The following is a 288,358-nucleotide window of genomic DNA, read 5'->3' as shown; positions in this document are numbered from 1 at the left end:
CGGTTAGTGATGTCGCCTTGTGGTGCAGTACACCTCGTATTGAATCCCGCACCGGGCAAGAACATAACCGGTTACACTGTGAAGGAGATGGAATTGAAAAAAAGCGCGGGAGAAGAAAACAGTTACACTCGGTGGAAATAGGATTTACTTCGACCATGATTACTCTGCAAGGACGCTGCGACCACGTAAAGCGTACACAAATATCAAGATGCGGTAACACTTTGGTATGGGGAACGTAGTCACCATTAATTAGGTGCTTATTAGCACGCAAATTAGCAACATATTGGCTCTTAATTGGTCATTATTACGTACTCATTAATGCCGTATTCTGCATGGCCTTATTATACAACCAGTAAGCCATTAACTATGAGTTTTCCCTCTATAACCTCAGGAGTATTGCTTATTAGTAGTACCATCTCAATATGCTTTGCTTAGTATGGCCTTTATAAGGTGGTAGTACCACAAGAAGAGTTATTCTCCCTTGCTGACACTTAATGAATATGGTCTGTTCTTACATAACAACACACAAAACTACACGTGTTCATAGTGTTAAATTACTGTAAATTAAGTTTTGTTACCTAGAATATGTTCCCCATACTAAAGGGACATCTTGATCATTACTAATTCACTAGTAATTAAGTTTTTTATGTTCCCCATACTAAAGTGTTACCCAAGAACCTTAAGGGGGGAGGCATGCGCTTCCAGGCGTCCCTCAGTAAGATGCGCGTACACTGGGACAACGGAGTGAAAACCTGTGGCAGCGCATATGTAGCACACTTGATAAGAATGACACTTACAAGGGCTGGTGTTTTTGTTGTTTTACTCCATCTGTCAAATAGACATTACAGAGGACACGTTTTCAGAGCATGGCTAACTATACGAACGGCAACACTCATCTGACGACTCTACCCGAATGCCCCAGAGTGCACCGCGGGAGCCAGCACTACGTCACACAGGCTAGAAGCAATTAACCTGCAGTGCCCTCCTGTGGCGAGAACCGGCTATCACAACAACACAGCAGACAATTCTCCTCTTTACTAGTAGTGAGTGGTCAATGAAGGTAAGTATATAAAATAAAAAATAGATGGGGGGCTACTAAATCCCAAGTACCCCACACTCTCCCCTCAAAAAGATAATGGCGTCCCGACATAACAAATCTACCAGTCCACATTGCATAACTTTTCATTGAAAAGATAGGTTATTACTAAGCAGGAGTCAATCTGGATACTGTACTGTAATCAGTCATAACATATAACACACATCTCCTATTAATGGTATATGTTTGCAGTAAATAATGTGCACTTGAATCCACTGCTTCGTCCGTCTTGAGGCCGGGGAGCTATAGTATCTGACTAAAAGCAAATAACTTTGTAATAGTAATATCCCTGGTGGTAACAGGTGTGTTCTAAAACACCAATGCTACAGTAACTCTATGTCTGGTGATCACAGGACAACTAAAATCACATAGCTATAACAATTGTAACATGTCAAAAGTTTTTTTTTGGTTTTTTAAAAAAAAAAAAAATTTTTTTTCATTTATTTATTTATACTGACTTGTCTGATTTGCTTATCTACCAGACACACTAGGCTGCCCTAGTCTGTGATAAGTAAACACTGGTGTAGGTTTTCTATTTCTCAAAGGATATGCTTTTTCTCTGGCAGGCTGCACAGCTTCCCCTGGAGGAGGCTGCAAGGCATCTTCTGGTGGAGGCTGCAAGGCATCTTCCGGGCTCTTGTCGTCATCGGGCTCATCCTCTTCTTCAGCTCCAGATGTCTCGCCATTCTCTGACACTGTCCCATTGTCCTCTATTGTTGCAGGCTGCTCCGCAAAATCCTCTTCATCTTGACCGTCTCTTTCCTCCGGATAGAACTCCAAGGCGTCTGGGCTCAGCTGACTCTGGATCCGCTCACTGGCTCTGACTGTTGGTCGTCCCACGATGCATCTCCAGTTATCCTCATCATCTGAGTCACTGTCCTGTTCCTGGTTCCACTGCATTTGTCTGTCTGTCTTCTTTCTCTCCCGTCTAGGTTTCACAGGTAAGTCCTCTTCTCTTGGTTCCACCGGCAGGAAGTCGCATGGCAGAAGAAGGTTCCTATGCATGATTCTGGTTCGTCCTTTTCCATTCTCCGGCTTCAGCTCATACACAGGGCTGTCGGCGTGCTTCCTCTGTGTTACTACATGCACCTGGTCCTCCCAGAATGGTCTTAATTTCCCCGGTCCTCCTTTCTCGTTCAGGTTGCGGATGAGAACCCTGCATCCGGGATACAGCTCTGTCCCGTGGGCCTTTTTGTCGTATAGTGTTTTGTTTCTGGCCCCCTCCTTCCGTGCTGTCTCTGATGCTAGGCGATAGGCGTCATTCATGCGGGCCTTCCACTTCTCTGCATATTCTTGATGGGATAGTGCCTGGTCCTTTGCTCTAAGGCCAAACATCAGGTCAATGGGAAGTCTTGGATTTCTGCCGAACAACAGATAGTAAGGTGCAAATCCGGTCGCTTCATTTCGGGTGCAGTTGTATGCATGTATCACCTTTGGGAGTGACGCTTTCCAATCCGTTTTCGCAACCGCTGGCAGGTTTCTCAGCATCGCCAGAACCGTTCTGTTGAAACGCTCGACCTGACCATTTCCTTGCGGGTGATACGGTGTTGTGTGAGAACCCCTGACTCCACTGTACTCCTGCAGCTTGGCGAAGAGCTTATTGTCAAACTCCTTCCCTTGGTCATGGTGCAGCGTCGCCGGGAAACCAAATCTCAGCACAAAGTCCCCGAATACCTTCTCTGCGGCGGTCTTGGCAGCTTTGTTTCTGCATGCATAGGCTTGAACAAAACGGGTAAAGTGGTCCATAACCACCAGTATATACTCGTACCCTCCCTTACACTTCTCTAAGTGTAAGAAGTCAATGGAGACCATCTCAAATGGGTGTGTGGTCACGATGTTGGTGAGAGGGGCTCTGGTTGGTTTGTTGGGGCGCTTGGTCTTCAGGCAGCTACACACCTGTGTGATGTAATGTTCCACATCTTTCTGCATGTGAGGCCAATAGAAACGGTCCCTCAACAGGTGCAACACCCTCTCCACGCCTAGATGGCCCAGGTCTCTGTGCAGTTCTTTATACACCAGCTCATGGAACTTTTTCGGCAGGACTAGCTGAGTTCGGGTAGCTGTTTTCCGGCGCAGGATGCCATCATCATCAAGGCACAGCCGATGCTTCTCTCTCATGAGTGTCGCAACACCCCTGCTCGCACACTGTGTTTTTCCCCGAGGCCACTGATTGGAGGTTATGTACTTCAGCACCTCACCAATGACAGGATCCTCCCTCTGGGCGTCTCTCACCGTCTGACTGGGTATCTCTGCCACAGGTGATGTATGTTCCTTCTCAAACTCGGCTAGTGCTGTGGCTATGGTTACCGGACACATCCAAGGCTCAGCTCTCTCCAGCTGTACTGACAGCGCCTGGGTCACACTGTTCATGACCTCGGGGTGTACTTCTTGTGAACAGGTCTGCATGTACTGCTCCATCGGCATGCGTGAGAGGCCATCTGAGTCCCCATTGGCTCGTCCAGGCCGGTACTTGATAGAGAACTGGAAATCGGCTAACTCTGCTACCCACCTGTGGGTGGTCGCATTCAGTTTGGCTGTCGTGAGCACATAGGTGAGGGGATTATTGTCTGTGTAGACAGTGAATGATGGAGCGTGGTAGAGGTAATCTCTAAATCTCTCACATATGGCCCATTTCATCGCGAGGAACTCCAACTTCCCTGAGTGGAGATGGTAGTTCTTCTCAGGAGTTGTCAGTGTCCTAGACCCGTACGCGATGACTGCCAGCCCACCCTGTGACTGTCTTTGATACAATACTGCCCCGAGGCCCTCTCGTGACGCATCGCAGTGAAGGATAAAGGGCTGTTCAAAGTCTGGGTAGCCCAACACTGGTGGCTGGATGAGGAATTCAATCAACTGACAGAGGACCTGTTGGTGTTCAGCTGTCCACTTAACTGGGTGGGAGGAGGGCAGATGGTCTCGGGAGCCCTTCCTCCCCTTGTCCTTTCTCTTTTGTTTGAGCTTCCCCGCTGCTGTCTTCTCTGGGGTGAGGAGGTCATAGAGAGGCCTTGCGATTCGGGAGAAGTTAGGTATGTAGGGCCGGTAATACGAGATGAATCCCAGCATCTTCCTGAGCTCTCCGATGGTCGTAGGTTCTCTCTCCTTCAGTGCCTGGACCGGGGCCACATCAGCGGGGTCCATTGTGTATCCATCCTTGGTCACAAGCCTTCCCAGGAACCTTACTTGGTTTTTGAAGAGTTCACATTTTCTTGCCGTCAGCTTGATTCCATGGCTTCTGTAGCGGTGCAGTACTCTTCTCAGGTGCTGGAGGTGTTCGTCGAATGTGGTTGAGTGGACCAGGTTGTCATCTAAATACGGCTGACAAATGTCGTCCCTCAGCCCAATCAAACATTCCTCCATGGACCTCTGGAACTCTGCTGGTGCTGAGGACAGTCTGAAGGGAATTCTCACCCATTCATATAATCCCCACGGGGTGATGAATGCAGTCAGTGGGCGGCTGGACTCCTCAAGAAACCCCTGGTGATATGCCTTCCCCTGATCCAAGACAGAAAACCAGGCACTCCCCTTCAGGCTGTCGAGCATATCCTGGATGCGTGGTATTGGATGGCGGTCTGGGATGGACCTCTTGTTCAACTCACGGTAGTCACAGCAGAGGCGGAGGCTCCCATCCTTTTTCCGCACACACACGATTGGGCTTGAGTAGGGTGATTTTGACTTAGTTATCCAGCCTCTGTTCAGTAAATCCTCGAGGTATTCCTTCACTTCTTTATGAAGAGGCTTTGGGACTGATGTGTATGTCCGCTTCACCGGTGTGGTGTCACTCAGGCGGATCTTGAGCTGGAGTGATGGAATAGTCCCCACATCATGGTCATCGCGTGCGAACACACTACTCTCCTCCCGCAGTAGCTCTCTCACCTGCAGTTGTTGTTCAGGTGTCAGGTGGTTCAGAGGGACAGGCGGGTCCCATAGATCTTCCTCCTGGTGTTCCGTCTTGACATCACCTGGCCCTTTCAGCTTTGTTGTGTCTCTAATCACAGGTCTTCGTTATGTACCTGTTGTGGAGGTCCCTGGGATGACTGGGTTCACTGTACTAGTCCCATCCACATCCAACGGCTTCACGGCGGCAGGGTAGATGGCTCTAGTTCTTTGGGTCTGCCCCAGGGGAGTCCGTGGCGGCAGTGTGATGTCATGAGCTGTGACGTTAGTCACTGGGACAGCGATGCGTGACCAGGTTCCCTTCTGTAAACATACAATGTTTTCATCCACCTTCAGGCCCTCTGGCCACTTTGGGTTCACATTAGGCTCAAAGAGGACGTTCTGGTCTGCTTGGAGGGGCCCTGCTCTAACACCACACTTAACAGTCTTTGTCTGGCCCGCCGGAATAGTCATGCTTTCTCGGCCCACTTTAACCATCCCCTCACCTTCCATATCATCTCGGCTCTTTATCAGCTTCACGAGGACTTCAGCCTTCTTGTAGTCAACCGCGAACGCAATGCTTAGTGCCTTTGTGATTACACTTGATGGCTGTCCAGCTCCAGACTCTAACAGGTGTTCAATTACATTGTAACCGATGATCGGTTCTTCTGCGGTGCCCTGGTGTGTGGTTACTAGTATTGGCACAGTGAGTTCCATTGGTGGGGTCTGAGTGGTGCTATTTGGTGCTAACTGGACAGTCACTTCCACCCATCCAGAGAAAGGAATGGTTGTCTGGTTTGCTGCTTTACCAGTAAGGGTGCCAGGGCCAAGGATCTCTTCTGTGCTTCTCACCTTGGTGTGTGGGAGATGTTTTCTCCTCCATTCTTCACTGATTAGGCAGACCTGCGACCCGGTATCCCACAATGCCTGTGTGGCTACACCATCAATGTAACAGTTTATCATGTATTTCTTTCCAATTAGGTTCAGCAGCTGTGACTGGCGTTTTGAGGAGATATGACTCACTGTGGGTGCTTGCTGTTCCCGCCCTGCCTCGTCTCGCTGTCGGGCAGACACTCTGGCTTCTAGTAGCTGAATACTGTCGTCGATGAGCTTGCTGGTGACAGTACAGCTAGATGTGTCTACCTGCTCCGATTTTTCAGGCCTCTGAGCTCTACACCCTCTTGAAAGATGGCCACGCTGTCCGCATTTGAAACAGTGGTTGCACTGGTCGCCCCTTTCACTGTCTTGACAGGCTTTGCGTCCGCGCTTCCTCACAGGCTGCTGCTGACGAGAAGGTCTTTGGCCAGAGGAGTGGTTCATGGCTTTTCTCATCTGTTCCATTTCTCCTTTCAGCTGTTGGATTATCTCGTAGAACGCAGACTCCTTTTGGTTCCCTGCCTGTGTCTTAAGGGCTTTCACACTCGCGGATGTTGATGGCGACGACTCCTGACCCCCGACCACTGCAGCTTCCGCTCCTAGATACTGATGTGCCTCAGCTCGCACTTCCCGCACTCTGGTTTCCTTACTGTGGGAGCTCTTCTTGAATTTCCGCTGTCTCTCTGACTCGAAACTTGCGGCCTCTATCATCTTAACAATGAGAACATCATCAGTAGTTGCTTGATCATCGAGATAGCTCTTGAGCTGATATTTTACCTGGTCATTCACTAGCCCAGTTCCCACAGCTCTTAGGAACTTCTTCTGTATCAGTTCAGGGCTGTATTGTTCATCAGAGCCAGGCTCTCTCGCTGCTGCTAAGAGTCTCTCTTTACATGCTATGGCTCGGAACAGGAAGTTCTGTGGTGACTCCTGACTGTCCTGTGTGATGTTGATTAGTCGGTGATATAGGTCCACAGAGCTATCCTCTTTGAAATGGCCTTTCAGAATGGTCCTCAGCTGAGGGAGTGTGAGTTCAGTTTTGATCTCTAACAAGTCACGGAGAGTCAGCCCAGGGCTGATGGCTCGGATTACAGCCTCTATTATCTCCAACTCGCTGTGGCCTTTTCTCACCCCCATATCAATCTGATGCGTAAGATTTATATAAGACAACTTGTCTATCTGCCCCCGTTCTCCTATTTGGCCATTTATCTTAAAGTCTCTGCGTATGGTCACTTCAGGGGGTTGGATTACTGACGGGATTGGGTTTGAAGGTTGACTAGGTCTACTGGGTTCTTTAAGACTTAGTTTTTCACTGAGGCGTGATATCTCTTCCTCAAGCGCTTTTGTGGATGCAGTAAAGCTGGACTGTAAGGCCTGATATTGTTCATGTAAGCTTGCCAATTCAGCAGCATCCTTGTTAGTACTGTCTGCACCTGCACCAGTATGTGACTCCGCCCCTCTCTGCTTCATTTCACTAGAGAGGTCCACTAGTCTGGACAGAAACTGACGTGCTACCTCTTCATCCTCCTTCTCAATTGCTTCATCCACAGTTTCACTAATAAGTCTGATCAGCGCATGCCTCTTTGTCTGGTTTTCAGTGGGGACTTTAGCAATAACACACACCTCTTTTAACTGGTCCAGCCCTAACTGCAGGAGGGTCTCACTCAGCCTGTCTTGAAGTTGCTCAAGCTCCAGTTCCATTGTTGGTCACGTGTTCTCACTCCGCTCCCCACTTCTTCTCCTGACAATGGTGGCAATGGCGCTGATCCCGGGTCTCGGCACCAATATTTGTAGCACACTTGATAAGAATGACACTTACAAGGGCTGGTGTTTTTGTTGTTTTACTCCATCTGTCAAATAGACATTACAGAGGACACGTTTTCAGAGCATGGCTAACTATACGAACGGCAACACTCATCTGACGACTCTACCCGAATGCCCCAGAGTGCACCGCGGGAGCCAGCACTACGTCACACAGGCTAGAAGCAATTAACCTGCAGTGCCCTCCTGTGGCGAGAACCGGCTATCACAACAACACAGCAGACAATTCTCCTCTTTACTAGTAGTGAGTGGTCAATGAAGGTAAGTATATAAAATAAAAAATAGATGGGGGGCTACTAAATCCCAAGTACCCCACACATAGGAGGCAGCCAGCGACGAGCGGAAAATAGGATATGAAGTGCGGGGCGCAGGGGGAGACCGTGGTATGGAAACACGTCAGAAGCGACCGATCTCTGGAGATAGGGAGGAGTGCGAGAGGAAGGCTGTAAGAATTCCAGCGCAAGGATAAGAACGCGAGATGAAAGACTGAGTCGACCTGAACTTGAGTGAGAAGATGAATAACAGACTCAAAACCTAACTCAGGTGAAGGCAAATTTTCAATTTTGAATGTGTTTGGCTTTGGCGTGTTAATGATAATTGGCATATTGGCTTCAGAGGGATCAAAACACAGCTGCCTATGATACAGCTCTAGTGTGGGTAACTTCTTTTGGGTTGAATCAAAGAGAGAAAGAGAGTCAACATGTAATGAGGGTTATTGACAACTCTTTTTGGAGGTCCCTTTTTGTGTACATAGTTAAGCTTAGATTTTCTTGTTGTTTATAACGCTGTTAATCGCTCATAAATATGCTTCTGTTAGCTTGTGAGGGGATTAATACAAACTTAATAGACCCAAAAACGACCTATGGATACTAAACAAGAACAGATAAAGTTCACAACTTTGAATGTCAATGGATTAGAAAACCCAGTCAAAAGAGCAAAAATTATGCAGGATTCCCACGGGGTCTTAAAAAGACTTGAAAAGTCTTAAATTTGATAATCAGAATTTTAGGCCTTAAAAAGTCTTTAATTTGATCTAAAATGTGTCTTTTGGTCTTAAACATGATTTTGATAGGTCTTCCCCGACAGGTTAATTGTTTGAGGGAAATGTCCGGGCCAGGGGCGTGGCCAGGGGGACACGCCCCCCCGATGACCCCCCCCTGCCCCCCTGCACAGAAACAGTCAAATGGAAGCTGAAATACATGCATTATTATCATTAGCCTATTATTATTAAGTCTTATCCTTTGCCACTAAAGTTATGAGCTCAATGGGCTGATATTTGTGTAAATCCAAGTATAAAAGCAAGAGTGTGTAAGTGCAGCATGGCAAGTCCAAGTGATGTAGTTTATTTAGTTGTGTATGTTCAGGATATAGAAATGTTGGCTTCATTGTGTACATTTTCCTTTCATGCAATTGAAATTGCAATTGAAATTCTAAATGACATTTCTGTCTTCAGTCTTTACACTTTACAACACTTAAACCATACCCCTTGCATTAACACCCGTGCATGGGACATGTAGATTAGATGAATGATACCATTCCATACCCTTTGGCTATATACAATCCATGGCATTGTTAAAAGGGCTATCATGATCTTCGAAAGTAGTTTTAAAATAGTAGTTTTGACAAGTGCCACCCTAATTAAATGGCTGGCCCCAGCTAGCCCCCCAGTAAAAAAGTCCTGGCTACGCCCCTGGTCCGGGCTGCAACGTAAGCACACAGTAATAGTTCCGCTCCAATAATCCTTATTGAAAGAAAATAACATGGAACCAATAGTCATTACTTTGCAGCTCCCCGGTCAACTAGTGTTTTGTGTTTGCATCCTGTAGCGTGTGTGCCCCGTAAGTTGGGTGTGAGATGGACGAGAAAGAAGAATTCTGGAGTGAGTTGGACAACGTGGTGGAGAGGGTACTCAAGGAGGAGAGAGTGGTGATTGGAGTGGACTTCAATGGACATGTTGATGAAGGGAACAGAGGTGATGAGGAAGTGATGGGAAGGTATGGAGTCAAGGAGAGAAATGTGGAAGGACAGATGGTGGTCGATTTTGCGAAAAGGATGGAAATGGCTGTGGTGAATACATATTTCAAGAAGAGGGAGGAACACAGGGTGACGTTAAGGAGTGGAGGAAAGTGCACACAGGTGGACTATGTCTTATGTAGAAGGCGCAATCTAAAAGGGATTGGAGACTGCAAGGTGGTGACAGGGCAGAATGTAGCTAGGCAGCATCGGATGGTGGTCTGTAGAATGACTTTGGAGACCAAGAAGAGGAAGCGAGTGAAGACACAGCTGAAGATCAAATGGTGGAAGTTGAAGAAGGAAGGCTGTTGTGTGGAGTTCAGGCAGGAGGTAAGACAGGCACTGGGTGGTAGTGAAGAGTTGCCAGATGGCTGGACAACCACTGCAGAAATAGTGAGGGAGACAGCTAGGAAGGTACTTGGTGTGTCATCAGGACAGAGGAAGGAAGACAAGGAGACTTGGTGGTGGAATGAGGAAGTACAGCAAAGTATACAGAGGAAGAGGTTGGCAAAGAAGAAGTGGGATAGGCAGAGAGATGAAGAAAGTAGACAGGAGTACAAGGAGATGCAGAGAGGTGGCAAAGGAAAAGGCGTATGGTGAGTTGTATGAGAGGTTAGACACTAAGGAAGGAGAAAAGGACTTGTACCGATTGGCTAGACAGAGGGACCGAGCTGCAAAAGAAGGATGTGCAGCAAGTTAGGGTGATCAAGGATAGAGATGGAAATGTGCTGACTAGTGAGGAGAGTGTGCTGAGAAGGTGGAAGGAGTACTTTGAGGAGCTGATGAATGAAGAAAATGAGAGAGAGAGAAGGTTGGATGATGTAGGGATAGTGAATCAGGAAGTGCGGTGGATTAGCAAGGAGGAAGTGAGGGCAGCTATAAAGAGGATGAAGAGTGGAAAGGCAGTTGGTCCTGATGATATACCTGTGGAGGCATGGAGATGTTTAGGAGAGATGGCAGTGGGGTTTTTAACTAGATTGTTTAACACAATCTTGGAAAGTGAGAAGATGCCTGAGGAGTGGAGAAGAAGCATACTGGTACCGATTTTCAAGAACAAGGGCGATGTGCAGAACTGTAGCAACTACAGATGTATAAAGTTGATCAGCCACAGCATGAAGTAATAGAAGCTAGGTTAATAGAAGCTAGGTTAAGAGGAGAGATGACGATAAGCAAGCAGCAGTATGGTTTCATGCCACGAAAGAGCACCACAGATGTGATGTTTACTTTGAGAATGTTGATTGAGAAGTATAGAGAAGGCCAGAAAGAGTTGCATTGTGTGTCTTTGTAGATTTAGAGAAAGCATATGAAAGGGTGCCGAGAGAGGAGGTGTGGTATTGTATGAGGAAGTCGGGAGTTGCAGAGAAGTATGTAGGAGTGGTGCAGGATATGTATGAGGGAAGTGTGACAGTGGTGAGGTGTGCGGTTGGAATAACAGATGGGTTCAAGGTGGAGGTGGGATTACATCAAGGATCGGCTCTGAGCCCTTCCTTGTTTGCAATGGTGATGGACAGGTTGATGGACAAGATCAGGCAGGAGTCTCCCATGGACAATGATGTTTGCGGATGACATTGTGATCTGTAGCGAGAGTAGGGTGCAGGTTGAGGAGAGCCTGGAGAGGTGGAGGTATGCACTGGAGAGAAGAGGAATGAAAGTCAGAAGGAGCAAGACAGAATACCTATGTGTGAATGAGAGGGAGGACAGTGGAATGGTCAGGATGCAAGGAGTGGAGGTGACGAAGGCATATGAGTTTAAATACATTGGGTCAACTGTCCAAAGTAATGGGGAGTGCAGTAGAGAGGTGAAGAAGAGAGTGCAGGCAGGGTGGAGTGGGTGGAGAAGGGTGTCAGGAGTGATTTGTGACAGAAGGGTACCAGCAAGAGTTAAAGGGAAGGTTTACAAGATGGTTGTGAGACCAGCCATGTTATATGGTTTGGAGACAGTGGCACTGATGAAAAGACAGGAGGAGGAGCTGGAGGTGGCAGAGTTGAAGATGATAAGATTTTCACTGGGAGTAACAAAGAAGGACAGGATTAGGAACGATTATATTAGAGGGACCGCTCAGGTTGGACAGTTTGGAGACAAAGCAAGAGAGGCAAGATTGAGATGACTTGGACATGTGTGGAGGCGAGATGCTGGGTATATTGGGAGAAGGATACTGAATATGGAGCTGCCAGGGAAGAGGAGAAGAGGAAGGCCAAAGAGGAGGTTTATGGATGTGGTGAGGGAGGACATGCAGGTGGCTGGTGTGACAGAGGAAGATGCAGAGGGCAGGAAGAGATGGAAACGGATGATCCGCTGTGGCGCCCCCTAACGAGAGCAGCCGAAAGTAGTAGTAGTATCCTGTAGCGTGTGTTATGCTGTCAGTTTGAGCCAAGAGATAAATGAATGCTGAAGTCTTTAACTTCTGTCTGTTACTTTTCTAACTTCATGGGGAAGTGCAAATTCAACTACCAGTGGTTGGAGAAAAGCACGTACATCACGAAATGTGGTGTAGCGGAATACATCAAGAGAGACCTGGTCTCTAAAGTAAACAATGGTGCGTTCGTTCTCATGTTTGATGAAAGTTTGAACCAGACGACCAAAACCAAGCAGCTGGATCTACATGTACGTTTCTGGGAGGAGGGGCAAGTTCAGTCGAGGTACCTGGGGTCGCAGTTTATGGGACATGCAAAAGCACTGGATTTGCTGGAACATCTCAGAGTAAGTAATCAATTATTGACCGTTACATTTTTATATGTATTTCACATATTTAATTATTGGTATTTAGACATACATTCGACTTCCACAATACTATTGTAACGTGCACGGATAAATAGACTTGCTAGCCCTTGGCTAACTGGTCGGACCCTTTAGTCGACTGGTTAACGTAGTCACCCGTGGTGCGGGAGATCCAGGTTCGCGTCCCGGCTGCTCCCCGAATTTGCTGCACTATGAATAATACACATACACACACACTCAGTATTCTCTAAAATATGCATCTGTGTATAGACCAGTGTGTGACTGGCAGATGTAAATGCACAAACTCCATTCATACCCCCACACATAGTCTGTGATGTATAGGAGGTGTCTGTACTGTAGTTGTTGTTTTTTTTGTTTACTGCATGTTCATTGAAAGAATTGTTCTGATGGAACGTGAAGTTATTCTTATTGAACGTTAATAAATTTACTTTGTAAGTAATTCCAGGACTTTTTTATTCTTTCATAGTAATTTTCCTTCATTCTTTTTTGCCGTAAAATAGGTCTTAATTTTTATTCAAAGTAGTCTTAAAGGGGTCTTAAAAAGTCTTAAATTTAATCTGTTGAAACCTGCCGGAACCCTGATTATGGCTAAAATTCAAAAGGAAAAAATACAGATCAGCTTCCTGCAAAAAACACACCTACAGTGCTGCTTGAAAGTTTGTGAACCCTCCAGACATGGTCACTTGTTTTTGTAAAAAACATTAAAATCCGCTTATTACACATACATCCAAATCCCAATTTGTAAAGCACACCTTCCAAATAATGGACACACACACAAAAAGAGATATATTTTCATTATTTAATTCAACAAAGGTGGTTTATTTCACAAAAACTGAAAATTTAACATGTGCAAAAGTATGTGAACCCTTGTATTAGTAGCTTGTGGCTCCTCCTTTTGCAGCCATTACTTCAACCAAACGTCTTCTGTAACCACTAACCAGTCTCTCGCATCTGCTTATGGGGCTTTTTGCCCACTCCTCCTTGCAGAACTCAGCCAGTTGAGAGAGGTTGGAGGGACATCTGGTATGTACCAACTTCTTCAGGTCTCGCCACAACATTTCAATTGGATTAAGATCCGGACTTTGACTGGGCCAATCCAGAGTACAAATCCTCTTTCTCTGAAGCCATTCCTTTGTAGTTTTGCTGGAATGCTTTGGGTAATTGTCTTGTTGCATAATCCATTTTCGTCCCAGCTTCAACTCCCTGACTGATGGCAGGAGATTCTGGTCAAGAATTTGTTGATATGCCGGAGAATTCATGGTTCCTTGGATAATATGGAGTCGTCCAGGTCCAGAAGCAGAAAAGCAGCCCCAGACCTTCACATTTCCACCACCATGCTTCACTGTTGGGAGGAGGTTCTTTTCTTCATATGCAGTGTTGGCTTTTCTCCAAACATGTTGGTTTTGATTGTGACCAAATAATTCTATTTTGGACTCGTCTGTTCAGAGAATGGACTTCCAGAAGGCCTCTGGTTTGTCCAAGTGCTCTCTGGCAAAGTTGAAACGGGCAGCTTTGTTCTTTTTTGAGAGCAGAGGCTTCCTTCTAGCAACCCTCCCATGAATGTCATGGCTATTCAATTTTCGTCTGATTGTAGACGCATGCACATTTGTCCCAGATGCTACCAGAGAGGTCTGCAACTCTCTAGAGGTGATGTGTGGGTTGGCCTTTACCTTATGTATTATTTTTCTGGTGCTTCTGGGTGATAGTTTTGATGGGCGTCCACTTCTAGGCAGAGTTGCTGTCATGTTGAAGGCCCTCCATTTGTAAATTATATGTCTTACAGTGGATGGATGGAGCTGGAATCTTTTGGAGATGGTCTTATATCCCTCCCCAGACTGATGGGCTGTCACTACCCTCTTCTTCATGTCCTCAGATATCACCTTTGCTCTTGGCATTGTTGATTTGTATGGGACCACAGTGGTTTGGTTGGTTTCCTCTGTCTTTTAATTAGTGCAGGCCAAACCCTTTCCCAAGGATGTCTCATTTCATTGGTCTGCTTAAATGATTAATTAAGCACCCAAATGTGTTTCACCCAAGTCTGTTACCTGCTTGACTTAACCAACGCAGCTGGGGGTTCACTTACTTTTGCACATACACTAATTCCATGTTTCATGTAGTTTTTGGGCTACTTAAACAAGTCCCACTAAACAAGTACATGCAACTGATAAACATATATCTGACATTTCATACATAAAAACTGGTGATGATAGAATAAGAAAATCATGGTAAAACAACAGAAAAATCTAAACTGCTCAAGGGGTTCACATACTTTCAAGCAGCACTGTATCACAGAGCATGAGAAATCAAAAACGCCTTTTATAGCTCCCATTCTAATGCCCGCAAAAGAGGAGTAGCAATTCTAATATCTAATGCGATTAAATTCAAATGCCAAAAAGAAATAAAAGATAAAGAGGGATGATATATTATTGTGAAAGGGACAACTGACCAATCAGTAATTACTTTGGTGAACGTATATGCACCACCTGAAAGTGATAAACAATTCTTTAAATCCCTGTTGGATGCTATCGCTGTAGAAACTGAGGGCATGTCTATATGTGGAGGAGCTCTCGATGTGATAATGGACTATGATCTGGACATAACTAGCTTAAAGAGAAATAAAAAAATCTATCAACACAACAATCTAGTGACAACTGCCACAGCTTATATGACGAAGGCAATGGAATGGCCTCAGATAAAGCAAGAAAGGGATTGATTACCTTTGCATTGTTCTTGATTGGATGTTGTAACACAGTGAGTGATGTGGATTACATGGATGAGATGAACAACCCCACCATCATGAAGTGCATCTTACCTAAACTTCCGTTCAAACTGAAAGAAATACGGTGAAGCCATGCTTATGACATTCAAGAAAGAACTAGAAAAAGAGCCAGGTTTCCTGATTTGGTAGAATTTGTTTACCATCAAGCTAAAGTCGTCAATGACCCACTGTTTGGAGATATCTTGGGTGTCGCCTCAGGTAGTCAGGGAAGTGCAAAGAAGAAACCCAGTGCTGGAAAAAGTGAGTCCAAAAGGAGCAGCTTTGCTGTAAATGTGTCTTCTACTGAAAAGGATGCCAGTAAAGGTCAACCTGAGAAGAAATCTACTCCAGCTAAGTCAGCTAGTGTTTTCCAAAGTCCCTGTCTTTACTGTAAAAAGAATCACTCACTGAACGTTTGCAACAAGATTAGAGATCAGCATTTGAAAGAGAATTCAGTTCTTGAAGTCAAGTCAAGTCAATTTTATTTACAGCTCAATATCACAAATTACAAATTTGCCTCAAGGGGCTTAACGGCAACACAACATCCTGTCCTTAGACCCTCGCATCGGATTAGGAACAATTCCTTAAAAAACCCTTTAACAGGGAGAAACATCAGGGAGAGCAACAGAGGAGGGATCTCTTTCCCAAGACGAACATGCAATGGATGTTGTGTTTACACAATTTACACAATACAACATTGAAAGAGGATTAACAGAATTATAATGGAATTATAAAATTTATGAAGAATATGATGAGAAGGATGCCAAGCAGTGTCCAGACACCACCGGAACAGCCCAGAACTCAAGCCACGTGACCAGCATCACCATTTAAAAAAAAAGAAGAAGAAAGTCCAGTGGACTTTGTTTTGGGTGTCTTACAGCAGGTCTTCAGTACAAAGACTGCAAGAAAAAGGCGTCATGCCCAGATTGTTCCCTTAAACACCCTGCTATCCTGCATGTGGTAAAGGAAGATATGGCTTCAGAAAAGAGCAGCATGGATGACAGCTCACAAGGCACAGGTGAAGTTACAAGTGCTCTCATTTCTGTGGGGTGCAGAAGCGGTGAACACACCATGGCTGGGAAGAGCGAGTATATACTCCCCATAGTGCCTGTGCAGAAAAAACACAAGAAAGGCATAAAGACCTACGCATTCCTGGATCAAGGAAGCACAGCGACGTTCTACACTGAAGATTAAGCAAAGTTGAACATCCGAGGCAGAAAGACAGAGTTCCTTCTTCGCACTATGGCACAAGAACAGCAAGTGTAGAGTTATGTTTTTACAGACTTGGATGTTTGCGGCCTTGACAAACAGAACTACATTAAGCTGCCAAATGTGTATATTCAAACTGACATAGTACCTACAAAGAAAGTCAGTATACAGTAAAGTCAGGTTTTACAAGATGGTTGTGAGACCAGCTATGTTATATGGTTTGGAGACAATGACACTGATGAAAAGACAGGAAGTGGCGCTGGAGGTGGCAGAGTTGAAGATGCTAACATTTTCATTGGGAGTGATGAAGAAGGACAGGATTAGGAACGATTATATTAGAGGGACCGCTCAAGTTGGATGGTTTGGAGACAAAGCAAGAGAGGCAAGATTGAGGTGGCTTGGACATGTGTGGAGGAGAGATGCTGGATATATTGGGAGAAGGATCCTGAATATGGAGCTGCCAGGGAAGAGGAGAAGAGGAAGGCCAAAGAGGAGGTTTGGATGTGGTGAGAGAGGACATGCAGATGGCTGGTGTGACAGACTGTCACACCAGCCTGTCGGTGGATCTGTGCTGGGAAAGCGCAAGGTATTTTTACGGGTTCAGTGTTCTTTTCATGCTGGGCCGTGTTGTTTGTTTGGGGTTCGACTTGGACAAAGTAGAAGACCATTTACTGACTGACTGACTGTAGGACCGTGACTCAGACTAACGTCACCATTGAGACCTTGGGGGGGGGGGGGATTCTTGTTAAAAGTAGTTCTGGTGTATGGGACACGGGAGCTGCCATTAAAAAGAGATCTCTGCCTCTCGACTCATTCTTCCACGCCGGCTCACCACAATATAGATACACAAGTAACATACAAAGTTAACTCAGCAGCTGACTTGTACTTCATAACCCTTTTCTGAGTCAAAAACTCAGAAACCCAGGCTGTGGGCCCAGGGACCGCGGCCTTGCCCGGAGCTGCACCCGAGGAGGTAATACCAAGGGTGGTCTGACAGGACGTGGAAGCGGGGCAGGCTAAGCTTACTGCTAGCCCAGCAGACCGGCAGTTCCAATAACACCGAGGGCGGTCTGGCAGCGGCCTCACCTGGTGTTGACTGGTGTTTTTGATGTCGTCGTGTGGAGTGCGGGGAGGTGTGTCAGGTGTGCAAGGGTGTCTGGATGGGAGGGCTTGGTCTGCTTCGTCTGGTTGCCACAGGGACCACGGCCCCTGCCTGGAGCTGCACCCGAGGAGGTAATACCGAGGGCAGTCTGACAGGATGCGTAATCGCGGCAGACTAGGCTAACTGCTAGCCCATGCAGTCTGGCGGTTCCGACATTCATCCTATTCTGGCTGGCGTTTGTTCCCTTGGACAGTGATTTATTCATTATTTTTATTTTTTATATTTTTGGATGTGTGTTAGTTTGGATATTACATTACATTACAGTCATTTAGCCGACGCTTTTATCCAAAGCGACTTACAATAAGTGCATCATTTAACGTAGGAAATCAGGAGAACTACTAGTCATCAGAGGTCATAAGTGCATCTAAACAAGCATCTAAGAGCAAAACCAGTGCTAAAGTAAAAGCGCAAGAAAGAGTTTTTTTTGATGAGTGAATACAATAAGTGCTAAGAGCAAGTAACAGGGTAGTAGTTCTTAAAGAGGTGAGTTTTCAACCTGCGCTGAAAGATGGGCAGCGACTCCGCTGTGCTGACATCAGTGGGGAGTTCATTCCACCACTGTGGGGCCAGGACAGAACAGAGCCGGGACCGGATTGATCGGCAGCAGGGGCCTTTGAGCGATGGGGCAACCAGGCGTCCCGAGGCAGCAGAGCGAAGTGGTCGGGCGGGGGTGTAGGGCTTGACCATGGCCTGGAGATAGGAAGGAGCTGTTCCTTTCACTGCCCTGTAGGCTAGCACCAGAGTCTTAAACTGGATGCTAGCAGCTACTGGGAGCCAGTGTAGGGAGATGTGTGGGAGAACTTAGGGCGGTTGAACACCAGACGAGCTGCAGCTTTCTGAACAAGCTCCAGAGGTCTGATGGCTGATGCCGGGGCGCCAGCAAGGAGGGAGTTGCCGTAGTCCAGCCGGGAGATGACCAGAGCCTGGATGAGCACCTGTGCCATCTCGTCGGTGAGGAATGGGCAAGTCCTCCTGATGTTATAGAGGAGAAACCTGCAGGAGCGAGCAACCGATGCAACGTTTTCAGCAAACGACAGTTGGTCGTCCAGGATCACACCCAGATTCCTCACAGTCCGAGTTGGCATCACCACGGTGTTGTCATGGTGATGGTTAGGTCTCGGTGTGGGCAACCTTTCCCCGGGAGGAACATTAGCTCAGCAATGCGTATCTCTACTTTAGGTTTAACGGCAGTTGATAAACAGCAATTTGGTGCAATACTGCCACCACCTGGACTGGAGGGTCAGTGTCTATTTACTAGATAAAAAGTAAAAAAAAAACATATTTTCTCAATCAAACAAGTTATTCTAAGATACTGAAATAAAATTCACAGCTTTTTGTCTCCGTCCTCTCCTTGTCCCAACAAGATGATAAAGCAGCTTGTGTCGGGTGGTCTTGACTATGGCCCTGTAAATGAACCAGTAGTTCAGTGACAGCTGTGTCCTTCTCACGTCTAGTGGCACGTCTAGTGTCATATCTACTGTCATGTCTAGTGTCATGTCTAGTGTCATGTGTAGTGTCACATCTAGTATCATGTCTAGTGTCATGTCTAGTGTCACGTCTAGTGTCACATCTAGTATCATGTCTAGTGTCATGTCTAGTATCATGTCTAGTCTCAAGTCTAGTGTCATGTCTAGTGCCACGTCTAGGGGCACGTCTAGTGTCACGTCTAGTGTCATGTCTTGTGTCATGTCTAGTGTCACGTCTAGTGTCATGTCCACGTCTAGTGTCTTGTGTCACATCTAGTGTCACGTCTAGTGTCATGTCTATGTCTAGTAGTGTCTTGGCTAGTGTCATGTCTAGTGGCACGTCTAGTGTCACGTCTAGTGTCATGTCTAGTGTCATGTCTTGTGTCATGTCTAGTGTCACGTCTAGTGTCATGTCTACGTCTAGTGTCACGTCTACTGTCATGTCTAGCAGCACGTCTACTGTCATGTCTAGTGTCACGTCTAGTGTCATGACTTGTGTCACGTCTAGTGTCACGTCTCTTTGCACGTCTAGTGTCACATCTAGTGGCACGTCTAGTGACACGTCTAGTGGCATGTCTAGTGGCATGTCTATTGTCACGTCTATTGACACATCTAGTGGCACGTCTATTGGCATGTTTTGTGTCATGTCTAGTGGCATGTCTAGTGGCACGTCTAGTGTCACGTCTAGTACCATGTCTTGTGTCATGTCTACTGTCACATCTAGTGGCATGTCTAGTGTCATGTCTAGAGTGCACGTCTAGTGTCATGTCTACGTCTAGTGTCACGTCTAGTGTCATGTCTAGTGTCATGTCTACGTCTAGTGTCTTGTCTAGTGTCATGTCTAGTGGCACATCTAGTGTCACGTCTAGTGTCATGTCTAGTATCATGTCTAGCGTCATGTCTAGTGTCATGTCTAGTGCCACGTCTAGTGTCATGTCTAGTGTCATGTCTAGTGGCACGTCTAGTGGCACATCTAGTGTCATGTCTAGTGTCATGTCTAGTGGCACGTCTAGTGGCATGTCTACTGTCATGTCTAGTGTCATGTCTAGTGTCATGACTAGTGTCACGTCTAGTGTCACGTCTAGTGTCATGTCTAGTGTCACGTCTATTGGCACGTCTACTGTCATGTCTAATGTCACGTCTAGTGTCACGTCTAGTGGCACATCTAGTGACACGTCTACTGTCATGTCTAGTGGCATGTCTAGTGGCATGTCTATTGTCACGTCTAGTGGCACGTCTAGGGCCATGTCTTGTGTCATGTCTGCTGTCATGTCTAGTGTCACGTCTAGTGTCATGTCTAGTGTCATGTCTAGTGTCATGTCTAGTGTCATGTCTAGTGGCACGTCTAGTGTCATGTCTTGTGTCATGTCTAGTGTCACGTCTAGTGTCATATCTACGTCTAGTGTCACGTCTAGTGTCATGTCTAGTGTCATGTCTAGTGTCATGTCTACTGTCACCTCTAGTGTCATGTCTACGTCTAGTGTCTTGTCTAGTGTCATGTCTAGTGGCACGTCTAGTGTCACATCTAGTGTTATGTCTAGTGTCATGTCTTGTGTCATGTCTAGTGTCACGTCTAGTGTCATGTCTACGTCTAGTGTCTTGTCTAGTGTCATGTCTAGTGTCACGTCTATTGTCATGTCTACGTCTAGTGTCTTGTCTAGTGTCATGTCTAGTGGCACGTCTAGTGTCACATCTAGTGTCATGTCTAGTGTCATGTCTTGTGTCATGTCTAGTGTCTTGTCTTGTGTCATGTCTAGTGGCACGTCTAGTTTCATGTCTAGTGTCATGTCTTGTGTCATGTCTAGTGTCATGTTTACGTCTAGTGGCACGTCTAGTGGCACATCAAGTGTCAGATCTAGTGGCATGTCTAGTGTCACGTCTAGTGGCATGTCTAGTGTCACATCTAGTGTCACGTCTTGTGTCATGTCTACGTCTAGTGTCTTGTCTAGTGTTACACTACCGTTCAAAAGTTTGGGATCACCCAAACAATTTTGTGTTTTCCATGAAAAGTCACACTTATTCACCACCATATGTTGTGAAATGAATAGAAAATAGAGTCAAGACATTGACAAGGTTAGAAATAATGATTTGTATTTGAAATAAGATTTTTTTTACATCAAACTTTGCTTTCGTCAAAGAATCCTCCATTTGCAGCAATTACAGCATTGCAGACCTTTGGCATTCTAGCTGTTAATTTGTTGAGGTAATCTGGAGAAATTGCACCCCACGCTTCCAGAAGCAGCTCCCACAAGTTGGATTGGTTGGATGGGCACTTCTTTGAGCAGATTGAGTTTCTGGAGCATCACATTTGTGGGGTCAATTAAACGCTCAAAATGGCCAGAAAAAGAGAACTTTCATCTGAAACTCGACAGTCTATTCTTGTTCTTAGAAATGAAGGCTATTCCATGCGAGAAATTGCTAAGAAATTGAAGATTTCCTACACCGGTGTGTACTACTCCCTTCAGAGGACAGCACAAACAGGCTCTAACCAGAGTAGAAAAAGAAGTGGGAGGCCGCGTTGCACAACTGAGCAAGAAGATAAGTACATTAGAGTCTCTAGTTTGAGAAACAGACGCCTCACAGGTCCCCAACTGGCATCTTCATTAAATAGTACCTGTTAGAGCCTGTTTGTGCTGTCCTCTGAAGGGAGTAGTACACACCGGTGTAGGAAATCTTCAATTTCGTAGCAATTTCTCGCATGGAATAGCCTTCATTTCTAAGAACAAGAATAGACTGTCGAGTTTCAGATGAAAGTTCTCTTTTTCTGGCCATTTTGAGCGTTTAATTGACCCCACAAATGTGATGCTCCAGAAACTCAATCTGCTCAAAGAAGTGCCCATCCAACCAATCCAACTTGTGGGAGCTGCTTCTGGAAGTGTGGGGTGCAATTTCTCCAGATTACCTCAACAAATTAACAGCTAGAATGCCAAAGGTCTGCAATGCTGTAATTGCTGCAAATGGAGGATTCTTTGACGAAAGCAAAGTTTGATGTAAAAAAAATCTTATTTCAAATACAAATCATTATTTCTAACCTTGTCAATGTCTTGACTCTTTTCTATTCATTTCACAACATATGGTGGTGAATAAGTGTGACTTTTCATGGAAAACACGAAATTGTTTGGGTGATCCCAAACTTTTGAACGGTAGTGTATGTCTAGTGGCACGTCTAGTTTCACGTGTAGTGTCATGTCTTGTGTCATGTCTAGTGTCAAGTCTAGTGTCACGTCTAGTGTCATGTCTATGTCTAGTGTCTTGTCTCGTGTCTTGTCTAGTGTCAATTACTAGTGGCATGTCTAGTGTCATGTCTTGTGTCATGTCTAGTGTCACGTCTCATGGCACATGTAGTGGCACGTCTAGTGGCACGTCTAGTGTCATGTCTTGTGTCATGTCTAGTGTCACGTCTAGTGTCATATCTACGTCTAGTGTCACGTCTAGTGTCATGTCTAGTGTCATGTCTAGTGTCATGTCTACTGTCACCTCTAGTGTCATGTCTACGTCTAGTGTCTTGTCTAGTGTCATGTCTAGTGGCACGTCTAGTGTCACATCTAGTGTTATGTCTAGTGTCATGTCTTGTGTCATGTCTAGTGTCACGTCTAGTGTCATGTCTACGTCTAGTGTCTTGTCTAGTGTCATGTCTAGTGTCACGTCTAGTGTCATGCCTAGTGTCATGTCTAGTGGCATGTCTACTGTCACGTCTAGTGTCATGCCTAGTGTCATGTCTAGTGTCATGTCTAGTGTCATGTCTAGTGTCATGTCTTGTGTCATGTCTAGTGTCACGTCTAATGTCATGTCTAGTGTCATGTCAAGTGTCATATCTAGGTCTAGTGGCATGTCTAGTTTCATGTCTAGTGTTACGTCTAGTGGCATGTCTAATGTCACGTCTAGTGGCATGTCTTGTGTCATCTCTAATGTCGTGTCTTGTGTCATGTTTTTTGTCAGGTCTAGTGCCATGTCTAGTGGCATGTCGAGTGGCATGTCTTGTGTCACATCTAGTGTCATGTCTAGTGTCATGTCTAGTTTCAGGTCTAGTGTCATGTCTAGTGTCACGTCTAGTGGCATGTCTAGTGGCATGTCTCCCATGTAGGGTTGTCAACTGTTCGTTAAACTAAGGAATCGTTCTTTATTATATATATATACCAGAGGTGTGGACTCGAGTCACATGACTTGGACTCGAGTCAGACTCGAGTCATGAAGTTGATGACTTTAGACTCGACTTGACAAAATGTAAAGAGACTTGCAACTCGACTTGGACTTTAACATCAGTAACTCGTGACTTCACTTGGACTTGACCCTTTTGACTTGAAAAGACTTGCTACTTCCCCCAAACCCAAAGATTAAAAAGTATGTTGACATGGACCGCTCTATCTCTCTTTGTACATACACGTGTGCATCTGTGTGTGTGTGTGTGTGTGTGTGTGTGTGTGTGTGTGTGTGTGTGTGTGTGTGTGTGTGTGTGTGTGTGTGTGTGTGTTAGAGAGATGGCGCGCTGTCGGCACGACATCCAATCAAATTAGATCCACGTTGTTTTGAGCCGACAGCCTCCAACCAATCAAATTACAGGACAACCAATGACGATTAACAGATAACAACGCGCCAGTTGGCAAAATGATACCAAAGATCGTTTCGTTTGGGTATAAAAATTACGAGGTGGTCAACAAAAAACGAATTGCAGTATGTAAAACATGCGGGTCAAAGATTACGGACGGAGGCGCAACAACTTCGAACTTCGTTCGACATTTGAAGTTGCACAAAGAACGGTAAGTTTTGAATGAAAGCTAACACTAGCTTATCGGCTAAGTAACGTCATTGCTAGCTGCACAGTTAAATCAATGAGAGTGTCCACTCACTGTTAACGTCACCTTGCCAACACGGTAATCTGCACCCACTGCGGGTTCATCCCCTTACTCCTACTCATCATATTGTAACAGGACAGTTTGGGATGTTTGAAGCGGGATTGTTATAAGGTGCTTAGTTAAGGTGCTTAGTCAGTGTATCACACACAGTAGACTGCTGTCAGCAGTAAAACATAAGCAAACCTAATCAAGTCAAGGTCAGTTTAAATGTACTCTATGTTAAGAATATGTGTACGTTACCATGTTAGCTTGCTGCCAGACGAGTTTTTCCCACAGGAAAGCGAAGTATATCTTACTCTCTCCAGCACACCAGATTCCACTGACAAAAACAGCCATTTTACTTTGCAACACACGGGAGTTGCTTGTTTACTGCTGCCTCATTGAGGTCGTTTATGTCATTTCGGTAAATCACAACTAAGCTGAACTATCACCGAAGACATAAAATAGCACAAATAAACTTAATGATTGAGGTAGCAGTAGACCAGCAATTTCTGTGTGACGCGAGGTAAAATTGCTGTTTTTGTCAATGGAATCTGGTGTGCTGGAGAGAGTGAATTAACAAGCGTAAAACTTCAGTTTCCTGACGGAAAGGGCTGTTTGATGGCAAGGTAAAGCAGTGAAAATATTATTAATATAGCGTACAATGACAATGAAATTGATTTTATTAATGTAATGTTACAACACACACACTAATACAGTATACAATTAATATTAACACAAAATGAATATTAACACAATGTTACGATTGATATGTGAGTAAAGAGTAGTTTCAAATACAATTCATGTGTGGCTATAAGGGATTTTCTGACATCTGTTTCATATGCTTACCTGTTACAGATTTGAAGAATACAAGATGAACAAAAGCATAATAAATGAACCACAACAGCCTTCAATCTCAAAATTCCTGGACCGTCGTGTAGGGCATTACAGCATGAGTCATCCACAGCATAGAGCTATCACCAATGCAATACTGTCTGACTTGATTATTGATTGCAACTTCCCCCTGTCTATTATGGAAAACAAGAGTTTTCGGCACTTTCTGACAGTACTTGACAGTAAGTACAGCCCAGTGTGTCGCAGAACGTTGACATCAAAAACAGAGAGCCTCGCTGAGGAGAGACATTCAAAATTAAAAACTCAATTGAGCAACACTGACCATGTTTCAGTCACTGTGGACATTTGGTCTGACCGAAAGATGAGGGGATTCCTTGGTGTCACTGTCCACTGGATAGAGAAAGAGGCAGAGAGGATACAGCTAAAGACTAATCTCTTGGCCTGCAACCGCTTCAAAGGCTCACACACAGCTGAACGAATCTGTGACCAATTTGAGTCAATATGTGATGAATACAACATCAAAGATAAATTGTACTACATTATTAGTAACAATTCTGCTAACATGCGAAAGGCATTCACTGTGTGCTTCCCCAGTGAACAAGAGGATGATGATGACGGAGACCATCTTGATGACCCTGAGCTCTGGTGTAACTTAACCCTGGAAGATCAGCAAATGGTAGATGCTGCTATTGCAAAGAAACAGCGCCTGCAGTGTTTTGCGCACACTCTTCAGCTGGTGGTGGGAGACGGTTTGAAAGAAACAAAAGTGGTATGTCCTCTTTCCAAGTTATCTAAACTTAGCTCGCTGCTGCACACAAGCACAACATTCAAAGATGTGTTTGACAGTGAATTTGGGGAACAGAAAGGCATCCCTGCTGCAGTCAACACAAGATGGAACTCAACACTGAGGCAAGTGAAGGCAGTTCTCCAGTGTGATCATCTAAAGCATCTAAAGGAGTTGTCATTCACACCACGAGAGTGGAATCTGTTGAAGGAGTTGGTGGACATCTTGAAGCCATTTGGAGAAGCAACTGATTTGACACAGGGGGTGAAAGTCGTCACAATCAGTGCAGCTGTTCCATCCGTCTTGTCCCTCAATCACTACCTTGAGAAGCTGAAGTCTCAAGTTCGGTTCCTGAGCGGCCTGGTCAGAAGTCTCCAGGTATCCCTGAAAAAAATATTTCTTGGGATCTTCATTAACGTGAAAATGGCCAGGACTCAAGATGGGATCACTGTCCCCTTTTCAGACCCAGTCTACCTCAAAGCAGCCGCCTTGGATCCAGCCTTTTCTCTGCTGTGGGTGGAGCCCCATGTGCTGGTCAATCGTGACATCAAGGCAGAGGTGGCACAACAAGTTAAAGGTAAATATTATTGACTTTAATGCAAAATTTTCCCCCATAATCTGATCTAATTGACTGCAACAATAATTACATTTTTCAGTCTAACACTATCACCAACATCAATGGTAATAAGGGCTCTTTTGTTTCTGCTGTTGCTGTTACATGTTTTGCCAGAATTGATCCTGCAAGATGCTGCAGAGACTGAGCAACCTGTGCCTCTGGTTGATGAAGAAGAGCAAGAAGATCTTGGAGAAGGAGAAGGGCTGTTTGCTGCATACCATAAGAGGCAGAAGAAGGATGTTGGGACCACTCCAGCGCTACAGCTAAGTCACTACATTGACATAGCCCAAGGACAGGCTGCCCTTTTGTTCTGGGCACTGAACATGAAGACTCTTCCTTCACTCTTCCCGAGTGGCCATCAGAGTCTTGGCGGTGCCTGCCTCTAGTGCTCCAGTGGAGCGAGTTTTCAGCCATGGTGGCATCATACTACGTACATCCCCATCGTGCACAAATGACTGACAGACTTTTGGCCAATTTGATCTTTTGCAAATGCAATGCAGCATAGGGCCCTGACATAGAAAAGCACAACCCTGCTCATTGTTATGTTCATGTATTTGCCCTCTCGCCCCCCTCTTCCAATCTCTCTCTCTCTCTCTCTCTCTCTCTCTCTCTCTCTCTCTCTCTCTCTCTCTCTCTCTCTCTCTCTCTCTCTCTCTCTCTCTCTCTCTCTCTCTCTCTCTCTCTCTCTCTCTCTCACACACACACTCACATTCCCACACACAAACACCAGTCTCAGTCTCTCTATGGATGCATACCAATTATTTTAGCGGTTTAGCCTCCATGTGTGTGTGTGTGTGTGTATATATATATATACACACAAAGATGTTTTTATCAAGGGAGCAACAGGAACTGATAGAGGCGTGAATATATTACATGTAGATTTATGTTTGTGCGTGTTTCTATATCTGTGAGGACCGTAACGGAGGATGTGAACATGCTGGAGTGGAAGGAGAGTTTTTGGAAAGCGTGGATATGTTGAAGATGTGAAGACATTTTTAGAGAAAATGTTTGAAAACTAAAAAAATTAGGACTGTTTTGCAAAACTGAGGATATTTTGTGATGAAGACGAACACTTTTGAAGAGTTAGGAAACTTTAATAGAATGCAGATCATTTTTTTGGGAGTGAGGATATCTTTTATAAAGTGGTGACATGTTTGAAAAGGTTACGGTTACACTTAGGTTTTGAAAGGAGTTAAAAAGACTGAAAAATATTTTTTAGAAAGTGGTGACACATTTGGAAAAGTAACATTTTTTGGAGGACGGTTTTTGTGATCCTCACTTCATCCAAATACCTGTTTGAGGGTGAAGACATGGTTTTTAGTTTAAGGCTAGATTTAAGTTTTAAGGTGAAGACTGTTTTAAAAAAATGAGGATATTTTGAGACAGAAACAAACACTTTTGGAAAGTCAGGACACTTGAATCTTAAAGAAATTTTTCAAAAATGAAGACACTTCCAGAAAGTCTGTGCAGTTTTTCAGAAGTGATAATTCAGATAATTTTTTGGGGAGTGAGGATTTTTTTTTTTAAAGTGATGACCTGTTTGGAAAAGGTTAAGGCTAGATTTAAGTTTTGAAAGGAGTGACTCGGGACTTGACTCGGGACTTGAGGGCAAAGACTTGAGACTTACTTGTGACTTGCAAAACAATGACTTGGTCCCACCTCTGATATATACTAGAAGAACCCGCTACAATGTAGCGGTTTGGTTATCCACCCGTCTAAATCTCCCTCCTCTTCATCCTGCCAGCTAACCGCCTTCCCCCTGCCCCTAACCCCCCCCTACTCCAACTCCCTCCCCCAAATGCTCAGAATCATCTGAAATGCCGAGAAAAGTGGTTTTTAGCCATTTTTAGAAAATGCATATTTTGCATAATTATGCATAATTATTATAATTATATTTTAATTTTCTGCTATTTTTCTTGTCCTCTCTGGAACAATACCTACCACCTCCAAAAAAAATTAGGATCATAAGTGCATTTTTGCAAAAATGCATATATTTTGCATAATGCCAAAACATTTCTAAGTCCCAGAAATTTTTTTTTATATAGGTGAAAAAAATCAAAGATGCTCAGAATCATCTGAAAGGCCGAGAAAAGTGGTTTTTAGCCATTTTTAGAAAAATGCATATTTTGCATATTTATGCATAATTATGCATAATTTTAATTTTCTCTGATTTTTCCCTTACTCTCTGAGACAATACCTACCACCTCCAAAAAGAATTAGGATCATAAGTGCTTTAGTTTTCGGTCCCGCTATCTACACTAACGCCACACACACACACATTCATTCCGAAAATATATGAGTAGATATATATATATATATATTTACACACACACACACGTGTGTGTATGGTGTAAGGCACATTATATTTGTTATGCCCGTGCTGCCCCGTCCATCCAACCCCCATCCCTGTCCCCTATTTTCATTTCAAGTAGTTGGCAACCCTACTCCCATGTCACCTGTACTGCTGCTGTTGGGGTTGTTTTAGATGCACCTGTGCATGATCTCCAGGCCTGGTGCTGAATGTTATCTGACCTTTGGAGAGTGTGCTGGCTGCTGATCCATGATCCATGATCCATGATCTAACACTGACCTCATGAATCCTCTGCATATGGCCTGAAAGCAGTTCTGTCTAACCCCCATTTGCTTCCAGCTAAACACCTCATTACATTTAGTACCTTCTTACATTTGTCCACTACTTTCTGAATATGTACAGCCCGTGTAAGTCTTTCATCAAACTACAACCCTAAAAACGTAAAATGTTTCACTCTATTTAGTTCTTTATACAGCTTTTGTTTTGTTCAGTTATTTGTTCATTTAAAGCTCAATTGTTATGAGTTTTGTTTTATTATGCGTGAATGAGAGGGAGGATGGTGGAATGAGGAGGATGCAAGGAGTAGAGGTGACGATGGTGTATGAGTTTAAATACATTGGGTCAACTGTCCAAAGTAACGGGGAGTGCAGGAGAGAGATGAAGAAGAGAGTGCAGGCAGGGTGGAGTGGGTGGAGAAGAGTGTCAGGAGTGATTTGTGACAGAAGGGTACCAGCAAGAGTTAAAGGGAAGGTTTACAAGATGGTAGTGAGACCAGCTATGTTGTATGGTTTGGAGACAGTGGCACTGATAAAAAGACAGGAGGTGGAGCTGGAGGTGGCAGAGATGAAGATAAGATTTTCATTGGGAGTGATGAAGAAGGACAGGATTAGGAACGGGTATATTAGAGGGACACCTCAGGTTGGACGGTTTGGAGACAAAGCAAGAGAGACAAGATTGAGATGGTGTGGACATGTGTGGAGGAGAGATGCTGGGTATACTGGGAGAAGGATGCTGAATATGGAGCTGCCAGGGAAGAGGAGAAGAGGAAGGCCAAAGAGGAGGTTTATGGATGTGGAGAGGGAGGACATGCAGGTGGCTGGTGTGACAGAGGAAGATGCAGAGCACAGGAAGCGATAGAAACGGATGATCCGCTGTGGCGCCCCCTAACGGGAACAGACGAAAGTACTACTAGTAGTAGTAGTAGTAGTTGTTGTAGTTATTGGGAGTGGAGTTTTGTTCAGTTAACTGTTAATTTGTTTGCTTTGTTCATTCTTTTGTTTTATGTGTAGCTACACCCTGTAAGTAAATCATATTTTACAGAAACAGTGTTGAGTCTGCCTCCTACAGTTCAGCCACTCAGGTTTCCCCAAACAGCTGTTGTCCTTCTCCTCTCTTCGATCAGCTGGTGCACTGTTTGGGCGTCTTCCTGGCTTTGACAAACACCCGGTTAGGATAACCACACTTAACCAGGGCCTGTTTAATGTGGGATTTTTCCTCTTCCCCAGCTGCTGTGATGGTGGGGACGTTGTCAGCTCAGTGGTCCAGCGTCCTGATGACTCCTAGTTTGTGCTCCAGTGGATGATGAGAGTCAAACCTTAAGTACTGATCAGTATCTGTTGGTTTACGCTAAACATCAACAATCACGTCCCCATCACCAACTGCAATCGACTCTGTGCATAACTGCAGTCCACTGACTTCCGGTTTCTACTGGACGAGTATCCTCATCCTCATAATTGTGGACGTAACTTTATGTACAACTTGAAACTTTTCACCTGTTTGCTGGGAGGTGCAGGTGAAAATGTGTGGACAGTTGTGTGCATGTGGTGGACATTTATCCATGGTAAATCTTGCAGGCATCGCGAAAAATATGCCACTGTCAATAGCATGCGCCAACAAACAGGAAACTGGTATGACCTATGCAGTAGAAACCGGAAGTCAGTGGACTACAATTATGCACAGAGACGATTCCACGGTCTAAGAAGGGTAACCTGTCAGTACAACTAGCAGTACATCTGTCCCATCTTACAATGCTGTGATTGCAACTATTCCCCAACCCTCTGTGAATACATGGCCATTTTAACTCTAGTTAACGGTTACGGTAATTAGCGTATGACTCTGATCGTTGGTTTGGGTCATTATGCCACTGTATTGTTTATAAGGGTGGGGCACCTGCAGTTAGTTGAGACTGAAGAGGTCACTTAGATGATGATGAAACCTATCTGCCAATAAACGTTGTGTCCAGATGACCTGATTCACCTTCCTGTGACTTCCCCATCAGGACATGTATAATATGTATGGATTATGTAGGCAGGTTTTATCATCCCAGCACTACTCAGGATATAGGTCCCTGAAGCAGCACTGGTAACAGCAGTGGAGGCTGAACCTGTGAATAAAGCCATGTTTCCACCCAAAGTAACTGAACTGTTAGTCCCAGTAACTACTTTTCAAGGAACTAAAGGTTCCTTCGGTCCCTTGTTGTTTGTGTCTCAACTGCAGTCTGAAGGATCGGGTCCCCGGGCACAAACAGAGCAATATAGTGTACCCTGTTAAGTGCCAGGAGGATTGCCATGACTTGTACACTGGGGAAACTAAACAGATGCTGGCCAAGAGGATGGCACAACACAGGAGAGCTAACACGTCAGACCAGGACTCCACAGTCTACACCATCTACAGGCCACTGGCCACGCTTTCTTTATAATTATTTATTTTGGAAAAGCATTAATTTCACATCAGCATCACTGCAGGACATAGTATCCTGTACATGCAAAACAACAAGTTTTGCAGTATGTTTGATAATCACCTGGCTCTTCCCCAGGTTTTCTTTTACAACACTAAGTTTAATTATTTACATGTGAACATGGAAAGCCTTCACCCTAGATATTACAAGGGGCTGAAGGGGGAAAAGATAGAATAAAAAGCAAAATATTAGATGTAATAATACAAGTTACATTCTCACTCACTTATTCTGGCCAATCAGCTAAAATCTGACCTTATAGGTTTAATGTACTCAGTCCACCTGGTCCAGACCCAAGAAAATGTTCTTTTAGGACTTTGAGGGAAAATGGCAACCTTTCCATAATGTATATTTCACACATTATTTCTACCCATTCGTCAATGGAGGGTGGCTCTGGTTTTAGCCACTCCCTGGTATGGGAGGTGGGATAGGACAGGGAGGGATGCTGGTTTGAACGGGGGGGTCAGAGGTCATCTGTGGAGGGAGGCTGAGAGTATATGTCACCATCTTACAACGCAATGATTGCAGCTATTCCCCAAACCCTGTGAATAGTATATGTTACCGGCATAGGGCTAATTAATGGTCAGGGCTATTTGCATATGAAACCTGTGTTGGATCGCCTGTTCTGGTCGTTATGCAGCTGTACTGTACGGCTGCACCTGCAGCCAGCTGACAACTGAAAAAGTCACTTATGCCCCTTTTCCACAACATGGTACCGGCTCAACTCGACTCGCCCTTTTTTCGTTTTCCATTACTGGAAAGTACCGGCATTTTGGTAACTGTTACCACTTCTCTGGTACCACCTTTGTCGAGGTTGCAGAAAAACTGGAGCGGTTACACTGAGGGGGGTACTGTTCTGGTAATGGAATCCGACACAGAAGTGAGTCGAGTCGAGTTGAGCCGGTACCATGTAGTAGAAAAGGAGCAATAGATGAGTGATGAAACATTTTCCCACTAAATTCAGTGTGCAGATGAACCGACTCAGTTTTTCTGGGAAGAAAACACTTCACCTAGGCTATAAGCGGCATCACTTTCTCTGGAATGTGATATAACCTCATCAAAAGACTCTCTTAATGAACATTTGCACGTAATTTTAATGTACTACTTTATTTTATTTTTTGAAAATCACAGTATGAGGGGGAAAACAACCAGAGGACCTGACATCGGGGTCGGGTTCAGTTGAATCTACGGGACAAAACATGAAGACAGCTTGGCAAGAGAGGGTCATTATAATGCGTTAAATAAGTGAGAACCCTTCAGCAGAGGCAAACAGTTTCTATTTACATGTTAAACTGACAGCTGACTCACATGTGACCTGAAACTCCATCCTTTCCTGGAAAAGAGTGTGTTTGGGATGTCAGCCCCATTTTTACGCTGCCCTGTCATGCATGTTGTGCATTTGTGAAGAAACAGTATTTCCTAATGAATTTAATTGATAGTGAATTGAAACCCAAGTGTATCTTGGCACAAATGCTGGTTGTGATTGTTGGCCGTACTGGTTCAGCCCATGTTCTTGCGGTTCCCGTAGCCTCTGCGGTGAGTATCTTTCCAGTCATCCCAATCTCTGGCTTTCTGCAGCGCCTCCTCATCATCCATTTCCACCCGTTTCTCCTTCTCTTCTTCTGCCAGCTCTTCTGTATCATAGTCCTGTATAACAGCAGCTGTCCTGGGCACTCCCTGGTCAGGCAGAAACCCACATTTCTGACGCTGCTCATACCAGTCATCTACGGTCATGGTTGCAAGACTGGGGTAACCAGCCCCGAACACCTTTGCCTGTGGAATGGGGAAAAAAAAGAAGTTATTTCCTGCAAAGACTGTTCGTCTGTAATTGTAGTAGCTGAATTAACGTCGTAGTTTCCACTGAAACCATTTCTGTGTCACAGGAAAAACTCCTTCCTTCATGGACTGGCCCCTTCCTACACACACCTATGGTGCTTCCACCCCATTTCTAGGCCACTTCCATCATCCCACCAGTTTTTGCTCTCTAATTCCACGCTCTCAGCTAAAACAGGAAATAGGGATATTCTTTTTTTTTGGGTGGGGGGGCGGGGATTTCCCCCCTGCTACTCTTCCGAGCCGTCCCGGTCGCTGCTCCACCCCCTTTGCTGATCCGGGGAGGGCTGCAGACTACCACACGCCTCCTCCCATACATGTGGAGTCACCAGCCGCTTCTTTTCACCTGACAGTGAGGCATTTCACCAGGGGGACGTAGCACGTGGGAGGACCATGCTTTCCCCCCCAGTTCCCCCTCCCCCCCGTGGTCGTTTTAGGTAGATCTTATAACTTTTTTTGTGCAATTGAGCTAAAACTCATTTCAATACAATTATATGCAGGTTTAGGAGCATTCAGGGAACGGCAGGTCTGTATCTTTTCTTTCCCCCCACAAAGTTGTTAAACTTAGAAAAACCAAAATGGTCAAAATGACTGTCTTGGTTGTTCTGGTGTTAAAAGCCAGCGTATGGAAGCATTTTGGCTTCTATGAAGTTGCAGGGAAAAGGGACCTGGACAAGAGCCAAACTGTATGCAAGTTGTGTCGAACTAAAACAAAATATTTTGGGAACACAACAAACATGAGAAACCGTATTTCACGTTTCCACCCACAGTTGGAGGAAAAACAGCCGGTTGTAGTTGCTGCCAACCAGACAACAAGAGAACAAGTGATGTCAAAGCTTCCACCGAACTCAGAAAGGGTGAAGTGAATCACAAAGTCGATCCTAACTTTTATTGCCAACAATTTGCACCCCTACTCAGTCATTGAGAACCAGGGCTTTCGCGCTACGCTGCACACTTTGGAGCCGAGATAAAACATCCCATCTCGACGTTTTTTCACCGACACAGCGACACTCACACTCTACAACCAAACCACCACCAAAGTCATGGAACCACTGAGGAAAGCAGGTAGGATAGCAGTAACACATGATGCGTGGACATCCATTGCTACGAAATCTTGTGTTACTGTAACCGCACACTTTATTACCAATGACTGGCAGCTCCTGTCTCACGTGCCCCAAACAAGGGCAATGTGCGAGAGCCACACGGCTGCAAATGTGGCTGAGCTGTTACAGAAAGTAGCAGAAGAATGGCAGCTCACTACCAAAGATGTCGTTCTAGTGAGTGATAACACCCCCAACATGACCGCTACTGTTCTACTGGGTAAATTCCTACATGTGACATGTTATGCCCACACACTAAATCTGGCACCTCAGCAAGCGCTCCAGCTGCCCACTGTATCAAGTATACTGGGGAGGGTCAGATGTATTACCACGTTTTTCCACTGCAGCACCACTGCAAAACACCAGCTTGAGGAGAAGCAGAAGCTACTTGGTCGGTTGTGTGTCACAAGCTGAAAACAGACGTCAGCCGCAGGTGGAACAGTGCTTATGAGATGGTTGCCAGGTTTCTGGAGCAACAACCTGTGATCTGCACCACCTTAAGGCCCAAACATACTCGGGCGGAATGTACGCGGAGCGGACTCCACGAGGAATGTCCACAGTCATTTGGGCTTCCATAGTCGAGCACACTTCCGCGTTGTAGTTTCCTGTAAAACTGTCCGTGAAACACTACATTACCCACAATTCTCACGCGCTGTTTACCCTCTTCTGTCATGGCGTCCAACACTGACGACGAGGAAGAGATGCTCTGCCCGCTGGCTCTACAAGAAAATAAACTGAAGAGTCGGTGGTGTGGGTACTTTCGCACCTCATCTGCCAGTCTCTCCTCAAAGCTCGCCTCCATCATCAGACGCTCCGGCTTTCTTTGTTCCACCATGCGATGGCTGCAAATCCAAAATGCAGATCGGTGTCACATTTATTTGAGGTCGATGTGAAAAATACATGCCGAGCTGTCTTTTGTGCGACACTGGTGTGCGGCGCGGACTCATCACGGTCGTAAAATCTGAGCTTTGCGCGCACAGGGCTTGCGGACGTCCGCTTTTAGTCCGGCGGAGTCCGCTCTGCGGACGTTCCGCCCAAGTATGTTTGGGCCTAGACTCGCTCCTCAAGTGAGGAGAGGAGAGGCTGACCTCTGCACTCTCAGTGAAGCAGATGTCTCAAATGTACAGGGTGTTATTAAGGCCCTAAAGCCAATGAAATATGTGACTACTCTCATATCAGAGGAGAGCACCCGCACAGTGTGTTTGATTGGCCCATTGCATGCTCAACTCATCCAGGACACAAAGGACAGTATTGGAGAGTCATCAATGGTCCGGGAGATAAAGCAGGCCATCAGCCAGGGCCTCAGCAGGAGGTCCTGCAGGAGCAGGAGAGAAACACTCTTCACACAGCCTCTGCTCTTGACCCGTGTTTTAAGGGACTGCCTTTCCTTTCTGAGGAGGAGAGTGGAGACGTATGGAAGTGATCGCTGAGCCTCCTCACTAGAGGTAATTCTGCCTTTTTATTTTCTGTAAAAATCAATGTAAAACATTTAAAATGTCACGTTGGGCTTAAGACAGTTAATTAACTTATCCAACTGCCAAAATAACAAATATTCGATAAACAATAAAAGAAGTTTGACACGGAATAAAAAAAGTAAATATGTGTTTGGTTAGTGAGCTTGTTCAAATGTGGTTTGGGTTGAAGATGACATTGTGATTTAAAAATGTAAGGTTGTTGTGTTTGTTCTTATTGTGTTTATATAAGTACAGCAAGAGGTGAGAGCAGAAGAAGAGGAAAACCCAAAGCACAACACAGTGAGTGAGGAGGACACCCCTCATCCCAAGACCACTTAGGAGCAACACCAAAGCCTGTCTGCTCCCAAAAAGAAAGGCTTCATCCTCTCTGCTAGAGGATCTGCTGGGGCAGACCTTCACTGATGCTCGAGTTCAGCAGCCCACATCAGCCTCTGCCAGAGCTGAAGAGGAAGTGACCAAGTGTCATAGTGCTGCACCCCTCTCTCTCTCTGAGGACCCTGTCTCTCTCTGAGGATCCTCTCAGTTGGTGGAGGAAGAATGAGGCGATGTCTCCTCTGATTTCCACGTTGGCCAAGACATACTTGTGTATTCCAGGCACCAGCGTCTCTGCACAGTCTCCCCTACAGCAGGAGACGTAGTTACTGCACAGCGGAGCATGTAGACCAGCTCCGGTTCTTACACAGCGGAGCATGTAGACCAGCTCCGGTTCTTACACGTCCCAACATCACCAGCTAAGCACATCTGCTATGTTGCACTTCCATGATTTCATAGTGGCCTTGTATTTTCTCCATTATGTATTGTGTTACCACATATTCCACACAAAGCGTTAGTTTTGTATGAGCGCTGGTACACAGTTCTATGTTGTTTTCGATTTTAATATACAGCAAAATGTTTTGGGTTTTTTTTTTTTGTCTGAGGGACTGTGTGCTCATTGCCCATAACAGGAGGGTGTGGGTTGAAGTCTTTATTATTTGTGAATGAAGGCAGCTTTTATGTTATCAAGTGATGCTGAAGTCTTGCTGAAGCCGGTGTTAATTTACAACAAGGATGCTGCTACAGGCACATTTCTGTTTCTTTTCTTGCTGCTTCTTTGCTTGCTGGGAAACGTGACCTTTCAGTTGACAAGTCTCTTCTATTAGTTACTGTATTAATAAAAGATAATAGAAGTAAATTCATCAGTTCATTTTAATTATGGATCATTACAAATATGATGTGTTTTAAAAGTAGCAAGTAGTTACACTGAGAAAAATAAATCATGTATAGAAATCAAAAATGTTGATGCATCAATAATTGTTTTATAATGGCACTGTAGCCCTCTGAATCAGAATCGAATCGAATCGCGAGGTGCCTAGAGATCCCCACCCCTAGAAATTACCCTAGTCAGTGATTCCTACGTTCAGAGAGCTGGCTGCTACTTCCAGCAAGCAAGCAAACAAAAAAATGAAATAAAAAATAAATAGAATAAAAGAATGGTGGCAAGTGGGGTCAGCTAAGAAAAAAATTTTAGCCATAAAAAATAAAAACACAAAGAAAATGGAAATCATTACAACATTCTTTCACATATTTCCGGTGCTCAAGTCTCCTCTCTGTACTTGTTCCGTCTTTCTCTGGGGTCGCCATAGCGGATTTTATAGCTTCCATCGGTATCCTGTGAGGGCACAGCACCAATGGCAGTCGTTGTTGACCCGGGCCTCGACTGATCCGGTATGGGCTTGTCAATCCGCATACTAATTTGGCAAAATTTTACGGCGGATGCCCTTCCTAACACAACCACTAACCCTACGGATGGGGGCACAGGTAAAGCACCGGATGCCATCCCAGCATTCACTCAATTCTCCTCATACACTGCTGTTTATCTTGGAACTACATTTTGTTGTTGAGGAATTCCTGTGTATTACTACACACTGGACCCTGTTCACATATCATATTTGTTCCTGTATCAGCTGTTTTTTAAGAGAACAGGCTGGGGGAAAAAGATACCTTTAGTTGTTTTTACAGGGGGGGAAAGTATTTTAAGAGGAAAGTATCACACCACTTATTAGCTAATGTACTCTGATTCAAACTGACTTTTTACTGTGAGTATATGTCTGATGATGACAGTAATGAATATATACAATACCTTTTACAACCGACCCCAACAGGAATATTTCTGTGCCTGACTAGATTTAGAAGTTTTTAAGATCGAATGGAATGGAAAGAAAAAGAGAGAACCCGAGAGAGACGGAAGCACATGTGCCTGCAGCTGCAGTGGGAAGAGAGTCCAAGGTAGATAAAAAAAGACTGGGGTGGTAGAACCAGCTGTCATGATGGACACTGCTACTACTATGGCTTTAAGCTAATACCACCTACTGGCCAACTTCTAATATAGTGTATCTTCAGTTTGGCTTAGTAGTTCAACACGCTTGCACAGGTCACAGTCCCAGCAGCAAGTAGCACACTTTTCTAGAACCACTCCTTTTCAATCTAAGACCTACACAAATGAAGTTCTCAGGGAAGAGTCTATAATCATTCATTCTAGGGCCATGGAAGGTTTACGCTTATCTTCCCACACAAAGCGGGCTGCAGAGTTCTCACCTGTACAGCATCTTTGGTGAGGATGAACGGTTTGACCGGGGGCCTGGATGGGTGCTTGTGCTCTGACGATGACTCCGTGGAATTCGGAACGGTCGTTCTCTTCAGAATCGCCACTTCCTGGTCGATGCTTTCTATTTCTTCCAGAGATGTCATGACCCACTTTTTCAAGTTGAGAAGGTAGAAGCCACGGACGGCTTCATCATCCGCTTGACCGCTTTCCACAACTCGTCTGATCTCCGATAACTTGGCTTCCGTCTCCTTTCTCTGTCTGTAGCGCTCTATTTTGGCTTGTCTCTGCGTCGCCATGGCAACCAGGTTTGGCTGTGTGGCGGAAGCGGTGGGCTGCCAGGAAAAGGAGGAGGGGGGGTTATATAGTCATTACTTAATCAATTTCGCCCTAAAAAAATGTATATTCGTGGCAATCAGTAATTACCTTGTTTTTGTCAGCTCCGTTTTCCAATTCTTCCCCACACGTCGAATTTTCCGTTGCGGAAAATGGCAGCTCAAAATTCGAGACGTTGTAGTCCTTACACCTCCGCAGAAAATCGTAGAAGTAGACTCTCGCCATTTGCACGGACTGCAGGCGTGTGGCGCGGTTGGTCTGCTTCATGGTCAGCGCGCCCAGCAGCACAGGCAGCAGGAGGTATTTCAGATCCGTGGTCGCGATCTCCTCCAGCAGCTCGTTGCGACTAAACAAGTCGAGCTGCGCCGCCATTCTGGACGCCTCTTCCAGCGCCGTTATTCCACGTTTAACTTTAACCTGGATGTGGTTTGATCCCGTAGACTCGTTCGTCGTATCCACCTCTTCAAACAGCTTCCAGCCGCAGTCTAATAAATCACACAATCTACGCGGTTCAGCGTGGACACCAGCGAGCTGCTGGGCGTTTTCTCTGCGCTCCGATGCGGCCATTTTGTCAGCCTTACTGGCTTCCGTGGTCGTCTTCTTCGCTGTTTCGCGGCGTATTGCAAGCGAGAGAGTAAGGTGCACATCGCCACCTACTGTACCGGATGTGTAGAAACGATTTTTTTTTTAAGTCTTCAACTATACAAACGCATCAGCTAAGCCCGTATACTCTATACCAGTGTTTCTCAACCGGGGGTCCGCGGACCCCTAGTGGTCCGTGGTGTAATTGCAAGGGGTCCGTGAAAATAAAATATCTTTAAAAAAAAGATCCTATGACATTTATAGAAATAGGATTATTTTACTCAAATGTGACTGAGACCTTTATCTACCTAAACTATAAAGGGTAACAGGACTTTTTCCTCTAATTACATCTGTTTCACAAGTGTAATTTATTGTATTTTAATAAGAGATCTCGCTCCCGTTTGCATTGTTAAAAGTTACTGAATACATATTCTGTTTTGTTACATATATCTGAAAGTTACTGCATAAGAATTCTGTTTTGTTAACTATATCTAAGTTACAACTGAAAGCTCTTATTTTTGCCCCAAAGAGTGAATAAATGCTATAATGCAATTTAAAATGCAGTTTCTACTGTTTCTATCAAATTGCAACCCCCCTCCCCCAAGATCAGGTGGAGGGGTCCTCAGGGTAGATCAAAAATACGCAGGGGGTCCAGGACCCCAAAAAGGTTGAGAACCACTGCTCTATACAACAGAGTAGGCTAAGAACAGTACATACAAACGTGTCAAAGACAATGAGAACAAAACAAGGTCTTCTGTCCTTCATCCCGGGTCGTCCTCTGTGTGGAGTTTGCATGTTCTCCCCGTGTCTGTGGTGGGTTTCCCCCACCATCCTAAAGACATGCATGTTAGAGTTAATACCCCTGCCTGTGCCTCTGAGCAAGGCATGGCGAGACCAGCTGGGGTCGGGCGCTGCACGGCACCTGCCCACTGCTGCTAGCTACACAGCTAGCATGGCTTAAATGCAGTTAGTAAAAAAGTTTAAAAAAACAACAACAAGGAGATAAATACTAAATTAAAAAGAGATAAAACAAATGGAAAAATAAAACAAAATAGGACAATACAATATTCCAGGGGTTCAATTATTTTAAATTGTTCAAATGCAAGGAATAATTTTTGGACATTTCTGTTTTTCGTGCTGCTAAACAGAGTTGCGTTTTGTAATATCTACATTTGTTTATAGAATAGTTTGCCAGAATAATCACATTATTCAACAAGAATTCTCTATTTCTATCTTCTATAAACATTCCAAATTTGACACTTTCTGGTAGAAATGGAAGTAATGCTAGATTTCATCCATACATTCAAATTATACCAAACATTATAAGTAACATTACAGTGGAAAAATAAATGATCTGATGTTTCTGTGTCTGTCTTGCAAAATTGACGAGTTTCATTCATTCATTCATTTATTCATCATCAGCCGCTTCTCCGGGGTGGGGGCAGCAAGCTAAGTAGGGCCCTCCAGACGTGCCTCTCCCCAGCAACGCCCTCCAGCTCCTCCTGGGGGACCCCAAGACGTTCTCAGGCCAGACTGGACATGTAGTCCCTCCAGCGAGTTCTGGGTCTACCCCGCGGTCTCCTCCCAGTTGGACGTGCTCGGAAAACCTCCAAAGGAAGGTGCCCAGGAGGCATCCTGATCAGATGCCCGAACCACCTCAACTGGCTCCTTTCGACGCGAAGGAGCAGCGGCTCTACTCTGAGCTCCTCACCCTATCTCTAAGGCTGAGCCCAGACACCCTACGGAGGACAAGAGTTACAGGCTACATTAAAAGTTAATCTTCTAAATTCACTGGAGGGGTAAATATGGTTCATTATATTGAAGTGGACCTCTTTGGCTTTGGGGGGGATAGGGAATGAAATGTATCTTTTTCTAAATTTAAGGGCTTTCAAATCTACTAAATACATGTCTAAAATATAATTCCTTCTTAAGGGGTCAGGATAACACATCTTCACCAGCGATTTTCTTACAAAGAGATTATTGCAGGTTCTATCGCCACATTTTAAGTTGTCAGCGATGAAGGGGCGATGTGTGGGGCTGACAGAGGAGTAAATAAGACGTTTCAAAAACATGACTTGCATGCTGACACTGTTCTGTCTGGTGTAAAGCCCACGTAACTATGCAGTGGACTGGAGCAGAATGGGGGAAAATGATGGATAAAAAAAGAAAATCAGTAGTGCCCCGTCACACCTTACATTATTAGTAAAGTGCACTCAATAACAAATAAATTCATGTGTTTTTAATCTATCTTTTATCATTTTTTAAACCTCAATGTTTAAGAATAAACATTTTAATTTTTTAAAATATATTTAATATTACATTTAAACTTTTTAGAAGAAGAAAGCCACTTTATTTGTGTCATTGTACAGGTGAAAACGAAATGTGTCCTACCATGTAGCCGTCCTGTTGTATAGCAGCGGTGGGCAGCTGCAGCGCCCGGCGATCAACTCCAGGTCTTCTTTCAACTGCCTTGCTCAGGGGCACAGACAGGAGTATTAACTCTAACATGCATGTCTTTTTGATGGTGAGCGGAAACCCACACTGACATGGAGACAACATGCAACCTCCACACAGAAAGGACCTGGGACGGCCTGGGGTTCGAACCCGGGACCTTCTTGCAGTAAGGCAACAATGCTAACCACTGGGCCACCGTGCCGAACACAAATATATAGACGGATAGCATGGGGCTACGCTCATAAAGTATGCATCCCTAGTAGTATAATAATTTATGAAATGAGGTCCATTTAAACGTTCAGCATTGGACTGTTTAATCAGGATTAGGCTGCTGCAGCATTTATCATCAACCCAAAACAGGATAGTACGCGGCTCCTCCCTGTGTGTGATTCTGTGGATGGCACTATTTCACTAGAGGTTCAAGGTTTTATTGTCATGAGCACAAAAACACAGCATGCAAACAAGTGGTGCAGGCTGTGAAATTCTTTGGCCCAGGGCTCCACAGACAATATAATGAAATAAAATACACAATTACCAATCATCTTCAAAACTGTAGAAACCCCTTGAGATGTACAATTTCGTTTTGAGGTTATATATATATATATATATATATATATACATATATATATATATATATATATATAGAGAGAGAGAGAGAGAGAGAGAGAGAGAGACAGAGCGAGAGCGAGAGCGAGATAAGATACAGATATAAATATATTTAAACCTATTTGAATATAAATCATAGCCACTGAGGATGCACAAACCAGTGCATGCTTAGTGCTGGTTCCAAGCTCGGATACATGGGGAGGGGTGCGTCAGGAAGGGCATCCGGTGTTAAATCTTTGCCAAATCTAATATGCAGATCAAAAATCAGATTTCCATACCGGATCGGTCGAGGCACGGGTTACCAACGACTGTCACCAGTGCTGTTGGCCAGCAGGGTGCCGGTGGAAACTATGCTACTGTTGGGCAAAGGAGAAGGAGAGGGGGAGGCATGTCTAGAGGCAGCGGGAGAGGAGCAAGGGTAGGAGGGTGGAGGTGAGAGTCGGAACTTTGAATGTTGGCACTATGACTGGTAAAGGGAGAGAGCTAGGCGTACTGTGTGTGCAAGAGACCAGGTGGAAGGGGAGCAAGACCAGGAGCATGGGTGGTGGGTTCAAACTCTTCTACCACGGTGTGAATGGGAGGAGTAATGGGGTAGGGGTAATTCTGAAGGAAGAGTATGTCAAGAGTGTGTTGAAGGTGAAGAGAGTGTCAGACAGAGCGATGAGTATGAAGCTGGAAATTGAAGGTGTGATGATGAATGTTATCAGCCCATATGCCCCGCAAGTTGGGTGTGAGATGGAAGAGAAAGAAGAATTCTGGAGTGAGTTGGATGAAGTGGTGCAGAGGGTACCCAAGGAGGAGAGAGTGGTGATTGGAGTGGACTTCAGTGGGCATGTTGGTGAAGGGAACAGAGGAGATAAGGAGGTGATGGGTAGGTATGGTGTCAAGGAGAGAAATGTGGAAGGACAGACAATGTTGTGAAAAGGATGGAAATGGCTGTGGTGAATACATATTTCAAGAAGAGGGAGGAACACAGGGTGACGTACAAGAGTGGAGGAAAGTGCACACAGGTGGACTATATCTTATGTAGAAGGCGCCATCTAAAAGGGATTGGAGACTGCAGGGTGGTGACAGGGGAGAACGTAGCTAGACAGCATCGGATGGTGGTCTGTAGGATGACTTTGGAGACCAAGAAGAGGAAGAGAGTGAAGGCAGAGCCAAAGATCAAATGGTGGAAGTTGAAGAAGGAAGGCTGTTGTGTGGAGTTCAGGCAGGAGGTAAGACAGGCACTGGGTGGTAGTGAGGAGTTGCCAGATGGCTGGACAACCACTGCAGAAATAGTGAGGGAGACAGCTAGGAAGGTACTTGGTGTGTCATCAGGACAGCAGAAGGAAGACAAGGAGACTTGGTGGTGGAATGAGGAAGTACAGCAAAGTATACAGAGGAAGAGGTTGGCAAAGAAGAAGTGGGATAGTCAGAGAGATGAAGAAAGTAGACAGGAGTACAAGGAGATGCAGCGTAAAGCAAAGAGAGAGGAGGCAAAGGAAAAGGAAAAGGCGTATGGTGAGTTGTATGACAGATTAGACACTAAGGAAGGAGAAAAGGACTTGTACCGATTGGCTAGACAGAGGGACCGAGCTGCAAAAGAAGGATGTGCAGCAAGTTAGGGTGATCAAGGATAGAGATGGAAATGTGCTGACAAGCGAGGAGAGTGTGCTAAGAAGGTGGAAGGAGTACTTTGAGGGGCTGATGAATGGAGAGAAAGAGATAGAGAGAAGGTTGGACTATGTGGGGATAGTGAATCAGGAAGTGGGGTGGATTAGCAAGGAGGAAGTGAGGGCAGCTATGAAGAGGATGAAGAGTGGAAAGGCCATTGGTCCAGATGACATACGTACCTGTGGAGGCATGGAGATGTTTAGGAGAGATGGCAGTGGGGTTTTTAACTAGATTGTTTAACACAATCTTGGAAAGTGAGAGGATGCCTGAGGAGTGGAGAAGAAGCATACTGGTACCGATTTTCAAGAACAAGGGCGATGTGCAGAACTGTAGCAACTACAGAGGTATAAAGTTGATCAGCCACAGCATGAAGATATGGGAAAGAGTAATAGAAGCTAGGTTAAGAGGAGGAGAGGTGATGATCAGCGAGCAGCAGTATGGGTTCATGCCAGGAAAGAGCACCACAGATGTGATGTTTGCTTTGAGAATGTTGATGGAGAAGTATAGAGAAGGCCAGAAGGAGTTGCATTGTGTCTTTGTAGATTTAGAGAAAGCATATGACGGGGTGCCGAGAGAGGAGGTGTGGTATTGTATGAGGAAGTCAGGAGTTGCAGAGAAGTATGTGGGAGTGGTGCAGGATATGTATGAGGGAAGTGTGACAGTGGTGAGGTGTGTGGTTGGAATGACAGATGGGTTCAAGGTGGAGGTGGGATTACATCAAGGACCGGCTCTGAACCCTTCCTTGTTTGTCAAGTCAAGTTTATTTATATAGCACATTTAAAACAACCACAGTTGAACCAAAGTGCTGCACAAGCCTAAAATACAATATAAAATAAGTAACACATATGAATATAAAAATATATGTAAAACAGACATAGTAAAATAAAGAAATTAAAATGTAAACAATAAAACACAAGAGTAAAAGTATATTTCCCCAATAAAATCTAGCTCAACTTGAATTGAATGCCAGCGAGAAGAGGTAGGTATTTAACCCAGATTTAAAAGTCTCTAGGGTCTGAGCAGATCTGATGTGTACTGGTAAGTTGCTCCAGAGATCAGGGGCAGCCACTGCAAAGGCTCTGTCACCCCTGTTTGCAATGGTGATGGACAGGTTGACGGACGAGACCAGGCAGGAGTCTCCGTGGACGATGATGTTCGTGGATGACATTGTGATCTGTAGCGAGAGTAGGGTGCAGGTGGGCGAGAGCCTGGGGAGGTGGAGGTATGCCCTGGAGAGAAGAAGAATGAAATTCAGTAGGAGCAAGATGGAATACCTATGTGTGAATGAGAGGGAGGACAGTGGAATGGTCAGGATGCAAGGAGTGGAGGTGAAGAAGGCGTATGAGTTTAAATACTTGGGGTCAACTGTCCAAAGTAATGGGGAGTGCAGGAGAGAGGTGAAGAAGAGAGTGCAGGCAGGGTGGAGTGGGTGGAGAAGAGAGTGCAGGCAGGGTGGAGTGGGTGGAGAAGAGAGTGCGGGCAGGGTGGAGTGGGTGGGGAAGAGAGTGCGGGCAGGGTGGAGTGGGTGGAGAAGAGAGTGCGGGCAGGGTGGAGTGGGTGGAGAAGAGAGTGCGGGCAGGGTGGAGTGGGTGAAGAAGAGAGAGCGGGCAGGGTGGAGTGGGTGGAGAAGAGAGTGCAGGCAGGGTGGAGTGGGTGGAGAAGAGAGTCAGGAGTGATGTGTGACAGAAGGGTACCAGCCAGAGTTAAAGGGCAGGTTTACAAGATAAACATGCTGAGCCACTCTCCAGTCCAGTTGGCGGCGGTAATGCACCAAATCGATGTTTGCCAACCGACATAAAAGCGTAGAAAGCAGCAGATGCAGAAGAAGAAGACGAAAAAGACGAAGAAGAAGTAGAAGAAGAAGAAGAAGAAGAAGAAGAAGGAGAAGGAGAAGAAGAAGAGTTGAACGTCAAACTCGGTGTCGCTTTAATGTGAAGAGGCATCTACAGCATCGTTTGTGTTTCTTTGTTTGACGCAGCTTTGCAGCACAACAAACAGGTAGGCCTGGCTGGCTTTTCTTGACATGCAGGGTACTGTAAGCAGCGTCGACATTTTGAAAGGGTTTTATATGTGTCTGCATCGTTTATCTGCCACGGTTCGGGTCGGCGGTAATGCTAACTAACAATACACAACATTATATGTCGGTGTGTGGCGTAGCCAGCTACGTGTAGAGCTGTTCTGGACAAGTGCAATTTATCAGGTTATATATACAGGCTATACATTATATCCGGGTTATATATTATATCCGGGTTATATATCCAGGCTATACATTATATTCAGCTTATACATTGTATCCGGGTTATATATTATATCCGGGTTATATATCCAGGCTATACATTATATTCAGGTTATACATTGTATCCGGGTTATACATTGTATCCGGGTTATACATTGTATCCGGGTTATATATCCAAGTTCAACATTATATTCAGGTTATATATCCAGGTTATACATTATATCTGGGTTATATATCCAAGTTAAACATTATATTCAGGTTATATATGTTATTCAGGTTATATATCCCGGTTATACATTATATTTAGGTTATACATTATATCCGGGTTATATATCCAAGTTATACATTATATTTAGGTTATACATTATATCCGGGTTATATATCCAGGTTATACATTATATCCAGGTTATATATGTTATTCAGGTTATACATTATATCCAGGCTATACATTATATTCAGGTTATACATTATATCCGGGTTATATATCCAGGTTATACATTATATCCAGGTTATATATGTTATTCAGGTTATACATTATATCCAGGTTATATATTATATCCAGGCTATACATTATATTCAATTCATACATTATATCCGGGTTATATATCCAGGTTATACATTATATCCGGGTTATATATTCAGGTTATACATTATATCCAGGTTATATATTCAGGTTATACATGATATCCGGGTTATATATCCAGGTTATACATTATATCCGGGTTATATATGATATTCAGGTTATACATTATATCCAGGTTATATATGATATTCAGGTTATACATTATGTCCAGGTTATATAGGCAACACGTTAGAGCTGAGTCTAGGCTTGCCTCTGAAGCGCTGGTGTGTAGAGAAGGTTCCCTTGCTGTAGCTGGTAGTGTCTACTAACTCGAAAAATACCAGCTAGCTTAGCTTAGCATTAGTTACTCAATGTCTGGGCATCAAACCAACACACTAACTTGTAAAACATGTCGAGTGGCAGCTGGTTAAACTTGTGCGCAGGTTGGTGCCATTTTGGGTCGACGTGGGGCTGTGTGTTTGTGTTGCTGTGCTTTCATAACCAACGCTTCCATCGTTTTCATTTCTTGGGAAATCCATCTAGCTAGCTACCATAACTTGTAAACTTGTGTCTGGAATAGCCTTAAAGTTATTCTGCTATGATATACTGACATATTACTGACTTTCATGATATATTGACATTATTATTGACTTTATTCATGATTATCTATCTGTCTGTCTATAAAACATGATATGTTGACATTATATTATTGACTTTATTCATGATTATCTATCTATCTATCTATCTATCTATCTATCTATCTATCTATCTATCTATCTATCTATCTATCTATCTATAAAACATGATATATTGACATTATATTATTGACTTTATTCATGATATCTATATCTGTCTGTCTATCTATCCATCGATCTATCTATCGATCTATATATATATATCTATATCTATATATATATAGATATATAAAACATGATATATTGACATTATATTATTGACTTTATTCGACAATAACGCAGCGCAGAGATAGACCAACTGCGTATTGTGTTGGGATGAGCACTATTGTTTTTTCTTTAAGCCTTATTTAAATCCTTTTTCTAAACAAATTAGTTGAGAACAATAAACTGGCGAATTAGAATGTTTGGCAAATGAATAACAAGTGGGACAATCTGGATGTACTAAAGAAATTCAACAGCTCGTCAGATTCAGATTAAAGGTGTAATCTGTGACTTTTTTCGCTACTTCATCCTTTAGAGGATGATGACCATGTGGTAATTCTGCTGGACAGACGATCAGTATTACAGCAGAACAACACTCCAGTGTTTATCACTGTACTATGTAGGAGGCAGAGAATAACAGACCTGTTGCATCTGCTCTACAAGGTGTAGCAGCCATTGTCGTCCAAGTGCCATCAACCCTTGTAAAAAAAAAAGGATCCTCGGACCAAAGCTAATGCAGGTAGTCTATCTCCTAACCTCACCAACATAGGTCGTCCGTCAGGACGCCCCCAATAGGGTTTCGGTTGTGCATGTTTGTTTAACGCATGGGGTGCTACTCCACATGCAGTTCTGTGGTTCTCTGCTAAATGGAGCGTTTGTACCTTTCCATTGTCAAGATGCATTGATCATCTGCAAAGCCACAATGTCCCCCAGTCCAGAACATCATGAATGCACCTACTACTGCTACTCATAGGAATAGCAGGATTTATTATCAAGGTTTACTTCTCTAGATCTCCTCTGGACAGCCTGCAGGTAGTCTAATATATTACAAACCTCATCAAAGTAGATCATAGCACTGTTCTACAGCTGCACAGATTGTTTGTCCAACAGAAGCATCGCCACCTTGGCGTAAGGTTTCAGTCTCTTTCCTGCTGCAGTTATTTCTCAACACGTACTTGTTTGCCACTGCACCAGTTGGTGCTACCTGACCAAAACATCTCAACAGCAGTGTACGGAGACTGTTGAGGGTCTCCAAGCATGGTCCAGATAACAGTTAGTCTTACGTAACACGACTTCATGATCCAGATGACTAAAATAACAGTTTTTTAAAGGGGAAAAGTTTTGGATTTCAGTTTTAACTATTTATTGAAGACTCTTTTTGTTTCGAGTGTCTTCTATTGAGGAAAGGATTTTAAGATGCAGTTCATGAAACCAAAACTTCCATTTTATTATGTAAGTAAAGAAAACAAAACAAAGTGAAACACAACCTAAACAGAGCAAGATTCAAACTAACCCTCAAATGCAGTCAGAGTGGACCAAGATCTGGAAATACCTTGTGCAGTTTTGTATTTGTGTCGTAGAGACTGTCGATGACCCTAGTATGAATGAGATAGTCTCTTGTGTTAGTGGAACAAGTGTGAATCTCTTCCAGACTACTCCCGCAGGTCTCTTTAGGTCTGCTCAGACCTGTTTTTGTATCTAGATGTATGCAGATTTTTGGATTAGTGGATTGCTCTTCACACCGGGCATTACAGTATGCCTCAAATGCATCTCAAATGGCCACTTGTGATCAGATCCCGGGTCCCCGCTCTGTATGCAAATAACATACATATAGCTTCCATTTACATAACACTAAACACCAGCAGTAAATACCATCTTCTATTGCCTCTTCAACACACTCAAAATGTTTGGTACACTGCTAATATATGGACTTTCAGAAATGTGCAGATAATGTGGACAATGCCACAACATTACTTGTGTTCTGTCTGTGGCAATGTAAAAAGATTCTCCCCTCTTGTCTTGATGTGTGCTCAATAATCCAGGTAAGAAAATCAAAGACCAGTTCATCTGCGTACAGCGTTTGGTGACAAGATGCGTTTCATCACTCAGCTAATGCCCCTTTCCCACTACATGGTACCGGCTCGACTCAACTCGCAGGGTGTCGTTTTCCATCACCGCAAGAGTATGCCCTCAGTGTAGCTGGTCTGCGTTGAGTTTGGTACCCACTCCAGTTTTTTTTTTTTTTTTGAAACCTCGACAAAGGTGGTACCAGAAAAGTGCTAACAGTTACCAAAATGCCAGTACTTTCTAGTAATGGAAAACGAATAAGTCGAGTTGAGTTGAGCCGGTACCATGTAGTGGAAAAGGGGCATAAGTGACCTCTTTAGTCTCAACTGACTGCAGGTATCCCCACCCTTATAAACAATACAGTGCCGAACGACCCAAACCAACGACCAGTTTCATATGCAATATGGGTGTGACCATTAGCTAGAGTTTCAAAGGTCATGTGAACTATTCAGAGAGGATTGGGGATTGTTGCAATCACAGCATACTGATCAGTACTTAAGGTTTGACTCTCATCATCCACTGGTGCACAAACTAGGAGTCATCAGGACGCTGTATCACCGAGCTGACAACGGCCCCAACGACACAGAGGCCGGGGAAGGGCAGATGTCCCACATTAAACAGGTTCTGGTTAAGTGTGATTATCCTAAGTGGGTGTTTGTAAAGACGCTGAAACAGTGCTCCAGCTGATCGAAGAGAGGAGAAGGACAACAGCTGTCTAAGTGTAAACCAGTGATGATTCCGTATGTAGCGGGAGTGTCGGAACAGTTGAGACGCATGTTTTCAAAACACTGCATCTCAGTTGCTTTCAAACCGCAAAACAGGCTGCACCAGAAGTTGGCCCACCCCAAACAGGCACAAACAGAGCAATATAGTGTGTACGCCGTTAAGTGCCAGGAAGATTGTCATGACTTGTACATTGGGGAAACCAAACAGATGCTGGCCAAGAGGATGACACAACACAGGAGAGCTGACACATCAGACAAGGACTCCACAGTCTACACCATCTTCACAGTCTACACCATCTACACAGTCTACACCATCTACACAGTCTACACCATCTACAGGCCAGTGGCCACTCTTTCAAGGATGAGGATGTGCACATCCTTGATAGGAAGGAACGCTGGTTTGAATAGGGGGGTCAAAGAGGCCATCTATGTGACGAGGGAACGACCATCCCTGAACCGGGGAAGGCGGGGGGTGGCTAAGAGTACATCTGTCACCATCTTACAATGCTGTGATTGGAAACATTCCCCAACCCTCTGTGAATAGTACACATGACCATTGTAACTCTAGTTAATGGTCACGCTCATATGTGCATATGAAACTGGTCGTTGGTTTGGGTCGTTAGGCACTGTATTGTTTATAAGGGTGGGGACACCTGCAGTCACTGTATTGTTTATAAGGGTGGGGGTACCTGCAGTCACTGTATTGTTTATAAGGGTGGGGGTACCTGCAGTCACTATTGTTTATAAGGGTGGGGGTACCTGCAGTCACTGTATTGTTTATAAGGGTGGGGACACCTGCTGTCACTGTATTGCTTATAAGGGTGGGGAGACCTGCCGTCAGGTGAGACTGAAGAGGTCACTTAGATGATGATGAAACATATCTGTCAATAAACGTTGTGTCCAGATGAGCTGATTCAACCTTCTTTGATTGTCCCCTCTTGTCTGGATTCGACATACAGGCTATCCACCCCCTCGTTTGTCCCGCTTAATTTCCATGCAGATTAACCCTCATAAGACACACCCTGTTGGTGGTGGATGAATCCAGAGCAAACAGAAAAGGGAAATGTAAACAAGAGGATGGTCTAAACATTGCTCTTTCAAAGCACAGTATTAATTCGCTTTACTATTTCTCTCTTGCAAACTCCAGTTGTTGTTTTTGTCCTGTCTCTCGCAGAATTGTTGGTGAAATTGATTTCCATGCCTCAGGAATCCTGTGGTCACATGACCAGGTACATACACTTGTGCTGATACGTGGTCCCACAGTGTGAACGGACACATGCATGTTCAGACTACACTACACGTGTGTCCAGACTACTCTACATGTGTGTCCAGACTACACTACATGTGTGTCCACACTACACTGTACTACATCTGTGTTCAGACTACACTACACTACATGTGTGTCCACACTACACTACACTACATGTGTGTTCAGACTAAACTACATGTATGTCTATACTACACTACATGTGTGTCCACACTACACTGGACTACATGTGTGTCCCGCATCACCTCGGAATTTATCCTGAGTGTCGGCTCTCAAGACGTCTTGAGGACACAAAGGCATTCGTTCAGACTAGGCCATCAAAATTGGCTAAGAATAATGTTCCATTATTTCTTCTAAAAAACACAAATGTCGAACCTATTCGAATATATGTTTTTACGCATTATGTCTATAAGAGGGAAAACTCAAATACAATGAGACATAACTACCTGTATAGGTGTATTAATTTCAAACATAACAAACATGTCATTTAAAAGGTGTACATACTTACACATTACAAAATACACTAATGAAATAATGTCCTATGACCGATACCATAAAACTTCATTTAAAGACCATAGATTGCCCCCCCCCCCCCCACTGTGGTTGGTGCTAGAGTGAGAAATGAGAACGTGCTGTCTCTCGGAGCAAGATGAATGATTGGTAATTGATGTGTTATTCGATAGCCTAATTTTTATACAGATTAGGTAATATTCATAATGGTGTCTACCCGCCTGCCGCCCAATGACTGCTGGGACAGGCTCCAGCATCGCCGCGATCCTGAGAGCAGGATAAGTCTTTGTATAATGGATGGATGGATGGATGGGTTTAAATCAGTGGCGGCTGGCCAGTAGAGGGCGCCGCCCCCTTCACATATCAAGAGATGAAAATCAACTTAAACATGTTAAATATAATTTAGTTGTATAATGTTGAAATAAAAGTGTTTTCAGCCTCTGAGCACCTGTTAGCAGCATTAAATGCTGGTTCAAATGGTATTTGCTTGATTTCTGTCATACATATACTTCCGGTCTGAATACATATACTTCCTGGTTGAGGGGCGCTGGCCAAACGATACCTATGTAAGCCCTCAGACTTGTGGCGAGCAGGTGACCTGAGGCTGCTGTCTGATTGGTTTCTTCACATTTTCCAAGGGGTGCAGTTCTGTGCTCCCCCAGACACTCCCACTTTTATTGGCAAAGAATCGGTATTGTTTTAATGTTTTTTGATCTAATGTGATTGGACAGTTCTTGTGGCTGTCAATCATGTTCACACCCACCACGACACTTTGTCTCGACTGTCAATCATCCACCGCCTACGAGCCCTGATAAAATCTATAGGCTACATGGTCCTTCTGAATAGCTCTGGGACTGTGTGGACATTAAAGCAGCTGTCAGGTGTGCTGCGCCAAGGTAAATGGCGTCCCCCCAAAATTTTTTAGCACCAGTCGCCACTGGTTTAAATAAACAATTTGATGGTATTTTTCCATCTTTGCTGAGCAAGAGTGAATGTGACATTGTGTGACTCCTGTCCATGATGCAGTGTATTCAGTGCAGTGGCCAAGGCCCTTGCGAGAATTCGCAAGGTAGACAGCTGCGGTAGTGCTTCCTGTTGCCAGCTAAGCACCTTTCAGTTCTTGCTTTTGGATTCCCCCATTCTCCCTGGCAGAACACCCCTAGCTCACACACATTCTTTGGCCTCCTTGCATGCCCAGCATGTTCCCCATCGATTTTCAAAAATACTCAAGTCTGGGGACTGTGGTGGCCATTCCAAATCTACTACTACTACTAGTACTACCTCTACTACAACAACAAATTATTTAGACAAACAAACAAACAAAGATAAAACAGAAGTAGTTGTCGTTGGAGCCAAGGAAAAATAATTACAACTCAGCTACAGTCGGTAATGTTAAAATCTAGGGCTGTACCCGAATCAGACTTTTTTTAATTCAAATCGTATTTGGCTGTTCAATACCAAGATTTGTCCATTTTTTTTCATATAGACTTTTCTGGCAATCAGAAAATCCATTGGCATGAGTCTCAGTGATGATCGCTACCACGTAAACATAGTCAAACGCAGCAGAGTCATGGGAACCTATTTATGAGCATTTAAAAATCAATAAAAGACGGCTGCATATGATGCATGATTTGAATTGCTGACATAGGATGTCAGGCTGCCATATGGATTTGTCGGAATAATGAGGCGGGCAGCACACGTGTATTTCTGCTTAAATCAAGCTCTTGTAGCCTTATCTTTTACTAGCAGAGGTACCCGGCATTGCCCAGGGAAAATGTCCTCACCAAAACAACCAACACGATCTGATCTTGGTTTTTGAAATATTTTTCGAACTGTGCAATCCTTGGAAAGTGCTCATTCTAAAGATACCTTTCTTTTTGTTCTACAATGAGTATTTCTGGAGTTTTAAGCGAACAAACAAACACACTCCTGGCCACCGCCGCATATCACCACAAAATAAACTCAGTTTCGCAAATAAATCAAAGTTTTTACTTGGTTTGAAATATTTTTTAACTATGCAATCCTTGGAAAGTGCTGACTAAAGATACCTTTCTTTTTGTTCTACAATGAGTATTTGTGGAGTTTTAAGTGAACATACAAACATACAGTCTTGGGCACCGCCACCGCAAATCGCCACAAAATAAACTCAATTTCGCAAATACATCAAATTTTTTACTTGGTTTGAAATATGTTTTCGGACTGTGCAATCCTTGTAAAGTGCTGATTCTAAAGATACCTTTCTTTTTTTTCTACAATGGAGTATTTCTGGAGTTTTAAGCGAACATACAAACGTACACTACCAAAACAACCAAGGCTCTGATCTTTACGATATAATCGATGATGCTGTATTCTTACTCGTGCTCGTTTCGCAGCAGGAGTTTTCTTACTCATAGATGGATTTCTGGTCTTTATTGGCATCTAAAAAAAAAGATTAGTTTTGATCAGAATTTTATTAGCATTTGTTGCATCATGAAGGACCCCACCAGCCTTCCCACATCCACTTCACCCTCCTACCCTCTGGCAGGAGGTACTGGAGCATCTGTGCTGCCTCCACCAGACTATGCAACAGTTGCATTCCTCAGGCTGTGAGGCTCCTCAACAGCCTGAACACTTAGACCTTCCATAAAATGACTTTTTGACTGTTTATTCTCCGCTCAGTCTTTAGTATATTACATTTTTACTGTTTTTAAATTTGACAGTTTTGCCGTTTTTAATTGGCTTTATGTTGTGTTTTGGAAAGTGTTTTAACCTCGTTTAGAAAAGTACGAAATGAAGTTCAATGTTATTGTTTGTTTGAAGTTATCCGCAGTTAGGCATTAACCTGTTTGGTGCTTTTCCTCAGTTTGCTCAATATAATTTTCTTTTTCAACCCCCTCACCCACCTTGTCTAAACAGGTAAACTGGTTTTTTTGTTTTTTTGTTTTTTTTTGCGTCGTTTAAACATTTAACAATTTTATGAGTTTTGCACTTCACTTGTGTGTTGACAAAAAAAAAGGAACCTCTTGAGTTGGACTGCAGGCCCTGTTCAGTGGAGGACCAGTCCATGTAAGGATCAAGCACACAGTTAGTCTCACCCTATAGCAGAGCTTCTCAGCCCTGTGTTGGTGAATGGCCCTCTGCGTGGTCCCCCATGAGGAAACAGTTAAAATCTCCATGTAAGGTTGTTTTACCATCAGTGTGAGTCATACTTGCCAACCTCGAGACTTCAGACACCGGGAGATTTTTTTTCCCAGCAGCGGGGGACGAGGGGTCTTCCCTCATAACAGAAATTGTTTCAGAGACTTTGTTTTGTGCATCATCGAACGTTTTAAGTCTGAAATGACAGTTTGACCAGTGTCAGCACAAAGCAAGGCCGGTGGAGAGTTGTAGTCGACGTGGTGTGACTTGAGGTTTGGGCTTCGTAGGTGTCATTGTAGTGCCATAACCTAACCAGTGTTAGCGCTGCAGCACGGCCATCACGGCTGCTCTGTGGAATGAATTATGTCAACTTACTGAAACAAAATAAATATGACTGCAAAGGGAATTTCAATACATATGAAACTATGGACCGTAAAATCTGAAAAAAATTGAAACTAATATGAACTTAGTAGGTAAACAGAAAGTGATTGTATTCTCTTTCAGCGTCCCAACATTTTTCACATTGTGCGTTGCATCTTAGTTAATTTTGAATCATGTTAAAATGTTGACACAAATATTTGATTACAACAGTAAATGGAATGAATTTAAAGACAAAAGCAGGAATCAGGAACACTTTATTTGTCGTTTCATTTCATGCAGTTGTACATATAAAATGAAATGAAATGCTGTTTCCCCCAGCCCACAGCAGTGCAACACAAAGACAAAAATACATCCAAAAATTACAAGAACACATACACTACCGTTCAAAAGTTTGGGATCACCCAAACAATTTTGTGTTTTCCATGAAAAGTCACACTTATTCACCACCATATGTTGTGAAATGAATAGAAAATAGAGTCAAGACATTGACAAGGTTAGAAATAATGATTTGTATTTGAAATAAGATTTTTTTTACATCAAACTTTGCTTTCGTCAAAGAATCCTCCATTTGCAGCAATTACAGCATTGCAGACCTTTGGCATTCTAGCTGTTAATTTGTTGAGGTAATCTGGAGAAATTGCACCCCACGCTTCCAGAAGCAGCTCCCACAAGTTGGATTGGTTGGATGGGCACTTCTTTGAGCAGATTGAGTTTCTGGAGCATCACATTTGTGGGGTCAATTAAACGCTCAAAATGGCCAGAAAAAGAGAACTTTCATCTGAAACTCGACAGTCTATTCTTGTTCTTAGAAATGAAGGCTATTCCATGCGAGAAATTGCTAAGAAATTGAAGATTTCCTACACCGGTGTGTACTACTCCCTTCAGAGGACAGCACAAACAGGCTCTAACCAGAGTAGAAAAAGAAGTGGGAGGCCACGTTGCACAACTGAGCAAGAAGATAAGTACATTAGAGTCTCTAGTTTGAGAAACAGACGCCTCACAGGTCCCCAACTGGCATCTTCATTAAATAGTACCTGTTAGAGCCTGTTTGTGCTGTCCTCTGAAGGGAGTAGTACACACCGGTGTAGGAAATCGTCAATTTCTTAGCAATTTCTCGCATGGAATAGCCTTCATTTCTAAGAACAAGAATAGACTGTCGAGTTTCAGATGAAAGTTCTCTTTTTCTGGCCATTTTGAGCGTTTAATTGACCCCACAAATGTGATGCTCCAGAAACTCAATCTGCTCAAAGAAGTGCCCATCCAACCAATCCAACTTGTGGGAGCTGCTTCTGGAAGCGTGGGGTGCAATTTCTCCAGATTACCTCAACAAATTAACAGCTAGAATGCCAAAGGTCTGCAATGCTGTAATTGCTGCAAATGGAGGATTCTTTGACGAAAGCAAAGTTTGATGTAAAAAAAATCTTATTTCAAATACAAATCATTATTTCTAACTTTGTCAATGTCTTGACTCTATTTTCTATTCATTTCAGAACATATGGTGGTGAATAAGTGTGACTTTTCATGGAAAACACGAAATTGTTTGGGTGATCCCAAACTTTTGAACGGTAGTGTATATCCAAACTAACACACATATCCAAACTAAACAAAAAAATCACTGTCCAAGGGAACGAACCTCAGCCAGGATGACTGTTGGAACCGCCGGTCTACATGGGTTAGCAGTTAGCTTAGCCCGCCCTGCATCCACATCCTGTCAGACCACCTTCGGTGTTTCCCCCTCAGGCGCAGCTCCAGGCAGGGGCCGTGGTCCCTGGGCCCACCAGACGAAGCAGACCAAGCTCTCCCAGCTGATCCAGTGCCAGCTCCCCCAGCCATCCTTTGACACACCTCCCCACACTCCTCACGACGACACCAAAAACACCACAGTCAATGCCAGATGAGGCTGCTGCCAGACCGCCCTCGGTGTTATCGGAACTGCCGGTCTGCATGGGCTAGCAGTTAGCTTAGCCTGCCCCACTTCCGCCTCCTGTCAGACCGCCCTCGGTGTTACCTCCTCGATCGCAGCTCCAGGCAGGGCAGTGGTCCCCGGGCCAACAAGATGCAGCAGACCAAGCTCTCCAGCTGATCCAGTGCCAGCTCTCCCAGCCATCAAACGAAGACAAAACTTAAATGCAGACGTAGACAAAGACACTGCATGGACGGTACTGGGCAATGCCGCCGCAAACGTGAATTCAAAGACAAAATGTATGCTTTGAAAAAGGCAGTGGCACTGAGCCACACATCAGACCTACATATATATATATATATATATATATATATATATATATATATATATATATATATATAGGCTACCCTACATAAAGTGCTGGTGTTCTTTTGTTTCAGCATGCAAGCGAGCACCTTAGAATATATTGGCAATTGTTGAGCTGATGGTGGCCGGTAGGAAAGTTTTGACATCTTGCCCAACCCTAGCAAGAACCCAGTTTCATTGTAACACCTGTGCGGTGTACTGGCTGTACACGCATCCTTCAACCTGCGATATGAACATTATTTCCAGCAATAGAGCTCCAGTTGCTGAAGTCATGCTGGTCCAGCATTCAGAACTGTTCCATATTGGTAGTGATCAAAACCCTTGGCAGCTGCAGTGTTTTCACCAGATCTTAAAATGGTAACTGTTGTGCTGTGAGATGGGGGCTTGAGGGGGCAATGAAAATGGAGATCTTTTTGCGGCATGCAAAAAAATATTCATGCGATGTAGGACCACCGTTTTGGAACCACGACCCAAGATATTGCCACGTTTAGTCATCTTTCATCTGAGACGGCCCAAATCACAGACTGTACGCGGCTTAATTCATAATCGATTTTATTGATTTTTTTTCCCAGCTGAATTGATTTGATTCAGCTGTGTTTACCCTGCTATGCTCACATCACAGTGTACTAAGACCAGCCAGCCATGTTTTTAACCTGTTTGTGTCAGTAAACTCACTAAGATGGTCAAGGGTTTAGTTACTCTTTAAACTCATGTCTCCCTTATAGGCCATCTTTAAGAAAATATGTGATAGAATTTATCAGTCATGATCAGAATGGTGTTAACACATTATTGCATTACTGTATTAATATCACCTTTTTCTGGTCAACAAGTAGAATAAGGGCCCTGACACACCTGGCCATCGGGCCGTCGGTGAGGGTCTGTGACCCTAGTTTTTGCGGTGTGTCCCACACCGTCGGCACTAGTTGGACACCTGTCAGCAGCTTTTCGGCCAATTCAGCATGTTGAATGGGTGGAGCCTGTCAGTGAGAGAGATCACTCTGATTGGCTTTTCCGCTTAGCCAGTCAATGCAGAACGTACATGCTAGTTGGCCATCGGCTGTAGTCTTTGCGGTATGTTCAAGTGCTCCTCTTTGGCCTAGACGGCAGGCGACGTGAGGTGACGCAACAGTCGGCCTTCGTCGCCGCCAGTCGGTTTGGTGTATCCAGGCCCTAACAGCACTGTCTAATTTGAATAATATTACCGTCACTGATTAGAAACTTGTATTGCATTACCGGTTGTGGGGGAAGGTTAGACTCACCACAGTACCAGTTGTTGGGGAAGGTTAGACTCACCACAGTACCAGTTGTGGGGGAAGGTTAGACTCACCACAGTACTAGTTGTTGGGGAAGGTTAGACTCGCCACAGTACCAGTTGTGGGGGAAGGTTAGACTCGCCACAGTACCAGTTGTGGGGGAAGGTTAGACTCTCCACAGTACCAGTTGTGGGGGAAGGTTAGACTCACCACAGTACTAGTTGTTGGGGAAGGTTAGACTCGCCACAGTACCAGTTGTGGGGGAAGGTTAGACTCGCCACAGTACCAGTTGTGGGGGAAGGTTAGACTCTCCACAGTACCAGTTGTTGGGGAAGGTTAGACTCACCACAGTACAGTACCAGTTGTTGGGGAAGGTTTGACTCACCACAGTACCAGTTGTGGGGGAAGGTTAGACTCACCACAGTACCAGTTGTTGGGGAAGGTTAGACTCGCCACAGTACCAGTTGTTGGGGAAGGTTAGACTCACCACAGTACCAGTTGTGGGGGAAGGTTAGACTCACCACAGTACTAGTTGTTGTGGAAGGTTAGACTCACCACAGTATGCCAGTGCTTTTTAACCGGTGTAAGAAACATGAATGTGGTGCCACAGTTGATACCAAAGTGATGGACTGTTGGAAGTCGTGATGGACGATGGAGAAGCTGAAATGGTTTCCTCGGATAAAGAACTTCTTGCTGAAACAGAAGCAGATTGTCCAACAAGGGATTTTAGAAGCTCCTTCCCATGAAGTATTACCACTGTTTTGAGAAGTATTACCACTGTTTTTAGAAGTATTACCACTGTTTTCAGAAGGCAGATGGCTGAGAAGCTGTATTTCACTTGCATTGTTTCCCAACTGGTTATAAGAACAAAGTTAAACAGATTAACTTACAGAATGTGGCAAAGTGCCTTGACCCCCCCCCCCCCGGTGGAAAAACCTGTAAGGTTTTCCTCGATTAAAGTCTTGTTCGATAAAAATGTTTTGTTTTTCTTCTTGATGTGTGTTTTTTTTATATGCACAGTGATGGTCTGACATGGTATGTTCAGACTCTAGAGAAAATGGCAGCACTTAAATAATTGTTCTATGACACATAAGAGAAAGACAGGTCAATACCCGTAGGAAGACGCCGAGCTGCATCATGCGATCGAAAGAGGGGAAAATTCAAAATGGACACGTAATCTGGGCATCCAGGTAGCATAGTGGTCTATTCCGTTGCCTACCAACACAGGGATTGCTGGTTCGAATCCCCATGTTAACTCCGGCTTGGTCGGGCATCCCTATAGACACAGTTGGCTGTGTCTGCGGGTGGGAAGCCGGGTGTGGGTATGTGTCCTGGTCGCTGCACTAGTGCCTCCTCTGGTCAGTCGGGGCGCCTGTTTGGGGGGGGGGGAACTGGAGGGAATAGTGTGATCCTCCCACGTGCTACGTCCCCCTGGTGAAACTCCTCGCTGTCAGGTGAAAAGCAGCGGCTGGTGACTCCACATGTATGGGAGGAGGCATGCGGTAGTCTGTAGCCCTCCCCGGAGCAGCAGGGGGTGGAGCAGCAACCGGGATGGCTTGGAAGAGTGGGATGATTGGCCAGATACAGTTGGGGAGAAAATGCGGGGGAAAAAATCCAAAAACAAAAAACGGACATGTAATGTAATCGTAACCATGCCAAATTTCACAGTTAAATACCAAGATCCTCAGTACTGACCACTCGAAGTAGCAACTCTTGTTCTTGAGTCCATGCTTAGAAAACCAGTCTTGTACAGTTTGAGATGAGAGACTTGCGGGTGTTGTGCAGAGTGCCTTGAGCTTGTGGTGCAAATTTTCAAATTGGGACGGCGCAAATATTTAAAATGTGCATTGTTGATTTCTTCTGTGCTTCGCCTTCCTGTGCGATTGCTGTTAAGGAACCATACAGATAAAGCACGTTTCAGCCCGTTCACTACAAAATACTTTTACATTACTGCTGAACAGGTCCCAGCGCATGAATGAGCTTGTCCTACCTTCCAGGTGGGCCGTGATTTCCATTCATTTAAGTAAGTTAAAAGCTCCGGAAAACTTGTTCAAATCAGTCCACACTTTCAGCTGCATTTTCCTGCAGCAGTAACACAGAAAATAAAGGTAGTTAAATGTTTGCTGTGATGGATTACCCATCCATCCATCATCCAAACCGTTTATCCCAGTTGGGATCGTGGGGATGCTGGAGCCTATTCCAGCAGTCATTGGGCGGCAGGCGGGGAAACACCCTGGACAGGCTGCCAGGCCATCACAGGGCCTATACATGGTCCTTCCCATGTGCCAGTTCCACATAATAAGGAAACAAACACTTAGGCAGGTAAGGACAGCCGTCCTCAGACTGCCTCACGTTATTTACATATATGTCCAGCCCAGTTTCAAATCTGTGCAAGTTAATTTTCATACCGTACGGTAAACAGTTTTCCATCAGCTTGGAAAATTCAACTTGCCAAGCACAGACTCCTGAATATGGAGAGTTGGTACTTGCAGTACTCGGTACTCGGGGAGAAAGCACTGTCCTCCTTTTCAATTACTTCCACATTCTCACACCCCCTCTGTCTGTTTTCTCTTCCTGTTCCCGTCCCCGTCCCGTTCAACCCCTTCCAGAGAAACGTCTGTGTGTGGCGTTGTGTAGAGAGCAAAGGGTTCATGTCGGAGTAACCGGGCCCTTTGTATCGGTGTTTATGATCCCTGGCCTCTGACCTGAAGGCGATGGGTCCAAGGAGGAAGTCATCGAAGAGCCAGCCTGTAGGTGTGAGCAGCACTGCTGAGCTGGTGATAAGACATGATGACCCAAAAGACTACATCAATGAGCTCTCGCACGAAGTGCTCTGCCATATATTCAGGTAGTGTACTCGCCGCTCTTCCACTCCTTGTTCTGTACACCCAGTCATCCACTATGTGTAGTTCTTCACCGTGAAACTCTTCCACTCCCTGTTCTGCACACCCAGTCATCCACTATGTGTAGGTCTTCACCGTGAAACTCTTCCACTCCTTGTTCTGCACACCCAGTCATCCACTCTGTGTAGGTCTTCACCGTGAAACTCTCCCACTCCCTGTTCTGCACACCCAGTCATCCACTATGTGTAGGTCTTCACCGTGAAACTCTTCCACTCCTTGTTCTGCACACCCGGTCATCCACTATGTGTAGGTCTTCACCGTGAAACTCTTCCACTCCTTGTTCTGCACACCCGGTCATCCACTATGTGTAGGTCTTCACCGTGAAACTCTTCCACTCCTTGTTCTGCACACCCAATCATCCACTATATGTAGGTCTTCACCGTGAAACTCTTCCACTCCCTGTTCTGCACACCCAGTCATCCACTATGTGTAGGTCTTCACCGTGAAACTCTTCCACTCCTTGTTCTGCAAACCCGGTCATCCACTATGTGGAGGTCTTCACTGTGAAACTCTTCCTCTCCTTGTTCTGCACACCCAGTCATCCATTATGTGTAGGTCTTCACCGGGAAACTCTTCCGCTCCTTGTTCTGCACACCCAGTCATCCACTATGTGTAGGTCTTCACTGTGAAACTCTTCCACTCCTTGTTCTGCAAACCCAGTCATCCACTCTGTGTAGGTCTTCACCGTGAAACTCTTCCACTCCTTGTTCTGCACACCCAGTCATCCACTATGTGTAGGTCTTCACCGGGAAACTCTTCCACTCCCTGTTCTGCACACCCAGTCATCCACTATGTGTAGGTCTTCACCGGGAAACTCTTCCACTCCCTGTTCTGCACACCCAGTCATCCATTATGTGTAGGTCTTCACCGGGAAACTCTTCCACTCCTTGTTCTGCACACCCAGTCATCCACTATGTGTAGGTCTTCACTGTTAAACTCTTCCACTCCTTGTTCTGCACACCCAGTCATCCACTATGTGTAGGTCTTCACCGTGAAACTCTTCCACTCCTTGTTCTGCACACCCAATCATCCACTATGTGTAGGTCTTCACCGTGAAACTCTTCCACTCCCTGTTCTGCACATCCAGTCATCCACTATGTGTAGGTCTTACCGTGAAACTCTTCCACTCCTTGTTCTGCAAACCCAGTCATCCACTATGTGTAGGTCTTCACTGTGAAACTCTTCCACTCCTTGTTCTGCACACCCAGTCATCCACTATGTGTAGGTCTTCACCGTGAAACTCTTCCACTCCCTGTTCTGCACACCCAGTCATCCACTATGTGTAGGTCTTCACCGTGAAACTCTTCCACTCCTTGTTCTGCACACCCAGTCATCCACTATGTGTAGGTCTTCACCGTGAAACTCTTCCACTCCTTGTTCTGCACACCCAATCATCCACTATGTGTAGGTCTTCACCGTGAAACTCTTCCACTCCCTGTTCTGCACACCCAGTCATCCACTATGTGTAGGTCTTCACCGTGAAACTCTTCCACTCCTTGTTCTGCAAACCCAGTCATCCACTATGTGTAGGTCTTCACTGTGAAACTCTTCCACTCCTTGTTCTGCACACCCAGTCATCCACTATGTGTAGGTCTTCACCGTGAAACTCTTCCACTCCCTGTTCTGCACACCCAGTCATCCACTATGTGTAGGTCTTCACCGGGAAACTCTTCCACTCCTTGTTCTGCACACCCAGTCATCCACTATGTGTAGGTCTTCACCGTGAAACTCTTCCACTCCTTGTTCTGCACACCCAGTCATCCACTATGTGTAGGTCTTCACCGTGAAACTCTTCCACTCCCTGTTCTGCACATCCAGTCATCCACTATGTGTAGGTCTTACCGTGAAACTCTTCCACTCCTTGTTCTGCAAACCCAGTCATCCACTATGTGTAGGTCTTCACTGTGAAACTCTTCCACTCCTTGTTCTGCACACCCAGTCATCCACTATGTGTAGGTCTTCACCGGGAAACTCTTCCACTCCTTGTTCTGCACACCCAGTCATCCACTATGTGTAGGTCTTCACCGGGAAACTCTTCCACTCCTTGTTCTGCACACCCAGTCATCCATTACGTGTAGGTTTTCACCGGGAAACTCTTCCACTCCCTGTTCTGCACACCCAGTCATCCACTATGTGTAGGTCTTCACCGTGAAATTCTTCCACTCCTTGTTCTGCACACCCAGTCATCCACTATGTGTAGGTCTTCACCGGGAAACTCTTCCACTCCTTGTTCTGCACACCCAGTCATCCATTACGTGTAGGTTTTCACCGGGAAACTCTTCCACTCCCTGTTCTGGACACCCAGTCATCCACTATGTGTAGGTCTTCACCGTGAAACTCTTCCACTCCTTGTTCTGCACACCCAGTCATCCTCTTTGTGTAGATCTTCACCGTGAAACTCTTCCACTCCTTGTTCTGCACACCCAGTCATCCACTATGTGTAGGTCTTCACCGGGAAACTCTTCCACTCCCTGTTCTGCACACCCAGTCATCCACTATGTGTAGGTCTTCACCGGGAAACTCTTCCACTCCTTGTTCTGCACACCCAGTCATCCACTATGTGTAGGTCTTCACCGGGAAACTCTTCCACTCCTTGTTCTGCACACCCAGTCATCCACTATGTGTAGGTCTTCACCGGGAAACTCTTCCACTCCCTGTTCTGCACACCCAGTCATCCACTATGTGTAGGTCTTCACCGGGAAACTCTTCCACTCCTTGTTCTGCACACCCAGTCATCCACTATGTGTAGGTCTTCACTGTGAGACTCTGCTCTGCCTTTCTCCATCCTGTCTGCTGCGTTTTCTGCTCTACTCTCTCCATGAGATCCTCTGTCACCTTCTAAGATACACAGCACCACTGTATTCTCTTATTCTGTTCTGTTCTGATATCGTACGTTCGAGCCTGTCCTCCATAATATAGACTGTTATCCACCACCTCCTTCTTGTTTTCTGTCCTTACACTTTCTCATTCTCATTCTTGCTTTTGCTCTGCTCATGTTACAAGTGTCAAAAGCTGATGTTGTAAAGTGTCAGCTGAAATAATAGTGTGATATTGATTTTGTGTCCTGTGTGTGTGTGTGTGTGTGTGTGTGTGTGTGTGTGTGTGTGTGTGTGTGTGTGTGTGTGTGTGTGTGTGTGTGTGTGTGTGTGTGTGTAGGTATCTGCCCATGAAGGATATCATGTGTATGGAGTGTCTATCCAGAAAGCTGAGGGAGGCAGTCACTCTGTACCTCCGAGTGGTCAAAGTGGTGGACCTTTGTGCAAGCCGCTGGTGGGAGTATATGCCTTCAGGCAAGGGCTGCAACTGTTATAAATAGGACTGTTAGAGCTACACAACTCTTATAGATAGGACTGTTAGAGCTACACAACTATTATAGATAGGACTGTTAGAGCTACACAACTCTTATAGATAGGACTGTTGGAGCTACACAACTGTTATAGATAGGACTGTTAGAGCTACACAACTGTTAGAGCTACACAACTGTTATAGATAGGACTGTTAGAGCTACACAACTGTTAGAGCTACACAACTGTTATAGATAGGACTGTTAGAGCTACACAACTGTTATAGATAGGGCTGTTAGAGCTACACAACTCTTATAGATAGGACTGTTAGAGCTACACAACTGTTATAGCGAGGACTGTTAGAGCTACACAACTGTTATAGATAGGACTGTTAGAGCTACACAACTGTTATAGATAGGGCTGTTAGAGCTACACAACTCTTATAGATAGGACTGTTAGAGCTACACAACTGTTATAGCGAGGCCTGTTAGAGCTACACAACTGTTATAGATAGGACTGTTAGAGCTACACAACTGTTATAGATAGGACTGTTAGAGCTACACAACTGTTATAGATAGGGCTGTTAGAGCTACACAGCTGTTATAGATAGGACTGTTAGAGCTACACAACTGTTATAGATAGGACTGTTAGAGCTACACAACTGTTATAGATAGGACTGTTAGAGCTACACAACTGTTATAGATAGGACTGTTAGAGCTACACGACTGTTAGAGCTACACAACTGTTATAGATAGGACTGTTAGAGCTACACAACTGTTATAGATAGGACTGTTAGAGCTACACGACTGTTAGAGCTACACAACTGTTATAGATAGGACTGTTAGAGCTACACAACTGTTATAGATAGGACTGTTAGAGCTACACAACTGTTATAGATAGGACTGTTAGAGCTACACAACTGTTACAGATAGGGCTGTTAGAGCTACGCAGCTGGTACAGATAGGACTGTTAGAGCTACACAACTGTTACAGATAGGGCTGTTAGAGCTACACAACTGTTACAGATGGGACTGTTAGAGCTACGCAACTGGTACAGATAGGGCTGTTAGAGCTATGCAGCTGGTACAGATAGGACTGTTAGAGCTACACAACTGTTACAGATAGGACTGTTAGAGCTACACAACTAGAGCTGTCACATTTATTACATAATGGCCTGATCGGGATTGTTTGACCTGATGTGATCATTTTGCATAATGGTTAGAATCATTTCCATTCATTTGTATGAGAACAGCTGGAGGAAATAACACAAGTGTCATGTTTCCATCACTATTTCCACATCTTTTTCCACCGTTTATTGTTTGACCTGCGCTCTTTTAATGACGTCATCTTGTTGCGCCCCTTGCACATGAGCGGTGAATGGGGCAGCGTCCATGAGCTATTTTAGCCCTTCCCGAGCGGAAGCAGAAGCTTTGCAGCAAACGGAAGTCAGACATCAGATGCACTAGACTACAATAGAAGTAAGCAGTTCGTTGTAACTTTCTTCGGTTTTTGCGTAATTTTTTGCCGGTTTGACCTATTTTTTCTAGTGCGCCATGGTGTACATAAAACACAGCCATGCTGTACTGTCTAACGTGCTCCGCGTGTCTGACTTCCTGTGACGCGTCCATAGCGACAGCGGTGCTGTGACATCTCTCGGACGCTGCCCCATTAGCGCCAACAAACTGTTTATCGTGAGACACTTATTCTATAATATTCTATAATACTGGACGACTGCATTTGGACGAGCGTGTGTTGACATTAACATCATGGACGTAGTTGCAAAGCCAAACACCACAGCAGTGCTGTGAGCACATGTTGGTTTTAAGCCAGATGAAAAAGGACAGCTCCATAACTTGGAGGACGCCATTTGTCAGATTTGCAGCAAAAAGGTGGAGGTCAAACGCGCTAATACCACAAATTTAAAAAACTATCTACAGATCCACCACCCCACCCAATTCGCCGAACTTGGAAAGACAGCCACCGCCGCAGTTCCATACCAACAATTGGCTGCCCCTGAAGCTTTCGGATGAGTGTCTAAATATAAACGTGGCAGCACCAGATGGTGCACGTTAACAGACAGTGTAACGCGGCGGTATATAGCCAAAGAGATGCAGCCGTTCAAGTTCAGTTGGGGAGAAAAAGGGGGAAAAGCCAAAAAAAAAAAAAGACAATTACGTCTTAATCACAATTATTTGTATGGCAATTAATGGTCAACTAAAATGTCATGGTGGTGACAGCCCCATACACAACACAGTTTCTGCTAATACTTCATGTTAGTTTGATATTTTTACCAGTTAAACTCCTTTGTCGTCTCTAGGTTTTACAGACAGCAGCTTCCTGTTACTCCTGAAGAAGATGCCGGATTTGGAGCAGCTGTATGGGCTCCATCCTCGATACCTGGAGAGAAGGAGAGTGAGAGGCTACGAAGCTTTTAGCATACCTGGAGTACTGGAGGCCCTACAAGCCTGTCCCAATCTTTTGGTACGTTGAACATCTTTGAGTGATTTGAAGATCACATGCTTGATAGGGAAGGCACAAGATCACGATTTCTTTTTGACCATTTTATTGAGGCAAGAACACATCCTTTCATCCAAGACGACATACGTACACAGGAAGAGTTGAGTTTGTTTTGTTTTTTTTTTTGCTTCCCTTATGCTTAATTCTCTTTGGCTAGTTTCTGTTGAGGGGCGACACGGTGGTGCAGTGGTAAGCATGATCACCTCACAGCAAGAAGGTCCTGGGTTTCAAGCCCGGGGTAGTCCAACCTTGGGGGTTGTACCAGGTCGTCCTCTATGTGGAGTTTGTATGAGGTCTTTGTTGGATCGTGCTTCGTCTGGAACCTCCGCCTTGAGTGATCCTGCCAGGAGCCAAGCTCCGGACGGCATAGTTCTTGGGATCATTGGTGCATTCAAGCATCGTGGCAAGGTGGCGGATCCAGGGGACAAATCGGCTTCAACTGTGCAGAAATATCAATGTGCTCACCACTCCCTTATGAACATGTCGTTTGCATATGCCATGCCCCAATTTACTTCCATTTACATGTTGTTTAGGTGAAACACACCTTAATTCACATGGGTGTTGCCATCCTAACCAAATAAGCAGAAAGCATTGACCGGCTTAAGTCACCCAAGAAGGGCAAAAAAGCAGGTAAATTGAGAAGTGAAAAATTGAATTTCACAGAGGCAGAGATAGCGGTTACCAACCCAGCCACTGAGGATGCACAAGCCAGTGCATTCTTAGTGCTGGTCCCAAGCCCGGATAAATGGGGAGGTTGCTTGAGGAAGGGCATCCGGCATAAAACCTATGCCAAATCAAATATGAGGATCGTAAATCTAATTTCCATACTAGATCGGTCAAGGCTGAGGTTACCAACGACTGACTATTGGCCAGCAGGGTGCTGGTAGAAACCGGAGTCGAATTCCATGTTTGTGCAAACCTATATGGCCAATAAACATGATTCTGATTCTGATTCATATGCCCCGCAAGTTGGGTGGGAGATGGAAGAGAAACAAGAATTCTGGAGTGAGTTGGTGGAGAGTGTATCTAAGTAGGAGAGTGGTGATTGGAGTGGACTTCAATGGACATGTTGGTGAAGGGAACGGAGGTTATGAGGAGGTGATGAACAGGTATGCTGTCAAGGAGAGGAATGTGGAAGGACAGATGGTGGTGGATTTTGCGAAAAGGATGGAAATACAGCTGTGGTGAATACATATTTCAAGAAGAGGGAGGAACACAGGGTGATGTGTAAGAGTGGAGGAAATTGCACACAGGCGTATGCTGAAGTTGTATGAGGAGTTAGACACTAAAGAAGGAGAAAAGGACTTGTACTGATTGGCTAGACAGAGGGACCGAGCTGGGAAGGATGTGCAGCAGACTGGGACAATGAAGGATAGAGATGGAAATGTGCTGACAAGTGAGGAGAGTGTGTTGAGGAGGTGAAGGGAGTACTTTGAGGGGCTGATGAATGAAGAAAATTAGAAGGTTGGATGATGTGGGGATAGTGAATCAGGAAGTGTGGTGGATTAGCAAGGAGGAAGTGAGGACAGCCATGAAGAGTAGAAAGGCAGTTTGTCCAGATGACATACCTGTGGAGGCATGGAGGTGTTTAGGAGAGATGGCAGTGGGGTTTTTAAGTAGATTGTTTAACACAACCTTGGAAAGTGAGAGGATGCCTGAGGAGTGGAGAAGAAGCATACTGGTACCGATTTTCAAGAAGAAGGCCAATGTGCAGAACTGTAACAACTACAGAGGTATAAAGTTGATCAGCCACAGCATGAAGATATGGGAAAAAGTAATAGAAGCTTGGTTAAGAGGAGAGGGGATGATTAGCGAGGAGCAGTATGGTTTCATGCCAGGAAGGAGCACCACAGATGTGCTGTTTGCTTTGAGAATGTTGATGGAGAAGTATAGAGAAGGTCAGAAGGAGTTACATTGGGCCTTCATGGATTTTGAGAGAGGAGAGGAGAGGAGGTGTGGTATTGTATGAGGAAGTTGGGAGTTGCAGAGAAGTATGTAGGAGTGGTGCAGGATATGTATGAGGGCAGTGTGACAGTGGTGAGGTGTGCGGTTGGAATGACAGATGGGTTCAAGGTGGAGGTGGGATTACATCAAAGATCAGTTCTGAGCCCTTTCTTGTTTGCAATGGTGATGGACAGGTTGACGGATAAGATCAGGCAGGAGTCTCTGTGGACTATGATGTTCGTGGATGACATCGTGATCTGTAGCGAGAGTAGGGTGCGGGTTGAGGAGAGGTGGAGGTATATACTGGAGAGAAGAGAAATTAAAATCAGTAGGAGCAAGACAGAATAAATATCCGTGAACGAGAGGGAGGACAGCAGAATGGTAATGATGAAAGGAATAATATATTTTATTAATCTGCGTGGGAAAATTCCTCCTCTGCATTTAACCCCACCTAGCTGTGCATCTAAGAGCAGTGGGCAGCCACCATGCATTGCCCAGGGACATACGCCAGTTCTTTTTGCCATGCCTCGGTCAGGGGCACAGAAAAGAGTATTAACCCTAACACACGTGTTTGATGGTGGGAGGAAACCGGAGCTCCTGGCAGAAAACCACGCAGACATGGGAAGAAAATGCAAACTCCACACAGAAAGGACCTGTGACGGCCTGGAGTTCGAACCCAGGACCTTCTCTCTGTGAGGCAACAGTGCTAACCACTGGGCCTCTGTACTGCCCGTAAATTGACAAATACAGATAGATTTTTACTGACTTGAACTGTAGATTTAAAAAAAAAAATTAGTCTTGACCTTAAGCCAAGCACAAAAAGAAGTGTGCTGGCTTAAAAAAGTAGTGTTCAAAAGACCAGAGGTGGTCCCAGAACATCTGACCTGAGTCCACAGAGGACAGGATCACAGCGCTCATTGAGGAAGTGTCTGTGTCCGTCCGTGTTGCCGCTGATGGGGATGACACCAAGGACACTGCCGACCCTGAAAATGTCTCAACTTTCTGGTGGTCATCCACATTTTCATGAATTTTGAATGAAACAGGCTAATTGGATTTTATTATTGATAGTTCTTTATTGTAAGCTCGGGCAGCAAGTTCATAATCTTCAGTTGTAGTGAGCCTGACAAAGGTCCAGCAGAGTTTTGACCATAGAGGTGCTGGAAAAACAAGAGGGGATATGTCAATGCATTATGGCAATACTCAAACTGTGCATGATATGCTCACTAAGCCAGGTTTCAGTGAGGCACAGGGCGGCAGATCTGGAAAAGTCAGGAGTTTTTTCCATTTGGGAGTAGCAGTTCGTCCATCTCATTGGCCAGAGAGTGGACATTTGCCAGGTGGATTTGCCAGGTGGATAACAAACACTCCTGCTCGCTTACCCCTTCAGCATCTTGGTTGTAGTCAGCACAGGGCTGTACCGATCAAGACCTCAGTAAGACTTTCGTTAAAATGTTCATTTAAAGTCGGTAAAAAAGTTTGTCCAGTGGACAGCTGGAGACTTAAAAGTTCCTCTCTGCTGTATGTGATCTGTGAGTGGGCGCTGGAAACTAAACCCACAAAAACAGAAAAAGTACAAGAGAGCACAGAACCGAGGCGGCCATCTGCGGCGCCATTTTGATGGCGGTTAGGCACTGATAACATTCATCCTTATACCTTCGACTTCCAGCTTCATCCTCATCACTCTGTCTGACACTCTCTTCACCTCCAGCACGCGCTTGATATACTGTTCCTTCAGAATTATCTCTACCCCATTTCTCCTCCTGTCCACACCATGGTAGAAGAGTTTGAACCCTCCTCCCATGCTCCTGGCCTTACTCCCCTTCCACCTGGTCTCTTGCACACACAGTATACCTACCTTCCTTCTCTCCTTCATATCAGCCAGCTCTCTCCCTTTACCAGTCATAGTGCCAACATTCAAAGGTCTGACTCTCACCTCCACACTCCTACCCTTCCTCCCCTCCCGCTGCCTCTGGACATGCCTTCCTCCTTTCTTTTGCCCAGCAGTAGCATAGTTTCCCCTGGCACCCTTCTGGCCAACAGTACCGGTGGCAGTCGTTTGGCAGGTAACCCGGGCCTTGACCGGTCCAGTATGGAAGTCTTGATTTATGATCCGCATATTTGATTTGGCAAAAGCTTTACGCCAGATGCCGTTCCTATCGCAACCCTCCCCATTTATTGAGGGTTGAGACCAGCACTAAGAATGCACTGGCTTGGGTGTCCGAGTGGCGTTGGCAGTCTATTCCCTTGCCCTTATAAACAATAGTTGCCTAACGACTTAAACCAATGACCAGTTTCATATGCAAATATGGATGTGACCTTTAACTAGAATTTCAAAGTAAACGGGTGGATGAAAGGATGGATGTTAACTTAAATTACTTCTTCATGTCCACTTTAAATAGAAAACAAATGCAATTAGCACTGTCTTAGTTTGCTAAACTGTTGTCTAGAGAGCAGTGAAGCAGCCATCGGCCTCTTTCAGACTGTTTGGTAATTACAAGCTGGAGTGACCTATGAAATTGATATGGTCGAGGCCACACTTGACTTTCACACCAGGTCACCAAATCTCGCACCAGGTCACCAAGCTGGGAAAGTTGCTTGTGGTGGTGAACTATTATATCACCACCTAAACCTAGCCACTGTAAACTGCTTTGTTATTTTCAGGGTGTAGAGACCTCCCATTTGGAACTTGTAGAGGCTATATGGAACTACATGCCCGAGGTCCACATACTGGGGAAGTTCCGAAACCGAAACGGGGCGTTTCCTATTCCTGCTGAGAACAAACTGACTATTCCCATAACTGCAAGGATCCAGACCTTGCATTTAGTAGGTGAGTAGAAAAATGGTGGAATTTATTAAGGAGGGAAAACGGTCTACATCGTTTGGAGAACTAAAAGTTTTGGAGCAGAGTTGGAATCTTGAAGATTCTGGGTATGTTCTTTTGTGAGATACAGTACCTTGCAAAAGTATTCAGCCCCCTTGACAGTCGTCACTAATTTCTGGATTAGAAAAGATACTCACACATCTGTTCCTGAACAACATTACTGTTGTGAAGCCATAAGCTCTGATAGCATGTTCCCACAGCCAGCATAACTTGTTTCACTGTTCACTGACTTTTTTGTAAATAAATCAAAAACTAATTAAAAACCTGGCAAAATAAAGGATAATGATGGGACCAAAGCCCTTTTTTCTTTCTATTCCTTGCCTTACTACCATAATCGATCACTTGGGAATTTTTTTGTTCATGTATGCAGTGCATCTGTGAGTCCTTAAAATGGTGTCTTAAATTCAGTTTTACAAATATTAGACCTTACGAGTCATTAATTGTCTTAAATTTTAATTTATGAAGTCTTAATTTTTTTATTAACTTTTTACAGCTTTTAGTATCTATTTTCAGTTATTTGAGTTCTGTTGGACTAGAACCAAAATGTGATAGCCTATATAACCCTAAGCCTACCTAATGCTTACCTCAGTGCTAAGCTTTATGTGCTGTAAGACTTACCTGGTTGGGTCATTTGACTCAGAAGAAACTGAATATACAGTACAGCAATCAATAATCTCTTTTGTTGGGAAACCTACTCTAAACTGGGATCTACCTTAAGTGGGCTAGGTATTCTGGTCAAGCTGGTAACAAAGCATTGTGGGGAACCTACTCTAAACTTGGATCTACCTTAAGTGGGTTAGGTATTCTGGTCAAGCTGATAACAAAGCATTATGGGAAACCTACTCTAAACTGGGATCTACCTTAAGTGGGTTAGGTATTCTGGTCATGCTGGTAATAAAGCATTGTGGGGGATCTACCTTAAGTGGGTTAGGTATTCTGGTCAAGCTGATAACAAAGCCTTTTGGGAAACCTACTCTAAACTGGGATCTACCTTAAGTGGGTTAGGTATTCTGGTCAAGCTGGTAACAAAGCATTGTGGGAAACCTACTCTAAACTGGGATCTACCTTAAGTGGGTTAGGTATTCTGGTCAAGCTGATAACAAAGCATTATGGGAAACCTACTCTAAACTGGGATCTACCTTAAGTGGGTTAGGTATTCTGGTCATGCTGGTAATAAAGCATTGTGGGGGATCTACCTTAAGTGGGTTAGGTATTCTGGTCAAGCTGATAACAAAGCCTTTTGGGAAACCTACTCTAAACTGGGATCTACCTTAAGTGGGTTAGGTATTCTGGTCAAGCTGGTAACAAAGCATTGTGGGAAACCTACTCTAAACTGGGATCTACCTTAAGTGGGTTAGGTATTCTGGTCAAGCTGATAACAAAGCCTTTTGGGAAACCTACTCTAAACTGGGATCTACCTTAAGTGGGTTAGGTATTCTGGTCAAGCTGGTAACAAAGCATTGTGGGAAACCTACTCTAAACTGGGATCTACCTTAAGTGGGTTAGGTATTCTGGTCAAGCTGATACTTGTTTTTCACGTTGTCTTTTATGTGAATTAGATTTTCCAGAATTAAAACTCGTAAGATCATACTTTATTGCCTCTCCTCAGCATAGCTGTGTTTTGTGTTCTTTCTTGCTGTCATGTCTTTGTTTCTGTCTCTTAGGAGTTAATGTCCCAGAGATTCCTTGTGTGTCCATGCTGCGCCACCTCTACCTGAAGTGGGTTCGTCTCACCAAGCCCCAACCTTTTAAGGACTTTCTGTGTGTTAGTCTGAGGACATTTGTCATGCGTAATTGTGCTGGACCAACAAACTCTCTCAAATATGTTCCACTCGTAACGGGCTTGGCATCGGCCCGTAATCTGGAGCATCTGGAGCTCGTGAGGGTTCCTTTTCTGGGAGGGCTGATTCAACATATTGTGGAGGACAGCTGGCGATCAGGTTAGACATGTTTGTTTTTCAACTAGACTTTCATTCCTTGGAGGGCTGACAGCTTCTGAGATCAGGATTCTTTCTGCCCCTCCGGGTTTGGGTGCCAGTTGAATAGTTGAGTGAAGTTTTTGGTGTGTGTCAGGGATCGACCGATTATCGGTATGGCCAATTATCGGCTTAGATATTCATCATTTTTCATATTATCGTTATCAGCATATTTTCATTGGCCAGACGATTAAAAAAAAAAAAGTCCACCGCACAACATGCGCGCGTCCAATGCAGCCTTCACTCTCCCGAAGCACAGCACGACACTCACTCCAACAACACAAACACACGAGAAGCATCGAGGAGTCAGGCCACTTTGCTAAGGTAAGAGGAGCATGCCAGATGCCATGAAACCCACTCAGTTGGTAAGAGGAGCATGCCATAACTAGAGTTAAAAACAAACAAACTCCGTAAGGTTAGTTTCTCCATCTCTCTCCCCCTCCCACACACACACCAAAGAGCACAACATCGGTCCAACATGAACTTGACAACAGGTTGTCAATTCAAACAGAGAACACAATTTCCACTGCTGTGCTTCACATTCAAATGTAACTAGGCTAAAAGAAACAAGCTAGTGTGTGATATTTCATGTATTTTCTGTTTTACACAAAATTCAATCAAACATATGTTCATTTAAAGGTGGCCTTGTGTTGGGTTTGTGTCGCTGTAAATTTTGGCGCAGAATTTTTTACATTTACTGCAACTGAATCTACTACTTTCGGCTGCTCCCGTTAGGGGTCGCCACAGCGGATCATCCGTTTCCATTTCTTCCTGTCTTCTGCGTCTTCCTCTGTCACACCAGCCACCTGCATGTCTTCCCTCACCACATCCATAAACCTCCTCTTTGGCCTTCCTCTTCTCCTCTTCCCTGGCAGCTCCATATTCAGCATCCTTCTCCCAATATACTCGGCATCTCTCCTCCACACATGTCCAAGCCATCTCAATCTTGCCTCTCTTGCTTTGTCCCCAAACCGTCCAACCTGAGCGGCCCCTCTAATATAATCGCTCCTAATCCTGTCCTTCTTCGTTACTCCCAGTGAAAATCTTAGCATCTTCAACTCTGCCACCTCCAGCTCCGCCTCCTGTCTTTTCGTCAGTGCCACTGTCTCCAAACCATATAACATAGCTGGTCTCACAACCATCTTGTAAACTTTCCCTTTAACTCTTGCTGATACCCTTCTGTCGCAAATCATTCCTGACACACTTCTCCACCCACTCCAACCTGCCTGCACTCTCTTTTTCACCTCTCTACTGCACTCCCCGTTGCTTTGGACAGTTGACCCCAAGTATTTAAACTCAAATGCCTTTGTCACCTCCACTCCTTGCATCCTGACCATTCCACTGTCCTCTCTCTCATTCACGCATAGGTATTCCGTCTTGCTCCTACTGACTTTCATTCCTCTTCTCTCCAGTGCATACCTCCACCTCTCCAGGCTCTCCTCAACCTGCACCCTACTCTCGCTACAGATCACAATGTCATCCGCGAACATCATCGTCCATGGAGACTCCTGCCTGATCTTGTCCGTGAACCTGTCCATCACCATTGCAAACAAGAAAGGGCTAAGAGCCGATCCTTGATGTAATCCCACCTCCACCTTGAACCCATCTGTCATTCCAACCGCACACCTCACCATTGTCACACTTCCCTCATATGTATCCTGCACCACTCCTACATACTTCTCTGCAACTCCTGACTTCCTCATACAATACCACACCTCCTCTCTCGGCACTCTGTCATAAGCTTTCTCTAAATCTACAAAGACACAATGCAACTCTTTCTGGCCTTCTCTATACTTCTCAATCAACATTCTCAAAGCAAACATCGCATCTGTGGTGCTCTTTCGTGGCATGAAACCATACTGCTGCTCGCTGATCGTCACCTCTCCTCTTAACCTAGCTTCTATTACTCTTTCCCAAATCTTCATGCTGTGGCTGATCAACTTTATACCTCTGTAGTTGTTACAGTTCTGCACATCGCCCTTGTTCTTGAAAATCGGTACCAGTATGCTTCTTCTCCACTCCTCAGGCATCCTCTCACTTTCCAGGATTGTGTTAAACAATCTAGTTAAAAACCCCTCAAAGTATTCCTTCCACCTTCTTAGCACACTCTCCTCACTTGTCAGCACATTTCCATCTCTATCCTTGATCGCCCTAACTTGCTGCACATCCTTTGCAGCTTGGTCCCTCTGTCTAGCCAATCGGTACAAGTCCTTTTCTCCTTCCTTAGTGTCTAATCTGTCATACAACTCACCATATGCCTTTTCCTTTGCCTTTGCCACCTCTCTCTTTGCTTTACGCTGCATCTCCTTGTACTCCTGTCTACTTTCTTCATCTCTCTGACTATCCCACTTCTTCTTTGCCAACCTCTTCCTCTGTATACTTTGCTGTACTTCCTCATTCCACCACCAAGTCTCCTTGTCTTCCTTCCTCTGTCCTGATGACACACCAAGTACCTTCCTAGCTGTCTCCCTCACTATTTCTGCAGTGGTTTTCCAGCCATCTGGCAACTCTTCACTACCACCCAGTGCCTGTCTTAACTCCTGCCTGAACTCCACACAACAGTCTTCCTTCTTCAACTTCCACCATTTGATCTTCGGCTGTGTCTTCACTCGCTTCCTCTTCTTGGTCTCCAAAGTCATCCTACAGACCACCATCCGATGCTGCCTAGCTACGCTCTCCCCTGTCACCACCTTGCAGTCTCCAATCCCTTTTAGATGGCGCCTTCTACATAAGATATAGTCCACCTGTGTGCACTTTCCTCCACTCTTGTACGTCACCCTGTGTTCCTCCCTCTTCTTGAAATATGTATTCACCACAGCCATTTCCATCCTTTTCGCAAAATCGACCACCATCTGTCCTTCCACATTTCTCTTCTTGACTCCATACCTTCCCATCACCTCCTCATCACCTCTGTTCCCTTCACCAACATGTCCATTGAAGTCCGCTCCAATCACCACTCTCTCCTCCTTGGGTACCCTCTCAGCCATGTCGTCCAACTCATTCCAGAATTCTTCTTTTTCATCCATCTCACACCCAACTTGCGGGGCATATGCGCTGATAACATTCAGCAATAAACCTTCAATTTCCAGCTTCATACTTATCACTCTGTCTGACACTCTCTTCACCTCCAGTACGCTCTTGACATACTCTTCCTTCAGAATTACCCCTACCCCATTTCTCCTCCCATTCACACCATGGTAGAAGAGTTTGAACCCACCTCTGATACTCCTGGCCTTACTCCCCTTCCACCTGGTCTCTTGCACACACAGTATGCCTACCTTTCTTCTTTCCATCATGTCAGCCAGCTCTCTCCCTTTACCAGTCATAGTGCCAACATTCAAAGTTCCAACTCTCACCTCCACATGCCTACCCTTCCTCCTCTCTAGCTGCCTCTGGACATGCTTTCCCCCTCTCCTTCTCCTTCGCCCAACAGTAGCATAGTTTCCACCGACACCCTGCTGGTTAACAGTACCGGTGGCGGTCGTTGGTAACCCGGGCCTCGACCGATCCGGTATGTAAGTCTTATTTATGATCCGCATATTTGATTTGGCAAAGATTTTACGCCGGATGCCCTTCCTGACGCAACCCTCCCCATTTGTCCGGGCTTGGGACCGGCACTAAGGATGCACTGGCTTGTGCATCCTCAGTGGCTGGGTTATTTACTGCAACTGAATATCGGCCCTAAATATCGGCTATCGGCCTCCACAACTTACCAATAATCAGTATAATCAGTTTGTGCTATGTTTATCTGTTGTCTTGTTTCACCCTGTTTATTGTAAAGCCACTTTAAGTGTTAGAAAAGTGCTACATAAGATTGATTTTTTATTATTATTATATTATCATTATTATATTATTATCATCATTATCATTATATTATTGTTATTATTATTATTATTGGTATCAGCCCTGAAAACAAAACCCATATCGGTCAACCCCTGGTGTGCGTAGGGCATGTCTTTGTACAGTAGTATCTTTCTGTGTGTTCTGTACGGTTGTGTGTTCCCTCAACACAACATTGTGTGTGCATGTGTTTGTTAACCATTCTGACTTGCTCCTCATTATATCTAGAGTGCACTGTAGTAATAGTAGATATGTAGTAGTGCATATGTGTTATTGTTTTTGTTGTTGTTATTTTCATAGGGGGCTTCCGCAATCTGCACACCATAGTATTTGGCGCATGTAAGAATGCTCTAGAAGTGGACCTAGGCTACCTCATCATCACTGCTGCTCGCAGGTACACATTAAAAGCACGCCCTAAAGCCTTCAGAAGGAAAGAAAAGATACGTCTCGATGTGTTTCTGTTATGCAACATAAAATTAGATGCTTCACGTTGAGATTTAGTAGGTGGGGGATTCAGGTGACTCGCACATGGTTAAACATGTTTTGCAAGCGAGTGCCTATCAAGGTGACTCTTCTGTGCAGTAAATGAGCGGGTCAGACTAGTTTCTATAAGGCGGCAAGGGTTTCATTAGTATTTTGGCGTGATATCTTAGATCTGATCCTTAATATATGACAACCTTGTTTTCAAGGAATTTCCCAAGACACAAGTGACATCGTTAAGTTGTCAATCAACAGGGCGTCCGGGTGGCGTGGCGGTCTCTTCCGTTGCCTGCCAACACGGGGATCCCGGTTCGAATCCCCATGTTACCTCCGGCTTGGTCAGGCATCCCTACAGACACAATTGGCTGTGTCTGCGGGTGGGAAGCCGGATGTGGGTATGTGTCCTGGTTGCTGCACTAGCGCCTCCTCTGGTTGGTCGGGGCACCTGTGGTGGGGGGGGGACTGGGGGGAATAGCGTGATCCTCCCATGCGCTACGTCTCCCTGGTGAAACTCCTCACTGTCAGGTGGAAAGAACTGGCTGGCGACTCCACATGTATGGGAGGAGACGTGGTAGTCTGCAGCCCTCCCTGGATCAGCAGAGGGGGTGGAGCAGAGACCGGGACAGCTGAGAGGAGTGGGGTAATTGGCCAAGTACAATTGAGGAGAAAAGATCAATCGACTTAGGAAATGCTTTACTGTAAAAGTTGTGTAGACTTGTAAATGACTGCATGTTTGTGTAGTTCTTTTCTAGCTTTAACCGCGACTCAAAGCACTTTATAAATAATTAATACCTCATATTCACCCACTCTCATACACAGTCATACACCAGTGACGGTGTCAACCATGCAAGGTAACAAGCAGCTCATTTGGAGCAGTTAGGGGTTAGGTGTCTTGTCAGGGACACCTCACACCTCAACATTTTTGCCAGGAGGTGCTGAGGATTGAACCCGCACCCCACCAGTTACACCGCTGCACTTGATGGACTGAATAAAAAAAAATCTGCTTCTATTCATTCTGCGCACTCAGTGCATTGACTCTGTGCACTGCCTGTTTGCACCTGCGTCCTGTCGGAATTGAACTTATCTTTATGGCACTTGATGGTGTTGGACTATAGATCCTTGCTTGTGTTGTATCAGCTCTCACATGTGTGTCGCTTTGGATAAATGTGGGCCAAACAAAATTGTAACTGAATTTAACATTGGTGTGCAAAATGTTATCTCAGAACGCACCACTTATCGGACTTTGTCTTGAATGGGGAACAACAGCCAAAGACCATGTCAGCCACCGGTACTGTCAGCAAACCACAAGAAAGCACACCTTCAATGGGCACGTGAGCTGTAGCTGGACTGTTCAGGAGTGGGAAACAGTTGCCTGGCTGGTCGACTCCAGTTTCCTTTTGCATCATGCTGACTAAGTTCCTCCCTTCACAGCCGCAGTTTATCCACACTCGGCACAATGACACATCATGTCACAGGGCATGTTATGTCGCAGAGTGGTTCCAGGAATATTATAGCAAGTTTTCTTTGCTTCAGTGGCCTGCACAGTCCCCGGATCTCAACCCAGTTGAGCATCTCTTTGGGACGAGGTGGAAAAGGCTGTGGCAGCAGCAAGACTGTGCAGCCCTCCACTTTGCAGCAACTGCACTGCAGTTTTCATTTTCATTTTTCTTTTTCATTCCATACCTCACAATGGTTGGAGAGGGCAAAACCTGGCCGGGTAATTCACCATATCCAGCAGCCTCTGAACTGCTTTCACATCTGCAGGCTTTCGCATCTGTTTGATTGCACGCACCTTTTCAGGGTGGATTTTCAGTCCATCAGCCGTCAGGAGGTATCCTGTGTACGTAGTGTCCTTTTGTGTCAGTTTGAATTTGCCCTGTGCTGGACTGGCAACCTGTCCAGGGTGTCTCCCCACCTGCTGCCCAATGACTGCTGGGGATAGGCTCCAGCATCCCACGACCCCAGTTGGGATAAGCGGTTTGGATGATGGATGGATGCATGGATTTTCATTCCATTTCAATAATAATTTCCGCATGGTATAATATGGACGGATGGATGAATGGGCAACATTCCTACACAACGCATCCAGCATCAGAAAGAGTTCATGCCCAGATGAATTCCTGCTGTTCTGAAGGCCAGAGGAGGCAGACTACACTACTACATAGGTGTACCTAACGAATGGGCAAATCAATATATAATCAAATAATAGATATTACTTGAAACAAAGATGCCAAAATAGCCTACGCTGCCAGGGCTTTACTAGGGCTGAAGTTAAATATTGACAAAAGATCTTTGTTAGAGCAGCACGTCTTTACTGGCCTGAGAGGAGTTCTCTTGAATAATTAGTTGTTGTTTTTTTGCAGTCTACAGTTTGATAATCACTGCATGATGTTTACGTCTTTATAGGCTTCATGAAGTACGTATCCAGCCTTCACTGACTAAAGATGGCGTCTTCTCAGCTCTCAAGATGGCAGAACTGGAGTTTCCTCAGTTTGAGACGCTTCACCTGGGATATGTGGATGAGTTCCTACTGCAGTGTAAGTTGTTCCCTCACTCTGTGTGCTTGCGTTTTGTACGCTCACTTCATTGCCCCGGGAATCGAGAACCTTGCAAACCACGCAGCAGAAACTCCAGGACATTTTCAGTCGAGGACAAACTGAATCTAGTTTGATCTTTCTGTACAGAGTCCCAAATGAATCCTCAGTACATAGTGAATACTTCAGCTAGAAAGTGTAGCCTTCCTGCCATTGACCGGTGGGCAAACTTAACCCGCCCGCAGAGGGCCTCCGCCGGCCTTCTTTGCTGGTGTTCGGGCGGTTAGTTCCTCCGGTTTGTTGATTAAAGGCTCAACAGTGGTGCTGTTGAAACACACCTGATGCCAGAAGTAATCACACAGTATTTACACACCGAGTTATGTTTTCCTCATCAAGCCTGTTGCTTCTGGAGTCATTTTACCTCAAGAGGTTCTGCAGCCTGATTTTAAAGCACTTGATGTTCAGGTGGAGTAAAACTAACCCAGTCCAAGTAGGGCTTTTGGTGTGTAGCATCCACCCTCCCCAGGAAATAACAGTGTTGTAATGTCTGCCAGTAGAGGGCATATTTGTGTCATATTTAAGCACTTTTTTTAAGTGCAGGGACATTCAATAGACTAAAAGCACTATTTACAGGTTGTACACTAAGGCAGGGAAACAAGTTTTTTTTTCCTCCCCAATTGCACCCGGCCAATTACCCCACTCTTCTGAGCCGTCTGGGTCGTTGCTCCACCCCCTCTGCTGATCCACGGAGGGCTGCAGACTACCACATGCCTCCTCCGATACATGTGGAGTCACCAGCCGCTTCTTTTCACCTGACAGTGAGGACTTTCACCAGGGGGATGTAGCGTGTGGGAGGATCACGCTGGTTCTCCCCCAATCCCCCCCACCCCGAACAGGCTTCCCCAACCAACCAGAGGAAGCGCCAGACAAGGACACATACCCGCATCCGGCTTCCCACATGCAGACACGGCCAATTATGTCTGTAGTGCCCGACCAAGCCAGAGGTAACACGGGGGATTCAAACTGGCGATCCCTGTGTTGGCAGGCAACGGAGTAGATCACTACGCCACCCGGATGCCCAAGAATTTATTTTTAAATGTTCCCCATGAGTTAAATAAAATCTACCACAAATTGGAGGATAAAGGACAATGTGCCATGATCAGTATGCTTCTGTATTGTGTGACATTTTAAAAGCGATGCTGCCATAGTAATGTACCTACCTAGTTCTTGACAGTTGACTTGTGGTTTTGGAAGTTCAGCTTTATTCCATTTGGGTACACAAATGGCTGAAGAAGCTTACCACTGTTGTGTGTCCATGTAGGTAAACTGAGTCATTCAGAGCTGGTGAAGTACGGCCTGGCAGATGTTATTGAGAACCCGGGCATCATCACAGATATTGGCATGAGGGTGGTAAATGAGGTGTTCACCAACATTAAGTACCTCCTGATCTACAACTGTCCTCATCTACACAACCCTCACCACTGGATCACAGGTACCACACCTATCTCACTGGCTCACATCTTCATGGCATTTACATCTACTCAGCAAACCAACTGGAGATCCTAGGGGCTACTGTAGTTCAGTTAGTCTGCAGAGTGCAGGGACAACTGCCCCAGCCCTTCTTGGTCAAGAGTTTTTGACTGGCTGATAGCATAGTTGACCAATGGATGTTGAGTTAGTAATAGGAGATTAGGCTTCTTAAAAAACATGGTCAGTGTTGCATGAAAGATGACCTGAGGCAAATATCTCCATCTCCACATAAGTCTCATTGTTTAAAAGAGTCTTTACCATGGCAGCTGGAGCACAGTTTTACCACCAAATTGTTTTGGAGTCCAGTTGTATCATGGCAATAATCCTTGGCAGCACGGTGGCTCAGTGGTTAGTGCTGTTGCCTCACAGCAAGAAGGTCCTGGGTTCGAACCCCATGGTTGTCCAACCTTGGGGTCATCCCAGGTCGTCCTCTGTGTGGGGTTTGTATGTTCTCCCCGTGTCTGCGGTGGGTTTTCTCCTGGTGCTCCAGTTTCCCCCACCATCTAAAAGACATGCATGTTAGGGTTAATACTCCTGGCTGTGCCCCTGACCGAGGCATGGCAAGACGAACTGGATTTGGTCCCCGGGCGCTGCACGGCAGCTGCCCACTGCTCCTAACTACACAGCTAGGATGGGTTAAATGCAGAGCGTAATTTCCCCACAGGGATCAATAAAGTATCTCAAAACAAAAAATAAATAAATAAAAATTCTTGTGTTGTGGTTATTGTCATGATAAACTCTTATGTTCAACGTATTTTTGTTTGCTCTCAGATCATTCACGCTGGAGCCGTCTCGTTGATCTGACTCTGGTACGGTGCCATGCCATCAAACTGGAGTCCTTCTCCCAGTTTATTGAGTTACTGCCCAGTGTGGAGTTTATCTGCCTGGACCAGATGTTTCGAGAACCACCTAAGGTATACATGACCAGCATGTGTGCATACACACATACAAAGCTTGTATGTAAAGCACTCATCGATACACAACTATTGCTCATGCACGTGAGATATATGTTACACATATGTGACACACATGGCATGTTCCACAGTTTATTTGTCTCCACTGTGTGGCAGGGATGTGCCAGGGTGGGCCTCAGTGCAGGGACGGGGATTGGAGTTTCATCAGCCCTGGTCAGCAATCAGAACTCCAACATCGACAATGACAACAATAACAACAACAACAACCATCATAACAATGATGCCAACCTGCCTCCCCCTCCCCAGCCCGTCAACAATAACATCAATAATCAGAGATGGCAGCAGCAGCACGGTGAGTTCCAAACACTTCTGACTCATCTTCTGTTAATCCACCAGAGATTTACTAGTCCGGAGAATTCCACATTAGAATTTCACACTACTGTCTCTTAGCTTAGCTTGGATGTGAGAGGAGGAAAGGACTGGGTGAGAGAGGGTATGTATCAGTGGGGTATTTGACTGGATACCTCCTATCCCGGATGCCTTTTTGAACCAGTATAGCGTTTCCACAATGCTCTCCAGTGCCTCAAGATAAGACCACCCTCCACACGTACTCATTTTATTTATTTATTTATTTATTTATTTTACCCCCCCCCCTTTTTTTTTCTCCCCAATTGTATCCGGCCAATCACCCCACTCTTCTGAGCCATCCCAGTTGCTGCTCCACCCCCTCTGTTGATCTGGGGAGGGCTGCAGACTACCACATGCCTCCTCCCATACATGTAGAGTCGCCAGCCGCTTCTTTTCACCTGACAGTGAGGAGTTTCACCAGCGGGACGTAGCACATGGGAGGATCACGCTATTCCCCCCATTCCCCGCCCCCCCGCCCCCGAACAGGCGCCCCGACCGACCAGAGGAGGTGCTAGTGCAGCGACCATGACACACACCCACATCTGACTTCCCACCCGCAGACACAACAACACACTTACTCATAACACCGAGTAGAACTACAGTAAATTAAATTAGGGAAGCACCAGTGCAAAAAACAATATTTGTCCCATTAAACAAACTGTGATTTCACTGTAGGAATGTGTCACGGAGGAATGAAAAAACTGATTTCACTGTAGGAATATGTCACGGAGGAATGAAAAAACTGATTTCACTGTATGAATGTGTCACGGAGGAAAGAAAAAACTGGTTTCACTGTAGGAATGTGTCACGGAGGAATGAAAAAACTGATTTCACTGTATGAATGTGTCACGGAGGAAAGAAAAAACTGGTTTCACTGTAGGAATGTGTCACGGAGGAAGGAAAAAATGGATTTCACTGTATGAATGTATCACGGAGGAAAGAAAAATCTGGTTTCACTGTAGGAATGTGTCACGGAGGAAGGAAAAAATTGATTTCACTGTAGGAATGTGTCACGGAGGAATGAAAAAACTGGTTTCACTGTATGAATGTGTCACGGAGGAATGAAAAAACTGGTTTCACTGTAGGAATGTGTCACAGAGGAATGAAAAGTCATCTTTATGTTAAATTACTGATGTTTGTTGAATAAGATTTGAAAAAATTACCGTGTAAATAATCTCAACCTCTTCCCTCTATTTGTGGTTTAAAAAAATATAGCAGGGGCGTTCCGGTGGCGTAGCCAACACGGGGATCGCCTGTTCGAATCCCTGTGTTACCTCCAGCTTGGTCGGGCATCCCTACAGACACAATTGGCCGTGTCTGCAGGTGGGAAGCTGGATGTGGGTATTTGTCCTGGTCACTGCAATAGCGCCTCCTCTGGTCAGTTGGGGCGCCTGTTCGGGGGGGAGGGGGAACTGGGGGGAATAGCATGATCCTCCCATGCGCTACGTCCCCCTGCTGAAACTCCTCACTGTCAGGTGAAAAGAAGCTGCTGGCGACTCCACATGTATCGGAGGAGGCATGTAATAGTCTGCAGCCCTCCCCGTATCAGCAGAGGGGGTGGAGCAGCAACCGGGACGGCTCAGAAGAGCGGGGTAATTGGATGGGTGCAACTGGGAAGACTAAGGCAGGGAAAAAAATACAGCAAAGAGAAATTTTCGCTTTCTGCCCTAACACTGTGCTGGATGAGAAAAAAAGACTGGACAGACTAATTTTTGGCTTCAAAATGCCACAGAGCAGATCCATTTAGAAGGACTGGTGACCATATTGGAGGCTGTCTCTAGTTATATACACTCTTAAAGTGGCTGTAGGCAACCCTTCAACTTTCCCCCCTAGTGTTTCCAAGTGTTTTTATTGTTTGCGCCGCAGTCGCAAAGACATCTGGATTACTTTCTGTTTTAGCAGCCTGAATACTATCCATAGTAAACAACCGTAAGAATCCCAATTTGAACTAGAAACCCTGATCTCAGTGCTATGATAAATACAGAGTAAAACATCCGGTAGTATTAATAAATAGGCAGGATGTGTTACTGACTGATCCAGTAGAAAGAATGCCAACTTAATGTCGGATTTGAACCCTTGCAAGTCCTGGGTGTTGTATCGAACGCTGTTTCCCTGTCGAGACCTGTTTCCCAACAGCCAGAGTTCAATACAACACCGGGACACTTGATTAACCTTAACCTAACTTCAACCCTAACACTTACTTTACCCTAATCGTAGCTGATAGCTAACCTGTTTTCATACGAGCGCTTTTGTCTGGCTAGGGGGAAACAGACCTTGATGGGTAAACAGAGGTCGATACAACACTGGAGCTCGCTCCATTGAATGAATGCCCGTTCGAGGTTCACCCTTCTTTTACCTCTGTTTCTATCACTCTCCCTCTTCACCTTCTTTGCCTTCTCCGTCAAGGGGGTTCTTTTTGTCTTGCCAGGTAGAGTTTCCACTGTCACTTTGGTTGTTCCACCAGTAGCGGACGGCTACCGATAGCTACAGGGGAAAACAAACACACTAGCCTCTCCCTGTTTTGGTTGCTCAGTGGTTGATGCAGTTCCTTTGTGCCGTAAATCGAGCCTTCCATTTTCCTGTGAGATCGAACCCAGCGGCAGACAGAATTTGGTTCCCCATAAGTCTGAAATCGAGGCCTATAGGGAACCAATCTAAACCCTAATGGTGTCATTCTATCGCCATTACACTGTGCAATCAACATTTACTTCATAATGATAAGTTAAAGCAAAAAAGTTGTCTACTGCTGCTTTAAATTCTTGTCTTTAACAAACCTTTTGACTATAGTTGTATACAATTAAGGCTTTTGGAGAAAATTAGCCTACCTCCATATTCAATTCACTCCAACTTTAATGTTGAAAAAAGTGGAAAAACACTTGGTGAGACTAGGAAATTATTAAGCCATAGGTAATTTACCTTCGTAAAACTCAGTTGGGTTATATTATAGTGACCAGAGGAGGTGGTCAATCTGACTGTCGATGGTTCTGCACTGGGGGAACGCAAGGCCTTGTGGGACTGTTAATGTTCGAGCTGGAATTGTTGCGATTTTTGTTGTAATTTTGCATGTTGGGGGTGTTCTGTTCATGTTGGGATGTGTTGATTGTTTGGGGGTTTGACTCAGACTGCTTTTTATATTCAATAACAGGGGTGGGCAATATGATCCAGAAAGGACCGGTGTGGGTGTAGGTCTTTGTTCCAACCAAGCAGTTACACATCTGAATCTACAAATCAAGTTGCTTAGCAAAGACTATTGGTTGACTAATAGAATCATATGTATAACTGCTTGGATGGAACAAGACTACTGGTTGACTAATAGGCGATGACTAAGGTAAAGACGAAGGTGTGTAACTGCTTGGTTGGAAAAAAAAACCCTGCACCATCCCTGCTCTATAGTACATATGTACAGCATTTACATTACTGGGAGCACTATTTAAAAATATGTAGTCTACATCTTTTGCATGGCAGCCCTAAACAACAGCCTGCCATGCATATCTGTATTTTGCCTAGCCACAGGGCTGGCAGAACAGGCTTGGGGTGGGCCTAAATTTTCCTCCTATTGGACGTAATTGCAGTGGCTTCAGAACATATTCAGACCCCTTCAGTTTTTGCACACATTGTTGTGTTGTAGACTTTCCCCAGGGAGGCTGAGCAGTGTGATGCCCCAATAATTGGAGCACACCCTCCAGTCCTTTCCAGTCCTAAAGTCTACCTAGGGTGCTGGAAAGGAGGCTCTGACTGATGGTCGAACCTTGGATCCAGGAGGAACAATGCGGATTCCGTCCTGGCCATGGAACAACGGACCAACTCTTTACTCTTACGGAAGTGCTGAGGGAGGCATGGGTGTTTGACCAGCCAGTCTACATGTGTTTTGTGGACTTGGAGAAGGCTTACGACCGTGTACCCTGGGGCACTCTGTGGGGGGTGCTGCAGGAGTATGGGGTACCGGAGCAGTTGCTACAAGCCATCCGATCCTTATATAACCAAAGTGAGAGCTGTGTCCGTATTCTCAGCACAAGGTCAAACACGTTTTCGGTGGATGTCGGACTCTGCCAAGGTTGTCCCTTGTCTCCAATTCTGTTTGTGATATTCATGGACAAGATCTCAAGGCGCAGCCAAGATGAGGAGTGTGTCCATTTTGGGAACCTCAGAATTGCATCTCTGCTCTTCGCAGATGATATGGTTTTGTTGGCTTCATCACAGCACGACCTCCAGTGTGTACTGGAGCAGTTTGCAGCTGAGTGTGAAATGGCTGGGATAAGAGTCAGCACCTCCAAGTCTGAGGCCATTGTTCTCTACCAGAAAATAGTGGATTGCTCCCTCCGGGTTGGGGATGGGTTGTTGCCTCAAGTGAAGGACTTCAAGTATTTCGGGGTCTTGTTCACAAGTGAGGGTAGGATGGAGCGGGAGATTGACGGGAGGATTGGTGCAGCATCAGCATTAATGTGGAAGTTGTACTGGACTGTTGTGGTGAAGAGGGAGCTGAGCCAGAAGGCAAAGCTCCAGTCAATCTTTGTTCCAACCCTATGGTCATGATCTTTGGGTAGTGACCGAAAGGGTGAGATTGCGGATACAAGTGGCTGAAGTGAGTTTCCTCCGTAGGGTGTCTGGGCTCAGCCTTTGAGATAGGGTGAGGAGCACAGACATCCGAAGGGAGCTTGGAGTAGAGCTGCTGTTCCTTCGCGTCGAAAGGAGCCAGTTGAGGTGGTTCGGGCATCTGATTAAAATGTCTCCTGGGCGCCTTCCTTTGGAAGTTTTCCGGGCACGTCCAACTGGGAGGAGACCCCGGGGTAGACTAAGAACTCACTGGAGGGACTACATGTCCAATCTGGCCTGGGAACGCCTTGGGATCCCCTAGGAGGAGCTGGAGGGCATTGCTGGGGAGAGAGATGTCTGGAGTGCCCTACTTAGCTTGCTGCCACCGCGACCCAACCCCGGAGACGCAGCTGATGATGAGATGAGATATTGTGTTGTAGATTTAATTTTAAATGTATAAAATTTCGATTTTCGCCCATTAATCTACACTCAATAACCCATAATGACAAAGTGAAAACATGCTTGTAGAAATTTTTGCAAATGTATTAAAAACCAAAAACTGAAATTTCTCATTTGGAGTCCAACTGTGTCAAATTTAATTAATTGGAAAGAGTTTAGAAAGGCACACACCCCTATGTAACTGCATTTCAGGCCAGAAACCAATCCATAAAGTCCAAGGAACTCTATAGACCTCCGTGATAAAATTATGGTGAGGCATATGGTAAGGGTTTAAAATCATTTCTAAAACTTTCCCAGTTTACCAGGAGCACACCAGCCTCAATAATTGTGGATTGGAAGAGGTTTGGAACCACAAGGACTCTTCCTAGAGTTGGCCGTCTGGCCAAACTGAGTAACCGGGCAAGAAGAGCCTTGGTAAAGGAGGCGATCAAGAACCCAACAATCACTCTTAACAGAGCTATAGAATCAGTACTTTGTGGTAAGAGTGGCTAGATGGAAGCCACTCTTGATTGAAAGGTATATGACAACCTGCTTGCAGTTTGCCAGATGACATTTAAAGGACTCTGAGAGGATGAGGGAAAAGATTCTCTGGTCTGATGAGACAAAAATTTAACTCTTTGGACAGAACTCCGAGCACTATTTCCGGCAAACACCAGGCACTGCTCATCACTTGGCTAACACCAATCTCTATGGTGAAGCATGGTTACAGCAGCATTATAAAATAGCGGTGCTTCTCAGTAGCAGGGACAGGGAGACTGGTCAGAATTGAGGTAAGGTTGAAAATACAGAGGTTCTTGAAGAAAACCTGCTCCAGAGTGCACACAACCTCAGACTGGGGCTACTGTTCATCTTTCAACATGACACTTACCTGAAGCATACAGCCAAGACAATGCTGAAGTGGCTTCCGGGCAAGTCTCTCTCTACCTGTCTTTGAGTGGCTCAGCCAAAGCCCAGACTTAAACCCCATAGAACATCTGTTGCGAGACCTGAAGATGGCAGTTCATAGATGCTTCTCATCCAATCTGACAGAACTTGAGAGGATCTGCCAGGAAGAATGGCATAAAATGCCCAAATCCAAGTGTACAAATTCTGTGAATGTTCTCATTCATCCAGGTCATGGTTATCCAAAGGAATTGAATCAAGTGCAACTGGACTTGGTTATATATCCGTGAAGATGTTTCGCCTCTCATCCAAGAGGCTTCATCAGTTCGTTCAGTTCAGATATTTAGCCTCTTTGGAGTCGTTATTAATAGCTCTGATAACGACTCCAAAGAGGCTAAATATCAGACTAGCTTGGTCTAGTCAGAAAGGCACGAACTGCCTCTTGGATGAGAGGCAAAACGTCTTCACGGTTATATAACCAAGTCCAGTTGCACTTGATTCAATTCCTTTGGACAGGTGTACAAAGCTTGTAGATACTTACCCAAGAAGACCCAAAGTTGTGATTGCTGCCAAAGGGGCTTCTACAAAGTATTAAGGGTTTAAATGCTTATATAAATGAGATTTCAGTTTTGGAGTTTTAAAAAATTTCTAAAAACATGACAATTTATCTATTAAAAATTAAATCTACAACACAATACAGTGTCCAAACAGTGAAGGGGTCTGAATACTTCCTGAACCTACAGTAAAAGTAATGTCAAAGTGGTAGAAATAATAACATGTTAACATATTTATTTTTCTCAGGGCCTGTGGATGTTAACAGAGTGGAGGATGAAGAAGAACAGGATGAGGTTATATTGGAGGGAGGGAACTTGGAGGCAGATCCCCAATTGAAGTTAGAGGAAGAAGAGGAGGAGGTGAAAATGGAAGAGGTTGACATGGCTCCAGATCAACGTCATCCTACTGAAATACCAGCTTCTCTTGATGAGGAGCAGGCAGGTATGGAGCTGCTCTGTTTTTTTGATTTGGCTGATTTGATATAGAGCGCCTCAGTTATTTTGTGTGTGTGTGTGTGTGTGTGTGTGTGTGTGTGTGTGAGAGAGAGAGAGAGACAAATTAAAGGAAATACATGAATACTTGACCCCTACAGTGAGGGGGTCCAGGGGCTCTGTATTGCTGTGGGGGACGTTTTCCTGGCATGGTTTGGGTCCACTTGTCCCACAGAGGGAAGGGCCACAAAGTTATTCTGCAGTGAAGAAACATTTCTATCCTGGTGGGAGTAGTCTGTTCCAGGATGACAATACCCCACCCACAGGGCATGAGGGGTCACTGAATAGGTTGATGAGTATGAAAATGATGTAAACATATGATATGGCCTTCACAGTCACCTCAACTCCACCCAATTGACCGACTTGGATTTAGGCCCAATTTAGATTTTGGACCAGTGTGTTAGACAGCGCTGTCCACCACCATCATCAGAACACCAAATGAAGGTATATACAGAAATATTAAAGGAAAACCCAACGTAATGTGCCAGAACAGCTTCTATGCACCTTGGCATAGATTCTACAAGTCTCTAGAACTGTGGAAGATATTCTCTCATTTGGATATCTGTCACTAACTGAGGCATATTTAAAGGCAAATAAATGTGAAACCTATGTATAAGTGCCTAATAAATCATTTTAAGTTGATGTGGATCAACTCAGGAACTTAACTTTCATAAAATATTTGATGAGAGTGTTGCATTAAACCTATTGCTTTCTCTTTCTCTGTCTATCTATATGTCTGTGTGTATGTATATATATAGCTTTTTTTCCCCCGAAACCATCAATGGTGTTGATAGAAGTACTCAACTAATGAGGAGCGGAATATCAATACAGATGCAGAAAAAAAAGTTTAATACATAGCAGTACAAGCCTGTTTCGTGCGTCGCGCACTCATCAGCTGCTAATGATAGGCCAAACCATTACCCATTAGTAGCTGATGAGTGCCCGACGCATGAAACAGGCTTGTACTGCTATGTATTAAACTTTTTTTTTCTGCATCTGTATTGCTATATATATATATATATATACACTACCGTTCAAAAGTTTGGGATCACCCAAACAATTTTGTGTTTTCCATGAAAAGTCACACTTATTCACCACCATATGTTGTGAAATGAATAGAAAATAGAGTCAAGACATTGACAAGGTTAGAAATAATGATTTGTATTTGAAATAAGATTTTTTTTACATCAAACTTTGCTTTCGTCAAAGAATCCTCCATTTGCAGCAATTACAGCATTGCAGACCTTTGGCATTCTAGCTGTTAATTTGTTGAGGTAATCTGGAGAAATTGCACCCCACGCTTCCAGAAGCAGCTCCCACAAGTTGGATTGGTTGGATGGGCACTTCTTGCGTACCATACGGTCAAGCTGCTCCCACAACAGCTCAATGGGGTTCAGATCTGGTGACTGCGCTGGCCACTCCATTACCGATAGAATACCAGCTGCCTGCTTCTGCTCTAAATAGTTCTTGCACAATTTGGAGGTGTGTTTAGGGTCATTGTCCTGTTGTAGGATGAAATTGGCTCCAATCAAGCACTGTCCACTGGGTATGGCATGGCGTTGCAAAATGGAGTGATAGCCTTCCTTATTCAGAATCCCTTTTACCCTGTACAAATCTCCCACCTTACCAGCACCAAAGCAACCCCAGACCATCACATTACCTCCACCATGCTTAACAGATGGCGTCAGGCATTCTTCCAGCATCTTTTCATTTGTTCTGCGTCTCACAAACGTTCTTCTTTGTGATCCAAACACCTCAAACTTGGATTCATCCGTCCACAACACTTTTTTCCAGTCTTCCTCTGTCCAATGTCTGTGTTCTTTTGCCCATCTTAATCTTTTTCTTTTATTGGTCAGTCTCAGATATGGCTTTTTCTTTGCCACTCTGCCCTGAAGCCCAGAATCCCGCAGCCGCCTCTTCACTGTAGATGTTGACACTGGTGTTTTGCGGGTACTATTTAATGAAGATGCCAGTTGGGGACTTGTGAGGCGTCTGTTTCTCAAACTAGAGACTCTAATGTACTTATCTTCTTGCTCAGTTGTGCAACGCGGCCTCCCACTTCTTTTTCTACTCTGGTTAGAGCCTGTTTGTGCTGTCCTCTGAAGGGAGTAGTACACACCGGTGTAGGAAATCTTCAATTTCTTAGCAATTTCTCGCATGGAATAGCCTTCATTTCTAAGAACAAGAATAGACTGTCGAGTTTCAGATGAAAGTTCTCTTTTTCTGGCCATTTTGAGCGTTTAATTGACCCCACAAATGTGACGCTCCAGAAACTCAATCTGCTCAAAGGAAGGTCAGTTTTGTAGCTTCTGTAACGAGCTAAACTGTTTTCAGATGTGTGAACATGATTGCACAAGGGTTTTCTAATCATCAATTAGCCTTCTGAGCCAATGAGCAAACACATTGTACCATTAGAACACTGGAGTGATAGTTGCTTGAAATGGGCCTCTATACACCTATGTAGATATTGCACCAAAAACCAGACATTTGCAGCTAGAATAGTCATTTACCACATTAGCAATGTATAGAGTGTATTTCTTTGAAGTTAAGACTAGTTTAAAGTTATCTTCATTGAAAAGTACAGTGCTTTTCCTTCAAAAATATGGACATTTCAATGTGATCCCAAACTTTTGAACGGTAGTGTATATATATATATATATATATATATATATATATATATATATCAACACAGATGCAGGAAAAAAAGTTTTGATGCATTGCAGTTGTTGTTCCTGTATCTGTATATGTTTTTCCTGTATTTGTGTTGATATTCTGCTCCTCATTAGTTGAACACTTATAACACCATTGACCGTTTTGTAAAAAAAACTTTCTCTCTCTGTCTCTCTCTCTCTCTCTCTCTCTCTCTCTCTCTCTCTCTATATATATATATATATATATATATTTATATATATATATATATATATAAAACTTTCTTAAAAGAAACACTCAACGGTAGGGAAAGTGCTCAACAAATAAGGAGCAAAATAATCCAGTTAAGTAAATTCTTTGAGACAGTCTCATCGAGAATTTACTTGACTAACTGAATTTATATATATATATATATATATATACACTTGTTCAAAATACACAGACGCTTTACATATGTAAAAATATAAAAACAAAACAAAATGATGCATTGTGTGTTTGTGAGATATGACTTTAGCCAGGAGGGGCGATATCGGTGATGTTGAGGGAGTATTCAAGGTGAGAGAGAAGAATGGTGTGGTTGATGGGGTCAAAAGTTGCAGTAAGGTCGAGGAAGATGAGAGTCTGCAGAGAGGAGGAGGTCGTTGGTGACTTGAAGGAGGGCTGTTTCTGTGCTGTGTTGTGTGCAGAAAGCAGACTGAAATGGTTCCAACAGGTCGCTGGAAATGGAGAGGAGGTGAGCTTTGAGTTGGGAGTAATTTTGACAGAAAGGGGAGATTAGAGAGCCTGGAAATTGCTCATGATGTTAAGGTTCAGTCCAGGTTTTTTGAGGGTGGGCTGACAGCAGCCAGTTTCAGTGTATGGGGGACTAAACCATAGCTGAAGGAGGAGTTAATGATTTCTGTGTGAGTGAGGAGAAAGCTGGGAGACGGTCCTTAAGAACATTGGATGGGATGGGCTCCAGAACACAAATGGAGCCTCCTACCATAAAGTTTAACAGTTTCGTTGGGGACACAGGGGAGAACTTTGACAGGGACTGAGTGGTAAAAGGGGAGGTGGAGAGGGCAGGGGAGGTGGTGGTCAGGTTAGTGTATATGGTGTCAATTTTAGTTTAGGAAAATGAAAGTTGCACTTGTTAGTTTGCTGTGAAGGAATTGGAGGACTTGTCACTGGGTTTGAGATGTTTGTCAATCAACCCCATGCATAACCGTAGTCCACTGACTTCCGGTTTCTACTGCAGCAGTCATACCAGTTTCCTGTTTGTTGGCGTGTGCACTTGACAATGGCATATTTTTTGCGATGCCTGCAAGAGTTACCATGGATCAATGTCAACCACGTGCACAGAATTGTCGACAGACTTTCATCTGCACCTACCAGCAAACGGGTGAAAAGTTTCAAGTTGTACATATCAAGTTACGTCCACAATTATGAGGATGAGTCTGGACAGACAGACGGACCCTCGTAGACTGGACTGAAGTCCAGCCTTTTCTAGCCACTGGTAGGATTTCTCTATCATTCATGTCTTCTATCTGTCAATGGTCTTCCATGATACCAGCTCTTCTTCTTCCTCCCCACTCTCTGTCTTCTGCTGCCTGAGGTACTCACTCAGCAGTTCATCCTGGGGGGCCATCTTTCTGATGTACTCATGGATGTTCCTTGTTTCATCCTGGATAGCGGCCCTGACACTTAGTAACCCACGGCCCCCATCTTTTCGCTTATCGTACAGTCTCAGACTGCTGGACTTTGGTTGGAACCTTCCGTGCTTTGTGAGGAGTTTCCATGTCCTGATATCTGAGGCCTTTATCTCCTCCTTTGGCCAGCTTATTACTCCAGCTGGGTATCTGATGGCTGGTAGGGCATACGTATGTGTTGATGGTTTGGATCTTACTATTCCCATTGAGCTGGCTCCTCAGCACCTGCCTCACTCTCTGGAGGTATTTGGCTGTAGCTGACCTCCTTGCTGCCTCCTTGTGGTTTCCATTTGCCTGTGGATCAGGCACGGATCTATGGGGTGGCAAGGGGTGGCAGCTGCCACCTTTGGGACACAGTCTTGCCACCCCATTTATAAATCAGATAATATGTTTTTAAAGTATATTTTATGTACATGCATGGTGAAGGTCAATGAGACCCGCACCAAACTCATCTCAAACAGTAGAGAACAAAATACATTCGATGAAATCTGAGTTTTGAATAATAATAAGTTTAGAATAATGTTCATTGCCCCCCTCCTTGAACCTCATGCCACCCCTTTGCCACCCCAGGAAAAAATCTCTAGATCCGCCACTGATACCCAGGGACTTGTAACTGTCCCATATGTCTGTTATGCTGCCATCTGGTCATTCAACCCCTTTAGTGCTCACCACCTTTCCTCTTTTTGCCACCATTCGACCGCACTTGTCCAGTCCGAATGACATCCTGATGTTGTCGCTGTAGATCCTGGTGAGCTGGATCAGTGTGTCAGTGTCTCACTCATTTCTGGCACACAGCTTGATGTCATCCATGTACAGGAGGTGGCTGATGGTAACTTCACTTCGGAACCTGTGTCCATGTCCACTCTTTGTGATGATCTGACTGAGGGGGTTCAGGCCTACGCAGAACAGCAGTGGGGACAGTGCATCCTCTTGGTATGTGCCACATCTGATGGTTACATGTGTGACTCTTTGTGTTGGCCTCTAGTGTTGTCTTCCACTGCCGCATTGAGTTCTTGATGAAGGCTATTAGTGTCTTGTTGGCTTTGTATAGTGTCAAGCACTCCAAGGTGTGGGGCATTGAATCGTAGACTTTCTCGGAGTCAATCCAGGCTGTGCTCAGGTATATAGCTCAGGCTATATATTCATCCATTATCCAAACCGCTTATCCTGCTCTCAGGGTCACAGGGATGCTGGAGCCTATCCCAGTCATTGGGTGGCAGGCAGGGAGACACCCTGGACAGACCGCCAGGCCATCACAGGGCCCACACACACAAACACACACACACACACACACACGGTGGCTACATTGCGTGTGTGTGTGTGTGTGTGCACACGCGCGCGCCCTCATTCATTCGTTTTTCTAGTGGATTGCAACCTCATTGTGGTGGAGAAGCTTGTGTGTACTAATGATCCCAACAACTATGCCGTCCGGAGCTTGGCTCCTGGTAAGGTCACCCAAGGCGGATATGTCAAGGGGGAGGGAGGTTCCAGATGACACGCCACCCAACAAAGACCTCAATGGCAGAACTGGTAGAAGATATCTTCAGGTCACAGTGAAGTGGAGGTTGATGAAGGCTGCAACAGAGGGCGGTCCCCAATTGTCTTGGTTCTCCATGCCATTGGACTCTGGCTGGGACTGTGTGGTGGCTGCAGGCGCATCAGCCACTCCACGTAAAAAGCTGTCATGCACAGGTGTCCTTCCACCTAGGTGGACAGTCGTACTTGACTCCCAAGTGACTGCCGAGGGTGTGTGTATGTGTGTGTGTGTGTGTGTGGATATATACATAAATATAGATACTATATGCACATGTTTGTGTATCTTGGCGATATTCGTCAAGGGCTGATGACCCAACAGTTTATATACTTTACATCAAATTGCGGCCTGTCCAGGGTGTCTCCCCACTTGCAGCCCAATGACTGCTGGGATAGGCTCCAGCATCCCCGCCACCCTGAGAGCAGGATGAGCAGTTTGGATAATGGATGGATGGACATCAAATTATATAGAAAATGTTGCCACTCTATGTTGCACATTCTTTTTGTATTGTTGTATTGTTTGTATTGCTTTGTCCTTGTTACTTTGCCAGGCAAATAGATCAGAGGTCTGTGAAGGCTTGTTTGTTAGCTTCTGGTTCTACACTGTCCCAAGTTTCATGAAGATCAGACGTAGACAATGTGTTCATAAGATATGGCTCATTTTGTCAATATGGGCAGTGCCCCAAAATTCATTGGCCTGTTGCAGGGAAATGGTTTGGCCTATCAACTTTCTTTTGATAACTTCTTTCACGAGCCTCTGAGGATGATGCGTGCCAAATTTCAGGAAGATCAGATCAATGGTCTAGGAGGACTTTGAAAAAATAGGTTTTCCAGAAAATTCCAAATGGCAGGAAATTGAACATCATGGAAATATAATCGGGAATATACTTGCTTGCTTGCTGGTTGTCCATCGTGCCTGATGATGACCATCTTCTTCTATTTGTGGGTCCTTTGAGGACTCAGATAGCAGAAGATACCTGCGCAGAGATGGTTTTTAAAGTGGCATGGGGGGTGCGCTTCTCCCAACGCCACATGACTTGATTGTAGAGGAGATGGTTCCAATGGCAAGGGGGATCCCTAGACGACCGGCACCTCCACACAACTGCAGGGGGCTGCCGGAAATCCAGTTTTTCGGAAACCGCCTCGAAGCGTGCCGCCACAGCTTGCTTTTCTGTTGGGGTAAGCTCCCTTAGCCTTATGTCTTCCAGACTCACCCACAAGGCAGCGGGGCAGTGGTTGATAGGTGCCAGGGCCTGCACACCATATCTCTGGGGCCCGCTACTGCTCCGAGATCCCCTGCCAAGTTAGCCTGGGGCCGCAAGAAGCCAGTTACCATGTGTGGCCACGGGGAGGCCTGGCAGGAGTCTTGGTGAAGGAGAGGCTATGTCCTGGCAAGGGAAGGCTTACACGCTAGGATGCTTCCCTATTCGCCACAAAGGCTAGCCAATGGCGGCAAGCTAAGGGCAGGAAGGACACAAGCGGGTTGGAAGAATACATGCACCTACCCTCCACCTACACAATGCTGCACTAGATGCATCACAACACCCTGTGTGTATGTACACACACACACACTCGGGAATATACATTAGTTCTGGCATAGACTAGGGATTCATTAGAAGCAAGAGATTTTATTGTAGACCAAATATTTATCAAGATAGAGACCAAAATGTGAAGTGCCTTGTAACAGCTTCACCCCCAAGCCGATCAGACTGATTTTTTTTTTTTGTGCACAAGTAGCAGGAAAGTTTGGGACTTACTGACCAAGTTTGGTGTCTCAAGGCCTTATGGTTTCTGAGATCCAGACACATTTTGGGCACAAAAATCTGGAATAATAGTATTGAAGAAGAATTGAAAAAAATACGAGGGTTCCAGTAGCTTTGCTGCTTGAAGCCCTAATAAAGATACTTACTTGTGTTCGACCCCCTTGACAGTCATCAGTAATTTCTGGATTATAGAAGATACTCACACATCTGTTCCTGAACAATATTAATGGTGTGAAGCCATAAGCTCTAACAGCATGTTCCACTGACTTTTTATTAAGAAATTAAAAACTAAAATACAGTGCCTTGCATAAGTACTCACCTCTTTGTGCTCTGAAAGCTCCAGTTTTATACAAATGACAAATTATTGCTAAAACAAACTCAGGTTAACACAACTGGACATAATTAGCGTGCAGCTGTAAGATATTAGAGTAACGGTCTGGTTTATGGGTATAAAAGCACTCTGTGTAAAGGTCATTAGCCGGGTGTGAACTCCATCAGAAAATGAAGACAAAGTAGCAGAATACTGAAGTAAGAGACAAAATGATTAACATGCAGAAGGTGGGAAAGGGGCACAAAACAATATCCAAGTGTATGGATGTCCCACGGAGCATAGTTGGATCCATTGTCAGAAAGTGGAAGCTGTATCACACCACCCAAATGCTTTGTAGGACAGGCCGTCCCTCAAAGCTAAGTGTCCGAGCAAGACGTGGGCTGGTGAGGAAAGCCACACATGATCCTGCAGTCACTCTGAAGGCGCTCCATAGGTCAGTGGCTGAAACTGGAGTAAATGTGCATGAGTCAACCATATCACAGCTCTCCATAAATCTGGCCTGTATGGGAGGGTGGCAAGAAAGAAGCTGTTGCTCAAAACTATGCACATAAAAGCACGCTTGGAGTTCGCTACCAAGCATGAGAGAGACCCAGTTAGGATGTGGGTAAAGGTTTTGTGGTCAGATGAGACAAAAGTTGAGCTTTTTGGCCAAAACTCAAAGCATTATGTGTGGCGCAAACCTAACACTGCTCATGCCCTAAACAACACCCTCCCTACAGTGAAGCGTGGCAGTGGCAGCATAATTTTATGGGGTTGCTTTTCAGCTGCAAGCACTGGGAACCTTATTCACATTGAGGGAAGAATGGATGGAGCTAAATACAGGGAACATTGGAAGAAAACTGAAGCTTGGGAGAATGTTCACCTTCCAGCAGGACAATGATCCTAAGCACAAGGCTAAAGCAACAATAGCATGGCTCAGCAACAAAAAGGTGAAGGTTTTGGAGTGGCGAAGGCAAAGTCCGGATCTCAGCCCCATTGAAAATCTGTGGCACAAACTGAAAATCGCAGTCCAGAGGCGCCATCCAACCAACCTGCAAGACCTGTACAAATTCTGTAAAGAAGAATGGGCAAACAATACTCCAGAAGAATGTGCCAAGCTTGTACATACTTACCCCAAGAGAACCATGGCTGTTACTACAGCAAAAGGGTACTCTACAAAGTATTGATATGTGGGGGTTGAATACTTATGCAAGCACTATATTTTAGTTCATAATTAATTAGCAAAAAGTCAGTGAAACATAGCTTTTGGCTGTGGGAACATGCTGTTAGAGCTTACGGGGTCACAAAAATAATACTGTTCAGGAACAGATGTGTGAGTATCTTCTATAATCCAGAAATTAGTGATGACTGTCAAGGGGGTTGAATACTTTTGCAAGGTACTGTACATTGTCCTTTTCTAAGTACTTTCCATGGCATAACATTTGCGAAAATGGCAAGCACCCTGACTGTCTCTCTACCTATATCTGTCTGTCTGTCTTTTGAGGAAGGGGGAGAGATATAGTTGTATATGATAAATGTTTAAATCATTATCATATTAACTTCCTTGTCCCCAGGCTTCCTTAACTGCATGCACTGAAGATGGTGACCAAAATATCTGCCGCACTGCGCTTTGCACTGTGTAGTAACCTACTATCATTGGCATGAGGAAACTTTACATTTTATTTTTTGAAAGTTTTGGTTTTCTACCACTTAACCACTTCTGTACTCCTGCATGGTAATTTATGGAGCAAGAACTGTCAGCTGTCCTACTTCATAATTCAGAAATCTCTCAAAGAGATGTGATGTTGCACATTGGAAAATTCATGCAATTAAAGCCAGTTAACATCATTGCTATCCATTCACCACCCCCCAGGTCCAAGTGGTTTAGTCCAGCAGTGCAGGCCAGCATGTGCCATGGTAAAGAAGTCCACACTTATCATCTCAGACTCTGACAGTGAGGAAGAAGAAAGCCTAGCTGTGAGAGAAACTTCATCCTGTCTCCAGCAGTCAGCGCCGCGTACATCTGATGCCAGCCACACACAGGAGACAACCAACACCCACAGCAGTGAGTTAACCCTGTGTGCGCACAATGGCAAAGTAATGTAACTTACAATACAAAATTGTAATTTTAAGTATTGTACTGTAATTGGACAAGTACAATTGGAAGAAAAAGGGGGGAAAAATGTCTCCCCAACCCAGAACACCCTTATCCCCCCTGCTTACACCCCATCCCGCAGGCCTATTCCACAAGGAATAAAATTATAGTATAGTAGTATAGATAATAGAGATAGAAGTGAAAGTAAATAAAAACAAATAAATGACTGTTACATTTAGTATAAAAATAGGGATGAAGACAAGAATTGTAATTAATTATAATAATTAGACTTGACAAAATTATTAACAATATGTAAGTATATAAATAATAAATTGCAGAACAAGAAGGAAATCAGTTATTAATAGGACCAGGGCTATTGCAATACTATTGAGAGTCCCAAACTGGCAATATGGGGACAGTAACTAGTGTACATACTCATGGGAGCATGCACATTACACCCATACCTACGCACCCACACCCCCTTAAAGGGGAGCTGGGTAGCAAACAGGCAGCAAGGCATTCACACATGGCAGACGGGCCCAAGGCACACCTCTGTTGTGAAATGTCACTGGCATGCAGCGGATTAAAATAGTTGTTTAATGGTTACCAATGGGAATAGAACCTATCAGAGGAGCTTCTTAAGCAGCGTTCACATGATCGGTGCGAAGCATCAGCGTTAAGGCCATGTTGGGCACGACTCCTTCACACGATCAGCATCAGCGGCAGGAGCGGTGGTGGTCGTCACATTCACACTGGTGAGTTTTTAAAATGACAGCATTCAGGAAAGAATGGAGTTCAGTTTCGGACAGCAACTCCTGCATCAGCCGGTGGCCGTAACTAACCACACTGCCAATTAGCACAGACATAGAAGTGACTGGCTGCATACGAAAATGTAATTATTTAAAACTGTCAGCCAACCGGGTAGTCCTGTCTATAAACCGATGTCATTCCGAGCCATGGGCTTTTTAGTCTGATCATGGTATGATTTATGCGTCATGGTATGTAATTCGGGATACTCTGACACGTAGAGCAGCAAGTTTCTCCTCAATTATTTGTTTATTTATTTTCGCGGCTTTGATATCAAACTGCTGTGATTGGTTGCGCGTCGCACAGGTCAGCGTCACAAAGGTCAAACTTGACCGTAGTTGAACTTGGAGCGCAGCGCCAGGTTGTCTCCCAGCACCTGCGCCCAGGGCCGAGGTGCGGTGGTGACGCAAGTTTCGGCGGTGATGCTTGCCACGTAGGAAATGATTGGCAGCGCCAAGTGTTTTTGTTGCTGATCATGTGAAGGGCCCTTTATGGAGAATTTGATTCCCCCCTAGTTTTAAAAAGGACATGGTATTGTGTATCCATGGTTTGAATGATGGGGGTAGAGAGGATTTCCACCACAGGAGAATTCTTGTGCCTGCAATTAGGGAGGGAATATTTGTTGTGATGTTCTGTTGATCTTCCAAAGATGTGAGGAGAAGGTGAAATTTTAATCTCTATTATTTTAGAGACTACATTGAAGACTCCCACAACCTAAATAATTCTGGGCACGACCAGAACATGTATGTCCATCACGTCATCCAACTCACTCCAGAATTCTTCTCTCTCTTCCATCTCACTCCCAACATGCGGGGCATATACACTGACAGCATTCATCAACACAACTTCGATTTTCACCTTCATACTCATCACTCTGTCTGACATTCTCTTCATCTCCAACATATTCTTGACATACTCTTTCTTCAGAATTACCCCTACCCCATTTCTCCTCCCATCCACACCATGGTAGAAGAGTTTGAACCCACCTCCCATGCTCCTGGCCTTACTCCGCTTCCACCTGTTCTATTGCACACACGGTATACCTACCTTTCTTCTATCCATCATATAAACCAGCTCTCTCCCTTTACCAGTCATAGTGCCAACATTCAAAGTTCTGACTCTCGTCTCCACACTCCTACCCTTCCTCCTCTCTCGCTGCCCTCTGGACATGCCTTCCCCTTCTCCTTCTCCTTTGCCCAACAGTAGCATAGTTTCCACCAGCACCCTGCTGGTTAACAGTACTGGTGGCAGTCATTGATAACTCAGGCCTCGACTGATCCATTATGGAAATCTGATTTATGATCCGCAAATATGATTTCGCAAAGGTTTTACGCCAGATGCCCTTCCTGACACAACCCTCCCCATTTATCCTGCTCGGGACCAGCACTAAGAATGCACTGGCTTGTGCATCCTTAGTGGCTGGGTTAGGAAAGACTTATTTATTGGTCAGCTTTAGCCAACTAATGAATATACATTGCCTTTGCAATATACCATAGTTTGGTTACACATCTGGTCATCTTGAGCCAAAGGGGGACAAATAGAATTACAATGCATTTAAAGACACAGGCTACAAGGAGAGAAAGAGAAAGAGACAGAGAGAGAGAGAGTGCAAGAGACCCTTGAAGGGCACTCATGTCATCTCATCTCATCTCATCTCATCTCATCATCAGCCGCTTCTCCCAGGTCTGGTTGCGGCGGCAGCAAACTAGGTAGGGCACTCCAGACGTCCCTCTCCCCAGCAACGCCCTCCAGCTCCTCCTGGGGGATCCCAAGGTGTTCCCAGGCCAGATTGGACATGTAGTCACTCCAGCGAGTTCTGAGTGTACCTCGGGGTCTCCTCCCAGTTGGACGTGCCCGGAAAACCTCCAAAGGAGGGCGCCCAGGAGGCATCCTAATCAGATGCCTGAACCACCTCAACTTGCTCCTTTCAACACAAAGGAGCAGTGGCTCTACTCCGAGCTCCCTCCGGATGTCCGAGCTCCTCACCCTATCTCTAAGGCTGAGCCCAGACACCCTATGGAGGAAACTCATTTCAGCCGCTTGTATCCGCGATCTCACCCTTTCGCTCACTACCCAAAGCTCATGACCACAGGTGAGGGTTGGAACGAAGATTGACTGGTAAATTGAGAGCTTTGCCTTCCGGCTCAGCTCCCTATTTTAGCTTTTAATTTATTAATAAAGATTCAGTGAAACATAAGGATAACTTATTTTGGCTGTGGGAACATGCTGTTAGAGCTTATGGGTTCACAACAATCATATTGTTCAGGAACAGATGTGTGGGTATCTTTTATAATCCAGAAATTACTAATGACTGTCAAGGGGGTTGAATACTTTTGCAGGACACTGTACATAGTCCTTTTCTAAGTACTTTCCATGGCATAACATTTGTGAAAATGGCAAGCACCCTGATTGTCTATGTACCTATATCTGTCTGTCTGTCTTTTGAGAAAGGGAGTGAGAGATATAATTGTATATGATAGATGTTTAACTTCCTTGTTCCCAGGCTTCCTTAATTGCATGCACTGAAGGTGAAGGTGACCAAAATATCTGCTGCATTGCTTTGTGCTGTGTAGTAATCACACTATCATTGGCATGAGGAAACTTCAAATTTTGTTTTTGGAAAGTTTTGGTTTTCTACCACTTAACCACTTCTGTACTCCTGCATGGTAATTTATGGCGCAAGAACTGTCAGCTGTCCTGCTTCATAATTCAGAAATCTCTCAAAGAGATGTGATGTTGCACATTGGAAAATACATTGAATTAAAGCCAGTTAGACTGTTTGCAGCAGCCTCACTCAATACTGTCAATGCAGTGTCTTTGTCCACATCTGCATCTAAGTTTTGTCTTCGTTTGATGGCTGGGAGAGCTGGCGCTGGATTGGCTGGGAGAGTTTGGTCTGCTAGATCCTGTACAGCCCTGCCCGGCGCTGCATCTGAGGAGGTAACACCGAAGCGGTCTGACAGGATGCAGAAGCGGAGCAGGCTAAGCTAACTGCTAGCCCATGCAGACCAGGAGTTCCGCTAACACCGAAGGTGGTGTGGTGGCGGCCTTGCCTGGCGTTGACTGTGGTGTTTTTGGTGTTGTCGTATGGAGTGCAGGGAGGTGTGTCTAGGGTGTCTGGCTGGGAGAGCTGGTCTCGGATTGGCCGAAGGAGCCTGGTCTGCTGCGTCCTGTGGGCCCAAGGAACATGGCCCCTGCATGGAGCTGCGCCTGAAGAGGAAACACCGAGGGGTCTGACAGGATGTGGGAGCGGGGCAGGCTAAGCTAACTGCAGACCGGCAGTTCCAACAGTCATCCTGGCTGGTGTTTGTTCCCTTGGACAGTGATTTTTTTTTTTTAGCTTGGATATGTGTGTTAGTTTGGATATATGTGTTAGTTTGGATATGTGTGTTTGGATATATGTGTTAGTTTAGATATATGTGTTCCTGTAGTTCTTGTAGTTTTGGGATATGTGTTTTTGTCTTTGTGCTGCACTGCTGTGGGCTGGGGAGACGATATTTCGTTTCATTTTATGTACTTGCGTGTGTTCACGATTCCTGATTAATTACATCATATATCCAGGAGATGCCACCTTTGAGACTAGTATGAAATCCTAAAAGAGCGTCTCAGGGGGTACTTGAAACTGTTTCACAGCGACATGCATTTCGTGTGGCACCGAAACCTTCTTCAGTTTCTTCTTCGTGGCTTTACAACTTTTATACAGTATGGAGACGATGTTTTTCCTCATCCATACTTCTCGTATCCCTCATCAACATGCTGAACTCCCTCTCTGTATCCCTCCGCTCGTTAAGCGGTCGAACATACCACCTCCGCCAGGGTTTTATTTCCAACACAGCCTGGCAACAGAGCAACTCGTCTTCCTCATCCGTGGACAGCGCCATGTTGTTTACAGTCTGTAACTTCCTGCAGAAAAGGAAAATGACACGCAAAGACTGTGGGAATGTAGGCCTTGGGTACGCGTTGGTATGACTGCACTATGACAAGAAAAGGTGTGGTCCGTCCGTACAGTGTCTGCACCCTGTACTTACAGACTATGTAAGCGCCCTAAGAGAGGACTCAGGCATTCAACAGGCAGACTCACACGCTCACAGCAATCATGCAGACAGACAGACAGACAGATGTTTAGAGGGGTTCAGAAGCTTTCAAGAAAGACAGAATTGGGAAGATTCCCATCGGTAGGACCTACAGTGTAGTACTAACTAAAAAGACTATCCTAACCTCACACACTGACACTGGGTCCCCCCCAAAAAAACCAGACTACAGAATCAGCCTGTCTTATATCAGAAAGAGGACTACTCCAAAGAAAATGTTCGCATTGAGAAAGTGTTTTGCAACCTGCTTAGTTCTTCTTGGCTCCGGGAACAGAGAGAAGGCCTGTGCCTTGACATCAGATGGTGCATGGCACTCGATCTGATAGTTAGACCGCGTAAGCCCATGTAGTATTTTATTTCTTAGTATCTCATCAGGTACATTTTGATTCAAATGAGAAACAAAAAGAAACCTGTTCTCTTTGAATATGTTTTTTTGTGATTATATTGAACATGACTGGTTCTTGGTCATGCTTTTTTATGTATGTTTTGTAGGAGACTAAAAGTTCATTACAGTTACAGCCTAAACACTTGGGAGAACGTTTTTGGTGTTTTTGTTTTGTTTTGTTTTTTTTTTGTTTTGTTTTGTTTTTTTGTTTTTTTTTTTTTTGCCTGTCTTCACCTGAGAAAATGCATCAAGGGTTAAAACTAGAGGTAAACTTGTGATTAATAAGGATTATTTATATTCAGGGAACGACTATAAGCCAGTGTTTGTGTTTTCAGGTAAAGGAAAGACACCCCTTCGGCGGCGTGGTACCCCAGCAGTAGGAGTCACAGTGACAGCAGCTCAGGACACAGGAAGCAGCTGTGAGAAGAGCTGTCAGGTGACCAGTGAACAGATCAAGGCTGATATGAAGGCTGCCGCAGAGAACAGCACCAGTGGCGGTGCCACTGGTGGAAGACAAATCATTGGGGTTGGGGATGGGGAATCTGGTATAAGGGAGGGAGCTGAGACTGGGGTAAGGCAAGGAAGTGGGATTGCGGGAGCAGGAGGAAGGACTGAGATGAGACATGGAGTTGTGCCTGCAAGGATAGGGGCTGAGATAGAGCAGGCTGGGGAGACTAGGGCAAGGCCTGAGGCTGGATCTAGGAAGGTTTTGGCTGGGACAACCCAAAGATCTGTGGAACCGCCTAAAACAGGTGCTGGAGCTTGCCAAAACAAAGGAGGAAGAGTAGGCTCGTGTGAAGCAAGGGTCGGAGGAACTTGTACCGGTGAGGTTAGGGAGAGGCCAACTACTGGGGTTGGGAGAGAAACTGGAAATCCAAATTGGGCTAGGACCAGTGGAGTTAAGACTGATATGGAGCCAAGAGGGACCGCTGGAGCCCACGTACAGAAAAGAGGAACAGCTGGGCAGGGAGAGAGACCACTTGACTCTCCTGGATCACACTCTTCCTCAAGTGTACAGCAGGAGAGGAATGGAGGGGAAGAGTTTGTTCCCAGGAGACCTTTGACAAGATCACGCAGCCGAATATCATCCGTACCCCTGGCCAATGAGGCAGGTAAGCTTGAGATTGCGTTAATCAGTATTGTCCAATCACAGTTTCTAGGCAACCTTGATTCCAAGGCTTCACAGCGTAGTCCATTTGATTACTGCTGCCATGTTTAATACTTGCACAGTTGCACAATTGAAGGGAGAAAATGGAGTGTTTCCTCGGGTGTCATGTACAAACGTTATGTGTGCACAAAATGTTTGTGTACGTAATTTCCCGCACCACACGTTTGAGTTATAAAAAGTGAACTTGACGTGAGACTGTGTATACTGCCATGTAAACTTCGACCCATGGGTCATACATATTGGAGACACCAGGAAATCACATCTATCATGGCAAAAGAATGAAGTAAACCATAAATAGCTTTTCATTCAGTACATTTCACTCTTTCAGCATACAGTCGTTTGTAGAGGAGATGAGTATCAGGTGCAGGGCTCCTATGCAGTATGGAAAAGTATGGAAATTGATTTTAGTCATTTCCAGGTCTGGATAAGTATTGAAAAAAAGAAAAGAGGGTATGGATAAATATTTGTTTCCAGACTATTGCCCCTATTCTGTTTTCTAAAATATAAAATTCAGGATTTCTAGAAATAAACTGATGGTACAAGCAGCGTGTTTGCCGTGACGTTTGAAGCAGGCAGCCAGTGCAGCCAACATGTTCACCACCGTATGAGAGAGCGCGGGCTAGAGCCAGCTTGATGTCGTCAGAAACGAGGCAGGAAGTATGGCGTGCGACTGAACGCACACTCCTACGCGGAGCTGCCTCTACGCCCGTACGTCAAACCCTGCAAAACAGCCCCGCCCCAAGTGCCTTATAACTGCACCAACAACGGACACTAGCCACCAAATTAGTTAAAGAAAATTCGGCAGTATCTTCGAATTGCATATACACTCACCGGCCACTTTATTAGGCACACCCGTCCAACTGCTCGTTAACACAAATTTCTAATCAGCCAATCACATGGCAGCAACTCAATGCATTTAGGCATATAGACATGGTCAAGACGATCTGCTGCAGTTCAAACCGAGCATCCGAATGGGGAAGAAAGGTGATTTAAGTGACTTTGAACGTGGCATGGTTGTTGGTGCCAGACAGGCTGGTCTGAGTATTTCAGAAACTGCTGATCTACTGGGATTTTCACACACAACCATCTCTAGGGTTTACAGAGAATGGTCCGAAAAAGAGAAAATATCCAGTGAGCGGCAGTTCTGTGGGCGAAAATGCCTTGTTGATGCCAGAGGTCAGAGGAGAATGGCCAGACTGGTTCGAGCTGATAGAAAGGCAACAGTAACTCAAATAACCACTCATTACAACCGAGGTATGCAGAAGAGCATCTCTGAACGCACAACACGTCGAACCTTGAGGCAGATGGGCTACAGCAGCAGAAGACCACACCGGGTGCCACTCCTGTCAGCTAAGAACAGGAAACTGAGGCTACAATTCGCACAGGCTCACCAAAATTGGACAATAGAAGATTGGAAAAACGTTGCCTGGTCTGATGAGTATCGATTTCTGCTGCGACATTCGGATGGTAGGGTCAGAATTTGGCGTCAACAACATGAAAGCATGGATCCATCCTGCCTTGTATCAATGGTTCAGGCTGGTGGTGGTGGTGTAATGGTGTGGGGGATATTTTCTTGGCACACTTTGGGCCCCTTAGTACCAATTGAGCATCGTGTCAACGCCACAGCCTACCTGAGTATTGTTGCTGACCATGTCCATCCCTTTATGACCACAGTGTTCCCATCTTCTGATGGCTACTTCCAGCAGGTTAACGCGCCATGTCATAAAGCTCGAATCATCTCAGACTGGTTTCTTGAACATGACAATGAGTTCACTGTACTCAAATGGCCTCCACAGTCACCAGATCTCAATCCTATAGAGCACCTTTGGGATGTGGTGGACCGGGAGATTCGCATCATGGATGTGCAGCCGACAAATCTGCAGCAACTGCGTGATGCTATCAAGTCAATATGGACCAAACTCTCTGAGGAATGTTTCCAGTACCTTGTTGAATCTATGCCACGAAGGATTAAGGCAGTTCTGAAGGCAAAAGGGGGTCCAACCCGGTACTAGCAAGGTGTACCTAATAAAGTGGCCAGTGAGTGTATACTGTACATGTATACTGTACATATATACTGTACATATATACTGAACATATGCTGTATATGTATACTGTACATATATATTGTACATATATACTGAACATATACTGTATATATATACTGTGCATATATATTGTACATATATACTGTACATATATGCTGTACATATATACTGTGCATGTATACTGTATATGTATACGTACATATATACTGAACATATACTGCATATGTATACTGTACATGTATACTGTACATATATACTGAACATGTACTGTACATATATATTGTACATACTGTACTTGTATACTACATGTATACTGTACATATATACTGTACATGTATACTGTACGTATATATAGTGTACATAGCATCACACATAACCACATATCCAGCTTGTGTGAACATTTATGAGTTATGCAGCGATGTAGTTATCAGAGCAGTAAACGGACTATCTTTTCTGTGTAAGGATACGGCTGCGTTCATCGTCGTTTCCATGGACACGGTGAATAAAGAAGGCTGCACAGACGCTGTGAAAATTAAATGATTTTCCTTTTTTCAACTCATTTTCTGTTCTTATTTATTAAAGAGACTTAAAAATATGGGGGAACAGTAGTATAACATTATTTATTCAATAAGTTAAGGGGAAGTAGCACGAGTATAGGTAGCAGCGGTTAGTCTACTTCCTCTTTGGGCAGCGATGATTGACAGTGGAACATCATCCAAGTTTCAGTGTAGGAGTGTGGGTTGAACAGCCACAATGGGTAAGTGCAAGTTCTCCGAGGGCTGGCTTGACAATCCCAGATATAAAGCCTGGTTGGCTGAGTCTGGAAAATCTACCAAGAAGTCTGGAAATTTGAGTCTGGAAAAGTATGGAATTCTGAAATAGAAAATGTGTAGGAACCCTGCGGATGAAACCTACATGCGGTCGTTGCCTACAGGCAGTTGATGGTGTTCCTTCTATGAAAAGCTCTGCACCTGCGTTACATTTACTCTAAGCTACAGCTGATATCTGTGAGGGCTCTGCCTGGTTGTCCCTCAGCAGTCTGGTGGTGCACCCTCCCCCTCTACTTGCAGGGGTGGGCAATCTTATCCAGAAAGGACCGGTGTGGGTGCAAGTTTTTGTTCCTACTGAGCAGTCACACACCTGATCCCACTAATTAACCAGTAGAGTCTGTGCTGAGGGATTTTATTAGGAGACACAGGTGTGTAACTGCTTGGTTGGAACAAAGACCTGCACCCACACTGCCCCTTTCTGGATAAGACTGCCCACCCCTGAGTCTTAGAGCCACGTCTGCACCACCGGACACTACTGCTACACTGTCAGTCTCTACAGCGCTCCATCATCTCAGCCTACATGCACCGTCTACTCTTCATACATTCTTTAGAAGCATTTTGAAAATGGAGAGGGTGCTTGTGAACACTAAGTATAAATGAGAAGAACTATCCGTGACCCCCCATCAGCACTGGTTTGTAGTGCTGTTAGTGTGCAGTTGGTTCTGCAATCTGAGTTTCTCCCATAGCGGCAGCAGTTTTGGCATCAGACTACAGTGACCTCTGGTGTCTCCTCTCTCCGCCAGTGGACTTCCACTTTCCTGACTGACCGTTCTCTAACTCTAACAGTGTGGGGCTCAGAGCTGGTTGTGTTACCCATTTTTGTGACATTTGGCCATTCTACACACCCCCTTTTGTTGAATAGTCCACCTGAAAACGCTGGTCTGTACACCTCATCAGCCAGCGTTTCTATCTCACAGTTTGTGAGATTGTGTCTTTTAGGTTTCTCTTCAGAGGTTGCCGTTGAGTTTATTGAGGAACTTGGGTGTTAATGTGTATCTTAATAATACAGTAGAGTGTTTCAATATCCATTTATGTCTTGTGGTAACGAAATGGGATGAGAGGCTCGTACATGTGTGCACAGTTTTGGGTTGGTTGGAGATTTATAAGGGGAAGGTGTTCAGGATTTGCCATATGAAAGGTTTTATAAATGCAATTATTTTTGCCATATGAAAGGTTTTATTTTTATATATATGTTGTATTTTATTTTTGATATTTTATATTTATTTGCATTATTTTATATTTTATTTGAAAAAGAGGTTTGTAATCTCAACGGGGTCCTCCTGGTTAAATAAAGGTTAAATTAATAAATATATACAATTTTTTTTAATTTTCTTTTTAATATTTTTTTAAATATTTATTTTATTTTTATTTTTTATTTTTATTTATTTTATTTTCATTTTTTTTTTAATTTATTTTTTTATAAATCATATTATTTTTGAACATTTCGTTTTCTTGTTTGGAGTGTATGTGATTTTTATATATATATACACTACCGTTCAAAAGTTTGGGATCACATTGAAATGTCCATATTTTTGAAGGAAAAGCACTGTACTTTTCAATGAAGATAACTTTAAACTAGTCTTAACTTTAAAGAAATACACTCTATACATTGCTAATGTGGTAAATGACTATTCTAGCTGCAAATGTCTGGTTTTTGGTGCAGTATCTACATAGGTGTATAGAGGCCCATTTCAAGCAACTATCACTCCAGTGTTCTAATGGTACAATGTGTTTGCTCATTGGCTCAGAAGGCTAATTGATGATTAGAAAACCCTTGTGCAATCATGTTCGCACATCTGAAAACAGTTTAGCTCGTTACAGAAGCTACAAAACTGACCTTCCTTTGAGCAGATTGAGTTTCTGGAGCATCACATTTGTGGGGTCAATTAAACGCTCAAAATGGCCAGAAAAAGAGAACTTTCATCTGAAACTCGACAGTCTATTCTTGTTCTTAGAAATGAAGGCTATTCCATGCGAGAAATTGCTAAGAAATTGAAGATTTCCTACACCGGTGTGTACTACTCCCTTCAGAGGACAGCACAAACAGGCTCTAACCAGAGTAGAAAAAGAAGTGGGAGGCCGCGTTGCACAACTGAGCAAGAAGATAAGTACATTAGAGTCTCTAGTTTGAGAAACAGACGCCTCACAGGTCCCCAACTGGCATCTTCATTAAATAGTACCCGCAAAACACCAGTGTCAACATCTACAGTGAAGAGGCGGCTGCGGGATTCTGGGCTTCAGGGCAGAGTGGCAAAGAAAAAGCCATATCTGAGACTGACCAATAAAAGAAAAAGATTAAGATGGGCAAAAGAACACAGACATTGGACAGAGGAAGACTGGAAAAAAGTGTTGTGGACGGATGAATCCAAGTTTGAGGTGTTTGGATCACAAAGAAGAACGTTTGTGAGACGCAGAACAAATGAAAAGATGCTGGAAGAATGCCTGACGCCATCTGTTAAGCATGGTGGAGGTAATGTGATGGTCTGGGGTTGCTTTGGTGCTGGTAAGGTGGGAGATTTGTACAGGGTAAAAGGGATTCTGAATAAGGAAGGCTATCACTCCATTTTGCAACGCCATGCCATACCCAGTGGACAGCGCTTGATTGGAGCCAATTTCATCCTACAACAGGACAATGACCCTAAACACACCTCCAAATTGTGCAAGAACTATTTAGAGCAGAAGCAGGCAGCTGGTATTCTATCGGTAATGGAGTGGCCAGCGCAGTCACCAGATCTGAACCCCATTGAGCTGTTGTGGGAGCAGCTTGACCGTATGGTACGCAAGAAGTGCCCATCCAACCAATCCAACTTGTGGGAGCTGCTTCTGGAAGCGTGGGGTGCAATTTCTCCAGATTACCTCAACAAATTACCAGCTAGAATGCCAAAGGTCTGCAATGCTGTAATTGCTGCAAATGGAGGATTCTTTGACGAAAGCAAAGTTTGATGTAAAAAAAATCTTATTTCAAATACAAATCATTATTTCTAACCTTGTCAATGTCTTGACTCTATTTTCTATTCATTTCACAACATATGGTGGTGAATAAGTGTGACTTTTCATGGAAAACACAAAATTGTTTGGGTGATCCCAAACTTTTGAACGGTAGTGTATATATAGCGTTTTTTTTCCAAAACTCAACAGTGTTGTGTGTGCTTGACTAATGAGGAGTGGAATATCAACACGGATACAGGGAAAAAGATTTTAATGCATAGCCGTACAGGCCTATTTCGTGCGTCTCGCAGCTGATGAGTGCGAGACGCACGAAACAGGTCTGTACGGCTATGCATTAAAATCTTTCTTCCTGTATCCATGTTGATATATTATATTAAAGAGCCTGTAGAAAATGTTATCCATGACTCCCCTGATGTTCCTGCTGATTTTGATTATCATATATGTGGTTTTTGTACCACGTGATCACAGGTGAGAGCTGAGCAGGTTTCATCGCTGTATGTGCATGACAGAGCCAGCTGAAGTCAACACCCAGAGCACTTGTGTGTCACAGACTTGTGTTGATATGAGTTGTATTGCACCTGCAGCATCGTCTGTTATGTAGTTCAGTGTGACTTCCCTGCAATTTAATGTCTTGTCGTTGTTGTTAATGTTGTGTAGAACTGTCAAGAGCAAGGCCTCGTATAGCCGTTAGAAGGAAACGAACTTTTGACAAATCAACTAGCACCTCCGACCCCGTCACTGAGGATGACCATGTCCAGGTACACACACACACTCATACATTTAACCTGTCATTCTGCTCGTGAGAGGATCACAACACATCCATCTCTCTCACTATATTGTACCCTGCATCTGTGATCTTATGTCCGTGTAATTGAATCTGTTTTTATATTTCAGTTGCCTGTATTTTATAGCTTATGTATGTGTATGTGTGTGTGTGTGTATATATATATATATATATATAATATTATGCAAATTAATGGGGCTATTGAAACGGCTATTAAAATTAAATATGCTGCGTCGGGTAGCGTGGCAGTCTACTCCGTTGCCTACCAACATAGGGATTGCTGGTTCGAATCCTGGTGTTACCTCCAGCTTGGTTGGGTGTCCCTACAGAAACAATTGGCTGTGTCTGCGGGTGGGAAGCCGGATGTGGGTGTGTGTCCTGGTCGCTGCACTAGCGCCTCCTCTGGTCGGTCGAGGCGCCTGTTCGGGGGGAGGGGGAACTGGCAGGAATAGCGTGATCCTCCCACGTGCTACATCCCCCTGGTGAAACTCCTCACTGTCAGACAAAAAGAAGCGGCTGGTGACTCCACATGTACGGGAGGAGGCATGTGGTAGTCTGCAGCCCTCCCTGGATCAGCAGAGGGGGTGGAGCAGAGACCGGGAAGGCTCGGAAGAGTGAGGTAATTGGCCAAGTACAATCGGGGAGAGAAATGGGAAAAAAATGTGAAAGAAATGGGACTATTTTTTATTTTAAAGTGACCTATTGGCCCTAACTGGCATTAGAGGATGTGTTTATCGCAGCACGGTGGCACCATGGTGTCATGAGCTGTGCCAGCAGACAAGCCAAGATAACAATATCGCTTGTGCTTACGTAGCGTAATAGCTGCATCATTTTATGAATAGAATATGTGATGTTGTGGCGGACACTAGGGGGGCTATGCCTCTCACCCAGTAGGGCTGTGGGCTGGGGGCGTGGTTTACGTTCCCGGGCTCTCTGGTGCAAGGTTGTCCCTGTTTCAGTTTGGTTTTGGAGCTGAGGAATAAAGTTCAAACTTGCCTTCGTCTCCTGTGATTTTCCTCATCCTGCCACAATGTCTGGTATTATCATATCTATGCTTATGTGGCCTACTAGTCAAGCCATTACCTTTAGCCTGGGTCATTAGGCTGGCTAATGAAGCAAAATGCCTCCATACACCTTGCCGTCTTCAGCAAGCTGCACAGACTGCTACAGCTACCACAGCTAGCACAGCTAGCACAGCTACCACAGCTACCACAGCTAGCACAGCTAGCACAGGCACTGACCGACCTTCGAGGGAGGATATCTGAGCTTCAAATAGGGATGTCCATACTACATCACATTAAGGAGGATGAATGACTCCTGTCATCGATATCGGCAGCATCCACCCTGAAGTTTCTGAAGAACTGATATGGACCAGCCAGGCTGCTGACAGTACCGGCACACTCCCCTGCAGGTGACCCAGCACAAATGATAAATCGTCACTACCAGTTACTGAAACGCCTCTATCTACTGACCTGGCAGCTACTCAGCAGAATCCCGAGCCCAAGTTTGGCGCTTCGCCCAAATTATGGTTTATTCCAGATGTTGCGCCTCAGACTTGAAACGCTGGACTGTTGCTCAAAGTTCTGGGGGAAAAAAAGAGAACAAGCAACGGAGGTTTTCCCCAATCAGCCTTTTATCACAACCTCTCCAGTTTGGAAACACATAAGAGGAACGTGTAGAACTGGAGAGGCAACAATAGCAGCCTTCTGATAGGCATGTCTGGCCAAGGAAAAACGCCCGACCGGTGGAGCAAAAGCAGCTGTCTGATGTACATGATTTGCCAACAGCTCTGGGGTGACCCTTTTTATTCTGTATGTGGGATAAAGGTTGCAACTTAAGTCACTCGCTTGTTTCCTGATGGACTTGATGACACTGCCACGGCATGAACTGAACATCAGTGATGAGCATCCTGGTCCTCAGCTTGTGGCAGTATGCCTTCTACTTCACTGGACTTGCACCCCAGTGACGTAGCAGCTGTTTTGTCTGTCTGGTTTTCCTCACAACCCGGCATTCTCCTGTGTTTGTTATAAGAACATCCCATTCACTTTGTCAACTGATCTTCTCCATGCAGTTCCTGTTTTTTTTGTGGATCCCCCCCCCCCTTTTCTCCCCAATTGTATCCGGCCAATTGCCCCACTCTTCCGAGCCGCCCCAGTCTCTGCTCCACCCCCTCTGCCGATCCGGGGAGGGCTGCAGACTACCACGTCTCCTCCGATACATGTGGAGTCGCCAGCCGCTTCTTTTCACCTGACAGTGAGGAGTTTCACCAGGGGGGCGTAGCGCGTGGGAGGATCACGCTATCCCCCCCGGACGCCCAGCATGCAGTTTCAAAAACACAAATCAGCAATATAAGTATCGTAAATGTGTTAGATGCTTCATCTGATGTTGGCCTTACCCCAGTAAAGATGATCAGATAAAGGGTTTAGACATGACTGTTTCTAGTTGGAGTAACGCCTTTATCAATATATGAACTGTCAGTGTTCCAGCATGCTCCGCATTATTAATACGGACATTTAATAACGTCAGTTGAGTTCATTACTACTATTACTTCCGGCTACTCCTGTTAGGGGGCGCCACAGCGGATCATCCATTTCCATCTCTTCCTGTACTCTGCATCTTCCTCTGTCACACCAGCCACCTGCATGTCCTTCCTCACCACATCCATAAACCTCCTCTTTTGCCTTCCTCTTCTCCTCTTCCCTGGCAGCTCCATATTCACCATCCTTCTCCCAATGTACCCAGCATCTCTCCTCCACACATGTCCAAACCATCTCAATCTTGCCTCTCTGTCAGTTGACTTCCTTAGTGATCCCAAAAGAACTATGAAAGAATGTTCAACTCATCGCACACTGACACAGATGGGAGATGACAACCACAGAACCTTAAAGAGTTCCACCTCTTTCAGTAAAGGAACAACAAACTGCAGCTGCAGTGGACCAGGGAACCAAATCAATGAACACTGGCAGATTTGTAAAATATTGCCTGGTCTCATTTATCCTGGGTTCTGATGTTTCTGACCGATCAGAATTCTATGGTATGGAGACCGGCACAAGTCTCTGCATACATCATTTTACCTGGTATCATAGCCGGCTGCTGTGGAGGTGTTATGATGTGGTGCCTGTTTTCATCGTGTGCAGAAAGCCCCATGGTAGAAGTGGGGCAACATTTGAATGTCACCAGACATTTCTACATTTTTGCCCCCCATGCCACAAGGTCAGGGGCTTAAGAAGGAGTGCACTGCCATATTGGAAAGGTGCTTCCAAAGTGTTGTACACTGTACTGTACACTATATTGTTATCAATGTATTTCATATTGATTTAGGTCAGATCTTTTGGGGGGCGGCACGGTGGCCCAGTGGTTAGCAATGTTGCCTCACAGCAAGAAGGTCCTGGGTCTGAACCCCAGGTCCTTTCTCTGTGGAGTTTGCATGTTCTCCCCGTGTCTGTGTGGGTTTCCTCTGGGTGCTCCGATTTCCTCCCACCATCAAAAAGACATGCATGTTAGGGTTAACACTCCTGCCTGTGCCCCTGAGCAAGGCAATGGAAAGAAGAACTGGAGTTGGTCCACGGGCGCTGCAGCTGCCCACTGCTGCTATAGGATGGTTACAAGCAGAGACACATTCACTGTAACTACAATGCGTAATAAGGCGCCTTTCTTCATTCTTTTTCTTCTTCTTTTTGTGGGTTGTCTAAACTGGCAGAGGGCGTGTGAAAGAAAAATTTGGATCAATTTTTTTTTTTACAGCTGCATCTGAATTTACATTTTTGCAAATTTGAATGCTAGTTATGGCAATTGATAATAATGCTACAGTGCTGAAAAGTTTAGCATTCACTTCATTCGTGTTTAGTCACCATTCTAATGCACAGCTAAAAGTGATGTGCTTGTGATTTAAGAACACCTTTTATTGGTTTAAAATATTAAATAATTATTTCTGTCCCGTAGGTTTTATCTTTGAAGAGTAAAAACCTAGTGGGCATCACGTTGACCAACTGTGGAATCACAGACCTGGTTCTCAAAGACTGTCCCAAGATGATGTTTGTCCACGGTAGGTGCATGTGTGAGTGTGCAAGAGGAGGCTCAGTGGTTTTCTTTCTGGACTTGTCAGGGCAGCAACTTTTCAGATGGTGAAATTGTGAAATTGATGTCCCACAACACTAGCGCAGAGGATTTTATGGATGGCGATACTTGCATGCAATGCATTCTGGTAGGTGTAGGTGCTATGAGAAATACTCCCTGAGCAGGACAGTACCAATTTCTTCGTCAGTTTAGTACAAATTGAGGATTCTATTGCTGCAATCGACTCATCGCTATTGACTGCACATGCTCAAAACCATCGGTGAAATTTCTCTTTAATGACCAAGACATTTTCTCCTGGTGAACTGCCTTTGCACTTTAGAGTATACAGAGTATACGGCGGCCATCTCTGAAACTAGGTCTTCTTCAATGTACAACTTCTTGACTAAAAAGTAGTTGCTGGTGCTTCATAGTCATTAATTTACTTGTACTCTGACTGTCAGACAAATAATGGCATTTTCTTCTTCGGTACTCTTTCTTCTTTGACTTCTCCTTTGAGCCGTGTTTCCAAGAGATTCTGTGAAATTTGAGACAAAATTTAAAGAATCAGGTTAGTGGGTCTTCAAGTGTGACACCCCCAATCTGTCCCCTGTCACCTAGTACAAATATGATCAAGATGGCAGGAAAGAAATGTTATTAAGACCACTCTTTAGGTTTGATCTGAGTTGGCAAAGACTGGTATAGCCACCGAGTGTGTGGGAGCCTTTAGTTTTATCAAAGACATTTACAGAGACAGCAAGACTCGTGTACAGACATAAGTAGCTACATCAGTTGACTTTACTAGCAGTAGTGACCCTACTAGCAGTAGAGTCACTACCTGCAGTAGAGTCACTACCAGCAGTAGAGTCACTACCAGCAGTAGAGTAACTAGCAGTAGGGTCACTACGAGCAGTAGGGTCACTACTAGCAGTAGAGTCACCACCAGCAGTAGGGTCACTACGAGCAGTAGGTTCACTACTAGCAGTAGAGTCACTACTAGCAGTAGGGTCACTACTAGTGGTATGGTCACTACTAGCTGTAGGGTCACTACTAGCGGTAGGGTCTCTACAAGCAAATAGGGTCACTACTAGCAGTAAAGTCATTACTAGCAGTAGGGTCACTACTAGCGGTATGGTCACTACTAGCTGTAGGGTCACTACTAGTGGTAGGGTCACTACTAGCTGTAGGGTCACTACTAGCGGTAGAGTCACTACTTGCAGTAGTGACCCTACTAGCAGTAGAGTCACTACTAACGGTAGGGTCACTACTAGCAGACCAGCTTGTGTGAAATGTGCCACTCTGGTGACATGACATGGGGTTTGCAGCTCTTAATGATTTAACGGCCAGTCAATCGTCTGCAGTGTATGTTTAGTCTACACCCACTGATGATGCCCCCAACACATACAATTACCTATTGTGCCTTACTAGACCACAGTGTGTGAACTGACTTTGTGGGCTGGCTTTATGTGACTAAGGTAGGACTTTCCTAGTGAAACTGATATGGTGTATAGCACTTTACATCCTCACATAGCAACCGAATGCAGAATAAGATGGGTAGAGGCAAGTTTGAAGGAGAAGCAAAGATTATGTGGATAACAAACAGAAATGGCAGACCAGCCATTACCAACAGATACCACAGCATTAATAGCTTAAACACTGGTTCAGCCATGTTCTTTTTTCCAGGAGTTTGGATGGTGGTTAGACAGCAGCACTGGTGATTCTTGTTTCATTTCAAATGGATCTCTGATTTGGAATCGTGAAACACCAACGCAGTTACCAGTGTCACCATAATATTCAAGATGGTAGCTTTAAAGCACTGTGTGAACGCAGAAATCCAGATAGATTTTGATCTGTCCATATTTAGATATTCTTGCAATCCTTGCTCAGTTCAAGAAACTGTCTTTCTCTTTTCAGCCACTAGGTGTCGTGTCTTGAAACAGCTACGAGTTGAAAGCGCTCCCATAGTGAACAGGTTTGACTATGCGCAGTGCAAAAAGCTGGACATGGAGCAGGTCCTGGATCAGATACTGCGAATGCCCCCTGAAAGGAACCGCATCATCTACATGCGCCCCATGCATCGGGTTAGTATTCACTGATGTAATCTTCATTTGCCTTGTGCTCTCTTTTATGTTCTCCCTGTGGACTCAAAAATTACTCCTCCTTTCTTCAGTCAACTCCTTCCTTCTTCTGTGACTGATAAACTGATAATCATAGTGCCATGTTTGCTGTTTTACCAATAAACGGGGACTAAAGTCCATGTTAAACCAGTCACACGTAAAGCAGAAGGTCAGGCGATACTGCAGTGACTACTGTATTGACCACCTCAGGTTCACACGTCACAGACACACAAACCTGAGATGACGCCCACACACATTTCTCATATGGGTGTCAAAACAACCAACAGTGGGGGTCTTCAGGTGGTCAGGACCAGCCGGGGCGGGGGGCACATAAATAAATGAAAGTAATAATGAATACATAGTGTATTCCAATCACTCCCTAAGAAGAGGCAAAGATTAAAGCCATCTTCCTACAGTAAGTAGGGGACTAGGTGAACATCAGGGCTAGCTTGTACTGTGTATTACTGTATATCGATATGTACTGGATATATACTGTATATGGATGTGTACTGGATATATACTGTATATGGATGTGTACTGGATATATACTGTATATGGATGTGTACTGTATATACACTGTATATGGATATGTACTGTATATATACTGTATATGGATATGTACTGTATAAATACTGTGTATGGATATGTACTGTATAAATACTGTATATGGATATAGATCAAGGTATAGATCTTTATACTTGCATGGATTGAATCCATCTTTACAGATGAGATGAGTGCAGTAGATAAGATGGAGGAAACATTTTGCAGTAGATACTGTCACACTCAGTTGTCAGGTATGCGGGATATATAGTCACTATCTGGATCCACTTTACTGGACTTTTAAAGGTGAGACTATCAGGTCCTGCAGTTCACCTGTTATTTTACCTCCAGAATAGTACTTGATCCTCCATGATGACAAGATGTGCAAAGATGCAGGAGTTTGAATCCAGACCAAAAAGTTGGAAACAGCACTATTTAACAGTGTTTGTGCCTTATCACCTCTGCCAGTCAGTGATGCTCATTGATTTTATTTATTGATCATATTTTATAGATAATCATGGATTTTACGGCAGTATTTTACTATGAATGTAAGTCTTCTGTGCGTGATTGTTGTAGCTAACACACATTTCTGCTTCCCTCTCACTCCTCTTTAATGTTCCACCCGTCTTTTACTCTATTCTCTCTCTTCCTCTGCCCCTCACCCTTTTGCTCTTCTAGGTTAATTCTCTAGCACTGGAGCGTCAGTTGTTCCAGGGGCCGTACCCGTACCACATCGCTATCGTGCACGAGTTCAGCAACCCTCCGAATGTGCGGAACAAGGTCCGCATTCGCAGCTGGATGGACACCATTGCAAACATCAGCCAGTAAGTGTTGTCACACCCACACAGTACCAGACTGGTCCACAGGCCAGTCACTGACAACGTTCAAGTCTGATCCACTGGAACAAGTTTTCACATGGGTTTTTGGTCTAGAAAGTGCTATAATGATGCATGCTCAATAAGAAAATCAAAGATCTGGACACCGTAAACAGCACAGTGGCATAGCGACCGAAACCAACGATCAGTCTCATATGCAAATTACCGTGACCATTAACTAGTCTTACTGTGGCCATGTGTACTAGTCACAGGACTGGGGAATAGTTGCAATCACAGCATTGTAAGATGGTGACAGATGTACTCTTAGCCGGTTCAGGGATGGTCGTTCCCTCCCACTGCATGGTACTGGCTCAACTCAACTCTACTCTATTCGACTCTACCCGCTTTACTTTTTGGGATGTGATTTTCCACTGCAGATAGTACCCCCACATGGCGAAGCCCTGCTGGTTATTTGCGGGCGTGTTGACTAGTTTTGGGTTTTTTTTTTAAAGATTTTATTTATAATTAAATAAATATAAATAAGTATACACATATTTATATTAATTTTTTTTAATTATTTATTTATAGTGGTATTTTCGTGTCACCTTTTTGTATGGGCTCAGCTCACTTGGAACCTTGACGGAGGTGGTACCAAAAAAAGTACCTGGTACTAGGTACTATCCCTAACTATTGCCCAATGGAAAACCAAACAAAAGCGAGATGAGTTGAGTTGAGCCGGTACCATGCAGTGGAAAAGGGACATTATATGGCCTCTGACCCCCCCGTTCAAACCAGTGTTCCTACCTATCAAGGATGTGCTCACCTTCATCACCATCTTACAATGCTGTGATTGCACCTACGTATTCCCCAGTCCTGTGTGAGTAGTACACATGACCATGTAACTCTACTTAATGGTCACGGTAATTTACATATGAAACTGGTTGTTGGTTTGGGTCGTTATGCCACTGTTTTGTTTGTAAGGGTGGGGACACCTGCAGTCACTGTGTTGTTTATAAGGGTGGGGACACCTGCAGTCACTGTGTTGTTTATAAGGGTGGGACACCTGCAACCATTGTATTGTTTATAAGGGTGGGACACCTGCAGCTATTGTATTGTTTATAAGGGTGGGGACACTTGCAGTCACTGTGTTGTTTATAAGGGTGGGACACCTGCAGCCATTGTGTTGTTTATAAGGGTGGGACACCTGCAGCCACTGTAATTTTTATAAGGGTGGGGGCACCTGCAGCCACTGTATTGTTTATAAGGGTGGGGACACCTGCAGCCACTGTATTGTTTGTAAGAGTGGGACACCTGCAGCCACTGTTATTGTTTGTAAGAGTGGGACACCTGCAGCCACTGTATTGTTTATAAGGGTGGGGACACCTGCAGTCACTGTATTGTTTATAAGGGTGGGGACACCTGCAGTCACTGTATTGTTTATAAGGGTGGGGACACCTGCAGCCACTGTAGTGTTTATAAGGGTGGGGACACCTGCAGCCACTGTATTGTTTATAAGGGTGGGGACACCTGCAGTCACTGTATTGTTTATAAGGGTGGGACACCTGCAGTCAGGTGAGACTGAAGAGGTCACTTAGAGGATGATGGAATGTACCTGTCAGTAAACACTGTGTCCAGATGAACTGGTTCAGCCTTCTGGGATTTCCTCATCTGGATCATTGAGCAGCATCAGGACACTATGTGATGCTGTATCCTCTCTTACCTCTCACTTGACTCCTACAAGAACACTCTTTTCTTTCCTTGATAACCACACAACTCTGTAAACACACTACACTTAAAAACTTACTGCAGTACACCAAGCACCTCCCAGATAGTTTTCATGCCAGCCTGTGTTTGTGCTTAAATAACGCCAGTCTAGAATGTACTAGACCGCTATGAACCAGGTGTGACATGTGCTTGGTGTTTACATGTACTTTACCAACTGTCCTTCATGGGTTTTTCTTTTCTTTTTTTGGATTTTTCTCCACCTTTTTCTCCCCAATTGTACTTGACCAATCACCCCACTCTTCTGAGCCGTCCCGGTTGCTGCTCCACCCCCACTGCTGATCTGGGGAGGGCTGCAGGTAGTCTGCACCAGCCGCTTCTCTTCACCTGACAGTGAGGAGTTTCACCAGGGGGCGTAGTGCGTGGGATGATCACGCTACTCCCCCCAGTTCCCCCTCCCCCCTGAACTGGCGCCCTGACCGACCAGAGGAGGCGCTAGTGCAGTGACAAGGACACATACCCACATCCGGCTTCCCACCTGCAGACACGGCCATCTGTGTCTGTAGGGACGCCCGACCAAGCCGGAGGCAACACGGGGATTCGAACCGGCGATCCCCGTGTTGTTAGGCAACGGAATAGACCACTACACTACCCGGACACCCTTGATGGATTTTTTTGGCATTTGTTTCTGTCAGAACCAGAACCAGGAACTCTGGTGTGCCTTTGTTCCTGCACAAGTTAAAATCTACCTTTGTCTGTGTAACTCTGGCCTACTTCTTCAGGGAGCTGATAAAGTATGAGTTTTTCCCCGAAGCCACAAGGACAGAGGAGGACATCAAGAAGTACCCTAACTACCCCTGGGGCCGGGACATCTATACAATAGAAGGTAAAGCACACTAAACAAATACACTCAAACCTTACACATGTCAGACGCTTCAAAATCTTTACCGACTGTCTATGTATATCAGTTGTTTTATTTTAGTATTTTCTGAAGACCCAAAATAGAATTTCAGTTCTGGAAAAACAGGATTTTTTTAAGAGGACCAAGTTCTAATTCTTTTTGCAGGAGTTGTGGATGCTGCCCCCTACTGCATGATAACGGACTTCCCCTGGTTGAGGACTTTGAGGACAGCTGACCCCAACAGTTACGCCCGCTATGACTTTGAGGATGACGAGAGCGGTGAGTGACGTGAACACGGTGTCCCCAGCTGTCATTTCAGCTCACAGTCCCTGGACTGGTTCTGATGTTGTCCAGTCAACATTCAGTAAGAAGTAGAAAAAATTTTCATGCCACTAGGAGGTGTCTTGATACTAGGAGCAGGTTTTCAGTGTTATCACTGTTAAAGGATAAATTTGCTGTTTTACAACTGAAGTGTTAATGTTATTCATGTCCTCGTGTGCAGGCCACTCCGCTTCTGTAGAAATCTGCTGCACTCTCAGTGTGCGTCCATGTTTACAGTGCACCTGTTCAGGCCAGCTTCTAGCAGCAGCCGTGCACACGTCGAGCATGGTGTTATGCTTTAAGCCTGTTTTTCTGCTGGCTGTACGCCGACTGCTGCAGCTTCCAATATAGAAACTGCATAAAACACACTTTTGTACTACGTGCAGTCAAAGCTGCAAACATATTTGGACAAATAACTGTGCAGTTCTCTAACCTTCGTCAAAAACATTGCATTTATAGTCCGAAGGTTTGTTTCATGAGTGTTATTCTGCCTCATTCTTATCCACAGTTATCACAAGTGTAGATGTTACCACTACTATTGTGATTATAGTAAATGTCACTCATACCTAGAAAGGCAGGCTGCAACACCGTCCCTGCCGATGTCGTCTCCACAGTGTGGTCGTGTGTCTGGTCTGAATACAGCAGCTTTGTGAAATCATCCATTCTGAAAATGTGAAATTGTCAGAATTCCAGAAGATATTGAGAATTTCTTCATTTTTCAACTCTTGCCCACCTTCTACTCAACACTGTCCTTCATCTCTATTTTAATGTTCAGTGCTACATGACCTCTTCAGTGGTGAGGTAACTGGTTTCCAAGAACAACCTCATTTCAGTGAATGTAGGTTGCAACAAAAACCTGCACACGCAGCTCTCCATGGTCCATTATTCCAAAGAAGAGTTTGGAGCCACGTCTTAGAAGCAACAAAAAAAAAACTCCACAAAACTTTATAAAGGAACAGTTCACTTTTTTAACCTAGACCTTATTAACACATATAGGATATGATTTAGAATCATACAGGCAGACCTTTGCCAATCACTTCATTATTCACTACTACTACTACTACTTCTTTCGGCCGCTCCCATTAGGGGGCGCCACAGTGGATTGTCTGTTTCCTTCTCTTCCTGTCCTCTGCATCTTCCTCTGTCACACCAGCCACCTGTATGTCCTCCCTCACCACATCCATAAACCTCCTCTTTGGCCTCTTCTCCTCTTCCCTGGCAGCTCCATATTCAGCATCCTTCTCCCAATATACCCAGCATCTCTCCTCCACACATGTCCAAACCAGCTCAATCTTGTCTCTCTTGCTTTGTCTCCAAACCGTCCAACCTGAGCTGTCCCTCTAATATACTCGTTCCTAATCCTGTCCTTCTTCATCACTCCCAATGAAAATCTTAGCATCTTCATCTCTGCCACCTCCAGCTCCACCTGCTGTCTTTTCATCAGCGCGACTGTCTCCAAACCATACAACATAGCTGGTCTCACTACCACCTTGTAAACCTTCCCTTTAACTCTTGCTGGTACCCTTCTGTCACAAATCACTCCTGACACTCTTCTCCACCCACTCCACCCTGCCTGCACTCTCTTCTTCACCTCTCTTCTGCACTCCCCGTTACTTTGACCCCAAGTATTTACACTCATATGCCTTCATCTCCTCTACTCCTTGCATCTTCACCATTCCACTGTCCTTCCTCTCATTCACGCATAGGTATTCCGTCTTGCTCCTACTGACTTTCATTCCTCTTCTCTCCGGTGCATACCTCCACCTCTCCAGGCTCTCCTCCACCTGCACCCTACTCTCACTACAGATCACAATGTCATCCGCAAACATCATAGTCGACGTTCAATCGTAGTTCATGATTCACTACTAAGAGTGGTAAACCTTTGCTGGGCTTCAGTACAGTGGGGAAATGAGGGAATCACTTAAGCCTTCATAATATATCTCCTTTTTGACAATTGGACATTCACAGAAAAAGAGTCACATATGCTTTCTGTGAAATTAAAATCACTTTATTTTGCACTTCCACAAATGTTTGCCTTGCTAAATCTTTGCTCTGGAAAGTGTGGAAGTAGCTAACGCTCTAGAGCCGCCTGCCCTAAACTTCACCCATGGTTGGGATGTACTGTGTCAACTGTAAAACCAAATCAAACTGGATTTTGCTCCTATTCAAAACATATTCTGATCAAACACTGAATAAACTAAGATGCATGTGGTTGTACCGTGAGTTTCCTATGTTCCCTCCCATGTCAAGGCTTACACAAATACACATTTGACTGTGTTGAAACCCAGCGAGAAGATTTACCAAAGTGGCAAGTTTCTCAATGCTGAAGCAGTTGGTGGTGTTTTTGTACAACTCTAATTGATGCATGATTACAACACAGCTGACCAGTAGGGGCTAATGTTAGCCATCAACAGAATTACAAGTGAATGATAAGCTAACAAGAAGAGGGAGGAACACAGGGTGACAAACACAGGGTGACGTGCAAGAGTGGACGAAAATTAACCTGGGCCTTGACCAATCCAGTAGGGTCTTGCCCTTCCTGACACAACCACCAACCCTGTGGACGGGGGCACAGGTAAAGCACTGGATGCCATCCCAGTATTCATGGACTTGCAGCCATGCCTGTCGCCTCCATCAGACTTGTTAAAATGAATACCACCCTGGGCGTAGGCTGATGTGTCCTACATCATACATCATACTCCCTCCCACACACATGGTGCAGATGGACCAGTCAAGATTAAGAAACAGAAAATCTTATGATCAAGTTCCATTCACATTTCCATTTAGGAAATTAGAAAACATATCCTTTAGCATACATCCTTAACCAACCTTCTTTTTCTTTATCATTTTCCTCTCGGCAGCCACCATCTATGCCCCGCGGCGCAAAGGCCAGCTGTCGGCTGATATCTGCATGGAGACTATAGGGGAGGAGATCTCAGAGCGCAGACAGAGCAGAAGAGGGGTCTTTCAGAGATTGGTAGTCCTCTTCATTCATCATTGTGACACACCAGGGGAACCTGTGGATGATGACTACATCTAGGCACAATACCGCGACAAGAGCAAGCGATATCTGAAGTGCAAGATCAAAGCTCGAAGGAATGGATAAAAAAAGAGGCAGTTTTTTTTCTTGCGCCAAATCTAGAAATGATATATGTTGATCTTCATTTTGGAATGTTGTATATAAAACCTGAGAATTCTGTTACCAGACATGAAAGGTGATTGTTATATCTAGAAATGTGTTCTCCTCTCATGGTTACAAGCACTTTCTGTGGACTATGAATAAAAATCTTTTTTGTTGACCCTAGCAACTCTTATATGAGTTCTATCAAACATTATTAGAGCTCGGGCTGTGGTACTTAAGTGTGGTCATAGTTTCAAGTCCAGTGTTAAAGGTAACCAAAGTAGTTTTTGCCACTAGTAGCGCTGTAAAGCAGTGAGCCCCCATATTGTTTGTATCATATATTCTTCCAGCACCCACACGAGGACGCACATGCGCGCCATGACCATGGGTGGTTGTATCATACATATCTGCGAAAATAACACTAAGAAGCACTCCCAAACTGGAAACCAAGCTGCATCAATATACGATCACAAATATTAAGAAATAGAAGAAGAATATGTTGACCACAGAGGGGGGAGCTGCTGCCTCAAAGGCAGAACCATAATGTAGATGAAGAAAGCAGAAGGATAAAGGAGTAGCTAGAGGAAGTTGCTGACATTAAACGGCTTGTAGAATCCGAATGACCATATCCTGGGCAGGAAAATAGGGTATTGTCTTAGAAAAATCTCCCTCACCTTTTTTCAGGTGTTTTGTGTTTTCCTCAAGCTTGGGTCCTCTACTAGTGTCCTGGGACTTTGAGAGTTCTGTGCAGTATCGTAGCTGTTCCTAGGACTGTACTCTTCTGGACAGAGACCTCAAATGTTGTTCATGGAATCTGCTGGAGCTACTCTCCCAGTTTGGGGGTCACAGCCCCTAGTGCTTCTGTTACTACTGGGACTACTGTGGATTTCACAGGGATGCCCCTGACAGCAGGGTGTAAAATGCTAGCTGGGAAAGCATACACTGAAAGGCATAACCAAAGTGGCTGGGATAGTGCACAGGAATACTGTACTGAATACAGACTGGCAGTCCCCAAGTCCAAATTGGAGACACCACCAAAGGTGGTTGAGAACGACACAGCTAAGATCCTGTAGGACTTCAAGTTCCAGACTGACAAGCAGGTGCTTGCTAACCATCCAGAGATTGTGGGGGTCAACAAGGAGAAGAAGACAGCAGTAGTGATCGATGTAGCAATCCCGAGCGACGGCAACATAAGAAAGAGCATGAGAAGCTGAAGAAATACCAAGAGCTGAGGGAAGAACTAGATGGGATGTGGAAGGTGAAATCCACAGTAGTCCCAGTGGTAATAGGAGCACTAGGGGCTGTGACCCCCAGACTGGGAGAGTGGCTCCAGCAGATTCCAGGAACAACATCTGAGGTCTCCTTCCATAAGAGTGTGGTCCTAGGAACAGCTAAGATACTTTGCAGAACCCTCAAACTCCCAGGCCTGTGGTAGAGGACCCGAGCTTGAGGAAGACACGCACCACGCGAAAAAGGGTGAGAGGGAGATTTATATACCAAGTTAATGGCATTTGTCTATTGACAATATTTATAATTACAAAGTAAGTGCTTATATGTATGTCTGCAACTGCTGGCCAGTTCATTCCTGTTATTCAGTGTGGACATTTGTGGTGTGCAGAGGATAAAATATGTGTCAGTTAGACATAGATGCACATGTTACTGCTGGGTGGGTGAATAAGCTTTGTTCTTTGAGAGGATTTTCCAGGTGGCTGAATAATTAATGTGTCTGTTCGCCAATGACCAAATATAAGGGCTTTAAACATGTGACATTCTTTAAACGGTTGTTTCTAAAGCTACACGTGTGTGCATTACACCTCTTTTTGAATGTTCCCTCTATCAGACCCATGTATATCTCTATTTTGTCGTTGTCCTCTCTCGTCACCGTAGCTTGGTAGATAACTCCCTTTGTCTTGGCGTTTCCCCTCGAGGGGGCGTGAGTGGTTCACACGACAATTGCAGTTGGGGGAGTCTGGTTGTGATGAAGGCGTCATTGATTTGTTGATGATTCTTGTGTTGTGGGATGATATGTGTTGGATGTAGGCATGCAGCTGTAACTCATGTTGATGGTGCTCTTGTTGAATATCTTCCTCAGTTGGTGAAGCACTTACCGACAAGTTCAAAAAACTGCTTACCATGTTTGTGGCCATGGTATCACTGTAGAGTGGGTTGTACCACAGTATCACTGTAGGGTGGGTTGTACCACGGTATCACTGTGGAGTGGGTTGTACCACAGTGTCACTGTAGGGTGGGTTGTACCACGGTATCACTGTAGGGTGGGTTGTACCACGGTATCACTGCAGGTTGGGTTGTACCACAGTGTCACCGTAGGGTGGGTTGTACCACGGTATCGCTGTAGGGTGGGTTGTACGACAGTATCACTAGTGTGGGTTGTACCACGGTATCACTGTAGTGTGGGTTGTACCACGGTATCACTGTAGGGTGGGTTGTATCACGGTGTCACTGTAGGGTGGGTTGTACCACGGTATTGCTGTAGGATGGGTTGTACCACACTGTCACTGTAGGGTTGGTTGTACCACGGTATCGCTGTAGGGTGGGTTGTACCACGTTGTCGCTGTAGGGTGGGTTGTACCACGGTATCACTGTAGGGTGGGTTATATCACGGTGTCACTGTAGGGTGGGTTGTACCACGGTATTGCTGTAGGGTGGGTTGTACCACGGTGTCACTGTAGGGTGGGTTGTACCACGTTATCACTGTATGGTGGGTTGTACCACGGTATCACTGTAGCGTGGGTTGTACCACATTATCACTGTAGGGTGGGTTATACCACGGTGTCACTGTAGGGTGGGTTGTACCACGGTATCGCTGTAGGGTGGGTTGTACCACGGTGTCACTGTAGGGTGGGTTGTACCACGGTATCGCTGTAGGGTGGGTTGTACCACGGTGTCACTGTAGGGTGGGTTGTACCAGGTGATATTTCGTTTTCTGCTATGTTTGTTGGTTTGCTGGCAGTCAGTGTGTAATGGTGGGTTGTACTTGTCTCTTTTGCAATGCATCTTGGTATGGGGGTGCAGCTTCATTGAAGATGGACTTATTAGATGATGATTTTGAGTCTTCTATTAATGCTATTAATGCTTCTATTAATAAAGTTATCTACCAAGCTACGGTGATGACAGAGGACAACGACAAAACAGAGACATACGTGGGTCTAACAGAGGGGACATTAAAAAAGACGTTTAATGCACACACATGTAGCTTTAGAAACAACCGTTTAAAGAATGTCACATGTTTAAAGCCCTTATATTTGGTCATTGGCGGACAGAAACATTAATTATTAAACCACCTGGAAAATCCTCTCAAAGAACAAAGCTTATTCATAGGACCCGGGGACTATAGGCACGGCCCCCCCAGCAGTAACATGTGTCACCTGTGTCTCCGCAGACACATGTCTTATCATCTGCAGACCACAAGTGTCCACACTGAATAACAGGATCAACTGGCCTGCACGTGCACACATACATATAAGCTCCTATTTTGTAATTATACATAAATCATGACAACACACAAATACCATTGTGTGTGTGTGTGTGTTTGTTTGTAAATAACTTAGTTAAAAGAAACACTCAACGGTAGGGGAAGTGCTCAACAAATAAGGAGCAAAATCCAGTGAGTCAAGTAAATCCTTCATGTTTATGTATATTGCAGCGAATTGCCGGGGACACTCGGGGAACCGCCACAGCCGGGACGCGAACCCGTATCTCCTGCACCGCGGGCGACAACATTAACCAGTCGACTAAACGGTCCGGTCTGTTAGCCAATGGATAACGTATCTACTTATTCGTGCACGTTACACTCCTCCTCCTCCTCCTCCTCCAAGCGCGTCCCCGCGCTTCAGCGTATCAGCTCCCTCACGCCTCTGGGCGCACGCGCTTCCGATGACCTCACGGTCTCACGATCCCACTTTTTTTTTTTTTTTGTAAATTTTTTTATTGGGTTTTTAAAGACAAAATGTAAAACAAGAACAGAGGGGGCATATAACAGTCCCCCGATCACACCCTACTCCCTCCCTCCCAACAACATAGTCCCCCGGGGGGAAATAAATAAATAATACATAAAAATAAAAAATACGCAGACAACATCAGGAGGAAAAGAGAAAATAAAAAAGGGAAGGTACAAACGAGAAAAATGTAAATGAGGCTTGTGTAGTACACTTGATAAGAATGACACTTACAAGGGCTGGTGTTTTTGTTGTTTTACTCCATCTGTCAAATAGACATTACAGAGGACACGTTTTCAGAGCACGGCTCACTATACGAACGGCAACACTCATCTGACGACTCTACCCGAATGCCCCAGAGTGCACCGCGGGAGCCAGCACTACGTCACACAGGCTAGAAGCAATTAACCTGCAGTGCCCTCCTGTGGCGAGAACCGGCTATCACAACAACACAGCAGACAATTCTCCTCTTTACTAGTAGTGAGTGGTCAATGAAGGTAAGTATATAAAATAAAAAATAGATGGGGGGCTACTAAATCCCAAGTACCCCACACTCTCCCCTCAAAAAGATAATGGCGTCCCGACATAACAAATCTACCAGTCCACATTGCATAACTTTTCATTGAAAAGATAGGTTATTACTAAGCAGGAGTCAATCTGGATACTGTACTGTAATCAGTCATAACATATAACACACATCTCCTATTAATGGTATATGTTTGCAGTAAATAATGTGCACTTGAATCCACTGCTTCGTCCGTCTTGAGGCCGGGGAGCTATAGTATCTGACTAAAAGCAAATAACTTTGTAATAGTAATATCCCTGGTGGTAACAGGTGTGTTCTAAAACACCAATGCTACAGTAACTCTATGTCTGGTGATCACAGGACAACTAAAATCACATAGCTATAACAATTGTAACATGTCAAAAGTTTTTTTTTTGTTTTTTTTTTAAAAAAAAAAATTTTTTTTTCATTTATTTATTTATACTGACTTGTCTGATTTGCTTATCTACCAGACACACTAGGCTGCCCTAGTCTGTGATAAGTAAACACTGGTGTAGGTTTTCTATTTCTCAAAGGATATGCTTTTTCTCTGGCAGGCTGCACAGCTTCCCCTGGAGGAGGCTGCAAGGCATCTTCTGGTGGAGGCTGCAAGGCATCTTCCGGGCTCTTGTCGTCATCGGGCTCATCCTCTTCTTCAGCTCCAGATGTCTCGCCATTCTCTGACACTGTCCCATTGTCCTCTATTGTTGCAGGCTGCTCCGCAAAATCCTCTTCATCTTGACCGTCTCTTTCCTCCGGATAGAACTCCAAGGCGTCTGGGCTCAGCTGACTCTGGATCCGCTCACTGGCTCTGACTGTTGGTCGTCCCACGATGCATCTCCAGTTATCCTCATCATCTGAGTCACTGTCCTGTTCCTGGTTCCACTGCATTTGTCTGTCTGTCTTCTTTCTCTCCCGTCTAGGTTTCACAGGTAAGTCCTCTTCTCTTGGTTCCACCGGCAGGAAGTCGCATGGCAGAAGAAGGTTCCTATGCATGATTCTGGTTCGTCCTTTTCCATTCTCCGGCTTCAGCTCATACACAGGGCTGTCGGCGTGCTTCCTCTGTGTTACTACATGCACCTGGTCCTCCCAGAATGGTCTTAATTTCCCCGGTCCTCCTTTCTCGTTCAGGTTGCGGATGAGAACCCTGCATCCGGGATACAGCTCTGTCCCGTGGGCCTTTTTGTCGTATAGTGTTTTGTTTCTGGCCCCCTCCTTCCGTGCTGTCTCTGATGCTAGGCGATAGGCGTCATTCATGCGGGCCTTCCACTTCTCTGCATATTCTTGATGGGATAGTGCCTGGTCCTTTGCTCTAAGGCCAAACATCAGGTCAATGGGAAGTCTTGGATTTCTGCCGAACAACAGATAGTAAGGTGCAAATCCGGTCGCTTCATTTCGGGTGCAGTTGTATGCATGTATCACCTTTGGGAGTGACGCTTTCCAATCCGTTTTCGCAACCGCTGGCAGGTTTCTCAGCATCGCCAGAACCGTTCTGTTGAAACGCTCGACCTGACCATTTCCTTGCGGGTGATACGGTGTTGTGTGAGAACCCCTGACTCCACTGTACTCCTGCAGCTTGGCGAAGAGCTTATTTTCAAACTCCTTCCCTTGGTCATGGTGCAGCGTCGCCGGGAAACCAAATCTCAGCACAAAGTCCCCGAATACCTTCTCTGCGGCGGTCTTGGCAGCTTTGTTTCTGCATGCATAGGCTTGAACAAAACGGGTAAAGTGGTCCATAACCACCAGTATATACTCGTACCCTCCCTTACACTTCTCTAAGTGTAAGAAGTCAATGGAGACCATCTCAAATGGGTGTGTGGTCACGATGTTGGTGAGAGGGGCTCTGGTTGGTTTGTTGGGGCGCTTGGTCTTCAGGCAGCTACACACCTGTGTGATGTAATGTTCCACATCTTTCTGCATGTGAGGCCAATAGAAACGGTCCCTCAACAGGTGCAACACCCTCTCCACGCCTAGATGGCCCAGGTCTCTGTGCAGTTCTTTATACACCAGCTCATGGAACTTTTTCGGCAGGACTAGCTGAGTTCGGGTAGCTGTTTTCCGGCGCAGGATGCCATCATCATCAAGGCACAGCCGATGCTTCTCTCTCATGAGTGTCGCAACACCCCTGCTCGCACACTGTGTTTTTCCCCGAGGCCACTGATTGGAGGTTATGTACTTCAGCACCTCACCAATGACAGCATCCTCCCTCTGGGCGTCTCTCACCGTCTGACTGGGTATCTCTGCCACAGGTGATGTATGTTCCTTCTCAAACTCGGCTAGTGCTGTGGCTATGGTTACCGGACACATCCAAGAATCAGCTCTCTCCAGCTGTACTGACAGCGCCTGGGTCACACTGTTCATGACCTCGGGGTGTACTTCTTGTGAACAGGTCTGCATGTACTGCTCCATCGGCACGCGTGAGAGGCCATCTGCGTCCCCATTGGCTCGTCCAGGCCGGTACTTGATAGAGAACTGGAAATCGGCTAACTCTGCTACCCACCTGTGGGTGGTCGCATTCAGTTTGGCTGTCGTGAGCACATAGGTGGGGGGATTATTGTCTGTGTAGACAGTGAATGATGGAGCGTGGTAGAGGTAATCTCTAAATCTCTCACATATGGCCCATTTCATCGTGAGGAACTCCAACTTCCCTGAGTGGAGATGGTAGTTCTTCTCAGGAGTTGTCAGTGTCCTAGACCCGTACGCGATGACTGCCAGCCCACCCTGTGACTGTCTTTGATACAATACTGCCCCGAGGCCCTCTCGTGACGCGTCGCAGTGAAGGATAAAGGGCTGTTCAAAGTCTGGGTAGCCCAACACTGGTGGCTGGATGAGGAATTCAATCAACTGACAGAGGACCTGTTGGTGTTCAGCTGTCCACTTAACTGGGTGGGAGGAGGGCAGATGGTCTCGGGAGCCCTTCCTCCCCTTGTCCTTTCTCTTTTGTTTGAGCTTCCCCGCTGCTGTCTTCTCTGGGGTGAGGAGGTCATAGAGAGGCCTTGCGATTCGGGAGAAGTTAGGTATGTAGGGCCGGTAATACGAGATGAATCCCAGCATCTTCCTGAGCTCTCCGATGGTCGTAGGTTCTCTCTCCTTCAGTGCCTGGACCGGGGCCACATCAGCGGGGTCCATTGTGTATCCATCCTTGGTCACAAGCCTTCCCAGGAACCTTACTTGGTTTTTGAAGAGTTCACATTTTCTTGCCGTCAGCTTGATTCCATGGCTTCTGTAGCGGTGCAGTACTCTTCTCAGGTGCTGGAGGTGTTCGTCGAATGTGGTTGAGTGGACCAGGTTGTCATCTAAATACGGCAGACAAATGTCGTCCCTCAGCCCAATCAAACATTCCTCCATGGACCTCTGGAACTCTGCTGGTGCTGAGGACAGTCCGAAGGGAATTCTCACCCATTCATATAATCCCCACGGGGTGATGAATGCAGTCAGTGGGCGGCTGGACTCCTCAAGAAACCCCTGGTGATATGCCTTCCCCTGATCCAAGACAGAAAACCAGGCACTCCCCTTCAGGCTGTCGAGCATATCCTGGATGCGTGGTATTGGATGGCGGTCTGGGATGGACCTCTTGTTCAACTCACGGTAGTCACAGCAGAGGCGGAGGCTCCCATCCTTTTTCCGCACACACACGATTGGGCTTGAGTAGGGTGATTTTGACTTAGTTATCCAGCCTCTGTTCAGTAAATCCTCGAGGTATTCCTTCACTTCTTTATGAAGAGGCTTTGGGACTGATGTGTATGTCTGCTTCACCGGTGTGGTGTCACTCAGGCGGATCTTGAGCTGGAGTGATGGAATAGTCCCCACATCATGGTCATCGCGTGCGAACACACTACTCTCCTCCCGCAGTAGCTCTCTCACCTGCAGTTGTTGTTCAGGTGTCAGGTGGTTCAGAGGGACAGGCGGGTCCCATAGATCTTCCTCCTGGTGTTCCGTCTTGACATCACCTGGCCCTTTCAGCTTTGTTGTGTCTCTAATCACAGGTCTTCGTTCTGTACCTGTTGTGGAGGTCCCTGGGATGACTGGGTTCACTGTACTAGTCCCATCCACATCCAACGGCTTCACGGCGGCAGGGTAGATGGCTTTAGTTCTTTGGGTCTGCCCCAGGGGAGTCCGTGGCGGCAGTGTGATGTCATGAGCTGTGACGTTAGTCACTGGGACAGCGATGCGTGACCAGGTTCCCTTCTGTAAACATACAATGTTTTCATCCACCTTCAGGCCCTCTGGCCACTTTGGGTTCACATTAGGCTCAAAGAGGACGTTCTGGTCTGCTTGGAGGGGCCCTGCTCTAACACCACACTTAACAGTCTTTGTCTGGCCCGCCGGAATAGTCATGCTTTCTCGGCCCACTTTAACCATCCCCTCACCTTCCATATCATCTCGGCTCTTTATCAGCTTCACGAGGACTTCAGCCTTCTTGTAGTCAACCGCGAACGCAATGCTTAGTGCCTTTGTGATTACACTTGATGGCTGTCCAGCTCCAGACTCTAACAGGTGTTCAATTACATTGTAACCGATGATCGGTTCTTCTGCGGTGCCCTGGTGTGTGGTTACTAGTATTGGCACAGTGAGTTCCATTGGTGGGGTCTGAGTGGTGCTATTCGGTGCTAACTGGACAGTCACTTCCACCCATCCAGAGAAAGGAATGGTTGTCTGGTTTGCTGCTTTACCAGTAAGGGTGCCAGGGCCAAGGATCTCTTCTGTGCTTCTCACCTTGGTGTGTGGGAGATGTTTTCTCCTCCATTCTTCACTGATTAGGCAGACCTGCGACCCGGTATCCCACAATGCCTGTGTGGCTACACCATCAATGTAACAGTTTATCATGTATTTCTTTCCAATTAGGTTCAGCAGCTGTGACTGGCGTTTTGAGGAGATATGACTCACTGTGGGTGCTTGCTGTTCCCGCCCTGCCTCGTCTCGCTGTCGGGCAGACACTCTGGCTTCTAGTAGCTGAATACTGTCGTCGATGAGCTTGCTGGTGACAGTACAGCTAGATGTGTCTACCTGCTCCGATTTTTCAGGCCTCTGAGCTCTACACCCTCTTGAAAGATGGCCACTCTGTCCGCATTTGAAACAGTGGTTGCACTGGTCGCCCCTTTCACTGTCTTGACAGGCTTTGCATCCGCGCTTCCTCACAGGCTGCTGCTGACGAGAAGGTCTTTGGCCAGAGGAGTGGTTCATGGCTTTTCTCATCTGTTCCATTTCTCCTTTCAGCTGTTGGATTATCTCGTAGAACGCAGACTCCTTTTGGTTCCCTGCCTGTGTCTTAAGGGCTTTCACACTCGCGGATGTTGATGGCGACGACTCCTGACCCCCGACCACTGCAGCTTCCGCTCCTAGATACTGATGTGCCTCAGCTCGCACTTCCCGCACTCTGGTTTCCTTACTGTGGGAGCTCTTCTTGAATTTCCGCTGTCTCTCTGACTCGAAAATTGCGGCCTCTATCATCTTAACAATGAGAACATCATCAGTAGTTGCTTGATCATCGAGATAGCTCTTGAGCTGATATTTTACCTGGTCATTCACTAGCCCAGTTCCCACAGCTCTTGGGAACTTCTTCTGTATCAGTTCAGGGCTGTATTGTTCATCAGAGCCAGGCTCTCTCGCTGCTGCTAAGAGTCTCTCTTTACATGCTATGGCTCGGAACAGGAAGTTCTGTGGTGACTCCTGACTGTCCTGTGTGATGTTGATTAGTCGGTGATATAGGTCCACAGAGCTATCCTCTTTGAAATGGCCTTTCAGAATGGTCCTCAGCTGAGGGAGGGTGAGTTCGGTTTTGATCTCTAACAAGTCACGGAGAGTCAGCCCAGGGCTGATGGCTCGGATTACAGCCTCTATTATCTCCAACTCGCTGTGGCCTTTTCTCACCCCCATATCAATCTGATGCGTAAGATTTATATAAGACAACTTGTCTATCTGCCCCCGTTCTCCTATTTGGCCATTTATCTTAAAGTCTCTGCGTATGGTCACTTCAGGGGGTTGGATTACTGACGGGATTGGGTTTGAAGGTTGACTAGGTCTACTGGGTTCTTTAAGACTTAGTTTTTCACTGAGGCGTGATATCTCTTCCTCAAGCGCTTTTGTGGATGCAGTAAAGCTGGACTGTAAGGCCTGATATTGTTCATGTAAGCTTGCCAATTCAGCAGCATCCTTGTTAGTACTGTCTGCACCTGCACCAGTATGTGACTCCGCCCCTCTCTGCTTCATTTCACTAGAGAGGTCCACTAGTCTGGACAGAAACTGACGTGCTACCTCTTCATCCTCCTTCTCAATTGCTTCATCCACAGTTTCACTAATAAGTCTGATCAGCGCATGCCTCTTTGTCTGGTTTTCAGTGGGGACTTTAGCAATAACACACACCTCTTTTAACTGGTCCAGCCCTAACCGCAGGAGGGTCTCACTCAGCCTGTCTTGCAGTTGCTCAAGCTCCAGTTCCATTGTTGGTCACGTGTTCTCACTCCGCTCCCCACTTCTTCTCCTGACAATGGTGGCAATGGCGCTGATCCCGGGTTTCGGCACCAATATTTGTAGCACACTTGATAAGAATGACACTTACAAGGGCTGGTGTTTTTGTTGTTTTACTCCATCTGTCAAATAGACATTACAGAGGACACGTTTTCAGAGCACGGCTCACTATACGAACGGCAACACTCATCTCCAATTTATACACAATAAGAGCACCAAATATATTCTTCCATAAATTCACATTAGTCTAGCCTACCGCTAGCAAAGCTAAACAGTATATAACGTTACGGAACATGGGGGGATCAAAATAGCAACACACATAGGCCTACCTTCATATTTACACAGTGTGGAGACACTAAACATAGTAGATGGAGACTAATCACACATACAGACAATGTCAAAGCCAAGCTACAGAACAATGGGTTCAGACCGCGGGAGCTATGGCTATGCTAACGTTAGCAACTCGCTAGCAATCTAGCTAACGTTAGCCAGTGATATGACGTTATCAAAATAAATATGAAAGTCCCTTCGTGGGTATTTCTAATAGGCATCCATATCCCACCTACACATCATATTTAATCACCATCCTAATTCTATATGTCTAACTAGCCTGCTTACCTGTCAAATAGACATTACAGAGGACACGTTTTCAGAGCATGGCTAACTATACGAACGGCAACACTCATCTGACGACTCTACCCGAATGCCCCAGAGTGCACCGCGGGAGCCAGCACTACGTCACACAGGCTAGAAGCAATTAACCTGCAGTGCCCTCCTGTGGCGAGAACCGGCTATCACAACAACACAGCAGACAATTCTCCTCTTTACTAGTAGTGAGTGGTCAATGAAGGTAAGTATATAAAATAAAAAATAGATGGGGGGCTACTAAATCCCAAGTACCCCACAGGTACATCACTTATTGTTAAACTAACAGACCAATCTTCCTGACTGCTCTCTTTGCCAACTTCTCCCAGAAAGTACAGCTGTTTAACCTCTTCAGTGACTTCTCTCACCGCTTTAGAGTGACATACACGCTCCCAATGTCCCTTTTTATGACACTTGTTGCACTTACTGTTCGTTGCAGGACACTTCCGCTCATCGGTGTGCTGCGTCTTGCCGCACCTCCCCCATTCATCTACTTTGTTGGTTGCAGGTCTGCTGCCACCATGACGCTGTCCGCCCTTTTTGTTTTGGCGTCCGTCCCGCCGTCGGACAACATTGACGTTAGCCAGCTGGGCCTCTGGTTGGTTAGCTTGGAGGCTGAGCTGCTTTGTTATTGCCTCCGCCTGGCGCACTTGTTCAATGGCTTTCACCAGAGTAAGGTCCGCTGTGAGCTGGAACTGACGGGAGAGCACCTTGTCTTTTGTGCCCACTACCAGACGATCTCTGATATGTTCATCCCTCTTGTCCCCAAACTCACAGTGTTCAGACAGCTCATACAATGTCCGGATGTACATCTCCGCTGTCTCTCCTGGCTGCTGGCTACGTTGATAGAAGCACGCCCTCTCATGTATGATGTTACGGCGGGGAATAAAGTAGTCGTCGAACTTTTTCAGTACGATATCATAGTCCACTTTATCACCCTCCGCCGCTAAGTCAAACGAGCTGAATATTTTTTCAGCCTCGCTTCCCATTGCATAAATCAGCGAACTCACTTGAATCTCCCCGTCGTCTTTATCCAGCTTTGTCGCGAGCCTGAAGCGCGAAAACCGTTGTTTCCACTCCGGCCATTCAACGGGGCAGTCAAACTTGAATTCACTCGGCGGATTAAACTTCGGCATGACCGCTCGTGTTCCGATACACAGACTATTCTGACACCATGTAATGTCCGTAGACGCCTTGTCTTACTGACATAAGAATAATTCAAGAACGAGCCGACTTCGTAGGTTCTTAACTGTGTAGCTTTTACTAGCGTTCATCCGACATACAACCTTCATAACATGCGCTTCCAACTTCCTGTATACGTCACACGCACTGCACGTACACCCGTGAGTAGGTCAAGTTAAACACGTGACCTTTCATTCATTACAGTCACCGTCCCAGCTGTCCTCTTTTCTGGGGATGGCTGCCTACTATTTCTGTTTCATGCCACGCTACTCCGACTCAGTGGCCCCCTTGCGCCAGCTGCTACGGCGAAAAGTGTCGTGAGTTGATGTTGGTTAAGTAAAAGATATAAACGTGGCTCCCGATGTGGTCACTGACTGCACATAATAACCCCTTCCTTCGGGAAAGGCGTCCCTGGCTGGACCATCACAGCCGGGGCGCGACCTCGTGTGTTCCACACCGCGGGCGACAACGATAACCAGTCGACTAAAGGGTCTGACCTGTTAGCAAAGGGCTACGAGCCTATTCATCCGTGATCGTTACTATATATAGATAGATGGATAGATGGATAGATAGATAGATATATGGATATATACAGCATATACACACACACACATATATATATATATATATGCTGTGTATATGTGTGTATGTATGTATATATATGTTTATATGCTGATGATTGCTTATAGCATGAAACAGGCTTGTACTGTCTCATAAAGAATTTACTTGACTACCTGGATTATTTTGCTCCTTATTTATTGGCACTTTCCTTACCGTTGAGTGCTTCTTTTAACAACGTTTATATATATATTTAAAATCTCATCTTCAGCCGCTTTTCCGGGGTCGGGTCGTGATGGCAGCAAGCTAAGTAGGGCACCCCAGACGTCCCTCTCCCCAGCGATGCCCTCCAGCTCCTCCTGGGGGATCCCAAGGCGTTCCCAGGCCAGATTGGACATGTAGTCCCTCCAGCGAGTTCTGGGTCTACCCCGGGGTCTCCTCCCAGTTGGCCGTGCCCGGTAAACCTCTAAAGGAAGGCGCCCAGGGGGCATCCTGATCAGATGCCCGAACCACCTCAACTGGCTCCTTTCGATGCGACGGAGCAGCGGCTTTACTCCAAGCTCCCTCTGGATGTCTGAGCTCCTCACCCTATCTCTAAGGCTGAGCCCAGACACCCTACGGAGGAAACTCATTTCAGCCGCTTGTATCCGCAATCTCACCCTTTCGGTCACTACCCAAAGCTCATGACCATAAGTGAGGGTTGGAACGAAGACGGACTAGAAAACTGAGAGCTTTGCCTTCCGGCTCAGCTCCCTCTTCACCACAACGGTCCGGTACAATGTCCACATCACTGCTGACAAAACAGACACACTCTACACCTTGGGTGCGCCTTGAGAACCTGTCCATGAATATCACAAACAGAATCGGAGACAAGGGACAACGTTGGCTACCGAAAACGCGTTTGACTTTGTGCCAAGAATGCGGACACAGCTCTCACTTTGGTTATACAAGGACCGGATGGCTTGTAGCAACTGCCCCGGTACCCCATACTCCCGCAGTACCCCACACAGAGTGCCGCAGGGTACACGGTCGTAAACCTTCTCCAAGTCCACAAAACACACATAGTGTCACGTGTCAGGAAAGAACCCAAAAGCAGACGGGACAACCAGGTAAGGGAAGAATCAAGTCTTTATTGAAGTGACCGATCTCGGGGGTAGAGCAGGAGTTGGCTCAGTGGCAGGTAGGCAGGCAGGCAGAAGTCCATTAATGGCGACGTTCCAGCGAAGACTGGTCCATAGTGGAGGCCTTTTAAGGGTGAGGGCGATTGCTTGATGGCAAGCTGGCGTGCCGGGGTGAAGGGGGGGGGCAGCAGGTGTCAGCTGGTGTGGCAGGTGTCAGCTGGTGTAGCAGGTGTCAGCTGGTGTAGCAGGTGTCAAGGGCGATCGCTTTGATGTCAAGGGCGAGAGGCTGTGACAGTACCCCCCCTCTGAGGGGCGCCACTGGGCGACCTACCAGGCCCGTCAGGGTGCGTCCTGTGGAAGTCCGGATGAGGTTCGCGTCCAGGACAAGGCGACGAGGGACCCAACACCTCTCCTCCGGGCCATATCCCTCCCAGTCCACGAGATACTGCAGGCCGCGACCGCGGCGACGAGAGTCCAGGAGACGACGAACGGTGTAAGCCGGATGATCGTTGATCATACGAGGAGGTGGGGGCGAGGGGGCCGGAGGAACTAGAGGGCTGGTAGAGACAGGTTTGAGGCAGGACACATGGAAGGAAGGGTGAACCCGGAGAGTGCAGGGCAGCTTCAGACGGACCACAGAGGGGTTAATGACTTTGACGATGGGAAAGGGACCAATATACCTGGGGGACAGTTTTTTAGCGTCCGATCTCAAGGGTAGATCCTTGGTAGAGAGCCATACCTGGTCACCGGGGGAGTAGTCCGGAGCAGGGGTGCGATGACGATCCGCCAAGCGCTGGTAACGGCCGGAGGCCCTGAGCAGTGCAGCACGGGCTCGCCGCCAGGTCCGACAGCACCGACGGACATGGGACTGGACAGACGGAACCGGAATGTCTACCTCTTGAGAAGGAAAAAGGGGAGGCTGATAGCCGTAAAGGCATTAAAAAGGGGACAACCCAGTAGCAGACGATGGCAAGGTGTTATGGGCATATTCTACCCAGGGAAGTTGTGAGGACCAAGAGGATGGGTTGGCAGACACCAGACAGCGGAGAACAGTCGCCAATGCCTGGTTGGCCCTCTCGGCCTGGCTGTTGGTTTGAGGATGGAACCCCGATGACAGGCTGACGGTGGCACCGATGGCAGAGCAGAAAGCCTTCCAGACAGCAGAAGTGAACTGGGGGCCACGGTCAGACACTATATCACGGGGAAAACCGTGGACCCAGAAAACCTCCCTGACCAGCAGATCCGCAGTCTCTCGAGCTGAAGGCAGTTTAGACAAGGGCAAAAAATGAACAAATTTACTGAAGCAATCAACAACAGTCAGTACAACGGTGTTACCGTCGGAGGCGGGCAGACCAGAGAAGAAATCCAAGGACAGATGCGACCAGGGACGGTGTGGAACAGGCAGGGGGTGCAGCAAACCGGCACTGGCCCGAGTGGAGGGCTTATTCTGGGCACAAACAGGACAGGCAGAAACAAAAGACCCAGTATCCTCCGTCATGGAAGGCCACCAGAACCGCCTACGGAGGAAGGCTAGGGTATGGGTTACTCCAGGATGGCAGGTAAGTTTGGAAGAGTGAGCCCACTGCAACACACTAGATTTAACAGCGTCTGGAACAAACAAGCGCCCAGGGGGAGCGTCAGGCTGAGTCTGTTGTGCTGCCATGACCTCCCTTTCAATGTTCCAGGTGACAGCCGCAGCCGCAACCACACAGGTAGAGGGAACGATGGTGTCAGGTTGGAGCTTGGGCTCAGACTCCTCCCCATGCACACGAGACAGAGCATCGGGCTTGGCATTCCTGGAGCCAGGTCTGTACGTCAAAGAAAAATTAAAACGAACAAAAAAGAGCGCCCACCTTGCTTGGCGCGCGGTGAGCCGCTTTGCTGACTGGATGTATTCCAGGTTCTTATGGTCAGTCCACACTATAAAAGGAAGCTCAGACCCCTCCAGAAAATGTCGCCATTCCTCCAGTGCCAATTTCACCGCCAGGAACTCACGATTCCCCACATCATAGTTCCTTTCAGCTGGGGAGAGACGGCGAGACAGGAAGGCACAGGGGTGTGTCTTGCCATCCTCACTGGAGTGCTGAGAAAGGACCGCCCCCACCCCAATCTCAGAGGCGTCCACTTCTACAACGAACTGTTTGGTTGGGTCTGGCTGGATGAGGATAGGAGCTGTGGTGAAGCGGTGCTTGAGGGCTTGGAAAGCTGCCTCTGCTACAGGGGTCTACAGGAACTGTCTGGAGGTGGAGGTAAGAGCGGTTAGTGGGGCCGCAACGCGGCTGTAATTGCGGATGAACCGTCTGTAGAAGTTGGCAAAACCGAGGAACCTCTGAAGCTGCTTACGGCTGGTCGGGCTTGGCCACTCAAGAACCGCTCTGACCTTGGCGGGGTCCATTCTCACCTGCCCATCGGCCACGATGTAGCCCAGGAAGGTGACTGAAGGGGCATGGAATTCGCACTTCTCTGCTTTTACGAAAAGGCAGTTCTCCAGTAGCCGTTGAAGGACTTGGCGGACGTGCATGACATGCTCTGCCAGGTCTCTGGAAAAAATCAGGATATCATCCAGGTAAACAAAAACGAAACGATCCAACATGTCACGTAGGACGTCATTGACCAGACTCTGGAAGACAGCTGGGGCATTAGTGAGACCAAATGGCATCACCAGATATTCAAAATGCCCCAGGGGGGTGTTGAAGGCAGTCTTCCATTCATCTCCGTCTCGAACCCGGACCAGGTGGTAAGCATTGCGGAGGTCTAGTTTAGTGAACACTGTGGCTCCCTGGAGAGAATCAAAAGCAGAAGTCATGAGAGGCAGAGGGTACTTATTCTTGACCGTGATGTTATTGAGGCCTCTATAGTCAATACACGGCCGGAGGGTTTTGTCCTTCTTGGCCACAAAGAAGAACCCCGCACCAAGGGGTGACGATGACGGGCGAATAAGACCAGCCGCCAAGGAGTCCTTGATGTACCTCTCCATGGACTCCCGCTCAGGCTTGGAGAGGCTATATAGACGACTGCTGGGGAGGGGAGCGCCCGGCAGCAGGTCAATAGCGCAATCATAGGGGCGATGAGGAGGCAGGGAGAGAGCTTGCTGCTTGTTGAACACGGCTTGGAGGTCATGGTACTCTGGAGGCACCAGTGACAGGTCAGAGGTCTCAGAGCTTGACACCTGACTGGGGACAGACTGAGGCAGAGCAGACTGGAGGCATATGGCATGACAGACGGGACTCCAACTTGAAATTCTGGCCGATGACCAATCAATATGGGGACTATGCTTAACCAGCCAGGGATGACCAAGTATAATGGGAACAAATGGAGAATTGATAGCGAAAAAACTTAGCTCCTCTTGATGGTTTCCCGACAACAGGAGGCGCACAGGCTCGGTCTTAGAGGTTATCCGGGCCAGGAGACGTCCATCCAGGGCATTAGCTTCAAGAGGCTGGTCCAGACTCACAGTGGCAAGACCTAGCTGCTTCACAACACTTGCATCCAAAAAGCTTTCATCAGCTCCAGAGTCAATTAAAGCCAAAAGTTTAGTGGACTGACCTTTTAAACTGATGGTAGCTTGCAACTGGGTACGTGGACGAGGAGACAGAGGGCAGACAGTTGGGCTCACGAGGATCCTCCCCCTCCCTCGTGAGCCTGCTAGTTTGACGGACGGTGAGGGCAGGAGGCGAGAAAGTGACCAGGCTGACCACAATACAAGCAGCTGTTCTCGGTGATGCGGCGTTGACGCTCCTCCGGGTTGAGCCGGAAGCGGCCGAGTTGCATCGGCTCCGAAGCTGGGGAGGAGTCACGCCTCGGGCTTTCTCGGAGGACGTCAGCCTCAGTCGAGCGAGCTCGGCCCCCAGCGTTTGGAGGTGTGGCCCGTGGAAAGTTGTTGTGACCAGGAAAGCGGCGCGTCCTCTCTCTCCTCCGCTCCCGGAGACGGTTGTCCACACGAATGGCCAGGGTAACCAATTCCTCCAACCCTCCAGGCTCGGGGTAGGAAACCAATTCGTCCTTTATGGATTCGCTTAGCCCGTTGGAAAAGCCGGCCTGGAGGGACTCGTTGTTCCATCCGCTCTCCACTGATAGCGTACGGAACTCAACTGAGTAGTCAGCGACGCTGCGGGAACCCTGGCGGAGAGAGATCAGTCTTTTTGAAGCGTCCTTTCCCCGCACGGGATGATCAAAAACCTGGCGAAAAGCAGTGGTGAACTCAGCGTAGGATGAGGAAGTGGAGGCCCGCATCTCCCACACCGCTGTAGCCCAATCCAGAGCGCTTCCCCGGAGAAGACCCATGATCGAAGCGACTTTGGCTCCATCCGTGGAATATGACTGGGGCTGCTGGTTAAACACAATCTCACACTGCATCAAAAAAGGGCGACAAAGTCCAAAATCTCCATCATACTTATCGGGCGAGGCAACTCATGGTTCCTTAGCCGAAGTTGATAGTGCTGAGGGTGGCGGAGCTGGAGGGGCGGGTCCCGGGCTAGCGGAGGTTCTAAGTTGGGTCTGGATTCATGAGATCTTTGAGCCGAGCTCACGGAGGGTGTCAGCCATCTCCTGTAGCACCTGGCTGTGCTGGCCGAGGACCGATTCCTGGTTGGCTACAGCCTGGCAGACCGTGGCCAGGTCTGTGATGGAATGGTCTGCTGGGTCCATAGTGGCTGGAACGTACTGTCACGTGTCAGGAAAGAACCCAAAAGCAGACGGGACAACAACGTAGGGGAAGAATCAAGTCTTTATTGAAGTGACCGATCTCGGGGGTTTTAAACACAGTTAAATACTTTTTTGATCATACTGTAGCGAATTCGGGGGCCAGTCCGGGAGACCGTCGCCACAGCCGGGACGCGAACCCGTGTCGCCCGCTCCCCAAGGGACAACGTTAAGCAGTCGACTAAAGGGTCCGACCCGTTAATCAAGGACCAACGTGTCTACTTATCCATGCACGTTACACTACCCCCCCCCCTCCTTCGGGAAGCGAAGCGCGCTTCAGTATATCAGCTCCCTCACGCCTCTGGGCGCACGCGCTTCCGATGACCTCACGGTCTCACCGTCCCCCTTCTGACACCAATGTAGCGAATTCGGGGGGGGGGGTGCAGTCCGGGAGACCGTCGGCACAGCCGGGACGCGAACCCGTGTCTCCCGCTCCCCAAGCGACAACGTTAACCAGTCGACTAAAGGGTCCGACCCGTTAGTCAAGGACCAACGTGTCTACTTATCCGTGCACGTTACAATATCATGTCCACTGCCGGTAAGGCCACGAGACATGCGGCGAGACAGGACCAGGCTAGGAAACACGAGGCGCCTAGGCGATCTCAAGGTCGACCTCAACTCAAAACTCAGAGCTCAGACAGGCCATTGCAAGCCTGGACACCAAGTTGGACAATATCCTGGTCACTGTATCGGACCATGGGCAGAGGCTGCCATCTCTCGAGTCTCATGCCGAGACGACTAGCCAGCGCATTCAAGCTCTCTAGATGTCTTGTGCTACTTTAGCCGAGGACTTCGCTGAGCTAAGGGCTAAGGCTGCGGACCTGGAGGGTCGCAGCCGCAGAAATAACATTAGAATTATGGGCCTACCTGAGTCAATCGAGGGCCCCCGTCCAACGACCTTTTTCTCCGACTGCTGGTTGAAGTGCTGGGCTCAGAGTTGCTGGAGTCTCCACCCGAACTGGATCGCGCTCACCGTTCATTCACTACTAAACCAGCGCCAGATCAAAGGCCAAGGGCGGCCGTGATCCGTTTTCACTGTTTCCAGGTAAAGGAGCTCGTGATCCGCGAGTCTCGTAAGCGCAGGGGGTCGTTGCAAGACCGCGCGCACAAAATCCATCTGTATGAAGACTTTTCTCCCGACGCCCTGGAACACCGGGCCGCTTATAAGGATGTCATGGCTAAGTTGTATAAACTAGGCCTCAGGCCTTCTCTCCTGCTCCCGGCCAGGCTACTAGTCACAGCCCAAGATGGATCCCGCTGGAGGCTCTCCTCTGTTCGAGAAGCTAACGACTTCGCAACATCTCACCAGCTTCGCCGTGTCGGGGTCGGGGAACTGATGTCTGCTCGCCCGCAGCGGGCATGCTGTGTTGGCTAGCTATCGCATTAGTCGGCTAGCTAGCTAATTCGGGACGGGGTGGGAAAACATGCTTTTTTCTCATTAATAGTGGCGTTCTGAGAAATCGTCTTTTCATTTACGGACATATAGCTAGCCCATTCTCCCTAAGCTATACAGCTAGCTGGTACTGGGGTAAGTGGACATGTTTTATGTTTGAACAGTCCACTGCGCCTTAAAGACAGTTTTTGGCCATCCTAACTTGGGGGACTGATGGGGATATTACCTAAATGTACTGTCGTGCTTGTATAAACTCATTGTGCTAGTAAGGCCCCCCTGGCCCCGGTGGGCTAACACGCCACATCGCCTTTGTTGACTGCGTGGTGTGGTGTGCTAGCTAGCAGCATAACACTGTCTATTTGAATTGATGTCTAGGACCTGTTACCAGGGGTGAAACATTATAAATACGGTTGGGGTCCGGACCTGCGATCGCTGGCCTCCGTGTCGGTAAGTTCACCGTTCGGACAATCGGCTAACAGCTTTCGTTAGCTTCGCTAGCTTACCCTAGCTTCGCCACGGAGCTTCTTGAAAGTAAGAGTCTTTAGCTTCTTTGACCCTCGTGTGTAGACTGCGAAGCGTCGTAATACTTCCGGGTCGCCATTACGCACCCGGTGACGTAGCTAGCTTAGCTTTACTGCCCCTTATTGATTTGTGCCGCCTGTTGCGCTAGCTAACTATATTAATGTAACCGGTTATTTTCTTGCCCGGTGCGGGATTCGATACGGGGTGTACTGCACCACAAGGCGACGTCACTAACCGCTCCCCTTACCAAAAAGTATGATACGTATAGTATACTTTTTATAAACTAAGTATACTTTAAGTATACTTTTCATAATCTTATACTTGTATAAGTATACTTTAAATTAACTATTCATGAGTATACTTAAACCAAAGTATACTTGTTATAATCTTATACTTGTGTAAGTATACTTTAAGTTAACTTTGAATTTACTATTCAGGAGTATACTTAAACCAAAGTATACTAAAAGTATAACTAATGTATACTTGGCCTATTATAAACTGACACAGAATAAGTCGAAGTATACTTTAAGTATAGCTATAATTTATAAATAAGTGTATAAGCCTAAGCCAGTACTTTCAGTAAATCAGCCCTCCCTGCTGAAAAAAATCTTACAAACCATTAGCCATTTCCCATAAGGAAATATCTGAGAATCTTAAAGGGGACCAAATATGCCAAAGTAACACACCAAATATGTTGTTCTTGCCTAAAAAATGTGTTATCTTATGTCCTTTCGTCAGAACAGACATTTTTTGGTCCTGTTTCGACCATTTCTTTACCCCATTTTCTGACCTCAAGTTCAACCGTCCTGATTTTATGAGCATTAATAAGGGGAAAGACTTCTGCTGCAGACAGGCCTTAAACATGTGACCCTATGTTTTCAAGTTGGTAGATTTTAAAAAATCAGATTGTTATACCTGTGATTAGCTAGTTTTAAGTTCTGTGGTCCCATGATGACATCACACTGAGACAGAAAATAGAATGGGGCCAAGGAGATGGGGCATTTATCTCAGCCTGGAAATCGTACTGAAGCTGGGATTTTTTAGCTCTGAAAATCTGGTGGCTTAAAATCGACAAAGACAAAAATGAAAAAGACTACTACATTTGTAAGTGAGTTTAGGCATCTGTGGTCATGCAAGATCTGTGCTAAAGTACTTGTATACTATTTACAAACCAAATTTACTACCATCATGGATATTACTTAACTAAAGTATACAATACATAAAAGTACAAGTGTGCTGTATCCTAGTTGCATGCATGCAGGCAAACTATCCAACTATTTCATGCATGTAACATTTTAAAAACAGATACACATGGTTCCTCTTTTTACGTTTTTATTGAGCATTATTGACCATTCAATTCACGTTCAGTTTACATAGTCCTTCGGCAGGAACTTAATCAAAGTGACTTACAAAAATCCATTCAAAGTGGGACAAGATGAGTCACATTTCAAGTGGAGAAAGTCATTACATTTGCAGTGTGCAATTGATCAGATTAAACAAGTACACATATCTGCTGCTTCAATTAGAGCAGTGTTTTCTGCTCTAGCCTAATATGGTCAACTACTCTTTATTCTGTGCATCTTAATTAAAGGGCCCCACACATCCCAAATTAACATACCTCAAATCTGTAGTTTTAGCCTAAAAAATGTGTTATGTAATGTCCTTTGGTCACCATAAGAAGATCTTCATGTAGGTTTCTTGTGTTGCTCGCGACTTAGCAGTTTGGGTTCGGCAGATCTAGCATAGAACCGTTTTCCGAGAGACACCTTCTGTCCCTCGTCTCTCAAATACGAAATATTTACAAATGATGGAAGTGCTGCTTGGGAACCAATTTGACAACTTGAATGCTCTTGCATTTCTTGTTAAGCGACGTGAACGAGTCGCGTGAATGACAAGTAGCCATGTGTTTCTGGCTGTCTCCTTGCCCGCGCGAGTTGTTGCAACCACTTTTGATTGGAGAGCAAGGATTCATACACGTAGCAACGTGATTCTGATTGGTTAGCAAGACTGTCGGTCATAAACGCTGTTCCTGCATTTCATAGTAGTGTGAAATAATCGCAGCTTTTGCTATGTGCAAATGAAGAAGGCTACATGAAAGTGAATTTAGGTTGTGTGGGCCCCTTTAAGATACTATGCATCTCACATACACAAGTTGCTAGTCACGTTCATGCACATTTGGCAATTGCATGATATACAATTGATCAGTTTCAACAAGAACACATTTCTTTTTCACCATATATGGCCAGATTGCACAGACATTGCCAGTCTTCTCAACTACATGGATGAAACGACTCTCTGCCCCAACTTGGGCATCATTACACACTGGTCTCCTGTTTGTTTTGAGCATCTCAACTAATATGCAGCAATGTTTCTCACATTCACAAGTGGCAGGTGGGCTTTGATGTTCACAGTTGATTTTAAAAACCACAAGATCACCAACCAAGCAAAATGTACCATCATTCAAGCATGCACCATTGTTACGTCTTTTTTTAAGCCTGTCATATGTTTCACTATGGTACAGAACCCCATCTATCAAAAAACGTCTATGTGACCAAAAGCAGTCAGCTACAGTGAAGTTACCAATTGATCTACACAAGTTGTCGATGGCATGTCTATTTGGGACATTTGCTCGCACAGGAGGGTGCCCAAATCCTGTGACAGTCTCATTCAGTACCTCACACTTTTTAGTTTGTCGTTCTTTTGAGTAGAGCTTTTCCACAAAGGAGTGCACATTTGGACTTGTAATCTGTTTGATTTTCCGAGGCAACTCTCTCCACAAGATAAACTTTCTGACTATTTGTGAGGGGACATATTGGGTTCCATGAAAGTAACGAAGCAGAGTGCCCATATTTGATTCAAATGGAAACGTTGACGTAGCCCATAATGGACCCCAATGTCTAACACTTTGAGGGACGTGCGTGAGCAAATGTATGTTAAACGTCATGTTTTGTTCTCCATAAAGCCTCTGGAATTCTATGACAAATTTCTTCAGAGACAGTTCAGACACAAATGTACAGCTGGTCTTGACCTGATCCTCTAGTAGCGTATATATGCTAAAAACAAGTAGGAAAAGGTGATTCCAAAATCTAGCAGGGAGTATGCCTTTTAAGGCAGGAAGAGCATAGAAAAGCAGAAACGCTCGCCACTCTGAAGCTTTCCAGAACTTTCTGTCATTAAGAGATCTTGGGGTTCGAGTAATCTCAGCAGGATGTTGGATATTTTCAAGTCGCTTGCTCACCTCTGCTATTTCCCTACCGATATACAATGGGCTCTGATGGTTTTCGGTGTCGAACCACAATCCTGCCATCTGTCGTGTCACTCCTAAGCAAACATTATGTTGGTACTCAGGGACAAACCCATTTACCATCTGAAAGTGTTTTAACTTCATTAACGGAGATGGCCCTTTGACACCAAACACTGGGTTCAACTCTGTAGCAGCCATTGCATGATCAAAATGATCCTTTTCATTTCTAAGGGGAGGTTCAGGTTGTTTGTACGGATATTTTTTATCACCCCCTTCATGGTAACAGAAGTCACAACCATAGTTGCCGTTAAACTGCTTTGTGTTACGTAGCATCGGACGAGCAACCGAGTCACAGCTGGAGATGAGTACAAACACTTTAGAAATGTGAGAGTTTCCCTGAGCATCCTGCCATTCCACTCCTTCTTTCTCCAAGAGTGAGGCCTCTTTGACAAAGGGTTCAAGCAATGTAAAAACAGATGGTTTGCCTGGCCCAAACCATAAAGCTGACATTAGCACATGTTTTTTCCTAAGTTCTGGTTTGAGCTCTATTACCTGACACTGGATAGGCCAAATGCTGCATTTAGAACTTTTAAAAACAGGGGCACCATCGCAATTCCAAATGAGTGACAAATCATCTTTGCCCAACACTCCAGTGTCACACAACTTTTGATATTCTTGACCAGACTGCATGTCAGATAACACCCCAGTGGTACTAGTTTTCTCATTAAGACTGACATCATGTTCTTCTAGAAGTTGCTTAATCTGGTCATGCAAGGGCAAAAAAAGGAAGTAAATACCATTCTTTAGATTTGTTTCAGCTTCAAATACAGTGTTGCATGAATTACAGTGTGAAGGACAGTTGGCTCGAATGCCAAGGTAAGCCGAACATTTTTCACAATAAAAGTGAACCTCACAATCTGACGAACTTCCAAACTCTTTTTTGAAAAGGTAATGTGACGATGGGATGAGACCTGGAAACATAATGTTGAACATTTCTAACAAGTGACTGACTGCTTCGCCTGTTAAATTAAGACGCAATATATAAGACATCAACATCAATACACTTTCATTTCTTGTAAGACTTGCCCCTGGATACAAGAGATCTGCATCATCATCTGCTTGATCTTCTGGAGGCACAGGAATGATGTCAACGTCAGCTTCAGCCTGTATTAAGTCTTCCACATCTCCTTGGTTTCCTGCCATCAAACCCTCATCAGACAGGTTCTCTTCATCAGATACACCCTCGTTCTGCAGGATGACAGGAAAATGCAATTTAGTTTCATTAACCCCAAAACCTGAACATAGTCTAGCTTTGTGCAAGTGTTTCTCGGGGGACGGGGGGGCTGATGCCAGTGGGGATATGTCACCCATGGCTGGCATATCCTGTTGGGCAATTGGGATACACAATGGGGTAAAAGGGTGAGGGAGGGATGTAGTAGTTCCTTTCTTGTCCTGGTGTCTTATCCGGCTTTAGGGACATCCAAATGAACATCTGAGGTGGATTCTACTAATTCTCCGCTTTCCAACATGGTATTGGGGTGACATAAACAAAACGGCCTGGCGAGCGGTGAGACACATTTTGGTCACGACCCACAAGGTTGAAGTACTAGGCTAGGCTCCTCTTGGTTAATGTTAACGTTACTGCTTTACTTAGTAAAGGCACACCCAGGCGAAGACAGAAGCTATTATAATCAGAAATCCCAAATATGCTATAAATCGGTCCAGAGGAATCATAACTATCTGACTGTACAGAAAAAAGAGCCAACAGTGTAGTGGCTGTTGGGCAGGCGATCAATTCCAAATGTAAACAAATGAGGGCCGGCACAGCCCTATCCAATGCATGTTTATGCAGTATGTTGACATCACTTGCAAAATGTGGTAACAGCATTATTATGCCATCTACAAGCGTGTAACTTTAAAGGGCCATTGGTTGGGGGTTTTTTTTCAAACAGGAAGTGGAATTTTTCACATGCGCAATGCTAAAAGAGCATGCAGAATGCTGGTTTCCATTTAAAAACCCTTACAAACAGCAGCACAGACCTGCTTAACCCATTGATGCAGAGGCAGTTTTTTTAGGATTTAAGTCTTGATACAGTTTAGAAATGTATACAGTCCGTTCATTTTAAGACGGCTACTGAAGCAAAAGTTGAGGACGCACCTCTGAAGATCCAGGTAAGCTCTCTTCTTCAGGTTCATCAAACATCGAGTCTCCACTGGCTCCTTCGTTGCTGTCCTCCACACACTCAACAGGCAGATTCTCCTCAACTGGCAAGCTGTCCTCAAAACCAGCTGCATCTTCCTCAATCTTAAGAGTTAACACAGGAAAAAATATGATTGAGTTCATCCATTACATTTCTAACCATTGTTGTTTAATAGGATTTATGCAGAACATGAGTACTTCCTGAAACTAAACCGGCAACTACTACAACAATCCTAGGAAGATTCGACAGGAAGAGTCACAAGGGGCGTGGATTACCTCCATTGGAGAGGGGAGCATGCTGAGTACAAACCTCTACATTGCACTTACTGCTTTCTGCTGGCCCGGTGTGCGAGAGCCATGAGGCGCCCACAGCTCTCACTGTTCTCTGCTGGCCTGGTGTGTAAGTGCAGTGTAGAGGTTTCTACTGAGCATGCTCCCCTTTCCAATGGAGGTGAACCACACCCCCTGTGAAAGAGTCGAATCTTCTTAGCAAAAATTGATGGGACAGGAGGTGGAGCTATCCCCAGAACGCGGTGCTACAGAGAGAATCCAGCTTAGGCCCACATAAAACTCAAGTCCCAGTAGATGGCGTGAGAGTCGCAAGAGCAATTAATGAGGAATGTTTGTTTTACATCACAAAAATGCCCTTTTGCTGAACCTGTCAGTGGTTTTGCACCACCAGCTTTTTATGCACACAAGCCTCGGACAAGGCCGTTCATAGCCTAGTAGGCTATTGTAGCCTCAGGGACAAACATGAAACAAAGGTAAAAGTCACCTGTGTAGGCTGAGTAATGTGACATTCAGTAAGTAACTGGTCAACCCATGCATTGCAAGAGTTTTTATTCAAGCTTGATTGGTTTTGGTGGTGTCTCAATTGTGGCCCTTTGAGGATGTTGACAACCCCCTTTCTCGCCCTAATTTTTTGTCATAGTCTTGCACTATTGGATGAAATGATCAGATGACACACGTTAAGCATGTTATGTTAGCCATTGCATACTCGACACCCTTACAATTTATTGTGTAGATAACACCAGAGACACTTGTGCGAGACAGCTCCCTCTCCTGCCATCTTTGTAATAGCAGGGCACTCCGTCGAGCATGCTCAGAAGACACGTGTCTTCTGGGCATACTCGACATAGTGCCCTCGGGCTATGACCAATCACATTACGAGGGCGTGTCAGGCTTCTGTAATGTGATTGGTCAGAGTGTGAATAGAGTGCCATCTTTGATCTCCACCCCTATTACAGTAAAATCCATTCAAAATTATACGAGCGAGAAATCTTCTAATATAATATCTTTGATAACACTTACAATACTGCTACTAGATCCAGGCAGGCTCTCTTCATCAGATTCACCCAACATCAAGTCTTTACTGGCTCTTTTGTCACCAATGCTCGTGCCCTCAACAGGATCAACTGATTCTTCCTACAGGTCAAAACAGGAAAATGTTTAATTTTGTATTCTTCAATTCCTTGCTATAGCGCAGGGATGCAAACCTAGCACCATTGAAAACTGACATCAATGTCAAAAAGAGGTGACAAATAGGAACAGGAAGACTCAATATTATCAGTCTGTCGATATTGTCGGACGATAATAGCATTAAAATGTAATCAATAACATACAAATAATTACGCATTTTGCATTTAAAAGGCTTGCACCCCTGATAGTGTAGGCTGATAGGCTGTCTCTGTTTTGGAGCCCATTTATACCAGCCGTCCCTGATTGGTACAGTCATGGTAATATCAATCCCCGCTGAGCCAGTCAGGTCTTTTCCACTACCATCCTTTGCTCTGATTCAGTCATAGGTACACAAAGCCACAGACCGAGTACCAAAGATTATCACGCCTATAGTATCCTCAGCTCCCCGCACTGTTGGCACAAAAGCTACTCATACGCTGAGTTGGCGGCACCCGGGATCAAACTCACAACCTTGCGATCCATAGGCGAGAGCTCTACCGACTGAGCTACGCCCGGGTACAATTGCCCAAGGAGCATAGGCTTACTATATTACATTCAGACACAGACGAGCCAGCTCACCTACTCGGCGAGGCGCATTTTCCTCGATAAGTGACACATTTCACGCATAAATATCAGAGAACTACCAGGGTGGGTTATGCGCCCAAATATAGGCTATAGCCTAATAAGTTGAAATTGGTTTAGTGTCGAAAGTTTCCACATACTTTAGCCAACCTGGACTTTGTGAATTCGTTTTTGTGATATAAAAATAGAAATCGTATGATTCATTGTCTTCTTAATAATCTGCCCTAAATAATGCATTATTGAAAATGCACTTTTTGCGCCAAACAGCGTCAAACCTGCTGACCGGGGAACATAGGACCTTTCTTTATAAAAAGGGTCCTATGTTCCCCGGGTGCCCTAGGGGAACATAGGACCCTTTTTATAAAGAAAGGTCCTATGTTCCCCTGGACATACAAAACGGGGAACATGGGACCCTTTTGGTGAAAAGTGGGGAATATAGGGCCCCCTGTTTACAAAAAGGTCCGATATTCCCCGGTCTCATACAAAGCGGGGAACATAGGACCCGGGGACTATAGGACCCGGGGACTATAGGGAGGACCCCGAATCTTTGCTAGTGCTAGCTACCGGTAGCTACCGTTTACCGTTAGCATGCTGAACTGAAGTTCAAACATATATCCCGCCGTAATACCTAGAATTACCTGGAGTCACTTACCCGTTTCGTCCGGCTATGTTGTGTTTGTTTTGGAATGTTCTCTGTTCCATCTTCAAGGTATCCTTTGTAAGATCCCCTTTTTTTCGCCATTGTAGCTGGCTAGCTACGTTAGCTGCGTGCGAGAACCGAAAAGCGATGTTACCTTTATGTTGTGTAGTGTGCGCATGCGTGCCAAAATATCAATCCCAGAATTCCCTTCAAGAGCGGGATTTCGGTCATTTCACGGCGTGGGTGCACGTTAGCAAAAATTACAATCTGAACATGGACTACAAGTACGCTTTGTTTTATTTTAAAAATGACAAAAAAGTTGAAGTGGGCTCGGTAACCCAAATTCAACCCGACGATTTGGAGGGCTTAGACCCAGTGATAGAAGAATGTCCAGACCTTCAAAATGACGATGGATGGATCCAGGTCAGGTGGAAGGTGTTTGAGGGGAAAAAGAAGACAGAAAGTAGCTACGAGGCCAAAGTGTTGCTCTTCGGTAGTAAGTTGAGTTAAAATTACTTCATACTTGTTGAAAATGTTTAACGTTACCCTGACATATCAGAGTAAAAGGCCATTTCCTTCATTATTTAACGTTAGAGATAGAGTGTAATTTATTACACGTGCAATAGGCTATCCGGCTGGCAACCCCAGCCTTTAGCCTAGAAAATGTGACATTATTAGCTAGCTAGCTGGAAAACTGATACTGGGAGCTAACCGGAGCTAACGTTAGCGTATCAAGCTTGCTACCATTTAAAATGCTAACCACCGATAAATTTTAGTTAGTGCCCTCTCCGGTTAGCTCCCAGCATCAGTCTGCCAGCTTGTGCCAGCTAGTTCTAGTGCCATTCATATAGGCTTATGATAGCTACCTTGCTAGCGTCCGCTAGCTAACGTTTTTACCATGTGACCAAAATCTGTAAAGGGACAGTAAGTGATTTTAGCGACCTCTAGTGGTAAAAATGAAATTTACAGATTTGACTCAATTTAGAAAAAAAAGGCATTCCTATGCTAAATTGAGTCATGATGCTGTGCAGCTACTATTTTTGCCATTGTCCTGTGCTCAGAAGCTCTTATTTCCTCCCTAGGATGACAGGCGGGTAGGACGGCAGCCCTTTTGAATTCATAAAAAGACTCATTTTAAAGGGGCAACAGTCAACTCTTTTTCTGTGAGGATCTATGGACATTTAAAGTTTTGGTCACATGGTACAAACGTTAGCTAGCATATAGATGGTGTTACAGTAATCCTTTGGGGTAAGGAATCATTAAAAATTAACTTGTATCAAGGGTGGAGTAGCCCTTTCAATCCATCATGGAATAAGGGTGTACCGTATCAAAATGTGGAAAAAATGAAAGGGTGTGAATACTTTACTAGCTTCCTCTCGAAATAACAATTTTCTCCGTCCAGATGACTACCCTGATTTATGCCAGAAACGAGAGGAGTTTGGCAGAAAGGGCTCCAACATTTGGGACACTTCCCGCAAGCGAATCCCCCCAAAAAATTAACTGAGGAGGAGGAGGAGATTCGGCCCAAAAAACCGAAGGTAACCTTAAAAAAGCACTTTCACCTTTTGCATGTAGACAAAGCATTATACTTCTACTCACTGTTTGTTACTGGTGTATCCACTCATGCTCTTGATTTGCCTACTTGTTACTACCCTCCAAATTAAAAGGCCATACCCTTTTTAATTATGAGTACTGCATGACTAGCGAACCCCTCTGTCATAGGTATTTCATATTATTGCATCGAACATTTGAAAAAAGTCTACATTGAGCGTATCAGGTCAATAGCACAATTGTAAACATTTTTCATTGTCCTCATAAACGCAAATGCACATCTGTCATTGCACTCTCATAATGAAAACAATCTGATTTTCCTTTCCAACAGAAGGTGTCATCGACAGCCCAGAGCCAGAAGGACAAGAAAAAAGCTTCGTCGGACATGGTCGAAAAATTGAAGGAAGAACTAATGGTATTGAATTAGACATAGACTGGAAGTAGAGAGGTTAAAGGGCCACTGCACCCTTTTTACAAGTTAATTTCTAATGAATCCTTACCCCGAAAGGATCACTAACACAAGGTAGCATGAGCTAGCTAACGATTTGGTCATATGACCAAATTCTTTAAACGTCCAAAACCCCTCACAGGAATGCGTTAGAGACTTGCTCCAATTGGATGTTTTGATCAGTATGTAACACAGAACAAATCACTGGCCATTTTCTTTTTCAAAACAGGAAGTAGAATTTTTAAATTCTACTTCTTGGTGCTTTGATGATGCTGCGCTTCACCAAAGTGTAGCCTTTAGAGGGTAAACTCTAACATCTTACATGGAGTTAGTACATTCACTGGGATTATCATCAACTTTGTGATAAAATGAAGCTTTCAGCTCAATGTTGTTCTGGGGGTGTGTTAACCAGGCACTCAAGGTTGGTAATCAAGTAGTGTAGCGCTGTGCTCTTGGATATCCTGGAAAAACGAATCAGATTGAAAAAAGTTTTTCCAGGCACTCGGCAGGAGTTATTTAAATAAAAAAGCCTAGTGGCTAGACATGTCAAACAGCGACATGTTTCGACCATGCAGATATCGACTGTACTGTAATGGAAAATATTGCAGTTCGGTACATACCGCTGGCACTACTCTGACCTAAAGACACCTTCAGTGATTTGGCCAATGAAAAACAAAAAAATTGCCAGACCATTAGGAAACAATTAGAAACCATTAGGAAAACCATTAGGAACCTTTACAGAAACCATTACCCCTAGGGAAACCATTAGGAACCAAAAATGGGTGCCTCCAAGAAGGTTTCAGACACCAAATACAGGAAAGAAGGGGGTCTCAAGATATCCGGCATTTGCCCAGACACCTTAGAGCAACCATTACGGAAACTATTACCACTAGGGAAACCATTAGGAACCAAAAATGGGTGGCTCCAAGAAAGTTTCAGTACCCAAATACAGGAAAGGAGGGGGTCTCAAGATATTGGGCATTTGCCCAGACACCTTAGAATAGTGTGTTCTAAGAGAATGTGGAGCTGTTTTGGTGCTGTATTCACATAAATAAATCACTGAATGTGTCTTTAAAGACTAGAAAAGGAATCAATCTTTTTAACATAATAGAAAAAGGTGGGACTTAGGGCTCATTTATGCTTGTTCTCGAGAACCTGTCGCGAGACATTTGAGCAAGGAAGTTCCAATAGGAAGAGTTACAGTGGGCATGGCTAGCCTCTATTTAGAGTCCCTGCGAGGGGTGCATTCTCAACAGAAGCCTTTACAGAGGTCTGTAGAGGTTTCTACTGAGCACTCACCCCTCGCAAGGACTCTACATAGAGGCTAGCCATGCCCACCGTAACTCTTCCTGTTGGAACTTCCTTGCTCAAATGTCGCGCGACAGGCTCTCGAGAACAAGCATAACGGAGCCCTTAGTGCAACTTGTTACAGTGCATGATAAAGGTAAACATCCAATTTCCAGCCTTGGCCAGTAACCAATTTCTTTGGCGGAGAGGGCAAAACAGTCAAAAGCGCTACTCTATTTCACTGGAGTTGACAGTGTGCTAACATCAATCTGATCGAATGATTTGATTCTGATGTTCGGTATACTTGGTACAGGGCTTTCGGTACAGTACAGACATGTAATTGTTGTTGCTTGTGGCTAGGATCTGACCCCCCCCCCCAGCTCAACTATCTCATTGACTTACAACAAGTGACCAGTAAATCCCATGGCTTTAGAGCTCTTAGCTTTCCTAGTGGTGCATTTTCGGTGTGAGCATACCATAATTTGTTGTGATGTAGTCCACTAGGCAAGAGCCTGAGGAGATGGAGGACGAGGCATTGGATGAACCAGAGGACCTGACCCACCCCCCCCTCCCCCGGACGTGGAGCCAGGCCATCATGGAAAATCGGCGACTTCGAGAGTTAAACGAAGAACTAAAAGAAGAAAACCAGAACCTGAAGGGGGAGCTACTCGATGCAGCCAGAGGTGATAATTTGATCTCAACTTTTTCCAGCTCACAAATCATTTTGATAGCCTGGCTTAGTGTAGTGACAATGAAGCATCCGTCATACATTGAACGCAAGCGTACCCCTGCCCTGGAAGGCTGTCAATTTACATTTCTACTACGGCAAGTAGTGCCTCTTGATTGTGCCTCTTGATTCTGATTGGCTGAAGGGTGTGGTGAAAAGAGGCCAACCCACTCCTTCTCCCTTATGCGTCAATTACTAATGTGTGTTATTTTATAGCAATAGGCAACAACAGTCCCGCCCCTTCCTGTTTACTCCAACGGACTCAAGCTAATTCGGAAGTCATTCATTTTCCCATAGACCTGTAACTAAATCATCATTTAAACGATTTCTAAGCCTCAAACCGAGTAAAAATATATATGTGGGTTATCAGGACCACAAGCCTCATTGATATATACCAAAGGAATTTAAAAAAACAAACAGGAAAAATGAGAAAAAAACGATTTTTTCTATGTTATTTTTTTAAATTCCTTTGGTATATATCAATGAGGCTTGTGGTCCTGATAACCCACATATATATTTTTACTCGGTTTGAGGCTTAGAAATCGTTTAAATGATGATTTAGTTACAGGTCTATGGGAAAATGAATGACTTCCGAATTAGCTTGAGTCCGTTGGAGTAAACAGGAAGGGGCGGGACTGTTGTTGCCTATCGGGTTGAAAAGCATTCAATCACTCCTAGCAGTGGGTCGGTCTGTTTCAACCACACCTAGGGGGTCTAACGCCTCAAGACGATAATCAATTTTGGTGATATTTTATCCCACCACCACCCCCAAACAGTGCTCCTGTTCAAGATTCTTTTCCAGCTTCAGGCTTGAACAAGGAGCACACTTATAGGCTTGAAATATAGAAATAAACTTGAACAAGAGGTTTCATTTTTCATAGTTGGAACTTTCTACCCAGCACCCTTAGGCTTTCAACATACTTCAGATCAATACTTCGCTTCGCTCGGGTCTCACAACCACCCTATTCATTAGGTCGTCCTCAGACGAGTTCGCCAACGTATTTTCCAATCTTCTCTTTCATACATACATCTGGCCAGCTCCGCAGAGCTCTCCACCCCAGCATCCTGCGCCAAAACCTCCACGAATGTTTTTGTGGGGTGACCCTTCGATCGGTGCCCACGTGCACGTGACTGCTCCCATAGCACAAGTCTGCCAGCTGGAAGCTCCGGGTGTCGGTGACAGTGACCTGCAAATTGCATCCTCCTGGATGCAACCCTGTCACTCAACCGTGGCAGCCCACCATACAGTTGCTCGTTGGTTACGTGCTCGCTCCAGTTGATATATATTATTAATTAATAATTTATTATTATTAATGAATGAATGAATGCCATTCACTTATGTTATCACTAATGCTCCATGCCCTAGGTGTGGTTGAAATAGGTCAACCCACTGCTTGTCATGATTTAATGCTTCATTTTCACACCAGGATCCGACAGTGGGATACACTTCTTGGTTTTATATGCAGTCGTTCAGCGCAAGGGCAAGTGAGCTATACAGCATTTTGTTTGCCAGTCTGTTAAAGTGTTCACTGACTTCATTCAGCCTACAATATCAATTGTACATGCCAAGTTAAATCAATCAACACAATAAAACACCAAATTCACTCATTAAATTCCGACATAGTTGCCACAACTCCAAATGGCTGGATGTGGCTTAGCAGTCAGGCATGTGCTTGATGTGTGGTTCCTATCCCCTGCTTAAGTTTGCTATGAGCAAAGCCTAGCGACAGTTCTGCTGCTGAAGCGTGAGCCCAGTCTTGCTGAAATCCATGCCTGTAAAGGGGCCATGATCACACTACGACTGCATTGCTAAAACCATGGCCCATTCAAACCCTCCACACTTCAACCTGTTCAACACCGCTTTTATGCAAGGTGTCTGCTTGATTTCTTGTTAAAATTATTCTTCTTTCTCTTAACAGAGCTTCCAAAGGCTGTGAGGCATCTGAAAAAGATGCTGGAACGGGTTCAAGCTAGCCAGCAAGAGCACCCAAGGTATGGATTGTGAGGCAACATGCTCAATCGTTTGTTGTGAAGTAGCGTTGGAGACTTTTTACCAGTGGCATGTAATGCGTGGGAGGATCAAGTTATTCTCACCAATTCCTTTCTCTCCCATCATGCGCCCAATTGACCAGAGGAGGTGCTATAGTGACCAGGGTACTACATGTTTTTGTGAGGGGTTCCTGTTAGTAGGAAACCCCTGGGGACACGGGGAGAACATGCAAACTCCACACAGAAAGGCCCAAAAACCATCCTATTCCGTGTCCACATATTTGGGAGTTTTGCACATAAGAGATTGGCTTAAACTGGCTTCACCTTACGGCCCGGACAATGGACACCGTAGAGTCACTAGCCATCCCCATTTCTGAACCCCCCCCCCCCCCCCCCACTGGAGACACATCGTCCTCTGCAGGACTCGAACCCAGGGCCTTCTAGCTGTGGGGCGACAGAACTACGACTGTACCAGAATTTTTAGAAAATAATTTGTTTCAAGACTGGCAGTCTTCCACTTTTCCCACTTCTTTTTGACTGGTTTCCACTTGTTTTAATCTATCTAGCACCACAGCTGCAGCAGTGATGTCATCACCAACATCTGCACGTGCTGCAATGTCATCTCCAACATCTCCAGCTGCAAAACCAGTGAGGTGTCCATCTGCTGAAGAGTCATCTAATGAGTCTAACAACATGGCAAGTATTGCACTTTTAAAGCACATTCACCTGGATTACCTTTGTGTCCGTCAGTCCGATTGTTTGTCCGTTTGTCTGTCATCACGATGTGAGGGCCTAAACGTGCACGGATTTGATTGATTAAATTTTGCACGTGCGTCTGGCCTGGAGATACACCCAGACCTAGAGCTGCGCGATGTTTCGGTTCAACCGAACAGAACGATTTCCTGGTGAAAACGGTTATTTAAATGTTCACATCGTACATTCGATTTCCACAAACGCGTTATTTTTGGTATATATAAGCCACCGTAGTTTCCGCTGCCTTTCATCTTCCACACACGAGCGCGAGTCTTGAAAACAATAACAATGCCGGCTCGCGACGCTACTGGACTACCGTTACAAACTTCCATTCTCGGCAGAAAGAACTGGTACAGTACTTCACTTTACCGGGCAAATGCGACAATGACGAGTCCCGATCCGCGTTTACCAATACCAGGATTCACATTGTTGCACATAGGCTAAATGCGCACATCCCATGAACTACAACTCAACTGTATTACCTGTCTTGCTTGCATGATGTCTGTACCGTTGGCCCGAGGCAGGGGAACACTGTGCAGGTAGGCCATTTGTCTGTATGTGACTTGTGTCTGTATCTGTGTGTACTCCAAGTTGTGAATATCTACGGTAGATAAACAGTAGATATGGACTACCGGTAGATAGTATTTTGCGTTCTAGTAGTGCGTTACGCGCATGCGGTATGCTTTGGGGTTGAATGCGATGAGAATGCATCCATAGTGTATGTGCGTGCTGGAGCGCAGAGGTCTGGGCCCGGGGTGTGTGTGGGCCAAACATACTTCACGACACGAGCTGCAATGCAGCTCTTGCAATGGGATTATCAGTTATTTCTGTGAGCCCATGCAGTCGGTGTCCAAAAAATCAACGCTTGCTGTCTGACTTAGTAATGAAGAGATTTCTGGTGTGTGTGTGTGTGTGTGCTTGATCCCTCTATTCTACTTTTCTACTGTAGGCTATATGTGTGAGTGACCCATCATTTACAGTTAGGCTAATATTTCAAGACACATTTAGTTAACTATGGAAATAGTACGATTAATCACAATTAAATATTTTAATCATTTGCATCACTAAATATAATGTGATTATCACTTTGAATTAAAAAAAAAAGTTAAGTTAAAAAAAGACATTCAAAATATATACATTTTGTCATTTTTTTTAAATTATTATTTACAAAACAATCGTAATCGTAATCGAAAAATCGGCTTTGAGAGAAAAAAATCGGGATTTTCTTTTTAGGCAAAATCGAACAGCCCTACCCAGACCATTTTAAAATTTTGTCCGTAGCCCAAACAGGCGTGGCTGAGCGGCACGTTGAATGCCGCGCTATGGCTTGGGCAGGTGCAAAGGTTTTTTGTAGGCAAATGAAATTTGGGATGCAGGTTGAGGGCATGAAGACACACCAAAACTGACTAGCAGAATTAGCCCTAGTCCAACAGGAAGTCCGCCATTTTGCTCGTAATGTGGCGTTTGTGTCTGTACCACGATATGAGGGCCTAAATGTGCACGGATTTGGACAAAATTTAGCATGGACATCCGGCATAGAGATACGCCCAGACCATTTTTGATTTTCGGTCGTAGCCCCTCGTTGCTATACATGGTTTTTGTTCTGGCTCAGTGGCCAAGTGATTAGAATGTCTGCCCTGAGATCGGGAGGACGCTGGTTCGAATCCCACCATCGGCTGTGGCTGCGTCATAGTACTAAAGACTGTAAAAATGGTACCCAGTGCCGCCCTGCTTGGCATTCAGCATGAAGGGTTGGATTGGGGAAATTTCCCTGTGATGTACTGTCGTTATGTCCAGGGGGTGTACTTGTACATCAAGCTTCCAGTTTGATCGAGCCTTTGAGCCGAAAGGCTCGAACGCCCCGCTCCTGTTCTCAAAGCTTCTTCTAAGTAGATTTGTTGTGCTAATTGTTTCTATTATGTTTTACAGGTCTGTCTTGTGCCAGGTTCCGATGTTTATGTCTCAAAAGTCAAGCTGAGCGCACTACGCTCAACGACACATGCGTCTTACATTGGGGACCTGGCCGTTGTAGTCTTTGGCAGGGATGCCCTGTCCAGCTTGACAGGCAGACAGTCTGCGGCGCACAAGGAGCTAGAATGCAAGCCGTCATTGGATAGGGGAAAACTTGAAGCCTTAATTGGTGAGTTTTTTAATATTGTGGTCACTTCTCGCATACCAAGAGTCATTCACCCATTTCGGCATGTGCAACACACTACCACCAGTTGGTTGAAACTCACTTATGGGGGGTTATTGGCTCCACGCAAATGATTGGTCTGCTATAGTTTGTCTGTGATTGGCTGTTCATGTATAGAAGCAATCTTTAAAGGGTATAACATGCATTCCTATTTATTATTATAATATCTTTCATAAGGCTACCTTTACAACTTGTGGTAATTGTGTCCATTGCAGGGCATGCCCGGATCAAATTTCCGTCTGTTTCCGTGTCTGAGGTGAGGCGTATCATCCGTCAGAAGTGTAACAACTTGGCCTATACGTCCAAAAAGTATAAGGTGATTCATTGATCATCCTTTTTTTTTAAGATTTATTTTTGGGCACCAGAGCGTGCTGCGCTAACCACTGCGCTACGTAGCCGCACATTTATCCATTTTGATTAAGAAAAAAAAAAAATTAGTGTGCAGCTGTCTATTTGTGAACATTCTGTTACCTTGCTGCAAGAAATGTTTACTTGTTTATTCAACTTGTTTACCCAATAAAACAGTTAAAAACAAAGAGAATAATTAGCCAATTTTATAAGATTTGGTTGAATAATCCATAATGGTTGGTATATGAAAAACTGTGTGTGTGTGTGTGTGTGTGTGTGTGTGTGTGTGTGTGTGTGTGTGTGTGTGTGTGAGGGAAGGGGTAGAATGGTGCCATCTAGTGGATCATTAATTCAATTCTATTGTCTAGTGTTCAGCTGATGAAAGGTTACAGCACTTCCCTTACCAAAAATGAGTATACTTACAGTATATTTTTAAGTATACTTTAAGTTAAGTCCAAGTATACTTGTAGACTTATATTTATAGTATACTTGTAGTATACTTGCTAAAATACTAAATTCGGACCACTTGAAGTATACTATGAGTATACTCTGAGTAAGTATACTATGAGTTACTCAGAGTATACTCGTAGTATACTTCAAGTGGTCCGAATTTAGTATTTTAGCAAGTATACTACAAGTATACTATAAATATAAGTCTACACGTATACTTGGACTTAACTTAAAGTATACTTAAAAAATATACTGTAAGTATACTCATTTTTGGTAAGGGTCGGCTAAAGTGTCAGACCCGTTAGCTCGGGGCTAACGTGTCTTATTAGTAGTTTACATTAATATGTTTAAAGTTGTTATTCGACGCGACACACTATAAACCAGGTATAAATCCGGACCCTTGATAGCTGGTTGGCTTTCGTGCGTAGCCTACCGAATATGGCGGTACTTCCGGTTCACCGGGTTAACTGCCATCGCAACCGGTGACGTGGCAACCTTCGCCTCAAACAATTGGATTACACGCCGGTACAAGGCAACATGAACCTGATGGCTGTCTGGTGAATTTCCGACTTCCGGGCAAGATGGCGGACTGAGCATGTGCAGACTCTCAGAGCAGTGTGTAAAGTTCCTCAAAGTAAGTTATTGGTTTACTTTACCGCCACTAAATAGTTAAAAGTGACAGATTGACCATGTCCAAGGAATAAAATAAGCAAGAAACGGAACTAAAAGCGCAGGTGGACTCCGCGGGAAGCCGTGGGTCCTCGTCTCTGAAGGACCATGACTATGTGATGGCAGTGGAGTCTGCGGCGTACAGCGGAGAGAAACGAAGTGTCGACGAGATGAGCGACTCCCCAACGGTAACACCGCCCAAAGCTCCTGCTGGAAAGATACTGTTGAGAATCACCTTCGTGGTCCTCGTCCCCGAGTCCGTTGATGTGAAGAAAACAGCCACCACGTCTTAGGAGATTAAAATTATTTTATTGAGTACAGATCTGGAGACACACTCTGCCAATCCGTTGTGTGTGTCTGACTTCCTTTGTGTGTGAGCTTCTTTATATACTAAACCTCCCTCGTTCATTCATCACACATGGCCTTGATTTTCCTGTCCACTATGCTCATGGTTGAGCTTTAGGGAGTGCTCATCCTGTCTGGACCTGCAGCTCTTATCAGGGGCCCTCCTTGCACCAGACACGGTATCTCTCCCAAGGCCCCAGGGGAGGGCAACCCCCCACATTCAGTGCGAGGCATATAATATATTTCATCTACATGAATGTGTCTTTCTTCACCCTCTTAGTCCATGGGCCAGACGATATTTCGGTACACTCAAGGTGGCAAAACTTACTTATAATTTTTGAAAGGATCCATGTCTGTAGATGATGTTTTGGTATGATAACCATTCCTGAGTGGCAGCTGTATAAGAGTTATCAGCTCATGAAGTTAACCACCCGCTAAACTAAATTGCATTTTAGACGCTGGTGCACATCCTGGTTTAGCCTCATGGTCAGGACATTTTTCAATGTTCTATAATATTGTCTTTGGTATCATTTTAAAGGGGACCTTCTTAGCTTTCATTCAAGCCCTGTTGTGGATATTTCTCACAAATATAGAGGTCACTTGAGCTCTTCAACCCGTCAATAACACACATCTTTCTGCAATTTTCGCCTAAACTATATACTTTCTTTTAGCCCTGTGGCATCTAGGAATATCAGGGACACAAAACACAAAAACTGGAATACTCACAGGACTGTAAAGATTCAGGAAATGTATAATATACCCATACTATTTCATTGTGTGAGGTGATTGTGAGCCTTAAATGAGAACTAGACCAAAGCCAGTTAGGTCACAAACTGGTCTCTATACATTTGTTTAAATACACAATCAAAATACATGATAAAAAGGAATACCATAGTGAGGTAATGAACTATTTTAATATTTTAAACAACATTGACATTTACATATACTTAGTCAATGATACATGTAATCCCATATCATTAGTGGGTATATGTAATGGTAATGGGTAGGGTAATGGGTATATGTGAATATGGTTACATTATTGTTATCAAGCTCTGGGTAACCAAGTCCAGAATCAACATCCTGTGCATCAATAGACTACTACCACAGTAATACCATCAGAATCATCACACTGTCATTCATCAAACTGCTCGTTTCTCTCATCATCTGACTCCCCAAGTTCAAAGTCCAGTTCTGGACCATCCTGCTGTTTTTGGTTACTGCAGGTCTGTAACCTGCACATGTCTGTGCATGGAAGTCCATTTGACAGGCACATGCAGCTTGGCATTTTGCATGAATGCACGCACTTGCATGTTAGCATTTCCAAGACCACATCTGGTGCAGGTGGGGAGCGCATCCAGTAAATGGCCAGCTTGCCTTCATCGTCTGTCCATCCATACTCAGTAGGGCTTGGCACCACAGGGTTAGCCTGCAGACAGCACTTCCATATTGCTGCCTGATAGTTGGCTCGTTGAACATGCATAAAGAGACAGTCTCTACATGGTGGCAGCTGGCTGGACTCAACCTCTCCCCTTTTGGTGCAGAAGAGCTGGTAACGCAGTTTGTTCACCTCAGCAGTGCTGCTATTAGCAACATATACATCCAACAGGTGAACTGCTCAATTTTCTGGAACAGCTCATCACTCACATTCCATGTCTGTCCCAGTTGACTAAAAGTCTCTTGGCAGGAAGTGTGCTTTCTCACTATCTTCAGGGCATTCAGCTTCCCTCGACCAGCGGAAGCACTGACAGTGTCGCAGCCTGTGAAGGCATGTAAGCCAATTAGGCTGTCACAGATGCTGTCTCCAAGTGAACTTGCCAGTTTGGTGATGTCGACAAACCGTGTGCGGTTCTGAGTCCCACACTTCTGGTAGATGGGACAGGTGATGTCCTTCTGGAAGCCAAGACAAAGCACCATGACATCAGTGTCCTCAGCTGTGATGATAACTGACTTTGAGCCCGCATTTGCTGCATGCAATGCATGCAGGAGCAGACGGGTGTCAGCTTCTTCATGTGTGGAGTGCAGTTCTGCTGCTTCCTCACACCCATCTTCTGTCAACTTGTAGCAGGTTTCCTCACAGGTCATGTACAACACCTTGCCATGCAGCATAGCTCTGTATCGTGGGAGTTTCCACTCTTCCACCAGAAACTTGATGAGACTGGTCTTGTTGGAGGAACTGCACAGAAATGTTCTCCACTGCTGGATGTGGTGTAAGATTCTGCAAGATTCTTGTACTGGAGAGTGATGTCTCCACCCCGGTTCAGTCGTTCAGCATCTTTGATCGAAGTCTGGTGATAGACATCAAAAACAACATCAATCCTCCCACTCTGTGCTCCCTCATGGAGGACCTGGGTCAAGGCTGACTCTGCCACCTGTGCAAAGGTTTTGTTGTTGCCATTCATTTTTTGGACCAGGCTCATCCCATCAATGATGGAAGTAGATGGGATTGGGATGTCTTCTGCAGGAGATACATTCTTTTCAAGCTCTCTGGCAAGTGCAGCCTTGTTTGTTTTTCGTAAGGACCCATCAGCATTTGCCAGTGCCCATGGTAGTGGGCCCAATGGGTAGGCAAGGACATCCTTCAGATTCACCTTCCTGCTTTCAGCCACCAGGATCATGTGACTGAAAAGGTTTCTATCTGCCTTCAGAACCACATCCTGTGCTTTCTTTCCATGAGCTTGTTTTGTGCTGACATTGGAGAATGTTTTCAGACTTTGCTTGGTCATCTTGTCGTGGAATTTCACAGGTGGTGGGTCTGCATCTAACCTTGTTTGCTGGAATGCTTGGTAGGCCTCTTCTCCTTTCTCAAGAGCTCTCAAGAGATCTGTGGTCACATCAGGTGGAGCCATGTTGCCAGTGGAGAGGCTAACCAAATCAATCTCATCAGGGGACATAGGATTGAGCCAGTTATTCTCCATAAGGTCCATGAGAGACTGGACATCTGCTTCATCTCTCTTGATCCTTGGACTCTGTAGATCTGGATGAGACCATTTGCACCTGCCTTGACCTGTCAGGTCTCTCAGCTGTCTGAGGTACATGCTTCTATACTCAGCTGTGAGATAATATTTGGTTCACCGTTTCTTCTATAGCTTGGTCAAAAGGGATTCGGCCAAAGGGATTGGTGGAGGCCAGTTGGACTGAGAAGCCTCCTTCCATGAATTCTGTGTACACATCTGGGTGTGTGATGGGCAGCTCAGACATCTGGGCGTAGTAGTAGGGGAGGTAGCGTGCATAATTCATCCTGTCATAAGCAAAGCACCATGGGATCATTGCTCGAATGCTAGCCAAGTGTAGCATCCAGTCTCCCTCTCTGGATGCTCGGATGAGCCCCAACAAGATTTCAACCATGTCCAAATAGGACATCCAGAAGTTCGAGAGGCTGCCGTTTCCACCTCTAAGGAACTCACGGTAGACTTCAAATAGATCCATGATGCGTGTACAAGAGCTGTTCTCGAGGACCTCCTTCAAAGCATGTTGTGAGACTTCTTTCCCAAGGCTGTCAATGGTCTTCAGTGTCTCATTCAGGTGAACCATGTCATTCCTGTGAGTTTCTTCCAACCAGGACAGGAAACCATTCAAGGTCAGTCGCATGAGAGCCTCATACAGGAGCTTGTGTAGTCGCACTGCCCTGTTGTACTTGCGGCCATCCATAACACCAGCAACTGAGCCTTCTGCAATCATGCCAGACTCAATGCAGAGGTCTTTGAGTCCAGCATCTTGGAAACGCTTTCCTATTATTGCCAGCAGTGTGCAGATGGTGTGGAATACCCCAAGCCTAACGATGATATCATGGAACTTGTCATGGTGTTTCCATGTGATCTCGACAGCCTTCGCATACAGGGCTTGGTCAAAGACACAGACAATCTTCCTCAGGCCTAAGCACTGCATGATGCTCAGTGACTGGTTAAGCACCTCGTTGACAGTAGACATTTGTGTCGCTGGAGCATTGATGGTAGGCAGATAGCCTATATTGTCGGGGATGACCGTCATCTCTCCTCGAGTCAGGATGTTGAAGCCTGTCCAGCTGCTGACTGACTGTTCTTCTTGTTGTGACATGCGTGCTAGGACACAAAGAAGGTTTTTCTCTCTGGCAAGCTTAGTATTGGCTGCAGTATCGGCATCTGACTTTTTGCTTTGTGGTGGCCCTACCCGTTGTCCAGCATTGTAAGTTGGTAACATTGGTGGGGGTCCATCAATGCTTCTCTTCTTTGTTTTGGGAACAGTGGGCATGGGTTGGACAGGAAGTGGGTTGACTGGCTTTGCTTGCACAGCAATCCCATTGAGATTTTCCCTCACCACTGACAGTTTCTTCAAGACGGTCGATATTGTCCCAGGCTACAGTTGTGAATATGCCAGGATGGATGTTAGCTGGAAGGGCAATGCCACTCCCTGATGATGAGAGTTTCTGGAGACACAGGGCAGTGTTGATCTCTTCCATCTGTGAATAGGACACACTGTGACCAAGTCGGTTGAGGATGTTTATCAACTCTACATTTCCTGTCAACGATTTGACACTGAATGGCAGAACAATGTGCTTGGAAGGCTTGGTATTTCCACATGTCACTGCATATACTATGTCATGGCCAAATGACTGCAGAAGGCACTGCACTCTCTGGGATGCATGATCAGGATCATTTGAGCCTGTGAGTAGAGAGTACAGGAAGATAATGAGCGACTCTGGAATGGTAGGACATTCTGCTTCTGGTTTGACTTCAGGCGGCCAGGTTTGAGGAACATCTTGACTTTTAATGTCTGCTCTCAATTTGATGGCTGCTTTGGCTATAACATCTTGTGCACTGACACTTTTCAGGGTCTGCAGCTCCCTTTTGAGAGACTGATTTTCTTTGGCAAGTTCCCTCATGGACAAGTTATCGGGATAGAGGAGGAATTTTCCTTTCTCATCAGGGAATATCTGCAAGGCTCCAGCAAACGCACTCTCCAGGTTTCGCCTTATGTGCTTCTTGGTTGATTCCTTGACTTGGGCAATGCCTTGGGAGTTCATTGAAGCTACCAGTCTAGAAGAGAGATCAGTCATTGTCATCACTTGAGGATTGCCAAAAAGCTCCATCCTGATGAAGAGGAACAGCTCATTGTATGCCTTATTCACAGCAGCTTCATACTGGGCTGCAGCATCATCATCTTCATTGCTGGCAACCTCTCCTTTGGAAACCTCTTCTTTGGTGTAAAGTCTATAGCATGACCTGTGGTAGTGCCCTTCAGCTGCTACAAGGTCTCTACTCACAATGGCAAGGATTCTGCTGTCCCTTTTCTTTTTGGCTGCACTCCTGATCTTTGCATCAGCTCGCAGTTCTCGACACTGCACCAGTACTTCTCTCGTATTCTGTCTCTTGGAATATTTGCTGTTTTTCTGACAAAATATGCACTCTGCATCATAAGTCCTAGATGTACTTGGAGCATGTCGAGCTACTCTCTTAGATTGTTTCTCTTCAGCAGAGACACAACTTTTCTTTTCTTTTGCAAGGAGGCCATCAAGAATTTGCTTCATAGTGAAGATACTGCGACACTTTCTGTGGTAGTAGATTGCTGGAATCTGTCCCTCAGGAATGTCTTTTGCCAGTTTCAAAACTGGTGCATGATTTCGTATCTGAGCTGCCCTGAGCAGAGTTCTCCATGAGTCGACACTTTGTAGTGAAACCAGCTTATCTGTATCATCAGAACAGTGGATAATGCACTCCACCCGTGGGCGCTTTGGTATTGGGTAAAAACTTGCTTGTTCACCAGTGGCCATATTCAGTCAGTTTTCACTTGCCACATACAAACAAATACATGTAACTTAGGTGTATGAACACTACTAAAACAAAGTTTACTTTGCTTCACCAGCGTCATATTACCATTATTTATCTTACATAGCCACAAATAGATACATTACCTAGTTGCTATGCAACAGCTGTATTTTGTCCACATGAGGCCGCTAAAATCAACACAAGATGAAAGTTCCTCGTAGCCACTTTAACTAATCATATTAACATATACATTAAAAGAACATGCTAACATTATGGGAAATTAGCTTACAATCTTCTCCAGAGTAAGACAAGAAGATAGATACCAGTTTCCTCTATATGTGTTTAGTAGAAAGCTATCTGGCTGCACGTTAGCCTAGCTTAGCACAATGAATGGAAGTACACAGTACTGGTTATCCTTGGTTGTTGGCCAACTAACAACTGTCCCAGAGTTTAAGCTAGGCTAATCAGTACCAGGGGTGTTGAATTGCTATATTTGTAAAAATCTGGGCAAATACACAATCGTGAGAGGCACAGAAACAGGTTTCCTGAAAGAAAAATGAAATAGCTGCTCATTTGGAAAGGTTATCATGTATTATTTTACTTCTGTTAGTGTACCAAATAAAATGGCACCAGTGAAGTTGTGTCACCTTGGGTGATATCGATATCTGGTCTGACCCATGGACTAACTGGCTTTGGTCTAGTTAGTTTCTTAGTAATAATGCCCTTCTAATTTAAGGTTCACAATCTCCTCACACAATGAAATAGTATGGGTATATTATACATTTTCTGAATCTTTACAGTCCTGTGAGTATTCCAGTTTTTGTGTTTTGTGTCCCTGATATTCCTAGATGCCACAAGGCTAAAAGAAAGTATATAGTTTAGGCGAAAATTGCAGAAAGATGTGTGTTATTGACGGGTTGAAGAGCTCAAGTGACCTCTATATTTGTGAGAAATATCCACAACAGGGCTTGAATGAAAGCTAAGAAGGTCCCCTTTAAAATGATACCAAAGACAATATTATAGAACATTGAAAAATGTCCTGACCATGAGGCTAAACCAGGATATGCAGCAGCGTCTAAAATGCAATGTACTTTAGGGGGTGGTTAACTTCATGAGCTGATAACTGTGATACAGCTGCCACTCAGGAATGGTTATCATACCAAAATATCATCTACAGACATGGATCCTTTCAAAAATTATAAGTAAGTTTTGCCACCTTGAGTGTACCGAAATAGGAAATTTTGGGCTCTGGCCCATGGACTATCTGTTCTGGTTGCATACATTGGTTACATACAGAGTAATACATTGGTTACATACAGAGTAATACAAATAATACCTTGGTTACATACATAGTAATACAAATACACTCGGGTTATATGTAATATCAATTAACAATACCCAGGCAGCTTCCATCCTCTGCTGAGCTGTTAGCGGCCATTCAAGCGCTTCACACCAGATTTGACAAGCAAGAGCAGAAGATGGAGGAGTTTGACACGAAGATGACAGAAAACACAGGGATGATTGCTAGTCTGACCAAGTCAATCGAATTTAACGCAGCGGGGGGTGAAGGAATGCAAGGAGCAGATTTCGGTTTTGGAAACTCAAGTGTACACCCTACGGAAAGAAGTCGACGAGCTCAAAGAGGGGTCAAGAGAACAGGAACGGTACAAACGACGGTGGACTTTGAGAATTAAAGGAATGAAGGAGAAGATGGAAGAGAATATCAGGCAGGATGTGATCCGGCTACTTGAAGGAATCGTCCCGGAATGGTCCCAGAAAATGGATGAGTATGTGGGGACACTGTGCATCGCCTGGGGAAGAAAGAGGCGAACACGAGCCGCCAGCCAGGTGATGGTACAGTTCGTCAAAAGACAGCACAGAGATGGCACCTGGAAGATGACCAAGAAGTCGCAGGTCTGCGCGGATGCTGCAGGGACCCGTTTCGCCGAGGACTTGACCAAGGGTGAAAAGGTGGAGAGGGAGAGACTTTGGCCGCAGATCGAACAGGCAAGGAAGGCTGGCGAAAAGGCGTATTTCCGAGGATCGTTTGGATTCAGAAATGGACGCCGCATTTATGCTAAAGAATGAGAGACAAATGTCTAGAGACGTGAGAGGACGACGGAAAATACGAGTTTAAAGGTGGGGCTTTGGTTTTTTATGTTTTTGTTCATTTGATATAGAAGGAGCGTTCACTCTGTTCATTTCTAAAGTAAAGTTAAGAAAACTTACAGCTTTTTATCTTTATTGTTATTGCCGAGTTCTAAAACAGCATTTTGTTACATTGTTGATGTTAAAAACAAGTTTATCTTTTATTTCATTAAACGCAAGGAGTCTCGGAGACAATGTGAAGAGGAAGACTATATTTTTATTTGTGAAGGACAAAAAGCGCACTGCACTTTTTTACAGGAAACTCGTTCATGTGACGCTGTTGCCACCTTCTGGTCAAACCAAAGGGGAGAGGAAATCCTGTTCAGCCATGGCTCTAAGCCAGGGGTGCCCACTACGTCGATCGCGATCGACCAGTAGATCGCAAAGGCAGTGCTGGTAGATCTCCATGACATTCCAAAAAAAAATTTTTTTCCAAGACATTAGCCTATCATCTGTCCTCCATTTGGCATTTGCCTTTTGATTGACGTAAAGGATGGCCAGTCTGCTGTTGCCTAAAACCAAAGATTCTAGAGCGGAACCTAAAACTTTGTTACATTAGGTTACCATAACAACCAGAGCCCTTCTCGAACGTACTTTGAAGTTCACATGCCCACAACGTGAGCTAACGCAGAACTGCATCGAGCTAGCTAGTTCAACTCTCTAAAAAAAATTCTACTAAAAAGTGAAACAAAACAAAAATGAGTGGGGGAGCCAGACCTAGCAAGAAACAAAAAACGTACCATTTCCATGTGGAATGGGAAGAGGACTTTTTTTTCACCATGTCTTATTCCAAATGCGTTTTTCTCCTCTGTCAGTCTAGCATTGCTATCCCAAAGAAAGGAAACGTGGAGAGGCACTTTCGATCTGTTCATAAAAACTATGACAATGACTTCCCTCCGAAAAGCGAGCTGAGAAAGAGAAAGGTGAGGGAACTAAAATCGCAGTTAATCGCCCAGCAGTCACTTTTCACGCAGCCGAATTCAAAGGCAAAGGCAGCCACCGAAGCATCTTTACGGGTGAGTCACTCCATCATTAAGCATAAGAAGGCCTTCCAAGATGGAGAGATGATGAAAGAGGCCTTCCTTGAGGCAGCAGATTCGTTGTTTCGGGACTTTAAAAACAAATCAGAAATAATATCTTCAATCAAAGCTCTCCAGTTATCAAGTAATTCTGTCACAAGGCGCTGTGAAGTGATGGCCGATGATTTGACACAGCAGCTTTGGAGGGATATCGTGGACTGCGAGTGTTTCTCACTACCATTGGACGAGTCTATGGACATCAGTGATACGGCCCAATTGTGCATTTTCATTCGGATGGTGTTTCAAGATATGACCGCAAAAGAGGAGTTGTTAACAATACTACCCATGAAGGAACACATGCGGGGAGAGGACATTTTTCAGATCTTCAAAAACTTTGTGGCTAAAATCCAGCTCTCAGTGTGTAAACTGGTGTCAATCACCACGGACGGTGCGCCTGCTATGGTGGGCCGCTCCAATGGATTTATTGCCAAGTGCAGGGAGGACGATGCTTTCCCTGACTTCCTTAATTACCATTGCATAATACACCAACAAGCATTATTCGCAAAAATGCTAAACATGAAAGAGATCATGGATGTGGCAACCAAAATCGCCTGTTCTGTTCGAGCGAGGTCTCTTCAAAGACGGTTGTTTCGTACACATTTGGAAGAGGCCGACTGTAACTACTCTGGCCTCTTGCTACACACTGACGTGAGATGGCTTAGTAGAGGGAGATTCTTGCAGAGATTTCGAGAGCTCTGACCGGAGATTAAGGAGTTTCTCCTTATCACTAAACATGCGGAACACAAGCAACTTAATGACAATCAGTGGCTGCTAGACTTGGCGTTTTTAACTGATTTAACCAACATGTTGAACGAGCTTAATTTAGAGCTGCAAGGAAAAGACAAAAGCGTGGTAAACATGATCAGCTCAGTTAACGCTTTCAAACGGAAAATGCAACTTCTGTCGTCAAAGTTGCACCGCTGTGATTTGGGAAACTTCCTAAACCTCGCAGCAGAGCTGGAGAAGCAAGGGAGGGTGTGTGCGCAACTTGACAGTGCACACTACACAGAGCAGATTGAAAATGTCCGGTCAGACTTTGACAAACGGTTTCAAGACTTTGCTTTGCTCGAGCCAATTGCTACATTTATGTGCTACCCATTTGGGGAAGATACAGTGGTGGATTCCCTCGCCTCAAAAATGGCAACACTGTTTCACCTGAACTCGTCTGCAGTGGAGGATGAGATGCTGACAGTACGGGCTGACATTCAGCTTAAGTCCAGGGCGCATGGAGAGTTTTGGAACTTACTTACAGAGGACAAGTACCCAAACATGAGGAAATGTGCAACCTCCTTGGCGGCATTATTCGGCTCTACTTATTTGTGTGAGTCAGCCTTTTCTCACATGAAGATTATCAAGTCCAAATACCGTTCCACCATGATCATTTGGAGGCCTGCTTGAGGCTGGCTACCAGCAGCTACTGTCCGAACTATGCAACCCTGTCTGACTCCCTCCAGTGCAGGTCATCATCAGAGTAGAGAGGTAGAGATCACAAATCTATTTAACACAGCTGTAAAGGTTCATGCAGTGATGCAATTTCAACATAGTGTAGTAGCAAATGCTTGGTATGATTATTGCCTGTGTAAGGTTCAATATAAATGCAAATCCGTTGCAATACTGTATATGTAAAACAACATGTATATAAATACACACACTGCATATAAATGTTCATATATATGTAAAACATGTATTGAGTATTTTTATTATTATTGTTATTATTTTTAATATGAGTAGATCATTTATACCTGGTCATTTTAAAAGTAGCTCACGAGTCAAAAAATTGTGGGCACCCCTGCTCTAAGCGTTCTGGTGGTGCAGCCATATGTTTCAGTAGGTGTCCTGGGAAGGGGGTTACTTTCAAAAATGATGAGGATGGTCACTGGCTTGCAGTTGTGTTAAATGTCGAAGGAACTTTTGTTATTCTGATAAATGTCTATGGAGGTAACCATAGCAACCAAAACAAATTGTTGTTATTGAAAGTGAGTGATGTTATTTCGGAATATAAGGAAGTCTATCATATGGAATTTATTCTGATTGGTGGAGACCTAAATTTGACGCCTGATGGATGGCAGGACAGGTGCCCTTCTAGATACAGTACTAACCAGTATAATAACATTTTATTTGATTTTATTAACTCCAATGCTCTAATAGATGTTTGGAGAGACAGGAATCCAGATGTTAGTCAATTTTCGTGGGTTAAACCGAATGGCAGTTGTAAATCCAGAATAGATTTATGGTTAGCAACATTTGACATTGTAAAGTATGTGTCAGATGTGTCAATTTCTAGCGCTCCCTTGACAGATCATTGTTTAATTCATCTGGTATTTAATCCAGAGAGCAGGACTAAATATAAAAAAGATTATTGGAAGTTTAACGCAGACCTCCTAAAAGATGAGGCGTTTGTTAAATCTATCAAAGATTTATTACAGAACATTAAAAAAGATAGGAGTATAACTAGCTGCAGTAGTAGATGGGGATTTTTTTAAATTTAAAGTGAGAGAGTTTTCAATAAGTTTTAGTAAATCTAAATGTAGACAACAAAAAGAGCATGAGGTGTAATTGGTACAAGACATAAGTGATTGCTGTAATAAGACATTAGTATCTGATGTTGATAATAGCAATTATATTAGTCTACAGGCCAAGCTTGACAATGTATATCTTAAAAAAGCACAAGGTGCCTATATAAGATGTCGTGCTAAGTGGATAGAAGAAGGGGGGAGAAACACGGCTTATTTCAGGGGACTAGAAAAAGGGAGACAGGAGAGAAAGGCTATTAACATGTCAGTGATCAATGATGTTGAATGCACAGATCATAAAATGATATCTGAAGAAGTGTTTAGATTTTATTCTAAACTGTATTCGTCAGAATACTCTGTTGACGATTCGATCGCATTTCTAGAAAATGTAAAACCACATATCCCCAAAATAGAGTTAACGTTTAGAGAGATTTGTGACTCTGAGATCCAAATGGTAGAATTAGACGATGCAGTTAAGAGGATAGCAGTAGGAAAAGCTCCAGGACAAGATGGTCTGACCTCCAATTTCTTTCAGTTCTTTTGGGAGGATATAAAAGGGATTTTATTTGATGCTATAAATGACATGATTAGGAATAGGACAATAACTCCTACAATGAGACAGGGATTAATAACACTTATACCCAAACACGGTAAAGATAAAAGCTATATTGACAATCTATAGGCCCTATGAAGCTGCTGAACACTGACCACAAAGTGTTTACACATGTGATTGCTGACAGATTAAGGGATGGTATGACACAGAGTATAAGTGACACCCAGTCTGGTTTTCTTAGAGACAGACCTATACACAATAATATAAGATTGGTGTTAGACTTATTAGGTTATAGCCATTTAATTGAAGATGATGGAGTTATTTGGTTTTTGGATTTTTACAAGGCCTTTGACATGGTTGAACATCCATTCATTATACAAACACTGGAATATTTTGGTTTTGGGGAAAAGTTTATAAAGATAATTGAAATGTTATATGACGATATTAATAGTTCGGTTTCTCTGCCATTTGGAACATCAAGGCGTTTTGAAGTTAAAAGAGGTATTCGTCAAGGTTGTCCATGCTCACCTTTATTATTTATTATTGTGGCTGAATTATTAGCTCTCCTTATAAAAAACAGTTTAGAGTCCAACCATTAAATGTTATGGGAAGGTCTTTGGTTATTAGTCAGCTAGCAGATGACACCGCTTTATTCTTAAAGAACACGGCACAGATTCCTGCCGCATTGAATGAGGTGTCTCTCTTTTCAAAAGCTTCTGATTTACATTTAAACATGAAGAAGTGTGAGTTATTGGCTATTCACGGCCACCCTCTGATTAATGTGCACGATATTTCAGTAAAGAGTGAAGTTAAATATTTGGGAATCATAATTACAAAGGATAGAAATATTAGGGAAGCATCTAATGTGGTAAATAACATACAGAACTGTAGAACTATTCCTAATAGTTGGCTCCAAAGGGACTTGTCCATTTTTGGATGCATTTTACTTACCAAGATGGAGAGTTTATCCAGACTCATCTATCCAGCCTATTCATTAGATATACCTGATAAATTAATCAAGAAAATTAATCAAGATAACTTCAACTTTATTTGAAAAAATAAGCATCATTATTTAAGGAGAGGGGATATTGTGAAATCTGTTGAGGAAGGGGGTCTAAGTGCAATTGACTTTGATCCAATGAATGGTACCATCAAACTAAAATGGTTACAAAGTTTTGTTAAAAAATGTGAAAGTTTTTGGTTTGATTTTCCATCGAAAATCTTCAGGAATGTTGGTGGTATAGACTTCTTATTAAGATGTGATTATGATATTCCTCGACTACCTGTTAAGCTATCTGCTTTTCATCAACAAGTCCTCCGTGATTGGAAATTGATATACAAGCACAGTCCCAATATGGAAGAATAGATGCATATTAATTAAGAGAACATCTTTCTACTGCAAAGACTGAATGGGGAACGGTATCTGGTCCTTTATGCATCTATTGGATAGTCATGGAAATTTCTTAACATATGATGCTTTCATTGGAAAATACAATCTGGTTTGTACTAATAAACAATACAACGCAGTAATCAAGGCAATTCCACAAGCAATGATTATTTTAATAAAAGGCATGCTGACTTATTCTGTGGTTATTCCACCAATGCCTACTTTAGTCATAGATGGATGTAGTGTTTTAGATAAAAAAATGCAATAATAAAGTATTAAGGACTAATCTCACCTCAATTTGTTTCTCTTCACCCTTGAAGAGGGAATTTTTGTTCAAAGAATACACCAGAAATTTTATAATTAAGATAAGAACCAGTTACCTTTCCCTTCCAGTCCCACCCAAGGCTAAAGAAGTTCACTTTAAAATGTTGAACGAGATCTACCCGTGTAATGGCTTCTTACACAAAGGTTTAATTTAGATTTCAATAGTTGCACTTTGTGTAACGGAGACATTGAAAGAATAGAACATCTTTTTTTTTCTCGTGTAGCTTAATTAGGACCTTTTGGGAGGCTTTTCAAAACTGGATAACCTGCAATGATCAAATTACTCAGATTTTAACATATGAAAATATAAAATTTGGTTTACAATTGGAGGACAAGAAAAAAGAATTTGGGAATAATAATTTAATTATTTTGGCTAAGTTTTTCGTACACAAATGTTGCTTTTTAAAAATTATTCCAATATTTGCTGCATATCGAAATGAGATACTATATAAAAATATGTAAAATGTTGTAAAACTCAAAAAGCCCTATGTCTTTATCAGTATCTATGTACCTTAATTCCTGATTGACCACTTGTATTTTTTTTTTGTAATGTATTTTTTGTTATGATTATGCTCGCTCAGTTTCTTTTGTTTGTTGTAAAAGATATTTTCTTGAATATGATGTGCCTTGTTGATTGTATAATATTGACAATAAAAAAAACATTAACTTGATGGTATTATAACGTTTGCTACTATAGCTGACGACAGTGTGAGCAGTTTTTGTTTTTTTATTAATGGCGCTTCGTTCTCACGTTCAGGGCAAAAATACGTGTGAATTTATATGTGGGGTTGGTAGGGGTGAGTAATGTATAGGGAGTCTTGTGCGGTTCATCGCACAGGGGTTATGTTCCACAGCTGAATGTCATGTGTGTGCTTTGACCTGCTATCTCCCCTAGAAGAGGGGGAGACTTTGGGTTCGGGGGGGGGTCCCCCTTTTTCTTTTTCCCCTTTCTTTCTTTGCACGGGAACTTGGTCTGCTTTCTCCCTTTTTTTCTTTTCTCCCAGCAACTTAGATGGCTGGCAACGCTAGTAGTGACAATCTAGGAATGGGGAGCCCTGACTCGGTGAAGTTCTTGTCGTGGAATGTCAAGGGGTTGAACAATCTTGTAAAGAGGTCTATAGGGTCTTTTCCCACGTGAAAAAAAAACTAAAAGCAGACGTGGTTTTCCTACAGGAATCACATTTACACATTAAAGGCCAAACTAGACTACGGCACCTGGGTTTCATCAGGTCTTTCACTCAGACTTCAACAACAAAGCCAGGGGTGTTGCCATATTGATCAGTAAAAAGATCCAGTTTTCTACTACCAAGGTTATTTCAGACAAGCATGGGAGGTACTTAATCATAACTGGTAAACTCTGGCACACGCCTGTGGTGCAAGTGAATGTATACGCCCCTAATTTTGATGATGTAGGGTTTGTAAAGGGATTGCTGGGTAAAATTCCAAATTTAAACTGCCATCTTCTGCTTTAGGCAGTGATTTGAATTGTGTCATTAACCCAGCCCTGGACCGCTCCACCCTCAACCCCGCTCCTCCCTCTGCTATATGTAAGACATTTTCTGATTGTATAGCTCAGACTGGGTGCACTCACCCCTGGAGATTTCAGAAGCCCCAGGCAAGGGAGGACTCTTTCTTCTCACATGTACACCACTCTTATTCCCGTATTGATTATTTTTTCGTCGACCACTCATTTTTACCAAAAGTCACGTCCTCCAATTACTTACCCATTGTATTCTCAGACCACTGTCCTGTCACCCTCGACACCGCCCTGTCCGCGTAGACTCGCACCTCGCCCCACTGGAGACTCAACTCCCTCCTCCTATCAGATGCAGCTTTCTGCACATATGTCTCAAGCTCCATTGATGTATTCCTTTCCCTAAATCAGACGGACTCGATCTCCCACTCGCTGCTATGGGAGACGCTTAAGGCATACCTTATGTAACGGGGGCAGTCCTATGCTGTTCTATGCTGGTCAGCCTGCTGCATGCCCGTCACTCTCATCATTAGCTCTGCGTTGTGTTCTATTTTCAGTGGGGCCCCAGGTGTTGTGGGGGGCCCTCAGTCTCTCATCATCATCATCATCATGATCAAGGAAGGAGGGGGGACACACAGGACTCTATTTGGCTCACCTTGCCATTTATTTTGGTTTCAAACCCTTCGACAAACGTCCAGTCCTCCAGCGGGAGCGGTGTTTCTTACGGACGTGGGGGTCGAAGTTCAACCACTGCCCGGACTTCACTCGTGTGCGTTAGAAGGAGAAACCGTCCACGGGACTCCGATGTAAAAAAGGATAAACAAGTATTTTATCCCACAGCTTGCAGTATCTTCTTACAGGGATACTCAAGGTTACGTTCTCCTCAACCAGCAAAACTGTCCTACGGTAAGAAACACGCGTGGCTCGGCTCGATTGCTGCTTGAGACTCCTCCCACAAAACAAAAATGGCCTCTCCCGCGTTCCCTTTTCCGTGTACCCACAAGACCTCTCTCTTAAAGCGACAATACACGTATATGACGGTCGTTGTAAAACATACATAAAAGTAAATAATGACATAAAATAAAATGTAGTAAACACAAATAACAGCACACAGACAGGATCTGGTGATATTTCATACTCAAACAAAATAAAATAAAAACGTTAATTTTAACCTGGTTACATTCACCCCTCCTGAAATTCACCAACATCCTGACAGCAGGATAAAAAGAGAAAGAGGAAAGGAAAAGCCCATCACTGACTACTGGCACAAGTGAAAAGAAGGACCTAGTCCTCCAGTCAACTTAGGAGCTACCTCGGTTACGAGGTTCAGAAAATAATGAGGTTGATCAAGTCTCAGTATTCCCCTAGATCAATGTGACGCCTGATACGCCACACCATGCACTTGGCCCAAAACAATCCTGTCTGATAGACACCTAATAACTCACATTAAACTAGTTTGAATGACTCCAACCTCCATCAAAGTTCAAACCCTCACACTCCGTAGAAATGGCATCTGAGCCATAGATTCTATTAACCTGTTCACTGACCTCACCACCCTCCCTGTGCGTGTCCTAACCCGACCATCGCTCTCTACTTGTGTGCGTGAGACAGTGCGAGCTGCAACATCTGTATCGAGTGAGTGTGGTGCTTCTGTGTGCGAATCAGTGTGAGATATAACACCAACATCGAGTGAGTGTGATGCCTCTATGTGTGGTGCATGTGTGTTGTGTGGTGCGTGTGTGTTGGGTGGAGTCTGAGCAGTGGCCCCCACAGGACTGACTACCAGACTAGACGGAATGAACTCTTCCGCTTCTGCCCACTCAGGTCTAGGCGAGTCTCCAAGTGATGAGACTGTTAGCCCCACTGCATCCCCTGAAACCGTCAGGCCATCTGCACTGTCCTCCTCATCGGACTCTGCGCATTCAAGCAACTGACTGGTTGTACTGGACTCCTCACCCTGATCTAACTCAGGAAGGGGCAAGAAGTTGACCTCCAACAAAAGGTTCCTGTGCACCACCCTGGTGTGCCCCTCTGCATCCTGAATCTTGTAGACGTGGATATTGGGGTTGACACCGACAACCGTGTACACTCCGTTCTCCCATTTGTCAGCCAACTTTCTCTTCCCTCGCTCACTCTGGTTCGCAACCAAAACACGATCCCCGACAGACAGGACAGTGCCCTTGGCGTGTCTGTTGTACTGTCGCGCCTGATGCTGCTGCTCAGCCGTGGAGTGCTTCTGAGCGATCTCCATTGCACTCTTTAGACAGGAAAGCAGAGAGTGAGCATAAGAGTCATAGTCAACAACGTGAGGATCATGCAAAACCTGCCTGAACATAACATCCACCGGCAGTCTTGGGACACGCCCATACATCAGGAAGAAAGGCGCATAACCCGTGGTCTCGTGAACAGTGGCATTGTACGCGAGCGTGAGAGATTGGATCTGCTGAGGCCACTGTTGCTTCTGCTGAAGCGGAAGGGAACGGAGCATATTCCCCATCGTGCGATTAAAACGCTCTGTCCCGCCATTACCCATAGGATGGTAGGCCGTCGTGTGGGACTTCGCTACACCCGCCAACTTGAGAAGTTCTGCAATCAGGTTGCTCTCAAAGTTTGTGCCCTGGTCAGAATGTATTCTCTCCGGAAACCCGTAAACACAGAATACATGATCCCAGAGTTTCTTGGCGACCTGCTTCGCTGTCTGATTGGTGCAGGGGAACGCGTGAGCAAGCTTAGTGAAGTGGTCAGTAACCACTAAGACATCGACTGACCGCTGCTTACTGTCCTCAGCGGACCAGAAATCCATACACACAAGCTGCATCGGTGCGGAAGTTTTAATGCTCTCCAGGGGCGCGCAAGCAGCTGGCTCTGGGGTCTTCCCAAACACACATCTCCGACAGCATCTGACATATGCTCTGATATCCCTCTCCATGTCAGGCCAATAAAAACGCTGCCTTGCAAGAGAGACAGTACAGTCCTGGCCCTGATGACCAGCGTGATCGTGGATGCCAGACAGTGCCTTGTCTTTCAGACTCAGAGGTAAAACATACTGAGACCTCCTCTGCTTGGACACTGGGTCCTTTGTCACCCTGTACAAGACACCATCATTGACTTCCAACTTCTCCCACTGTTTCAACAGCCTGAGGACCTTCTGGTCAGCACCATGCCTCTCACGTCTCGATGGCCGCTTCCGAACAGCGACAAAGGGCAACACCTTGGAGATGCAGGGGTCCTGCTCCTGACTCAACCTGAGCTCCTCGGTGGATAACATTGGCAGTGTATCCTGACCACCCGACAGATGCTGAACGTGCTGGACCAAACTGAGTGCTGTGAATACTGATGCATCAGGCCAGTCACATTTGGCTTGACAAAAAGCCCTGACCTCAGCTGCATCACAAGCAAACCCAGATCGCGCACTACTCACTGTTTGGGACTGGCAACTGAGTCTGAAAACATCCTGCACAGAGTCCCCCTCAACCCCGTCGGCTTCCTGAACAAGGGCCGGGTAGGGCTCCCTAAGTAGCCTCTGACTGACGGGCTTGGAAAAAGGGTTGCGACTCAAGGCATCCGCCACCACGTTTTTCTTCCCTGGCAGGTGTTTGAGATCGAAAGTGTAAGACGCCAACTTAGACACCCAGCGGATCTCACACGCGTCAAGCTTCGGCTTTGTTAGGAGATAAGTCAGCGGATTATTATCTGTCCAAACGGTGAAGCTTTGACCCTTCAGCCAGTGGCTGAACTTTTCACAAACACTCCACTTCAGCGCCATGAACTCCAGTCTATGAGCTGGATACTTCCGCTGTGAGGCACTGAGGGACTTGCTTGCAAAACCAACAGGTCTGGCCTTGGACTCTCCTCGAGGCACTTGAGACAGCACCGCGCCGAGTCCGTCCAAAGACGCATCGACCGACAAAATGAAAGGCACCTCAAAGTCTGGATGGGCAAGCACCACACACTCCAGTAACATCGTCTTCAACAGATCAAATGCTTCCCCACATTCCGCCGTCCAGTCTGCGGAGGTAAGCTTACGGAAGCTGCCATGGGGCTTCTTATCCTTAGCTGACCTCCCCCTCCTCTTTTGTCCAGCTGTAAGGGCGAACAGGGGCTTAGCCACGGAGGAGCAGTTCGGGAGGAAATACTGGTAGTAAAATACCATACCAAGGAAAGATTTGATCCTACGAACAGAAGGCGTGCACCCATCACCTTCCATGAGATCCTGCACTGTCATGTTGGAGATGACCTCTACTTTGGAGGGATCGACAGACACACCTCCGCCATCAACCACGTGGCCCAAAAACCGCACCCGCTTCTGCAGCAGATGACACTTTTTCGGAGCCAGTTTCAAGTTGTTCTCCCTCAACCTCTGAAACACAGTGCGGAGCCTCGACAGAGCCTCAACCTCTGACGGCGCGAAGACAAGAAGATCATCAAGATAGCACAAAAGCTTCGTGAAGTTCAGATCCCCAAAGATCCCAATCATCATTCTCATGAAGGCTGCAGGGCTATTACAAAGGCCCTGTGGCATGCGATTGTATTCATGCAACCCAAGGGGAGTCGTGAAAGCAGTGTACTTCTTGTCATCTTCATGCATTGGGATGTTGAAGAAGCCAGAGGTGAGGTCCATCGTACTAAAGAGGCAGTTACCACCCAGCGCGGCAAGACAGTCCGACTGGTGTGGCAAGGGATGAGCGTCTTTCAAGGTCCGAGCATTCAGCCATCTGAAATCAGTGCAGATCCGAAGCCCGCCATCCTTCTTCCATACCATAACCAGCGGTGAAGCGTATGCGCTCGAGGACTTCCGGATAATCCCTTTCTCCTCCATATCAGTGAGAACCTGTCTCAACTTCTGATAGTGGGCTGGGGGAACCCTCCTGTAGGGCAAGCGAAAGGGGCGCTCATCCACCAGATGGATGCGATGTGTGTATCCTGTGACCTCGCCACAGTCCAGAGAGTCCCTGGAGAAGATGTCATGGTACTCGGTGAGCAGCTGAGTGAGCTGGGACTTGCATGCCTCACTAACCTGACAGGAGCTGAGGTCAATGTCACTGAGTCCGAGCTCTGACAAACTTCTAGCCGGCTGGACAGGGGGACAGGCACTACCTGTGGCGTTGGACTCATGCCTCCCCGCAACTGATTGCAGTCCCTGGAAAACATTAAAGTCCTCAATCGCCAAGCATGGAAACACATCAGCCAACTTGCAGTTCCTTTTCAGCGTGATGGCTTTGTCAGATGGATTGACAACAGTCATGGGTACCCACCTATCACCCCAGAGCGGTGTGACAAGTCGACCTACGAGGACACTGCGTGGCATGGCCTTGGAGTCTGTCGGCTCCACAACAACAGTGCTTCCAGCTGACATAGGCACCTTAGCAGGAAGTCTGCCCCAGACTAAGTGCTCGTGCCTCGGTAAGAGTGTCACGGCCTGGGTGAGCTTAACAGTACCTATCTTCTCAGGAACTGCACCACCCCTCCAGCGCTCTACATTCGTGAACATGGACAAGAACTGTTCAATGTCAGGACTAGACGGATGTTCCTGTCTGGACGCGATGTCCCAGTACTCAGTACCACTCTTGAGTACATGGGCCACATGTTTAATGACGTTTGTGCCGACTATCAGATCATTATGCTGACCGGGCACGACCAGAGTGGGTATAACAAAGGAAACACCATAAAGCTGCATGTTGAGGTCATAAAAACCATCAGGCCTAGTCTCCAGACAACCGCAGCCAATCAAGACAATGTTCTCTTCAGGCTGCTGCTTCTCAGGTAAAACACCCCCAGAGCGGAGCTTCTCTTCTGCATTTTCACTGATACTGCATGACATAGAGCCAGTATCCAACATGCCATTAAGCTGCACACTCTGGTTGACAAGAACAGGAGCATAGAACAAGTCACTGAAAGCCTGAATCATCTGTGTCGCCTGAATGACCATACGCGAACCCTGAGGTGCTTTGGCACACTTGTCTTCATACAAGTGAGCCAGGTCGGAGACATCAGTGAGGGATACATCTACTTTACCCACACCATCCCTCTCTAGGTGTGGGTTTGGTAGTTTAACGGACGAGACTGATGACCAGCTCTTCCACCAGGCTGAGAACGGAGCTGGTTGGGCGGCTGAGGGTGAGGACAGTCCCTCTTCCAATGACCAGGAGACAAACAGTTTATACATCGGTTCTCCCGGCTGCAGTGGGAAAATGTGGAGTGATCCGGAGACTTACAAATCCTGCACAACCGCTGCGGTGCGTCTGGCACCTGCCCTGCGGCGCTAGCTGGCGGTTGAGTCTGCGTCGGTGTCCGGACTGCAGCGCTAACTGGAACCTGAGTCTGCATTTTGACCAAACGGTCTAGCAATCTCACCAAACTCCTCATATAACCATCACCGCCAGAGACAGGTGCAGGAGACGGTGTAGGAGACCTTGCACAAAATGGTATAGGAGATGACGCATGAGCCGGGACGGGAGATGGCACCACCGGCACGGTCGTGTTCAAGTCGGGAGCCACGTCGACTACAGGGACATGAACCTGTGAATGGAACCTACGCTCTACCGCGCCTGCTTCACGTTGTCCACCTGCAGCAACACGGGACTTCCTCTCCAGCATGTGCTCATCTAGCCTCTCTTGGATCTCGCTAGCAGACCATTTCCCTGCGGACTTGAACTTAAAAACATTGGCAAGAGACTGATCTGGACAGTGTTTGATAAACATCATGCTTACCTCGTGGCTTGGCTCTTCAATACTACGGCCTTGCCGCTTCAAGCATTCGTCAGCCACCTCCACTGTCTTATTAAGCCTAATCCAATATTCCATAGCGTCCTCACCTGGCTTGGGCAGCGTACTGTAAAAGTCCGCCAGGGGCATGCTCGAGTATGTGAAGTCACTAAAGTGTTGCTTCAGTACATCAAAAATAATGTGGGGGTTCGCTATGTGGTCGACAGATGTGTTGCGCAGCTTTATCCTCACCACGTCCCTTGCTTTCCCCATAAGCTTAGCTAGAATCTCATGTGACTGCTCACTAACTGGAATGGCTCGCTTCCTCAAATACAAAGTCATAAGGCTCTCCCACTCATGAACTGTAAACTTATCAGAGCTATCGCCCCTGAAAATAGGAGGCTCCCTAGCGTCTGTCTGCATTACTACTCTAAAACTAGGCACTGTCTCCGAACAGTGTTCAGCAGACCTAGCACTGTCTGTGTGTGTGTTTCTAAGCATTTGTGTTTCCTGCAGCTTAGCAGTGATTGACTCTCCTATCTTCTCTGCTAACTGAGTAATGAGCGTGGCTAACTCACCCACTGGCTGCTCGCTGTTACCTAGCACAGCCCCTTCGCTGATACCTGGCCTGGCCCGTTCTACGTAGCGTGTGGAGGTGAACTGAGGAGTGCCAAATGTGGTCAGGTCTCTAGGTCCTGGTGCTCTGGTGTCTGGTTCCCCGCCCTCTAAGAGCTGCCCGAAACTCCTACCTACACCTAGCCGTAAACCCCCACCCACATCTAACTGGTACCCCCTCTCCATAGCACACTGGCGATCCAAAAGATCCTGATCAGCAATGTTACCCCCACCTACGTACGAACCACCCTCTGCCATGTTCCTACCTCTAACACTCAGATAAAATAAAAAATAAAATAAAAAAGTGAAAAGCTCAATTCATTTAAATAATTGAATCTAGAAATCACTAAGAGATTGAAACAATCACACACAATCAACAAATTCACCAATAGATTAATCACATATGCACATATCCAGTAGTTTACATCAATAGATTATTCACACGAGTCCTTCAATCACATCAACATTAACTTTTTTTCCCTTTTTTCCGTGTGTTTTTCTTCCTTCAGTATATACAAATGTCCTGTTCACAAGCCCAGTCGATGGTAACCACAGCTATGACTGTCCAGTGTCCACACAGCTCAACTCCAGTCCACTGTAACATGAGTGTACAGTCTATAGAAATACCTGAGGACGTCTGGGGCTTGATGACGACAGCAGCCTCCCGCGGCGAGCAACTGATGTCACTCTCAGGATCCAGGAGGGTCACGGCACCAATGTAACGGGGGCAGTCCTATGCTGTTCTATGCTGGTCAGCCTGCTGCATGCCCGTCACTCTCATCATTAGCTCTGCGTTGTGTTCTATTTTCGGTGGGGCCCCAGGTGTTGTGGGGGGCCCTCAGTCTCTCATCATCATCATGATCAAGGAAGGAGGGGGGACACACAGGACTCTATTTGGCTCACCTTGCCATTTATTTTGGTTTCAAACCCTTCGACAAACGTCCAGTCCTCCAGCGGGAGCGGTGTTTCTTACGGACGTGGGGGTCGAAGTTCAACCACTGCCCGGACTTCACTCGTGTGCGTTAGAAGGAGAAACCGTCCACGGGACTCCGATGTAAGAAAGGATAAACAAGTATTTTATCCCACAGCTTGCAGTATCTTCTTACAGGGATACTCAAGGTTACGTTCTCCTCAACCAGCAAAACTGTCCTACGGTAAGAAACACGCGTGGCTCGGCTCGATTGCTGCTTGAGACTCCTCCCACAAAACAAAAATGGCCTCTCCCGCGTTCCCTCTTCCGTGTACCCACAAGACCTCTCTCTTAAAGCGAAAGTACACGTATATGACGGTCGTTGTAAAACATACATAAAAGTAAATAATGACATAAAATAAAATGTAGTAAACACAAATAACAGCACACAGACAGGATTTGGTGATATTTCATACTCAAACAAAATAAAATAAAAACATTAATTTTAACCTGGTTACACTTAGAGGGCAAATTATTTCTTATTCCTCGCACCAATACAAAAGTAGAAAGGCTGAACTGGATCTACTCTCTAAAGCAATCCTTGATGTGGACCGCCAATATGCCTCCACACCATCCCCTGAGCTATACAAACAGCGCCTAAACCTACAATCTGAATTTAATCTTTTGACCACTGACGAGGCAGAACGCTTACTACTGCACTTACGCGGCACCTATTATGAACATGGCGATAAGGCAAGCCGTCTGCTGGCTCACCAGTTAAAGCGCTGCGCCGTTTCTCGTCTGATTCCCCAAATTAAAGACTCCTCCGGTACTCTGATTTCTGATCCTGCGAGGATCAATGACACCTTCAAATCCTTCTATTCCGCCCTGTAAGAATCTGAATTCCCACCAGATCCTTCCAATATGAATCAGTTTCTGGGCGATCTAGCAACTCCGTCTGTTGATGCCGAGACTGCGAACGACCTAGATTCCCCTCTAACTCTAGATGAAGTTATTCAGTCTATCATGTCAGTGCAGAGTGGCAAGGCCCCGGGACCCGACAGGTTCACAGTGGAGTTCTCTAAGAAATTTCGTGCCAAGCTGGCCCCCCTACTCTTATGTATGTATAATGAATCACTCGAGCGTGGCTCGCTACCGCCCACCTTAACACAGGCGTCAATATCTCTACTTCTTAAGAAGGGGAAAGACCCCACTTTGTGTAGCTCTTTTAGACCCCTGAGCCTCCTTAATGTGGATGTAAAGATGTTGGCGAAGGTGTTGGTGAACCGTCTGGAGGTGGTCTTACCAGGCATTATTTCAGAGGAGCAAACTGGCTTTTTTAAGGACAGGCACTCATTTTTTAACATTCGAACGCTATTTAACATTATTTATTCAAAACAAGTCTCTAACGCCCCTGAAATAATCATTTCACTCGACGCGGAGAAGGCGTTTGATCGAGTTGAGTGGGACTACCTGTTCGCTGTTCTTGAGAAGTTCGGCTTCGGGAATAAATTTGGCTCATGGATTCACCTCTTGTATACATCCCCCCAGGCCAGTGTCTGCACCAATGATTCCCGTTCTAACAACTTTCCCCTCAAACGTGGGACACGTCAGGGGTGCCCGCTGTCCCCGCTGTTGTTTGCCCTCGCCATCGAGCCCCTCTCAATCGCGTTGCGGTCGTCCGCCTCCTTCCGGGGCATAGTGCGAGAGAGAGTAGAACAGGCTGTCGCTATACGCGGATGACTTACTACTCTATGTGACGTGTCTGCCTTCTACGTATTCTCTCTATTCTTGAGAACTTCGGCTCTTTCTCTGGTTATAAGTTGAATCTTCAGAAAAGTGGGTGTTTCCCATTAACTCAGCGGCGTCATGGCATCAGCAGATGGACTTACCTTTCACACTATGCCGCTCCGGCTTCAAATATCTAGGAGTGAACGCGCTCGTGGCCTGCCCTCTTTTCAGCAAATTTCGCTCCCCTTCTCACCCAACAACCAAATGAAAGCCGATTTTCAGAGATGGGATAGCTTGCCTTTATCGCTTATAGGTAGGATTAACGCCGTAAAAATTAATAGTTTGCCCAAATTCCTTTATTTATTTCAGTCTATTCCCCTGTGTTTGCCTAAATCCTTTTTTAAGCTCAATTAATCAGGCCATTGCTACATTCATATGGGATGGAAAATCCGAAAGGGTTGGTAGGTCTCTGTTGCAGAGGTGTAATTTCAGTGGAGGTCTTGCACTACCCAACTTTCTGTATTACTACTGGGCAGCCAACATCCAGAAGTTGTCATTCTGGTTCCACGCCCCCAGAGCCCTAGAAAGAGAGAATTACGTCAACTCCGTAGACGTCAATGGGCCAACAGCAATGGCGGATCATGGGAGCCCCGGATAGTTCCAAACAGTGCGCATAGAATATGCGTCACGTATATCTATATATAAATGTAAAAATCTGAAAATACTGGTTAGTAGTTACCAGAAGTCGCGGCTAAGCAGCTCATTTAAATGACCCGCCAAGCTTCGTTTGGAACTATTCGGCGGCTACTTGAACCACGTGACCCTCTCGCGTTCTGACCCCTCATTGACGCAACTCTCTCTTGCTAGGGCTCTGCACGCCCCAGACACCCCATGGTGCCATCTGGAGGCTCGATCCGGTGTCTCATCTCTCCCGACCCCTCCTTCGCGCCATACAGGCAACCCTGTAGCGCTTTCCACACTTAAAATGTGATATCAATTTCGGCGTCACTTTAAACTCCTCTCTGCATCCAGCCTGGGCCCCATTGAAAAGAATCATTTATCCCCCCCCCCTCTTTGATATATAATGCTTTTTCCCTCTGGACAAGGAAAAGGTATCAAAACCATTCAAGACCTGTATTTAGATGACATTTTCCCCAGCTCCCCTTCCTTGGCCACTAAACACACGCTGCCTCCATCCCACTTCTTCCGTTACCTCCAAATTAGACACTTTCCTCCCAATTTCCCGGCTTCCCTGCCCTACCTATTCGCCAGTCCTGTGAGGACTTATTGACCCCTATACCTGGCCGGAAAGCAGCCATTCTCAGATCTATTGTATTATGTCACTGGACAAACATTCTACCAGCAACACTAAAGTGGCCTGGGAGCGTGAGTTGCGGACGAGTGGGGCGATTGACAAGAGTACGCTCCACTACTTCCTGCGCCCGCCTCGGTCTTATTCAGTTCAAAGTTTTAGACACAGTACATTTTTCAAAATCAGGACTGTCTGAGATTTACCCGAATGTGAGTGATGAACGTGATCGCTGCCACGTCTCCCCATGCAGCCTTATCCACGTGTTTGTCCACTGCCCTAAGCTGCGAACGTACTGGGACTCTGTTTTCAAAATCTTTTCTGAGGTGCTGGAGATTGATCTGCAACCATGCCCCCGGATAGCTCTCTTTGGTATCCCAGAAGATCTCTTATCTCTGACCCCTAAGCATGCGGACGTGGTGCTTTCACACCCTTATTAGCGCGGCAGAGGATTCTTCTTCACTGGAAGTCGCCCCCCGGTCTCCCTATGGCTAAGTGATGTGATCCACTTTTTAAAACTGGAAAAGATCAAGTTCTCGCTCAGGGACTGCGCCCACAAATGTCCTGTGAGGGGGCAGCCCCTCATTTCGTACTTCACCGCTCTGCAGAGGCTCCCCTCCGACGACGACCAGCAATGATTTTGAATCTTAATTTTACTTTTTCATTTATATTAATTTAGACCAAGTGTGGGGTACTTGGGATTTAGTAGCCCCCCATCTATTTTTTATTTCATATACTTACCTTCATTGACCACTCACTACTAGTAAAGAGGAGAATTGTCTGCTGTGTTGTTGTGATAGCCGGTTCTCGCCACAGGAGGGCACTGCAGGTTAATTGCTTCTAGCCTGTGTGACGTAGTGCTGGCTCCCGCGGTGCACTCTGGGGCATTCGGGTAGAGTCGTCAGATGAGTGTTGCCGTTCGTATAGTGAGCCGTGCTCTGAAAACGTGTCCTCTGTAATGTCTATTTGACAGGTAAGCAGGCTAGTTAGACATATAGAATTAGGATGGTGATTAAATATGATGTGTAGGTGGGATATGGATGCCTATTAGAAATACCCACGAAGGGACTTTCATATTTATTTTGATAACGTCATATCACTGGCTAACGTTAGCATAGCCATAGCTCCCGCGGTCTGAACCCATTGTTCTGTAGCTTGGCTTTGACATTGTCTGTATGTGTGATTAGTCTCCATCTACTATGTTTAGTGTCTCCACACTGTGTAAATATGAAGGTAGGCCTATGTGTGTTGCTATTTTGATCCCCCCATGTTCCGTAACGTTATATACTGTTTAGCTTTGCTAGCGGTAGGCTAGACTAATGTGAATTTATGGAAGAATATATTTGGTGCTCTTATTGTGTATAAATTGGAGATGAGTGTTGCCGTTCGTATAGTGAGCCGTGCTCTGAAAACGTGTCCTCTGTAATGTCTATTTGACAGATGGAGTAAAACAACAAAAACACCAGCCCTTGTAAGTGTCATTCTTATCAAGTGTGCTACATACCAATAACCTTTAAAATTGACACGGGGGCTGACGCTACTGTTATCAACCAAGGGACATTTAAAAAGCTGAAGCCAAACATAAAACTGGGACCTCCTGACACATGCTTCATAAGCCCAGGTGGAAACATCAGCTGCATAGGACAGTTTCAAGCCACAACCAACTACAAGGAGAAACAATACTCCTTTCCAGTGTATGTGATCAAGGGGAGAGGCAGCTGTCTGCTGAGTCGTCCAGAGGCAGTGGAGATGGGTCTAGTGAAGCGGATGAATGAGGTCAGTGGAGTTTTCGGTTCAAGTGAACTGCTGAAAACAGACCCAGTGAAAATAGCTCTGGTGGAGGGTGCCCAGCCATACGCGGTGCATACAGCCAGACGGATACCGCTGCCACTTGTACCACTGGTTAAGAAAGAACTGCAGCGCATGGAAAATGAGGGCATTATTGAAAAAGTGACTCAGCCCACAGAATGGTGCGCCGCTATGGTGCCGGTGCTGAAACCGAACAAGAAAGAGGTTCGCTGCTGCGCTGACCTCAGGAGGCTGAATCGAGCGGTGAAACGTGAGAAATACGTGCTGCCCACTATGGAGGAAATAATGCCAAGGCTCGCAGGGTCAAAGTTCTTCACAACGTTGGATGCAGCAAGTGGGTTTTACCAGATCCCCTTGCATGAAGACAGCAGGGGGCTCACCACTTTCATCACCCCATTTGGGAGGTATGCTTTCTGCCGCCTTCCATTTGGTATAACGAGTGCTCCAGAGATTTTCCAGAGAAAGATGGCGGAAACTCTGACCGGGCTAGAGGGCACAGAGGTGTACATGGATGACATCCTTATACATGGAGAGACTGAGGAAATCCATGACCGGCGCCTAGCAGAGGCGCTGGCGGTCATTGAAACAGCAGGTCTCAAACTGAAACAAGCGAAATGCAAGTTCAAACAGAAACAAGTCCGCTTCCTTGGTCATATCATCAACGAGGCAGGCATCAGACCTGACCCGGACAAAGTGGCCGGAATAGAGAACTTTCCTCAGCCCCAGAACGTGACGGAACTCAAGAGGTTCCTCGGGATGGTGAACTATTTGGCAAAATACGTCCCAGAGCTGTCCACTGTAGGTCAGCCGCTTTATGGACTGCTTAAAGCAACGACAGAGTGGCTGTGGGGACCTGCACAGAACACAGCCTTCCAAGACCTTAAAGCAGCACTCGCCACCGCCCCGGTACTCACCTTTTACGACGTCACTAAGGCTACGGTGGTGTCAGCAGATGCCAGCAGCTACGGGCTGGGAGGCGTTCTGCTCCAGCAGCACGGGGAACACTGGAAGCCCGTGGCCTACTGCTCCCGACGGCTGAGTGACGCAGAGACAAGGTACGCACAGATCGAGAAAGAGTGCTTAGCCAGCGTCTGGGCATGTGAAAGGTTCGAGAAGTACTTGTTTGGGCTTGACAATTTCAGACTTGTCACCGATCATAAACCACTAGTGCCTCTCATGAACAGCAAAGACTTGGATAATGTGCCCATTAGGTGCCAGAGACTGTTAATGAGGCTGATGCGTTTCAATGCAGTGGCTGAATACGCACCAGGCAAAACTTTAGCTGTGGCTGATGCACTCTCCAGAGGCCCAGAGCAGTGCTACGGAGATGGTGCTTCTCATGATGATGTTGCAGCGCACATTGATGCCATCGTGTGCCAGGTGCCTGCCACACCTCAAAGGATGCAGGAGATAAAACAGAGCACGGATGTGGATCTGCAGCTCCAGACAGTGTTGGGCTTCATCAGACACGGCTGGCCTGAGTATGTCGATAAAGTGCCGGAGACAGTCAGAGACTTTTATCAGGTGAGAGGGGAGTGATCTGAGGTAGATGGTTTAGTCATCAGAGGCAGTCGTATCGTCATTCCCACAGAGATGAGGGAGGTGATCTTAGACAGAATACACGACGGGCACCAGGGGATAGTTAAGTGCAGAGAGAGAGCTAGCCAGTCAGTGTGGTGGCCCAAAATGACAGAGCACATTACAACAAAGATACAGCAATGTCAATTCTGCAGAGAACACAAGAACACACAGAGAAAAGAGCCTTTAATGTCAAGTGAGCTCCCATCCAGACCATGGCAGAAAGTTGGCATAGACCTGTGTGAGTACAAAAAGCAAAACTACTTGATAGTGTCTGACTATTATTCCAGGTTTTTGGAGATCCTAAATCTACCAACAACTACTAGCAGTCAGGTTGTAGCTAGGCTGAAGGCTACATTTGCACGTTTTGGTATCCCTGAAATTGTAGTTAGTGATAATGGGCCACAGCTAGTTTCAGAAGAGATGAGGAGGTTCAGTGAGGATTATGATTTCATCCATGTGACTTCAAGCCCACACTACCCCCAGAGTAATGGACAGGCAGAGAGGGCTGTTCAGATAGCCAAAAGCATATTAAGGCAGGAAGACCCTCTCCTCGCCCTGTTGACATACAGAGCTACACCCTCTTCTTCCACTGGAGCCAGTCCAGCGGAATTGCTCATGGGTAGGAGAATCAGAACCACCTTACCCACATTGCAGCATAACCTGAAACCGGCCTGGCCTAAAGAGGAACTGATCAAAACCGCTGACGCCGCAGCCAAATCGAGGCAGGCTTTCTACTACAACCGCAGGAACGGCGTGCGGACACTGCGCCCACTGAACTCGGGTGACGCAGTACTCACCAAACTTGATGGACAGAAAACATGGACAATGCCAGCAGTTGTTCACAGTCAGAGCTCCACTCCCAGATCCTACATAGTGGAGACAGCTCAAGGTGAACATTACAGAAGGAACAGGCGCCACCTGTTGGCCACACCCAAAACACTCACCTTTGTCAGCAGGGATCCTGACCATGTCACTCCAGGGGAGAGTGGAAACACGGATGAGTCCCGAGCAGCAGAAATGCCAACTTCCACACCATATGTTACTCGCTCTGGCAGGGTGAGCAAGCCTGCAATCCGGCTGGATTTGTGAGGCGTATGGACTTGTGTATTGTGGGGGATTTTTTATTTTTTGTGAAAAGGGGGGTGATATACAGGTTAAAATTGTTGGCAGTAAATGTTCAGAGAAATGTTTAGAAAATAATCTTAGAGGGGGAGATGTAATGAATGAAAGGTCACGTGTTTAACTTGACCTACTCACGGGTGTACGTGCAGTGCGTGTGACGTATACAGGAAGTTGGAAGCGCATGTTATGAAGGTTGTATGTCGGATGAACGCTAGTAAAAGCTACACAGTTAAGAACCTACGAAGTCGGCTCGTTCTTGAATTATTCTTATGTCAGTAAGACAAGGCGTCTACGGACATTACAGTGACTGTGGGTCCGGCAGGGACAGAATGGCCTCCGTGTGGGACATGAATGGGGTGATACCCCCCTTGGAGAGCCGGAAACCCAGGAACTCGACCTCCTTGGCGCTAAACACACACTTCTCAGTGTTCAGATACATGTGGAGTCACCAGCCGCTTCTTTTCACCTGACAGGGAGGAGTTTCACCAGGAGGACGGAGCACGTGGGAGGATCACGCTATTATACTCATAAAACAATGAAAATAATATACTCACAAAACAATGAAATAATATACTCATAACAATGAAATAATATACTCATAACAATGAAATGATATACTCATAAAACAATGAAATAATATACTCATAACAGTGAAATAATACACTCATAACAATGAAATGATATACTCATAAAACAATGAAATAATATAGTCATACAATATACTCATATAACAATGAAATAATATACTCATAACAATGAAATGATATACTCATATAACAATGAAATAATATACTCATAACAATGAAATGATATACTCATAAAAATGAAATGATATACTCATAAAACAATGAAATAATATACTCATATAACAATGAAATAATATACTTATAAAACAATGAAATAATATACTCATATAACAATGAAATGATAATACTCATATAACAATGAAATGATATACTCATATAACAAGGAAATGATATACTCATATAACAATGAAATGATATTGTGGCAGGAATGAGGAAAAACACATGAGACCAAGGCGAGTTTGATGTTTATTCCTCAACTCCAAAAACCAACTGCAGCAGGAACAACCCTGCCCCGGCGAGCCTGGGAACGTAAACCACGCCCCCAGCTCACAGTCCTGCTGGGTGAGAGGCATAGCCCCTAGTGTCCGCCACACAGCCCCCCCCCCCCCCGAACACCCAGAAGGGACTCCTGGAAAGAAACTTAGTGTCTCACTGGAGGCTTAAGCAGCCTGCCATAACGGCTGCGCCGTCCCTCAACCGAAACAGTAGGTGAAACACAGTCCAAAGCCGGCTGAGAAGCAGAACGCTGAACCCGTGAAGACACTGCCGGGGTCCTGGAAGGAGGACGACCCCGACGGGGAACCTGGGCCGGAAACACAACTTCGCCTGCCACCCTGTGCGCCGGTTTAAGCCTATCAAGCGTGACACGCTCCCTACGCCCACCCATATCTAGCACAAAACCCTTAGGACCCGTCTCAAGAACCCGAAATGGGCCATCGTATGGGGGTTGGAGGGGTGAGCGGTGAGCATCATGCCGTACAAAAACAAAACGAGCCGACATGAGCTCCGCAGGCACGAACGACCGCGGAAAACAGTGGTGAACGGGGCCTGGAACCCGAGTGCTGTCGGACAAAAAAGGATAAACGGCCGGACGGGGTCGAGGAGCGGAACTCCCAGGCAAAAATTCCCCAGGGACGCGGAGTGGCTGACCGAGCACCAGCTCAGCGGGTGACGCGTCGAGGTCCTCCTTAGGAGCCGAACGCAACCCGAGCATAACCCAAGGTAAACGATCCACCCAGTTACCATCCGAGAGCGCAGCGCGCAGCGCTGCCTTGAACGACCGGTGAAAACGTTCACACAAGCCGTTAGCCTGAGGGTGATACGCGGTAGTGCGGTGTACCTGCACACCCAAGGATCGCGCAAGTGCCGACCAGAGCTCTGACACGAACTGGGGGCCCCTGTCTGAGGTGATATCTGACGGAGTGCCGAAACGGGCGACCCAGGAGGAAAGAAAAGCGCGTGCAACATCCGAGGATGTTGTGGAGGATAGAGGGACAGCCTCTGGCCACCTAGTGGTCCGATCTACCATTGTGAGCAGGTGCGTAAAACCCTGTGAAGAAGGTAGAGGGCCCACCAGGTCCACATGCACGTGGTCGAAACGTCTGGCCGGGATCGGAAACGGTTCGAGGGGCGATTTAGTGTGCTGGTGGACCTTAGCGCGCTGGCACGCTACACATGCAGCTGCCCACCCCTTGACGTCCTTGCGGAGGCCAGGCCAGACGAACTTGGAACCGACCAACTTCACCGACGCCCGAACTCCAGGGTGCGAGAGGGAGTGAATCGAATCGAAAACTCGACGGCGCCAGGCCACTGGAACAACGGGGCGGGGACGGCCGGTGGAGACATCGCAGAGGAGGGCAGGACTGCTTTCCTGCATCACAGCGTCCTCTAGCTTGAGACCGGTACGCGTTGACCTAAGGGCAAGGACGTCCGGGTCACTGGGCTGGTCGGCAGCCATAGCGGAGAAATCCACACCGAGGTGCACAGGACACACAAGCACACGCGACAGACAATCAGCAACAGGGTTGGAGTTCCCGGCAACATGCTGAATGTCCGTTGTGAAATCGGAGATCGCCGCTAGGTGGCGCTGTTGACGAGCAGACCACGGCTCAGTCACCTTGGACATGGCAAAAGTCAGCGGCTTATGATCCACATAAGCCGTGAATGGGCGACCCTCCAGCAGGAAGCGGAAATGCCGGGTTGCAAGGTGCAGTGCCAGCAACTCCCGGTCAAAAACGCTGTACTTGCGCTCGCTATCTCGCAGTTTGCGGCTAAAAAATGCGAGTGGCTGCCACGCATTCGCCACACGCTGTTCAACCACAGCCCCCACGGCTATGTCAGACGCATCGGTTGTTAAAGCTATGGACGCCGTGGGTGTGGGATGGGCGAGGAGGGCAGCGTTAGCCAGGGCGCACTTAGCTCCGTCAAAGGCCTGGACCTGTTCGGGAGTCCAGTCGACAGGGTCGTTAGCCTTCTTAAGCCGCAGGGCTTCGTAAAGTGGCTGAAGGAGGTGGGCAGCGCGAGGGAGGAAACGGTTATAGAAATTCACCATTCCCAAGAATTCCTGCAATGCCTTAACAGAGACCGGGCGGGGAAATTCCGCCACCGCTTGCACCTTAGAAGGCAACGGGACCGCGCCTTGCGGCGAAATGCGGTGACCCAAGAAGTCAATCACCGGCAGTCCAAACTGACACTTGGCCGGGTTGACTATCAGGCCGTGTTCGTCCAGACGACGGAAAACCTGTTTCAGGTGCGCCAGGTGCTCGTCAGCTGACGGACTGGCCACTAATATGTCGTCGAGATAAACGAACACGAAATCAAGGTCACGCAACACCGAGTCCATCAGCCTCTGAAAGGTTTGCGCTGCCCCCTTCAAGCCAAAAGGCATGCGCATGAATTCGAAAAGCCCAAACGGGGTGATCACTGCGGTCTTGGGCACGTCCTCTGCGCGCACGGGAACCTGATGATAGCCGCGCACCAGGTCCACCTTAGAGAAAATAGTGGTACCTGCCAGGCGTATGGAAAAGTCCTGTATGTGTGGGATGGGATAGCGGTCATTGGCGGTGACGTTGTTCAGGCGGCGAAAATCGCCGCAAGGCCGCCACGACCCATCCGCCTTGGGCACCATGTGAAGCGGCGAGGCCCACGGGCTGTTGGAACGCCTCACTATACCCAGACGCTCCATGATGGCGAACTCCTCCTTAGCTGTAGCCAATTTTACCGCGTCGAGGCGCCGCGCGCGCGCAAAAACTGGCGGTCCCAGAGTGGGAATGAAATGTTCTACCCCGTGTTTAGTAACCGCGGTGGAAAAGGCAGGCGTAGTCACCGATGGAAAATCCGCCAGCAAGCGCTGAAAAACATCCCTATTGTATTTAGAAATCACGTCAGGACACAGCGCTGTCGCTCGACACAACCTCTCCGTGGCATTCTTTATTTAGACTGACACAGCATCAAAGGCAGACCCGATCAAACAACCCAGAGCCCGCAGGCATCACCAATCGATCCCAGCACAATAGAACAGCACCAAATCAAATGCAGCACTGTCGATGTGTGCATACATAACATTCCCCCCCCCCCCGGCAGGATTTCAAACATGAAAGGTTGACACAAAGTCCTCTAGGTGGCCAGGGCGTAAACGTGTGCGAACAGGTCGCGGGGCGGCCTGAGGCTGGGCAGGCCGAGGTGGGGAGGGAGATGGCAGGGGAAGCTGAGGCCCAGAAATGTCTGGGGCCCGTGTAGGAGCTGCATGAAGCCCCGGGGCGTCTCGCCATGCTGAGGGAATGGCTATGGTTGTGTCACCAGCTGTGTGTGGCGGAGCTGACACCTTCCGTAGACGACTGGAGTGCCACCGAGTGCCATCGCTGAGGAGGTAAGTGGCTGGGCCCAGCTGACGGGTGACTTGGAGAGGAGAGGACCAGTATGAAGCCATTTTATTGTCCCTGTGGGGCCTGCGGACCCTGACCCAGTCTGACACATTGATGTCTGGCACCCTGGTTCGTTTTGACTGGTCAAACCGTTGCTTCATCCGCGTCTGCTGACGAGTGACTGAGGCTCTGACCCCAGAGGGAGGTGCCTGAGGTGTGGAGGGGCGGAGCCTGTCAAGAGGCATGCACAGTTCCCGGCCTAGCATGAGAGAGGCTGGGGAGACGCCTGTGGTCGAGTGCTGTGTGGCCCGATAGTGCAGCAGAGTGTGACGGATGGCCTGCGTGAAAGAGCACCCTTGGGCCATGTGTGCTCTGAGGCCGTTCTTCAGTGACTGGTGAAAACGTTCAACGCCGCCATTGGCCTGGGGGTGGTAGTACGCAGTGCGTATATGACGGATGCCCTTGCTTTCGAGATAAGCAGTGAACTCAGCAGAGACCAGCTGAGGGCCGTTGTCAGTGGTGATGGCCTTTGGGAGGCCCCAGCGAGAGAAAAGAGAGTCCAGGAAGTCGATGATGATCTGTGAGGTCACAGTGCCGGAAGTGGTGAGTTCAGGCCATTTTGAGTGTAGATCGTAGGCGACCACCATGAAGCGTTGGTGGTGGGGAACTCCATGGATCTCACCACAAATGTCCAACTGCAGGTGTTCCCAGGGCTGAGAGGGCCAGGCGAGAGGTTGCAGGGGTGGGGGAGCCTGGTGGCCAGTCTTGCCACTCACAAGGCAGGCAGAACAGTCCTTCACCAGAGCCTCAATATCTCTGTCTATCCCCGGCCACCACACCAGGTCTCGGCAGCGCTGTTTCAGTTTCACAGTGCCCAGGTGGCCTTCATGCGCCGTATTCAAAACACGTGCATAGAGAGCAGCTGGGACCACTGTGCAAAACCCACGTGCCACGCAGGTGTCGTTCCAGCAGGAGAGCTCCTGTCTGACTCGGGCGAACGCAGCCAGCTCCTCTGGGACCTTGTGAGGCCAGCCGTTCTGGATGTAGGTGCGGAGCTGGGAGAAGACAGGGTCCTGTTCGGAGGCTGCCCTCAGCTCCTGCAGAGAGACAGTGGCCTGGAGGGGTGTGTGTAGCATTTGGACAATGTCCTGTTCCACACAGTCAGTGTCCGTCTGTGGAGCTGGGGTGGAGACAGAGCGAGAGAGCAGGTCGGCGACAACATTGTCTCTGCCTGGGGTGAACTGCAGGCTGAAGTTGTACTGGTGGAGGCGGTCAGACCAGCGGTGCAGCCTCAGGGGTTTGTGGCCTGTCCCAGATGTGGACAGCAGCGCTGTCAGGGCCTGGTGATCTGTCCTGAGGGTGAAGGAGCGGCCATAGAGGTAGACGTGCCACCTTTCACAAGCCCAGATACAGGCTAACACCTCACGCTCACCCACGGAGTACCGCTGCTCAGTCAGGTTGAGGGCACGGGAGGCGAAGGCAATGGGCTTCTCCACACCATTCTGGGTTTGAGACAGCACGGCCCCTATCGCTGTGGCTGATGCGTCACAGGTCACAAAGGTGGAGCTGGAGATGTCGAAGTGAGCCAACACTGGTGGTGAAGTCAGTTGAGTCTTGAGATCACGCACAGCGTCACTGCATGCCTTTGACCACACCCATGGCTCGTCCTTACGCAGCAGCTGGCGCAGGGGGGCTGTGGTCGCAGAGTACTGGGGAAGAAACCTCAGGTAGTAACTTGTCATACCCAGGAAGGAGGCGACCTGGGCGGCCGAGCTGGGCTCAGGGATGGCCTGAATGGCGTCCACGTTGGATTGTAGTGGAGTTACACCGCTCGCTGGCAGCCGGAACCCCACGAAGTCGATGGCTGGCACAGAGAGGACACATTTCTTAGCATTGAGAGTTAGCTTGTGCTTGGACAGGGCTGCGAAGACCATGTTAAGGCGCTTGTCGTGGATTTCACTGGTGGGCCCGTGTACCACTATATCGTCCAGATAAATGGCCACGCCCAGTATGCCAGCCAGCACGGAGACCATGATTTTCTGGAAGCAGCTAGGGGCGGAGCTGAGACCGAAAGGCATCCTGGTGTAGCGAAACACTCCTGCATGTGTCACAAAGGCTGTGAGGTTTCGGCTGCTGGGGTGGAGGGGCACCTGTAAGTACCCCTGTCTGAGGTCGAGCTTTGAGAACACCTCAGAGCCATAGAACTGAGCAGTGAGTTCTTCTGAGGTGGGCAGTGGATACTTATCAGGGACCACTGCCTTATTTACTGCACGTAGATTGACGCAGACACGCAGGCCCCCCGACTTCTTCTTAGCCACCACGAGGTTTGAGACCCAAGGTGACGCGTCCACCGGTTCAATGATGCCAGCTTCCAGCAGTTGTTGCAGCTCGGCGGAGACCCCATCACGGAGAGCCAACGGGATGCGGCGCAGTGGTTGGATGACAGATTTCACAGCAGGGTTGAGGAGAGGTTGATGGGTGAAGGCGGAAAGGCAGCCCAGCCCCATAAACAGCGATGGCCACTTCTGCTGCCAAGGTGTGGCGACAGTCAGGATTGCTGCCCCCCTTGTGTCTAAGAGGGAGAACCCCAGAGCGGAGAACAGGTCCAGGCCCATCAGGTTGGCCCCACGGCGTGCCACATGAAAAACTGCATTGGGCACCAGCTTGGTTCCATAGCGGACAGTCAGTTGGAGAGAGCCAACCAGATCGATTTTGGAGTCACCATACCCACAGAGGACAGCTGAGGGTGCGGACAGTGGCAGTGAACCGAAAAATTGACTGTAGGTATCAACATTCAGGAGAGACACACTTGCACCGGTGTCCAACAGCAGGGGGATGCACACATCATTAATGTTGACTGTGCATGATTTGAATGACACTGGCCCAGAGCTCACCTTGTGAATGACGGCGGTTGAAGACTGGGGGGTGTGGCCCTCTGACCCAGCCGGGGAAGATCGACAGACGTTGGCAAAGTGATTGTGCTTACCGCAGCTACGGCATGTCTGGCCACGGGCAGGGCAGTTCTGAGCCCTTGAAACATGAGACCGAGACCCACAGTTACCACAGGACTGTTGAGGGCGGGGCCGAGAACGCCGTCGTTGCAGTTGCAAGACGTCCCCAGTGGAGTCGGCGCCCGCCTCGCTCTGGTTGGGTTGCGTCCCGAGGGGCAGCCGTGAGTAGAGGGAGGAGTCGTTGGCAGCTTGACTGGAGGTGGCCACTTGCTGTGTATTTAGCATAGCAGCACACTCAGCTGCTCCCTCAACCTGTAGTGCGATGGTAATTGCTCTGGACAGCAGCAGATCGTCTTTTTCCAGCAGGAGAGTCTCACGCACCTTTGCGTTGTTGGTGTGTTCGATTAGCTGGTCGCGAACCATCTCGTCCTGAAGCGCGCCAAACTTGCATGAGCTAGCTAGCCCTCGCAAATTAGCTACGTACTGCCGCACAGACTCACCAGGCAGTTGGTGTCGCTGACGGAATATAAATCGCCGAAGGAGGGCACTCTGTGGAGCAGCGAAATGGGTGCTCATAAGTCCCACGGCTTCGGCAAAGCTTGTGACGTTCCCCAGAGACCCGAGCACACGATGACCCTCTGCTCCCAAGCAGTGTAGCAACAGAGCCGTCTTCCTAGCCTGGCTCACGTCGTCGAGCCCTGAGGCGATGATGTAATTTTCAAAACTATGTAGCCAGCGAGTCCATGGTACCGGAGGCTCGCCAGGTAATGCCAGGAAGGGGGCAGGTGGTGGGAGAGAGATATCAGCCATCCTCGTCGCCAATATTGTATTTAGAAATCACGTCAGGACACAGCGCTGTCGCTCGACACAACCTCTCCGTGGCATTCTTTATTTAGACTGACACAGCATCAAAGGCAGACCCGATCAAACAACCCAGAGCCCGCAGGCATCACCAATCGATCCCAGCACAATAGAACAGCACCAAATCAAATGCAGCACTGTCGATGTGTGCATACATAACAATCCCCTAATGCTAAATAGTTAGCGTGTGTTAACGGCCCGGCTCCCCTTGTCTCGCACGGAACAGTGGCGAAAGACACAGCATCAATTAAACGGCGGTTTGCAACATCAACCAGCAGACCATTAGCACACAGAAAATCTGCGCCGATAATAGGAACAGTAATGGCGGCCACTACAAAGTCCCACTCAAAATGGCGCCCGTGGAAGCAAACAGTCACCAACCTTGTGCCAAACGTCGCAATGGACGAACCGTTAGCTGCACTTAACTGTGGGCCGCCGCCTTCGGCCGACCTGTCTATCTTAGCAGGAGGGAGTAGGCTCTTTTGCGAGCCTGAGTCCACCAGAAACCGTCTTCCTGACATCGTGTCCTTAATGAAGAGCAGCTCACTACGTCCGCCAGCGCCCACAGCTGCTACTGAGCGCTGGCCCTGGAGTTTCCCGCCGTCTCAAACGTGCACGGAGGGACGCAGCGCCTCGCCTTGCCGCCGAACCGCTGGTGGAAGAAACAGAGGCCTCTCCCGCGCCGTCTCCGGGCAGTCACTCCAACCACCACTGCCGGGTCCGCGTCCTCCGACGTCGGCTGCAGAGGCTCCGATGCCACACTCTGCACAGAGAACCGTCTGGTAGCCAGCAGGACCCGATCGGCCTCCTCAGCCAAACCTCGGCAGTCACCAGCGGCCAGACACGGGGAGTTAGCCAAAGTCGCGCGCACAGGAGACGGGAGCTGGCGCAAGAAAACGTGCGGGAAAAGGAATCCACCTTCGTCTGAGCCTAGCAGCGATAGCATATTGTCCATGAGCTCCACAGCCGTCCCGTCGCCCAAACCGGATAGGGAAAGGATTCTATCTGCCCTCTCTGCGGCAGATAGGCTGTACCTCCGGAGCAGAAGATGTTTGAGGGCGACGTATGTATCGTGTTGCGGAGGGGCGCGCAACAGCTGCATGGCCCGGCGTGTGGACTGCTGATCCAGCGCAGCGACGACCAGATAGTATCTGGAGTCGTCCGCGGAGATTCCACGCAGGTGGAACAGCGCCTCGACATGCTGGAACCACGAGGCCGGGTCGCTCTGCCAGAACTCTGGGAGCTTCGCAGCCGCGGCGAGAACCGCCGACTGTGAGAGTTGGGGCGGCGTGGCCGAAGTGGATTCACACACATCTTCTGCTCCAAACATGTTCAATTCGGGGTCACCAATGTGGCAGGAATGAGGAAAAACACATGAGACCAAGGCGAGTTTGATGTTTATTCCTCAACTCCAAAAGCCAACTGCAGCAGGAACAATCCTGCCCCGGCGAGCCTGGAAACGTAAACCACGCCCCCAGCTCACAGTCCTGCTGGGTGAGAGGCATAGCCCCTAGTGTCCGCCACAATATACTCATAACAATGATATGATATACTCATACAACAATGACATGATATACTCATATAACAATGAAATAATATACTCATAACAATGATATGATATACTCATACAACAATGAAATAACATACTCATAACAATGAAATAATACACTCATAACAATGAAATGATATACTCATAACAATGAAATAATATACTCATATAACAACGCAAGATCCGGGTATAAGGTGTCACTAATGAATTCTGAAACATCTTCCCATAGAGTCCTGTAGAATGTTGACATTGCCAGAAAAGATGGAGCAACGTTTCTGGATGAGCAGAGCAAACAGGACGGTCTATATTTATATCGGCCTTACGTCTGTTGAGAAAGTGCTCTGCAGGGTAAGATGTATGTAAATGTTTAAAGGAAACCTCTCTTCTCTTATTAGTAATAGAGTGAGTCATGAGCACACCTTTGACCAAGGAATATTAGCAGTGTTGCTCCAGTAGGTGGCGCCCTGAGGCGCCATGACGGCCTCTCCGAGACGCGGCGTGAACAGCTTTCTGGCTACTCCTGCTGGGGGGGCAACACGCTCCACAGGCAGCACCAAAACCACAGAAACGCCTCCCCGAACTAAACCCTCGCACCACACCGCAGCGCACCGGAACAGGCCCATCCCCGAGGCGGACTATAAGCGGACTCTTCCCTTCCGGGACGCGATATTATGAACCCTACATAGGCCTCGCCAAAATCCCGTTTCTGGCTTTGTCACGTGTGCGCCACCGTAGCAACGCGAAAATATGTTGTTATGGGGTTAGCGCTCATCAAGGAAACGCTGTACACCCACAATTTAACCTGTCTAAGTTATCCACAATCAACATTAACGTTTTTAACTCAATCTTTGCTTGCTCCACGTTTGAGCATAGGATACTTCACCCCTTACCTCCGTTCTGTTGTTGACAGCCAGCAGTCCAAAATTACAAAAGCAGCCAGCTGTCCAAAATTGCGAAAAATACAAAATTACAAAATTGAAGGTAGCTAACGTTAGCTTTGCTTCGCACCGAGTTGATAGTTGATTGTTTCCTTAGCAACGCAGCGGAAATCCGGCGTCCGTTCGCGAGATTTGGGACAGGGTACGGGATTTTGGCGAGGGCTATGTAGGGTTCATAATATCGCTTCCGGGACCCTACTGCCTAACGCGCGCGCGATGCCAGCATGGCCTCGCGAGAGAACGCGCATGGAACTTTGGGATACTCCGCCCGAGGCGCCCGACAGACAGCCCGAGGTTCCCCAGTGGTCAGAGCTGGAAGACCAGAGTTCCCAAAGGGCGACTTTGAGGTACAGTCCAGCTCAAGGTCTCTGAAAGTACGCCTGTTTCTGTCACTGTGAAGTCGTGATACCACAGCACAACGGGGGAGGAGGGGGGGAGGCTCCCTGGGACTACTTGGTTTCTCACAAGAGACCGCGTCACTTGTCCTCAGCAGGACCACGACGTGGTCCGTCTTTCAGTGGTTTACATCGTGGTCATGACAGCGTTACACGTCTTGACATGTCACGTCCATGCCGCTGAGCCGCGTCGTCTCGGCGTCACCTCCCTACACTGACTTGATTGAGACGTTGCTCTCGGCGCCATCGCGGTGGGGAAGTGTGCTACTGGTAACGAGACGAGCCACTGGCGGCATGGCCACCTTCTCCCGGTGCAAGTGTTGCACCTGTAGCTTTACTGTTTTACTAAACGCTTCATGTTGAATCGTGTGTGTGTGTGTGTGTGTGTGTATGTGTAGTCCTGGATCGCCCCGCACCTGTTCCGTTACCCTGCTCTCGTCTGCCTGTGGGACACTTCTGACGTGTTGTGTGTTGTTGTCTGGACGGACCTGCGTGCGCAGGAGGTGCGAAGTGGCTGGACTGTGGAAGACGATGTGTTGTGTTTGCATGTGCAGATGCGAGCTGCTCGTCCATGGGTGTAAGCAGGCTGGATGTGTTCTACCGGAGGCTGCTCCTCACCAGGCTCTTCATACAAGGATGGGGGAAACCCGAAGACCTCAAAAGGTGCACCACACAAACGCACACGACCACACAAACAACGCTATGTGTGTATTTTGCTTGTTCCCAAACTCACACACAGACACACGCGCGCGCACACGCACACATACACGCGCACATACACAGTCAGCATCTTGTAACTTCTGATTTGATAGGTGCTCTAGAACCATTGCTTTTTACACACTTAAGAACTGTTAATTTTTTTGTAATTACAAACCCCAGTTCCAGTGAAGTTGGGATGTTGTGTAAAACGTAAATAAAACAGAATGCAATGATTTGCAAATCCTTTTCCACCTATATCCAATTGAATACACTACAAAGACAAGATATTTAATGTTCAAACTGATAAACTTTATTGTTTTCTGCAAATATTCACTCATTTTGAATTTGATGCCTGCAACACGTTCCAAAGAAGCTGGGACAGGGGCATGTTCACCACTGTGTTACATCACCTTTCCTTTTAACAACAATAAGCGTTTGGGAACTGAGGACACTAACTGTTGAAGCTTTGTAGGTGGAATTCTTTCCCATTCTTGCTTGATGTACGACTTCAGTTGCTCAACAGTCCAGGTGCTCCATTGTCGTATTTTGCGCTTCATGATGCACCACATATTTTCAATGGGAGACAGTCTGGACTGCAGGCAGGCCAGTCGAGTACCCGCACTCTTTTACTACGAAGCCCCGCTGGTGTAACACGTGCAGGATGTGGCTTGGCATTGTCTTGCTGAAATAAGCAGGGACGTCCCTGAAAAAGACGTCGCTTGGATGGCAGCATATGTTGCTCCAAAACCTGTATGTACCTTCCAGCATTAATGGTGCCTTCACAGATGTGCAAGTTACCCATGATGCCATGGGCACTAACACCCCCCCATACCATCACACATGATGGCTTTTGGACTCTGCGCTGATAACAATCTGGATGGTCCTTTTCCTCTTTAGCTCGGAGGACACGACGCCCATGATTTCCAAAAACAATGTGAAATGTGGACTCGTCAGACCACAGCACACTTGTCCACTTTGCGTCAGTCCATATCAGATGAGCTCGGGCCCAGAGAAGCCGGTGGCGTTTCTGGGTGGTGTTGATATCTGACTTTGGCTTTGCATGGTAGAGTTTTAACTTGCACTTGTAGACGTAGCGACGAACTGTGTTAACTGACGATGGTTTCCCCAAGTGCTCCTGAGCCCACGTGGTCATATCCTTTACACAGTGATGTCGGTTTTTAATGCAGTGCCGCCTGAGGGGTCGAAGGTCACGGGTATTCAGTGTTGGTTTTGGGCCTTGCCACTTACGTGCAGAGATTTCTCCGGATTTTCTGAATCTTGTGATGATATTATGGACTGGAGATGATGAGATCCCTAAATTCCTTGCAGTTGTACATTGAGAAACGTTGTTCTTAAACTGTTGGACTATTTGCTCACGCAGTTGTTCCCAAAGTGGTGACCCTCGCCCCATCCTTGCTTGTGAACGACTGAGCCTTTCGGGGATGCTCCTTTTATACCCAATCATGACACTCACCTGTTTCCAGTTAACCTGTTCACCTGTGGAATGTTCCACACAGGTGTTTTTTGAGCAGTCCTCACCCACCCAGTCTTTTGTTGTCCCTGTCCCAGCTTCTTTGGAACGTGTTACAGGCATCAAATTCAAAATGAGTGAATATTTGCAAAAAACAATAAAGTTTATCAGTTTGAACATTAAATATCTTGTCTTTGTAGTGTATTCAATTCGATATAGGTGGAAAAGGATTTGCAAATCATTGTATTCTGTTTTTATTCACGTTTTACATAACATCCCAACTTCATTGGAATTGGGGTTTGTAAAACATTCAATTATTTACTTCAACCTACGAGAGCCAGGCCTTTATTTGAGATGGGCTGTTACTAGAGAGGCCATTATTTCCAATTTGTCCTTTTAAGCCCCTTGAGGCAAATTTGTAATTTGTGATATTGGGCTATACAAATAAGATAAAACAAATACTTGTTTGCTGCTGGACCCGTGTTTGTGCGACTTAATCAAACATTTTCAGCAGCAGTTTACAGAGACTGGAGCATGTCTCCAACCATTTAATATTATGTAACCCGACTCCATGGTCCAGACGGATAAGATAACAATGTATTAATTAAAGGGTATATTTTTGTATTGTTGACATGGTCTATGAGAAGATTGAAAGCAACAATGATTTTCTCTTACTCACCAGCAGCTGTGTTGTAAGCACCATCAGAAATGGCGACATTATGCAAGCCATTGAACTCCATTGTATTCCAAAACACAGTTTAACCAGGTCACGGAGCTGTATCCTTCATTTGGCCTACACAACTCATCGTAACAAACAACTTGGACATTGTTGTTTTCTCTGAATGTGTTCACAGATGGCCCCAGCTACACCTTTCATTTCTATGTAAACAAGACACTGCGCATGAGCAGGAATTTAACAGGTGCCCAGATACGACAGTAAACCATAACACAGGTGGGATTACAGGCTACGGCATGCGGTGCACTGATATATAATTTATAACTTCTCTCATGTCATCTCATCATCAGCCGCTTCTCCGGGGTCGGGTCGCGGTGGCAGCAAGCTAAGTAGGGCACTCCAGATGTCCCTCTCCCCAGCAACGCCCTCCAGCTCCTCCTGGGGAATCTCAAGGCGTTCCCAGGCCAGATTGGACATGTAGTCCCTCCAGCGAGTTCTGGGTCTACCCCGGGGTCTCCTCCCAGTTGGCCATGCCCGGAAAACCTCTAAAGGAAAGTGCCCAGGAGGCATCCTAATCAGATGCCCGAACCACCTCAACTGGCTCCTCTCGACACAAAGGAGCAGGTCGGACACCCTCCGGATGTCCTGGCTCCTCACCCTATGGAGCCCAGACACCCTATGGAGGAAACTCACTTCAGCTGCTTGTATCCGCAATCTCACCCTTTCTGTCACTACCCAAATTTCATGACCATAGGTGAGAGTTGGAACGAAGATTGACTGGCAAATTGAGAGCTTTGACTTTCAGCTCAGCTCCCTCTTCACCACAATGGTCTGGTACAACGTCCGCATTACTGCTGATGCTGCACCAATCCGCCTGTCAATCTCCCGCTCCATCCTACCCTCACTTGTGAACAAGACCCCGAGATACTTGAACTCCTTCACTTGAGGTAACAACTCATCCCCAACCGGGAGGGAGCAATCCACCTTTTTCCAGTAGAGAACATGGCCTCAGAGCTGGAGCTGCTGACTCTCATCCCGGCCATTTCACACTCAGCTGCAAACTGCCCCAATGCGTGCTGGAGGTCGCGTTCTGATGAAGCCAACAAAACCACATCATCTGCAAAGAGCAGAGATTCAAGTCTGAAGTTCCCAAAACAGATTTTCTCCTCACCTTGGCTGCACCTTGAGATCCTGTCCATGAATAGACTGCAGCCTTAACCGCCATTCCGTTGACTCTGACATCACTGGATAAAAGGGGGCAGTACAACACTTGTTCTGAGTTCCCCTGGGAGCAAAGGAAAGACTCATGGTCCTTCAATGAAAGTTGGCCACCAGTGGGTGCTGGTTGCTGAATGGAAGGAGAACTCTGCATTGCTGGTGTCTCAAGGCTGGATTCAATGTCAGAAGGCCAGATGTCAAGCGGGGCGGTAACATGGGCCCTCAGAGGGCTCTGCTGCTCCTGATGGGAAGCAATTCTGTCACAAATAACTTGTTTACGTGCTGTTGGTTTGGCGGGCTTCGGAGCAGCAAGTTGGGCCCAGAGCTGCCTGCAGTGGCAATTGATGAGTGGAGCCAAGCCTGTCCAGCAGATCTTGTTGGAGGGGCAGCAGCTCCATGTCAAATGGACAGATGTGAACAGGGCTGCTCAGAGACATCCCCTGGAAGGTGAGCTCTAACCATGCTTGTTTTGTGACAGGCGCCCAGTTCTGGGTATAACTGACATGGTCGATGTTGCAAGTCTTTCTTCTGATTGGCTTGCCTGAAGAAAGCATTGCTTGTGGAACTTCAGCAAAGATATTTGCACCCGTGAGGCTAATATCAGACCCTGTGTCTAACAGGACTTGGATGTTTACGCTACCTTCAGAAAGCACCGTGGTGTAGATATGCTTTGCATTACCTTTCCGCACAAGGTCACCTAAGAACTGCAAAAGGGGTGCACTGTGAGTGCTTGGTCTCACCACCAGGGGGGAGGCTCGGCCCCTGGGTTGGTGTTCTGTGCTTTGCCTGGGTCTTCTCCTCAGCCAACAAAGTAGACCCTTGGTGGAGATGGAGAGGGATTTCGGCTTAGTCATGTGAGCAGAGGACCCTTGTCACCCTTTTTTGGGTGGTCCTCCCGGTCTTTTGGGGCGTGATCAGGTGCGATGGCAAGCTGCTCCTTAACAGTGTCAGCCACAAATTCTTTCAGTGTTTCCAATTAGTTCTTAGAGAACTGCCCTGATTTGGTATCCCTACCCTTACATCCCCGTTGACGGGCACGGCTGAACTGATTATTCGGTCTCTTATTGAAACAATCTCTGTGTGAGTTGCAAGGGTAATGGACCTGTTGCCAGCTACCCTTCTCTTGTTGGGTCTGTTCCCTGCGTGGGTAGCAGCCACCTGGCTTGCTCGACTCATAGTTGAGGCTACTGGCTCTCTTAGGATCACCTTGATGACTCCTCCACCCACCCTGGTGGTGGCTTTGTGGATAGCAGTTTTAGGCGGTGCCTTTCCCTGTTGAACCCTCTGACAACACCTCACAGCCCCTTAGTTCTAACGAAGCACTACCTAGAGACTGTATGTTGAGCATTCTGGCCTCCTTGTCCAGTGTATCAGTTTGGCGCACAACTGTCTCCCATGTCATCTGGACCATCTTCCTAATTTCCTGCATTGTGTATTTACCCTGTCGACATGTAAATGTGACATGAGTGTACACAGGGGTGGAGGTTGTGCAGGAAAAGGGATTTGAAACTCCTGTCTTCTTCCAGGCCTGCCGCATTACTGCCTTGGAAGTAAGCATTTCTTAACTGCCTATAATACTCTCGTGGAAGTTCTGTCCTTTTATGCCTGATCTGGATGGCGCTGATGGTCACTGTTATCTCATCAGTGTATGGAGAGTACTCCTCGTGTAGAACCTTGCAGAGTTTCCATCAGACCCGGGATGGTTGGATTTCAATGAAGGCATGAACACCCGTACTGGTTGTCTTCTGTTTAACAGAAGGAATGTCTGTGAATGTTCTCATTCATCCAGGTCATGGTTATCCAAAGGAGTTGAATCAAGTGCAACTGGACTTGGTATAACAGAAGGAATATGCTCCCACTAGTTCAGATTATGGAAAACAACAAAATATGTTACCATAATTATGCAGATGACACACAGATTTACACAACAATATCACCAGGGGGTTATAATCCTATACAAGCACTGAGTAAGTGCATTGAACAAACGATTAGATGTCTCAGAATTTTCTTCAGTTAAAGATAAAACTGAAGTAACTGTCTGGAAGCCAAGGAAGACCAATTAAAAGTCAGTGCTCAGCTACAATCGGTAATGTTAAAAACCACAAACCAAACCAGAAATCTTGGTGTAGTCATGGACTCAGACCTGAATTTAGATAGCCACATTAAGACAAGAATTAAAGGATTTATGTCTCAGCAGGATTTGGAAAAACCTGTCCATATGTTTATCTTCAGTTGACTCCACTACTTTAATGGTGTTTTCACAGTTCTCTCTAAAAAAAATCAGTCAAATGGCTGCAGCGGATTCAGAACGCTGCTGCTCGAGTCCTTACCAAGACCAAAAAAGTGTATCACATCACTCCAGTTCTGAGGTCATTAAACTGCCTTCCTGTCCATCAGACTTAATTTTGAAACTCTGCTCTTGGTTTATAAAGCACTGAATGGTTTAGGGCCAAAATAATATTTGAACTTCTGCTACACTATGAACCATCCAGACCTCTCAGATCATCTGGGACAGGTCTGCTTTCTGTCCCCAAAGTCAAGATTAAACATAGAGAGGCAGCTTTCAGTTTTTATGCACCACATATCTGGAACAAACTCCTGGAAAACCACAGGTCTGCTGCAACTCTCAGTTCTTTAAATCATGGCTGAAGACTTTCCTATTTGCCGCTGCCTTTTATTAAATAAAACTTGAAGCTTTTGATTATCATCTTGCACTGCAATGTAACCTTTACTCTTTTTATTTGTTTTTAAATGTCTTTTTATTGCTTTATGTTGCTTTTTTTTAATGCCCTTTAAGTTTTATGTAAAGCAGTGAATTACCTTGATGCTGAAATGTGCTATATAAGTGAATTTGCCTTGCCTTGCCTAAGGGGCTTGCACCATCAATTTCTGCTTGTGGCTATATTTCATTTTAAATTTGCCATATAGGATTTTGGGATTTCAGACAAAGTACATGGGTCATTCACCTGAACCTGAGACGGAAAAATATAGGATTACAGTTGATCAAGAGGGTTACCCGCCAGATTTAGTTCAATCCCTGAAACCAGCAGCGCAAAATACTGCTTTAACTCCATGTCATGCGTACTGTTCTTCTGGCTTGAAAACTTTTCCACTTGCCTACTCGCCTACACTTATGTATTCCTTTGATGAGGAAAATCATACAACAGAAATAAATGTCCAGTATGACTGTCAGTCACATCAACAAAAACAGCAGGTCACCAGATGTTTTGTGTAGTAACCGTAGAGCTAGATCAGTATAAGAATTTGATTCTGTCACGACATTTCATGCTATCATGCCATCTTTTGTTCTGCAGAATTTTTGAGTTCCGGAAGATCATTGGAGACAGGGAGCGATGTAAGGATCTGGTGCCCACTGACTATCCTGTTTACATTGATAAGGTACTGAAACTCCTCATTTGTGTCTGTAGATCTAGATTTTCCTTTTCCATTTCTGTTTTATTCTTAACCCATTCAAGTCCATAACAGAATTTTTTGATTCCCTTTAGTCTGTATGTTCTCCGAGCTTGCCAGAAAACAAATCTGATGAAATGTTCAAAATTATCAAACCATGGGAGAAGTGGGTTTTTCATGTCATACTAAACGTAGCTGTTAGGCACAAGGGACTATTTTTTTTTATATATAAAAAATTGGAAAAAATGTCCAAAAATTAGTCAATAAAATTGAACACATTTATAATCTTCGTTTCACATGCGGGAGGCTCATATCTATATAAACCATGTCAATAGAATTTCCTGTGATTTAATGTTAGGCTTCAGTTAACTGAAACTTACTTGCTCAAGGAGATTTACTCAATGGATTTCAATGCAAGATCAGGAATAACATCTGTTCACAGAACCGTGGAACTCTTTTTTTTTTTTGTGAGAACTTAAACACCCCCCCCCCCCACACACACACACACACACACACACACAAACACAAACACAGACTCTCATAGTGTAATGCAAGAGTTCTCAAATTTCTGAATATCTTCAGTGCATAGATCAGCTAAGTGAATCAGCTATGCTGTCATGGAGATGCAGGACTAGAGGACCCAAGTGCAGACACAGACACAGACACAGGAGAAATGGGTAACAAAAGGTTTAATACTGGTGAGGATGAACAGGACCGTGAGAGACGAGCATGCTGTGATAGCTCCAACATGGCGGCACCCAGCTGCAAGATCTAAACACTGACAATCCCCTCCGTCTCAGATAAAGATAAGAAACTAATAATTAAAAATAAAATAAAAAGAACCTGCCCCGAAATTACTTTGTCATCCCATGGGACCCCCCCCCCTTTCTCCCAATTGTACTTGGCCAATCACCCCACTCTTCCAATCCATCCCGGTCGCTGCTCCACCCCCTCTGCCGATCCGGGGAGGGCTGCAGACTACCACATGTCTGCTCCAATACATGCGGAGTTGCCAGCCGCTTCTTTTCAACTGACAGTGAGGAGTTTAACCACAGGGACGTGGCACGTGGGAGGATCACACTACTCCCCCAGTTACCCCTCCGCCCCCAAACAGGCGCCCCAACTGACCAGAGGATGCACTAGTGCAGCGACCAGGACACATACCCACATCCGGCTTCCCACCCGCAGACACGGCCAATCATGTCTGTAGGGACACCTGACCAAGCCGGAAGTAACACGGGGATTCAAACCGGCGATCCCTGTGTTGGTAGGCAATGTAATACACTGTCACGCTACCCGAATGCCCCACCCCACGGGACTTTATACCATATACACCAGAGTCAAGGACCTTGGGGAATATTGTTAGTTCATGTCCTTCCTCAGGGAGATATTTTAGAGTATCTTGGAGCAGAGAAGTGGCCAAACAGCGCAGCTTTTCCACAGGGGTTCCTCAAGGATTAGTGTTCGATCCCTTCCTCTTCTCAATATACACCACCTAACTTGGTGCAATCATCCGCTCCCATGGTTTCTCACACCACTGCTATGCTGACGATACCCAGCTCTTCCTGTTGTTCCCTCTGGAAGACATAAGTCTCGGCTCGGATTTCATCATGCCTTGCCAATATATCAGCATGGATGAAAGGACGTCACCTTTAACTTACTCTCTAAGATCAAGCGCCTTGTTATCACAGCCAGTCCCTCTTTACAACAAGAGATCAGTATCCAGCTCAAATCAACCCAACTCATGCCCACAAAGTCTGCCCAAAACTTGGGCAGACTTTGATTGATGACCAACTAACCTTTAAGGTTCATGTGGCATCAGTTGTTCGGTCAATTTATTTTAATTTATTTGTATAGCCTATTATCACAAATTATGAATTTGCCTCAGTGGGCGTTACAGCAATACAACGTCCTGTGCCTAGATTGTCGCATCGGCTAAGGAACAACTCCCTAAAAAAAAATCTTTCACAGGGAGAAAAAATAAGAAACCTCAGGGAGAGCAACAGAGGAGGATCTCTATCCCAAGATGGACAGCGTGCAATGGATGTTGTGTGTACACAATTCACAGATTAACATTGAAAGAGGATAACAAAATTATAATGGAATTATAAGATATATGGAGAATATGATGAGGAGAATGCCAAGCAGTGTCCAGATACCAGGAAACAGGAACACTTTATTTGTCATTTCATTACCACCGCAACAGCCTAGGACAGGGATGGGCAACATGATCCAGAAGGTGTGTAACTGTTTGGTTGGAACAAAGACCTTCACCCACACCGGCCCTTTCTGGATCATGTTGCTCACCCCTGGCCTAGGACCTGAGCCATGCGACCACCATCACCATAGAGACCTGACAGAAGGACAGACTACACATGCACACAGGGGAGACTCACATCACACCGTTCATATATGTGGGAGAAGAGACAAGAGAAAACAGTCACACATCAGAGTGAGAGAAGGATATAACATTGAAACGGTTGTGTTGACTTGCCCTATACAACATCAGGAAGATCAGACCCTACCTGTCTGAGCATGCAGCACATTCCTGATACAGGCTATCATAATATCATGTATGGACTACTGCAACTCCTTACTGGCATGCCTCCTCGCATCAATGTTCAAACCTCTGCAGATGATTCAGAACGCAGTGCCACATCTGGTCTTCAACCAGCCGAAAAGAGCCCGTCACCCTGCTGTTCATAACCCTCCACTGGCTCCCTGTCACTGCCCGCATCAAATTCGAAACCCTGACACTCGCTTACAAAACAGCAACCAAAACAGCTCCCTCCTACCTGAACTCCCTCATTCAGGTCTATGCTCACTCCCGCTCCCTAGGCTCTGCCAGTGAAAGGCACCAGGTACTACCATTCAACAGGGCCCTGAGTCGCTCGCTAGACTCTTCTCTTCTGTAGTTCCACAGTGGTGGAATGAGTTACCAAACACTGTTTGATCGGCAGAGTCCCTCTCAATCTTTAAGAAAAGGCTAAAGACCCAGCTCTTTCGAACACCTCTGCACTTCATGAGCTGAAGAATAAAAAAAAAATTAAAAAAAGAAAGAAAAAAAATCTGCTTCTATGCATTGACATTTGTCACCTGTGTCCTATCGCACTCAAACTTAGCTTTATGGCACTTACTCATATTGTTCTCTCCTGCCTACTAGATCCTTGCTTGTGTTGTATCAGCTCTCAGATGTACGTCACTTTGGATAAAGGTGTCTGCTAAATTAAGTTGTAAATTGTCATTGTAAATTGTGATATATTGATCACTACTATAACCGGTACACAATGGAGGATGACTCCAGCAAATCGGCTAAAAGAAAGAAGGCAAACTCAGCCACCGACACAGATGACCTACTGACCACTGATGTAGAGGTAAGTGTCCTGGCTTCCATCGACAATAAGCTGGACATGCTTGGTACATTACACCATGATGTAATTGAATTGAAAGCCAGCCTGGACTTCATGCACCTTGTGTTCAGTAAACTACAAAAAGACAGTGCCCTACTTAAAACCACTTAGTAGTCTCCTGAAAGTAATTAAAAAAAGAAAATAAATTGATGAAAGAGTCAATCCTGGATGTACAAACGAGAAGCATGTGTGACAACCTCATTTTCTCTGGGATCCCCAAGAGCACCACACAGAGCCCAGAGAACATGGTGAAAAGCATCCTCCTCTCGGCACTGAAAGTCCCAATCGACACCGTGAACCAGATCACCTTCCACCTGGTCCATCAACGGGGAAACCGCATGGGAGTCCGAGCCCGGTCCCTTATTGCCAAATCTGAGCATTTCTAGCAGAAGGATCTGGTCAAGAGCAGAGGACAGGAGCTGAAGGGAGCCATGTTTGGACTTAATGACCCATTTCCATGGGAGATCAACAAGACATGGAAGGTCCTCTACCCCATTCAGAAAGAGGACAGGCAGAAGGGTAAATGGGGTAAATCGCTGGTAGTGGACAAACTATACACAGTCAGTTATTCTGTGATACCTCCACCATGCCATGGTTGTTTTGATAGCTATAGTTGTAGATAACAAATAACTGTCAGGATTGTAAATATTGCTCACCCTCCCAACATTTCTACTTTCCAACCCTTTCCTCCAAACCTCTCTCTCACTCTGTTCACTGTCCCACGGTATGTTTGACTTTACAGTGTTCATCTTGGTCTTTTTGTCTGTCATAATGTTCTGTCTATCCACGCTTATCTGTCTGTTCTGTGTGTACATAGTATGTATGCCCGCAGTGTTATCATTATACAGCAGAAACAAAGGTACAGGAGAAGAACACTTTCCTTTGCTACAAGGGAACTACGCCAATCCTACCTAGACTAATGAAGTGGGTCTCGGGTTACCATCTCTTCCACTCTTATTTTTCTCTCTAGACCACTCACACCCTTATTTTTCTATCATCCTTTACTCAGCCACAACGGCATTAAGTTTGTTAGCTGGAATGTGAGTGTCTGTTTACTGGTTTTTTTGAGTGTTTCTGTAAAATCCGCTTTGGCTTTCACTAGCTATGACAGACACACACTACTGGACAAAAATACGATATGTTAAATACGATAGATTCAGATTTCACATCGAGAAAAACAATAACAGTAATCCCAGACTGTCCATTGTTCAGGCTGCCTGAAACAGTACCTGGGAAGCACGGCCAGTGCAGAAAGCGGGGACATGGGAAGGACTGGTCTGGCTGAGGCAACATGGAAACCGGTCTGCCCTCTCTCAAGCATTCTTCTAGCGAATGTTCTGTCTCTGGACAACAAGCTGGATGAAGTTGCGAGCAGGATGTCTTTCCAGCGGGACATTAAGACCTGTAACTTTATGGTTTTCTCTAGAGATGTCGCCACACCACTTTTTCACTTCCGAGACCGATACTACAGCTTTGGCTGTCGGCCGATACCGATACCAGTCTGATATTTTGTTTTACTCTTGTTCTACTACCACTACTGCTACTACTTTCAGCCACTCCCGTTAGGGGTCGCCACAGCGGGTCATCTGTTTCCATCTCTTCCTGTTCTCTGCAGCTTCCTCTGTCACGCCAGCCACGTGCCTGTACCAACAATAATAATAATGACGATAATAATAATAATGATGATAATAAACTATTAATGATAATAATAATGATAATAAAATACATGGAAGCACGTTGCTTATGATAGCCAATTACCCACCTAAAACATCTCACTCAAATGGAGAACAAAGAAATACTTGCCCAGTACATAGTCCACAACAACAGTTGGTTATGAAAGACTACCACCCTTTATTCAACACTGCAAAAATAAAAACAGGTACTGCAGTACTTAAATCAACCAACAGGTTTAAAGTCAAAACAATTTAAACAGCAGTATTCAGCATGATAAAGAAAACATACAACACTATCTCTTACAGTGCAGCTAGTATGTGCACATGGCAGTGTAAAACACAATTTAAATGTGTATAACAATCCAGAAAAATAACACAAAATTAACAAACAGTTTAAACTGACCTTAGTGACCTGGCTGCTTTACTTTTAACAATTGTAAAAATAAAACAACAAATCACTTTCACAGGTGCCATTTCTCTGTAACAAAGCTCTCAAACATGTGAAGTTTGCTCACTTAACCATGAGGGGCAGAGTCTTCTTTAGCAACATGAGCTGTTCAGTGGTCTGTGCCGTCAGCCTGCTCCTTCTTACGTCAGTAATAACTGAGGCTGTGCTGGAGAGCCTCTCACTCTCTACACTGGTGCAGGGAGCACAGACACATTTAGCTGCCCTGGCTGCCAAGGATGGCGGTCCAGGTTGGTTGGCTTTCCAGTAAAACGAGGGATTGTCCCACTGTGGAATAGTTTCCTCACTGAGGTAGGAGGTCTGCACTTGATTTGTGCACTTGTGGTGATCCCAGGACCAGGTAGTACCATGCTTTCCTCCAGGATTTCATCAGACGCTGCCAGGGCTGCTGCTAGTTGTGCCTGCAGCCTCCATCCGTGGAGTCTTGTCTGCTGGCTCGGAGGCTGGAGTGTCAGGTGTAGTCTTCAACACATTGTCCATCTTCCCTACCTCTGCTTTTAATGCGTCCTTTCCAAGTCTCAGAATGTCTACATTTGTGAACTACCTGGTATAATAAAATATCCATCCCTCCATTATCCAAACCGCTTATCCTGCTCTCAGGGTGGCGGGCATGCTGGAGCCTATCCCAGCAGTCACTGGGCTGCAGGTGGTGAGACACCCTGGACAGGCCGCCAGGCCATCACAGCCCCCCCCCCCACACACACACACACACACACATTCCTACCTTGGGACAATTTAGTACAGCCGAGTCACCTGACCTACATGTCTTTGGACTGTGGGAGGAAACCGGAGCCCCTGAAGGAAACCCACGCAGACACAGGGAGAACATGCAAACTCCATACAGAGGACGACCCGGGACGACCCCCAAGGTTGTACTACCCCGGGGCTCGAACCCAGGACCTTCTTGCTGTGAGGCGACCACGCCTTTGTGCGGTCGTCTCACAGCTGTGTAATGGGCTGTGTAAATAAAGTTGCCTCGCTTTGCCTTGATATGTATTTGTATTGTGTTGATTCTTCCAGACAGAAGACCAGTGTGACTGTAAGATCCATGATGGATTCCTCATTTCTCCTCTTGAACATTTGATCCCTGGAATTCTTCCACCCGAGGCTGTAAAGGCAAGGTAAGAAAAACCCCCAACTGAAAACATACATGTTTTGTTCTACCACTATCTCTTCTGTTTACAATGATTAAAGGATCATTACGCTTTTTTTTTTTACAATTTGGATTTTATTTTCATAGTTTTTGCGCGTCGTACATATCTGTTAAGATAACATTTTACTCACTGGCTCCATTTTGGAGATTTTGGACATGGGACCACCACTGGACAGAATAAGGGCGTCTTCATGGTGGCATGGAATACAATCCCTAAATCTGTCCTTTCAACGACAAAAAAATGTACTGCCTCAGCTAGACGGTATACATGATTTCTCATAATCTATAACTCCTCAGTTGTGCTGGCTGGGTAGTTTATTGATGGTTACTCCTACAAAGAGTAAATAAGATGGTAATTCCTGCAAGTTGAACCAGGAAGTCTTGATGCATGCTCAATAATCCAGGTAAGGAAGTCACAGAAAGTTGAGTCAGTTCATCTGGACACAACGTTTATTGACAGAAACGTTTCATCATCATCACCCTTATAAACAATACAGTGGCTGCAGGTGTCCCCACCCTTACAAACAATACAGTGGCTGCAGGTGTCCCCACCCTTATAAACAATACAGTGACTGCAGGTGTCCCCACCCTTATAAACAATACAGTGGCTGCAGGTGTCCCCACCCTTATAAACAATACAGTGACAGCAGGTGTCCCCACCCTTATAAACAATACAGTGACTGCAGGTGTCCCCACCCTTATAAACAATACAGTGACTGCAGGTGTCCCCACCCTTATAAACAATACAGTGACTGCAGGTGTCTCCACCCTTATAAACAATACAGTGACTGCAGGTGTCCCACCCTTATAAACAATACAGTGACTGCAGGTGTCCCCACCCTTATAAACAATACAGTGACTGCAGGTACCCCACCCTTATAAACAATGCAGTGACTGCAGGTACCCCCACCCTTATAAACAATACAGTGGCATAACGACCCAAACCAACGATCAGTTTCATATTCAAATAGGCGTGACCATTAACTAGAGTTAGTATGACCATGTGTACTGTTCACAGAGGATTGGGGAATGTTTGCAATCACATCATTGTAAAATGGTGACAGATGTACTCTTACCCCCCCCCCCCGTCTTGGTTCAGTGATGGTTGTTCCCTCTTCACATAGATGGCCTCTCTGACTCCTCGTTCAAACCAGCATTCCTCCCTATCAAGGATGCTATTGGCTAAACCAGGGAACAAGACCAAAGACCTGTTCTACCCCCGCAGGGTCAAACCCTGAGCTCTGGACAGACGTTGTCTGGGGTAAAAGAAGAGTCAAACACTACAAGCACAATTCCACTAATGTCTCAGCAGAGGTTCCGCTTCCAGTGTGGGAAGATGGCAGCACAAATTCACGTTTGCAGCTGCCTCACCCAATACCTGTGTGGGAAGACAGCGGCACAAATTCACATTTGCGGCGGCCTCACCCAGTACCATGCAGGGTCTTTGTCCATGTCTGCATCTAAATTTGTCTTCGTTTGATGGCTGGGAGAGCTGGTGCTGGATCGGCTGGGAGATCCTGGTCTCCTGTGGGCCCAGGGACCATGCTCCTGCCTGGAGCTGCGCCTGAAGAGGAAACACCGAGGGCAGTCTGACAAGACGTGGAAGCGGGGCAGGCTAAGCTAACTGCTAGCCCATGCAGACCGGCAGTTGCAATAACACCGAGGGTGGTCTGGCGGCAGCCTCGCCTAGCGTTTACAGAGTTTTTGGTGTCGTCGTGTGGAGTGCGGGGCGTTGTGTTGGGGTGTCTGGCTGGGAGAGTTAATGTTGGATTAGAGCGTGGTTTGCTGCGTCCTGTGGGCCCAGGGACCACGGCCCTGCCTGGAGCTGTGCCCAAGGAGGAAACACCGAGTGTGGTCTGACAGGATAAGGAAGTGGAGCAGGCTAAGCTAACTGCTAGCCCTTGCAGACCGGCAGTTCACAGTCATCCTGGTGTTCGCTCTCTTGGACAGTAATTTTTTCTTTTTCTTTTTTGATATGTTGGATATAGTATGTGTTTTGTCATTTTTTTGTAGTTTGGATATATGTGTTGTTGTAGCTAGAATGTGTGCTTTGCTCTTTGTGTTGCACTGCTGTGGGCTGGGGGAAATGATATTTCGTTTCATTTCATGTGCGCTTTCCTCCACATGCACTCCTCAAAAACTGAGCTTCACTTACAACTTATAATAATGATGATGATAATAACAATGATAAACTTCATTGACAACTTATAATAATAATAATAATAATAATAATAATAATAATGATACACTTTATTTATGCAGCATCTTTCAAAACCATGTCAGAGTGCTTTACAATACAAGATGAAATAGTACACACAGTCCGGATAAAAACACAGACCACAAGATCTGATCTGCTTCACATAAGGCAGAACAGTCAGGACAAAACAACATAAATGAAATATAGAACATTAAACCAGATTAAAAAAACCGTTATGATTAAAACAAGTGAAATGAAAGTGATAAAAGAGAAATATGAAATTGGCCAACACCAGATTTACTTTAAAAAGCCTTTCTGTAAAAGTAAAATTTTGGGAAGTGGTTTAAATGAAGGCAGTGAGTTTGCTAACTTAATGTCCTCAGGTAGGGAGTTCCACGGTGGTGGGGCTCTAACAGGAAATGCCCAGTCGCCTTTTGTAACGCAGCTGGCTGAGGGAACAGTTAACAGTTCCTACCTGAGGAGCGTAGGCAGTGGCTAGGCTCATGGGGTGGGAGTAAGTCTGTGATATAGGTAGGAGCAAGGCCATGTAGGGCTTTTTTTTCCCCAATTGTACTTGGCCATTTACCCTATTTTCTGAGCCGTCCCGGTCGCTGCTCCACCCCCTCTGCTGATCCGGGGAGGGCTGCAGACTACCACATGCCTCCTCCCATACATGTGGAGTCACCAGCTGCTTCTTTTCACCTGACAGTGAGGAGTTTCACCAGGGGGATGTAGCGCGTGGGAGGATCACGCTATTCCCCCCAATTCCCCCTCACCCCTGAACAGGCGCCCTGACTGACCAGAGGAGGCGCTAGTGCAGCGACCAGGACATGTACCCACATCCGGTTTCTCACCCACAGACAAGGCCAATTGTGTCTGTAGGGATGCCCGACCAAGCCGGAGGTAACACGGGGATTCAAACTGGCGATCCTGTGTTGGTAGACAATGGAATAGAACGCTACGCTACCTGGACGCCCACATGTAGAGCTTTAAAAGTAAGTAGTGAAAGTTTAAAATCAATCCTATACCTAACAGGTAGCTGTTAAAGGGTTGCAAGAATGGGAATGATATGTTCTTGTCTCTTGGAATTTGTTAACAGTCTGGCTGCTGAGTTTTGGACAGCTGGAGGCAGGAGATGGACTTTTGACTGAGCCCTGAATACAAGGAATTACAATAATCCAGACATGACGAAATGAATGCATGGATGACTTTTTCAAGGTCCATTTGAGATAGAAAATGTTTAATTTTTGCAATGTTCCGGATTTGAGGAAAGCATGACTGCACTACCTTTGGCGATTCCCCCCCCCCTTTTTTTTCTCCCTAATTGTACCCCTCCAATTACCCCACTCTTCTGAGCCATCCCGATCTCTGCTCCACCGCCTCTGCCGATCCGGGGAGGGCTGCAGACTACCACATGCCTCCTCTGATACATGTGGAGTCGCCAGCTGCTTCTTTTCACCTGACAGTGAGGAGTTTCACCAGGGGGACGTAGTGCGTGGGAGGATCACGCTATTCCCCCAGTTCCCCCTCCCCCCCGAACAGGTGCCTCGACCAACCAGAGGAGGTGCTAGTGCAGTGACCAGGACACATACCCACATCCGGCTTCCCACCCGCAGACACGGCCAATTGTGTCTGTAGGGACGCCCGACCAAGCTGGAGGTAACACGGGGATTCGAATTGGTGATCCCCGTGTTGGTAGGCAACGGAATAGACCACTACGCTACCCGGATACCCCTACCTTTGGTGATTTGTGTCAAAACAGAGCTCCGAGTCAAAGAATAAACCCGAATTATGGATGGCGTGCTTGACATTGGCGGACAGGTTCCCAAGATTATTTTTCAGGTTGCTGGTCAGATTAGGGGGACTGACTAAAAGGACCTCAGATTTGGACTCATTGAGGAGGAATTTTTGTGACATCCAGCATTTAATATCGGAGAGAAAAGCCGTAACACAGAAAAGTTCATCTATGTCACTACCAGCAATTGGGAAATCAAGTCGGGTGTTGTCCACATAACAGTGAAAATTAATATTATGATCACAGGTGTTCTGACCCAAGGGAAGCATGTAAATGGAAAATAATATTGGATTGAGAGTTGACCCCTGGGGCACACCACATGCAAGGGGGGCTGGGGATGAGGAGAATTCTCCCATTACAACAAAGAAAGATCTGTCGGATAGGTAAGATCGGAACCAGGCAAGAGCAGTGTCCTTAATCCCAACATAGTTTCCCAGGTGATTTAAAAGGATATCATGATTGACCATATCAAAAGTGGAACTCAAGTCTAGCTGGATTAAAATTGAACAAGCACCAGAGTCAGCGGCAAGCCATAAGTCGTTGGTAACTTTAATAAGAGCTGTTTCTGTACTGTGGTGGGCACAGAATCTTGATTGATATTGCTCAAAGATGCTACAATTATTCATGTGTGCAATTAGTTGAGAAGCAACAGACTTTTCTAAGATTTCAGATGAAAAAGGTAAATTGGAAATTGATCCAAAATTGCTTAAAACAAGAGGGTCGAGAGTGGGCTTCTTCGGGAAAAGTTGGACTATTGCGTGTTTAAAACTACATGGGAACAAACCGGTAGACAGTGAGCAGTTGATAATGGAGAGAATTTGTGGGCTGTCTGATAAACCGCTTTCAGAAACCTAGTGGGGATGGTGTCTAATTGACAGGTGGAAGGCTTAAAGTGAGAGATAACCCTCTAACAGAGAAATTTGTTAAAAATGAGTCAAACTGGCGGAGGGTTCAGTGCAGATGGGGAGATTTCTCGTCAAAGGTGTAATGTGGAGCCTGGTGTCATCTATTTTATTAATGAAGCGGCGGAGGAACTGCTTGCATTTTTCAATGGATGCGTCTAAAGGCTGGCTAGGAGGGGGCTAAGCACTGAATTTATTGCTTGAAATAAAACCCTGGGGTTGTAGCAGCTACTAGTAATCAAATTGGAGAAGTAGGAATGCCTTGCTTGTTGAGATGAAGATGGTAGAAAATGAACTAGAATCAGAATGGACAACATGTTGCTGTTCCACCCTGAGAAAACAAATTACAGTTCCAGCATAACATCTTCAGGCTGTCAAACATTGCCTGGGTAGATCAAAATCAAATCAATTTTATTTGTATAGCCCAATATCACAAATTACAAATTTGCCTCAGTGAGCTTATGATCCTGGGTAGATCCTGGGTAACCCCTGAATTCAGACACCGATTGGCTAACACTGATGTCTTTGCAGGCCTGGGTGATTGCTCGTTGCAAGAGGTAGACAATAGATGTTAGGAGGAAGGAATTACAAATAACCATCGTGCTTTGCTGCTGGCTGTCAGACAATCTTCAGGGCTAAAACATTCCATGGGTGTGTACGCACAAATTTGCCGATAGTAACGATTGATACATGAGCCCCTGGTCTCTAAACACCAGTTGTATCTTTAAGAAAATTCATGATTCTTGAATCTTGAATCTTGAAGAAGGCACAACAGAGACTATACTTTATGAAATGTCTTAAAAAATACAGAATGTCCACGAAAGTCCTGGTCAGTTTCTATGAGTCTACCGTAGAGAGCGTCCTTACTGGAAGCATACTGGTATGGTTTGGCAACCTGACTGAACAGGCCCACAAACAACTGAGAAGGACCATAATAATAGCTTCAAAAATCCTAGCAACTGCACTACCACAGCTTCAGGACATTTACACCACCCGTTGCAGAAGGAAGGCCCTAAGTATCATGAAGGACACCAGCCAGCCAGCACATGGTCAGTTCTCACTCCTGTCCTCAGGACAACACTTACAGAGTATCAGAACTCAGACCAGCCACCTCAAAGACAGTTTTTCCCCCAGCTGGTCAGGGTAATGAAACAGTAGGTGCCTTGCATAACTTTCAGTGACTTATGATTTTGTAGGATTTCTAATTTCTTATTTATTGTTTTTGCTATTATTTATTTTTTCCTTCTGTATGGTTTTAAGGGCCGAGAGAGCCAGGGCATATGTATTTCACTGCATTTGAAGGTACATGGTGCTTTTTATATGTATATGATAAAGTGAAACTTGAACTTGAGTTGACAACATTGCCTTATTAACTCAAACTTATTTTTTTAACCCCTCATATAACAGGAAAAACTCTTACATAGCCTTAATAATATTTGCAATGGTACTAAACCCTTTTGGAGGAATGAGTAGTGAATACTTCGATCACTGTCAAAATAAATTAATATGAAAATATATTTTTGTGACAATTATTTTTCCATGTCATGCCCTATTTCGATTGAAAGAATGCTTCACTCACCACATTCCACCAAGCTTTTAAAAGTCAGAGGCACCTGAGAGCAAATGTACTTTGTGTCTTTGTATTTCCCTCATACAGCCTGCATTCCAAACGAAAAAAATATATAATCTACTAAGCTTTTAATAGTAAATATTGTCATATCACAATATAATCTCTTTACCTTACGTTTACCTCAAAGGTAATATCGACACAGCTACTGCACGAACAATCACCTGCTGCCCTTCTTACATTCTTCACTTCTGTTACCCTGCTGCTAGCAAACTTACTGATGATAGAATTCAGTACACAACAACAAGATCAGCCTTGATTCTGTTTATGTTCTATGTAAAATGAGATAGCTTAGGCTACTTGATGATTGTGTGCCATTCCATCTAACTAAAGTATTACTATTGGGAGGACCTTCTTGCCTCACAGCAGGAAGGTTCTGGGTTCGAACCGCGGGATTGTCCAACCTTGTGGGTCATCCCAGGCCTTCCTCTGTGTGGAGTTTGCATGTTCTCCCCGTGTCTGTGGTGGGGTTTCTCCGGGTGCTCTGGTTTCCCCCACCATCAGAAAGACATGCACGATGGGGTTAGAATTGGACCCCTAAAGATAATTTCTCATCTAATTCTTTACTTAAATATAAAAGCACATGAATTTGATTTGTGACAATCTCTTACCATGTATCCTTGAGTAAAAATGACACAATCAAACCACTTTCAGTACTTCTATTTAATGAAGGCCCAATGCCAGCTCAAACTCAGAGTGACATTCCAAATTATATGCTGCTCCAGAAGTAAGCCTCATATACTTTTACTAGCAACATCAATTCCACATCCCACACCGTTTATAGGCTACTTCCATTCCATTCTAATCGCTTTTGTCAATATTTGTCAACAAGTCATGTGAACGATGTTCCAATAAGAAGTGAAATACCTACACCGATCAGCCAAAACATTAAAACCACCTTTTTAATATTTAGGTCCCCCTCGTGCCGCCAAAACAGCTCTGACCTGTTGAGACATGGACTCCACAAGACCTGTGAACATGTTCGCTGGTATCTGGTACTAAGACGTTAGCAGCAGATCCTTTAAGTCCTGTAAGTTGCGAGGTGGGGCCTCCATGGTTGGACTTATTTTTCCAGCACATCCCACAGATCCTCGATCGGATTGAGATCTGGGGAATTTTGAGGCCAAGGCAACACGTTGAACTCTTTATCGTTTTCCTTAAACCATTGCTGAACAATTTTTGCAGTGTGGCAGGGCACATTATCATGCTGAGAGAGGCCTCTGCCATCAGGGAATACTGTTGCCATGAATGGGTCAGCATGGGAACTCTGACCAGTCTGCGGCTACACAGCCTCATATGCAAAAAGCTGCAATGCGCTGAGTGTTCTGACACCTGTCTATGCCAGCGAGCATGAACTTTTTCAGCGATATGTGCTCTAGTAGCTCTTCTGTGGGATTGGACCAGACAGACTAGCCTTTGCTACCCACGTGCATCAGTGAGTCTTGAGCCCATGACCCTGTCACCAGTTCACCGGTTGTCCTTCCTCGGACTACTTTTGGTCGGTACTAACCACTGGATACCGGAACACCCCACAAGACCTGCTGTTTTGGAGATGCTCTGGCCCAGTCCTCTAGCCATCGCCATTTGGCCTTTGACAAAGTTGCTCAGATCCTTGAGCTTGCCCATTTTTTCTGTTTCCAACAAAGCAACTTCAAGAACTGACTGACTGAGTTTACTTGCTGCTGAATATAGCCTACCCGGGACAGGTTCCAGAAGATTAGATAAATATCTTCTTCAGCTGATTACTGGTGATCAACAAGGTTTTGTACAAAAAAGGCAAGATTATCACAATATAATAAGAGTGTGGAATATACTCCATGAGAAACATAATGCAAAAGATGCGGCAGTGCTATCAGTAGTTGCATGTCAAGCATTCAGTAAGATAGAATGGGGTTACCTTTTTGACGTACTCCCAAGATTTGGGTTAGCCGAAACATTTCTCAAATTGATTCAACTACTATACACAAACCCAATTGTTAGGATTCTAACTAATAATACCATCTCAAGACCCTTTAGTCTACAGAGATCCATCCGACAGGGTTGCCCTTTGTCTCCCCTGCTATTCATGTTGGTAATTGAACATCTAGCCATGGCCCTAAGAGCACATCCAGGAATATCAGGCATTACAACTGGGGGGATAGCTCATTGCATTTCTTTATATACGAATAATATGTTTTTCCTGACAAATTTAAAAAATAGTATTCCCAATCTGATGAGTGTAATTGAATATTTTTGGAGGTTATCTAGATATAAAATTAACAATTCCATATCAGTATTAATGTTTCTTAATAAGGAAGAAAGACACAATCCCATATTAAATACTCCATATATGACAACCTCTGAAGGTTTTAGGTACTTGGGTGTTAAAATCTCTCCTGAACTCAGTGAAATAATCCCAGAAAATCTTGACCCTCTGCTAGACAGGTGTAACTGAAGCACTGAATCGCTGGTCCAACTTGCCTATATCTATGGTCGGATGAATAAATCTAATAAAATTGACAATTCTACCCAAATTATTGTGTTATTTTCAAGCACTCCCACTGCCACTACCAAACATGACAAATTTCACAAATTATTTGGTCGATTTATCTGGAATGATAGGGAAGCTAGACTCTGGGTCCATAGGGTTAGTGGTTGTGTCAGGAAGGGCGTCCAACGTAAAATTTTGCCCAATCATTATGCGGATTGACAAGTCTGCCATCGGTGCTGTTCCCTCACAGGGTACCGATGGAAACCATCAAATCCTCTGTGGCGACCCCTTGGAAACAGGGAGCAAGCTGAAAGAAGAAGAAGAAAATAAGAAAGCTACACTCTGCCTTAAGCTATTATATCTGCCCTGTGAGAGGGGAGAGCTTCAACATCCCAATCTTAGATGGTATTATATGGTTGCCCAACTGACCTCAGCATAATATTATTTCTGTACAACAGCACCCCCAGTCTGGGTAAGCATCGAGCAGGAGTCCATTCCAGTTCTACCATTAAATGTGTGTCTATACTCATAGGATATTAAGACATTGAAGAAATGTACAAAAAATGCTTTTACAAATACAATTTCAGTTGGAAAAAGAAGAGGCTGGCAATTCCATATGTATCGGAGGAAGCATGTGGTAGTCTGCAGCCCTCCCCGGATCGGCAGAGGGGGGTGAAGAAGCAACCAGGACAGCTCGGAAGAGTGGGGTAATTGGCCAAGTACAATTGGGGAGAAAAGGGGGGGGGGAGAGTTTGGCTAGTGAATTAGGGCCCTGTTGTGGTGAAAGTGCCAGGCGCCTTTCACTGGCAGAGCGTAGTGAGTGGGAGTGAGTGTAGACCTGAATGAGGGAGTTCAGGTAGGCCGGAGCCATTTTAGTTGCTGTTTTGCATGGTTCTGTTATCTGGGTTTTCTGTTTTATTTTGAAGGCTCACCAGTCTCACCATTTCTGTTCCTGCCCTGCCTTGCTCACCTGTTCCCCATTTCCCTGATTGGCTTCCCAGCAGTTATATTCCCCCTGGTTGCCCTGTTCTCTTTGTCATTTTGTTATGTTAGCCTGGTGCTTCATGCTTTGTCCTCAAGCCTTCCTTGTCATTTGTACCTTGCCTGTTGTGTGGACTTTTGAACCCCTGTACCATAAAATCTTTGCTGTATCCAGGCCTGTCTCCGCTGTCTGCATTTGGATCCTCAGTTCACAGTAAACTGTTCCTGCTCCTAGCGTGACATTTGCGAGCATTAAGGTTTTGAGTTTGATGTGAGCAACAACTGGGAGCCAGTGGAGGGATCTGAACAGCGGAGTGACATGTGCTGTTTTGGGTTGGTTGAAGAGCAGATGTGCCGCTGCATTCTGGATTGTTTATAGAGGTTTGAAAGTGCATGCAGGGAGACCTGCCAGTAAGGAGTTGCAGTAGTCAATGCGTGATATAACAAGAGCCTGTACCAGGAGTTGTGCTACATGCTCAGACACTTAGGGTCTAATTTCCTGATGTAGTAACAGGGCAAATCGGTACAGCTGAGCTGTCGAGGCCATGTGAACCTTAAAGAATAGTTGGCCATCAATCATGACACCCAGGTTTCGGGCAGACTTTGTGGGCATGGGTTGGGTTGATCCGAGCTGTATATTGGTCTGTTGTTGTAAGGAGGGACTGGATTGGGTGACAGAGAGCCCAGTCTTGGATAGGTTAAGCTGAAGGTGGCGTTCTTTCATCCATGCAGAGATATCAGCAAGGCATGTATCGGAGGAAGCATGTGGTAGTCTGCAGCCCTCCCTGGATCAGCGGAGGAGGTGGAGCAGCGACCGGGACTGCTCAGAAAATAGGGTAATTGGCCAAGTGCAACTGGGGGAAAAAAAGGGGAAAAAAGTCACAAAAACATCAGGTTCCTGCACCTTTGTTGCTTGGTCCTTAATGACAATAATAACAATAATAATAATAACAACAGTACAGCGAATAGCAATAGGTTGATCGCTGTATCAGCAGTCGCCGTAGTAACAATAACAAGAGTAAGACACTGGATAACAAGAGGCCGATTGCTGTATCATAAATCATCCCGATAATAATAACAATAATAATAAACTTTATTTGTATAGCACCTTTCATATATAAAATGCAGCTCAAAGTGCTTTACATTAAAAACAAGGGAAACAATAAAACTCAACGACAATACAGATCAAATAAGTTTAAAGTACACAGACCTAGGCAAAAAAACAAACAAACAAAAAAACACAAAACGAGGCAAGAAATAAAACCACAGTACAAGATAAAAAATATGAGTAAAAGAAATAAAATGGAATGAATTCAAAGCAAGAGCATAAAAATGGGTCTTGAGCTGATTCTTAAAACTATCTCTGGACGTTGCTTCTCTTGTTTGTTGGGGGAGTCTATTCCAAGCTGTCGGTGCATAAAAACAAAATGCTGCCTCGCCATACTTTTTGTAGGTCATTCTAGGGACAGTGAGCAGGCCAGCACCAGAGGATCTGAGAGAGCAGCTCGGAACATAATCAGATAAGCAGTCAGACAGGTATGAGGGTGCTAAACCATGTAGAGCTTTAAACACAAGTAAAAGAACTTTAAAACCAACCCTCAATGCTACAGGAAGCCAGTGTAAAGACGCTCAAACTGGGGTCATGTGGTCTCTCATCCTGGTTTTCGTTATGACCCTTGCTGCCGCGTTCTGTACTAGTTGCAGCCTATCGATACTGTTTTTGGGTAAACCAGTAAGAGGTGCATTGCAATAGTCTAGACGCAAAGAGATAAAGGCATGCGTCACCTTCTTGGCGTCTTCCGGGGAGAGGTAGGGTCTAATTCTAGCAATATTCTATAGGTGATAAGGGGAAGTTGCTGGATAATAGCAATCAAGACAAGTCAAGTGTGTAGCCCAGAAGCACTAAAGTAGTTTCAGCGGGCTTTCCAGTCAGTGATATGACACCCACTATCATAAGACCCTTGGACCCGGGTGAGGAAAAGCTCACAAGAAATATCTTGTCAGAAAAAAATGGGAGAAACGTCAGGAAGAGCAACAGAGGAGGGATCCCTCCAGCAGGATGGACAGACATGCAATAGGTGCTGAATGCACAGAGTAGAGAAGAAGGATAAAGTTACATGTATAGCCAGTGATTATGCACAGCGTGAGGTAATGTGGAATACATACAGTTAATACACAGAGTACAGCAAAGCTAATGTAGATGTATTAGCTTATAAATGTTGCAAGGGGAGAGTGTAAAGCAACAGAAATGAATCTGGCATCATCCAGGACAACGTCAGGCACACCCACTGATGCAGTCAAGGGCTGGCGGGACCCCATGCCGCAAAACAAGTTCTGCTCAGTGGAGCCCCTGAGAGAAAGTAGACTTCACGTGTACGCAGGAAGCAGACTCGGACACACCATTCACACAGGGAGAAAGACGACGCGAGGGATGTTGAGAGCGATGCAGACTAGTCATAGCCAAAACAAATGATACGAAAGCAATGCTGAAAAAAATAAAACAACACAAACAATGGCTTCAATCTCCAGGAGGATGGGACTGTGAGCAGGTAGATGACAAGATGCAGTGCAATGTTGTCAGACAGTTCAGAGACAGAGAGAGGGAAACCGATCCCATGGTCATCAGAGCACCCACAGAAGAAGAACCTTGGTCCTGAATGAGAGAGAAAAAAAAGGAGCGTCAAAGAAAGACAAAGAAGGGGAGAGAGAGAGGGAGACAGGCCCACAACATGGGCACTCATATGATCATAACTGTCAGAGACACAAACAGAAGGTAAGAATGATGCAGTTTTTTTCAGGGAGGGTTTAGGATTACTCATGTTGGCAGGACAGGACTAAGAGATTATTGCGAGGACCATCCATCCATCCATCCAGCCATCCATCCATCCAGCCATCCATCCATCCAGCCATCCATTATCCGAACCGCTTATCCTGCTCTCAGGGTCGCGGGGTTGCTGGAGCCTATCCCAGCAGTCACTGGGTGGCAGGCGGAAGGAGACACCCTGGACAAGCCGCCAGGCCATCACAGGGCCCACACACACACACACACACCCACACACCCTTATTGCTAGGACCTAAAGTCCTAAATACATTTAGACTGAGACCCTCCAAAAAGAGAATAATTGTGGCAATGCTCAGAGGGAAGTCATATTAACAAACAACTGAAACCACCACTTGAAAGATAGTGAGAACGATGGGTTTTTGAGTTTAGATTTGAAAGATTCTGTAGAATCACACTCGGGGAAACTGTTCCAAAGAAGGGGGGCGCACTATGAAAATGCTCTTGCCACCTCCAGGCTTTTTTTTTATAACTCTGGGGACAAAGGGGAGTCCTGCACCTGGAGAACAGAGAGCACGAGATGGTTCATAGGGCTGTATAATACCTGACAAATATGAAACGGTAAACCCATCAAATATTCTATAGGCCCTTTAAAGTCGGATGTAGCATGAATAGGGAGCCAGTGAGGGGAGGATATAATTGGTGTGATATGATCAGATATTCTAGATGAAGTTGATATTCCAGCAGCATTTTGAATCAATTGAAGGTTATTAGTACTAGAGTATGGCACGCTGAAAAAAAGGACATTGCAGTAATCTCATCTAAATAAAGCAAAAGCATGAATCAGTGTCTCAGGATCAGCCAATAGACTGAATTTTACAATTTACAATTTCATTTAGCAGACACTTTTATGCAAAGCGGCGTACAGCCGAGAGTTAATACAACACAAGCAAGGATCTAGTCAGGAGAGGAGAACTCAAGTAAGTGTCAAAAAAAGTATGTTCAAGTCCGATAGGACATAAGTGTCAACAGGCAGTGCACAAAGGCAAAGGTGCATAGAATTTAATTTCTTTTTTTATACCATCAGGTGTGGAGGTGTTGGAGAAAGAGCTGGGTCTTTAGCTCCTTCTTAAAGATAGAGAGGGACTCAGCGTATAGAATAGAGTTTGGTAACTCGTTCCATCACCAGGGAACTACAGAAAGAAGAGTCTGGCTAGTGACTCAGGGCCCCGTTGTAAGTGCCAGGCGTCTTTCATTGGCAGAGCGTAGTGAGCGGGACTGAGTGTAGACAGACCTTAATGAGGGAGTTCAGGTAGGCGGGAGCCGTTTTAGTTGCTGTTTTAGCAATATTTTATAATATGTGGGGAAAAAACAGTCTTGGTGGTTTCTCCATTTGAAATTGAAAAAAAATTATCAAAAATAACACCAAAAATGTTGTCTGCGTAATTTTGGAAGATCACGCAGTTGTCAAGAGATACCCTTACTTTATCAGGTAAGGTGACTTTGTCTAGCGGGGCCAGTAAGCAGCATCTCAGGGTTTTTTTTTTCCAGAATTAAGTGATATGACGTTAGATGACATGCAGTTTTTCATTGCAGATAGGCATGCCTCCAAATTTCTGATGTGGGAGTGATTGTCCGACTTTACGATTCACAGTGTTAGCAGTGAAAATCAATTTCATAGCTGCATATAATTTGGCCAAGATGTGAGATGTAAAGAGAGAAAAGCAAAGGACCAAGAATTGAGCCTTGGAGTACACCATATTTCATGGCAGAGAATTTAGATGTAGCATTACCATTGAAGACACTGTGTTCTATTAGATAAGTAAGTCAGAGCCAGACCTGAAAGGCCTATGTAATTGTCAAGGTGGTCTAAATGTTGTCAAAAGCTGCGCTAAGGTCAATTAACAGTAGCACGGAGGTGGAATAAAAATCCATAGCAAGCATAAGTTCATTCTTTTGTGAGTGCAGTTTCAGTGGCATAACAGACTCTGAACACAGATTGAAATGATTCTAAGTGTTTTTAGAAAGATAGACCAAAAGTTGTTTCACTATAGACAACTCTTTCCAAAGTTTCTAAAGGTAGGCTGGGTATTGGTCTATAGTTATTGAGAACCCCTGGATCAAGGTTTGGTTTCTTTAAGAGAGGTTTAACTATGGGAGTTTTAAAAGTGGTAAGAACAATGCCAGTGGTAGAGATTAAATAATATTTTATTATTGCCTGTCCCAGGAACAGCAGAGTTGGTCAAGGAAGGAAGTAGGCTGCTAACAGCAGGTTGCACAAGGTTTAAAGCAGCGTTTCTCAAAGTGTGTGGCGCCCCCCCCCCCCCCCCCCCCCCCGAGGGGGGAGATGTCACCAGGGGGGAATGTAGTGCGGAACTACTGTTTTGATGTCGGAATCTTTTTCACGACGGAACAATCGACAAAACATACTTTCATGAGACGGAGTGTAGGTTGACAGAACGGAGAGATGTTTGACAGGGAGAAAGACAGGCGATGCTTCCGAGACAAACAAGACAAAGTGCTTAGCTGACAGTCATCAACCAAAAACCAGGTTAAGAAAATATGATGGAGCCTGTCTTGCTCTTGGGTTCACAGTGAATGTGGTGGGAGATGAGGAGAGACCAGTGTGTATTTTATGAGAAAAAGCTACATCAGGGAGTTGTGGCTATAGAAATTATGTGGGTATGATGTGAAATCTTATCAAATATTGAACATTAATAATGTTATTCAAAAGCCTTACCTATTATAAAGTGGGCCTGCAGGCGTGCACCTTGCAATCATAGATTGGTCTTGTTGCTATCAGCATCTGAGCAGATACTATCAGCATCTGCTATCATTTCAGGTATTTGTCGGTCTATTGCCATGATGACAAACCCAAACACAACAGCCGGACATTGTCTCTCTTAAAGTTTAAGAAAAGTATTGTAATGACCACGGATGTGTAGACTCGCTAGCCCTTGGCTAACGGGACAGACCCTTTAGTTGGCTGGTTAATGTAGTCGCCCGTGGTGCGGGAGACCTGGGTTCGCATCCCGGCTGCGGCGGTTCCTGGGCTCCCCCCTGAACTCGCTACAATATGTTGTATGAACTGAGTATGTTCCTATTGCCCTGATCTCCTTCATGATAAAGCTTCGCTTCCGTTTCCACAGTTTGCATGCATGTTGCTCACGAGCGGGTCTAGCACCGAACAGTCAAATCAAGTTGACGCACCACCAGTCAAAAAACATCAGCCTACTTGCCGAAGCACATCTTCCCAACCGTGATGGCTGAAAGTCACATTTTTTATTTCAAGGAATATTTCATGTGGTAGTGTCATAGAAATAAAGAAATGAATGAACAAATACATATGTCATGCCACATTAAAATATTTATACTCACATTTCAGTGTATTATGTATTTATTATCACACTACACAATGTTTATTTAGGTCTGGAATATTCCTCGGTAAATGGACTATAGTACTCTGCTGAAATCTAATAATATAATATAAGTGTATATTATAATAATATAATAACATTATGATGTATTATTATATTACAATAATATTATTATAAGTATAGCTGTCTAAAGGATTTTGTGTGTGTGTGTGTGTAGGTTCCAGTTCATAGTTCCACAGCAGTGGCAGAAGAACAGGCCAGTATGTATCCACCTGGCTGGGACTGGAGACCATGTAAGGACCCAAACCTTCCCTTTATTTCCTCACAACCATTTTAGTCATTGAACTGAGAAAAGACAATGTGCATCAGTATGCACCAGTTTGCTCCAGAATGGTGTGGTTGCTAACGCCCTGGCCCTTAGGACCTTGTCGGAGCCCAGAACAGAAAAGATAAGATGTACTTTTATCAATCACTATGGGGAAATTCAACTTCTGCATTTAACCCATCTCAACACAAACTAGAATCAGTGGGCCGCCGTGTCGCTAGAATCAGTGGGCATCCATGTAGCTAGGAGCAGTGGGCAGCCATGTAGCTAAGAGGAGTGAGCAGCCGTGTAGCTAGGAGCATTTGGCAGCTGTGTAGCTAGAAGCAGTGCGCAGCTGTGTAGCTAGAAGCAGTGGGCAGCCATGTAGCTAGGAACAGTGGGCAGCCCTGTAGCTAGGAGCAATGGGCAGCCCTGTAGCTAGCAGCAGTGGGCAGCTGTGTAGCTAGAATCAGTGGGCAGCTGTGTAGCTAGGAGCAGTGGCCAGCCGTGTAGCTAGGAGCAGTGGGCAGCCGTGTAGCTAGGAGCAGTGGGCAGCCATGTAGCTGAGAGCAGTGGGCAGCTGTGTAGCTAGGAGCAGTGAGCAGCCATGTAGCTAGAAGCAGTGGGCAGCCCTGTAGCTAGCAGCAGTGGGCATTCCTGTAGCTAGCAGCAGTGGGCATTCCTGTAGCTAGCAGCAGTGGGCAACTGTGTAGCTAGAAGCAGTGGGCAGCCATGTAGCTAGAAGCAGTGGGCAGCCCTGTAGCTAGCAGCAGTGGGCAACTGTGTAGCTAGCAGCAGTGGGCAGCCATGTAGCTAGGAGCAGTGGGCAGCCCTGTAGCTAGCAGCAGTGGGCAGCTGTGTAGCTAGGAGCGGTGGGCAGCTGTGTAGCTAGGAGCAGTGAGCAGCCATGTAGCAAAGAGCAGCTGGACAGCCGTGTAGCTAGGAGCAGTGAGCAGCTGTGTAGCTAGAATCAGTGGGCAGCCGTGAAGCTAGGAGCAGTGGGCAGCCATGTAGCTAGGAGCAGTGGCCAGCCGTGTAGCTAGGAGCAGTGGGCAGCCGTGTAGCTAGGAGCAGTGGGCAGACATGTAGCTGAGAGCAGTGGGCAGCTGTGTAGCTAGGAGCAGTGAGCAGCCATGTAGCTAGAAGCAGTGGGCAGCCCTGTAGCTAGCAGCAGTGGGCATTCCTGTAGCTAGCAGCAGTGGGCATTCCTGTAGCTAGCAGCAGTGGGCAACTGTGTAGCTAGAAGCAGTGGGCAGCCATGTAGCTAGAAGCAGTGGGCAGCCCTGTAGCTAGCAGCAGTGGGCAACTGTGTAGCTAGCAGCAGTGGGCAGCCATGTAGCTAGGAGCAGTGGGCAGCCCTGTAGCTAGCAGCAGTGGGCATTCCTGTAGCTAGCAGCAGTGGGCAACTGTGTAGCTAGAATCTGTTGGCAGCTGTGTGGCTAGGAGCAGTGGGCAGCCGTGTAGCTAGGAGCAGTGGGCACCCCTGTAGCTAGCAGCAGTGGGCAGCTGTGTAGCTAGGAGCGGTGGGCAGCTGTGTAGCTAGGAGCAGTGAGCAGCCATGTAGCAAAGAGCAGTGGACAGCCGTGTAGCTAGGAGCAGTGAGCAGCTATGTAGCTAGAATCAGTGGGCAGCCGTGAAGCTAGGAGCAGTGGGCAGCCATGTAGCTAGGAGCAGTGGCCAGCCGTGTAGCTAGGAGCAGTGGGCAGCCATGTACCTAGGAGCAGTGAGCAGCTGCCATTGTGTGATCTTTATGACTGATCCGTCAGTTATTTTCCATACTTCTACATATGTTAAATTCTTGTTTTTCTGTCTGTAGTTTTTCTGGCGACGTCGGACCCTGATGGCGAGACCGATGATCAAGGAGACAGGAATGGCGTCACTGCTGCTTGAAAATCCTTATTATATCCTTTCATGTAAATGACGTCACTGGTTTTTTTCCATTTGTCCAAGGTGTTAAGACTCTGTGGTACATTTTTTGACATCTATTAGAAATGAGAAAAAATGGACACAATACAAAAAAAGGTCTAAAATCAAAGCTAAAAATGTTAAAAGGCCATACTGCGACTTCATAAAGTATGCAGTGTACAAGGTTTTCGCGTTACACTGATTGAAGAAAACGTCCTCCCACGTAGCTTATATTCATGTTTGGGGTGCATTTCAACATGTTTTTTTCAATTTGTGAAAAATACAGTGAGTGTGGCTCAAACAGCAAAATAAGTATAAACCAGGTGTCTGGGTAGCGTAGCGGTCTATTACGTTGCCTACCAACACGGGGATCGCTGGTTCGAATCCCCGTGTTACCTCCGGCTTGGTCGGGTGTCCCTATAGACACAATTGGCCATGTCTGCTGGAGGGAAGCCGGATGTGGGTGTGTGTTCTGGTTGCTGCACTAGCGCCTCCTCTGGTGGGTCAGGGCACAGGTTCGGGGGGGGACTGGGGGGACTAGTGTGATCCTCCCACGTGCTACGTCCCCGCTGGTGAAACCCCTCACTGTCAGGTGAAATGCGGCTGGCGCCTCCTCATGTATCAGAGGAGGCATGTGGTAGTCTGCAGCCCTCAACAAGTAGTACCGGCTGAAGCATGCGGGAAGGCGGAGCTGGACGTCCAGCCCCGGCCACCTCCATTATGTCACCGTGCTTTTGATTTGGCGTTTTGCTGGCAGAATTATCTTTGTGTTGCAGAACAAACCGTGGAACTCTCTTAGGCTTATGGTGAACATAAACATTATTTTCTGCATAAATCGCCATCACAGGCAATCTATTGTGGGCGGGGCGGGACCTGTGGGCGGGGCTGGACATCCAACTCCGCCTTCCCGCAGGCGGCAGCCATTACCTTCTTACCGTCCCCGGATCGGCAGAGGCGGTGGAGCAGAGACTAGGACGGCTCGGAAGAGGGGTAATTGGCCAGTGCAACTGGGAGAAAAAGGGGGAACATCTGAAAAAAGAAACCACAAAAAAAACATAAACAACACAAAAGCACAGTTAGTTGTTAAAATGGGTTTCACAGAGGTTCTGAGGTTAAGACCTCTGTCTGGCTCGTATGTTGTGTCCCTGGTTGATTTGGTTGTAAATTACCATGTGGACTGGTGCAGCTTTGTGGGAGTCTACTTTGAGCTCTTTTTTGCCTGTTCAGTTTTTTTGTTTATGTAGGGTTTTTTTATTGTTAACATTCATCTCTTGTGACGCGACATATTTGCACATGTAAGCAGTGTCCAGATAGATCCTCTGTACTTCCTTGACTTGTGCCGTACATGGCTACCGCAAACCCAAAGACCAGCGGTAAGTCAGCCCATGTGCAACACTTTGAAAATAGTTTAGGAAACATTTAAAATCTCAGAAACACGTGACGTATGACATGCTGAAGTACCGCAGTGAAAGATTTGTGAGTTTGGACCGCCGAGTTCATGTTGCAGTGAAACAGTCGTGATTATATATTATATATAATAATTACATATAATTATATATTATATGTAATACAGCCATGAGTTTGTGCAGAAGTTTGTGAAATTCATGTCTTTATTTAGATATGTTTGAATAGCAGCAGATCTTGCATTATTACACCTGAGTGATAAATTAGAATTTACTAAATATTTATTTTACATAAAACATGTTTGGAAGCATTATAAGTTTATATAAGCTATATAGGTTTAATTTATTATTATTATTTTACATGTACACCAAGAGCCACCGACTGTTTACAAGTGTGCTTCCTCATTAATTCAACAGCATGTTGCCATGTCATTGTGGATTATGGGTGTTTTAGGCGGTCCAGTCTTAAGAATGTCTCGGATCTGTTTGTAATGGGCGGAGCTTTGATCCTGGAGTCCGCTGCACTTCTACACTGGCTGGAACGGGAAGGCTATTGGCCACTGGGAATGACCGGCATCTCCATGGGGGGATATGTAAGTCGGGGGGAAAGAACATGTGGGAAGGCGGAGTTGGATGTCCAGTCCCGCCCACATCCATTGTCACCATGCTTTGTTCCCCAGCCCACTTCGATTACTCACCGTGCTTCTGATTTGGCATTTTACTGGTAGTCATTATGAGACCACATATACATACTGCGTTATCTGTCTTTTTAATACAGTATCTCTGGTTTAATGAGCTTTTAGATTTCTGTAGCGAGGCAATTTAACACTCACCGACATAATGTGAGTTTCTTCTTCCAGCCTCCTTTTTAACCCGGAACCGGAAAAGGGAAAAGATCACGTGAATCCTAAAATTATGGATTTTGGATAAATTACAAAAATAAGTTCTGTAGCGAACAAAGGCTTATAATGTTAACACGTTTTGTTCGAGATAATCCCCACAAATCAACCCACTTTTTAACGAATTTTCATCCACACAGGTAACTACTAGAAGTTTGAAGCAGATAATAGCTTCAAACTTAACAGTCGTGACGTTAATGGCCAAAATTTGTGTTGCAGAACAAAACGTGAAACTCGTTGTCAATCTGTTGTGGGCGGGGCTGGACCAGTGGGCGGGACTGGACGTCCAACTCCACCTTCCCGCAGGCTGCAGCCATTAACTTCTCTAAAAAAAAACTATAAAATGCACACATGTTGAAGTGAAGCGGCAGCAAAAGAAGAAGAGTAAAGAGGAGAAGGTCGTCACACTGATGTAGAAGTGTTTCTCAGAACACTTTTCTACATCAGGTTTAGTTAATGAGCTTCTGCATCATAGCTGAGTGTACACAGACCCTCTTCTCTGTTTATGTGAAGTACTACAGCAACACACTGAACCACTGTGAATACTATTGGCTTTACATTTTCATTTTTAATACATACGTTTAACCCAACCCTGGCAAAATGTTGCAATCTAGGCACCAACTTTCATCACCGCTGGGTCGTCTTCACTTTGTGTCCTTTTTTTAAATCTTATATATACAAACAAAACATTGTACATAAGTAATGCATGGTAATATGGGTCTAATATTTCTTGAAGTATTTATTTCCCTTCATATTACTGATATAAAGAGGTTTGTGTGTCTGTGTGTGGAATGTGTTCGCATCCAGATGGCATCCCTGGCAGTGACTAACTGGCCTAAACCCATCCCTCTGGTTCCCTGTCTGTCCTGGTCCACGGCATCAAGTGTCTTCACCACGGTAAGTTGCAGTCACACACCAAATGTCCACCCTGTCACTAAACATGGTGGAGCTTATTCTGCTAACTAAGCTATGACACAAAAACGTTCAACACTTCAAGATCAACACACATGTTTCGTACCTGTGTGAGCTAAGCTGTTAAATGAAAAGTCAACATTTCAACAATTAAACACACTTCAGATATGTGCAAAGGGAGAAATAGGGTCTTATTGTAAGGTTGGCAAGCCTACTCTAGTCCATGGGCCAGAGCCCAAAATTTCCTATTTCGGTACACTCAAGGTGGCAAAACTTACTTATAATTTTTGAAAGGATCCATGTCTGTAGATGATATTTTGGTATGATAACCATTCCTGAGTGGCAGCTGTATCACAGTTATCAGCTCATGAAGTTAACCACCCGCTAAACTAAATTGCATTTTAGACGCTGCTGCATATCCTGGTTTAGCCTCATGGTCAGGACATTTTTCAGTGTTCTATAATATTGTCTTTGGTATCATTTTAAAGGGGACCTTCTTAGCTTTCATTCAAGCCCTGTTGTGGATATTTCTCACAAATATAGAGGTCACTTGAGCTCTTCAACCCGTCAATAACACACATCTTTCTGCAATGTTCGCCTAAACTATATACTTTCTTTTAGCCCTGTGGCATCTAGGAATATCAGGGACACAAAACACAAAAACTGGAATACTCACAGGACTGTAAAGATTCAGGAAATGTATAATATACCCATACTATTTCATTGTGTGAGGTGATTGTGAACCTTAAATTAGAAGGGCATTATTACTAAGAAACTAACTAGACCAAAGCCAGTTAGTCCATGGGTCAGACCAGATATCGATATCACCCAAGGTGACACAACTTCACTGGTGCCATTTTATTTGGTACACTAACAGAAGTAAAATAATACATGATAACCTTTCCAAATGAGCAGCTATTTTATTTTTCTTTCAGGAAACCTGTTTCTGTGCCTCTCACGATTGTGTATTTGCCCAGATTTTTACAAATATAGCATTTCAACACCCCTTGTACTGATTAGCCTAGCTTAAACTCTGGGACAGTTCTTAGTTGGCCAACAACCAAGGATAACCAGTACTGTGTACTTCCATTCATTGTGCTAAGCTAGGCTAACGTGCAGCCAGATAGCTTTCTACTAAACACATATAGAGGAAACTGGTATCTATCTTCTTGTCTCACTCTGGAGAAGATTGTAAGCTAATTTCCCATAATGTTAGCATGTTCTTTTAATGTATATGTTAATATGATTAGTTAAAGTGGCTACGAGGAACTTTCATCTTGTGTTGATTTTAGCGGCCTCATGTGGACAAAATACAGCTGTTGCATAGCAACTAGGTAATGTATCTATTTGTGGCTATGTAAGATAAATAATGGTAATATGACGCTGGTGAAGCAAAGTAAACTTTGTTTTAGTAGTGTTCATACACCTAAGTTACATGTATTTGTTTGTATGTGGCAGGTGAAAACTGACTGAATATGGCCACTGGTGAACAAGCAAGTTTTTACCCAATACCAAAGCGCCCATGGGTGGAGTGCATTATCCACTGTTCTGATGATACAGATAAGCTGGTTTCACTACAAAGTGTCGACTCATGGAGAACTCTGCTCAGGGCAGCTCAGATACGAAATCATGCACCAGTTTTGAAACTGGCAAAAGACATTCCTGAGGGACAGATTCCAGCAATCTACTACCACAGAAAGTGTCGCAGTATCTTCACTATGAAGCAAATTCTTGATGGCCTCCTTGCAAAAGAAAAGAAAAGTTGTGTCTCTGCTGAAGAGAAACAATCTAAGAGAGTAGCTCGACATGCTCCAAGTACATCTAGGACTTATGATGCAGAGTGCATATTTTGTCAGAAAAACAGCAAATATTCCAAGAGACAGAATACGAGAGAAGTACTGGTGCAGTGTCGAGAACTGCGAGCTGATGCAAAGATCAGGAGTGCAGCCACAAAGAAAAGGGACAGCAGAATCCTTGCTATTGTGAGTAGAGACCTTGTAGCAGCTGAAGGGCACTACCACAGGTCATGCTATAGACTTTACACCAAAGAAGAGGTTTCCAAAGGAGAGGTTGCCAGCAATGAAGATGATGATGCTGCAGCCCAGTATGAAGCTGCTGTGAATAAGGCATACAATGAGCTGTTCCTCTTCATCAGGATGGAGCTTTTTGGCAATCCTCAAGTGATGACAATGACTGATCTCTCTTCTAGACTGGTAGCTTCAATGAACTCCCAAGGCATTGCCCAAGTCAAGGAATCAACCAAGAAGCACATAAGGCGAAACCTGGAGAGTGAGTTTGCTGGAGCCTTGCAGATATTCCCTGATGAGAAAGGAAAATTCCTCCTCTATCCCGATAACTTGTCCAAGAGGGAACTTGCCAAAGAAAATCAGTCTCTCAAAAGGGAGCTGCAGACCCTGAAAAGTGTCAGTGCACAAGATGTTATAGCCAAAGCAGCCATTAAATTGAGAGCAGACATTAAAAGTCAAGATGTTCCTCAAACCTGGCCGCCTGAAGTCAAACCAGAAGCAGAATGTCCTACCATTCCAGAGTCGCTCATTATCTTCCTGTACTCTCTACTCACAGGCTCAAATGATCCTGATCATGCATCCCAGAGAGTGCAGTGCCTTCTGCAGTCATTTGGCCATGACATAGTATATGCAGTGACATGTGGAAATACCAAGCCTTCCAAGCACATTGTTCTGCCATTCAGTGTCAAATCGTTGACAGGAAATGTAGAGTTGATAAACATCCTCAACCGACTTGGTCACAGTGTGTCCTATTCACAGATGGAAGAGATCAACACTGCCCTGTGTCTCCAGAAACTCTCATCATCAGGGAGTGGCATTGCCCTTCCAGCTAACATCCATCCTGGCATATTCACAACTTTAGCCTGGGACAATATCGACCATCTTGAAGAAACTGTCAGTGGTGAGGGAACATCTCACAGAGTCAATGGGATTGCTGTGCAAGCAAAGCCAGTCAACCCACTTCCTGTCCAACCCATGCCCACTGTTCCCAAAACAAAGAAGAGAAGCATTGATGGACCCCCACCAATGTTACCAACTTACAATGCTGGACAACGGGTAGGGCCACCACAAAGCAAAAAGTCAGATGCCGATACTGCAGCCAATACTAAGCTTGCCAGAGAGAAAAACCTTCTTTGGGTCCTAGCACGCATGTCACAACAAGAAGAACAGTCAGTCAGCAGCTGGACAGGCTTCAACATCCTGACTCGAGGAGAGATGACGGTCATCCCCGACAATATAGGCTATCTGCCTACCATCAATGCTCCAGCGACACAAATGTCTACTGTCAACGAGGTGCTTAACCAGTCACTGAGCATCATGCAGTGCTTAGGCCTGAGGAAGATTGTCTGTGTCTTTGACCAAGCCCTGTATGCGAAGGCTGTCGAGATCACATGGAAACACCATGACAAGTTCCATGATATCATCGTTAGGCTTGGGGTATTCCACACCATCTGCACACTGCTGGCAATAATAGGAAAGCGTTTCCAAGATGCTGGACTCAAAGACCTCTGCATTGAGTCTGGCATGATTGCAGAAGGCTCAATTGCTGGTGTTATGGATGGCCGCAAGTACAACAGGGCAGTGCGACTACACAAGCTCCTGTATGAGGCTCTCATGCGACTGACCTTGAATGGTTTCCTGTCCTGGTTGGAAGAAACTCACAGGAATGACATGGTTCACCTGAATGAGACACTGAAGACCATTGACAGCCTTGGGAAAGAAGTCTCACAACATGCTTTGAAGGAGGTCCTCGAGAACAGCTCTTGTACACGCATCATGGATCTATTTGAAGTCTACCGTGAGTTCCTTAGAGGTGGAAACGGCAGCCTCTCGAACTTCTGGATGTCCTATTTGGACATGGTTGAAATCTTGTTGGGGCTCATCCGAGCATCCAGAGAGGGAGACTGGATGCTACACTTGGCTAGCATTCGAGCAATGATCCCATGGTGCTTTGCTTATGACAGGATGAATTATGCACGCTACCTCCCCTACTACTACGCCCAGATGTCTGAGCTGCCCATCACACACCCAGATGTGTACACAGAATTCATGGAAGGAGGCTTCTCAGTCCAACTGGGCTCCACCAATCCCTTTGGCCGAATCCCTGTTGACCAAGCTATAGAAGAAACGGTGAACAAAGACACCCAAACAGCTGGAGGGACAAAGGGATTCAGCTTGAAGCCAGGAGCTGTGACCAAATATTATCTCACAGCTGAGTATAGAAGCATGTACCTCAGACAGCTGAGAGACCTGACAGGTCAAGGCAGGTGCAAATGGTCTCATCCAGATCTACAGAGTCCAAGGATCAAGAGAGATGAAGCAGATGTCCAGTCTCTCATGGACCTTATGGAGAATAACTGGCTCAATGCTATGTCCCCTGATGAGATTGATTTGGTTAGCCTCTCCACTGGCAACATGGCTCCACCTGATGTGACCATAGATCTCTTGAGAGCTCTTGAGAAAGGAGAAGAGGCCTACCAAGCATTCCAGCAAACAAGGCTAGATGCAGACCCACCACCTGTGAAATTCCACGACAAGATGACCAAGCAAAGTCTGAAAACATTCTCCAATGTCAGCACAAAACAAGCTCATGGAAAGAAAGCACAGGATGTGGTTCTGAAGGCAGATAGAAACCTTTTCAGTCACATGATCCTGGTGGCTGAAAGCAGGAAGGTGAATCTGAAGGATGTCCTTGCCTACCCATTGGGCCCACTACCATGGGCACTGGCAAATGCTGATGGGTCCTTACGAAAAACAAACAAGGCTGCACTTGCCAGAGAGCTTGAAAAGAATGTATCTCCTGCAGAAGACATCCCAATCCCATCTACTTCCATCATTGATGGGATGAGCCTGGTCCAAAAAATGAATGGCAACAACAAAACCTTTGCACAGGTGGCAGAGTCAGCCTTGACCCAGGTCCTCCATGAGGGAGCACAGAGTGGGAGGATTGATGTTGTTTTTGATGTCTATCACCAGACTTCGATCAAAGATGCTGAACGACTGAACCGGGGTGGAGACATCACTCTCCAGTACAAGAATCTTGCAGGGGGACACCACGTCCAGCAGTGGAGAACGTTTCTGTGCAGTTCCTCCAACAAGACCAGTCTCATCAAGTTTCTGGTGGAAGAGTGGAAACTCCCACGATACAGAGCTATGCTGCATGGCAAGGTGTTGTACATGACCTGTGAGGAAACCTGCTACAAGTTGACAGAAGATGGGTGTGAGGAAGCAGCAGAACTGCACTCCACACATGAAGAAGCTGACACCCGTCTGCTCCTGCATGCATTGCATGCAGCAAATGCGGGCTCAAAGTCAGTTATCATCACAGCTGAGGACACTGATGTCGTGGTGCTTTGTCTTGGCTTCCAGAAGGACATCACCTTTCCCATCTACCAGAAGTGTGGGACTCAGAACCGCACACGGTTTGTCGACATCACCAAACTGGCAAGTTCACTTGGAGACAGCATCTGTGACAGCCTAATTGGCTTACATGCCTTCACAGGCTGCGACACTGTCAGTGCATTCGCTGGTCGAGGGAAGCTGAATGCCCTGAAGATAGTGAGAAAGCACACTTCCTGCCAAGAGACTTTTAGTCAACTGGGACAGACATGGAATGTGAGTGATGAGCTGTTCCAGAAAATTGAGCAGTTCACCTGTCGGATGTATGTTGCTAATAGCAGCACTGCTGAGGTGAACAAACTGCGTTACCAGCTCTTCTGCACCAAAAGGGGAGAGGTTGAGTCCAGCCAGCTGCCACCATGTAGAGACTGTCTCTTTATGCATGTTCAACGAGCCAACTATCAGGCAGCAATATGGAAGTGCTGTCTGCAGGCTAACCCTGTGGTGCCAAGCCCTACTGAGTATGGATGGACAGACGATGAAGGCAAGCTGGCCATTTACTGGATGCGCTCCCCACCTGCACCAGATGTGGTCTTGGAAATGCTAACATGCAAGTGTGTGCATTCATGCAAAATGCCAAGCTGCATGTGCCTGTCAAATGGACTTCCATGCACAGACATGTGCAGGTTACAGACCTGCAGTAACCAAAAACAGCAGGATGGTCCAGAACTGGACTTTGAACTTGGGGAGTCAGATGATGAGAGAAACGAGCAGTTTGATGAATGACAGTGTGATGATTCTGATGGTATTACTGTGGTAGTAGTCTATTGATGCACAGGATGTTGATTCTGGACTTGGTTACCCAGAGCTTGATAACAATAATGTAACCATATTCACATATACCCATTACCCTACCCATTACCATTACATATACCCACTAATGATATGGGATTACATGTATCATTGACTAAGTATATGTAAATGTCAATGTTGTTTAAAATATTAAAATAGTTCATTACCTCACTATGGTATTCCTTTTTATCATGTATTTTGATTGTGTATTTAAACAAATGTATAGAGAACAGTTTGTGACCTAACTGGCTTTGGTCTAGTTCTCATTTAAGGCTCACAATCACCTCACACAATGAAATAGTATGGGTATATTATACATTTCCTGAATCTTTACAGTCCTGTGAGTATTCCAGTGTTTGTGTTTTGTGTCCCTGATATTCCTAGATGCCACAGGGCTAAAAGAAAGTATATAGTTTAGGCGAACATTGCAGAAAGATGTGTGTTATTGACGGGTTGAAGAGCTCAAGTGACCTCTATATTTGTGAGAAATATCCACAACAGGGCTTGAATGAAAGCTAAGAAGGTTACCTTTAAAATGATACCAAAGACAATATTATAGAACACTGAAAAATGTCCTGACCATGAGGCTAAACCAGGATATGCAGCAGCGTCTAAAATGCAATTTAGTTTAGCGGGTGGTTAACTTCATGAGCTGATAACTGTGATACAGCTGCCACTCAGGAATGGTTATCATACCAAAATATCATCTACAGACATGGATCCTTTCAAAAATTATAAGTAAGTTTTGCCACCTTGAGTGTACCGAAATATCGTCTGGCCCATGTACTACTCCTTGGGGGAAGTTGGTGGCAGCCTGCAGTGCGAGGTAGGAGTGGACACCGCAGTGAGTGAAGCTGTTAGGGGCATTGACTCTGCAGTCGAGCTTGGTGTGTAGCGGTTGTATGTGTTTGTATGTATGTGCAGTGTTTGTACAGCATGTGTGCACTGCCTTCCTTGATGACCCAGGGCATTGGTTCTCAGACCACACAGGCGATCGATTGTATCCCTAATGAATGGGTTGCTTGGGCAGACCCTGAGGATATCTTTGGTGTGGGTGCCTACGTTCACGTTAGGGAAAAAGTAAAATGAGGGGTTGACATCGTGGTATGCTAACATGGGTGGAGTTTTGATATGTATGTGAATGTTATCTTTCCTGAAACCTACATTCAGGAAAGATTTCAGTCAGTAGATTTTCTGTCTCTCAATGATAAGTAAATTCAGTATGAAGCCTATTTACAGGTTTTGCAGTTATACCAGATGTACTTGTGAGATATATACAACCCAGCCACTGAGGATGCACAAGCCAGTGTTTTTTTAGTGCCGGTCCCAAGCCTGGAGAAATGGGGAGGGTTGCATCAGGAAGGACATCTGGTGTAAAACCTTTGCCAAATCAAATATAGGGATCATAAATCAGATTTCCATACCAGATCGGTCCATACCAACAACTGCCACTGGTGCTGTTGACCAGCAGGGTGCCGGTGGAAACTATATTACTGTTGGGCAAAGGAGGGGGAGAAGGCATGTCCAGAGGCAGTGAGAGGAGTGAGGGTAGGAGTGTGGAGGTGTGAGTCAGAACTTCGAATGTTGGCACTATGACTGGTAAAGGGAGAGAGCTGGCGGATGTGATGGAGAGAAGGATGGTAGATATACTGAGTGGGCAGTATATCTACAGTATATCTGACCACGTGGAAGGGGAGTAAGGCCGGTAGCATCAAAAGTGGGTTCAAACTCTTCTACCACGGTGTGGAGAAAAAGTAATCCTGATGGAAGAGTATGTCAAGAATGCATCGGATGTGAAGAGAGTATCAGACAACGTGATGAGTATGAAGCTGGTATGAAGAGGTAGTGAGAGAGTAGGAAAGGTAGGCGTGTTTAAATATACTCTCAACGATGCTAAGTGGGACTAGGTAAGGTGGGGTTTCCCCACCACTCAAATTGACTGCACAATCCCTGACAGTTTGTCTAAGGTGTTATTTAATAAATAACGCCTGGTGTCTAGACAGTGCTGGTGTCTAGGGTGTTATTTATTAAAGCAGAATGCATGTTGACTGTGAGGATGGTTCCCTGCAGGGGTTTGCCTATACCCTGCATTGCTCCTGTTGGATAATGGGTTTGTTACCTTGTGATAGGTGGTAGGGAGTGAATGTTTAAATACTAGTGCATACCTATAGTATTAGTCACACATGCCAGGTTAGTGGGTGGCGTAAGAACACTAATGTTTATCCACCCCCTTTGGATTGGGGCCTGCTCAAAGGGTTTGATTTGATTTATGTAAACCCACTTATATATGGTTTGGTTTTGCCAGTCTGATGTAGAATGCAACTATTAAGAGTTTACCTATGATTTCATAGGGGGCTGGATGAGTTTAGCACAAACTTTTCAAGATTCCCACGGGCTTGGTGAAATTTAAGTACAGGAACTTTTCACCTATCTGGTACTCACAATCAGCTGTTTTCTTGTCATAGTACGCCTTCTGTTCCTTGACACTGGCTTCCAGATTCCTCTGGGCCCAGGTGAAAGTGGACTGAAGTTGGTGTAGTAAGTCTGTCACATATTGGTGTGCTGTGTAAGATGTGGCTACACTCACATCTTCTGGCCTGTACAGAAGATGAAGTGAGAGCGTCATTTCTCGTTCTGTCATCATCTCAAAGGGTGTGACTCCTGTAGTGTGATGTGGAGTGGACCTGATGGCCATCAGCACTAGGGGAAGTTTTACGTCCCAATCTTTACCATTGCTACTGACGTACTTCCTAAGCATGCTTGCAATGGTCTGATTGGCACGTTCAACTTGACCAGAGGATTGAGGGTGGTATGCATTGTGGAACTTCGCGTTGACCTGCAGCATCTCCCACAAAGTACTCATCACACTAGCTGTGAAGTGGGTGCTTCTGTCTGAGTCAGTGGACAAGGAAAGGCCCCAATGGCTTAATTGTTCACCAGCAGGAACATGTCATTAGGTGCTGGTAGATACTCAATCCACTTGGTGAAAGTGCAAGTGATGGTGAAGAGGTATCTCTTACCTCACAAGGACTTAGGTACGGTACAGACCGAGTCCACTTGGAGGTTAGACCAATGGATGGTGATCCCTCTAACCTGCAGTGTGGCTTAGGTCAATGGCTGAGACGGACAGAACAAGCAGCAGAGTAAATATCCCCTGACATACTCAGTAATGTCCCTGATCATGAAAGGCCAGTACACTTCCTGTGTGGCCTTTGTGCTCCTATGGTCCCCGCATGGTGTGTTGTGAGCATGTAACATTATGACCCTCCTATGGTCAGTCGGGACAACCCAACAGTGTGCTCCCTGGCCACGGGGATTGTACACAAGCAGTACTTTCTGAATCTTCAGGCAATGCTGTAGGTTCTGAAGGTGGCTTAATGCCCGGATCAGACTACATGATATGTTTTGTCTTTCACAATGGCATCATGTCAGACTACTGCTATAAATTCATGTCCTGTCTTGGCCGCCAGACTGGCCACACTACAAGTATGATCCCGACCCATCATCGTATGTTACCATCATCATGTCATCTGCTGTCATCACGACTGTACGCAAGCTCATAGGTCGTCGGGGAGGCACGTCAACAAGTGTCAGTCATGGAAGAAGTGCTATGTGTGATGTGATGCTAGCGAGCGTGTGCCCGAAAATAAAATAAAACAAAGAAAAAGCGATTGTGGACCCGTCCCTGGGTGTCACGAAGAGGACAATATGGGCTGTCTATCCTTCATCTGCCTAGATGGATCATTTGCAACTTAGAGTTGGGATTTTCACGACTGTCCCTGGCTTGTCGGCGAGTAATGACATTTACTGCACAACTCTGTCTGTCTGGGAGCCACTCGTCTTGAAACTCCCAAAGAGGGCCGTCCACTGTTCCTGCCTTTGCCAGGCGTTTGGCCTAATCATGGCCCATTTTATCGGGACGTGGTGTCTGGAAGTGTCCCTTTGCCTTTTTCCAGTACATGATCATGCTGGTCTGTTACGATCTTTTCATGAAAGATCGTAACAGACCAGCAAAAGACCAGTGAAAACAGAATGGCATTTTTCATGCCATTCTGTTTTCACATGGGGAAGTGGGAAATTAAACTATGGCAAGCATAGTTGGAGTCAGTCAGAACATATAACTAGTTGCACAATGTCTGTTTTACTGGCCTGTTGCAACACAATGAGCACTGCTGCTATCTCTGCATACTGACTTGTCCTCCCCAAGTCGGTATTGTTCAGGTGCGTCAGCTGCACCACTCTCCCAAACAATGCCCACTCCTGCTTGTACTCTGCTCTCATGATGAGAGGCGTACAGCACAGCCAGATCCAACCTCAAAAAGGGCATCAGAACAGCCAAATATAAATATTCCCTACGAATAGAGGGCCACTTTCACAATAACTCCGATCCCCAGCGAATGTGGCAAGGCATTCAGTCAATCACAGACTACAAAAGCTCCAATAGCAGTCCCACTGTCCATGATGCCTCCCTGCCAGTTGAGCTTAATCGTTTCAATGCCTGCTTCGACAAGGACAATACTGACCCAGCCACAAAAATCCCCAGCCACCCAGAAAACCAGGTGCTCACTCTATCGATCGCAGAGGTCAGAGAATCACTGCGCAGAGTAAACACGCGGAAGGCTGCCGGACCGACCGCATACCAGGTCAGGTCCTCTGGGAATATGCTGACCAGCTGGCTGAGGTCTTCACAACTATATTTAACCTCTCACTGTCCCAATCCATAGTCCCAGCATGCTTTAAGACCACCTCTATCATTTCTGTCTCCAAGAAACCACAATCCACATGACTACCAACCCATAGCACTCACCCCCATTGCCATGAAGTGCTTTGAGAGACTGGTTCTGGCTCACATCAAAAATATTATCCCCCCCCAGCCCCCACATCACACATCAGTTCGCCTACCATCCCAAAAGATCTACTGAGGATGCCATTGCCACTGCCCTGCACTTTGCTCTGACCCACCTTGAACTTAACAACACATACATCCGGATGCTGTTTATAGATTACAGCTCTGCCTTCAACACTATCATCCCCGCCAAACTAACCAGCAAACTCTTCTCCCTTGGCCTCAACCCCTCCCTCTGTAACTGGACCATGGACTTCCTGACCAACAGACCTCAGTCTGTTAGGCTAGGTGACCACACCACCTCTACCCTGACCCTCAGCACAGGTGCCCCTCAATGCTGTGTTCTGAGCCCCCTCCTTTTCTCCCTCTTTACCCACGACTGCCTGCCAACTCACCCTTCAAATGTTATAGCTAAGTTTGCAGATGACACCACAGTCATTGGCCGTATCACCAACAATGACGAGACGGCCTACAGGGATGAGATTCAGCACCTCACATCATGGTGTATTACCAACAATCTTGTCCTCAATGTGCAGAAGACGAAGGAGCTGATTGTGGACTTCAGGAGGTCTAGAAGCTGCAGCCATTCTCCCATACACATCGATGGGGTGGAAGTGGAGCGTGTTTCCAGCTTTAAATTCCTTGGAGTCCACATCAGCGAGGAACTTTCCTGCATTTCCTGAGGAGGCTGAGGAGCGCCCGTCTATCCCCCAAAATTCTCACCAACTTCTACCACTGCACCATAGAGAGCATCCTGACCAGCTGCATCTCAGTTTGGTACAGCAACTGCACCTCAGTAGACCAGAAAGCTCTGCAGCGGGTCATCAAGGTGGCCCAGCATATCCCCGGTACCCAGCTCCCAGCCATAAAAGACATTTATCACAAACACTGCCTTCGAAGAGGTCTCAGCATCAGCAGAGATCCCACCCACCCCAACCATGGACTGTTCTCCCCTCTGCGCTCTGCGAGCCTGTTCAAGAAAGACACAGCCCGATGACACGTCTCTATGACAACTTTCTGTCCACCAATGTAGCTGCGGAAATGTTCCATGGCCCAGACTATAGCTAACAGGGCTTTCTCGCAGTCAGAAAATTTAAGTTCTATGCTACTCAGGGAGCAACTAGCGTAGGGGACAACTCATCTGTCTTTGTCATACTTCTGCAATATGGCATCGCTTGGGCAATGGGTTGAGGAGCTAGCTTCTAGATAGAACTCTATCCTTGTCAGGATAAGCGAGGGCTGAGCAGAGTTTCTGCTTCAGCTCTTAGAAAGCTTGTTCTTGTGAGCTTCCCCACTGGAATGCGTTGTCCTTTCAGAGGAGCACAGTAAGTGGTCTGGCAATCTCTGCATAGTCCTCAATGAACTGTCTGGAGTAATTGCAGATGCTCGAGATGGTAGTTGAGCCATTGATATCTTGAATGGCCTGAACTCACCCTGTCTGGGGTTCAATGCCAGTAGTGTCAACAAGTAGCCGAACATAGGTGCGACACCACTACAACAAGTAGCCCAACGTAGATGCAACACCACTACCTTTTGTGAATGATAGTTTCGCTCAAACATTGGCAAGTTGGTTGAGCACATGTCTGATCTCGATCAGGTGAGCATCAAAGGTCCGTGAGTGGATCGGAATGTCATTGACATAGATCAAGTTTCTATAAGCTAATTCCACCCGCCAACTTAATTCAAAACTTGAGTCAAATGATGTGACGCTGTGACAGGCCAAAAATTACATCAATCAAAATAGGTTTATATGTGAGGGCGGGGCCACTGCCAGTCAGTCGGCAAGGAGTCCAGATGAGTGGACACAGCCTGGTCTGGCCCGCCTCCAACGCCGGCCATGTTCTGTTGTGAGCAGTTCCATCAGCCCTAATACTGAACCTAGCCCTGAATTAGCAGAGAAATTTCTGAATTATTTTGTTAAATGTGGAGAATATTAGGACTCTGTATTAGACACACATGTTCTACCTGCCCCCTCACACTGTGCAGTGCCAACTCAATTTCAGCCAATTTCCCTCTCCTCCTCTCCTAGAAACCATTGTTTCTCATATTAAATCCTCTTCCATCTTGATATTATTCCCTCCAAACTATTTAAAGATGTATTGCCCACTGTCAGTCTTTGTAAGTTATTAATTGCTCCTTGGCCACTGGTATCATTCCTTCTCATTATAACCATGCAACTGTAAAATCCATAATAAAGCATCCTAATCTTGAGCCACTCAGCTTCAGCGATTACCGACCTATTTCTAACATGTCTCTCTTATCTAAGGTGTTGGAGAAAATTATTGCCTCACAGCTGATTGCTTATATGAGCGCTAACAGCGTTTTCAACAACTTTCAGTCTGGTTTCAGAGCTCTACACAGTAATCAGACTGTTGCCCTTCCAACAATCGCGGGGGCGTTCCTGATTCGAACCGGGTCTGAACTGATGTACCACCAAAATTATCCTGTGGTGTGAGGGGTTTACAGACAAAATCTTAATGTTACCGACTGGATCGGCGTCTCCCCGATTTCAAATTGAAATCCTGTAGTGTGAAAGGAATATTGAGCAGAAACTTGTAATAGCCAATAAGAGCGAGCTGACTGGGAAGTGTCACCAACCAGATGTTGCATGATTCCATCTTCTCAGCCAAGACTTATTCCACAGATTTCTGTAATGCTCTCTACACAGGTATTACTTGGGCTTCCCTCGATTGCCTTCAATTGGTTCAAAATGCTGCTGCTAGGATTATTACTGTTTCAAGAAAACGAGACCATATAACTCAAATTCTGGCCTCCTTGCATTGGCTTCCTTTTCATTTTCACATTGATTTTTAAAATATTATTGTTGAATTTCAAGGCTTTACATGACCAGGCCCCTTAATTATATCAAGGATCTACTAATTTTATATGAGCCTGGGCACCCTCTTAGATCAGCTGATGGTGGCCTATTGGTCCTTCCCCAAGTCCAGTTGCTGACTAAGGGCTGTCATCCACCACACTTCCTGCAGTCCGGGTCCCCAAACTTTGGAACAACTTACTTGTTGAGAATAGGTTTGCTAAATCTATCTATCACTGCTTTTAAAGCTCTTCTTAAAATAGAAGAGTGGGATAATTGGCCGGATACAATTGAGGAGGAAAAAAAAAGGGGGGGGAGGGTCTGCCTCTCTTGCTTTAACTCCAAATTTTCTAACCTGAGCTGTCCCTCTAATATACTAATTCCTAATCCTGTCCATTTTTGTCACTCCCAACGAAAATTTTAGAATCGTCAACTCTACCACCTCCACCGGGGCCTCCTGTCTTTTCATCTGTGCCACCATCTCCAAACGATACAACAGCTGTTCTCACTACCATCTTGTAAACCTTCCCTTTCACTGTTGCTGGTACCCTTCTGTCACAAATCACTCCTGACATTCTTCTCCACCCACTCCACCCTGCCTGCACTCTCTTCTTCACCTCTCTTCTGCACTCCTAGTTACTTTGAACAATAGATCCCAAGTAAATAAACTCATCCTCCTTCGTCACCCCTACTCCTTGCATCCTCACCATTCCGCTGTCCTCCCTCTCATTCAGGCATACAGTGGTGCTTGAAAGTTTATGAACCCTTTAGAATTTTCTATATCTCTGCATAAATATGACCTAAACATCATCAGATTTTCACACAAGTCCGAAAAGTAGATAAAGAGAACCCAATTGACCTTTCGCAAAGTCCCGCCCCCCTTAGTTACTGTTGCTATGCCCTTCAAGCGTTTCAGAACCATCCAGGAAGTAGCCGGAAAACACCAGAACATGAAGGAGGAAATCAGCGCATTCCGAGATAAAATAAGTGATGTATTTTGGAGTAATTCATCCTTAATATCACCCCGTGAAAGGCAGAAGGGTTACAGTATGCGGTGGCGGGACACATTCAGAATATTAAAAGTAAAACTGACTTGCGTGGACTCCGGGCTGCCGGGTGTGACTGTAATTGAGCGTAAAGCTTACCGGTCGCAATCAAAGAATTAGAAACCCCACCAACTAATTCTGAAACACATTGTGGACCAACTGTGCTCTTGCCCTGCAGGGTAAGTTACATATGTCAGCTGTTATTGGTATATTTTTGATAATCCATTGTCAACAGCACCGTATTATAGTGTTGATTTTGGCCAAGGTTCCCCATAGCGTTCTTTTATCCAGGCTTTTTCGGGGGGTCTGTATGGGCTCCTGGGGGTCGCAGGGCGGCCAGGGACATGTCCCGGGGCTGTGGGAACTGCCCCATGATTTAAAAAATTTTTTTTTTTGCCTTCAGACCAGAACCGGTATTTTCAACAAAATAAGGCAAACGAGATGCCCCCGCGGGCGGGATGACTTTTCCGAACGACCGGTCCCCACCTGGAGCTCCCAGAGGGGGAGAAACGTTTAAAATAGGCCAGATATGAGGAGGTCAGACTGGCCAGAGATCATCCCAGCCAACCCTCCCTGCGGGTCTTGATGCTCTGAAATGAAAGGTGGAACCTGGCTAACCTGTGACTAGCATAACAAAGTTATGTTAGTGGGCTAGCTATCATAAGCTGTCATTAAATTAGGTATCTGGCCACAGACTAAGCTGGTTACATTCATCAGGTACATTAATAATGTTAGTAATACGTTGATATGTTAATAATGGTAACAATCATTGTGTGGGTAAAAGTAACAGTAATAATACGTTAGCTGTATTAGCTATCAATAATAGCTACTAGCAAGCTTAGCTTGGAGCAGACAGGTATTTTTGTTGATTTTGGATGGATCAAGCTGGCCATGGGGTCTGCTATACTGCCAAATCTATTGCCCACATTGCGCTTCTTGCGTTCTGGGTTTCGGGAAGGGAAAGAAAATTACACCCCTCCAAACTTTTCAGATATCTAGTATCCGATTTGCAGATCCCATAGGCACACCGTTTCAGCATTTTGCTGTGTTTGAAAGCTTGACGGACCTCCCTCACGTAGGATTGGACAAGCACCGTTCTGGGGCGGTACTTTGCGAAAGGTCAATTAAACAAATGAGACAAAAATATTATACTTGGTCATTTATTTATTGAGGAAAATGATCCAATATTACAAATCTGTGCGTGACAAAAGTATGTGAACCTTTGCTTTCAGTATCTGGTGTGACCCCCCCCCCCCCCCGCCCCATGCAGCAAAAACTGCAATTAAACGTTCCTGGTAAATGTTGATCAGTCCTGCACATCAGCTTGGAGGAACTTCAGCCCATTCCTCTGTACAGAACAGCTTCAACTCTGGGATGTTGATGGGTTTCCTCACATGAACTGCTCGCTTCAGGTCCTTCCACAACATTTTGATTGGATTAAGGTCAAGACTTTGACTTGGCCATTCCAAAACATTAACTTTATTCTTCTTTAACCATTCTTTGGTAGAATGACTTGTGCACTTAGGGTCATTGTCTTGCTGCATGACCCACGTTGTCTTGACATTCAGTTCACGGACAGATGTCCTGACATTTTCCTTAAGAATTCGCTGGTATAATTCAGAATTCATTGTTCCATCAACGATGGCAAGCCATCCTGGCCCAGATGCAGCAAAACAGGCCCAAACCATGATACTACCACCACCATGTTTCACAGATGGGATAAGGTTCTTATGCTGGAATGCAGTGTTTTCCTTTCTCCAAACACAACGCTTCTCATTTACACCAAAAAGTTCTATTTTGGTCTCATCTGTCCACAAAACATGTTTCCAATAGCCTTCTGGCTTGTCCACTTGATCTTTAGCAAACTGCAGATGGGCAGCAATGTTCTTTTTGGAGAGCAGTGGCTTTCTCCTTGCAACCCTGCCATGCAAACCATTGTTGTTCAGTGTTCTCCTGATGGTGTACTCATGAACAATGTGAGAGAGACCTTTAGTTGCTTAGAAGTTACCCTGGGTTCCTTTATGACCTGGCCAGCCATTACATGCCTTGCACTTGGAGTGATCTTTGATGGTCGACCACTCCTGGGGAGGGTAACAATGGTCTTGAATGTCCTCCATTTGTACACAATCTGTCTGACTATGGATTGGTGGAGTCCTAACTCTTTAGAGATGGTTTTGTAACCTTTTCCAGCCTGATGAGCGTCAACATCACTTTTTCTGAAGTCCTCAGACATCGTCTTTGTTCTTGCCATGATACACTTCCACAAACGTGTGTTGTGAAGATCAGACTTTGATAGATCCCTGTTCTTTAGATAAAACAGGGCGCCCACTCACACCTGATTGTCATCCCATTGTTTGAAAACACCTGACCCGAATTTCACCTTCAAATTAACTGCTAATCCTAGAGGTTCACATACTTTTGCCACTCACAGATGTTCTTGAAAGTCAGCCCTTATTCTTGAAAATCAGTACCAGTATGCTTCTTCTCCACTCCTCGGGCATCCTCTCGCTTTCCATGATTGTGTTAAACAATCTAATTAAAACCTCCACTGCTATCTCTCCTAAACATCTTCATGTCTCCACAAGGTAGGTCATCAGGACCAACTGCTTTTCCACTCTTCATCCTCTTCATAGCTGCCCTCACTTCCTCCTTGCTAATCCACCACACTTCCTGATTCACTATCCCCACATCATTCAACCTTTCTCTCTCATTTTCTTCATTCATTAGCCCCTCAAAATACTCCTTCCACCTTCTCAAAACACTCTCCTTGTTTTTAAGCACATTTCCATCTCTCCCTTCATCACCACCAGCTCGGTCCCGCTGTCTAGCCAATCAGTACAAGTCGTATTCTCTTTCCTTAGTGTCCAACCTCTCATATAACTTGCCATATGTCTTTTCCTTTGCATTCGCCACCTCTCTCTTCACCTTACGCTTAATCTCCTTGTACTCCTGTCTACTTTCTTCCATCTCTGACTATTCCATTTCTTCTTTGCCAACCTCTCCCTCCATATACTTTCCTGTACTTCCTCATTCCACCAACAGTTCTCCTTGTCTTCCTTCCTCTGTCCAGATGACACACCAAGTACCTTCCTAGCTGTCTCCTTCATTATTTCTGCAGTAGTTGCCCAGCCTTCTGGCAACTCTTTACTACCACCCAGTGCCTGTTTTAACTCCTCCCTGAACTCCACACAACAGTCTTCCTTCTTCAACTTCCACCATTTGATCCTTGGCTCTGCCTTCACTCTCTTCCTCTTCTTGGTCTCCCAAGACATCCTGCTGCCTCGCTATGTTCTCCCCTGTCACCACCTTGCAGTCTCCAATCTCTTTCTGATTTGACCGTCTGCTGCATAAGATATAGTCCACCTGTGCGCCTTCCTCCACACTTATACGTCACCCTGGGTTCCGCCCTCTTCTTTAAATATGTATTCACCACAGCCATTTCTGTCCTTTTCACAAAATCCACCACCATCTGTCCTTCCACATTCCTCTCCTTGACACCATACCTGCCCACGCCTCCTCATCACCTCTGTTCCTTTCACCAACATGCCTATTGAAGTCTGCTCCAATCAGCACTCTCTCCCCCTTGGGTACACTCTCCACCACTTCATCCAACTCACTCCAGAATTCTTCTTTCTCTTCCATCTCGCACCCAACTTGCGGGGCATATGCGCTGATAACATTCATCAGTACACCTTCGATTTCCAGCTTCATACTCATCACTCTGTTTGACACTCTCTTCACATCCAATGCATTCTCTTCCTTCAAGGATTAATTTTTCTTCTCCCATCCACACCATCGTAGAAGAGTTTGAACCCACATCCGATGCTGCTGGACGTACTCCTCTTCCACCTGGTCTCTTGCACACACAGTATATCTACCATCCTTCTCTCCATCATATCTGCCAGCTCTCTCCCTTTACCAGTCATAGTGCCAACATTTGAAGTTCTGACTCTCACCTCCACACTCCTACCCTTCCTCCCCTCCCACTGCATTGGGACATGCCTTCCCCCTTTCCTTCTCCTTTGCCCAACAGTAGCATAGTTTCTACCGGCACCCTGCTGGTAATCAGTACCAGTTGTTGGTAATCCGGGCCTCTACCGATCCAGTATGGAAATCTTATTTATGATCCAAATATTTGAGTTGTTAAAGGTTTTATGCCAGATGCCTTTCCTGATGCAACCCTCCCCATTTACCGGCACTAAGAATGTACTGTCTTATGCATCCCTAGTGGCTGGGTTAGTTATTTCTGTCCTTGGCAAAATTTAATCTGGTTTCTGTCAGACGCACAGCAATAACTTTGTGCTGCTGCAGATGATACTCAGCTTACCCTCTTTTTCAACCCCAGTCAGCTGGAGAGGTTAGCTGTGTTGATGGACATTTTAGCTGCCATTAGGCTACCTTGACCCCTTGAGAAGTTATTTTGGGGCGTTTTGGACCAGAACTTGAATCTTGATCAGCATGCCAAAATGCTGGTGTATTCCGTTTCTCCCATCCCAGAAACATTCCTCAATCGTGATCTATTCCTTTGCACCAATTAACTGAATTGATTATATGTGCTTTTGTTTCTCCTGGCTGGATTATTGCAACTCTCTTTTCACATGCCACAAATAAATTGGCTTTGGAGGAATTATTCCTATTCTGGCTTAACTTGACTGGCTAGCATTAAAATATAGGACTAAATTCATCTTTTACTCTTGATTAACAAGGTCCTTCCTGATCATGCCCCAGCCAATGTAAGTAAACTCCTATCTTTTCATTTTACAGGAAGAACTCCCAGGTTTTCTGGCCAAGATTTACTGGCAATTCCTTGGTCAACATTTTAGACTAGGGTCAACTGCGCTTTCGCCGCTGTCACTCATAGGCTGTTGAATAGTCTTCCCATGGACATTTAGTTAGTCAGTTTTATTTATTTATCTATTTCCCCCCGTGTTTTCTCCCTAATTGTATCTGGTCAATTACCCCACTCTTCCAAGCCATCCCGGTCTCTGCTCCACACCCTCTGCCGATCCGGGGAGGGCTGCAGACTACCACATGCCTCCTCCGATACATGGGGAGTCACCAGCTGCTTCTTTTCACCTGATAGCGAGGAGTTTCACCAGGCGGATGTAGCACGTGGGAGGATCATGTTATTCACCCCAGTTCCCCCTCCCCCCAGAACAGGCGCCCCGACCAACCAGAGGAGGCGCTAGTGCAGCGACCAGGACACATACCCACATCCGGCTTCCCACCAGCAGACACAGCCAGTTGTGTCTGTAGGGATGCCCAACCAAGCCGGAGGTAACACGGGGATTCGAACTGGCGATACCCGTGTTGGTAGGGAACGGAATAGACCGCTACACTACCCAGATGCCCCAGCGTTATTTGTTTTTAAGCAGTGTCTGAAAGTGTTTGTCCTTTCCTGTCCCTGTATTATTGTATTGTGTGTTTTTATTTGTTCTTTTATGACCAGTAACAGTCACTGTGGAAAGGCACAATCTAACTCCATACACCTTAATAACTGTAATAAAGTAGCAAATAGTAAGCAACAGGAGAAACGTGATGTGTTCTGTCAACATTGTATCTGTGTGTTGTTTAGGGTGTACTGAGTAAAGCAGTAAACTGGAGAGAACTGGAAAAGCAGTATGCGGTCAACTCAGTCTATGAGGAGGAGATCATACAGCTATTGGAGTACTGTGGGGTAAGTTTCCTCTGGAAAAAAAAAGGCAGCACGGTGGCTCAGTGGTTAGCACTGTTGCCTCACAGCAAGAAGGTCCTGGGTTTGAACCCCAGGCCATCCCAGGTCCTTTCTGTGTGGACTTTGCATGTTCTCCTTGAGTCTGCGTAGGTTTCCTCTGGGTGCTCCGGTTTCCTCCCACAATCAAAAAGACATGCATGTTAGGGTTAATACTCCTGCCTGTGCCCCTGAGCAAGGCAGTGGAAAGAAGAACTGGAGTTGGTCCCTGGGCGCTGCAGCTGCCCACTGCTGCTATACAACAGGATGGCTACATGCAGACAACACATTCATTTTAACTGTAAAAGGACGAAATAAAGTAGATTTATTTTTCATTCATTTCATTTCATCTTTCACATCTACATTATTGCGCTCCTCTGAATGACAATGTCAGTTGATACTGACGGGTTGGCAGTGTATTTGGCTTATTTCAACTGTAAGGTATCCAAGATAAGCTGATTGTTATTATCCATTCTAGTCGAGCAGGAGAAACAGGTTCCCATGTACCTGCGTGGCATTTTTTTGTAACCTGTTTTTTTAGGATCCTAATGGTGTCTAGTTAAGAATTTGTCATGTTGCCAAGGTCAACTAATCGCCCACGGGGTTCGTTTGGCGGCCATCTTGAATTAATGTCCACGTGAGTGGCAAAAAATGTCGATTTTTACAACTCCTGAACCAGACAACATACACAGACAAATGAACCCACTTTTTAAATAACATTGCAGTTGATGTAAGTGAATAAAGTAGTTTAATTTGGCTATTGCAGGAAACTACTGCGAAACAATAGCAAAAGTTATGTTATGAGCCTAAAATTTCTTATTTGCCTGTTTTTCATGAATAAAGAGCGGTTGCACCATGTCAATGACCTTTCCATTTGATTCCTGGTGTCAGAATTATAAGAAAAAATGGGTTCACTTGTCTTTGTATGTTGTCTGGGTCAGCAGCTGTGAAAACTAACTTTTTTGCCACTTGCGTGGACACCAATTCAAGATGGCCACCAAACGAACCCCGTGGGCCATTAGTTGACCTTGGCAACATGACAAATTCTTCACTAGACACCATTAGGATCCTTAAAAAAAACGGGTTACAAAAAAATGCCACGTGGGTACATGGGAACCTGTTTCTCCTGCTGGACTATTCTGTTTGTTGCGTTTCTAACTGAATATGACCCAGTTAATTACAAACAGGTTACCTGTGTGATGTAAAACCCCACCTCTGGCTTCAGTGTGTGAGGGAACAACTGTTTGGTATAATCCTTCTCTACTCCTGTAAGTGGGGTGAATAATGTTCATTGTAGTTTGTTTCCGGTGCACTAAGGCGCTGAATCTTTTTCAAAATTGCAGTTTTGACTCCAATTTACTGCATCACAGTACCCAAAATGATTGTTAAACAAAGAATCACTTTGTTGGTGGTTGATGTACCTGAGCAGACGTCCCAAATGGAAAATTGCTTTAAACTTGATCTTAAACTGTTTTAGTGAACAATAAAATGTAACTTGGCGTTGAGAATTGCTGAATTACACTGAGAAACGAACTAATGATTGAGATGAAGCTGAAATACATTAATAATTTTCTTCTCAGCATGTTTCTCCATGGTTGCAAGAATGTAGTTTAATGTTGGTTTAACTGAAAGACTGATGTCGAAATTATTTCTCATAGTTGCCTGAAGAAAAAAGAAATATCTAAGTTACGGCCCCACCTCACAGTCACTGACGTGGCGTTTTAGGAGTGGGGGGGGAATCGGTTCTTAGCTGCATGGAGATTCTCTCATAACAGATGATGTCTCGATGCAGAAAACTCAGTAATCACAAATGTAAAGCTCAGGTCTTGACTGGGCTGGACCTCCTTACGGCTGCCGCCAAACCAACTGGATGGTGAAACATAACAGACGTAAAACGCGTGCGTCGTGTTTACGTTCTTAGCTAGCCTGCTTCTTCAGTTTTGGTGAGGATGGCTGAGCGCGAGCAACCTTAGTTGGATCCAATCTGACCGGCACCCTCTGCTCCCCCCCCCCCATAAAAAAAGATGGACTTCCTTCTCAAATTCAGTTCTTCAACAGTAACCCTCAGCTCTAACCCTGTTACAGAACTGTTGCTCAGTCTAACATTGCAAGTCGAGCATGATGATTGGGCGGCACGGTGGCTCAGTGGTTAGCGCTGTTGCCTCACAGCAAGAAGGTTCTAGGTTCGAACTCCGGGGTTGTCCAACCTTGGGGGGTCATCCCAGGTCGTCCTCCGTGTGGAGTTTGCATGTTCTCCCCGTGTCTGCGTGGGTTTTCTCCGGGTGCTCCGGTGTCCCCCACCATCAAAAAGACATGCATGTTAGGGTTAATACTCCTGTCTGTGTCCCTGACCAAGGCATGGCAAGACAAACTGCAGTTGGTCCCCGGGCGCTGCTCGGCGGCTGCCCACCGCTCCTAGCTACACAGCTAGGATGGGTTAAATGCAGAGGAAGAATTTCCCCCACGGGGATCAATAAAGTAATAAAATAAATATATATATATATATATATATATATATATATATATATATATATATAAAAAAATAAATGAAATAAAAATGATGAGCACAGGTTCACCCCAGGGCTGCATCCTGAGCCCCCTCTGTTCACCCTGCTAATCCATGACTGTACAGCCAAATCTGACACTAACCACATCAAGTTTGCAGATGATACAACAGTAGTGGGTCTCGTCAGCAGTGATGACGAATCTGCATACAGGATGGAGGTGGAGTAGCTAATGGTGTGGTGTGAATCCCACAACCTCTCGCTTAATGTAAATGAAACAAAAGAGATGGTGACTGAATTCAGGAGGGCCGGCAGGCACCATCATACGTCACTGACCATTGATGGCGCCACTGTGGAGAGGGTCAGTAACATCATGTTCCTGGGGGTGCACCTGGCGGACGACCTGACCTCAACCATTACCACCTTGGCCATCATTGAAGAGGCCCAACAGCGGCTCCATCCCCTCCAGAGACTTAAAAGGGCAAGCCCCCCCCATTCCAGCCCTCACCACCTTCTACAGGGGCACCACTGAAAGCACTCTAACCTACGGTCTCACTTCCTGGTTCGGTAACTGCAACGCGACTGAACACCACCAGGTGAACAGGACAGTGAAGACGGCTAGCAAGATCATTTGTGCCCCTCTCCCCTTCCTGTTGGAGATTTACCACCAATGCTGTGTTCACAGAGCCGCCAGCATCACTGAGGATCTCCAGCATCCTTCTCACAACCCGTTCTCCCTCCTGCAACATCCAGCAGAATGCTAAATAGCTTCTACCCACAAGCAGTCAGAATTATTAACAAACTGCCCCCCCCCTCCACACAGTCATGCCCATCCACCTACTGTGTTGTTAATTGTGCTTTTTCCTGTTGTTCTCTGTTTTTGTTTTTAGTGGTATCATTTTTAGGGAATGTTTGGACGCGTATTTTTGTCTTCTCTGTTAGACTGCTGCAGGCTGGGAGAAACGGCATTTCGTTTGTGTTTATGTGCGCAGGTACAAAGTGAAAATGAAAGTAACCTAAATCTTGAGTCTTGATAGCAGTGTTGTGTTTGATGATGACAGTAAAGGTAATAACAGCTGATGTCTTAGTGGATATTTGGTAATGCTAAGGTTATATAGGTAAATTAGCAAGCACTGGGGGCGCAGCTGAGCACCGAGCATGTGAGACATGCTTTTTCACAGCTCTGTCGTTATGTCACAAATTTAATTTATAAATAGTCCTTTATCAATTGTTTTCAACATTATCAGGCTCAATTTATTTTGCTTCTCAGTTTAACAAGCCTTTTTTGCACTTCGGACTCAGCAGTGGCCACTCATAAGGCGAAATCCGACTCCTCACGTGTAGGCCGCAACAAATCCTCGCAATCAACTGAATCACCGCGGCCGCTGGATGGAGCTGCTAGCATGGCGAACTCTACCGATCTGCGGGCGTTGCAGTCTATGTTGGACTCACTGAAGGAAGACATATTTGGTAGGACTGACTCGTTGGTGACTGACTTGAGATCTGAAATCAGCTCAGTATGCACAGAATTGAAGAACGCTACCGAGCCACTGCTGCAGAAGATAAATGAACATGGACGGACTCTTGATGACTTGGAACAAACCACGAGTGACCATAGCGACCAGCTCACCTCACTCGATGCCACCGTCAAGGCGCTCAAAACACAAGCAAGGACACTGGCAGACAAAGGTGAGGACTTGGAGGGGAGATCAAGGCGCAACAACCTTCGTATAGTGGGGTCACCAGAGGGCTCTGAAGGGCCACGTCCAACAGAGTTTATCGGCGGCTTATTGAAAGACCTGCTGAAACTGGGTGGAGTCCCCCTACTCGACAGAGCCCATCGCACCCTACGTGCCAAACCCAAGACGCCCAGACCGATTGTCATCAGGGTGCACTATTTCCACATGCGGAACGAGATTGTACGACGGGCCACTAAACATCCCGCAACTCCCCTCTGCTGTTCCAGGGCAGGAGACTGTCCGTTCCCCCCGAATACACTGCCAACGTCTCCCAAGCTCCCCTCTGCTGTTCCAGGGCAGGAGACTGTCCGTTCCCCCCGAATACACTGCCAACATCTCCAAGCAGAGCCGCGTTTGGAGGAGTGAAACACGAACTATGGGCCTGTCCAGGTGTCAAGTTTGGACTGATGTTCCCAGCACTCCTTAAAATCACCCTACCGGATGGGACCACGCACACGTTTGAAGATCCAACCGTCACCTCATCATTCGTAGGCAGTAAGCTCCGGAAGGTGGTCCCTCCATCAGCCTCCACAAGTTGGCAATCTCCGCCTGGGGAGTAGGCTTTCTAACAAGCCTAATGCTTATGTCCATGGTGCATCTTTAATACTGGGCTGTTAACAGTTTGACAATGTGTTATTACTTTGTCACTTGACTTCAGGAGAAGTGATATGACTCTTACCCCTCTTCAGATACTACTTAGCTGTGTGTTAGGGTTTACTAGTGGATTATAGTGGGTCCAGTTCATGGTGACGCATCAGCAGGGAGGGGCAGGGGTTATGGTAGTTTAGCCAGGGAGGGGCAGGGGGTATGGTAGTTTAGAGTTCCTTTTGAACAACGTTATTTCTACTACTTTGTGTATTGCTTGGTTGTCGCGAGTTGAACTCATTCACAGAGTCTATTTTATAGTGTTATACATTTTGCACCCAGCACCAATCTATGGGCCATCCTAATTGGCCTACTTCGCAGCAGAGAGGAGGAGTGATCAAATTCTCTAGCTGGAACTGTAAAGGCCTGAACCAGCCAATCAAACGCAGCAAAGTACTTGGACATCTTGATCACTTGGGTGTTCATATTGCCTTTCTACAAGAGACGCACCTTAAACCATCTGATCACACCAGGCTGCGGAAGAGGTGGGTTGGACAAGTATATCACTCTGCATTCCAGAGTAGATCCAGAGGTGTGGCAATTTTGATTCATAAATCTGTTAATTTTACTTGCTCAGATTTCTCCTGTGATCCAAATGGTAGATATGTGCTTGTATGTGGAAAACTTAATGACACCCCGGTTGCTCTACTTAATGTTTATGGCCCCAATTGGGACGATAGTTGTTTTTTCAGATCAGTATTTTCTTTAATACCAGACATGTCTAGGTATCGTCTCGTCTTAGGGGGGGACTTTAATTGTTGGCTTAATCCATCACTAGATCGCTCATCCACAAAAACTACAGTTCCGTCAAGCTCTGCTAAAGTTATTCAAGCCTTTATGGACGAATTCTCACTTTCAGACCCATGGCGTTTTTATAATCCGTCTGACAAGGTGTATTCTTTTTTCTCTCACATCCATCACACCTTCACACATATTGATTATTTCTTAATTGACAATCAGCTTATTCCATCAGTATCATACGGCTCATATGATGCCATTGTTATATCAGACCACGCCCCAGTCGTTATGGACTTGCAAATCAAAGGTTGTGATAACTCCCGTCCATCCTGGCGACTGAATACTGGCCTGTTATCAAATGAAGATTTTGTAAATTTTGTTTCTCAACAGATAGATAATTTTCTAGAGGTTAATAGGACACCAGGGATCTCAGCCTCCTTATTGTGGGAGACGCTGAAGGCATATTTGAGGGGGGGATTATTTCTTATTGTGCCCATGACGGTAGAGTCAGAAAGAGGAAACTAACAAACTTGACTGAACAGATCACACAGATTGACAATACCTACTCTATAGCCCCATCACCAGATTTGTATAAGGAGCGTCTTCTACGACAAGCAGAATTTGATGTTCTCTCCACAACTCACACTGAGCGATTACTGTTTAAGTCCAGATATGCTTACTATGAGGTTGGTGACAAGGCAAGTAAATTGCTAGCTCACCAATTAAGACAGGAAGCAGCTTCTCACCAGATCCCTCAAATTCAGACTCCATCAGGTATAACCACTGACCCCAAACAGCTAAATGATCAATTTAAACAATTTTACTCCTCTCTTTATACGGCAGAGCGACCAGACCATCCATCTGCTTTTGACAATTTTTTTTGAATCTCTAGATATTCCTACGATTGACTCTGACTCAGCTGAGGAGCTAGATGTTCCTATAACTGTGGAGGAGCTTTACGAGGCTGCTCATGCCATGCAGGCGGGTAAATGTCCTGGTCCTGATGGATTTCCAATTGAATTTCACAGGATGTTTTTTGATAAATTAGCACCAATTCTTATTGACATGTACAATGAATCTTTTCACTCTCATCAACTACCACACACACTCACTCAGGCTTCAATCTCTCTAATTTTGAAAAAGAACAAGGAACCTCTCTCCTGTGGAAGCTACTGCCCAATAAGCCTATTATCAGTGGATCTGAAGCTGCTCTCCAAACTACTGGCTATGCATCTAGAAACTGTCTTACCCTCTATTATTTCCCCTGACCAGACCAGTTTTATACAAAACAGATATTCTTTCTTTAACACTAGGAGACTTCTTCATAAATTTATTTCTGATTTTTTCCTTTTTTCTCCCAATTTAGTGGCCAATTGATCCCTATTTTAATTCAAACACCCACCCTCGTATTGCATGCGTTCGCCAACTGCATCTCTCCGGCCGGCAGTCTCGAAGGAAAGCGCCTCCCCACTTTCGTGACAAGGCGAATCCAAGCCGAACCACTGTTTTTCCGGCACACACAGAGACGCATTCACATGACGAACACAAGCCGACTCCGCCCCCCTCCCGAAGACAGCGTTGCCAATGATTGCTGCTTCATCGAGTCCGGCCATAGTCGGATCTGACGAGACCGGGGCGCGAACCCCAGTCCCCAGTGGGCAACTGCATCGACTCCAAGCCGATGCTTAGACCGCTACGCCACCGCGGACGTTAACACTAGGAGACTTCTTAATGTTATGTACAACTCCTCCACTTCACCTTCTGTCAGAGGCCGTGATCTCACTCGATGCGGAAAAGTCCTTTGACCACATCGAGTGGGTAGTCCCACTCGATGCGGTCAAAGGCCTTTTCGGTACCTTAGAGAAGTTTGGCCTAGGTAACACTTTTATTAGCTGGGTAAGACTGCTTTATACCTCTCCCACAGCCTCAATTAGGACCAATAACACCTACTCTGACTACTTTCCTCTTTCTCGCTCTACCAGGCAGGGCTACAATCTGAGTCCGTTGCTATTTGCAGTTGCAATTTAACCATTGGCCATTGCCCTTAGGACTAGTCCTCTTATAACTGGCATTAAGCGATTCGGAGTTGAGCAGAAGACCTCGCTTTATGCTGATGATTTATTATTGTATGTCTCTTACCTCCCCATCTCTATTCCTGCTGTCATTGACATTTTTAGCCTGTTTGGTAAAATATCAGGCTATAAACTTAACCTAGACAAAAGTGAGTTATTTCCGTTAAATGCAGAGGCCCGTAACTATCCCCTGCACACTCTACCTTTTAAAATGACCACATGTGGCTTTACTTATCTTGGCATTAATTTCCCAGATAAATTTGCAGACTTATTTAAATTTAATTTTTCCCCTTTATTAACAAAACTATAAAAAGACTTTGAACGTTGGTCATTACTACACCTGGCCCTGTCTGCAAGAGTTAATTCTGTTAAGATGAACTCCTTGCCCAAATTCTCATACCTGTTTCAGTCTCTACCCATTTTTCTTACACAGTCATTTTTCCATAAAATTGATAAATTGGTGTCTGAATTTATCTGGGATGGTAAAGTTCCTCGGCTTAGTAGACCCTTACTACAAAGACCAAAATCTCTGGGAGGCCTTGCTCTGCCAAACTTTAAATTTTATTATTGGGCAGCCAATATCAGGATGCTGCAACACTGGGCTTGGTTGGAGAACTCCCCTTCTCCTCCTGCATGGTTGGCTTTGGAAGCAGCCTCTTCTGATCCCGCTTCCTTGGCAGCTCTTGCACACGCTCCATTAAAGTTCTCCTGCTCCCTCCACCCTAATAGTATTATTGTGAAGTCAACACTCAGGGTCTGGAATCAGTTTAAACGACATTTTGGCTTACAGTCTTTTTCTTTACTAGCTCCAATTGCAGCCAACCCTGTTTTCCCACCTTCTATAATGGATAGGGCTTTTTTCTCCTGGTCCACACTTGGTATTGGAACCTTCAAAGATCTATATATAGAAAAGGTCTTTGCATCATTCGAACAGTTATCTGAAAAGCACTCCCTACCAAGGTCACACTTTTTTAGATACTTACAAGTCCGCAGTTTTATCCGTAATATTAGTCCACAGTTTCCCAATCTCCCGGATTCTGTCCCTATTGACCCTTTCTTGACACCTGTACCTTGTACAAAGGGGATGATTTCTGTTATGTATATTCTGATTTCTTCATTACGCCCTTCCTCTCTACAAAACATTAAGAGCCAGTGGGAGGAGGACCTGGGTGAGGAGATTACAGAGGACCTTTGGGAGTTAATTCTACGCCGGGTCCACTCCTCTTCAATTGTGCCAGACATGGGCTGATACAATGTAAAATTGTTCACTGCACACACTTAACCAAGGTTAGACTTTCCAAGATCTATGACAACATCGATCCCACCTGTGAGAGATGCCATCAGGCCCCGGCCACATATAGCCACATGGTTTGGTCATGTCCTTCTTTACAAAGTTTTTGATCTGAAGTTTTTGAAACAATTTCTAATAGCATTGATATTCCTATTAGGCCGAAAGCCCTAACAGCTTTCTTTGGTGTTCCCCCAACTGATTTGCTACTACCACGCTATAAAGCGGACTTAGTAGCATGTACAACCCTTCTAGCTAGACGGTTGATCCTATTAAAGTGGAAATCACCCTCTCCGCCGTCTCACTCTATGTGGATAAGGGATATTTTGTACTTTATTAAAATGGAGAAAGTTAGATGTGTTATAAGGGGCTCAGCGTCCAGGTTCTATAAAACATGGGGTCCTTTTCTAGATTATATCAAAGAACAATACACTTTTGATGTTCCGTAGAGGGTAGTTGTTAGCTGTCCACTCCTTTTGGGACATGATGACCTGAGCACATTCTTGATCTTTGATCACTGCACTTTCTTATTTTTATTTTTTTTAATATATTTTTTATTTTCCTACCTCTCTGCACAATCATTTAGGATGCTGTTTAATAATGTTTATGTCTTGAATAGACATTCTTTGTATTTGATGGGTTAGGCGACCAAGCAAGCTGTTACTATAGTTGTCTATTTGTTTTTTGTTTTTTGTACGTATTACTGTGCATAATTGTCAATTTATGTATTGATACGACATCTTGTATGTTTATGCCACTTAAAACTTCAATAAACAAAGTTCTGAAAAAAATATTAGCAAGCACTTTTAGCTGCCCAAATACTATTCTGTCACTTATTAAATCCATGTTTTCTTTTCATCCGTCTGTCCCCTGCTTTTTACTGTACGTCCTTCTTTCTCAGGCTGATTCCTTTAAAATAGGTCAGAATATCGTCAGGAGCTCTCAGAGTAGATTGGACTCAGTGGAACATCCCCGCAGCACGAGCAGAGTTGAGGTTTCCTCAGTGGACCAGGATCCCAGGGTCGGGGGAGCAGCTGAGGCTGGACAAGAAACGTTACTTTGTAGAGATCATGAAGGGGATAAGGTCGGGTCTGGACTAGACCATCTACTGTCATCAGGGAGCAGCAATGGCAGGAGCTTGGGGACTCCACCAGAGTGAGTAATTAAGATATTGTCAACAACTGCAGTGTTTCTTGCAATTACTTCCACTTCAGGTTGAAGGAGAGTTGTTAATGACCGTAAATTGCTTGACATTTGAAATAACCACAACTGATTTTTGCCTTTTGCATTTGTCTGCCCCTAGAACCTTCCTTGCTAATAGCACTCTTCGTACCAAAAACATGGGTATTCCAAGCAGTCGCCAGCTGTCATTACAGAGAGAGTCCATAAGCTTCATGAAAGGCGTGATGGATGAATGTACACACATGGCCAACTTCTCTGGTAAGTATCATGACGCTAAGAGTCAACTTTTTTTTTTTTGGTCAGTGTGTAGTTTTGAACTTCAGGATTTGTTGATAACCAGCCATTACATAAGTCAAGTCAAGTCAAGTCAATTTTATTTGTATAGCCCAACATCACAAATTAAAAATTTGCCTCAAGGGGCTTTACACCAACACAACAGCCTGTCCTTAGACCCTCTCATCGGATAAAGAACAACGCTCTAATAAACCCCTTAAACAAGGAGAAAAACTAGGAAGAAACCTATCGCAGCAGACCTCTATCAAAATAATGTAACGAGCTCAAAAAGCTTATTCATCTTCACTCCATTAGTGTTATAGTTTCAACTCATCTTGAATATGGTTTTCAACAGCTTTTATTGAAACAGTTCTGAAATGAGTGAACTGGCAACACTATGCACTAATAACCACACACTGTATACCAGTGGCAACTGAACGACACAATCCGCGGTAATGTGTTGCAGCAAAGGGTAATCCTATTTGACCCTGTACAGAGAACTGGATGATGGATTTCTTGCACTCATTTCATTTATAATCCACAACTGAATTTAGCCAAATGCTCCCTGAGAGCTGTGATATCAATTGAAAAGGAAGTGAAAGACCTGAGGCACTGAGTCAAGCCAAGAGCTCAAAGAACTTGAGGTGCTCACCGGGCTCGTCTTATGCTTCATATTATCAGAATGAATAAGGATAAGTATTAGGCAACATTAACAAAATAAGTCAAATCTAAAATCAGCAAAAATGGTCAAGGGAGTTGAATATAAAGTCAGTAGAGCTTTGCCAAACATTCGTCACAAAATCTATTCCACTGCAGCTGCAAAACGCACCAGCAAAACTGAGCTTGGAATGTCTTGTATTGACTGCTTGCTGTGAGGGTGTTTGCATCATAACAACTAGATGATAGGCTGCTGACAGGTGGGATACTTGAGAAGCCACATGCAAAGCAGGAAAAAAACAAACAAATAATACACACATAACATGACAAAAAACCTCACAAATAGACAATTTAAACCGGAAAATGTTCCCTAAGTTTCTTATATTTCTCTCAAAAAAATGTTCACAAGAAGAAAAAGAAGAAAAGAGGAGAAATCTACGTCTGATTAATAATATGTACTTACCCACCTTAATGTGTTCTTACACATGTCTTATATAGTCTTATATACATAAGTTCCTTTAAAGGGGCTGTGAAACCCCTCTCAGTTGCCATATGTCTGGCAACCAATGGAAAATGTGAGTTGGGGATTAACCAAATTTTCATGAACTGTTTGACCGTTGGATGATATACTCGGCTTTTGAACATTAACTTCAAGACTGATGTAGACCAGCCTTGCAGCATCAGCAGTTTGCTGAAACACAGCAGAGCTGGTGGACTAGGGGGATATGGTCACAACAGTACACAAGTTTATGGATGATACTTGGGTTTACGTCAGTGGGGTGTGCAAGGCACTGAAACTGATCGGATTTCCACTCAGATGATGCTCAGATTTACAGTTACACACGACAGTGCCCAGGGAGACTCAGAATAGCATAAGGCGGACATATGAGGTAAGTGGTGACAAGGGATTTTATGCAAGGATAGGCATTTAGATAAAATCAAAGAAATTCTTCGACAATTTTCCTCTTTTGTTTTATAAGATCAAGCTTACTCTTGTGATAAGTTTGCAGAAAACTGGAGTGGAAAATTACAAAGTCGGAGTGCATTTCTTTTTTCCCCTCCATTTCTTTTGAGTGAGAGCGATACCAGAGTGGAACAGGGAAGAGCGACTAAGGAGTAGGCACATACTGAGTGCACATGCTCTACTCAGTTGCGCCACACAGAGGTGCTTACGGGCAATTCACAAAGCCAGCACTCAATAGCGACTAAGCGTGATGATTACTCCATGAAGAGCAGGGAGGAGTAGAGACTGGCCACTGTGCCGAATAACCCAGATGTACATCGCTATTTCCCCACTACCAAACTTGACTGCCTTTCAACTTTCTGAGTGGGAGTTTAGAGTAACAGCCAATGAGGGAGCAGAGTCCCGGTGGTAAACAACAAGAGAAGAGCAACTTGTTGTACTTTAAAGGGATCTTATACTTACGACTTGAGTTTTCATGAGTACAGTGACAGACATAATCCATCCATCCATTATCCAAACCGCTTATCCTTACTCCGGGTCGTGGGGATGCTGGAGCCTATCCCAGCAGTTATTGGGCAGCAGGCTGGGAGACACCCTGGACAGGTCACCAGGCCATCACAGGGCCAGGCTTACAGCACCTGGTATTGCCAGGTGGTCTCCCATCCAAGTACTAACCAGAACCGACCCTGCTTAGCTTCTGAGGTCGGACGAGACCGGGCACGATCAGGGTAGTATGGCCGTAAGGCACCACCGTAGGCAAGTGGCTTATGGCCATTTTTCTTCAAAATGAAAATATTTTCAAAAAACACTTGGATGGAAACACGTAGTATAGCGTACTCCCTTTTTGTTTCTTTCTGTCTGTAATGAGACGTCTCGCCCTGTTTCTACCGTGCACTGAAAAACAACTTGAAATTTTGGGGGCATGGGGGTGTTGTGTTTGAGCCTATCCCAGCAAAAGCAATGGACAGAAGGCAGGGGTGCACCCTGAACAGTCACTGGTATATCACAAGACCCATACACACAATCACTCAGAGACTGTTAGTACCGATGGGCATCAGGAGTCCCTAAGGTCACCAAGTCGACATGTGTCTGTACTGTAGAGGAGAACCAGAGTACTCAGAGAACGGAAACAATGACAGACATAATACTAACAAACAATAACCACTAAACATCAGTTATCTTTTGTGGTGGCATAGCAATCCAGAGAACGCCCTGATTCTGTGGTGTGTGACCAAGAAATGACAAACAGCAGCAGCCAATCTGCTGTTTCTCACTGGCTGCATGAACTGGGCATCACAGATGATTAGCAGCAAAATCCATCAACGCTGGCTGTGCCCTTGTTTTCCTATGGGTGGAGTGGTTCATTGCAGCACTACCCTCCAGCAGCATGCAGCATTCAGACCAGGTGTTGCAGCACTCTGCTCAAAGTTTAACTCGCTTGAACTTTGATCCCATCTTTGCTGCGGACCTCTCAAAGCATACCCAGTGACTTTGCTGTGTGACATAACATGACACGGGCGGCGTGAGATCTGATCAAAATGGGCGCACAGTGGTTAGCGCAGTTGCCTCACAGCAAGAAGGTTCTGGGTTCGAGCCCCGGGGTAGTCCAACCTTGGTATGTCATCCCGGGTCATCCTCTGTGTGGAGTTTGCATGTTCTCCCCGTGTCTGCGTGGGTTTCCTCCGGATGCTCCGGTTTCCCCCACAGTCCAAAGGCATGTAGGTCAGGTGACTCAAAGACATGTAGGTCAGGTGACTCAAAGACATGTAGGTCAGGTGTCTCAAAGACATGTAGGTCAGGTGAATCGGCCGTACTAAATTGTCCCTAGGTATGAATGAGTGTTGGCCCTGTGATGGCCTAGCAGCCTGTCCAGGGTGTCTCCCCGCCTTCCGCCGTATGACTGCTGGGATAGGCTCCAGCATCCCACGACCCTGAGAGCAGGACAAGCTGTTTGGATAATGGATGGATGGATGTACAACCTTCCAGTGTCCTCAAAAAATCAGTTGTTAATCCTCATGGCCAAAGCACTAATTCAGTCTAACACAAAGAAAGCTGTATCACAAGTACTGAATAATGCAAAATGCTGTCTTAATGTCCCGCTCTCTCTACTCACCTCCTTCCCAGTTCCTGTAGACCCCAGCCTCATCATCGTGGTCCAGGCTAAGGAGGATGCCTACATCCCTCGTGCAGGAGTCCTGGGTCTGCCTGAGATCTGGCCGGGTTGTGAAGTCAGATACCTAAAAGGAGGACACATCAGCGCATATCTCTTCAAGCAGAATATGTTCAGGTAAAACTACAGGGGTAGTTGGGAGAACAGCTGAAACGAGAGATAGTTGATAGGCCAGGTATGAGGATGGCGGAGTAGTCTCACTGAACAGCACTACTCAAGGTGTTTATTTCTACTTCAGTAGGTCCAGTACAGAGACCGCTTGGCATAGTGAAATATTATTTGATGTCTGCTGCAAATTTGGTCCAATCTTCACCACGTTTTGCACACAGCCAAACAGCACCATCCCGCTCAAAACATTATTCACAAATTTTTAATGTTCAATACCGTTGTGCTGTAATTGCCTTCCAAGGTTGGATCACGTGCTATAGGCGGGCCCTATCTTACAAAGAGTAAGTAAAGAAAAATTAATAAAAATAAAAAATAAAGTAAAAAAAGTAAAAAGTAAAAAGTACATAAAAAAGTAAGTAAACGTAAGTAAAAGTAACTAAGTATGTTACAAAAAGTGCCATACAATATGTCGATCTTGACCAAACTTGGTATACTAGTAAATCTATGGCCTGTAAGCTGCCAGAAAAAAAATCGTATGCTGTTTCTCTCCCATTCAAGGGCTTTGTGAAAATGTTCCCTGCAATAATGACTCCCTTTAATGCATCATGTAATTTCTTTTTTTTTTTAATAAAGCCTATTCGATATAAGAACTATTGGTATGCTTTTATTCTTCTATTCCTTCCGGTGTGGGAAGATGGCGGCGCTAATTCGCATTCGCAGCGGCCTCACCCAGTACCGATGTGAGAAGATGGCAGCATGAATTCACATTTGCGGCAGCCTCACCCACTACCATCCATGCAGTGTCTTTGTCCACGTCTGCGTCCAAGTTTGTGTCTTCGTTTGATGGCTGGGAGAGCTGGTGCTGGATCGGCTGGGAGAGCTTGATCTGCTGCGCTGTGGGCCCAGGGACCACGGCCCTGCCTGGAGCTGTGTCCGAAGAGGAAACACCGAGGGCAATCTGACAGGATGCGGAAGCGGGGCAGGCTAAGCTAACTGCTAGCCATTTTGACCAGCAGCTCCGATAACACCGAGGGCGGTCTGGCAGTGGCCTCACCTGGCATTGACTGTGGTGTTTTTGATGCTGTCGTGAGGAGTGCGGGGAGGTGTGTTGGGGGTGTCTGGCTGGGAGAACTGGCGCTGGATTGGCTGAGAGGGCTTGGTCTGCTTGGTCTGGTTGCCACAGGGACCACGGCCCTGCCTGGAGCTGTGCCGAAGGAGGAAACAGAGGATGGAGGGCGGTCTGACAGGACGCTTAATCCGAACAGGCTAGGCTAACTGCTAGGCCATGCAGGCCGGCGGTTCTGACAGTCATCCTGGCTGGCATTCGTTCCCTTGAGCAGGGATTTTTTTTTGGTTTGGATATATGTGTTGGTTTGAATATGTGCTCTTGTAGTTGTCGGATGTGTTTTTGTGTGTATGTTGTACTGCTGTGGGCTGGGGGAAATGGCATTTCGTTTCACTTGTTGTGCGCAAGTACATGAGGTGACATGACAAATAAAGTGTTCCTGATTCTTTTAAAGGAGAACATGCAGGAGATAGAAAGTGTCAACATGACTTGTTTGCATGAAAGTCTTTAGGAACACACGTTTTCACTCAGCAGGACTAGTAGGTAAACGGCCAATGAAAAACGTTTGGTTTTTGATTATTTAGAAACTGACTGAGTGTGAGATCATGAGATAGAACTGGTTGAATCCCAGATGGCACCTTCAACAAGTTACATTCTTTTGTTTGCTGCAAGTATTTGTCTTGTTCTCGTGGAATTCACTATAGGGCTGCCTGAAAAATAATTGTCTTCCATTGCTGAATGTCATGATACACCTACGGATCCATAATCAACCTGTTTTATCTCCAGACAGGCCATCTACGATGCCTTTGACAGATTCCTGCAGAAGTACTCAAACTCTTGACCATGGAAACGTCTTGGAGCTCCTCTTTCCCATGGAAGTGACCAGAGTTATGTTGCAGTACAACATGGAACGAGTTACTCTTCCCTTAACTGACAGGAGATGTGTTACCTAAATGGCTGCATATGAAAACCACTTACTCCACCTGCACCATATCAATATTAAGTATGGTATGGTTTGGTCGACCTCTGAAACGATAAATCCATGTAATGGGTTTCGATTTCTTAATGGTAACTGCATTTCTATGGAAAATAAAAAATAACACAGCATGGTCTGATTCAGTTTAGGGACCACAGACCACAAAGAATTTCTCTACATTTCATTCGGCATCAAAATAAGTGCAATTTAAGAATCAACTGAGAAAGAGATTGGTAGCTATCACACCTCAACCTGTCTAGATATCATGTACTGTACTACTATGTTGAATACTATAGCCCACTCTTTACTTAGTGGATGGAAAAGTTAACTTTCATATGGCAATGAATCCTTAACACAACTGAAACGGGTACTGGTCTTGTATGAAGAGCTTGTTTGCCAAAACCTTTGTGTATATCTTTTTGTTACTTTTAAGCAGACCCTTCACTGATTTTCTAATCTGGTCTTTGATCAGCACTCACCATTGAGCATTTATATGTAACGGATACAAGCCATGATTATCCTGCAGAACGTGTGCCATGTTGTTTTGTAAATATTGTTGGAACATAGTATGTGCAATGGGAGAACTTTGTGACTTTTCCCAGAGCTCTTTGACACTTTAGAGATCTGATGTTTTGTAATTCCTGAAACTGTTCAATAAACTAGCGTTGATAGGCAAACACAAACATTCTAGAATATAAGCAGTATATGTTTGATTTTACTTAACACCTTGATTTTCATGGTTAAAATAGCAGACTTCCGGGTGGCATTGCGGTCTATTCCGTTGCCTACCAACACGGGGATCACTCGTTCGGATCCCCGTGTTACCTCCAGCTTGGTTGGGTGTCCCTACAGACACAATTGACCGTGTCTGCGGGTGGGAAGCCGGATGTGGGTATGTGTCCTGGTCGCTGCACTAGCGCCTCCTCTGGTCAGTCAGGGCACCTGATCGGGGAGGAGGGGGAACTTGGGGGATTAGCGTGATCCTCCCATGCGCTACGTCCCCCTGGTGAAACTCCTCACTGTCAGGTGAAAATAAGCGGCTGGTGACTCCACATGTATCGGAGGAGGCATGTGGTAGTCTGCAGCCCTCCCCAGATCGGCAGAGAGGTGGAGCAGCAACCGGGACGGCTCGGAAGAGCGGGGTAATTGGCCAAATTCAATTGGAGGGAAAAAGGGGGAAATTTTTTAAAACAATCGGATTCAAAAGAAGCTAAAGACTTGGTTTGTCTTAGCTAAACAGGAAGAGAGGTCCATAGTGTGGGGGCTCTAACAACAAAAGCCCGATCACCCTTTGTAACAAACCAAGACCAAGGAATAACCATCAGGGCTCCGTCTGTGGCTCTTGATGGCCAAGAGGGCATCTATCAGGTCAATAAATCAGAAATGTACACTACCGTTCAAAAGTTTGGGATCACCCAAACAATTTTGTGTTTTCCATGAAAAGTCACACTTATTCACCACCATATGTTGTGAAATGAATAGAAAATAGAGTCAAGACATTGACAAGGTTAGAAATAATGATTTGTATTTGAAATAAGATTTTTTTTACATCAAACTTTGCTTTCGTCAAAGAATCCTCCATTTGCAGCAATTACAGCATTGCAGACCTTTGGCATTCTAGCTGTTAATTTGTTGAGGTAATCTGGAGAAATTGCACCCCACGCTTCCAGAAGCAGCTCCCACAAGTTGGATTGGTTGGATGGGCACTTCTTTGAGCAGATTGAGTTTCTGGAGCATCACATTTGTGGGGTCAATTAAACGCTCAAAATGGCCAGAAAAAGAGAACTTTCATCTGAAACTCGACAGTCTATTCTTGTTCTTAGAAATGAAGGCTATTCCATGCGAGAAATTGCTAAGAAATTGAAGATCTCCTACACCGGTGTGTACTACTCCCTTCAGAGGACAGCACAAACAGGCTCTAACAGGTACTATTTAATGAAGATGCCAGTTGGGGACCTGTGAGGCGTCTGTTTCTCAAACTAGAGACTCTAATGTACTTATCTTCTTGCTCAGTTGTGCAACGCGGCCTCCCACTTCTTTTTCTACTCTGGTTAGAGCCTGTTTGTGCTGTCCTCTGAAGGGAGTAGTACACACCGATGTAGGAAATCTTCAATTTCTTAGCAATTTCTCGCATGGAATAGCCTTCATTTCTAAGAACAAGAATAGACTGTCGAGTTTCAGATGAAAGTTCTCTTTTTCTGGCCATTTTGAGCGTTTAATTGACCCCACAAATGTGATGCTCCAGAAACTCAATCTGCTCAAAGAAGTGCCCATCCAACCAATCCAACTTGTGGGAGCTGCTTCTGGAAGCGTGGGGTGCAATTTCTCCAGATTACCTCAACAAATTAACAGCTAGAATGCCAAAGGTCTGCAATGCTGTAATTGCTGCAAATGGAGGATTCTTTGACGAAAGCAAAGTTTGATGTAAAAAAAATCTTATTTCAAATACAAATCATTATTTCTAACCTTGTCAATGTCTTGACTCTATTTTCTATTCATTTCACAACATATGGTGGTGAATAAGTGTGACTTTTCATGGAAAACACAAAATTGTTTGGGTGATCCCAAACTTTTGAACGGTAGTGTATGTAGGCGCAAGATTTTTTAAATCCTTAAAAGTGAGCAATAAAATTTTAAAATCAATTTGAAATATAACGGAGCCAGTGCAGGGAGGCAAGCACAGGAGTGATATGGTCAGGCCTCTTTGTCCGTGTAATGAGTCGAGCAGCGGCGTTTTGTACCAACTGCAGACGGTGGGGGGAGCCCTTGCTGATACCAGAATAAAGTGCGTTACAATAGTCAAGCAGAGAACAGATAAAAGCATGTACAACTTTTTGCAGATCGGCAATTGATAACAATGACCTAATTTTGGAGATTAGCTTGAGCTGTAGAAAGCATGACTGAACAACATGGTTGACAAAACCGATGCTAGCATCGAATATTACCCCAAGATTCCTAGCTGCCTGCCTAAGACTACCTGACGGACCACCAAGACTAGTAACCCAAGGGCTGATGGAATTTTTGGGATCGAACAGAATGACCTCAGACTTATCATCATTAAATTTAAGAAAATTTTCAGACATCCAGGTTTTAATGTTGGAGAGGCAAGTTGTGAGATTTGCTAGGGTGCTAGGTTCTGTGGGTTATAGTGGCATGTATAACTGAGTGTCATCAGCATAAAAATGGTAGAGCACATCCTGATTTTGAATGACCTGGCCAAGGGGCAGCATGTATATAGAAAATAGAAGGGGACCAAGAACTGAGCCTTGAGGGACACCACAAGTCAACTGAGCCACCGAGGAGGTAGAGTTACCCAGAACAACAGAAAAGGTTCTGTTGGTGAGGTGTAAGAGCATAATAACCTAAGAGCCGAGCCCTTGATGCCAAACCAAGTCTCTAAGCGATGTAAGAGGATGTTGTGACCGACTGTGTCAAAGGCAGCACTTGAGTCTAAAATAACTAAAATCGAGCAGTCACCCCTGTCTGCAGTCAGCAGTAGGTCATTGGTGAACTTAACTAGAGCTGTCTCGGGGGTGGCGTGGTGGTCTAGTCTGTTGCCTACCAACACGGGGATCGTCGGTTCGAATCCCCGTGTTACCTCCGGCTTTATCGGCCATCCCTACCGATACAATTGGCCGTGTCTGCAGGTGGGAAGCAGACGGATATGGATATGTATTCTGGGCACTACACTAGTGCTTCATCTGGTCGCTCGGGGCACCTGTTTGTTGGGAGGGGTACTGGGGGGAATTGTGTGACCCTCCCATGCGCTACGTCCCCCTGCTGAAACTCTTCACTGTCAGGTGAAAAGAAGCGGCTGGTGACTCCACATGTATCGGAGGAGGCATGTGGTAGTTTGCAGCCCTCCCCGGATCGGCAGAGGGGGTGGAGCAGCGATTGACTTGTTAATGCCTAGCCTTCCTCAAGTTTGACAACGATTCCATCAGCTTTCTTGTGTCATGATGTTTGAGGTCATAATTTGACTCCAGCTTTACCCTCATAACCGGACAAACAATTCATTCAACTTTTGGTGAATACAAACAATTCAACTGTATAAACAAACAAAGTACAAGGGCTTACCTATGATTTGATGAAGCAAAACCGGTGTTCCTTCGATAACGGATGGTAAAAGCAGTCTTGGACATGTCTACCAACAAAGTCATTGTACGCTTCTAAAGTCTTGTATGCGTCATTGGTTCTTTGGTAAATATACTTGGTGTGTCTATGAGGTGTTACTTGGTGTGTGTGTCTATGAGGTGTTACTTGGTGTGTGTGTGTGTCTGTGAGGTGTTACTTGGTGTGTGTGTCTATGAGGTGTTACTTGGTGTGTGTGTCTATGAGGTGTTACTTGGTGTGTGTGTCTATGAGGTGTTACTTGGTGTGTGTCTATGAGGTGTTACTTGGTGTGTGTCTATGAGGTGCTGTGTCGCTTAGTAACATGTACTCACCGGCTGTGCCCATAACGCAACTGAGGCATGTTACACAGGGCAAGTATACATCAATCAGTGCCCCCAGGGGGAGCTGTTGGCTGCATAACATTACCCTACAACATCTCCCTTCCTTTCGTAGAATACAATACCAAATAATATAGTGGATAGTATTAGCCATTAGAACATTAGTGCTCATATCCCAATATTAAAATAGTGCAATGTAAATAATGCATCAAGAAGAGACAGCAAGTCAATATCAACCAAAACCTCTGCAGAACAATAACGACAAAATGGTAGCATCAGAACATCCACAAGACCACTGAATAAGAACATTAGAAGTGAACATCACAGTTTTTGTTTCTTTTTTTTTAATGTCCACAGTCCAGTGTGTGTATGTGTGTGTGCGTGTGAGTGTGTGTGTGTCAATCTCAGTACAGTGTATGACCTAGAGGTCAAGTCTTTCTGGAGGCTTAATCTGCCTCCCGCTCCGGGAGAAGGCCCAGCCCTGTAACTCACGGCATGGTGTGGTCACAGCCTGTGGGGGAGATGGTGGCGACCTCGGGGCTGACCAAACCGGTCTGACTGGAGTCACTCTGTATGGTGACTGGCTTGCTGACATCATAGTAACGTAGTACTGGCACCGCCGTGACCAGCGTCTTGATTTCCTTCATAGCAGCATCATGTTTGGGCAACCAGTGCCACAGCACACCTTTGTCCAGCAACCTTCTCAGCGGTTCACACACCTCTGACAAGCGGGGCATGAACCTCGATAAATAGTTAACGAAGCCGACACACCGCTGAATGCCTTTTGCATCCGTGGGGTTTGGCATGTCCAGGACTGCCCTGACCTTCTCGGGATCAGCTTTGAGGCCCTCCGCCGACAGTATGTGGCCGTGGAAGTGGACCTCCCTCACACGAAACTGTAGCTTTTTTATACTCAGCCTCAGCTTCACTTCCCTGCATCTGTCCATCAGAGTAATGTGGTTTGCGTCGTGGTTGCGAACGGCCTCCTCCTCCGTGTCCCCACAGCCGACTATGAGGATGTCATCAGCTATGGGCTCAATTCCTTTCAAACCGGCCAGCAGCTCATGTTGTTTCCTCTGGTACAGCTCTGGTGCGACTGACACGCCAAAAGGGAGCTTCAGCCATCGCTTCCTACCCCACGGCGTCCAGAACGTTGTCATCAGGCTGCTCTCCTCATCCAGGTGACACTGCAAGAATGCGTCGCGCGCATCCACCAGGGTGAAGACACGTGCCTTAGGCAGCTTGTACAGCACGTCATCTAAAGTGGGCATGAGGTAATGGGACCTTTTCAGGGCTCGGTTAAGTGTCTTGGGGTCGATGCAAAGCCTCAATTTGTCCGGCTTCTTCACCATGACCAGATTGCTAATCCAGTCTGTGGGCTGAGTGACTGTGG

General features: G+C 45.6%; 5 protein-coding genes, 1 long non-coding RNA gene and 1 pseudogene across 8 annotated transcripts; 4 read left to right on the top strand and 3 right to left on the bottom strand.

Moving 5' to 3' along the window:
• The first annotated feature begins 16,909 nt into the window (after window positions 1–16,909).
• Window positions 16,910–22,298, top strand: LOC130110812 (uncharacterized). The gene is made up of 5 exons (XM_056277997.1): window positions 16,910–16,971; window positions 19,408–19,635; window positions 20,159–20,272; window positions 20,771–20,926; window positions 22,286–22,298. The coding sequence occupies exons 1-5, from the start codon at window positions 16,910–16,912 to the stop codon at window positions 22,296–22,298; spliced, it is 573 nt and encodes a 190-aa protein (XP_056133972.1).
• Window positions 22,299–32,244: 9,946 nt separating this feature from the next.
• On the bottom strand, window positions 32,245–39,037 carry igbp1 (immunoglobulin (CD79A) binding protein 1). Its single transcript, XM_056290222.1, has 3 exons — window positions 38,561–39,037; window positions 38,128–38,469; window positions 32,245–32,918 (listed from the first exon to the last, which is right to left on the bottom strand). Exons 1-3 carry the CDS (start codon window positions 39,035–39,037, stop codon window positions 32,646–32,648), a joined length of 1,092 nt encoding a protein of 363 aa, XP_056146197.1. The 3' UTR covers window positions 32,245–32,645.
• A 6,596-nt stretch (window positions 39,038–45,633) lies between these two features.
• Window positions 45,634–127,825, top strand: fbxo38 (F-box protein 38). Of its 2 annotated transcripts, XM_056284025.1 has the most exons (22): window positions 45,659–45,766; window positions 51,210–51,264; window positions 61,442–61,680; window positions 64,892–65,025; window positions 67,336–67,499; window positions 72,141–72,306; window positions 74,025–74,300; window positions 78,477–78,570; window positions 81,063–81,193; window positions 82,512–82,682; window positions 83,492–83,634; window positions 83,791–83,986; window positions 90,718–90,912; window positions 100,779–100,970; window positions 106,619–107,395; window positions 113,933–114,033; window positions 118,002–118,104; window positions 120,027–120,193; window positions 121,448–121,593; window positions 124,089–124,192; window positions 124,373–124,486; window positions 127,390–127,825. In XM_056284025.1, the coding sequence occupies exons 3-22, from the start codon at window positions 61,547–61,549 to the stop codon at window positions 127,566–127,568; spliced, it is 3,687 nt and encodes a 1,228-aa protein (XP_056140000.1). In that variant the 5' UTR covers window positions 45,659–45,766; window positions 51,210–51,264; window positions 61,442–61,546; the 3' UTR covers window positions 127,569–127,825. The 2 variants fall into 2 exon arrangements, with proteins under 2 accessions (XP_056140008.1, XP_056140000.1); XM_056284033.1 differs by lacking the exon at window positions 51,210–51,264 and having other exon boundaries at window positions 45,634–45,766.
• On the bottom strand, window positions 118,399–132,127 carry LOC130116100 (uncharacterized). Of its 2 annotated transcripts, none has more exons than XR_008810536.1 (4): window positions 131,840–132,127; window positions 127,358–127,564; window positions 125,095–125,192; window positions 118,399–118,650 (listed from the first exon to the last, which is right to left on the bottom strand). It is a non-coding gene; the product is annotated as an uncharacterized LOC130116100 (long non-coding RNA). The 2 variants fall into 2 exon arrangements; XR_008810535.1 differs by having other exon boundaries at window positions 127,358–127,545.
• A 24,739-nt stretch (window positions 132,128–156,866) lies between these two features.
• Window positions 156,867–166,140, top strand: LOC130110803 (uncharacterized). Its single transcript, XM_056277987.1, has 8 exons — window positions 156,867–157,359; window positions 158,266–158,401; window positions 158,746–158,829; window positions 160,646–160,832; window positions 162,796–162,868; window positions 163,432–163,561; window positions 165,548–165,758; window positions 166,028–166,140. The coding sequence occupies exons 2-8, from the start codon at window positions 158,282–158,284 to the stop codon at window positions 166,138–166,140; spliced, it is 918 nt and encodes a 305-aa protein (XP_056133962.1). The 5' UTR covers window positions 156,867–157,359; window positions 158,266–158,281.
• Window positions 166,141–209,647: 43,507 nt separating this feature from the next.
• On the top strand, window positions 209,648–282,512 carry abhd18 (abhydrolase domain containing 18). Its single transcript, XM_056287231.1, has 14 exons — window positions 209,648–209,721; window positions 210,324–210,432; window positions 217,148–217,232; window positions 223,814–223,914; window positions 240,292–240,367; window positions 242,195–242,281; window positions 243,631–243,656; window positions 244,141–244,279; window positions 245,393–245,482; window positions 265,998–266,099; window positions 276,020–276,273; window positions 276,422–276,558; window positions 280,319–280,481; window positions 282,325–282,512. Exons 2-14 carry the CDS (start codon window positions 210,341–210,343, stop codon window positions 282,377–282,379), a joined length of 1,407 nt encoding a protein of 468 aa, XP_056143206.1. The 5' UTR covers window positions 209,648–209,721; window positions 210,324–210,340; the 3' UTR covers window positions 282,380–282,512.
• LOC130127699 (5S ribosomal RNA) lies at window positions 278,821–278,939 on the bottom strand (annotated as a pseudogene).
• Window positions 282,513–288,358: the final 5,846 nt, after the last annotated feature.

The sequence above is a fragment of the Lampris incognitus genome, chromosome 1 (genome assembly GCF_029633865.1).
Source record: "Lampris incognitus isolate fLamInc1 chromosome 1, fLamInc1.hap2, whole genome shotgun sequence".
Classification (NCBI taxonomy): Eukaryota; Metazoa; Chordata; class Actinopteri; order Lampriformes; family Lampridae; genus Lampris; species Lampris incognitus.
This window is presented reverse-complemented; position numbering and strand designations above follow the sequence as displayed.

Coding starts and splice junctions, on each gene's coding strand:
- LOC130110812 (XM_056277997.1), top strand. CDS start 16,910: ATGGCTGGTGTGACAGACTGTCACACCAGCCTGTCGGTGGATCTGTGC. Junction 16,972..19,407: donor CTGTGCTGGGAAAGCGCAAG/GTATTTTTACGG, acceptor TGTCATGTCTAG/TGTCACGTCTAGTGTCATGT. Junction 20,273..20,770: donor AGGGCCATGTCTTGTGTCAT/GTCTGCTGTCAT, acceptor TGTCATGTCTAG/TGGCACGTCTAGTTTCATGT.
- igbp1 (XM_056290222.1), bottom strand. CDS start 39,037: ATGGCCGCATCGGAGCGCAGAGAAAACGCCCAGCAGCTCGCTGGTGTC. Junction 38,470..38,560: donor ACGGAGCTGACAAAAACAAG/GTAATTACTGAT, acceptor TTTTCCTGGCAG/CCCACCGCTTCCGCCACACA. Junction 32,919..38,127: donor TCACCAAAGATGCTGTACAG/GTGAGAACTCTG, acceptor CCCATTCCACAG/GCAAAGGTGTTCGGGGCTGG.
- fbxo38 (XM_056284033.1), top strand. CDS start 61,547: ATGGGTCCAAGGAGGAAGTCATCGAAGAGCCAGCCTGTAGGTGTGAGC. Junction 67,500..72,140: donor AAGCCTGTCCCAATCTTTTG/GTACGTTGAACA, acceptor TGTTATTTTCAG/GGTGTAGAGACCTCCCATTT. Junction 100,971..106,618: donor GACAACCAACACCCACAGCA/GTGAGTTAACCC, acceptor TTGTGTTTTCAG/GTAAAGGAAAGACACCCCTT.
- LOC130110803 (XM_056277987.1), top strand. CDS start 158,282: ATGCCAGAAACGAGAGGAGTTTGGCAGAAAGGGCTCCAACATTTGGGA. Junction 158,402..158,745: donor TTCGGCCCAAAAAACCGAAG/GTAACCTTAAAA, acceptor CCTTTCCAACAG/AAGGTGTCATCGACAGCCCA. Junction 162,869..163,431: donor AGCCAGCAAGAGCACCCAAG/GTATGGATTGTG, acceptor TAATCTATCTAG/CACCACAGCTGCAGCAGTGA.
- abhd18 (XM_056287231.1), top strand. CDS start 210,341: ATGGGTGTAAGCAGGCTGGATGTGTTCTACCGGAGGCTGCTCCTCACC. Junction 242,282..243,630: donor TGCTTGAAAATCCTTATTAT/ATCCTTTCATGT, acceptor TGTGCCGTACAT/GGCTACCGCAAACCCAAAGA. Junction 280,482..282,324: donor TTCAAGCAGAATATGTTCAG/GTAAAACTACAG, acceptor TTTTATCTCCAG/ACAGGCCATCTACGATGCCT.